This window comes from Prionailurus bengalensis, chromosome B1 (genome assembly GCF_016509475.1).
Source record: "Prionailurus bengalensis isolate Pbe53 chromosome B1, Fcat_Pben_1.1_paternal_pri, whole genome shotgun sequence".
Taxonomy (NCBI): domain Eukaryota; kingdom Metazoa; phylum Chordata; class Mammalia; order Carnivora; family Felidae; genus Prionailurus; species Prionailurus bengalensis.
The window spans coordinates 122,733,108-123,021,465 of NC_057344.1; the positions used below are offsets into that span (position 1 = coordinate 122,733,108).

A 288,358-nucleotide genomic window follows, 5' to 3' on the forward strand; every position below is an offset into this window, starting at 1 on the left:
ATAGACAAGAGGAGAGTTCCAGAAACAACATTTGGTCAGTATGATGGGCGAAGAAGTGTTCAAGAACAGGGATTGCTGTCACAGGAGGAATGATGTCTCAGTTTCTGCAAGTCCAGAAATGCCAAAATTAAGAAGTTTAGATTTTCTTCTTTAGGTCAATGGCTTTTTTATCCTTTTATCCCTCTTTCCCTACTTCAATCCCTTCCTTTCTTTCTGTTATTTTTTTCAAATGTCAGCAGAGCCCTCAAGAAATCAAATTAAATCTTACACGGATGACTGGTATTGAAAATAGATGAAATCAGAGAATCATCAAAATATACGCTGCAGGGAGGAACCCTGGAACCTGCCACATGATCTTGCCGTTGGCATGGCTCCTGGGGCTCCTCTGTGGCACCCCCAGTGTTCTTTGAAATACAGAGACAAACAGCGACTTTAGGAAATGAGGAGTCATTAATGGATTTTGAACTGAGAAGGCAAGCCTTTTCCTAGCTGTGAGCCTTACGAAAGTTATTTAGCCTCTCTGGGGCTCATTTTCTCTTTTGTAACATGTAGATAATAATACCTTCTAGAGAGGTTATAACAATTAGAAACAAAGTACTTGGCAGAGTGCCTAGCGTGTAGGTGTTCAAATAAATGTAATTGCAAAGTTAATGATCATGACGACGATAATGGAAACAGAGAATGTCACCAGGCACGGAGTTCCAAATTCCCAAAGTCATTATAAGATCTATGTTTGTGATTGGATTCTTGGCTGACCCCAAAACCAAATTCAGAAGACTCTTAACACTCTGGAGCCACCGTAAGGACCTGCTGCTTGTGTGTATATGCCTCTGGCTGGCTCTGGGTATCTAGGGAACGTGGTTCTACCTGAGACTCTTTTGAGTCCGGAGATACACTGAGCTTGAGACTGACTCTGCAGTGGCTCTGGGTCCCCTGGCATGCCTCCACCTAGAAGGCCGCTCTGGTATGTACCTAGTATATCCACGGACAAAGCAAGGAACTACCCCGACTCCACACTGAGCACGGCACAACTCAGCATTCCCTACTCCAGACGGATCCCTGCTCCAACTGTGGAGCTTTGGGAAAGGCAACAAGTTACATTCTTACCCCTTAAGACTGCCCATGTGTCATTTTATGGACAGAATACATTTGAATTCATCTTAGTTATGTGCACGTTATCTGTGGATATTCACCTTTTAGAATTCACTTACCTTTTATTTATCACAAATATAACAAATTGATATTGAGTGCCCAGTGTGTGCCAAGCACTGGCTTAGGTACACGTTGAAAATACACTGACAGACGAGCCTGCAGAGTAAACATTATATAAATGCTAATGATATGTAGATGTCATATATTTATCAAACACAACTATATATGTATATATATACACACGTTTATATTTATATATAAACTCAGAAGAGATTTAATGAGGAAAGTCAAAGCCGACTTTCCGATGTGTTTGTGCCTTTCCAGGGTGACTTGTAAGGCACTACCAACGCCATCTGCTCCAGAGCAGAAAGACTACTTAATAGCCAAAAGCAGCTGCCAACTTAGGCTTCAATGTACTCTCTCAGTTCCCTCCAGGATGACCTGATGTGACCACCCTTCTAGGTAAAGAGGATTCTATCTCCATTTGACAATAAATCCTTAACCTGAGGAAAGAGGAGTCATGTCAGCCTGGCTGACTTTAAGTCCCAGGAGGGCGGAGGTTTTACAACTAATTTAGCTCTACCTGGAAAAGGCCATGTGTCAATCATTCAGAAGGGTAAATCCGGTTTGTCTGGTTTGGGGTCTGATTGTATCAGTACCGCGATGTGAGGAAGGATAATATTTCTGAAATATTAACATGTTTCTTTTCCCTAATATTTTGAGGTGCAGTAAAACTGGTGGCTAATCCCTAGGAAGGGGGTGTGGGCAGGTGTGAAGGAAGGGGTGGGCTGGGGAAGAAAGGGGAGTGAAATGCATTGGCATCAAGACCTTTTCTATTTTTTTTTTTTTTTTTTTTAATCTTTGAGAGACAGAGTGCAAGTGGAGGAGGGGCAGAGGGAGACACAGAATCAGGAAGCAGGCTCCAAGCTCTGAGCTATCAGCATGGAGCCCCATGTGGAGCTCGAACCCACGAACTCTAAGCTCATGACCTGAGCTAAAGTCAGACGCTTAACCAACTGAGCCACCCAGGCACCCCAAGACTTTTTCTGTTCTTAAATTTGAAATAAAAATTAGTTTTGCTATAGAAAAAACAAATTAAATCCCCTGCATAACCTGACATCGTGGGGTAAGAGCTCAAATTGCCTCAGAAACTTTTTGGGGGTGTAGCCAACAATTAAAGTATCTCAGTGCTAATCGATATACAGTAGGCAACTTTGGCAAATTGCTTAATAATGGTAACAAGATCATTGTAAGAAATCTAGGAAATGCCAAAGTGCTTAAATAAAGTGAAAAAACCGTTTGTAACATTTGTACCCTTTTCCTTTCACTATATTCTTTCCGCTTTTTAGAAAACATAATTAAAATTATACTGTATATAAAATTTATCTTACTGTCTTATCTGAGAACGTTGCTTAAAGAACATTTTCTGTCATTAAAAATATTTACATATTCTTTTAAATTAATTATGTTATATTGCAAAATTAACCTATGTTCATTGCAGAAAATTTAGAAAAAAGAGGAAATAAATAGTCCTAACTCAAGAAAATCACTATTAACTTAGTTATTAATATAGTTATAATATTAATATAGAGCCATAGGCAAGAGTTTTACCTATAAAAGCCTCCTTTTCTTTATCTTTAAAATAGAGATAATAGTATCTTCCTTATAGGGCTGTTATAAGAAATTCCATATAAATGTAAAATGTTTCTCACAGTGCCTGACATATCATCAGAACATATTTATAATTTTATACTACTTAAAAATTTTTTTTAATGTTTATTTATTTTTGAGAGACAGAGAGAGTGTGAGCAGGGGAGGGGCAGAGAGAGGGAGACACAGAATCCAAAGCAGGCTCCAGGCTCTGAGCTGTCAGCACAGGGCCCGACATGGGGCTTGAACCCACAAACTGTGAGATCATGACCTGAGCCAAAGTTGGACGCTTAACCGACTGAGCCACTTGGGTGCCCCTATGCTAATTTTAAACAAAATGTTAACAACCTTTATAAATTGTTCTACAACCTGCTTTGTGTTTTAACTGAATAATATATATCAGGATCATTTTTACATGTTAACAAACCTAAACCTGCAATATAATTTGAATAACTACATGGTGTTTTTTTCCATGACTATGTATGAGACATTAGGTTGCAAACATGATTTTAAAAGAAATTTTTTAACGTTTATTCATTTTTTGAGAGACAGAGAGCATGAGCAGGGGAGGGGCAGAGAGGGAGACACAGAATCCAAAGCAGGTTCCAGGCCCTGAGCTGTCAGCACAGAGCCCGACATGGGGCTTGAACTCACGGACTGTGAGATCATGACCTGAGCCGAAGTCCAATGCCCAATTGACTGAGCCACCCAGGTGCCCCCAAACATCATTTTTAATGTTTGCATAATATGCCATCATGTGTATGTGCTATATTGTATTTACACTATGTTGTGTGTTATGATCCAGCTACCTGGGGACAGTGAAACCATGTTAACGGTAATCAAATATATTTTTCTGACTCTTCCAACTTTTTTTGCTGGGCTTTAGGCCCTCTTCAAAGATGAGTCCCCAAGGGATTCATCTATTCATTCAATTAACAAACATTGAGCACACACCATGTTCCAGACATTGTGCCAAGGATGCAATAGTGAGAAGAAAGACACAGCTGCTGTTCTCTTGGTGTCTTCAATCTAAAATGGAAGACACCAGACCTTAATCAAACAATCACTTAGGGAATCAAATGCAAGCTACGTCAAGTGCTAAGAAGAACAAGTAGATTGCTATGGTAACAATGGCAGATGGATTTGACCTTGGCTGGGGCTCAGGGAAGGTCTCCGAGGCAGTTCCTGCTTGAGATAAGATCAGGAGGGTGGAGGAGTTCATGAGGTCTGGGTGAAGCGGTTCTGAAGAAAGTGAGGGTCATGTCCAGCAAAAGGAACAGCAAAGGCAAGTGCTCTGTGGAAGGAGGACACCCGGCGTGCTTGGAGAAATGTCTGGGGCTTGAGTGAACCCCTGCTGGAAACAACACGTGCCATCTGTGGTGGCAGCATACCAGGCATGTCTTTTAAAACGTGTTTTGTTTTTTGTTTTTTGTTTTTTACTTTTCAGGTACAGAGGGGCCAACTGATGAGGGGGCAATTGCCATTGAAAAGATAATTTATTATACCCACAGGTCCCAAGAGGAAGGGGCACATGAGGAAGCACCACAGTCAGTCAGAAGGCTGAGGGAATGTGGGAGACACATGGGCAAGAGCCTTTGTTGTGGTTTCTGTGGGAAGGAACGGGCAAGGCAGCGTATGCAGTTTAGGATTGGCAAATCTGAATAATTTCAGCAGTCTCTGAGGCAAAGGGGCTGTCCCCTAATTATCTGGTACCTGGTTCTGGGGGGTCACTGAGGCCAGGAAATAGTGGCCCTGAGTGTGAGAGCCCATAGAAGAGGTGGGTGGTAGTGTGGGCTCTGGATGGGTTGGTTTGCATATGAAAGTCACACCCACCAGCAGGTTGTTTGCTATCTCTAGAAATTGTCTAGCCCTGGGAAGGGATTCCTTCCAGATTTAGCAATCCCCAAGATGTCAAAGGATCAAAAGTATAGAGTAAGAGACACGATTAATACAGTATATTGGAGGAACATCAGGGAGGAGAACAGTCAAAATAGAGTTAGCAAGAGGGACAGATGACGAGGAAGGATGATATTTCTCGATGTTTCTGAGAGACTTGAATGAAAACAGATCCTTGCGGTTTTTGTAGTCCTTTTCCCCTTTGGGCACAAGCATACAGCTGATTGGAGGGCTAACCTGGATGACAGAAACATCTGCACTCAGAAGTGTCCCAGCAAGTGAGGTGTTCATCTTGGGTTAAGCCTGGGTGCTGGGTCTGTTCCTTGGGAATACATTTTTTCTTACGTTCGTTGGTCAAATAGGCCCTAGAGCAGTGATTCTCAACCAGGAGCTATTCTGTGGGATATAGGACATTTGGCAATGTCTGGAGACATTTCTGGTTGTCATAACTTGGTGGAGAGTGCCAATGGCATTTAGCGCGCTGAGGTCAGGCATGGTGCCAAACACCTTAAAATGCATGGGACTCCTCCCCCCCCCCATAACAGAGCATTATCTCCCTCAAAATGTCAGCCGTGCAAGACTGCCCTCAGTGTCTGTATCCTGGAAGTGACCAGGACCAGAGTTTAAGCTATGGCCCTTCACAACAGAATTTTTTCATTAATAATCACCCTGCAGTGGACATATTGTATTCATCATTTTTATAACTTTTTGTTCAGTCTCAAGATGTATCTTCCCTGTTTCTTCCCTCTATGTCTGTTTCTGGAAAAGAACTTCTGGGGAGCATATGTGGAAAAAAATGACTTAATCTACTCTCTCATAGGACAGTGACAAAGACCTTTCGGTCACAGTCTCCTATTTGTCTACCTTTTGAGTGTCCCTATTGCTTAATGAGTTCAAGTCAACAAGTCTTTAATGACTGTCTGCCATATACTTAGCATGTGTCATTTTCTGGAAATCTAGCACAGTGCCTGATGCAATGCACATAAGGACTTGGCCCATGAGAGCATACATTATCTTATTTACTTCTCCCAATAACCATATTATGGAGGGATTAATATACCTCAGCTTATATATGAGTAAATAAAGGCTTGGAGAGTCGAATCATGCCTAGATGACATGGCTAGGATGTAGTAGACTCTGGATTTGAACCCAAGCACATGATCTGACCCCCAAAGCCAGTGCCCCTCTTGTGGAACTCCATGACTCCTTCCTGTTGATGAAAACTGGGGACCACAATTCTTTATCCCATGAAGAACTGTGCTGTGGTTGGCTCTTTTAATTTCGAAGATTCTGGTAAGCTCATTCAGCTTCCTGTAAAAAAAAGTAAGTACAGTCCTGGATGAAAGGAAAAATATTAACCAAGGGAATAAACAGGCCTCATAATGGCTTGACTCCCACTCTACCAGAAAGTCTGACTTTGAAAAACCCTGATTCCAACATAACTAGTACCTTAGTTGAGATCCTATTAAGTAACAGAGATCGGTTATGGATAATGGCAAAGTTAGGGGACATTTCCCAACATTACGCAAGTTTTATTCTACAGATTGCTTCCTGGGAAATTAAAGAGATTCTCATTGAGCTTGAGGTGAGCCTTGAATTTCACAGAAGATGGAAAGGCTCATCAGAGTAGGCCTATTCCTGCTCTTGATATAAATTACTTGTCCTCAGATGTCAGCCCCTTTCTTACCCCTCAGACTATCTCTTGTTTCTCCCATATTGTCAGCGTTTTGTTTTGTTTTTTTAAATATATCCTTCTGTATGGTTTTAATGGATTTTTCCTATTGTGCCCCTATTCCCTCTATACAGTAAGACTTGAGCTAGCTAGTTAAATAATCTTTAGTAACAACATGGAACTATACCCTATGGTAGTTTTAAAAATAAAACACATAAAGCAAGTGGCAGAAGAGTACAGAAGATGTGATTTCAACTGTGCTATAAAAAGGAAATATATTTTAATATGTACAAAATATGTCTGGACTAAGACAATGGCTTATCAGAGAGAAGAGGGGCTGAAGAGGTCAGACACTGGTAGGATGTAGGTGACGTTTGCTTTTTAAAGGTTTTAAGAACTAGTCCACTTCCCAGGTAGAATTCTATAGGTGACAAGATGCCATTTTGAAGGATCATGCCTTATCTATAATTTAAGGCATCAGGTTCTTCATTTGTTTACTAAAGGTTATACTTTAATTGCAGATACTAGAGACTCCTGATAAAATACTTAAGTCTTTCACAAACTGCTTTACACACCAGGGATCCACACTCTGATTTCAGAATGGCTACACCTTCCACCAAAGAATGTAACGCATCTTCTTTGGGCTACTGTATTACACTTTTTAGGTCGATGCCCACTTAGTTGGCACATTTCTGTTGACCCCTAACAGTGCTGATTTTGCTACTGTCACTGGGCACAGACAGCTTTGTATGATCACCATCCTGTCCCTACCCAACAAAAATGAGACAAGTCATTTAGCCACTGATCTCAGCTGACAGGAGAATCAGTAAATCTTTGCAATGGTAGGCTTGCCAAGCACAGCTCTCTGGCACTACAAGTGTACTGACCAGTTCGAGAGAGAGTCTCCGGCTCACACCATTCACTCTGCACCCCTGACTATCTTTCCTCTTCTGGTCCAACTTTTTTTTTTTTTTTCATGATCATATTGCAGTCTCTGCTGAAATTTAAGAAAGACTAAAAATCAGGGACACCTGTTGTAGTTGGAAATGACCATGTTGTCTGTGTTATAGTGGCCATTGAGCCTGACAGCTGCACAAATGCAGGGCCAGTCAGGGTCTCCTTCAGTAGAAGTGACTTCTCTGTTTGGAAAAAAAAAATGCCAACAGAAACTCAGAGCCTGGACTGTTGCTGTGGCTTTGCCTGCTTGCTTGTTCACTTGCTTGGTTTTACAGAAAGAATATTTTCTGGTTTGTCTCAAAGTGGGGAATCATAAAAATAATATGTATATATACATTTACATATTTTATTTTATCTTAAAACACAGGTGCCTATTTTCCAGTGATTCATGTAGGGCCAAGGCTTGATTTGAGGGTGGACATGCTGTTTGGAGTCATAGAGTTGCCCCTTTTAAGGAAACCCCTTTCTGATGTACCATGCACCATTTCTAGAAATGTACCATTTCTAGGTTGGATTTCTTTAAAGTGGAATTAGAACTCCAAGCTCCTTGTGAAACAGTCTGAAAGTAGATTCCATTTAGATTTATACAATCTTTCCCCACAGAGTTTACTTCCCCATACATAATTCCACAGCAATATTCTTAGTTAGTTGTTTTTACTAAGTCTTTCCAAAGCATTCTCCTTAGTATTTGTAGAAAAAAGGGCTCTCATTTCATTGTATTTCACTGGCTTATATAATACGTAATTAAAGGAATATAATCAGGGCACCTATGTGGCTCAGTTGGTTAAGCATCGAGCTCTTGATTCCAGCTCAGGTCATGATCTCAGGGCTTGTGAACTGGAGCCCCATGTTGGGCTCCATGCTAACAATGCAGAACTTGCTTGGGATTTTCTCTCTCTCTCTCTCTCTCTCTCCCGCTCTCTCTACCCCTCCCCCCACTCACACTCTCTCACTCTCAAAATAAATAAATAAACTTAAAAAAAAAGAATATCACCAACACATACAACTGGCATTGAGTGGTCTGGGGACAAAGTCCAACTGATCCTTGGACAATAGGCCGCACAGTTTGAGGGGGTGGAGCAGGGAGGTGACTGAGCAAGCAGCCAGAAGCAATGCCCAGCTACCACTGGAGCATCAGTCAATAAGTCTTCCTTAACTCTGGGAAAAGGTGGGTTCATGGGATACCTACTGTTCATTAGTCTCTTTTAAGGTCTTGCAATGCATTTTAAGCAGCGTTGATGGAGTCTTATGCAGAAGAATAGAATATCTGACAGGTATGGAAGTGTTCTTGGGGAATCACATTCATCCCCTCTCTGCCCCTTTTATTCCCCTGAGGTGGCCCTTGAGAAACATCTGGAACACCTAGGGCTGTGTGAAGCACAATATGCAAACCTTGGACAGAGTCCAATTCTTTCACAATGAAATAATAAACTGAAATCTAAAGATATTGTGGCCAGAATTCAGTTTTCCTGGTTCCCGAGCTTACACTTTTTCTGCTATGTTTTCTGACTTTTATTTCCCATGTGACTTGAGGCTGCCCCTCCTCGGGTTTTTCTGCCATCTGATTATCTCTGTGAGGCAGCCCAGAGGCCAGGAAGGAACAGAGTGGAATGGGCTCAGCATGGCTCTTTCTTTTTGTATAGCTCTCTGAACTTCTTGCCACTAGCATCGAATCCCTATGAATCAGTGTGTGGTGGGAGAGGCATGACTTTCTTGCTGACCTTTCCACCAAGACTGTTACTTTCAAACACTTTGTGGGCTGCAGAAGTGTTTTTATTGCTCGATATGTGGTCCCACTTTCACCTCCAAATTGCTCCCAGGGGAGGTAACATCTAAGTGGGGCTTGCTCAGGAGAAGGGGGCAGAGGAGTGGAAGGGCAGTCTAGGCAAAGCAAACATCAAACACAAAGACCTTGACTTGATATGAACCAGTACATTGTTTCAGAAGCAGAAGGTGAGAGCAGGGGTCAAAATCACGAAGGGTCCTATATCCACGCTAAGAAGTGTGGATTTTGTCCTGAAGGCACTAGAAAGTTATTAAAGGATTACAAGCAGAGGGATGACATGGCCAGGCTTGTGATTTATATGGATCACCCTGTCAACGCAAGAAAATGGATGGTGGTGGTAGGAGGGACTAAAAGCAAAGAGGCCAGATAGGAGATGGATGGCTAGAGTAACTCAGGGGAAAGATGATACAGCCCTGAACTAAGGTTTTAACAACATGGATAGAGGGGAGGAGGCAGATTCCAAGAGAACACTTTCTGATGCTGACTAGAAAGTTGGATTAAAGTGGCTAGAACAATTTTCAGGGGCATGAAAGAGAGTATGGATGTGATCAAGCTTCAGATTCAATTGCGAGGAATATTTCAGAGCTTCTAGTCTTCCTATCAGGGCCTCCATGTATGGCTGGACGTGTTGTACACTACTGTGCACTACGGAAGGTGCTACTGACACAATGCAGTGTCCTCAGACTGCAGCCCCTTCAAGTTGTGCAATGCTACCATCTTGCTTCCTATGGTTGTGCAAACAAAAATTTCCAGAGAAAGTCTATGTAGCTTCCTGACAAGTGTCATGTGAGGTATCGAAGCCCAACTAAATAGAAGAGGTAAGGTAAGGCAAGATTACTACCAGTAGCTTTTAGGGTCTAATGCAAAACTGAAACAGTCCTTGCTCCACACAGGTGCTGGGAAAAGAGCGGAGTTCAGATGGTTGCAGGCTCTCAGGCAGTTGGGGAGGGACACAGGAGGTGGTACAAAGCACTTGGCATCAGAACAGCCTGAGACAGAACTTCCACCGACGCGGTACAAGTCTGAAACATAGAAAACAGCCTCACCAAGGACATCCTACCATGGTGCCCAATTCAGGGGCTCAGGGGAACTTGGAAGAGTCTTTACAGTGGCAAGCCCCTCAGCAGGATCTGCACCCACACACCAAGAGGCATTTTCTTTCCATTCTGTATTTGGAAAAGGTTGTGGTTTGTGCCCCTCCCTTTGCTTCACGTCAGCCAGTAAGGATGGTAATTCTTCTAGAAGCAGATGCTTTGTTTGTTCAGAGTTCATGGTGTGTATGAAATAGATGAAGAAGTAAATGAGTATGTGCAACTGTCCTTCAGTTTACACAAATTAATATATTTCTAAGAAGTTGTGGGTGTACTGCATCCAAACCAAATGTCAACACAGGTTGGAAGTCTCTAACAGACGAAAATTGGAAGTGAACGTGCCGCGTGCTGTGCAGATCATATGGTCAGTGCCTACCAGTGCCTGCCTCATAGCGGAGGCTCCACGAGCGCTCACTGAACTCACAAATAAATGGGTTATGTTAACGAAGCACTTCCGCACAAATTATCTCATTTGATCCCAACAAGTCTGTGAAGTAAGTGTTGTTATCTTTGTTTCACAGAAGAGAAAACAGAAGCTCTGGAAGTTTCACTGATTTACGTGCTCAGGGTCACACAGCTACAAAATGCTGTAGCTGGGACATTAATTGAGATCTTTTGATTCTTTCCACCGCTCGACAGCTGTTTGTAAAAGCTTTGGTCGGCACAATTCTGATTTAAAGGAACCTACTGAGTAATCCTCTGGTAAAGAAGAAAACCGTGCCTGATGCATATTTTGTAAGCCATTTTTTGGTATTATTTTGGATTTTCTCAGAGTGGGGCTCTCATCTTGTAAATGCATAAATGCATAAATGCCTAGTTTACACTCATTTTGAAGACTGAGTAACTGTAGCACATAAAGGACACACAAATGGCTGGTAACCACAAAAAGGGAAAAAGGAAAAAAAGCAATGTGAAAAAAAAAAAAGACTTCTTCCCTTCTTTTGACCTATTAGAATCCACTTCTCTTGTATGTAGCCAGCATTACGTAATGTTTTATTTCTTGTCTCTGTCTGGTTCAAGGCTGAAATATTTGCTTTCTAAAATTGACACCCTAATTTGTTGGGTTGATTTGATAAACTAATGATGTAGAAATTGGTTCCGAGGAGGAATGAAAACATTCCCCCCCTCCCCCCCCACCAAATCACAGGTGCTGAAAGCCATAGATGAAGGAAGTTGCAAGCTTCCTTCTATGTAAAAATGGAAGCAGTTAAGCCTCCTAGGGCAGGAAGCTGGTCTCAGAAAGTGTTACCTCTCACGCATACCACAGCAAGTGGGCTTTGCCCATATGTGGTTATTCAGATTCCCACGCCTCTCCCACCTGCTAGGGGCCTGGGGGCCCAAGGCAGCTCAAAACTTCACATCCTCTGGTGGTGACCCCCAAGCCTCCCGCTGGAGACAGTGTTCTTGTTCCCTGTCCCCAACTGCTGTTGACCATTGCGTGCTTGGTGAGCTTTCTCTCCTGATCTTTTTTTAGGTAAGCGTGAACAGAAGCCCAAGGATCAGGTGCTGGCTGCAGAACAAAGATGTTTACTTTCCACCAGGATCAAAGGTGAACATAAACCAAAAATAAGTACAGCACCTTTACCATCAGAGTCTTTCAGACAATAAAGCAGAACATATTTTGAGAATTATATCAGCAGACACTGCTCAGGAGAATTTGTCTAAAGCAATGATTATCTTAATTTGATCTACCCCGTCCTTATTTGACTAGCGGAAGTGTCATTTCACGGATGAAGGACAGCAGACCTCAGCAGCCTGGCTGAAGGCAGTGTTTTTAAGAATTTCAGAGACCTCCACCTTGTTTGTGGTTAAACTTTATTCATTCAGCTTTCCATGACTCAGTGCTTCCTCCAATTAATTTGTGCTGAGCAGAAACATTGAATATCAAATTGAAAACGAAAAGAAAATTTGCTGAGTATTTTAGTTGAGAAAAGAGAGTCGAGAAAGATCTGAATACATACATGCATGCATAAAATTTTGATGGAGGTGGTGGTGTATTTTCCAGCAAGCAAACTGCAAATTCACAATGGTGTTTATTGAAGTGCACTATATTTAGCAAAGGCAGGTCTGATGGAGCTTGGCTTTGAGAGGGCTGTTTGATCCTTCCTTTCATCACTGCGTGGTGGGGAGGACCTTGGCGAGGCCTGGGTAGAGAGAAATCACCACCAGGGCTTCCACTGCACGAACCTCCGCTCTCGGGACCAAACATAGCCCTGCTGCTTCAGGAAGGTTTGCATAAAAGGGATTGGTTTTCATTTGATTCTGCAAGTGAACTCCCTGGGAGAGCCTGGCAGAAAGGAAGAGAATAAGAAAGAAAAAAGATTCTTAAGCAGTTCTGGCCAGCTTCCAAATGCTTCAAGCTGACAGCACAAGTGGTTTAATCTGCTTCTTTAGAGCTGAAGACTTGCTTAACTTTCAAGGCCACAAACCAGGGACTTAATGAGTGATCGCTTGAAATTCTGATTTTTTTTTTTTGGTAAAAAACAAAACCAAAACCAAAAACCAAGATATTATGCTTGAGTTATACTGCATTAATTTTTTTAATCATAAAAATGTTGGTCGATCTCCTTTACTTAAAAGACATTTTAAAAATTGTAAAAATTCATGACTTCTCCGAGAAAGAATCATGTTGCATCTGTTGCTACCATATGATTACATTAGAACTGTTGAAGACAAAAAGATAATCCTCTTCAAAATGAAATTAATTGAGTTGGATCTAAAATAATTGTTATTTATTTGCTGACCATTTGCCATGGGTGGGCACTAATCTTGGTTTGTTACAAAGATCAAAAGCAATGAAACATATTCACTGTTCTCAGGGCCTCACAATTGAACAGGGAAAGCACAAATTTAGGGCTAAGTGGAAGATACATATTCTAATTTTCATACAATGCAATGAACATTACATAAAAGGTATGGGCAAGACACTGTGGAAACAAGAAAAGGTAGCAATGAATTCAGCTGAGTGGAGCAGAAGTCTGTTTTGGTTTCACATGGATATTAACATTGAAGCTGGGCTTTAAAGAGATACTAGCTAACAAGACCTAGGAGTAACGCCAGGACCAAATGGGGACATATTGTATAGCACTTGCTAACAGTGAGGCCAGCTCTATTCAGGTAAGGAGACTGGGCCAGAAACGGGATTACTCAACAGCCACCACCTTTCCAAGCCGCATCAGATCCTATCTGAACTGGAATGCTAGGCTACTCTCATCCTCTCATCCTTCTATAGAAGTCTTTTCTCCGCAGTGTATCAAGACTCACCCCCTTACTATCTAAATCATGTATTTCTTTTTTAATTATGTATTTTTATTTTTTAATTTACATCCAAGTTAGTTAGCATATAGTGCAATAATGATTTCAGGAGTAGAATCCTGTGATTCACCCCCTACATATAACTCCCAGTGTTCATCCCAACAAGTGTCTTCCTCAGTGACTCTTGCCCATTAGCCCATCTCCCCACCCGTAACCCCTCTGGCAGCCCTCAGTTTGTTCTCTGTGTTTAAGAGTCTCTTATGTTTTGTCCTCTGCCCTGTTTTTATTTTATTTTTGCTTCCCTTTCCCTATGTTCATCTATTGTGTATCTTAAATTCCACATATGAGTGAAGTCATATGATGTTTGTCTTTCCCTGACTGATTTCACTTAGACTAATACCCTCTAGTTCCAACTATGTTGTTGTAAATCACAAGATTTCATTCTTTTTGTTTGCTTAGTAATACTCCACTGTATATATATACCACATCCCCTTTACCCATTCATCTGTCAATGGACATTTGGGCTCTTTCCATACTTTGGCTATTGTTGATAGTGCTGCTATAAACATGGGGGTGCATGTGCCCCTTTGAAACAGCATACCTGTATCCTTTGGATAAATACCTAGTAGTGCAATTGTTGGGTCTTCAGTTTTTCTATTTTTAATTTTTTGAGGAACCTCCATACAGTCTTCCAGAGTGGCTGCACCAGTTGCATTCCCACCAGCAGTACAAAAGAGTTCTCCTTTCTCTGCATCATTGCCAACATCTGTTGTTGCCTGACTTGTTAATTTTAGCCATTCTGGCAGGTGTAAGGTGGTATCGCATTGTGGTTTTGATTTGTACTTCCCTAATGATGAGTGATGTTGAGCATTTTTTCATGTGTCTGTTATAGCCATCTGGATGTCTTCCTTTGAAAAGTGTCTATTCATGTCTATTGCCCATTTCTTCACTGGATTGTGTTGAATTTGACAAATTGTTTATAGATTTTGGGCACTAACCCTTAATCTGATGTGTCATTTGCAAATATCTTCTCCCATTCCGTTGGTTGATTTTTAGTTTTGCTGATTGTTTCCTTCGCTGTGCAGAAGCTTTTTATCTTGACAAGAACCTAATAGTTCATTTTTGCTTTTGTTTCCCTTGCCTCCGGAGACGTGTTGAGTAAGAAGCTGCTGCGGGCAAGATCAAAGAGGTTTTTGCCTGCTTTCTCCTCAAGGATTTTGATGGCTTCTTGTCTTACTTTTAGGTCTTTTATCCATTTTTGAGGATATTTTTATGTATGCTGTAAGAAAGTGGTCCAGGTATATTCTTCTGCATGTCGCTGTCCAGTTTTCCAACACCATTTGCTGAAGAGGCTGTCATTATTCCACGGGATATTCTTTCCTGCTTTGTCAAAGATTAGTTGGCCATACATTTGTGGGTCCATTTCTGGGTTCTCTTCTCTGTTCCATTGATCTGAGAGTCTGTTTTTGTGCCAGTACCATACTGTCTTGATGATTACAACTTTGTAATACATCTTAAAGTCCAGGATTGTGATGCCTCCAGCTTTGGTTTTCTTTTTCAGGATTACTTTGGCTATTCAGGGTCTTTTCTGTTTCCATACAAATTTTAGGATTGTTTGTTCTAGCTCTGTGAAGAATGCTGGTGTTATTTTGATAGGGATTTCATTAAATATGTAGATTGCTGTGGGTAGTATCAACATTTTAACAATATTTGTTTTTCCAATCCAGGAGCATGGAATGTTTTTCCATTTTTTTTTTAGCTTCTTCATTTTCTTTCATAAGCTTTCTATAGTTTTCAGCCTACAGATTTTTTACCTCTTTGGTTAGGTTTATTCCTAGGTATTTTATGGTTTTATGCAACTGTAAATGAGATCAATTCTTTGATTTCTCTATTGCTTCATTACTGGTGTATAGAAATGCAACCAATTTCTGTGCATTGATTTTATATCCTGTTACTTTGTTGAATTCCTGGATCAGTTCTAGCATTTTTTGGTCAAATATTTTGGGTTTTTCATATGGAATATCATGTCATCTGTGAAGAGTGAAAGTTTGATTTCCTCCTTGCCGCTTTGGATGCCTTTTATTCCTTTGTGTTTTCAGATTGCTGAAGCTAGGGCTTTCAATACTATGTTGAATAACAGTGATGAGAGTAGACATTCTGTCATATTCCTGACCTTAGGGGGAAAGGTCTCGGTTTTTCCCCATTGAGGATGATATTAGCCGTGGGTCTCTCGTATATGGCTTTTATAATCTTGAGGTATGATCCTTCTACCCCTACTTTTTTTGAGGGTTTTTATCAAGAAAGATTGCTGTATTTTGTCAAATGCTTTCTCTGCATCTATTCAGAGGATCATGTGGTTCTTGTCCTTTTATTAATGTGATATATCACATTGATTTGCAGATATTGAACCAGACTTGCATCCCAGGTATAAATTCCACTTGATTGGAGTGAATAATTCTTCTAATGCCTTGTTGGATCCAGTTAGCTAGTATCTTGATGAGAATTTTTGCATCCATGTTCACCAGGGATATTGGTCTGTAGTTTTCCTTTATAGTGGGGTCTTTGTCTGGTTTTGGAATCAAGGTCATCCTGGCCTCATATAATGAGTTTGGAAGAGTCCTTCCATGTCTCGTTTTTTTGCAACTGCTTCAAAAGAATAGGTATTAACTTCTCAGTAAATAGTAGAATTCCTCTGGAAAGCCATCTGGCCCTGGGCTCTTGTTTTTTTGGGAAGTTTTGTAGTTTATATGTTTCTAGGAATCTATCCATTTCTTCCAGATTGCCCAATTTACTGGCATATAGTTGCTCATAATATTCTCTTATTATTGTTTGTATTTCTGCAGTATTGGTTGTGTTCTCTCCTCTTTCATTCTTGACTTTATTTATTTGGGTCTTTTCTTTTTTCTTTTTGGTCATACTGGCTAGGGGTTCATCAATTTTGTTAATTCTTTCAAAGAACCAGATCCTGGTTTCATTGATCTATTCTACTGTTTTTTGTTGTTGTTGTTCGTTTGTTTTTGATAGCATTGATTTCTGTTCTAATCTTTATTATTTCCCATTTTCTGCTGGTTTGGGGTTTTATTTGCTATTCTTTTTCTAGCTCTTTAAGGTGTAAGGTTAGTTTTGTATCTAAGATCTTTCTTCCCTCTTTAGGAAGGCCTGTATTGCTATTATATACTTCCCTCTTATGACCACCTTTGCTGTCTCCCAGAGGTTTTGGACTGTGGTGTTATCATTTTCATTGGCTTCCATGTACTTTTAAATTTCCTCTTTAGTTAAAGAGGAACTTAAACCCATTCATTCTTTAGTAAGATGTTCTTTAGTCTTCAAGTATTTTTTGTCTTTCCAAATTTTTTCTTGTGGTTGATTTGGAGTTTGTGGTCTGAAAATATGCACAGTATGATCTCAATCTTTTTATACTTGTTGAGGGCTGATTTGTGTCCCATTATGTGATCTATTCTGGAGAATGTTCCATGTGAACTTGAGAATAATGTGTATTCCACTGCTTTAGGATGAAATGTTCTGAATATATCTGTTAAGTCCATCTGGTCCAGTGTGTCATTCAAAGCCATTGTTTCCTTGTTGATTTTATGCTTAGATCATCTGTCCACTGCTGTAAGTAGGGTGTTGAAGTCCCCTATTATTATGGTATTATTGTCAATGAGTTTCTTTATGTTTGTGATTAATTGATTTCTATATTTGGGTTGTTCTACATTGGGGGCATAAATATTTACAATTGTTTGATCTTCTGGGTGGATAGACCCCTTAATTATGATATAATGCCCTTATTCATCTCTTGTTACAGTCTTTATTTTAAAATCTAGATTGTCTGATAAAAGTATGGCTACTCTAGTGTTCTTTTTGCAACCATTAGATGGTTCTCCATCCCCTTACTTTCAATCTAAAGGTGTCTTTAGGTATAAAATGGGTCTACTGTAAACAGCATTAGATGTATCTTGTTTTCTTATCCATTCTGTTATGCTATGTCTTTTGATTGGAGCATTTAGTCCATTGACATTTAGAGTCAGTACTGAAAGATATGACCTTATTACCATAGTGTTTCCTGTGGAGTTGGAGTTTCTGGTGGTATTCTCTGGTTCTTTCTAGTCTTTGTTGCTTTTGGTTGTTTTTGTTTTGTTTCATCTTTTCTCCCCTCAGAGAGACTCCCTTAAAATTTCTTGCAAGGCTTGTTTAGTGGTTATGAACCCCTTTAGTTTTTGTTTGTCTGGGAAACTCTTTATCTCTCCTTCTATTTTGAATGACAGCCTTGCTGGATAAAGAATTCTTGGCTGCTTGTGTATTTCTTTAACACACATTTATAAGCACCTACTTCATAGCAGGCCCTCTGCTAGATACTTGGAATATGTGAGTCAACAAAACAGGCATAATCCTTGCCCTTGTTGGGCTTATTTTCTAGCAGTAGAGACAGTCACACATGAAAACATAATCAATGAGGATAAAAAAGTAAATTTTATAATATATTAGGAAGTAATTTTAAAAAAGGGGTCACCTAGGTGGCTCAGTTGGTTAAGCATCTGACTTAGGCTCAGGTCATGCATGATCTTGCAGTTCATGAGTTCAAGCCCTGCATTGAGCTCTGTGCTGATAGATCAGAGCCTGGAGCCTGCTTCAGATTATGTCTCCCTATCTCCCTCTCTCTCTGCCTACCCCCCTCCCCCCACCCAGTGAAGAGGCCATCGTGGCTGGACCAGTGAGCAAGGGGGAGAGAAACAAGGGTGACATCAGAGAAGTGAGGGGGATGGTCATCTCATGAAGCGTCTTTTGGTTATTATAAGGAATTTGGCTTTCACTCTGTGGGAAATGGGTTTGAAGCAAGAGGATGACATGCTCTGACTCATACTTCAAAGAGGAACAATCTGGCTACCCTTTTGGAGTTAGGCTGAGGGGACATAGGTTGAAACAGGATGAATGCTTGGGATACAACTTTAGTGATCTGGGAGAGAGAAGCTGGAGACTGAGAGAAGGGAAATAAGTGGAGGAAGTGGGGAAAAGAAGGAGGACTCTGAATATATTTTGAAAGCATAGCCAATAGGATTTGCTGATGGATTGCCCATGAGGGGAGAGAAGGAGTGGGTTCAAAGGTGACACCCAGGAGTTTGACTGCAACATCTGGAAGGATGGAGTTTCCATCGGATGAAATGGGAACAACTACAAGTAAAAGAGATTTGGGGGATAAGACAAAGAGTTCAGTTTGGGACATATGAAGTTTGAGGTGTTCGTTAAACACCCAAGCAGAGACCCGAATCTGGGTTCATGAGAGAGGTTAGGTTAGAGATATTCATTTGGGATTCATTGCTATGTAAATTATACTGAAAGTACTGAATTTTACTGGGTGGAATCACAAAGTGAATGTGTATACATGGAGAAAAAAAGAAGACTAAAAGACTGTGTTTTGAGAAACAAGGAACAAACATGAAAAACAGAAGGAGCAATCAATGAGGTAGGAGGAAATCCAAGAAATGTAGTTTCCTGGAAGCCAAATGAAGAAACTTATAATCAAGGAAGAAGGAATGGTCAACTGTGTCCAATGATGCTGAAAAAAGTGGAGAGCTGACCTTTGTATTAAATAATGTAAACCATTGTTCAATCCAAGGACTCATCTGTATCTCTTACAAGAGCAGTTTTGATGGAGTGCTGAGTGTAAAGTGTGATTGGAGTAAATCATTCCCAGTGTCTGTTTCAGAGCCATGTTCCCCAGCCTATTTCTGTCTGCCCTGCTTCTTACCCTCTGTCTGTTTACCTTGCTGTTTCCTCATTTCTGGCTTTATATCAGGTTTAGATTTGGTGCTTAGCCCCTTTTCCATTGTTATAATTTGATTCCTTTAGATAATGACTGTATCCCAGTCACATTGCCTCCAGATGCCTCACATATAAATCCCTCCTAGCTCTGTCGGACCCAGACCCTTTTTACTCTGACATTACTCTCATGGTTATTGCTACAGCATTTGTCCTGGCTTTAGGTTCAAGGGGAGCAGATACAAGTGTCAAAGAGCTTACTGCAGTTTGGGATGTTGGCAAAGCGCATGTGCATGCGTGTGTTTCAGTGGGGGAGGGGCAGAAAGAGAGGGAGAATAATAATCCCAAGCAGGATCTGGGCTGTCAGCAAGAGGTCCTACAAGGGGTGTGAGCCCACGAATCAAACATGAGATCATGACCTGAGCCGAAATCAGGAGTTGGATACTTAAGCAACCGAGCCACCCAGGCACCCCCAACCCCCTGACTATACTTCTTCCCTGCAACTCAATCTGTTTCATTTTTCCCAAGGCCTAGATGTAACAGTTGGTGCTACTTCTGCGAGGCTAGGACTCTTTGTGTTTTGAGCTGGCCACAAGGCTTAGTTTCTCTTAGTGGCCATGTTGCTTCTGTGGAGAGTTCTACTTACCTGGTAGTCTGTCTTCCTCTGAATTCCTTCAAAGCTACTTTGGAACTTTCTCTTTCAAACATCATCCAAAGGTATAGGAAGTTCCACTAAGTTCTTTTCACAAAGAGCAGCTTTAATATTCATCTTATTTGCATTACTATCTGACAGACCATGCTGAATGCTAGAGACATACAGATGAAAGAAGATCAGGAGGATTCCTAATAAATATTTGTCATCTAAGAAACATGATAAGGAGTATTATTCAGGGCTTATATTGGCCTTTACATTTGTTATGGCTCCATTCAGTACCAAAATGGGCCATGATGACGATGGTGATAATGATAGATGCCAGGATCTAAATTTCCTTGACAAATAGAGGAATGATAAGAATGGAAGTTTGTTGAATAATGTCTATTAAAAGATACTATCCAGAGAGAAAATTTAAATTAATTCTCTATGTCCATGTTCTTTAGTCCAAATATTTTATGATAGCTTCATGAAAATAAACACAATAATACCTCAGAATGGCCACAGTGATTAGGTTAGGCATCCTAGTAAAAACTGTGTGTAGGGGTGCCTGGGGGCCTTAGGTAAGCATTTGACTCTTGATTTCAGCTCATATCATGATCTCTCAGTTTGTGGGTTTGAGCCTCAAGTTGGGCTTTGTGCTAACAGTGTGGAACTTGCTTGGAATTCACCCTCTCTCCTCTCTCTGCCCCTCCCCCACTTACTCTGCTCTCTTTCTCTCAAAATAAATAAACAGACTTAAAACAAACAAACAAACAAAAAACCTGTGTGTAAAATTCACCATTTACTTAAGTTGACAATGATGAAAAATTTTGCAAGATGTCTATGGTAGTCAGCGTCCAATATTGCCCCTGATGATCTTTTCCTTCTAGTATTTATTCACACTCTTGTGTCATTCCCTCCTACACTGTGATCAATAGAAGTGATAGTATGTACTTCCAAAACTATATCATATAAGGCTTCCTGGCTTCTGTCTTGTTCTCTTTCTTGGATCACTTGTTCTGGGGGAACCAGATGCCATGTTATGAAGACACTCAAGCAGCCCTATGGAAAGACCCACACAGTTAAGAATTAAGGCCTCGTAACAACTGCCAGTAAGAAACTAAATTCTTTTGCCAATGTGTGGGTAAGCCATCTTGGAAATGGATTCTTCAGCCCCAGCTAAGTCTTTCCATATCTCCAGCCCCCTCCAACATCTTTACTGCAACTTCATGAGAGATCTTGAGCCAGAACCCTTCAGCTAAGGAGCTTCCAAATTCCTGACCCACAGAGACTGTGTGAGATCATAAACATGTGTTGTTGTAAGCTGCTAAGTTTTGGCATAATATGTTACTCAACAATTAATAATAAACACAGAGTCACATGGAACTTTTTGTAGGTGCTATCCACCACTCGAGCCCTAGCGTGCTAATAAAATCAACTTAGTTTGTCTCATCTTTTTATGTTCAATTTAATTTCCATTTAAAAATGTTTTCAGCGTTCTGGCATTTTATCCCTTAACTTTGATATTTACAAGATTTTAGAAATAGAGCTTAGTGATTCAGCAGTTGGGCTTTCGAGTTAACAGACTTCAGTTAAATCACTGTCCTGACACTGCTCACTAGCAGTATGACCTTAGAAAAGATATGCCTCAGGTTCCTTCTCAGCATCATGATTATAGTAGGAATTTAACCCAAAAATATTGCTATAGGGATTATTTATATATGTAAAACTGAACACGTTGCTGGCTCTTAAAATCTACTCATTAAATGGTACCAATAATGATGATGGTAATAATGATGGTGTGATGCTGAAGATGATGGCAGAGGTAAAAATCTTGGCGTTTTGGGTGCCTGGGTGGCTCAGTCAGTTAAGCAGCCAACTCTTGGTTTCAGCTCAGGTCGTGATCTCACGGTTCGTGAGTTTGAGTCCCTACTTGGGATTCTCTATGTTCTTCCTCTGCTTTTGTTCTCTCTCAAAATAAATATATAAACTTAAAAAAAATCTCCATATTTTCAACTTGCAGGTGAATTCCTTATGAGGTGAAAGATAGACCTTTTGCATTTCTATATTATAATGGTCTCAGCTCTTACCCTGTGTTTCTTCTCGTATATGTGTAATTCCATCTATAGTAATCACAATTTAATTTTGCAACATATCTATTTCTCTGTCTTCTTTGCTCCTTTTTCTATAGCCCACAATAAAGCAGGCATTTTGCAGGTGTTCTCATGATAGAAACATACTACTGAGTTAATTCAGGTACAATTTTAGCAATAAATCTAATTTGGCTTTGATTATTCTTTTTGCAGCTAGGTGACCTATTATTAATAGATATTGAAAATGCATAAATTGTTCAACTATTCAACTTTTTATGGAGATGTAGAACTATAGCTTTGGTCACATATCTGAAAACTTTGTGGGCTTAGTTAAATCTCCCCAGTAGGGTTAATTTAAAAAGCTACATAGAGTTTGCATTCTTTAAAGGAAAAGAATGCTCTCCCTCTCCCTCTCCTCTCTCTCTCTCTCTCTCTCTCCCTCTCTCTTGAAAGGTGATTTTGGTTTTCCTTTCTCTGTGGAAATTGACGAATGAGAGGAGAAGACCTATTTATTGTAAGATAGACCTACTGATAGTGACATGTGTCTGTTGTCTTGGTGTATCTCCTGTTCTCCATTTTATTGGCCTTACAGTCAACAGGTTGAACCAAATGACCTACATATTTATTCTCCCTGCAGATTTCTACTCATCCTCCAACAGGGAAGTCACAAGCCCACTCCTTTTCCCCCTGAGGCTATCAAAGATGAAAGGCTTGGCCGAATCTTTGTTTCTAAAAGAATATCTAGTATTAAAGGTGATCTCTGCTTGCCTTTTATATATATCTTTGAAGTATCTTGGGTTAGTAAGTTATGAAAACTTCATGAGATGGTTCCAAAAAGATCTGAACTCATTCCCAGGATGCCTGTGGTCATGAGCCAACAATAGAAGCAACAACAACACCAGTGGAGGACTCTCTGTAGGCTAGACAACGTTTTAAGCACTTCACAGGTTATACCTCCCTTAGCCCCTAACCCTTACCCTGACCCTATTAGCTATTATTACCACAGTTCCAGAGTTTCCTGGTGTGTCATACATTCTCTACTCACCAGACACAGGAGAGAACATTCATAGTCTCTCCACGGAGTCCTCAGTATGGTCTTCTTTGTTCCACCAGCTGTCCAAGCTGAACTTTGCAACTCTGCAAAGTGAGAAATGAGTAAGACACACCCATCCATAGCAAAAGCGTGACTGTGTGGTCTAGAAGTCCATTCTGAGAGGCATAACACTTCGCTTACAAGTTATGAACTCCAGTACTCCCTACCCTTCACTGCCTCCACACATACAAATACATACATACACGAAGCATTCACTGCTTCAAATAGTTTACATTCAGCTGCTTCAAATAGTTTACATTTGCTTGCATGCTACAATATCAGAAAGGGAGCATATTTTGAATTTCATGGCTTTTAAAAATTTGAGTACTACACCAAAAGTCAACCAGGTGGGTGAGACATTTCATAGAAGAAAGACAACAAATAATAGGAATTTCAAAAGACCAGGGCTCTGGCTGGGAAAGAAAAAACTGCCAGTCTTTTAGATAATCAGATAAGTCGGTGGTGCCCAGATAGAGGTTTCCTGTGATTTGATTTTTCTAATTAAGGTTGTTGGTATCCATTAAGCTTTTTCCATGGAAACAGTATCCAAGATACACAACTGGTTCCAAATGGACTTGTTTTGAGCACAACAGGAAGGAAGGCTTCAGGTTAGAACTCAGAGACCAAAAAGTATCTCTAATGTCTGAAGTTGAGTGCGATCTTGAATCAAGTGCATTTGACTTATATAAATTCAACCACTCTGTGGGAGTGGGAAGCTAGGAAATAACATGTTATCAAATGTTATTTTATATTTATTATATATAGAATAAACATGTGCACTTATATATTACATATTGTACATAATTATGCAGATTCACATATTATATTTTATAGGTTGTATACTCAAAACCTTGAAATCAAACTTTATGAACAACCTAAGGGATTTCCAAGGGTAATTTTGACCCTATTTTCTTTTACCTTGAGCACAGTCTTAGAAGCCCAAGCAGCCTGTGACTCCTCTGTGAATTAAATGACCCTTCAGACAGAAAGAAAGTCCATGGGATGGATGTCCCAAGAACTAATCCAAATCTGATTGTTGCTAAGGTGGGGTCTCTATCTGTCAGATCCTGGAATTCACTAGGAATAGAGAAGGAAATGAAGTTAGAGTGATTCAGGAGCATTTTTGATCAGTCTGTTAGATTTTATCCAGAACATATTCTAAAGTCAGTGAGAGAATGTTTTGTGAACTGTTGCATTAGGAGTGTGTTGTGTTGAGTGAGAAATGGTTTTCTTGCCCATGTTTGCTTCCCTCGCTCTTGAAGGCAGAGAGGATAGTTCAGCAGAGTTAGCCAAAAAAAAATCCTGTGCACCTATTTCTATTCTTAGATGCTGTGTGTGTGATAATGATACAGAAACCCATTCCAGTCTTATGGAAGGGGGTATATGTTTACAGGGACTAAAATAGTAGCACATTAAAATCAGGCAGGTGCTTGATTGGGGAATGCAAAACTGTCTTCTCAAAGAGGCTCTGGAAGTTTTTATTTAAATGTTTTCAGCAAAATAAACTGTTACTAGGAAAACATGTTGTTATAAATATAAGGGTCCCCAGGCTTGAAATGTATCTGGCTGATTTCTCTTTCCTTGTAACTCTGCTAAGCCTACATGCTCAACGGTGCAAGTCGGATCTCCTCATACACTTGATCACCCCTGACTGCTGGCAGAAAATGGTCGGCTTTCTGAGCTTAAAGCAAAGTCTTTTTCTTGACTGATGACCCCTGACCTTTTAAAGAGTATGTATTCAGAGATCTCTTTTGACCCAGGAATCTCTTGCATGATATAATGGGCTATCTTACATTCTGAGTGTGAGGGAAAAAAAAACACATGAAAGTGGACATAAATAGTAAAAGAAGCAGCAATGTATTAGTCCAGAGAGGAATTACTGTGGGGAAAGAGACTAAGAGTCACTTTGTGACGGTGATGATGGCTGAAGGACTGTAGATGGGGTGGGGGTGGGCGCTGGACCGGGTTCAGGGGGACATTTTGTATAAAAGTACATATTTATTTCCAGGAGAATTGTCAAATTAAAATTGCCAGAGTCTCAAAGGGTTTTGTGAATTAGGAAAGATTGGAAGCATTGCCATAGGAGATCGATTCAATTTCAGTCTTAAAAGATTCCTTAAGTTATAGAAGGTACAGAAGAGGAAGGCTCTCTGAAGAAGTGGGAGAATGCAAGACATAAGCAAAGAAACACTGAGAAAAGTGAAAGTCACACTTCATACTGGAAATGGTTTCAGACTTGTATGTTCGGGACACGGATTCATATAGGACAGTGAAGAAACTGAAGCTGGAAAATAGGTTGGAACTGAAATGGGGACAACCTTAAATTAAAACTAAGGAGACTGGACTCCCTCCTACAGACCACGGAGAATCACTGGCTCCAACTCAACTGAAAAACTATTGAGCACCTGATATGTATAAAGCAATGTGTGGTGTCCTGGTTTTGCGGGTGAGGACAGGACAGGCACATGTAAGGGAGAAGGGTTAAAATTTGCTCACAGCATGACAGTAGTTAGCAATAATTAACCTTTATTCCCATGCTTACTATGGGCCAGTCCCTATACTAAATGCTTTAAACAGATTATCTGATTTAATCCTCAAACCCCGATTGTGGTATATACCCTTTTGGGGGTATAAGGAAGTTACATTACTAGTGCTTAGTTTACAGCCGGGAAAGGTGGAGTCATTATTCAAACTCAGGCGGTGTAACTCCATTGTCCAAGTTCTGGAACACTCTGTTGACTGTTCTGGAACAGCCAGAGATGACCATGACTCCATGTCTCTCATCAATACCAGGATATTGACCCTTCTAGAGACACCCAGAGTTTACCAAGTGCTATGTGAAGTGACAAAATGAATATAGCATATTTCTATACACAGTCAACTTTATTTCAAGACTTGAAAAAAATACACATAAAAACAAATGGGAATATTGTGGGAATAATATGGGAATATTATGCATGTAAAACTCACATTAGTTTTTTTAATGAACATATTACATAACCCGTGTACAGAAAAGCGAACACTCATAAGCATACAGCTTGCTGTACTTTCACACAGTGGATGCATCTATGCGACCAGCACCCCCAGGAAGAAATGGAGCCTTTCCAGAGCCCCCATCTGCACCTGCCCTGGCACCATCATCTGGGGTAGCCATCATTTAATATGTTCCCTTTGCAGGTGGATTCTTTTCCTAGCATTGTGTTTGTAAGATTCATCTATATTGTTGCATGTGGCAGTTATTTATTTATGTGGTATTCGTTCTTAAAATAAAACTTGATGCCACAATGAAGTTATTTGCATTTTTAGGGAGTATTCTCCAATTTTTTGAGAATGAAGTTGAGTCTCTTCTGTTTGGTCACTCGGATGACCAAGTTTGAGCAATACAGGAGAAAGCACTACATTTGGCGCCAGGAGGAAGGAGTCTAGTCTTCCTCCACCACCCACCACTGTGTGACCTTGGACAAGTCACTTAAATCTCTGAACTTCATTCCCTACGTTAATAAAGTAAGGAAGGGAGGGTCAAATGTCTCTTGGTCTACCCCCGTATGAGTCGTCTTTGCTTCACTTTTTTTTTAATTTTAATGTTTATTTATTTTTGAGAGCGAGTGAGAGAGACAGAGCATGAGTGGGGGAGGGGCAGAGACAGCTGGAAACACAGAATCCGAAACAGGCTCCAGAGTCCGAGCTGTCAGCACAGAGCCCGATGTGGGGCTTGAATCCACAAACCATGAGATCATGACCTGAGCCGAAGTCGGATGCTTAACCAACTGAGCCACCCAGGCACCCTGTATTTGCTTCACTTCTAAGTTGAATGGGCTTAACTTAAGAAAAGTTTATGGATGAAATAAAATTTCTCTGAAATAAAATAATTTTTTTCTATTACAAAAGAAAAGCATATTTGTTGTAATAGTTCAAACAACACCTAGCTGTCTGAAGGAAAATCTGACAATAATTGTTCAATCTTACCTTTCCAACACACAAAAACAATGTAGTTTGGTATCTATACATCTATACATTTTCCGTTGATACAACTCTGTTCCCTTAATGAGTTTCTTGATTGTTTTTGAATGGAATCATACTAATACATTTTATTCTGCAATTTTATTTTCGTGGAAATTCTTTCAAGATTGAAACATACGTTTCTGATCATTTAATGTCTGCAGAACTAATGTGTACACAATGTGCCATTGCATGCATTAAGGAATCTACTCCTGAAATCATTGTTGCACTATATGCTAACTAATTAACTAATTTGGACGTAAATTAAAAAAATAAAATAAAAAGAAGAGAAAAGAAAAGAAAAGAAAGAAAAAAAAAAGAAAAAAAATTGGTTCAACACTAACCTAGTCTGGAGAAACTTCCTGTAACTTGTAAAGCCTGATGAGGCATCTTTCCTGACCTGCTGTCCCCAACGCTTAGACCCTCAGGACCCTGCCTCCTGCAGGCTGGAATAACCAGTAGCTGACTCTGGGGAGATGGACAGAGTTAGGCCATTTGAAGTGGTCAATATTACACAGAGGAAGATTTATTTATCCTGTCAGTGTTTCACTTTGATGCTGGTCTGGAAAGGATAATTTTCCCTTATCCAGTAATATCTGAAACACCAAAACCTCCACTCCTCCCTCAAAAGAGAGCCAGATGGAAGCCATTGTCAGGGGCCAAGGGGAAGAAGGGAAATGGGGGTGGGGAGAGGGAGGGCAATATGTCTAGGAGACCATTGAGAGAGGAGAGGGGGAGGGCGGGAGACCAGAGAGGAGCAACTCCTTGACACCCATCCTGACTGGAGGGAGAAAGTAAGGAAACTTTGTGCGCCGCCTCCTCCCTCTGTGGGCTGGCTTGAGTGTCAAAGTTTTATTTCTGGTGGTGAACTGTGTCTTCCTGTCCTTCCAAGTTCTAAGGGCATAGCTAAGGGGTTGCATCTACAATGTGCATGGCACGATTCTACAATAACGTGCTCTTCTTTGCACAAGAAGATAGTGCTACTTATTCATCCTCAGGGTACATGCTGTTTTTTATTCACAGGGATAGTTTTACACTAATCCTGCCACTCTGTTTCCTTGGACTCGGTGGTGACCAGCTGGTTCCATGTGCAGGCAGCTGTTTGAGGCTGTGGAACAGCTAATTGGCCAACAGTGGGAATGAACCTGTGACCTCCACCTCACAGACTGAGTGCTCAGTCCTCAACTGCGGGTGGTGGGCTCGAGTCACTCAAGAGCTGGGCAGTCAGTGCTCTGGCACTATTAGTTGCGAAAAGTCATGTAGCAACATGTCTTCACTAACCTCAATTTTTTAATCCACAAAATGGGAATGATCATTGCTCTCTCATGGTGTTTTTAAGAGGGTTAAACAAGCCAAAGCACATGTTTACCTCAGTATCTAAATAAATGCTTTTTGGCACCCTCAAAAAAAAAATAATAATGTGGTGCCTTTTCTTCAGATGTAATTCTTAGGCGTGCCCACCTGGGCCAGGAAGCCAAACAGCTGGCCACACTCTGGCATTAGGCAGTGGTCGACAGAAAAGCCTCCTTCACATCATTGTGTGTGAATACAGAATTTAAAGTAATCAGAAAATATCTGTCTCCTATTGCACCCCAGAGAATCCTGAGAATGTCTGCACTTGGTAAATCTTCTGTCTGACTTCTAGTTTGAGTCCAAGTTTAAACCTATCTCTTTATTTCTAGTCTAGTAGCCTATGTCTGCTAATGCGCTAAAGCGTTCTTCCCTTTGGATGATGTATTTGCGTATTGTATTATGCCATTGTTGGACACCTGAAATATAACCATATTCTTTTACCAACTGGTGGATAGCCTGGCCTTCATTCTCAATTTCTTTAATCATGTTAAAGTTTTTCTTACTATGATACGTTTCACAAGACTTTCAGAGAATGCTAAGAACTTTCTCTGCAGAGATAAAAATAAGGACACTGAGTCATTTCCTTTGTTGCTCTTTGAAATCCCATATAAAGTTATCTACCAAGTATACCTTGCTTGGTCTAGTAAGTATGCTTGCTTAACATGAGTTAATGCTGGTGACATTAGTCATTGTTAATTGCTCAAGAGTTGAGATCAGGTAGGCAATCACTGAGTTCATCTGTAAAAAAAAAAAAAATGACTCCAGTCATATTACGGAATAAAAGGCTCTATGGCTACCAAATGAGTATTTCATAGTAGCATACACTGACAGAAAACTCTGAAAATGCAGAGGCCAGGCAGTTTGGGGTTCTTAATTGTGTTGACTTTCTGCTACAACTGGTCATTGTTTTTCCATTTATGAGTTTCTTTCTTCTTTTTCTTCTTTTTTTCCTTCCAATCTTTTAATAGAGTCTGTCCTATTCTGAATTCTCTGCCTGTCTGATTTTTAAATAGAATTTGTGGTTTGAGTTAAACCTTAGTTTTTGGAAGTTGACTTTATTTGAAAGAGATTTTCTTACAAGTTTTTCCTACACTGGCATTCATTTAGTTAGAAAAGAGAAAAAGACCTGCACAGAGAAATTGCAGGTAAGTACCTCTTTTAGGATAACCCTCTTTTTGTCTCTTGGGGAGCTCTGGCTAGGGCTGTGCTTTCTGGAGGAAGCAAGACTCTAGAAGCAGGTTTTCATAACTTCAGCCATTAGGCAATTATTCCTTAACCTACAGGGCATCTGACCTTCCAATTTTGTACTTTGTCAACTGCAGGGAGAAACCGCTGAAATATGTCGAGTTATCACGACAGACAGGGCCATGTGGAAAGTGCTGGAAAATTCCTCCTTAGACTATAATTGCCTTGATGGGCAGAAATTCTGCCTTCTATTCAACTATGGAGTGTGTATGGCCCATAGTGCTTGAGGCAGTGTTCAGGATTTATTGTCCAAGGCTTCAGAGCAAGATTAAAATGGGGCATTGAAATTACTCTACTTGCCTGAGCAACCAATTCTATTTTATTTCATTTTATTTATAGGGTCATGTTCCTTAATCCCTGAGTATATAATGTATACACAGGTTGATAATATTTTTATAGGAAATATTTTTATCAGAAAGGGGTGTGTTTTGTTTGTGGTCATGCAGATGAGATTGCCTAATAGATGCATTGCTTCCTTCTAATTGAGCATTTGGCACCGTGGAGAGCGTTCGAGCAGAGAAGCCAGCAAGCCTCTGCAGCACAATGCTCCAGGTTCAAGCTCTGGAGCCAGACTGCTTGGGTTTGAGTCCTGCTCCATAATTTCTTAACATCTCTATGCCTCAGCTTTCTTATGCATTAAAATTGTACCTAACTCATCAGGTTGCTAATACATACACATGTAAAGGTGCATCACACACAGTAAGGCTATATAACTCTTAGTTGTGATTATTATTTAACCTTTTCATTGTCATTAAAAATCTGGGAATTTGTGCCATTGAGTCTGGTTCTCCATAACCAAAAAGTTGGCTGAAAATTTAGCAAATTCTCCCTTTTCTTCTTGTTCTTCCATTCCCTTCCTCTCCCTCTGTTTCTTCCTGTTTCCTTTTCTCTTTTACTCTCCGCCTAGTGCTCTGGCTTTATAGCCACACCACGATACTTGTTATTTCCAGTATTTCCTTATGTCATGTTTTTAATGGCAATGACGTGGGCAGAAGCAAGTTGTCAGGGGGAGAACGGCAATGCTGTACTCTCCACGTCTCGGGTATGGGAAGGTAAATGCTTCACTTATTAGGGGCTCCCACTCCATACCTACCCCCACGCCTATCCAGAAGAAGGAACATTTTTCTGTGCGGGGGTGGCTTTCACATTGGAAGGGGATGGGTGATGATGTTATTTTTGTTCCCCACAAATGTGGATGTTTAAAATAGTGCTTTATTCAATCGGCATAAGTGACACATAGACTATGTATAGTGGTGAAATTGGGCCTGGCAGGTGATGAGGGCCAGATCTCATGAAAACCAAGGGTCGTGGTTCTCCACTGATAGCACCCAAGGATCTGCTCTGAGAGTGGCCAGCACAGAACCCCTATCGTGGGGCGCCTGGCAAATTCACTTGCACAACTACTGAATTATCTGAAATGGATGTACCTCAGAGCCAGTGAACTGGGACTTTGGCTCCATTTCCATGGGGCATGCCAGCGGGTCACATTTCCTCTCTGAACCTCCCTCCAAGCCGCACTGTACTCATGAAGGGTAAGTGTATTCGTCGTTCTTTTGTGCCTTTTGACTCCACGCCCTACAGGCCTGGAATTCAGCCAGCGTAACCGAATCACGAGGCTACAGCTCAGGCTATATTTAATTGAAGGTTTATTGTCTTGCCCCGGTTTTAGAAGTTTAGGGAACTTTTTCTGAGATCGATTGGATACTGTAGAGTTTGAAGTAGTGTTAATTTTGACCCCGTGTGCTCCTTTCTAATGACTATTATTAAAAGTTTATTTATTTAAGGTCTTCTGTCTTAAGTCTTTGAAAATTGCCCTTTTATACTTCAAGTCCACACAGTAAGGATTCTAGAAGGGATTCTGGTTTGGAACAGAGTATCTTTTATAGAGTGTAACTTCGGAGAAAGAGGGATGGCATATTTTACTCCTATGGAAGTTTTATGACCAGAACTCATCTGATTTGAGATGAACGAAGAAGAAAGTGCATAGATTTTGAGGCAAGCATAAAGCCTCCCATATGTCTAGGAGAGATTTTGAAATCTTTCTGGATTGTCCTGAATTCATATGAAACGCAACGCCAAATTTGAATTTTATTTAAGAACAAGGGGAAAAAGCCATTTAATCAGATTGGGGAGTGAAAGATGGCAGTGAGTAAAGACTAATTTCATACTTGCTAGACATGGCTATAATAGATTACATAGAGCATTTGGTTGATTTGAATGAGAACCCACATGCCTCCTCCACCCTCCACCTTCTCTTTTCATCGCAGAGCCTCCTCTCTCTACCCTCAAGTGTGGTTTCAGTACGACTGGGGAACAGACACTAAAAATATTTCTGGAATGACGTGACCCACTCTCGCCCCATCCAGGAAAGGGACAAGGCTTCACAAGAAACAGCACATGCTTTCCTTTCATTTCTGGAAGTCCCTGGGTCGACCTACAGATGCTGCTCCTTCCGTGGCCGATGGCATTCAGACTCCTCGCCGCCGAAGGTGCCAGACAAACAACTGGACAGAACAGCTCCGCCACGGGAAGCTGGCCCCAGTCTCGGCCGGAGCAGCAGCCCCCCGGCCCCAGACCACCTCTGCCACCCCAGCCGGGAGCCTTCCCGCCTCCCTCGGTCTTGCCCCCACCGCGCCACAGGGGCTGAGGACCTGGGAGCTGGTGGCAGCCGCCGCAGTGGTGCCTACGGCCTTGGGGCCGGTCCAGGCACGTGGGGCCCTGCTCAGGGCCACTCTGCAGCCCCTCCGTGGCCAGGGAGGGACCCAGGACAGCCCCGGCGCTCACCACTGTCTCTTCCTGTCGCTGAAACTTAGCCGAGGGCTCGGAATGGAAGGCGCCACTCCTGAGCCGAGTCCGCAGGCCAGACCGGAGGAGGTGGGCGACCCCGGGGAGAGCGGGGCTCCAGAGAGCCAGGAGCTCAGGCAGCAGCTGCGGCCGCGGCCCAAGCCAGCGGCCTCCTCCCCGCGAGAAGCGAGCTACGTGGAGATGTGCGCGTCCGCTGGGGCCCAGGGGGACAGCGCCGGCTCCAGCGCACTCGCTCTGGGGCGCTGCCCCAGAGCCCAGGGCGCCCCTAAGAGTCCCGGGGAGGAAGCCCAAGATGAACCCAGCCGTCGAGAAGGCAAGGCCCCGGCCCCCCGGAGGAATCCTGCCGCCTCGGAGCTCTCCAGATCCCAGCTCTCCCGCACAGACGGGGGCAGCAACGTCTCCTCTTCCTCCTCCTCCTCCCCGGTGGACAAAGCAGAAGAAGGTGGCCTTTCCAAGATGGATGATACCACGACATCAACAGGGGCTCTGGCCACCTCCTCTTCGTCTTTAGGCTTTGAGAGTGACAGTGGTGAGAACGCAGTGAGCTGCCAGCCCAGGGGAGGAGGAGGTGGGGGGAGAGCAGGGGGAGGAGGAGGGGGGGGAGGGGCAGGCCGAGGGGGAGCGGGAGGGGGAGACGGAACAGAGTGCAGGGACATTATTGCCAAGTCTCAGGGCGGCAGGGACCCCCCCAAAAATGAGGAGGCTCACTACATCACCACCCACGAGATCCAGCTGAGTGAGGTGGAGCAGGACATGGATTTTGACGTGGGACTGGCCTCCCGCTGGGATTTCGAGGACAACAACGTGATCTACTCGTTCGTGGACTACGCTTCCTTCGGTGGCAGCGATGAGACCCCGGGGGACGTCACCACCCCGACCGAAGAGGACGACGACAACAGCTGCTACCTCAGCACCACTCCTAGCACCAATGCCACCCAGACTCCGAGCCCCACCAGCAGCGACCCGGCCCGCCCCGACGCCGACAGCAGTGGTCGCCACACCAGCAGCACGGAAGTGGGCAGCGGCCCCTCTGACAGTGACCCCACTCCCCCACCCACCGGGCCTGGCACCGCCACCCCGAGTGAGCCCTTGCCCGAGCCCCCGGAGGCAGCGTCAGGGGCAGCCGCCGCCGCAAGCAGCTGTGGGAGTGCGGCAAGCCAGATCCTCCTATCAATCAAACCGACTTCCCGGGCTATAAATGAGCCTAGCAACGTGCGTGCAAAGCAAAACATTATTTATGCTGCCAAGCATGAAGGCGACATGAGCCTCCGCGTCTCTACAGCTGCTGAACACAATTCAAGTTCACTGAAGCAAGACCCGGCTGCAGCCGTGGCTCAGGACCATGCAAAGAAATTCATCGCTGTCCCTGCTCGCCTGCAGACCCGGTGCGGGGCCATCCGGGCGAAGGAGCTGGTGGACTACTCCAGCGGGGCCTCCAGTGCCGTGAGCGAACTGGACGATGCCGACAAGGAGGTGCGGAACCTGACCTCCCGGGCCTTCCGGAGCCTCGCCTACCCCTACTTCGAGGCCCTGAACATCAGCTCCCGGGAGTCCTCCACGCTCTCCGAGGTCGGCTTTGGGCGGTGGTCGACCTTCCTGGACTTAAAATGTGGAGGTGTTGGAGCCAGGGTGGAGCAGAGCCTCCTGAGGAGCAGTGCGGCCTCCGTGGCCGCGGGTCTGAGGAAGGGCGGTGGGGCCAGGACCGCCGCAGACCAGCTCTACATCCAGTCCAAGAAGTCCCAGACCAAAGCCTTGGAGTTCGTGGTCAGCAAAGTCGAGGGGGAAATCAAACATGTGGAGACCCCGCTGTGTTTCCAGAAGCAGGTCCAGACGGGCTCCCGCGTGGTCACCCTTCTCGAGCCCATGAATTGCCGCAGTGACAGCAAAGCCAGTTCGGCCACTGGGCCCTGCAGAACCACCAGAGGCTCCAGCAAGGGCCCCGGGTCGGTGCACACTGACGATGGCTCGGAGACCTCGGAGAGCAGCAAGCCTGCCTCCCGCGCCGACGGCCCCCAGAAGAAGTCCAAGTTTGCTTCCAGTCTGCTCAAAAATGTCATCTCCAAGAAGATGCAGCGGGAACATGAGTTCAAAATGGAGAGGGGAGAAGTCAGCGACACATCCCACCATAACCTCTCCGGCACCTCCAAGGAGACGGCAGAGAGCCCTGCTCGGGGGGAGAAGCCGCGGGAGAGGGGCCTGCAGAGGCAGAGCTCTCGCCACTCAGAGGCGGGCTCTGAGTACACGGTGCTCAGCGTGGCGGACGCAGGTGCGGAGGGGTCCGCAGCCGAGTCTAAATCCCCAATCTTCAAAGCCAGTGCTCCTCGGGAGAGCGCCGCGGTCTCCTGGCGAAATTTCCCGGATGGACATACGGAGGAAGTCTGCGAAATTAAGAAGAGTGCATCAGAGACTGTCAAAGGCATCTTCCTCCGCAGTCAGAACAGTGCATTCCGGTCCTGGAAGGAGAAGGAGGCAGAGAAGAGGGAAGAAAAAGCCCCCATTGGGAAGCTGAAGCTTCCCAAAGGGGGCGACTGGAGGGCTGATCTCGGAGAGATCTCTGCCAGCAAGTCCACCATCATGTCTCGCCTTTTCGTCCCCAACATCCAGCAGACGCCCAAGGACAAGCAGCCGGGGAAGCAGGCTACCAAGTATCCTGCTGCCCAAGCCACCTCCATGGCAGTGATCCGGCCCAAGGCTCCCGAAATCAAGATCCGGCTGGGGAGCGTGCAGCAGCCAAGCTCGGACTTCAACATTGCCAAATTGCTCACGCCCAAACTGGCCAGCAGCAGCGCCTCTAACCTCTTTAAGACCATTGAGGACAACAGCAGAGCGCAGCAGAAACTCTTCCGGGGAGACAACCTGGAAAAAGTGCCCCAGTTCCAGGTGAGAGACGTCAGAGACAAGTCCAAGGCCCAGGGCCCCCTCCACCAGGTGAGAGATGTCAGGAAACTAATCAAAGGGTCAGGGGACAGCAGTGACAAGGGCAGCGTTACCCCAGAGCAGGGGCTGACCGGGCCCAAACCCAGGCAGCTGGCCGCTGCAGCTGGCGGATCCAAATCCCTTTCCCCCATAGTGATTACGTGCCAGGCCGTGGTGAACCAGAGGGAAGATAGCATGGACCGCGAGCCGAGGGAGAACATAGGCAAAGGTGGCAGTGGCAGGGTCTTGAATTCCTCCTCACCGGAAGGGACAGTCTTGGTTCATAGGGCATCTGGCAGGCTGCCCGTGGCCACCATTGCCCCCAATAAGCCGGAGCAGGGATCTTACCTGCCTGTGCTCAAGATCGTCTCTAAGGCTTCTGCTCAGAAGACCCCAGAGAAGGCCAAGGAGGAGGAGGTCAAGGAGGAAGGGAAAGGCCCCAAGCCATCTCGGAATGCCCTGGAGAAGCTGACTGCCGCAGTGAGGTCCATGGAAGAGCTGTACAGCTTCAACAGGAACGAGTGGAAACGCAAAAGTGACCCTTTGCCCATGATGATGGACAGCCATGTCCTGTCGCTCATTGCCAGTGAGGAGAGGGAAGGGGCTGCGGGTGCTGAGGGGGACCCAGACAAGCTGGCCCGACGACTGGGTGAGCTGGAGGAGCGGGGCGCAGGAAACAAAGGCGGTGTAGTCCTGCGTGGGGGCCCCGTGGAACGTCTGCAGCGGAGAAACTCCAACCCTAGCACTGAGAGTGTGTCTGCCCGGGCAGCTGCCTTTGAGAACCTGGCCAGGGAGAGGCCTCGATCGCTCTATATTCCCCCAGTGCACAAGGATGTGGAAAGAACCCAGCCCCTGCAGCCCCTCCCCCCACTCCCCAGCAACCGAAATGTGTTCACCGTGAGTGCCAGCAGCACCCAGAAAACTGGGGGTGTCGCTGGCAAGTTCCCACAAGGGCCTTCGCCAGAGAGTCCTTCGGCAGCAAAGGGCATCAAATCACAGGGACTCCGGTCCCTCAAGATCTCTCCGGCCACACGGGCACCTCCTGATGAGCTGACCAATAGGAAAAACGGCAGCAATTTGGAAAAGAACAATAGTGACTGTGAGAATTACCTGACCATCCCCCTTAAAGGAAGCTCTGCAGCTGGAGAGCTTCCGGGGGGCCGGCCCGGGGCTGGGAGGGAGGGGCCGCCCGCCTCCTCAGCGACCACTCTCTGCAGCTTGCCACCCCTGAGCGCCCGCAGTCAGGTCCCCAGTAGTCCCAAAGGCTCTCAGGTCAGTGGAACCGGCCGGCCAGCTTGGCGCACCAAACCCGACAACCCCAGGGAGACAGTAGCTGCCCCCCAAGGGCCACAGAGCCCCGAGCATCTTCCCACTGCCATCTACCACCAGCAGCCGCTACCCTTCACCCTGCAGGGAGCCCAGCCCCAGGTCCTCTGCTTCTCCCCACCCAGCATGCCTGCCCCAGCACCTGCAGGCCCGGCCTCAGTCCCCGCAGACCCCTTCCAGCAGCCACAGCCTCAGCAGACCCAGCGCAAGATGCTCCTGGATGTGACGACAGGCCAGTACTATCTGGTGGACACACCAGTACAGCCCATGACCCGAAGACTCTTTGACCCTGAGACGGGGCAGTATGTGGATGTGCCTATGACCTCCCAGCAGCAGGCTGTGGCTCCCATGTCCCTCCCTGTGCCTCCTTTGGCCCTGAGTCCTGGGGCCTATGGACCCACCTACATGATCTACCCCGGTTTTCTGCCCACGGTGCTGCCCACCAGTGCCCTGCAGCCCACGCCAATTGCTCACACCCCAGGGAGCAGTGAGCTCTCCTCCATGGCGGCAGAGCCCCCCAACAAAGACGCAGCTTCGACATTCACTGAGGCCCCATACTTCATGGCCTCTGGTCAGTCTCCTGCCTCCTCTTCCTCCTCGGCCGCAGCAGCCACATCCCAGCTCGTGGGGGCCAAGGGCTTCGCCCAGCTGCACGGCAAGCCTGTCATCAGCATCTCTTCGCAACCCCTGGGGCCGAGGATCATTGCGCCCCCCTCCTTTGATGGCACAACCATGAGCTTTGTGGTAGAACACAGATGATGCGCAGTCACCAGAAAGCAGAACGGAGCAGCTGCTGGTGAGTGAATGTTACTTTGATAATCAGTTTTAAGGGATTAAGAGCAATCCTACTGCTTCGTGTTTGAAGTGGCAGGGGAGGCTGTCTGTAGAAAGGGGCGTTTTGGGAGAAGAGAACAATACCCCACCTAAATTATTAAGGAGCTAATTTCCTTACCAAGTTTCCTCTTCTTCCCACTCCTCAATCCCCGCAGCCAGCCTTTCCCCCTCTGACCTTTTCAAACTGCCTGTTTTTCCCATCAGTGAGTAGGAGGGAAGTGAACCTTAGATCTGTCAGGTTAGCCTTTGGTGAGGATTGGCAGGGGAAAGAAATGAAAACCCGGTCTGGATTTTGTGGAGTGAGCTTCGCTCTATTCCTGGCAGCCCCAGCGACAGAAGGCGTGAATATTCTGAGAGATGGGTGGGAACACTGGTGCTCTCGGTGCTCTTGTCGCTCCCCACAAGTAAGAAGAATCACACTGACATTTTCCTGTTTAGGAGGTTTTCTAAAATCTGTACAAAGGCTTCTCTCCCTCCACATCTTCTCTCACTTGAAATGTCTTATACAAAGGGACTGTATATTTTAAGCTCTTGTTTTTCTGTTTCCAGATAGAGTACTTTTTCGTAGGGTGAGTTCAAGGTCTTTAGACACACACACACTTGACCATGAAAAGGGGGATATTCATCAGCTGCAGTGGCTTCTTGCATGGGCTGCTGGGTTTGATCCAGTCTGATCAGACTGAATCCACTATGCACGGCTGCTAATTCCTGTAAGACACTCGCTTTCATATCTGCATTCTTTCCTTTCGGAAAAGAATCAACCTCCACTTGCCCCCCTCTAGAAGAAATCAGATTAAGTAGATTCCTGATATCTGAATTAATCCAAATTCAGGCAGGAATCCTTGCTGTAAATACACTCCAGGGGACTTGATAGGAAAAAGGAGTTTGGCTTGTCTGAACCAGGACGATCAGACAATCAGACAGGGGCAGCCTTCAATAGGAGCACAGAAGTGTCAGCACCGTGGGGACAAATTGGCCCCCTCATTTTCCTGTTTGCTTCAGATTAGGACGTGTTGGCATCATATATGCTTCTAGGACTTTCACTTTTGGTACGATCATACTGAACCAAGAAGGGAGGTGGAGAGAAGCCGTTTCTCTGCTTATATGAAAGAAGTAAACCATTTTTCTCTTTTCCGAACTGAAGAGGAACAGAGGAACACTGCTTCTTTGTGCGATGAAAGGGCCTTAAGTCAGGAAGTAAGATCATTGAATCAGATTCACAGCTTCAGCTTCTCACCAGCTGTGTGTTCTTGGGCATGCAAACTCTTTAGCACTCATGACACTCACGTGTCAATAATATCTACCCTTCGGGGCCCCTGGGTGGCTCAGTCGGTTAAGTGTCTCTTGATTTAGGCTCAGGTCATGGTCTCATGGTTCATGAGATTGAGCCCCATATTGGACTCTGCGCTGACAGAATCCTTGGGATTCTCTCTCCCTCTCTCTGCCCCTCCCCCACCTCTCAAAATAAAGAAAGACACGTTTAAAAAAATATCTCCGGCTGCCTGGGTGGCTCAGTGGGTTAAGCATCCAACTTCAGCTCAGGTCATGATCTCACCAGTCGTGAGTTCAAGCCCCGTGTCGGACTCTGTGCTGACAGCTCAGATCCCTGAGCCCTCACTCTCTGCCCCTCCCCCTCTAGTACTCTGTGTGTCCCTCTCTCCCTCTCTCAGAAACAAATAAACATTAAAAAAAATTCAACAAAATATCTACTCCTCAAAATTTACCTCAGTGTCAGATGGCATAATAGTATATTGCAAAGTATAAAACCTTTTTCAAATTCAGGGATTGTTGCTATGCATTACATTTATTAGACTTCTAGACCTTAAGCCACCGTTCAAAAATCCTTGGGTCTTTGTGTCAAAAATTCCCTCGTTGTCCTTGCACTCTGGAAACAGAGAACTTGCATTCTTCCTCTGTGAGAGCTTGCAGCAGGCAGTGTATGATGATCACAAAGAGAGGGGTGTGGGGACTCAAGGTAAATAATGAATCTTTTATTCATTGTAAAAAAATTCAATCTGCTTCTGCAAGAGGCTCAGAATTAGACACCTAGTTTTGCAGAAAGAAAAGAGTAGCCTCTAGGCAAAAATGTTTTAATCTTCTAGACAGGTGGTGTGTTTACCTAAGGCTATTTTGGGGCAGCTAATCCTGCGAGGCCTTTGTGTGAGCCCTGGAGGTGCAGAAGCCAGGGGAAGAGAGGACACGACACAGAGGAGGGAACAACCGGGCACACGGGCACACGCTTGCCTAGTGTCCCTGCAGCAGCTGCCTCTGGCTTCCCTCCTGTCTGCTGAGTCTGGAGAGATTAGGCATGGAGTTGTTCCCATCAGACACAGATAGAAATCATAATTTTTAGTGTTCGAGATTTGAACAGTAATTTTTAAAAAAGGTTTTGCCTTTTGAAAGCACAGCCTTTTATTTTAGTCCCCAACCCCAAAGATAGAATGCAAAGCTGGCTTCTCAATTTAAGAAGACTTTGTTAGGAACTAACAATTAGCGTTTTGTATATAGGCAAAAATCTATTATCCAAATTCAGATAACTAATATCCTTCAAAACTCATCTTCCTGAAAGTCCTTTTCCACACTGTCAGTACAGAGCCCGACTCAGGGCTCGAACCCACAAAACATGAGATCGTGACCTGAGATGAAATCAACAGTCAGACACTTAGCTGACTGAGCCACCCAGGTGCCCTACCTTCCTGAAAGTTCTATGCCACTTTCTGAAGAAAGTTAGATATGTGAAAAAGAAGTGTGTTGTTCTTTTTGGCATGTGAAAAAAATTGTAAACATTGCTCAGATATATCAAAAAAAATTACGTTGTACACATTCATCAGTGGAAGCTCCTATGGATGGTCAGGGTGAGAAGTCTTGAGAGCTGGTTTCAATTCAAGATATCCTAAGAATTTGATTTAAAATTCAGAGATTTTCCTTGAGGTAGAGTAGGAGTTTATGTGCCCCTTTTAACTAAGAAGTCACACAAGTGACTTGACCTGGTCACAGCATTTCATGGAGAAGAAAATTAAAGCTTAGAAGGAATGGCTTTGCTGAGGTCCCCAGGGAACGAGATAGCCAAGATCTGCAGAGGGGGCTCTGGGCTCTCGCTTGCAGCATGCACCCTGGGGGCCACTCTGTTCTTTGGTCGAAGGCCCGGAGCAAAGAAAGGATGGCAGAGAAGGATAGCGGGCCCTGTCCTGGCAGCCAGGACACCTGGGCTCTCTACTCTGTGCCTCTCTGGACATTTTTAAAATGAATGTTTGAACGAAATGCGCTAATTCCCTCATTCATCCGAGGAACACGAACCTCTTGTTTACACTCCACCAGCTACAGTGTGCTCTGCGGTGGGGAGAGCCCCACCCACGTGTGACCTGGTCCCCCAAGCCAAGAGGGCACAGATCCGTGCCCGCAGAGCTGCGAGACCAGGATTCAAGTCCTGTCTTAACCTTTAAGATTCCTTCCAGCTCAAATAATAATAATAAGTGTTTCAGCATCTATTTTTAGCTGTACCGTTGTACCAGGGAGCCTGGGGAGCTTTGCTCCGTCCCCCTGTGTATATCTGAGCATAACCAGGTGCCATCATCTCTGTCTGCTTATGCAGAATTTCCCTTTAGTTTTGCTTTCACAGAGGGGTCTTTCTGCTTCTCTCCTTCCTGTGGTCACTGCTGCTGTGCTCCTCAAACTTTGCCATGTCGCAGCCCGGCTGAGAAGATAATTAGCAGTATTATTCTTTTATCCTGACTTGGTAATGATGTCACACACTGTGACAAATGGATGAGGCTCTTCCCAGCTGGTGGCCTCGCGGCCAGTAGTCATGACAGGAGCCCATGCTCGACACACCGGTGTGCTGGGCACACCAGTTGCAAAACTTGGCTATTTTCTCCCTTGTCGTTAGGATTTTTCTGTTTTAGGCCTTTGCTGTTTGTCGGCTTTTGCTTTGAAAGTCCCTTTTCCACAGGATCTTCGATGCTTTTTCTGCTGAGACCATTTTTGTTTTAGTTTTCTGTTATTTGACATGTGTAGCTGAGGTTTTCCTTCCCTGACACATTCCCTCTCATGCTTTCTCCTGCCCACCCACTTAGACACCATCTTTCTGTTTTAAAATTTGAGTTGAGACTTGATTATAAATACCATTTACAAGGACACAAAGATAAAGTCAATAGGTGATAATAACAGAAGAAAACTTTAACTGGCATCATGCCTGCCACACAGCGGTTAACGCAATTATTTTGTTTCAGTGAATGTCTTCTGTTTTTCCTATAAGACTTGATCTATTTGTCGTTTCATTTCTGAGTGTGCCTTATGTTGCTCCTACATGTTGGTCTTTCTTTTCTTCTTACTTCCTCCAGGTTCTTTCCACGGCTCAATAGAGCCCCCCACATCAGCAGCTGAAGTGGAAAGAGAGAGGGGCTGGATGCAGGGGCAACTGTTTCTGGAAAGTTCTAAGGAGGCCCTAGAGGGGTCCTCAGATGGTCGAACCCTGTCTCTTGCATTGAAATTACAGGAGGAACCTGGGGCTCAGAACAGTTAAGTGACCTTTCATGAGTCACTGTGCCCCTGAAGGCAGAATTGGGACTAAAAACCCAAAGTATCCCATGCGAGAGCCTTTTTCCAATTTGCTTCTTTCTTGCTCTTCATTTCCCCTTTTCTTTTTCTCCTTTGGTGGTCTCTTCTTTGGTGGTCCCTCTTCCTGGTGTCTGTCCAACCAGTTCACTACCTATCTCTTTCTTCCTTTAGCGTTGGTCTGAGAATTTCATTTACTTTCTGTTCGTTGCTTTTTGTTTTTGTTTGACAACTTTATTTTTTTTTATTAATTTTAATGTTTATTCATTTACTTTGAGAGAGAAAGAGAGAGAGCAGGGAAGGAGCAGTGCGGGGGCGGGGGTGGGGGGGTGGGGGTGGGGTGGGGATGGGAAGAATCCCAAGTAGGTTCTGTGTTTTCAGCGCGGAGCCTGAAGCAGGGCTCGAGCTTGCAAACCCCGAGATCATGACCTGAGCTGAAGTCAAGAGTCGGATGCTTAATGGACTGAGCCACCCAGGTGACCTTGTTTGGCAATTTTATTCCCTTGTACGGACCCTTTTTTCCCATTCACTTGCAGCTGATTTAGTTGGATGTCCCACCTTGCTTCCTTCTTTCTCCTCACCTTTTCTTTCTGTGGTTTGTTTTTATCACCACCTGGGTGGCCTGAAGGACACTGCTCCCTGCCTGCTCCCTCACCTGCACATTCTTTGCAGCTTCCTGTAGGAGGCCAGGTGTCAGGGCCGCGGGCCATAAGCGTGGCATTTCATTTGCAGTTCATTCTGTAATCACATTCCTGAATTGATTTGTTCAATTTTTTTCTAACTTTGTTGTGGCTTCCTCTGTCTGTTATTATCTATAGCTGCTCTTTTGTTGGATTATCTTCTTAATGTCTCTTTTGCTTTTTCTCCCTTTCTCTTTTCTTGGATTGTAGCTTCCCTCGAGCTTATTATTTGTTGCCTCCCTCCACAATTGTATTAATACCTTTTTGTTTTCTTTACCATCTATAAAATTAATAATAAATGAAAAGTAATAGCTAATGTATATTAATCATTTGTTATATATCAAGACTTCATATCATGCCATTGGATTCTGAAAGTAAGGAGATACTATTTTTTTTTTTTAATTTTTTTTTCAACGTTTATTTATTTTTGGGACAGAGAGAGACAGAGCATGAATGGGGGAGGGGCAGAGAGAGAGGGAGACACAGAATCGGAAACAGGCTCCAGGCTCTGAGCCATCAGCCCAGAGCCTGACGCGGGGCTCGAACTCCCGGAACGCGAGATCGTGACCTGGCTGAAGTCAGACGCTTAACCGACTGCGCCACCCAGGCGCCCCAAGGAGATACTATTTTTAATTCCTGTTTACAAATGAAAAAATAGCTTGTCCCAGATCCACAGATCAGCTGAAATCCAGGCCCCTGGAGCTCTGTGGCCCATGCTCTTGCAGATGACCCCTTGTATGCCCACTTCGTTTACTCTCTGCTCCAGGTGTCAGTTTCTGGCTGTGAATTGTCTCTCTCCCCTTATCTGGGGAAAAAGAGAAGAGAATAAGTGTAACAAATTGACCCTGAACTGTCAATGTCTAGCATATGCTAAGTCTCCATGTGTGTTTTTCTTTTGATTTAAAAATTAGCTGTCCTTAGTTATTAGAACATCTTATGCATCAAAGAGAATTCAAGCCAGTTTCAGAAACTTTGGGAGTGGCTGTGGCTCCCAGTGATGGGGGAGAGGGTGGTAATTGTGGTATGTGGGGGAGGGGTGGGTATAGGTTGTCCGTGTGAGAGTGGGATCCTCATGGATGCCAATGGGTTCGTGCATTTTAGTTGAGGAGGGACTGTGGGGCTTTGACTAAATAAAGGCCAAGTAGGTGCACCTTGAGGCCAGGCAACCCTGGCTTAAATTCTAACGCTCGTATTACTTTGCATAAGGGATTTGTCATGTCTGGGCCTCGGTTTCTTCAACTGTAAAATGGAAGTACCTTGCAGGAGTGTTGGGACGAATGAGTTATAAAACCGTTACAAAGGACATAGCAAACAGCTCAGGGCACATAGTAAGAGTTCAGTCTCCCTTGGAGACTAGAACCCTATAAATGCCTCAGAGCCCCCTCATCTTTCAGGCCCTCACGAGAGCAGAAAATTGGTCCTTATCTACGTGGACTTCCAGGACAGCAACAGGGGCCTGTATCCAGGATTGCTTTATATTTCCCCCAACGGAAAGCAATGCCCACAGCCCCAGAGTCCCCTTTGAGCTGGCTTATCTCTAAGGGCAGGCCCGTTGGCTGCGGGTCAGGGTACTCTAGTATCAAGGCCTTCCAGAATGTTATACAACTCTGCAGATAGCTTGCCAGCTGCATGTAGAGATTTTCCTCTCTGTCTGGGCACAGGTCTGTGTGAGCAAGGGAAAATCTGACCCAGCATCACTGCTGAACTCTGTCATGTGTTCTGGTCCTATAACCATGGGAAGTCATCCAGGCCAAACTGCCCGGTGACACAGTATAGTCACCCCTCTCATCTTTACTGGCTTCTTCATGATCCTCTGATAGGTTAAACTGGTGGATTTTCTTACTCGACCCTTAACAAGAATCGGACTAACTTTATTACTTGCAAAATTTCAAATAAAATTCCTCTGAAGTTAATGGAAGCAGAGCCAGTGTCCTGCAAATGAATGAAAAGGTGATATCTGGACTATGCATCCCTAAAAATGGTCCCAGTCGATTGTATAAATAGGTTTCTCCTCTGTTTCTCAGGCTGTTCTCACCATCCTGGAGTATGCCTCCCACCCACCCCACCGCTGTCGGCGCCCATCTCCACCCGCACCACCACCCCACATCTTCTCAGCCTGTTCAGGGAATCTTTGCAAATCTTGCCTCACGATGGACTCAGCCTGTGTGGTTGTCAGATCCATGGATCCTTGAATCTCATACTCTGCTTCTTAGTCTTCTATTTTCTTCTCCTCCCCTTGTAATTATGTTTTCTTTTCCAGTTGCTGCTTTCTATGCCCTAAGGTAGGAAAAACCTAAATTTCACAAATGAGAAGTCTCCAAACCCATCTCGGTGTCTTTCATCCTGGAGGTCACTCCTCAATATAGAAGACAAAAGAATAAAATAAACAAACATGAAGTATATACATATGAAATCATAATTATTCTTAAAGACTTTTTTTTCTTATGTATTTAACACAAGTCAATTTTTAGATGACAGGATTAAAATGTCCCTTGTCGAGCTACTCTGATTGCATATAATTGATTAGATAGCTGTTATTTGATACTCCTCAGAGGTTATTTTTCATATGACAGGGTGTTCTTAATCCTTAACAAATATTACCTGTAGGCCACTCTATATCTGTCTTCATAATATTATGTTCAAATATCAACTCTCAAATGTCAGAAAAAAATGTTTTTTAAGGCATAGTTTTAGTAGACTTACTATAGAGAGATCAACAGAAAAGGCTAATTTTCAGTAAGCTTTTAATCTTGTGATAGAATGGATTTAACTAAGTTATAGGCAATAATCAGTGTGTCTCATTTTAATCAAAATGCACTGTACGAAATTCTACATAATTTAGGTAGTGATTGTTCACTTATAAGAATTCTCAGTATAGGGTTTACTCACTTAACTGGATTACTAACTCATAAATTTCAAATATTTCTATTTAGCTTAAATATCATTTCTGCATGATATTTTAGGAATGTATCTATCACAGTTTTATCTCTGCTGTGGATGATTTCAATGAAACTAAACATTTAACTCTAAAATCATTTTTCAATAGTTGATTGATTCAATTCAAGTTTCAAAGAGAAGCTTTTCTTTGGGTACTTTCTTAAAGTCACTATAATGTCTAAGGAAATTCAGAAACACATTTGCCAACTACAATTTAAAATGTGATCTTCATCATTATTAATGTTGAAATTAGCCAAATAGTCAAATAAAATGTACCTTGATATCCTTCTTTAGAAGTGAGATCTACTGGGGTGCCTGGGTGGCTCAGTCGGTTGAGCGTCCGACTTCGGCTCAGGTCATGATCTCACAGTTTGTGGGTTTGAGCCCTGCGTGGGGCTCTGTGCTGACCTCTTGCTCAGAGCCTGGAGCCTGCTTTGGATTCTGTGTCTCCTTCTCTCTTCTGCCCCTCCCCCGCTCACGCTTCGTCTCACTCTGTTTCTCAAAGATAAATAAATAAATGTAAAAAAGAAAAATTAAAAAAAAGAAGTGAGATTTACTTTTAGTCTAACAATCTTTTCTTGACCATGTTTGTTTATAGGAGCAAGACGGAAGATGGACTATTCTGTAATCTGAAGGTTGCATTGTAACAGCACTAAGAATGCATCTGAAACACTTCCTCTACATGTGTTATTCTTAGTTTTTGCTTCTTATAAACCAAGTGTGTAAGTTTCTATATTTTCCTGAACAACCCTGTTAAAACAGTTTGTGTTATTTTAGTTTTACTAAGCTGATTGAATGGTTGCAGTTTTTCCCCTGTGAAACGATTTCTTTTTATACTATAATACAGAATATAAGCTTTCTCTTCATCTCTCCCTTCTGTACTTGTGACTAGGCAGACAATCCCTTCAGTGTTTTCATAGTTCAATCAAAACACACAGCAGAATGAGATTGGTTCTGTTGTAAACCACATCAGTAAATCAATAATCTGGATTACAAATCTCCTTATGGGTTCTTGGAATATGTGAGGATTGTTTGATTTTTAAATATGATGGGTCTGCATTTTGAATCACATACGAGCCAAGCCTAGTCATTCCCTTGGTTATGTTCTACATGTTCTTTTATTGGGTTTAGCATGATTTCAAATGTGATTGTGAAAAAATAGTAGTTTTCATTCTTGGGCTTTGTTTTAATTTTCCCATTTGTACAACGCCATGACACTATCTGTCGCCTTAAAATAGAATGGCTTGAAATACTGAAGAGCCAGTGACTGCATTTAAAATTAAGTTCTTAGTCTCAGAGAAGTATAAAATACCTATTTTCCTCTTGGAATCCAACCTTTGTTATGAGTGGATAGCAGTTTTTCGTCTTCTTCGGTGATTCCCTCTCTCCATAGTTGCATGCTCCTCTCTCACGGGGTTGCCTGAAGTCTGAGGAGTGGCCTGTTTGGGGCAGTAGAGTGGAATGTGAACTGATTCAGTGGCTCTGATTCTCTCCAGCCCCAGCCATACAGATAGCAGTGACCTAGGATTGTATCACTTGCTCCCTATGGCTTTAAGAGATGTTGAGAATCCAAATCACAGAATCTTTCATCGACTTTCAATACTGCCTCCGCTGAAACTCAATTCTGAAGGTTATTTTAGTGAGTGTTCACAGTGAGTCCTGATGAGTTGATTGGAGAGATAAATATTTAGTTTGTGGTAATTAGTAAGCATGCCAACATATACTCAACAAATGATACATTGGAATATTTCTTACTTTTAAAAAGAATAACTTGAAGGTTCTCCCAGGCTTTCTTTAAGGAGTTTCCTCTTATCTGTTTATTTGTTCAAAGGCAAGTCATCCTGGTAAAACATTTTTTAAGATCCTTATTTTGATTTTAATGATCATCGGTATTTGGTTTCTGCTTAAATTTTTTTCTTGAAGCCACAGAATTTTATGCTATTCATGACTGAAGATGTGAGTAAAACCTAAGACTGATTTTTGTGTGATTGACGTAATCTCATTTGTAGTTAGGCTTCCCGTCTCAGACTCTTGTAGGAAAAATGACTCAATTTCTCTTTTAGGGCCTTCCCGAAAGGGATCTTCCTTTAAAATGAAATTCTGTTGGGTAGAAGAAAAGGTTTGAGGCAGGAATAGTCAGCTCTGGTCACGATTCCATCAATGGGCTGATGAGCAATGAAATGAATGCCTCTATGAGACAAGAAGCATGAAATATAAAACAGCCTCTGTGTATAGAAAAGATGACCTTGTACCATACTGGGGCAAGCCTTATTTCTTTGTCACGGAGGTCTTCTCACCCAGGTACAGCAGCAGTGTCACCCCAGAATTGCCTTAATTTTTCACCACTCTTACCACATTCAGCCATTTTCAGGAGAGATTGGCTAGGTATGAGGTCATTTAGTATTAAAACAAGGAGGTAGAATCGATTTCAAAGAGCTCAAACCTGTAGTGCCCAAAGAAGCACCGTGAATTCTCAAATATTTGAACACATCTGGCAAAACCGACATAGGATTTGGGTGGATAGTACCGGAATTGACAAGACTGTTTTAAAAACGCGTGTGACTTTTAGGCAAACCCAGTGATCATACTGAGTAGTCAACTGCTTGCCAGGTCTTCAAAAAGAGAGACATTTCCTTCCCTGGAAAATGTGGTCGAATTCTTACCTGGGGGCCTGGGGACCCCATAAGCTATTTATCATTATCTATCACCAGCAGATCTGAGCCTTAAATTCTCACACTGAGGTAAACTAGTACAGAAACCAGGAAAGAAAAGAGAACTTTTCACTCATTGGTTCTATCAGAGAGGCCACATCTTCTAAGAAGCTGCCAAGGACGTAGTAAATGTCCAAGTGGTTAAAATGGAACTTTAAAAATAGTATTCTATGACTACCACATTGTTTATTGATAATTTTATGGTCCTCTATTTCATCAAACAAAAAAACAAAAACAAAAAAACAAAAAAAACCAAACCAATGCTGCTGGCCATTTACTACCTCAAGTGATAGGGACGAACGTTTTTAAACACGTGGTAATTCTAAATCCTCATTTTCAGTGTTTCGTTATTTCTTGAGGTTGCATTGCTGTTGGAATGAGGTGGTTGTGCCCTTCCTATTTCAACCAAAGTTACGTGGAATAAAGCAAGAGTCTATGAAGCCTTTTGATCCATAAAACTATTACCCTAACGATGTCCCTTTAGCTACTGAGCTACTACCCTTTTATGTCTTATGTACACAAAACCATTAATGAAGCATGTAGCATTTCCCAAATAGTGACTTGAGCTTGAATCTAACGAGAGTCCGGTTTATGCCATTTCCACTCAGGGTTACATGTGTGACTCAGTTTTCCAGAGGAACCACAGGGCATTGTCCATAGAAAACTTAACCCGTTTCCTCTTTCCCCCTGTTGGTTAAATAGTCAGGTGGAAATTTACTCCATTTGAGTTGTTTCTGGAAAACTGAACACATTTTTAACCAGTATGAAAATTTTCATCCGCAAGAATATATTTTCTTAGAAGCACTCACTGAAATTGCCCTCAGGATTAAATGAAGCCCAAATATGCAGTTAGTGACTTAATATATAAGCTCTCTGTCTGTCTGTATATGTCTTTATATGTTTGTATGTATATGGCTCTCTATGTACCACTGAGTAAATAAGCTAAAACAGATTACGCTTTGCCATCTTTATGACAAATCTCAAATGTTAACACACAGTTCAAATTCATCCTTATAACAATAGGAAATACCTAGCGATATAAATTTCTTTATCTTAATTTCAGATTTGACTTTATCATTGTTGCCTCTTAAAGAGATAATGCATTTTAATTATTTTCATACTTCATAGAAATGAAAGTCTGTGTTTGCTACAAATTGAATGCTCACGCTACCTGAAATAATACTTTGGACTGCAGGACAGTATTGATTCTTAAGTAGATTCCCTATAATCTCATGATAAGTATATATATGTGCATGAGAAAACACATTCAATAATGGTCTCTGTGTTTAAAAACTATCATGGTATACATTTTCCTATGTGGTGCTTGAGGAGTTTTCATTCTACAGTTTACAAGGTGTAGGTTTGCACCCCAAATTCTCAGGGTATAGTATTTTACCCAATACTTGAAAGCAAAAGGTGCCCTGTGTTTTATCAGTACTGTTGAGGAGAAAAATTATGTGTAGGCTTGTTTTAGAAAACTACTTATAAAAAGTCAAATTCATAAAATATGTTAGGCTTTTTCATAATTTCTAAATAGATATGATATATATTTTCAAGAGACTGTTTCTATATTCTTAACTAATTTCTGGGTCCTAAGTAGACCTCACAGGTGCGTAAAATCATTAAGAAAGCATGTAGCATTTGCTAAATTGTACCTTGAGCTTGAATCTAATCAGAATCGCAGACTCTGGTTCTCTGGGGGAAAAAAAAAAAAAAAAAAAAAAAAAAAAAAAAGCACATCCATCTGTGACACGTGCGACTACAAGGCCCAGAGGAAGATTCTGAAAATTGGACTCATTTGTATGCCCCGTGTCTCAGAAGAGAACTGAACGTTCACAGCACAGCAGTATTTGTAAGCTGTTAACATTCTTGTTTCATGTTGCAACTAGAGCATATTATTAGATTTATTCCTATTTAATTCAAAATGGTGCAGAATAAAACACACACACACACACACACAACACATCAAATTTGATTTCCTTTTTTTAAGTTTCATAATTGCTTTTTCACAAGCTAGTGTTAATGGCAGTCCTTGCCAGGGTTCCCTGAATTTACCCTTCCTACCTGGATCTGTTTTCTAGCAGGCAGTCCTTTCTTTTTCTCCCTCTTTGAGGATGTAGATGTCTGTATTTACATTGAAATCGTATTATTGTATACTAAAGACAGTGGTTGTTGAAAAGAATGTGAAGACTGTGGAAGTTATGTCCCAAACAGAGAAGAGGAAATTGTGTGGTAAATAGAGAAAGACATTGGATAATGCTGGATTGTGCCCCTGACGATGAAAAAGCCAGAGGTAAATGGAAAGAATGTGAAAATTAAAACTGCTCTCAAGGCAGAAATCATGGTGGAAAAGTTCCTACCTGAGGTCTGATTCAATTATAAAACACAGTGAGCTTGGCCAATGGGACTGTGAAATCAGCCCAACAGCTCGGAGAATTACGCTCTCGGTGTGTTGCACATGGAGAAAACTACTAGACAAGGACTCGTGAGACTGGCCTACTTACCTTTAACTGCAGCATTTGTAAGTGATTGTGCAATCTTGTGTAATGGTCTTTTATTTGGACTTGTTTGAAAAAGAAATGTTTTGTTGTTGTTTTTCAGTAAAAGTAACCGCAAAGAAAACATGCATTGTTTGTCTCTATTTGAACTCAAAAATCAAGCTTTGGGCATTTTGATTTTCTTCTGTATCCTACCTTCACTTAACTAAAATCCTCTATCATAATGTTTTACGTCCAGGTTGTGTTAGTTTTTGATTGCTGCGGTAACCACAAACTTAGTGGCTTAAGACAACACAAATTTATCATCTTACGCTTCTGAAGATCGGAAGTCTGGTATGGGTCTTTCCCTGTACCAGAGTATTTCACCTGACCAACCGAAGACATCTAACTGTGTCATTAAGTAGCATTGTGAGGAGCACCTGCCAAGGTATGTGATGCTCTGGTGACGCCCAAGAGCAACCTAGACAAGTTTCCCTGAGGGCACACATGGAGGCCCAGGAAATTGTGCTTGTCCCCTTCAAAGCATAAATATTAGAGGCACACATTTTGGAGACCGAGCGCACAGTGAGGATCAATGCTGTAACAAGTTCTTTAAGGCAACCACTTATCAACTGGAGTTGATCAAAGCCCCCAAAATATTTGAGCCCACATTCCACAAAGAGAGATGTCCAGGATCCCTCACATATGTCCAGGGGTTGGGGGTAATGGGGCAAGAAAGAGTTGAGGACAGTTACAAGCCTTATGTTTTCCTGAGTCACCTGAAGATTCCAGGTCTTGTTTCCAGTGAATTCTCAAATTCCATTCTCCATTTTGCATCAAGTGTTCACGGTGTTACTCAACACTGCATTGCCCCCATGGAGTTTAAGGCAGTACACCCATCAAATCCTGGGCATTCCAGACTCAAAACTATTTGTAGGGCAGGATTTGGAGGAAGGTTTAGGGAGCATGGGTTGGAGATTAGCAGGTACTCCCATCGCATGGCAGCCAGCTGCATCAGCAAATACCTTAAATCCGAACCAATGATATCCCCATTTTAGATAATCTCTGGTGTCTCTGGTGTTAGATGATTTCACTGGTTGTTGACTTCACTTGTACTTCAACCACTCTCCCTATTATGACATCCCTCTCCCTCCTTCATCCTCTGCTTCCTCTGCTCCTTACTTTCTGGCTTAGAATCCTCTAACATCCTATTATTTCTTACACAGAGCAATTCGGCCACCTAATGAAGCCCCACTAATGCAGACCCACTACAATATCTGCAGAAGACCCATCTTCATAACCAAGTACATGCATTGCTCTAGCTTTGTATTGCTAAGTGACAATTCACCACCAAACAGGGGCTTAAAACCCACAAAAACCATTTGCTTAGCTCGTGAATCTGTAACTTGAGCAGGGCTCAGCATGGGAGGCTTGGCTGTGTTTTACACAGCCGCTCAACTAGGGACCAGAGAATCTACTTCCATGATGGTTTACTGATATGACTGGAAAGCTGATGTTATTGGCCAGGCATTCAGCAAGGCCTCAGTTTCTCTTCACCTGGGCTTCTCCTTGGGCTGCTTGGGCTTCCTCAAAACATGGTGGCTGACTTCCAACAATGAGTATCCCAACAGACAGTAGCAGATACTACCAATTCCCAAGGCCTCAATTCATGCAGTGACATAGCATCCACTTTCATCACACTCTATTTGACAAGCAAACACAGAATCCTGATTCAATAGGCTAGAACTCAGATCCCATCTCTCAACAGGAAGAGTATCAAATAATTTGGGGACATGTTTTAAAGGCAGTATGATGATTAAGGTGTGTTTTTAAACAGGTATTTTTTTTTAAAATAAAAGGAATTCTAAAGTCAGTTTTCAGGTTAGTGTAGGCTCAGATTCTAGAAAATTCTAGATTCTAGAAAAATATTTAGAATGACAGCAGCCTGTACAAGGTTTAGTGGGCACGCTGTGTGTGTGTGTGTTGGATATATGTTGGAATCTCACAGAGCAGAAATCTCTGTTGAGTTTCCAGTGTGGAGGGACTCAATATCCTTTGGGAATGAATGAATGCCTACTATATGCCAGGTGCTCTAATTCATGAAGAGGTTCAGATTTCAGGAAGCCCTTAAATATGGTGAGAATGCCTGATATGCTGGTGAAACTATCTGGTCTAAGCCTTGTCAAAGGCATGGAGAATGAAAGAGGAACCTGGCTAAGAGCCACAAAGAAGATATCCAAGCCAACGACCCAGCATGGGGCAAGCGGGGAACAGAGGGGGAAGTGAGAAGAGAACCAGGAAAACCAGAGCAGTAGCAAGAGACCAAAAATGAAGAGCTATGTAGTTGTGCAGGGAGCAGGGAGCTACTGAAGGGCAATAGTAGACCGGTACTAAAAAGGGTATACACGAGGAGAAGCAACACACCCAGAGCCCTTTGACAGGAAGTTTATCCCACAGGAGTGGTGTGAAAAGACAGTCAAAGACAGAGCCAAAACTACGATTTCTTTTGCCCCTTGAAGTTACAACCTTCATCAACAGATTGTCGTCAACTGTAATCTTCTCTGAATGCTAATGTACTTCAGTACATTGGATACAGAATAAGAACAGGTTTTATTATATACATATGTGTATGGACACACACTAGAAATACAATATTGCAAAATAACATTATGTTGTACTCTATATTACCTCTAGCCTGAGGTTAGCATTCAAGAAATATTAACTACTATGCTATGCCTCTCCATTACAGCACTTCTGCTTTTGAAAAATTCAAATTCACTGCTGTAGAGGTTGCTTAAAAATACTCAAACTGTTTATTTGGACATGTTCTACTTAGCATAATAATGCATGTTCTTTGAAGGAAATTGAGAGAATGTCAGGATATTCTAGAAACTGAAGAGTTGAGAAAATTTGTCATCACCCAGAGGTACTCACTACATAAACTGCTTTCTAGGAATAAATACTTGTAAGTATATTTGATACTTTATATGCTTTTTTATAGTCTACTTTTTTGCTTCATAAAATTATAAACCTACCTCCTTTTTAAAAAAATGTTTATTTTTGAGAGAGAGAGAGAGAGAGAACATGAGTGGGAGAAGGGGAGAGAGAGGGAGACAGAGAATCCCAAGGAGGTTCCACACCATCAGTGCAGACTCCAATGCAGGGCTCAAATTCATGAACCATGAGATCATGACCTGAGCCAAAATCAACAGTCAGTAGCTTGACTGACTGAGCCACCCAGGCACCTCGAAACCTACCTCCTTATCTTCCCATATCCTTAGAGGAATAATTTTTAACGGCTGTATCTTATTTCCTCAGATGGCATCATAATTTGTTTAATCAATCTCACATTTTAAGTACTTGGTTTTTATAGCTTTGGGCTGTGAAAATGATACTTCAGTGAACATCTTTGAACACAAATCTTTTCAAGCATCTCTGATTATTTCCTTGAGATAAAGCCCTCTAAGTGGAATTACTGAATGAAAAGGACATGAACATTCTTAAAACTTGAGACACATGGGATTTTGAGATGTCTCCCTACCTCCTTTATCCCAGTTCTGCACACCCACCCCGTAACATGAAAACTCACCATCTACAAACTTCATATTTGAGTACTTGTTTAAAATTATCCTAGGGGTGCCTGGGTGGCTCAGTTGGTTAAGTGTCCAACTTCAGCTCAGGTCATGATCTCACAGGTTTGTGAGTTGGAGCCCTGAGTCAGGCTCTGTGCTGACAGCTCAGAGCCTGGAGCCTGCTTCAGATTCTGTGTCTCCCTCTCTGCCCCTCCCCTGCTCGCAATCTCTCTCTCTCTCTCTCATAAATAAATAAACGTTAAATTAATAAATAATAAATAAATAAGTAAATAAATAAATAAATAAATAAAATTATCCTAAAGGGGCGCCTGGGTGGCTGAGTTGGTTAGGCATCTGACTTCAGCTCAGGTCATGATCTCACAGCTCGTGAGTTCGAGCCCTGCATCAGGCTCTGTGCTGACAGCTCAGAGCCTGGAGCCTGCTTCAGATTCTGTTTCCCTCTCTCTCTGCCCCTCCCATGCTAATGCTCTGTCTCTCTCTGTCTCTCAATAATAAATAAACGTTAAAAAAATTTTTTTAATTATCCTAAAGACGGAGGGGTGAGAGGCTCCTAATGATTTGCTGAAACCACAGACTTACTTTCTCACCGTCCCTCCCAGCTCCCACCCCCCCACCCCAATTTACAAATGTTAGGAGAGATCAATGGTCTTACTAGGATATGAAGTGTCTTCCTCCTTCTCTAGGAGCAAGAATCTAAAAGTGCAGTGCTCATACCAACAGCAAGGGCTTCAACTAGGAAATGCCACCTAGGAAACATTATCTGTTTTCAATGCAAATCCTCGGCCTACCTCAGGCCAATAGTTGAATCTGCAATGGGGTTGGGAGTGGGGGGGGGGTTGGTGGCAGACAGCATCTGTGTTTTCAGAAGCCCTCCAGATGACTCTCATGCACACAGTTTTGGGAACCACTGCTCTGAACCACAGTTGACTGATGACCACAGGCTGACCCCTTGGAAGGAAGCAAGAAGTTTGCTGTCCCTGAGTAGAGAACCCTGCTCTTGAACCATCATGTTGGCATACTAGCCCCCAGTAAATCTCATTTTGATCCTCATTTTTCTCAATGATTTTTTTTTCTAACAGAGATAACAGATGTCTGCATCAGGGTCTTTGTGAGCATTTAAAAAAGACAGTGCTTAAGAAATACTGCTTTCTTTACTTTTTGGCAAAATTAATTTACTTTCTTTACTTTTTGGCAAAATTACTTTTTTTTGCATTTTTATTTTATTTTATTTTGAGGGGAGTGTAAGAATACTGGATCATTAAAGGGGAGTAAAATGACTTGTTTCAGAGGATCTGACTGAAATCTGTCTGCTTCAAATGGCTCTTTGGCTATCCTGAAAGGTACAAATGCAGTGACATCCATAGGGAACAGCTCAGTAGTTACTGAACATCATGCACTGCATGGAGGATTCTAAGGACGGTATACGTAGCCCTGAGCTTGAGAAGCTCTTACCCTATTTGGGAAAATAAGATATTTACATAACGAAAGTAATTTGTTAATAACACGACACAATGCAGAAAGGCAGTCCCCCAAGTTGGTACGATTAATTCCCAAGTAGGTGCTAAGTGTAATAAGCATACCTGGGAAGCAGGTGTCTTGGCAGCTGGAAGCTGCCATGCCCAGGAAATGTGATGGGAGCTGGGCTTGCTAAGATCCCTTTGGGCAGAAAGCAGGGGGACAGATGAGAGCAGAGGAACTGAAACAGTTGAATGTTGATGTGCTCAGGGCGTGCATGCTGCAGGAAAAGGAAGTCTGTTGTTCAAGAAGAGCAGTGCCTATGAGGCCCCAATGAAATGTTGAACCTAAGTGTGGAGAGTGAATGGATTTCCAGGCTTAGGGACTCAGACTGGACCCTGGTTAGGTCCAGAGTACAGTAGGTACATGCTTGAACTCTAGAAGGAGGCTTCCCTAGGTTAAATCCTGGCTCCGCTCTTCACCATCTGTGAAGATCTTGGACAAGTCGCTGTATCTCTCCGTGCTCCATATACCAAGGGTATATAGTAATAGTTCCTACCTTATAGGGTTGGTATAAGAATGAAATGATTGGATACCTGTGAAGTGCCTAGAACCGTGTATGACACCTAACAAGTGCACCTAACCTAAAATGTTTGATAAGTAATAAAGGGAGAGAGGGACACTTTGGTTAGGCGTAAATTGGTTAATTTTTAGAAATTGTCTACTCCCAATAAATGCTTTGTATTCAGCATGGCCCTCTAGGATTTCATTAAAGAGCTAATGTCTTCTTTCCTGAGAAATACTTCAGAACATCACTGCTAAGCATCTCTTTATAGCTCAATAATTTGAAAGATTCATCTCACACATCTTACTCCATGACTGTGGTTACATGGTTTATCTTCAGGAAAACTGAGTGGAAGACATATTTAAAAACAAAAAAAAAGTGGGGAGGGGCACCTGGGTGGCTCAGTCAGTTGAGTGTCCAACTTTGGCTCAGGTCATGATCTCACGGTTCATGAGTTGGAGCCCCACGTCAGGCTCTGTGCTGACAGCTCAGAGCCTGAAGCCTGCTTCAGATTCTGTGTCTCCCTCTCTCTCTCTCTCTCTGCCCTTCTCCTGCTCTCTCTCTCTCTCTGAAAATGTTTTTATTTAATTTTCAAGTTAATTTTATTTAATTTAAAAGTGAGGATAGGAAGCCTAAAACAGAATGGAAGTGACTCACTTTTAGTAACAAAAGGAATCAGGTAATTTTTTTAAATTTTTATTTAAATTAATTTAAATTATTTTATTTTATTTAAATTTATTTAACATACAGTGTACTGTTAATTTCAGGTGTACAATATAGTGATTCAACACTTTTATACAACACCTGATGCTCATCACAAGTGCACCCCTTATCGCTTCTCAGCCTTTTGGCTAAGATCAAGTGTAGTACAAGTGCATTCCTCAATCCCCATCACTTATTTAACTCCTTCCCCCCACCGCCATTCCTTTCTGGTAACCATCATTTTGTTCTTTATAGTTAAGAATCTTTTTCTTGGTTTGGTTCTCTCTCTTTCTCTTTCCCACCTTTGTTCATTTGTTTTCTTTCTTAAATTCTATGTGACTGAAATCATACGATATTTTCCTTTTTTGACTTATTTTGCTTAGCATAATACTCTCTAGTTCCATCCATGTCATTGCAAATGGCAAGATTTTATTCTTTTTTATGGCTGAGTAATATTCCATTATATAGATTCATACCACTTCTTTATCCATTCATCAATCGATAGACACTTGGGCTGTTTCCATAATTTGGTTATTGTAGATAATACTGCTATAAGCATCAGGGTGCATCTATCACTTTCAATTAATATTTTTGTGTTCTTTGGGTAAATAAGTAGTAGTGTGATTGCTGGATCATAGGGTAGTTCTATTTCTAACTTTTTGAGAAAACTCCACACTTTTCCAGAGTGGCTGCACCTGTTTGCATTCCCACTAACAGTGCAAGATGGTTCCCCCTACTCCACCTCCTCACCAACACTTGTTGTTTCTTGTGTTGTTGATTTTAGCCATTCTGACAGGTGTGAGGTGATATATATATATATATATATACACACACACACACATATATGGATATATATATGGATATATGGATATATATATATAGGGATATATATATATAGGGATATATATATATATAGGGATATATATATATAGGGATATATATATATATATAGGGATATATATATATATAGGGATATATATATATAGGGATATATATATATAGGGATATATATATATAGGGATATATATATATAGGGATATATATATATAGGGATATATATATAGGGATATATATATATATAGGGATATATATATATAGGGATATATATATATAGGGATATATATATATAGGGATATATATATATAGGGATATATATATATATCATTGTAGTTTTGATATATTTGAGGTCATATATATATATATATATATATCATTGTAGTTTTGATTTGCATATCCATGATAATAAGTGATGTTGAGCATCTTTTGTTGTGTCTGTTGTCCATCTGTGTGTCTTCTTTGGAAAAATGTCCATTCATGTCTTTTGCCTATTTTTCATTGGATTATTCATTTTTTGTGTATTGAGTTTTATTAGTTTTTTTTAAATATATTTTGGATACTAACACTTTATCAGATGTGTCATTTGAAAATATCTTCTTCCATTCCACAGGTTGCCTTTTAGTTTTGTTGATTGTTTCCTTCACTGTGCAGAAGCTTTTTCTTTTGAGTAGTCTCAATATTTATTTTTGCTTTGTTTCTCTTGCCTCAGGAGACATATCTAGAAAGAAGTTGCTATGGCCAATGTCAAAGAGTTACTGCCAGGAATCAGGTATTTAAACCTAAAACCTATTCTGGAGAGAATACGTCCAAGATTTTTTAGTGCAGTATAGATAATATACAGTGTCATATTAGCTTCAGGTGTACAATATATTGATTTAACAATTCTATACATTACTCAATGCTCATTATGATAAGTGAACTCCTAATCCCCTTTGCCAATTTCATCCATCCTCCACACCCACCACCCCTCTGGTAACCACCAGTTTGTTCTCTGTATTTAAAGTCTGTTTTTTCGTTTGTCTCTTTTTTCTTTGTTCATTTATTTGGTTTCTTAAATTCCACATATGAGTGAAATCACATGGTATTTGTCTTTCTCTGACTTATTTTATTTAGCATTATACTCTCTAGGTCCATCTATGTGGTTGCAAATGGCAAGATCTCATTCTTTTTTATGCCTCAGTAATAGTCCATTGTATGTATACATCTCCTTTATCCATTCATCTATCCATGGATACTTGGGTTACTTCCATAGCTTGGCTATTGTAACTAATGCCACAATAAACATAGAGGTGCGTGTATCTTTTCACATTAGTGTTTTCATTTTCTTTGGGGAGATTCCCAGTAGTGGAATTACTGGATCATATGGTAATTCTATTTTTAATTTTTTGAGGAACTTCCATACTGTTTTCCACAGTGGCTGTGCCAATTTGCATCCCCACCAACAGTGCACAGGGTTCTTTTTTCTCCACATCCTCACCAACACTTGTTATGTCTTGTCTTTTTTATTCAAGCCATTCTGACAGGTGTAAAGTGATATCTCATTGTGGATTTGACTTGTACTTCCCTGATGATTAGGGTTGTTAAGCATCTTTTCATTTGAGCAGTGAAGGAGACCGTCAACAAAATGACAAGGTAACCTACTGAATGGGAGAAGATATTTGGAAATGACATATCCACTAAGGAGTTAATATCCAAAATATATAAAGAGCTTATACAACTCAACACTAAAAGAACCCCAAATTATCCAATTTAAAAATGGACAGAGGACCTGAGTAGACATTTTTCCAAAGAAGACAAACACATGGTCAACAGAGAACAAACTTTTACATGTAATCCTAGAAGATTATGGCAGGAATCTTTCTAGTAAAAATAGAAGGATAAAAATAGCTTACAGGTTTCTGTGATGTTCCAAGTCAACTGTGAATAAATTAAACTTTTATTAATAGGAGGGTAGCAAATGATTACAAATTCATTCTAGATTAACTGTAATCCCCTGATGGTAGGTAAATGGTGAACTAATGTACCACCAATGATGGGCTTTTTATTGATCTAAATTTTTATATTCTTTTATACTCTAATAAAGTAGAAAATGCAATTGTATAGTAAGTTCTCTGAAAGTGAGAATCGTTTATCTGTGCACTCAAGCTGAAGGTACACAGAACATACTTCACTTTGGGGTTGTAGGTATCATGGATTGTAAAGGAATCTGATCCACAGCCAAAGGAAGAGGCCAATTTTGGTTGACAGCAGCTGGGACAGAGGTAAAGAAGTCAGGTAAACTAGCTCGAATTTTACCTCCTTGATGTTTTCTTTATCTTTCTTCCTTTTATGCTCTCTTTGGATTTTGAACCCATTTTTTTTTACAACATTTATATCATTGTGCTAAAATTATTTTTAGCTGTATGGCTTACCTCACTTCACTGATTTTCTTGAGGTGAAGGAATCTATTTTATTTTAATTTTTTTAACCTAGTACATTTCTTATTCCTAATAGACCCACCATGTTGTATAAGATGACTGATTAAATCAACTGATAAATTGGAAAGACTCATATATGCTTGGGCTTTCCATTTTCCCTTCCAAACCTCTATCTACCCTTCCCACCTTTATAGATAGTCTGGATCAATAGGCATTCTTGTCTCTGGCTTCTGGTTGCTACTAGCCAGTGGGTACCACAGACAGGAGATTGGAGGGAGAAAAGAAAGCAAGGTATGGTGTTTGTTTCCCTGCTCCCTCCAGAGGATGTGGTGAGGGCTGCTTGTGCTCTTTAATTCAACGTCATAGCTCCACATAGTTTATGTTCTCTAGATTCCAGTGAGTACTCTCTCCCTTGACCTTTCAGGCTTCCTGTGGTTGTGAGCCTCAGGATGCACCGTCTCTTGTTGGCTTCCCTCTAACCTGCTCATACCTTTATGACATTTACTGAGCTCTTCTGAACTTACCCAGTTTGGATGTGCCATCTGTTTCACACAGTGACCCTCTTTCTACAGGGTCCCTGACAAAGAAAGAGAATCTGACAGTGAGGGGGATGGCGAGTAAGAATTGGTTGAAGATTAGACGCAGGACATTCTGTTCCAGTCCTGAAGAAGGATGAGAACTGAGGTGGGATGCAGTCTTCTTCTGGTGTTTTCTTCCCTCTCAAAATGCTATCCATTTCACTTATGATGTGGAGTCCTCTTACTATTGTCCCCCAAAACTCTACTGGAACTCGCTTATTTTATGTCTAGATTTTAGATTCATTCCTTGCTTCCTCATGAAAATACTCTTTCCTCTTGGTAATTATCACAGTCCCAGAGACCAAAAGCAAACCAATTTGGTAAAGAAAGGATCAATGAAATCTGGAATGTGGGGAAATGGGTGAAAGTCGTGTTGTTACAAAATATGCAAATGATTTTTATAATGTGAAACTAGTGTTTTCACGATAAGCAAATAAGCAAACCTGGTGATCTTCCTAAAATCCATGATGCCCACGAGTGAAAATGCAGAAAACAGATTCACTCCATGAGTCAGAATATAAAATGTTGCTTAATTGAGGAGTTCTATAGGACCACATATTAAAAGTTAATATTAGCAAATACTTAGTGCATGCTATGTGCCAGGCACTGGCCCATTACCTTATTTCAACCTCACAATGACCTATGAGGGGCTGCTCATTTTACAGATGAGGAAACTGAGAAGCTTGGAGGTTTATAAAGCAGACGTGTGTGGACAAGGTGAGATTTCAGATGTGCTGGAGTATCTCACTCCAAATCGCCTTCACTGCTATACTGCCCTGCTTCCCACTTCCCAGATGCTGCATACAAGAGGTTTAGCTACCCAAACCACATTGCACTAAGCCCTGACAGAGAACCACTGTGCTCTCCAACTAGTTGCAAGGTAGAACAAACCAACTTCTTTGCTATTAAATAAGATCAAAGCTGATTGTTGATAAATAAGAACTTGTTCACTACAGCTCTAATATTAAAAACAACATTAATGATAGTAAAAAAAAAAAACATTTATCAAATGCTCTGTATACTTGGCACTGTACTTTAACATGTCCTGTCTCAACTTAAAATAACCCAGTGAAACGTAGATTATCATACCTATATTAGAGATGACAACTGAGTCACATACCCAATGTCATTCAAGCAGTAGGCAGTGGAATTAGAATTCCAAACCAGGCCTCCCTGTCTCCCTCTCTGCCACACCCACTGCCTTTCAGTTAACCACCAAAATGATGAAGAGCAGTGAAGCTTCAATTAAAGAGAAGTGAAGCTTCAGAATCTCTAAGATTCTTTTTTTTTTTTTAATTTTTTTTTCAACGTTTATTTATTTTTGGGACAGAGAGAGACAGAGCATGAACGGGGGAGGGGCAGAGAGAGAGGGAGACACAGAATCGGAAACAGGCTCCAGGCTCGGAGCCATCAGCCCAGAGCCAGAGGCGGGGCTCGAACTCACGGACCGCGAGATCATGACCTGGCTGAAGTCGGACGCTTAACCGACTGCGCCACCCAGGCGCCCCATCTAAGATTCTTAATGCCAGGAGAGACACTTCAAGTTCTGCTTTCCCCATCCCTGTATTTCATTAGGGAGGACATTTGGATTACTTAAGTGTTTAAGCTTTCAAATAAGACTTTATGAATTTTCAACTACAATTACTTAGAACTAGAGCCATTCCCAATTAATTTGAGCTTTCCTTTTATGTTCTGTAGTCATGAAGGGGAGTTACTGCTATTACTCCCCAACACCATCTTCACCAGCACTGTCATCTTGGCTATGACCACTCTCACCACTCCTATTCAGCACTGTCCTGGAGGTTCTAGCCAGGACGATCTGGCAAGAAAATGAAATTAAAGAAATTCAGATTGGAAAGGAAGAAATAAATCAATCTCTATTTACAGATGGCATGATGTTTTACATAGAAAATCCTAAGTAACTACCAAAAAAATATTAGAACTGGTTAGTTCAGCGGTGCCTGGGTGGCCCAGTCAGTTAAGTGTCCAACTTCAGCTCAGGTCATGCATGATCTTGTGGTTCCTGAGTTCGAGCCCCGTGTGGGCTCTGTGCTGACAGCTCAGAGCCTGGAGCCTGCTTCGGATTCTGTGTCTCCCTCTCTCTCTGCCCCTCTCCTGCTTGCGTGGGCTCTCGCTCTCTCTCTCTCTCTCTCTCTCTCTCTCAAAATTAAATAAACATTAAAAAATTTTTAAAAAGAACTAGTAAGTTCAACAAGGTTGCAGGATTCACGATCAGTGTACAAAAATCAACTGTATTTATGTACACCTGTAATGAACAATCCAAAAATGAAAGAAAACAATTTCATTTAGAATAGCATAAAAATAATAAAACATGTGGAATAAATTTAACAAAAGTGCAAAACTTATACCCTGAAAATTATGAAACATTGTTGAAAGAAATTAAAGATTGAAGTAGAAAGATGCCCCATGTTTATGCATCAGGAGATTTAACATTAAAATGACAATATTCCTAAAACTGATACATAGGTTCAACACAATCCCTGTCAGATTCCTAGCTAGCTCTGTAGAAATTGACAAATTGATCCTAAAATCCATATGGAAACCCAAGGAACTCACTATAGCCAAAACAATGTTGAAAAAGAACAAAGTAGATGAACTCACATTTCCTAATTTCATAGCATACTACAAAGCAACAGTAATCAAGTGTGGTACTGGCATAAAGGTAGGTATGTAGATTAATGGAATAAAATTGACAATCTAGAAATGACCCGTTATATATAGTCAATCAGATTTAAGCAAGAGTGCTAAAACAACTCAATGGGAAAGAATCATCTTCCAACAAATGCTGCTGGGATAATTGGATATCCATATACAAAGGAATAAATTTGGACCCCTTACTGCCCACAATATACACAAATAAACTCAAAATGGATCAAATACCTAAATTTAGAGCTAAAACTGTAATACTCTTCATGGAGAAAGGCATACTTGCAAAGAAACAAATAGAGGTCTATGAGTGGACAAGAACTTCGGGTAATATCGGAGAAAAAGACGCAAGAATCATAGAGAAGGGCACTGAGACTCAAAACTTTGTAATACAGCTTAAAGCCTTGTAGCTGCTGTTCCAGGTTTGTCATTTTCATAATTGCTGTCTGTCTTCTTTAAGCAGCAAATTTTCAAAACCGAAATGATCTGGAAAATATAGTGAATTCAGAGAGCAGATTCTGGGAAAGACCACTTGTATTTGAATCCTAGTTTTACCATTTTCTGGCCAAGAAAATGTCTTCTGTGGCAGAACTTAAATGTCTTCTGTGTCCCAGTTTCTCCATCTATAATTGTACTCTCCAATTCAGTGACAACTAGCCACATGTGGCTATTAAGCATTTGAAATGTGGCTAATCCAAACTGAGATGTGGTGTGCAGTGTATGCTAATTATATACCATGTTTCAAAGATCTAATCCTCCTCCCCCAAAACATCCCATTAATATTTTTTATATTTCTTACATGTTGATATAATACTTTGCATATATTGGGTGAAAATATATTATTAAAATTCATTTCACTTGTTTCTGTTTATTTTTTTTAAGTCACTACTAGAAATTTAAAATTGTTTATGTGGTTTACATTGTGTTTCTTTTTTTAAATTTTATTTTAGGTGGGAGGAGAGGGATAGAGGGGGAGAGAGATAAAGAGGGGGAGAATCTTAAGCAGGCTCCACACTCAGTGTGGCGCTCGCCGCGGGACTGGATCCCACCATCCCGGGATCATGACCTGAGCCGAAAGCAAGAGTCGGATGCTCAACCAACTGAGCCACCCAGGCGCTCCCACATTCTGTTTCTATTGGACAGTGCTGATCTGTAATATGGAAGTAATAATGCTCCCTATTAAATATGGCTATTGTGACAATTAAACAATTTAACATATATACAATGCTTACAATACCTGCTACATAACAAGCACTGAAGAAGTGTTAGCTTTAAAATTATTTTTCACGATGGTCAGGTTCAGAGAGGCAGGGAGCAACCTGTCGAGGGCAATACTCTAATGAGATACGGGAATGGCAGCACTTCACGGAAGCAAAGCCGTCAGCTTAAATCTCTAAGGTATACAGGAAGAAGCTACGGCACCTTCCCAGGAAGACATCTTTGCAGGGGACAGAGCTACGGACACTGGTGTTTGAAGCAGTGAAGTCAGAGACTACAAGTGAGGCTTATGGTTACATTTCTGGCTCCAATACATCATTCCAAAATGTGGACTATCACTCCATCCCTCTTAAATTTCTACCTTTTCATCCAGACAGGAGGTAGTGTTTGTTCTATGCTTCAGGTTTCTTGTTTCTTTGGAGCAAGTTAGAGTTGCTAAGTACTATCCATTCTCCAAATGGGCAGCAGCGTTTGACTCGGCCCGGCAAACAAGCAGTTGGGAAGTCCTATAACTCTAATGTCCAGAACACCACAGTCATCACTCTTGAGTCAATTATTGTTTTACATTTTACAGAAGCAATTGTAGTTCATTAAGCATCACATGGCTGAGGTTCCTTTCTGAGATGTCCGTGACATCTTTCTCTAACTTAGTGCTCTAGATCAATTTGCTTTTGCTGTAGCATGCGTATCTTTACAGAGTACTCCTTCCAAGACCAATGCCACCACCAGTGATACACTGCCCCCCCTCCAGGTTTTGATTCCTGTTTCTCTTCTCAGTAACATAACAATGAAAGTGCTGGCCCTGAGCCTTATGAAAACTGCAGTTAGAGCTTGTTTTCAACAGGTTCTGACTGTGGCTATTCTCAGAGGCTCATTTTCCAAAGGGCTCTGACCTCCTATTGGAGAATCTGGCCTGCTCTATAGAGTGGCAGAAGCTTAGCTGCATATGTGTCTGCGCTCAGAAAGTGGCAGAAACAGAGAAATATGGTGTCCAAAGTAATGGAAGACAAAAGCAGTTCAATAGGATTTCCATATGTTTATTTCACCATACGTCATTTAAAATTTACAACCAGTGATGGGCTAGCTAAACGTCCATGGTGTGTGTGTGTGTGTGTGTGTGTGTGTGTAATGGGCAAATGAGCACTATTATCTGTTTTGAGTTTATCACTATCAACACATATATCTGTTTTTATTAACAGATATTTAAAGATGTTTAACATGGCTCTTTCAATTTGTACAGATAAAGACAATATTTTCTTGATCTCATATTTTAGAAGTCCAAATCCATCCGTTTCTAAAAGCAGTGTTAAAGTCTTTTGGCCATTCTGGTTTTTGTACAGATTGTATTCAAACAGACTAGAACTTTCACCACAAAACAGTTGAATGAAAGATAAAATAATGACTAGATTAAGATGTCCCTTATAAAGGACACTGTACCACATGACAGTCTCAAAGAGACAGCACAAGTAAAATCAAATGGAGTTTCTGAAATTAGTATTTCCAACTCTTATGTGCTAAGTCCAGTATTTTTGCAGGGCAGAAGTCAGAGAACTAAATGGCTTTCTTCTAGCAGTCTGACTTTATGGTCTGCAGAAAGATAATGTATGTTCTAAATCTGTGTGCCTTCTACCTCAATACTTAGTAAAACTAACAACAAAAGAGATAAATATTCACTCTTGAAGCTGTGACAAAAGTGTTTAGAAAGTCATATCCCTTCCCCCCCCCCCCACTTTCCCTCAAAAAAGAAAAAAAGAAAAAGGTCTGGTGTTTTGTTTGTTTTTGTTTTAGTTTTCTGATTGGGCAACACATTTGGTAGAAAGGAGCCATGCTTAAGGTCCTGTCAAGGTTTTTATACACACTGATTAAAAATTGTTAAAACAAAATTGGGTTCTCCCGAGCATATGCGTGCTTTGTCATGTGTTTTATAAACAATCGTTTCTTCTCAGGACAGCCCTCTTCCCACCGCACCAAACGGGATTTGATGGAGGGACAAGAAAACTGGGAATGTTGCCGGAAGTGTCACGTATGTTGGCTCAGAATGACACTATAGGGAGCATACCGAATAGGCCCACATTTAATCATTGGAGGCTTTTCATAGCTTTTTACAAAAATCTTAAATACAGGTAAACATGTAAACACTGTGCTCTCAGAGAGCAAGTACACAGGCATGTCACATGGTATCCCTTCTGGGAAGACAGATTCAAGTGAAACATCACCAATCAGTTTCAGAACCAACCGCTAGAAGTACTTGCTGGCTCAGGAGCAAACACCACCTTGCACATCTCCGAGTTCTCTTGGTGGAGAGGGAATTCAGATCCTGCTATGAGGCTTTCTTTTCTTCTCCGAGAGACGTAACCTCTGCCTGTGGACAGTCTTTCATACTTGGTCTCAAATTGCCTGCATGACGACAGCAACAATAACAAAATTATACACATATTCAAGTTACCCCACACTCTTCAGAGGCAAATTATTGAGTGTAGACTTGAAGCTTCTGTTTCAAAGCAATCTGAGAAAGGATGGGAGTGCCAAAGACTACCAGTTTCCGTTCCCATGAATGGGGTGATTTTTTTCTTCCCATGTCTTTCTATACCAATAGACAAACTGTAGATTCCTGGAATATAGGAGCCCTGCCACACATTTTTCTAGAATGAAGGTCCAAATTCTTCTCAGCTTTCTGGAGATGCCGTTAAGCTCTGCAGACCTTGCTATGTCTCCCACCCATCATTCCAGGAGCCCCACCTTGGGAGCTAGTCCAACTGGATTTAGGCTGAGAATGCTGACAGGCATAACATTCCTTGAGCTCTGGGCCAAGTGGAATGTGGAACCAAACCAGTTAGCTGTGAGCCTGAGTTGGTGGTCACTGCATTTCAACCACAGGAAGGTTGATTTTTTTTTTAATTCATTAATGGAGATTTATTCTAAAAATAAGTTAGTGTGGGTTAACAATAGCTTAACATTCTGATTATAATCTACTATCTTTTATCTGTAAAAATGCAACCCACTCATCTTTGTACTTACATCATTTATGTATTCCTTATATGGGTCATGAAATTTCAGTAAAATAAAGAAGGTGCTCAACTCTGGCCTGCTTATTGAAGGAGATGATAGAAGATGTGGCTTGCTGTTTTAAACATACAAAGTGCCTTCATGGTTAATAACGTGTGTCAGGGTGACCTCTACAACTAACAGAGGAGTCAGCGCTAACTAGACCCAAAGCATTCTACTTCCATGTGGCAGTACTGTTACAAATGACCATTAGAAGAGTCAAAGGACACAGTATAAATGAGATGCTATAGGGTAGAAGAGGTGCTAGGAAACTTACATGAACAATCATATATTTAGTATTTGAGACACTAAGAATTCTACTGAAAGCATTTTTTTTTTTTTTTATTCAAAATCCCAAACTCTCAAGCTTGAGCCAAAACTTAAACAAGGTCAAGTTGCTATGGTACAATTCCCTAAAACTTATGAATTAATTTGGGCTCTTAACCCATGCTAAATAATTGCCAGCTGTTTTGTTTTGCACTTTCTGTCCAGGAAACAGTTGTGAAGTTAACTGACAGTAAATACACATCCACTATTTTTGCTGAAACTACGTGGCAACTCTTATGGTGAATCAAATCCCTTTGTTACCTTGATAAATTATTTCTGGACTAGAATACGATATTATCTCCAGAATCAAATGAACTGGTCCTTATAGTTTCTTGGTATCCTGGAAGCTGACTTTTTTTTTTTTTAAAGCTTTATCAATTATTCTCTTATTATGTAAAGGAAATTTATGTTTCACTGTATTTTTATCATTTACTTGTAATTTCTGAAACTAAACGCTCAAAACTGGCTGTTAAGTTCCTGGCCAAATGGGGACTGCCCGAGAACATTCCACGAGCGCTGCCTCTTACCTAAGTGGAGCTCCGTCCTTGTCCATCTGCATGCAAACTAAGAACGGGTACTGAGAAAACTGCACCGTGGAGATAAATTCCAGGCCTGTTTCTGTTTCTGTGCTGATCTCCAGGCCAGCTTTCACAAAAGAGGAGTCTACAGTGATGCTGCCAGTTATTGCCAGAGCCACCCTAAAGATTTAGGTAAAACAAACAAACAAACACCATTAATATCACATTTAACTGATTTGGACCAACAGCTATAATTTCATAGGGTCTGAACTCACTAACGTGTGACCTAAATGTGGTCAGAGTTCTGCTGGTAATCAGGGCCTGGCTAGTTTCAGGGATTAGGCAGTGAAGTTCTGCCCCTCCCCTGAGCCCTCCCACAGACTTCAGTTCTAGATCTGGGGATGAAGTGTCTATCAGGTACTACTGTTTGCTATGGGCATACCAAGGGCCAGGGTAAAAACATGCTTGGAATGTGATTCTCTCAGGAAGTCAGAAACACCTGAGCTAGCTTAAAACAAAGTCTAAACTCACAAAGACAGTTGACATTCGTAACAATGCTCTTGGTAACTATCTCTCTGCGGGCTTCTGTGTAGCTATTTCAATTCCATTTGTTTACTGTCTCCAAAGGGTCTCTATATCTATGGTTGCCAAGATATTTGAAAAAAATATTGTGTCACAAAAAACGATTCCTAGAGTGGGGCACGTACAGGCGTGCCCTAGGAAGGACAAATGTGGTGGGTGCTCCAGTAATCGCTTTGAGAACTGAGTAGGCAGATTGGGTTGACTGGGGAACATGGCTTGGATGATGATGAAGAAGCAGAAGGCTTACCTCTAGGATCACTCTAATTTAATTGTAGACTTTAAATGAAATTGTGGAAATTACTCCACAATTTAATCTGAGTTTATGCTCCTGCTATTTCGATAGAAGGATACTATCAAGGTTTGCTGTGCAAATTAAAGTCCCTGCTGCTGTTGTTGTCAGTGTAAAAGTAGGTCAGAGGTGGTATCATTTAAATCCCTGAATCCCTTATCATACCTTCTAATATCTTACACTCAACAGAGGCTTAAGAGATATTTTTTAAATGAACAAATGAAAAATTGAAAATAGATTGGCTACAATGTGGATACTGGTAAATTCTTAGGGATACTGTGTCCTTCTTAAAAATCCAGATAATTTTTGGTGTTGCTGCTGTTGGTTTGTTTCTGCAAAGAATTCAATTCAGTCAAATTTGGGGAAACTTCTATCTAGAAAATACTTCAGAAAAAGGAGAAAGAAGACCAATTCACTGGGAAGCCCTAAATTATACCGCTGATCCCTCTGATGGCCCATTCTATTTCTCATTCTTCGGTTCCTTTTAGTAGCACTGGGTCACCTTTCACATTAAATGTGCTGCCTTTTGATTTTTCTCAATTCCTTTAGCCATAGTTTAACATAAGTCAAAAATTTAATTTTATCACTCCTATCTCACTTCTGCCCCACCATATTCATGTATATCAAAAAGGGGGGAGCCGGGGTGGCTCAGTAGGTTAAGTGTTCGACTCTAGGTTTCAGCTTGTGCCACGATCTTGCAGTTTCATGAGTTCAAGCCCTGCGCTGGGCTCTGTGTTGGCAGTGTGGAGCCTGCTTGGGATTCTCTGTCTCCCTCTCTCTCTCTGCCTCTCCCCCGACTTGTGCTGTCTCTATCTCTCTCAAAATAAATAAACTTAAAAATAGAAATAAATATCAAAAAAGGTAAAAATCAATTGCACTTCCATATTCTTTACTTTGATTTTACAACAAACAGAATCATTCTTTTGATTATCACACTGGTTCAGTTTATCATCTTTTACTCAAAATACAATACTTTCATTTGATTTGACACCTATATTAGAAAAACAAAAGGAGCTGAGGACATTTTGTTTAGAAAAATGAACGCTAATGAAAAACTTAAGGACTCCTACCATTTAAGACATAGATTCTGCACACAAGTGATCATCTTTTTAATTTTTCTCCACTGAAGACAGCAAAGGAGGGAACATTTAAAATCCCAACAAGAGGGATAAACTAAAATGTTTGCTTCAAGACAGTATTTCCTGAGAGCATTGTCAACTACTAACGTGGAATACTAAGAGAAAATGAACTTCCCATCCATGGGGCATGCTGTATGTGGACGTCTTTAAAAGTGTGACCATTGTTGGCTGAGTTGATTAGATAACTAACCGGCTCATAAGAAGCTATGGAAAGAATGAGTTCCCATGGTTTCTTCCTGCTCTATGCTTTAGTCATTACAAATAGAAAATACAGATTTTTGAAAAATCAGAGAGCTAAACAATTCCAAAAGCATATCTCTGCAGTTCATTGCATAGAATATTATACATATGCTTACCGAGTTTTCACTCGGGTTTTAGACTCACGATACCACAGGCTAAACTCCATTGCACCTGAAATGTCAATAGCTAGGCCACCCTGGACATCCATATTGGCCTTTAGTCCAGATTGCAACTGAAGCTCCTAGAAGCAAAAATATATCATCATCATCATCGTTGTCATCATCATAAGCAAATTTAGTCTACCCCTTTCCAAAGGCATGTTCAACCTCCTGCTATACATAATACCATTTGGGTTATGCTAATGTTGGAGTCTTTCTCTAGGCTTGGAAACACATTATTCTAATCTTGATCACTAGAAGCAGACTGTTGATTTGCTCAAGTATTTAGTCTATTAAAATACTAGAGAAGTGCAGTGCCAATTCAGATGAGTGATGTTTTTCAATCATTGCCTCACTTTGGGAAAGGCAAAGGTTCTCAAAGTGTGCTCCCCTTAGGAACAACATCTGGGAACTTGTTAGAAATGCAAGTGCCATACCTACTGAATTAGAAACTCTGAGGATGGGGCCAAGCAATGTGGGTTTTAATAAGCTCTCGTGATTCTGACGCACATAAATTTGAGAACTACCAGAATGGGGAAAATGAAAGCATCGTCACCCGAAATCCAGCTGTGGCTTTGGGGTGGGGGTAAGAAGTTGGGCTGGATGATCTCTTGTGGTCCTTCAGCACCTCTCTAGCTATGTGCTGTGTCAAATATAGGCAGCTGCAGCATCATGCTGGCAAAGTAAGTGCAGAATAAAAACTGCTGGTGCAATATACAAGTTCCAGGAATTGCCTAGATAAAGTTGGGAAAGGAAGGCAAGGCAATCTAACTAAGCCTTAACACCTTGTTGTTTGACATTTGAAATGACATCAAATTAACAAACAAGTCCAACATGAACTTAAGAGCATATTCCAGAGGGACACTTCTCATTTACAAACGTAGTCCATCCTAAGTAATTTTGCAGTTGTCTGAAGCCCACTGTTTTGTGTTGTTTGTCAACATTTAAGTCTTGCATTTTCTGAGTACATTAATGAGGTGATATTGGCTTAAAAGTTCTTCAGCTGGATTGCAATCAGATTGACTGGAGACAGTGTTGGAAATGATAATGGCTCTGGAAAAAAAGGCTCCATATCCTTAATTTTGATATCCCTCCAAAGATCTTAGATTCATGGTAACTGCTAGCATGACTAACTTCCTTATGTAACTGTCCTACTCAGACCAAAGAAGCCATGCTTTCACCAACTATAAATGCCGTGATTTCGCTTTCTAGAAAGGATCATATTGATCTCCTTGAATTCTTCCCCCCTTTCCGAAAAACATGGCAAGAAATCTCAGTCAAAGGCCTTCATTTAAAACCAGGTATATCAAAAAAGTCTCACTGTGGCATGAAGCTACTTTCAGTCTAAAACACACTTGGATGAAAGCATGAGATTCTTGACACAGAGCTCAGGACACATTAGGAGAGCCCTAAGAATACTTAACAGCTACATTTAGTCTAGAATAAAATGTGGTTGTAGTATGATACGAGGTTGTCTCATATATCATAACTAATATGAAGGAACACAAATTATCCTAGGAAAGCCAGGAAATTATGCCCAAATTTTAACCTATGCCTATGAACTACAGAATATCAGATATCAGAGTTCTGTAGTTGCACAGTGGTTGTGATTATTCCCAAATGAATCCTACTGTGTGCCCTATCTTAAAAGTATTTCCTTGGATCTTTTGATCTCTTCCCAATTTGAAAGCTATAATCTTGTTAGTCCACTCAATCAAAAAAAGGTCTTTGATGTGGACTTTAGCTTTCCCACTGGCCATACATTAAGTAGATATCAAAGCACACCAAGTGCCATGGAAAAGAACATTTCACAGCTTTTAGACGATGTGCCTTTTATGGGGAGAGAGCATTTCCATTGTGGTCTGGGTTTTAGGGAGTACCCTGGCTTTCTTGGAAGATTCAATTTCTCTCATGCAAAGGGATCATGGAAGAACTCTTATTTGTAGTCACAGAGGAATTTTCCTGAGCCCCTGTGGAAGGACAGAGCACTAACCCCTGTAGAAGAGCAAACCACTCTCTCTTTGGGAAAGGGACTGAACCACATAGTGCAGTGGTTCTAATTTTTGAGGGTATAAAATAAGAGAAACTAACAGTTTTGAGCACCTACTGTGTCCCCAAGGGTCTACATTTGGTATCTCACTTAATTCCCATACTGATCTTCCATGGTAGGCATTATATCTTGAAGATTAAAAAGGAGGTTCAGGCTTGGTGGCACATGTGGAGACAGAATAAAACCCAGACTGTCTCTAGGGCGGATTCTTTTCTATTACCACACATGGTTATCACAAAATCATCTCTCTTTTGTCTCCTGGTGTGCAAGAAAGCATCTTCTGAGAAATATTGTGATAAAAGATCATAGGTTTATGTCCTTATTTGACCCAGGATGCATATTTATTTAAATTATTGTCTATGAACTATAGGAACAAGATACTAAAGCTTTGCATTTGTAGCTAGTGTGACTCCTTTGATCTTGCACCTTTGGCCCCAAAGGTGTTTCTTACAGTTCAAACGCTAATATTTTGACAACATGTACCATTGCATCCATTCAGGAAAATATGGTCTTTGCTGGCTAAAGAGGATCTCTCTATTAAGCTGACTTTATCAGACAGCCTTCTCTGAAGAGTAATCCAATTAGACGAAAAGAGAGAGCAAGAGTAAGCACAGAGTAATTCCATCTGCCCTGGTGGCTGTGACAGGCTATCCACTGCCAAAATTTCCTTCAATGTCAGCACTTGACCTAGAGTGGTATGTGCCTCTGAAGCTGGGATGGCATTACTGGAGTGCTCTGCAGAGCCAGGGAGCCTCAAAGAGCCTATTTGTATGGTTACCCTTGATCTGCCAAATACTCCAATCTGAAATTCAGACATTGGGTTACGTTTAATAGCTACAGGATGATCTTGCCTTAGAATACGCCTTAGGTGCCCTCTCTTAATGAACAGAAGAACTTTAAAAGATAATCTAGACCAGGAGTTGGCAAACTATGGCCTGCAGGCAAATCTGGCCCACTTGCTGTTTTTGTAAATAAAATTTTATTGGAGCATATTCACTTGTTAATATATTGCTGATGGCTGTTTCCACTCTAGTGGCAGAGTTAGGTAGTTGCAACAGAGACCATATGTCCCACAAAGCCTAAAATATTTGCTTTCTGCCTCTTACATAAACTGTCTGCTGAGCCTGATCTAGATTACTGTTTTTATCAGGTTTCACACCCCAATTCTGACCATCAGACTGTTGAAAGGTAGTTGAATACACACAGATGGTGTTGAACCATAATTATTCCTGTGTCTTAAAATGTGGACCACTTACTCAGCACTCTTACGCCTTCTTCATAGATTCATTAAGAATTCATCTCGCCAGAATCAATACTACAATGGGTATGCGCAATGTAAAATTGTGATATAATTTGAGACTTGTTTTTTCATATGTGACCTTGAGGATTAAGGGATATGACAGATCCTGTGTCCTTCTCTTCATTTGTTCGGAGTGACAATGCACCCATTGAAAAACTACATTTACCGGTTTTCCTTGAAGCTAGAGATAGCCATATGACACAGTTTTGATTAACAACAAAAAGAGCCTTGGTTATTTTCTCCATTAATTTCTTTGTTTCTGTCAGCATCAGTATTGTCTTTTTTTTCTTTCAGTTTTATTGAGATATATGTGGCATTATTATACTCATATTATATTGACTATATCCTCTTTTGCCTCAACAGTGAGATGTCTTCATGGGCTAATGAAGTTGAGAGAAAACCCTGCTTACCTGTAACAAAGGGGAAAAGGATGAAGGGCGAGCGGCAATACCACTAGGGTGGATGCTTAGAATGTGAATTCCTAGATGGGTGCAAATTTGTCTTGTGTTCTCCAAGCTTTGAGCACATTTAAAATGTGCCTAGAACACCCTAGGGATTCAATAAATATTTGCAGAATGAATGGATTACCTGGGAATGATCTATCAACAGAATAAGTCCCTTCACCACACTGATAGGGTCACCAGATGCCGACAACATTTTGGACATCAAATCACTGTATCCGTTGAAAAAAGTGACAGGTCTGAGCTGAACATCAAAGAGGATGGCTGACATGCCTGCGTAGGAGTCGAGGTTCTCCTCCCCCTCGTCGGGAGTGGCCGCAATCAAGGCCTCCAGGCCTTGGGCTTCGATGACTACCTAGGGGAAATGCAGATCACATTCATGACGTAAGCTCCTTGCCTATTCCTTAAGTGACGGTGAGGCTCCTGGGCTATTGCTAGAACTTTCCAAAACCTGAGGTATCTGCAGCAGCTAGGCAAACAAAAACAAAACAAAACAAAACAAACAAAACAAACCACACCTCTGTGCCTGAACATAAGGTGAATTCATTTTCTTCCTTTAGTTCCCACACCCATTGATCCATTTTGTAGAGGCAAAAACTAAAAACAAAAAATTCAAATGGCAGAGGCAGAACTCAAACCCCTTCTGTGTGACTGCCAATGCCATGAACTTTCCTTTTTGTGGTGTCATCCTTGAGACTCTTAATCCCTCCAGGACTGTCATACATAATGGATCAGCTGTCTGGCAGAGCCCCAAGAAGGAGATGGAGAAATGCTGGGACAATTGCCTTGAGGCTATTGCTACAAGAGGATATGGAACACTCCAAGGCATGACTCACACCCTTCCTATCAAACTTTTCTCTCTAGCTGAAAGAAAAGATGATGGAGGCTCACATCAAGATCTCCACCATGCATAGGAATCTTACATATTCTCTGTCCTCTGTACCAGCCCCATACCCAGTGGGTGCTTGGCATTTCAGAATGCATATCAGAAAACAGATGGCAATTCCTCAGGATAGAGGTATTCTGACTAGCGTCCTACCAAAGGGTGTATAATATAATATTGATAAGAACTCAAGTTTGTGTAGGACTGGACCATTTTTAAAACTTAAATGAGCTTATTTAGAAGGCTATAATTTGATACGCATAAAAAGAAGTATATTTCATAATTAGGAAGACTTTATAGATTATAACCAAATTTTGTGTAAGACTAAAGAGATGGAATTCAGTCAGTCATCACATGCCTACACTTTATTCTTTTCTCTCCTAATGGTACTGAAAAATATAGATGGGCTCTTTAGAGAGTCAAAGTTCTTATGGGGAATCAATCTGTTCATAGACACAACCAGAGAAGGGAAGAGAAGGGAGGCGCCTGGGTGGCTCAGGTCATGATCTCACAGCTAGTGAGTCCAAGCCCCGTGTCGGGCTTTGCGCTGACAGCTCAGAGCCTGTGGCCTGCTTCAGATTCTGTCTCCCTCTCTCTCTCTCTCTCTCTCTCTCTCTCTGCCCCTCCCCCACTTGTGCTCTGTGTCTCTCTCTCTCTCCCAAAAATAAATAAACAGTAAAAAAAATTAAGAAACAACCAGAGAAGGAAAATATATTCCAGAGTTAGATGAGTGGGGCTTTAACGAATATATCTATGAATAAAAATAAAATATTTTTTAAACATATCTGAAAAATATTAGCACAGTTTCAACTTTGTGAATATGTTTGCCTTTGAAATGACGAAGGGATGTTTAACGAGTCTAGTAAATCAAATTACTTAGGTTTCAAGTTCATGCTTGAAACTTTCTCTGGCATTATAAACCATATAGCTTCCTGCAAATGATGGAATTGTGAGCAACTTAAAACAGAAGCCACCATTAACTTACGCATTTTGTAGTGTTACCATCAGTATGTTTTTTATTTTACTTCAGACTAATTTCTTATATATTTATGAAGCAAAATTAATGGAAAATGAGTTACCTGGCTACTGTGAAGATGAGCCTTCCCAATGTACTGAAAGATGTTCAGGTTACTTCTCCTTAGAATGCCAGAACCAGAGTAAAGAATGTCAAGGCTGTAAGTAGATGCTGAATGGGGAGTACCTAATGACAAAACAAAACAAAACAACTCTTGTAGTTTAGTAACAGTTCCCACGATACCAACTTGCGGAAGGGCAGAGAGGGAGAACCCCTTTCTGGGTTACGTACGTTCTATGTAGCCAGTGTAGGCAGAAGAGGATCCACTCTTGGAGAAGCGGTCATAATTATGAGCAACCATTTCCTTCAGAACTCTACGGACCATTTTGCTGCAACACGTAAAAGGAAAAAGCACATTCATTGTAATGGCTGTTTCCCAAGTCAGATTTGGGAAAAAAAACAAATCCTCAGTGGAAAAAAGAGGGGCCAAATTTTCCCCATGCTGCTCCAAGACTGGGGAGGTGCCAGCTGGAGGGCCAGCATCAGGGTTAGGGCTTTCCCCTTCATTCCTCAGATATTTGAAATTTGGTTTGGTATCAAAATGAAAGCAAGACGAGGATGCCCAGCTATGAATGGCTTAAACTACCTGATGGACACACCTCAGGAGTGGAAAACACATATTCCAAGAATCATTATGGTTGTATTATTAAATAGTATATACTTGCAAGGAAAGCTGTACCAGACAGGGGATGGTGGAGCAGTTGCCCAATATTTCTTTAAATATTTTCCTACACTCTCTAATGATACCAGTGGCTGATGACATATCACAGTTAATTTCCAGGAATTTTTTCTATTTCTGTAGTTTTCAATTAAAGAGACATCTCAGTAAAACCCATTTTTAAATGATCATCTCCTCTAAAGTAAGTCTTAAACCTTGCCCTATGCCTCTATCTTGTCTACTATCTAAGGACTGTTGAGATCTTTCCAATCTTGACTACTTAACACTAATCATATCAGGAATAATAAAATTATGACACCACCACAAAAAATATCAAAATAATCCACTCAAGAAATTAGGATCTGGACCTGAGGTAGAAACTTATTGAGAGGTGGAAATGGTGACCCTATAGGTGCCCCCCACCACCCAATATCACTAGGTGATAAGATTTAGCCTGGAGAAGGGCTGAGGACACCATGATATCTGTTTTGTAATATTCAAAGGGCCTGGGGGTGGATGAAATGATTAGACCTGCTCTGCTTTGCTCCAAGGATTGGGGCAAATAGGGCCAATGGGAAGCTTTCAGTTACACAAAGAAGTCCTAGTGACACTGTGAATAATGACACAAGTTCCCTCAGGGGAGGTGAGCCCCCTGCCACTGGCCAGGTGCAAGCAAAGACTGGATTTCCCTGCTAGGAGACTAGACCCGCACATTGGAGAGAAGCCAAGCAAAGTGGCCTGTGATGTCCTTTCCAACTAGAACCATTCCGGTCGTGAGAATCTGAACCTCAGTGTTTCCAATGGTCTCCTCGCCTTTCCCTGCTGCTCTCTACCCCACAGCCTCCTCTTTTACCATCCCCTGCATCACTAGGTTCACAAGACAAGGACAGAAAACCCACTCAGGATCTCCTTCTCAGAGTCTCATAAAAATAAACAAAGAAATAGAAGTCAAATCCATTCTACTAGGAACACATGGTTGTAGATAGACTGCTTCTTCCTCCCTCACTCATCTGCTCCTTCTTCTTCCTTATCTGTCCCTGCTCTTTTCTCCTGTCTACTCACTCCTCTCACACCTTTTTTCTTTTACTGCCTTATTTTTTTTTCCTTTCTCTTTATCCATTTTCCAACACCCACTCCCCCCCATACCTGTTTTCCTTTTCAACTTAAAATACTCAAATTTGATCTTTCCTGGGGGTACTGCCGTGCAAATAACTCAGGGGAAATGGAAATTTCTTTTTCAGCCCTCTCATTTCAGTAAGGAAGTGCAGAGAGCCCTGGGGAACTCCCACTTTGAAGGGAGACATCAGTGAATGAGAGGAAGAGACCCAGGAACTGGAAGGAAGATGAATCCAGTAAGAGTTACTGAGCCTGAGGAAGTCTGCTGATCCCACTCTTCATACCTTGAAGAGTCCCCAAACATGAGCCATGTTTAAGGTATTTAACTTAAATGGCAAATTCATTTGATCTGTGATAGATGAGGTTTCAATGTTAGGTCACTAACGTTTGGAAAGTTAACATGGAAGACCATTTGGTGAGAATTTACATCGCTTTGTTATGCTGTTTATAAAAATAATCCTATTAAAGATGTAGTTGGGTTGTAAAACATTATAAACATTTGGCAATATATATTTACAGACCGAACAGGAGACCCAGAGTAACAATCATACACCGGGTTTCAAATCATAGTGCCAGAGTGAAGTTGTTTTATTTGGCCCGCTAAATAGTTCTCATGGGAAATTTGGCAAACTTTGGTTTTATGCAACATAAACTAGCATAATGACCACACCATTATTATCAGCCACATGTGTACCACACCAATATACAAATAAGCTTGAATAAATAAAATAAGCTTGCTTAAATAAACGGAGAGACAGGTCCACTCTATCATACCTTGCAGGCATTTCAAAACGTAGGATGTCTTGAACAAGAGTGAGCATGTATTTATTCATTTCTTTGGGAAGCTCCCCAATAGAGAGAAGAATGTTTTTTACTTCCATGTAGGATGGATTGTTATTTAAAATGATAGCAGCTGCAGTAGTGCGCACAGTCTTTTCATGAACTTTACGATTCTGGTGGTATATCCTGTTCAAAGTCTTCTTGACCTGTTCAAAGATGTTCAAACTTAGTGCACATCTAGATTTTTTAAATTGATATTGTAGCAGGAACAGTTAGTGCTCTTAAAACATATGTGTGTTCTTACATTTCCCAAGGTTCTTTGCAGTCAGGTTGGGGCCGTAATTGTAGCTAATGGACTATGAAGAGAACGGCCATGGGAAACTTCTAGACTGAGACAGTTAAGAGCTGCTGTGCCTTCTCCCTCTGTTTTTATTACTACTTTAGTAGGCTTAGAGCCACATTTTCCTTACCTACACTAGGCATAGCATGAATGAGAAATAAACTTTTGATAAGCTGAGATTTTGTAGCTCGTTTGTTATTGCAGCTTATCATGGTGTTACCCAACTAATATTGACTTTTAAAGACTACTGTCACATAGCAATAAATCTCTGGGGAGCAATGGCTATATTAGCTGATATTTCCTTACAATGGAGTCTCTCAGGATCTTCCCTTTATCTTTTTTTAAAATTAATAAAACTTTCATTTTTTAGAGCAATTTTCGGTTCACAGCAAAACTGAGCTGAGAGTTCCTATATACCCCTTGCTTCCAGGCTCCTCCCTGCCCAGCACATACAAGCTCACCTCTATCAACATCCTGCATCCTACATTTGATAAAACCCATACTGCCACATCGTTGTCACCCGGAGTCCACAGGCTACATTAGGGACTTTTTTTTTTTTAATAAAATATTCACACCAAAGAAAACTTGCCAAAATAATGGCATTCTGTGGCAACGAATAATTTCATTGGTTACTAGCATTATGTGGTATGGAGTGAGGTGGGGGTGCTCTGTACTAGCCATTTCTGAACAGTTCTTTCAATTCCCACTTCCCTCTGCTTTTTTTTTTCCCCCTAAATCTTGGCCTTGTTCTCAGGTATATAGGAGTTAAATGACTCACCTGAGCAAAACAACTGGGAAGGAACAGCCAGAATTTATTTGTGGGTCTGTCTGTCTCAAACACTTGTGGCCCTAGCCATCATGCTCTGCAGTCTACCGACTTTGACACAAAAGCAGTGGGAGGGTTCTCAGCTGCAAACCGGAAATATCATTCTCAGCAGACAGCTTATCTTGAGGCTTATAGACTTTTCCGCTCTTAGAAAAGTTTAAGTTAGATGGCTTCCTGAAAATGTAGCTATAGGAACCACCGCAGTAATCCTTAAGCCAGGATATTTCAGTGTTGAAAATTTAACAGCATCTTAAAACTTATGGAAGTAAAGATATTTCTGGAAAGAGTTTGTTTCTTAAAATAAGAGAATGTGCTTCAATATTTATGCTTCAGGATACGGGACATTATCTATTCAAAATGTGAGGCTGCTTCAAAATAGCCTTAAATTCAATTTAAGAGTTATTTCTAAACAGGAAAGAGAGATCCTCAGTTTGGAAAAAAAAAATAGGATGACTTCAGAGAACTTTGCGTTTGACTCAAGTTTAGGCATGCTTCTTTTCTTTTGTTTATGTTACAAATATTCTTTTACCTCATCAGTTATGAAAGAGACATCGTATCTCTGGAGAGCGGTGGTAGCGAGGTGGCTGACGGGCCCTTCTCCAGCCTCTGCAAACTTCAGAAGGAGTGGGATGCCTTCCGGCAGCAGAGCATTCTTCAGAGCCAATAGGTACATCATGGTGTCCTCTTTTTTCTCTGCTCTTTCAAGTCCTCCTAGGATTAATTTCTTGGCTTCTACCACTGCCTAAAAAAATCACATACTACCTCAAACATACATACGACCACAAATTACACAAGGCTTGGACAACACTGGCTTCACTCTTGGACCTAAGAGAACAACCTAAAGTTTTATTTATTTTTTTTAATTTTTATTTTATTTTTTATGTTTATCTGAGAGAGAGAGACAGAGAAAGAGAGAGACAGACAGAGCATGAGCAGGGGAGGCACAGAGAGAGGAAGGGAGACACAGAATCTGAACCAGGTGCCAAGCTCTGAGCTGTCAGCACAGAGCCCAATGTGGGGCTTGAACCCACAAACTGTGAGCTCATGACCTGAGCTGAAGTCAGATGCCCAACCGAATGAGCCACCCAGGCGCTCCAAAAACAGCCTAAAGTTTTAGAAAGTTTTGCACTAGTTGCCTGACTGAGACACACAATAAAAATGAATAAGTATACTTTATAAAGGTGTTCTGTTTTTTAAGAAATGCAAAAATTAACATATTCGTAAGAAGCAATTTATACAACTAATAATAGGTATATAGGGCACCTGGGTGGTTCAGTCAGTTAAGCATTCGACTCTTGATTTCAGCTCAGGTCATGATCTCATGGCTTGTGGAATTGAGCCTGGCATCAGGCTCTATGCTGACAGCACAGAGCCTGCTTGGGATTCTCTCTTTCTCCCTCTGCCCCTTACTTGTGTGCACATGCGCACTTGCTGTCTCTCAAAGTAAATAAGTAAACACTAAAAAAAAATAGGTATATTTACTTTTGAACACATTCTGAATGTATAAAGTCATTTTTAAAATTCCTTTGTGATCGATTATTCATAAAACTATCCACTCATTGAATTTCTAAAGCAACAATTAAATGGCACCTAAGTGATGCCACATACTTCTTAAGTAATAATTTGGTGAAAATACTTAGAACTTGACCATAAGGTCTTGTTCTCAATGTTTAAAAAGGGCTTGTTTCCACTTGAATCAAAATTTGATTAATGCTGTCATACAGTTCAAAAAATATTTCAAAAAAAATGTCTTCTATATGGCAGATACTTTGCTAGGTACTTTTCACATATGTTCTTTAATCAAAAAGGCCCCTTTTCCTGGCCTAGGGGAAAAAATGATTGAGTATAAGTTAGTAAGTCAATGGAAAAGCAAAGTAAAAATAGGGACACCTAGATTCTGGTTTTTGTGACTATCTATGTTTTAGGGGTTTCAGTTTCATCTTTAAAGAGTCCTAAAATCTAATCCATCTGTAAGATTTGGAAATTATGAAATTAAGCTAGAGGGACGTGCGCGCGCGCGCGTACACACACACACACACACACACACACACCAGAGGAGAGACAGAGAGAGAGGGATAGGAGTGGGGGAAGATATAAAAGGTCTCTAAATGGAAGGAAAGTCACTAAATTTCACAGGTAATAAGAGAAATGCCATTTCTCAACTATCAGATTGATTAAAAGATTCAAAAGTTTGATAAGACGCTTTCCTATTGAGGCTATGGGGAAATAGGCGTTCTCGTGCATTACTGGTGGACGCATAAAATGATACAATTCCTAAGGAAGGTAACTGGCAAAAGCTAACATATCTGCATTTTGTTCCAGCAACCCTAGCCCTGAGGCTATGTCTCCAAAAACGAGAAAAAAATGTGCCCACGATTATTCATCTCTGCATTATTTGTCACGGCAAAATGGTCGAAACTACCTACTGACCACAGGCGGGAGATGCTGAGGACACTGGTATGCCGACACATGCAGTTCTAAGCGCTGCTAAAAGGAACAAGGAAGATCCCTGAGAACAGTATGGGATGACTTCCCGGGTATGTTGTTAGGAGGACAAAATAGGACACAAAAGAGTGTATATTTTGTGAAAGAAAAAATAAGTAAAAATGTGTGTGTACATTTGCTTAGGAAGCACAGGAAGGAGAAACCAAAAACTGACACTGGTTACGTGGAGGAGGCTGGTGAGAATGGGTGGAAGGGGTAAGAAAGGGAACAGGACCCCTTTGAGAATGCTTTTAAAATGCAGTTTTGACTTTTGAACCATGTCAATATTTCACATATTCAAGAAATACAACTCAATCAGCAAGGATGGAAGATTGCTAAAAGTGAATTCAAACAGCAGGGAATGTATATGTGTATCAAACTGCTAACATAACTAAACAAAAAAGAATAACAGAGACTTCTGAATATGGACCCCTGGCTGTCTATCTTTTTTTTTTTTTTTTTTTTTTTTTTTTTTACATTTATTTATTTTTGAGAGACACAGAGAGAAAGAGAGACAGAGAGCATGAGCAGGGGCGGGGCAGACAGAGAGGGAGACACAGAATCCAAAGCAGGCTCCAGACTCCGAGCTATCAGCACAGGGCCCGACAAGGGGCTCGAACCCATAAACCATGAGATCATGACCTGCCAAAGTTGGACGCTTAACCAACTGAGCCACCCAGGTGCCCCATCTGGCTGTCTATCTTTAGTATATTCCAAAACAAAAGAGCTGTGATGAAGTCTTAACCTTTATTTAGTCTGATTTTTCTAGCAATATCGGTGTAGCAATTCACAAACTATTTTGTGTGTGTCTTAGGCCTGAGCAAATGAATCAACAGGTTGATGTTCTAAGCGCCGATGTTCTAAGCGCTATAGTGAGAACCAAGGTTCTCACTATAGGAGAAGGAAGATAAATTTATGGCATGGAAGGAGAAAAAGAAGCTTGTTATACTGGCCCGGAATTAAAGACAGCAGTATGCACTCACCATATGATAAATATAAATATAAATATACGTATTTTGTCCATCTTAAGGGCCAAGATGCAATAGCACTCAAGTAATTAGATAGAAGTAAAGCATTTAGGGGTAAAATGCCAGGTATCTGCAACTCAATCTCAAATGGTTCAATATAAGTACAAATAAAATGAAATAAAACAGAATGACATAATGGAAATATGCAAGATGTTGAAAATTGGCAAATCTAGATGAAGGGTACACAGATGTTTGTGGAATTGTGCTATTCTTACAACTTTTCTATAGGTTTGAATTTTTTCAAATGCAAATTTGAGGAAAAACAAAATTAGGAGGCAAGGAGGTTGAAATGTACGCCAAAAACTAATAGAAAAAAGAAATAGGGGGCTTTGTACTCAATGAGTAAACTTGACCAGCTGCCACTCGGACTGCCACAGGGCAGGTGGGAGCTTTCATGCTAGCAAATGCTGGAAAATCTTTAGTAGTCTATCAGATGGCAGGTACCATTTGGGCAGTAGAAGTATTGTATGCCTTGTAAGGAGATACCTTAAATTTTTGCTTAGAGTACATCATTTTCTTCCTATTCATATGTCTGTGATTTGGGCTGGAGATAGATGAATATTCCATAGCAGAACGTTGAAAAGAAAATGTGAGCATTTACAACAATCTATCTGGTGACTAATTTTCTTCAAAGATGCGTTGTTTTAAAAGTTGCTCAAAAACATTAACAGAATTGAATGACAGTGATAGTGGATAGTTTTGAGCTACCTACAAGGTAAATCTAAAGATGTGAGTAGAACTTGGCTCCCCTGTTATCAGCAAAACTTTACATTTAATCCTTTGTTCAGTTTCCTTCTTGTGCTATTCTATTCTCTCTCAAGGTTGCAGCCACTCTCTGTTCCTGGCCCTAACTCCTCTTCTGGGCTGCAGGTGGATATGGCCATCTGCCTTTTGGACAACTCAACTTGGTGGCCCAAAGGACTTCAAATTTAACATGACCAAAACAAATTCATAGCTCTACCCTCCTCCCAACCCCCAAACTGGGTTCTATAAATTGTGCTTAAGTGGTCGACATCACCACACTTGGTACCCTACCCTGGAAGCTTAATAGTCACCCAGCTTCTTACCTCTTTCACACTACCCACCCACATCCCATCAGTCACTGGGTACTATTAACTCTACCTCCTAAATGGCTCTTGAAGCTGTCTCCTTCTCTCTACCTGCTGCCTCTATGTTAATTCAGACCTTTACTTATTCTTGCCCAGTTGTTGCAAATATTTCCAATCAAATCTTGCTGACTCTAATCCAGTCCACAGCTGGTCCATACACTCTGCTTCTTTCTAAATAAAAAAAATCTAAGCATATCATTCACCTGCCTAAAAACGCACTATTCTCCCTTCTCTCTATGGAATGAAGGCCAGACTCGTTAGCTTCTCATTAATAAACATCCTCTTTTCTGTATTTCCACTCTCATCTATCTGCCCCATAAATATGAATACTTTGTTTTCCAGCCCCACAGAATTTCTCATGTTCTCAGGCATACCAGACCCATTTTGACATTGGGCCTTTTCATGCATTGTTGTATTTCTCCTAGAATGTCCTTCATTCCATACTACCATCTCTTCACCTAAAGAGCTTTTCTATACGAAGTTCAAATATCACTATTTTGGTGAAACTTTCCCTAGCACCCCAAACAGAATAGTTTGCTACATATTCCATATTCTCAGAGCACTTCGTTTATATTTCAATATTATTTTTTGTTTGTATTTGAGAAATGGAGTGGAAGATCTTTGAGGATGGTAGAATATTTTATGCATTTTTATATTAAGGGATTAAGATCACATCTAGCACAGAGTAGATGTTCATTAAATTATGTGAATGGACATTTTCAGGTATGAGCTTTGTCTTTAGCCAAGATACAGGATTACTGAGGTAAATTGGCTACTCAAATAATCATGGAAATTGGAAAATATAAGAAGTTATAGTTCTTTGATGTCATAGAAATAGTACAAATTTGATCTCTGCCTGAGCTTACTAAGCTGATACTCAAACATTTTCAATGCCATTTCTTTTTTAGTAATCTTTTTCACACTTAGCTTACATTCTAATTATGGGTTGCCTCTTTTGGAACTATTTGGTTTCAAGAATGTTTTCTCTATTATTTTTAAGAGCAAGCATTCTGTAAGCAAAATAATACAGTGACGTCTTTTTTGAGATAGAAGAAAAATGCTGACTATGAGCTGGCTATATAATAAATGTGGACAGAAAAAGACTTTTTATATATTTAACATTTTTAATCTATTTGCATTATAGAAAGATAGGCTATATTGGATACTAATCTATTTGGATTTTCTACATCTAGTTAAGCTTACAAAGTGAGTTTTTGGTTTTTTTATGAGAAAGGTGTCAAAGTTGATAGTCCACTCTGGCAAATGGATAAACTTTGAGCAAATGAAATTAAAAATAAAATGTAAAGTTTTTGGTAATTAGAAATAACTAAATTCACACCATCAAAACTCAAAACTGCAAACCACACTTATAAAGTTCTCCTCTAGGAGATAGCCCTAAAGTCTAATATTTTTTCTAAGAATAAGAACTATACCATACATGCCATTGAAGGCTGCATACATAGTGGGCACTTAGTAAATACAATTGGTGAGGGATTAATAGACTATTTACTCTTTAGCAAGCATTTGTTGAACATTATGCATCACATATTATTTTAAGCAATTGGCGTTAACAAGACAAAGATCCATTTATGCATGGATCTTATGATTTCAGTAGAAGACAAAAATAAGCAATAAATGTAATGAATAACGGAATTATATCAGGTATGTTAGATAACAATAATTGCTATGAAATAAAGAAAGTGGCGTAAGGTAAGGGGAAATAGGAGGGCCAGTGGTGTGCAGCTCAGTAAGACATAGAATGATCTGGAACTATATAACACACAAGATTGGATTCACACTTACTTTGAGTTTGCAGCCTTCATTCTGACACAACTTCTTGACGAGGGCCCCAATGATGATCATAACAGTTTCTCTAATGTCATTGCTCGCAAAGGAACCTTTGAACTTACTCTATTAGCCAAACAGAGATAAAATAGGTTATCAAAATATTTAAACATTTCTGAGGGACATTTTTAGAAATGAAGACACAAAATAACCAATGTCTAAGAGAAATGTTTTATGTTCTTAGATAGCAAATTCAAAATTTTGATTTGGGGATACTTGCAAATTCACTACCTAACTTTGAATCGAAGAGTTTATAGAATCTCTCCTATGCAAGTCTTATTAACATATGAACTATAAACTCAGGAAGTCTATGAACTCCTGAGAGGTTTATGGATTGAGCTCACTGGGTTAGTGAACAAAAAAGGAAAAAAAAGAGATCTGCAAAATGTTGTGTATGGGTGAAGAGGGGATTCATTGCTTTTTTCTTTTTCTTCTAAAGTTTATTTATTTATTTTGAGAGAGAAAGAGAAGGAGAGACCACAAGAGGGGAAGGGGCAGAGAGAGGGAGAGAGAGAATCCCAAGCAGGCTCCTTGCTGCCAGCATAGAGCCCAATGCAGGGCTTGCACCCACAAACTGTGAGATCATGACCTGAGCCGAGATCAAGAGTTGGATGCTCAACCAACTGAGCGACCCAGGTGCCCCAGGGTTTCATTGCTTTTATCAGGTTCTTAAACGATCTCACTTTCCAAAAAGATTATGAGTTATTCCACTAGATCATAAGCAGATAAGTGCACATTTTGTTTTTAAATCTTGGACCCAAGAGAAGTCTAGTTTTATTTCCAATATAAATTTTTTAATATTGGAAGAATTGTATCTCTTCAATGTATTGTATATTAAATGCTGTGAAGACTTTTGAACTCAAAACAAATCTTTTAAAATCAATTTTGGGGGGTGCCTGGGTGGCTCAGTCAGTTTAGCACTTTTCAGGTCATGATCTCACAGTTCTTCGATTTGAGCCCCCATTGGGCTCTGCCCCGACAGTGTGGAGCCTGCTTGGGATTCTCTCTCTTTCCTTCTCTTTCTGCCCCTCTCCAATTCATGCTTTCTTTTTCTTGTTCAAAAATAAATAAATAAACTTTAAAAACAAATAAAATAAAATAAAATAAAATTTTGAAGCATAACCAAGACTCATCTCCTCTGAAATTTTATCGCATGTCACATTATATGATGGGTGAATACAATCTTTATATTTCTATATGTTATAGTTTATGTTATTTAGAGGAATTGCAAAGAAGACATTATGTGAAATAGTGTACTACAGTTAATGATTAATGGATGGAAGATAGCCCAATTCCTGTTTAGAGTCTTATGAACTTTTTAGCGCTGACAAACTTTATTTTCACAGTGTTCATTTGACTTACAATGAGGCCTCTCAGGAGTTCTTCATTGGGATGGGAGGCAAATCCACAGGCATAGAGAAACCTCTCCTGGAGGATAATGCTACTGTCACTTTTGAAATCCAGAAAGTCCAAAATGGCATCTAATGAGTCTGAGGTCTGAGCAGAGGTGACAGCATCCACCAGTTGAGGTCTACAAAAAAGGGGGAGTCATTGATATCAATTTTTAGCATGCTTAAGGAATTATTTAAATCTCTACCATTCACAGATTCTCCATTGATCTAAGTTTCATAAAGAAGTGAAATTTTTATATAAACAAAAAAATGAATAATTCCCTCAAAAAGACCCCCTAATTTTGTTTTAAACCTCCCATTTAATTCCTCGCTCTCTAGCTCAATGTATACTCAGAATATATAAACTAACTTCACATAATAGCCTAAGTCAAACATAATTTGGAAATTTGTATGTCAAAAAATTATACACTAGGTTCAAATTCTTTTCTCTACGAGTAATACATCAGAGTTATCGTCTCAAATATTGATTCTCTTTCTCTAATGATCTCGACAAATATATACATTTCTTAAATGCCTAATTTAACTCAGGTGCTATTAGGAAATTCTTTTAACTTTAATTTATATCCAAGGGAGAAGATTTTGCCCATTGTTTCTAAAAATAAAAAGTACCATGGTATATCCCAATGTTCAACCATAATGATTATGTGTGGGCAGAATGGAACTCCTATAGGCAAGTTCTCATTAGATATACCAGTCATCAAGAATCTTTGGTTAGTTGAGTCTGGGATGGTAAAATTCCTGAAACTAGTTGTCATGCTAATGAATATATCATGTATGTAAGTATATTCCACATTGTATACACACACCGTACATGTGTTTAGTGCTTTATACTATAAAAAAAAATGATATACTTGCACTGTATCATTTTGTTCCTAACAAAAAACCTAGTGAATGAAGCAGACACTGAGAGATAATACTCATTAGGTGCCTATTATGTAAGTATTGCACTATAAATTTTAAATATCCAATTTTTGCTTTCACTTCTTCGTCTGTAAGATGGGGTTAAAAATAGTGGTTACTTTCAAATTTTGGGGAGAACTGGACTGCATAATCTATGCAGAGCACTTAGAATAGTGTTTGACATGTGGTAAATACTCAATAAAAATACACTGCTATTAACAATTACTTCACTTAATAGAGTAAATATCTCTGTCAGTTTAATACTAATATCCCCCTTACATATGAAGAAACAGACTTCAAGGCCCTATAGGTGTTAAGCGTATAGCTGGAGTTGGAACTCAAGGTTTTTCTGACCTGAGGTGTCTCAGGTATCCATGATCTTTTATTTTGTAATTTTTAAAAAAATTTTTTTAACGTTTATTTATTTTTGAGACAGAGAGAGACAGAGCATGAATGGGGGAGGTCAGAGAGAGGGAGACACAGAATCTGAAACAGGCTCCAGGCTCCCAGCAGTCAGCACAGAGCCCGACGCGGGGCTCGAACTCACGGACCGCGAGATTGTGACCTGAGCCGAAGTCAGCCGCTCAACCGACTGATCCACCCAGGCGCCCCTATTTTGTAATTTTTTTTTAAATGCTCATTTATTTTTGAGGGGGGCGGTTGGGGCAGAAAGAAAAGGAGACAGAGGATCCAAAGCAGTCTCTGCACTGACAGGAATGAGCCCAACGCAGGCCTCAAATTCACAAACCATGAGATCATGACCTAAGCCAAAGTCGGATGCTCAACTGACTGAGCCACCCAGGTACCCCCATGATCTTTTAAATACATTGGTGTTTCCCAAAGTGTTGTCCATGTGGTTCTAGTCCTACAACATGCTGTAAGCAAAGGGATCTTCAAGGCTGTTTAAGTTTAGAAAATGTTTAAGGAAACTTACACCTAATATTATATGATTAAATATGCTGAAAATTTCTACAGCCAAGAAAACTATTTGATTTGGTTTCACCCCACGCTCTTCTAACTCAGTTGCTCACAGAATCCTTTCCTCTTGCCATACTTGCTAGTATTCTGCAAATTACAGGATACACACAATGGACTCTTTGGGAAATGTTATATTCTACCACCCTGACTTGCACTATCCTACCATAAACAGAAAAAATTATTCTCTGTATTTTACAGATGTTGAAAGTGAAACTCGGAGAAGCTAAATGTAAACAATTTGCTCAAAGGTTATATGCTGTTGGAAGCCAAAATTAGAAACGAGGTTTTCTGATTTTAGTTCATCCTAGCTTCCTTTCCATTACACTATGCTACATGTGGTCTACATATGATATGGCACAATATTATGTAAATACAAGTATCTCCTGCTTTTCCAAAGTTTGTGTTAGGCTACTTTGCTTTTACAAAAGACCTACATTAGTACTTGTTTTTGCTAACCAAAAGAAATCCTGAAGAGGAATTTTGCTTTTACCAAAAAAAGGTTAAAAGCTAAATAGCATTCAACGTGTTTTGCAGCAAGCCTGTTATAGAGGCAGTGTGGACCCTGAGCAGTGAGGGTAGCCCCACCAAGCCCCTTCCCTGGGAAGCACACTCAGCATCTTACAATCAAGTCACGATAGCCTAGAACTGTATCTGTGAGCATCTGTGCTTTCTCTCAATGTATTGTGTACATCCATTAGCAAGATAATGGCCTAAGGTATCAGAAAAACCTAAAAGAAGTTATTTTGGGGGTCTGGAAATGGTCAAAAGATTTGCCACGTAAATTAATGGTAATTCGTTGCTTTGCACAATTGCGGGTTACAAAAGGTTTCATAGAAGTCTCCACTTTCGGATAGCAGGAGAAACCTGTAATCTGATTTAGAAAATACATCATGAAATCATCCAAATTGTTGCCACCTGAAGGTTTCTAGGACTCACATAAGGTTAAAGTGTCATACAATCTCCATTCTAAATTAATAGCTAATTTTTAAACTTTTCTGGTCAGTATCTTTGCCTTTCCTATAAAGAAAAATCACCCTACAAATATTTTTTAAAGTTCTATGATTAAAACATGAGTCTGAGAATTTATTATTTCGTGTATTTTTCAATTTCTGGTTTAAATATTTATTTTTGAAGAGAGCAACCAACTCTGTTTAGACATATGGAGTTCCTATCAATTTTTTTAAATGTCCTCAAGGCAAGTAAATAACAAATACAATCAAGAATAAACAGACTTCTTTGTTACTTTTAAGTTATTTATTTATTTATTTTTGAGAGAGAGAGCATGCATGCATAGGTGCACACAAGTCAAGAAGGAGCAGAGAGAGGAGAAAGAATCCCAAAACAGGCTCCACAATGCCAGTGCAGAGCCTGATGCCAGGCTCAAACCCACAAACCTCAAGATCATGACCTGAGCTAAAGTCGGACGCTTAACCAACTGAGCCACCCAGGTGCCTCAAGAATAAACAGAATTCTTAAAAAAAAAAAAAAAAGCTAAATTATCTTCTTAGAGAATTGAGTTGAGTCCTTTGTACTCAGTGACTACTGTTGCCGCTATTGCTGCTGCTGTTGCTGTGTGTGTGTGTGTGTGTGTAAGTTGGCCAATTTCCACTTTTGATTATATTAATGGCTAGTTTTGACAGTCAAATTAATTAAGCTATTTTCTGTATCATGAGGGTAATTAGTATCATATAGTTGAATTTGTATTTACAAATTCTATATTACAGACAAAAAACATTTACATCGGGGCGCCTGGGTGGCTCAGTCAGTTAAGCGGCTGACTTCGGCTCAGGTCATGATCTCGCGGTCCGTGAGTTCAAGTCCCGCGTCGGGCTCTGGGCTGACAGCTCAGAGCCTGGAGCCTGTTTCAGATTCTGTGTCTCCCTCTCTCTGACCCTCCCCTGTTCATGCTCTGTCTCTCCCTGTCTCAAAAATAAATAAAACGTTAAAAAAATTTTTAAAAATAATAAAACATTTACATCTACAAAAATAATTTGAGAATTAAGTCAACTCTTCACTATGTGTGTGCAATGAATCATACTTTCACCAAACATTCAAGTAGCATTCAGATGTCTTTTTCTATATTTTTTGACTATTTACCTCCATTCTCAATTTTCTATATAAAACATGGCTTTGATGGGGATGATCATTGGATCTCTAATAAAATTTTTCATTTTTCAATCGAAAAAGTCATATTTTTTTTGTTTTTATAATCAACTCTGCAATCTCTTCAAATGTAAATTAATAGGTCCAAAAACAGGAGGCAGCACATATCAAGATGAAGCCTTCCCCTCCCTTATGTATGTACCAATTTAGACCTGATTTAAACTCATAAACACTCAAAATATGTTCATTCTGAGTCACTGTTAAAACCTTGTTACTACATTTCTGGTCAAGTAACTGTTAAATTACCATATTGAAGCATAACTGTTTGATGAAAATGCAAAACAACGCAATAATTGATTTGGAGGTTGGGCAGTCGGTTAAAAAGGAGTCTTTCTTTGTGGCTCCTGGGGAGCTCAGTCGAGCGTGGACTTCAGCTCAGGTCATGATCTTGCAGTTGGTGAGTTCAAGCCCCTCTGTGCTGTCAGGTAGAGCCACCGCTTTGGATCCTCTGCCCCCCCCCCTCTCTACCCCTCCCCTATTCAGGCTTTCAATCTCAAAAATAAATAAAAGCATTAAAATAAACATAAAAATAAATAAATAAATAAATAAATAAATAAATAAAAGGAATCTTTCTTGCTTAATTAAAGCTAATAACCAAAAAATGCTTTTCTACAGACAATGCCACACAGTATTCGGGAACTTACAATACTTCCTTGTTTTCAGCCTTTAAGATCTGGAGGATCTCTTCTCTAGTCGCAGTCCTGAGGTGCTGAATGAAGGCCAGGAAGCTTCTGACAGCCTCAGCTTTAGAGAGGTTGTCAGGCTGCAGGTGTTTTCTGGTAGACTGCCAGTGCTCCGAGAGCTGCAAGAAAACATGGCCGCAGGCTCGCACCCCATTCATAATTCTGAACATCCACATTGACAAGGGATGTTCTCCCCAGAAACAAATTTTTCCTTGTATCTGACAAGCAAAAGAAGCTTTTTGTATCACCTCAATATGCCAGATTGCTACCTGCCAGTATCACATTCCTGGGATTCACGGAGACAAATATTGAGGCCTGTCGACCCTGTGTATGATTCTTTCTCAGGAGCACCATTTTTGTCTATTACTCTTTAGCTCGAAAGAAATCAGGCTTCTGGGCCTAGAAGGTCATTCCATGGTTACCCTAAGGAAATTCTGTGTGAGGCCGGGCTTTGACTACCATACTAGAACTATGCAGAATTTTCGTTAACAGCAGGATATGTTGGAGGGGGAATAAATCAAAACTGCTGAATAATTGTGTCAGGTTTATTATTTACAGGGAACTCACTGAAAATCAGTATTTGTAATAACGTGAGCTCCCCATTCCAACTTTCTTTTATTGTTTTTATGAAATGCAATGTTTAACTACACTGAGGTCTGAACTGCTCATTACTTAAAATGTTTAGTAGAGTATTATTTAGATAAAAGTAATTCTCCTACTATTGTTTTTCTACTATGGTTTTAAAAATAGTAAATAATTCTAACTAGTGATATATTCTGGCTTTGAAATACGCTAAATAACTGATTTTTCATAGTTTGCCACTTTTCCCCTACTTGTAAATAATGTGTTTAATCCCATTAGTCACCTCCAGCTCTCTAATTCTGAGGTAATCAGCATGCTACCGATTTTTTAAATTATTCAGTCCTTTTAATAAGAAATAGACACATATTTTCTCTTTTTCAAACTCTTTTTGGTTATCTAATCTTAAGAGGATATTCTCCTATCCGACCACTCAATTTGGATATTCCAAAGCAAAATTCTAGCTATTCTTAGCTAAATATTTACTGGGTCATTTCTGAGGGCAGAAAGAACACTAGTGTGAATTCAGATTTTTTTTTCTTTGAAGGGTTGCAATGGTGACAGTATATGGAAATTGGAAAAGCAATTGCTCAAAGACATCAACGCTTCCTATGATAATGAAGAAGTAATTATCAAAAATCTTAAACAGCTTATTCTTTTTAATAACCATGGGGGAGACAAATTAATAAGTCACAGTATTAAAAAAGATGATTGGTTTCATTAGTCACTTTCCTATATAATTTCCACCTCCATATGACACATTAGAAAATCACAGTAGAATATTAAATGATATATGGAAGAAAAACAATTAAAGGGAAAACAAAATTTGAGAATTATTTTTTCTGTTTTTTCTTTAGTTCAATTTTGATAAATTTGAAATTAGCAAGGAATAGTGTCTTGAACTTTAAGCAAATAATGGTATTCGTTCTTGATAATTCTACTTCTCTGAATACCAGTAAAACCCAAGGGAACAGAATCTTCTGGTAGCTACCAATGGAGCATGTTGCTCTGTTGTTCATGCTCAGGGTTTGCTCTCCTGACAAGAGGTTAAGTATTAGGAAATGCTAGATCCTAAGGTCACATCTGTAGCCATCATCACAACTGACTCGTGTAATAAATGAAATTTCTCTTTGCTGATTTTAAAATGTTATAAGATGACCTATCCTTTGCCTGGGAGATGTGAGATCTCGTTTTGCCTATAATTGTAGAGGAGTTTGGGGCATGGTAGAAAAATGTTTCCTAATTTAGAAGAGAGCTTGGCATCCTTTTTTAGTCCTCAAAGCAATACTCAGAACACTGAGCTCAGCAAAATATTTCACCTAAAGACTTATTGCTATTAAGTGGCAAAAACTTTCAGGATTCAGATCCTGTCCATGCTCTTGACACTATATGCTTTCCCCTAACTTCATTAGGGCCTTTATCCCCCCAGGTATTCTAGATGCTACTATTCAGAAGCTGCCCTTACTTAAGTCATAACATTTTTAACTTGAGATGAGTGGATAATAATTATTTGTTAAATATCATTGGATTACACATCATCTCAGGTGCATATTGTTAAGATAGTGCCATTATAATTCAGTGGTGGCTGGTAGCTCTTTATAAACTTTCTTCAAAGAATTAACTGAAGCTTCCATTGGAAACAAAAAGAAAACGGAATTTTAAGCCTTGAGTATTCCCCTATCCGACCACTCAATGCAGTTGTTCACACTTACAGAAGGGCATCTTTTACACTTGCTCTGGAAGTCCTGTCCCACAATGGGAAGGGCCTTGTACTCTGAATCAACCGCTTTAATTATGGCTGCAACCTGCTTTCCAGACATCAGTCTTGGGCCTGCTTCAGTGGTCTTCAGCTCCAATTTCTGCCTGTACAACAAGGAAGAGAAATACCACATAAGCAGTTTTCCTTTGAGTGAACAAGCTACTAATTACCATTCTCTTGGCAAACAATTTATTCACACTATGGAAGTCCATATCTTTCAAACTGCAATATCTCAGTAACAGACCTCAAGCTAATTATGAAGTCTTTTTGGAGCAAAAATTTTATTCAAAGATTTGAAAATTTAAGTCTGGATTTAAGAGAATACAGGGAAAAAAACTTGCCTGGATGCTGAACAAGATATGTGATGTCACCTCTTTTGAATTTAGCCCTACTTTCTGCAAATAATACCATCAGTACAACCACACACCACTTATTAACTAAGACAGTTAAGAAACCTTTTTTACTAAAAATGGTTTCACAGATATTTTTGCCTGATATATACTCTTTCAGAACCGTGTCTCTCTCCTGTCAAGTGGTAGAGTCTGCATCCCTATCCTTGAGCCTGGGCAGGACTCTGTGACTTCCCCAACTAAGAAAGGGACAGTAGAAGTGACACTGTGTGACTTCTCAGGATAAATCTTAAAAGGAAATTCAGCCTTCATCTGGAATGCTAGCAGCGCCTGTACCTTCGGAGACTTGAGCCGCCATGTACAAAGTCTGGCTACCCAAACCTACCATTTTGAGAGGCCACATATTGATAAAAGAGAAATGCTTGGGGAGCCTCAGTAGTTTGTCTTCCCAGCCCAGGTACCAAATAGGCAAGGGAGCAACCTTTGAACCAGCTCTGGTCAGTGCCTGTCTGCAACTGCAGAATAGATGCCAAACAAGGCATGCTTAGTTGAACCAACGCAAGACTCAGAATTATGAGAGAATGATAAAATGATTGTTGCTTCTTACACCACTGACTTTGGAGTGGTTTGCTATAAAGCAATGGAAATCTGATAGACCTGGTACGTACTTTAAAATATTTATTTTGTACGAGAATAGATGAAAGTAATATGGTACAAAGTAAAATGCAAAATTCTATCCAGATGAGACTTCAAAAATACTTCAAGCATTTATGGTTTGAGGCACTTCTCCCAAGATTTTGCATCCACTGATCTCTGATACTGGAGCTATTTCAGAGAAAACATTTGACAAGCAATGGTATAAGATATAATACATTTAATGCTAGAAAAATCTTTTTCTAAATTAAAATCTTAAAGGAACACATACTCTTAGATTTGAAAATTTTAGTTCTTAAGCCTGTGAGAACTTCTGATCAGAGAAATCTTCTTAAATTGAAATAACAGGCTTGAAGTAAGTACTATAAATCTGTCATATCATAGTTACATATCACATATACAAAAATTCTGTCATATCACTTTACTATGGAATCTTTTATGTGTTTTTTAACAACAGTAACAAAAAAAAATCTCAAGGAGAGAACATGCAAACGTCACCACTTTTTAACCTTATCATTGTAAACTTCTGACAGAGAAATGAGAAAATAAACCAGAACTTATCAAGTAGTTTGCCTTTTTTAAATGTAAATTCTATTCAATAAACAATTGATACAATTTTTAAATGAAATTCTATTAAATAAACAGTAAGTATTTAATATATCCCATTATTATAGATGATATGAAAAAATAAAGATGAACAAGATGTAATCACAGTTTTCAAGAAGCTAACAGTCAAAATGAGGAAGCACTAAATATACATAAAACATATATATATTTAACATGTCTAACATATATATGTAAAAACCAAATATGATAATATATAAAAGAATAGGAAAGAAAATTTATATTCCAGCATTATCTTACTTTGATATTATTTTGCCTGCGATGGTTTGTAGAGAATTCATCCGAAAAGCATGTGTCTCTTCTGCAAGCACAGCTATAACAAAACTGTCTTCTATCTTATAGGTAGTGACAGACGTGGCTTTTGAAGTGACACCCAAGACCTAAATAAGATAGATAGATGATAGATAGATAGATAGATATTTGTAGTTGTAAAAATAAGCTTTTTATCTTTGAATCAAGTCAAGTAGCAAACTGTCTTTTGATGTTCAAAAGAGCTTCCCCTTAATATCTTCCCTTCACCGCCCAAACTTACAACATATGAAAACAAACCTTTTCATTTGACATTGTATGAAACAATACCTTAAACTAAAAATCACAAATATTCCAAAATTATATTGTTACCTTATTCTTCTACTATTTTAAATTAATCTATAAAAATGTAATTATTTGAATGCCTTAAAGAGAGTGATATCAATCATACCTGATTTGAGGTTGTAAATCCAGACCTCTCTATTTTGCATGAATCCAAGGCCTTAATTTTGATCACTTTGTCTTGATGAGCCTGGTATGTCACCTTACAATCCCCAGAAATATCCACCTAAAAAGAAAAGTAAAAATACAATGTTTGGGATTTTCCCATGAACCATTTGAATTCCAGTGGGAAGTAGCCTGAAAACTGGGGTTCCTGAGATGCCATGGGGGACTACCTTTTGTCCAAGCTGACAAGATGGTAAGACAGGAAGAACTCAATGCTTCCCATAACATGTGGATTCTTTTCCATCCTCTTTTGCTGAGTCTTACTAGCACCTTCTTATTGCCCCAGGAACAATAAAGGATTTCCTATATTTCTCTAAAGTTTAATGAGAATTGGACAAATGACCTGGTCATAATCAAAACCTCTGGAAAAGGGGTAATTGTGTGGGAAGGGGATTTGACTTTTGATGCCGTATCTAGATGTGAATGTGTGTACATGTGTTCTTTGATTAGATGAATATAACCAGAAATCCTTAAAAACCTGTGGGATTAATTCAGCTCATAAGTCACATTAACGATTTGAGTGTGGGCAAATGTATGCCAGTACAGACCGTTTAGCTTCTCTGAGCCTTCCCTCCAAGTCTCTGCCAGCATCACACCCAGCTTTTATTCTAGCAAACTAACGGATATTCCCTCAGCCCCGCCCTGTGATTAGATTTTCTTGCCCATTCGTGGGTTGGCTGAATTCAGAACAGGAAACTTAGACTCAGTTCTGCTTTTGACTCAAAGTATGACACTGGGAGGACCACTTAACTTCTCTAGTTTTAACCTCAGTTTCTTCATCTGTAAAATGAAGGGGGTTGTTGGTATAGACCACTGGTTCTCCAAACGGATAATGTATCCAAATTATCTGAGAAAACTGTTATAATACAGATGCTCAGGTCCTCTCTAATATATTGAATCAGAATCTTCACAGTGAATCCAGGGAATCTATATCTTAAATAAGCTCCCCATGAGATAGTGATGCACAGTGATGCCACTGACATGCTCCCCAAGGTTTTCTGCATCTCTGTCATTCAGTCATTCTATATGTCCCCTTAGTATAATGGATTCTAATTTCCTTTACCCTGTATTTGGGTACAAATTGGGGTAAACAGCAATCTGTTTCACATGTAAATGAGACTTAACCACCCTACTCACCTTTTCTGAGCCTTACCATAGTAGTAACTTTTTTACTGAATTTCTACAAATAGAAATCCATATAAGCAATTTTGTTAACTATTGATAAATAATATTCTGGAGTCTTAATAATATTAGTAAGTACCTCATTGGTGGTTCCAGAGCTTAACTGCATCTGAAATAGGCTAGCCAGGCCTCTTTTGAGATTTTCTATGGCCACCGGCTCATTTGCATATGAGTAGAACTCTTTGACCTAGGGAGAAAGAAAGACAAACATAAATGAAGCAAAAATGCATCATTTATTAGATTTGGTTAAACAAGTGGCATGAAAGTTCAGATTTTCACCCTTATCAATCTGGGAAATAGAGATCTGTTTACTCCAAAGCTGGGATTTCTTTTTTGTGTGTGAAAAGAGGCTATTTAAATGTCTAAGAAGCTAGACCATGAGAACATGAAATTTGGGGAGACTGATAATTAAGGCTGTGAACATGATGGGAATAGTATAGGGAAGGAAACAGTGCATGGATTTAGACTGGGATTTCTATGAAAACAAGAAGGATTGCCCAAGGAAGAGAAATCAGGAATATTCTCTTTGAACACATCAACATGTTCTCTACCTATAACTCTGCCTGAAACAAAAATTAACCAATGTTTAAAATGACAAAGAGACTGGTGCTTAAAAGAGAATGGCAATTACACTTGACAGCCATGAGTTAGCACAGCCTCTAAGGGCTGTGACAAGGGCCTAGACATGACCATAATGCCCATGGACAAAATTCCACAGGGGTGACTTTCTCTGGCTCTCCAGAGCATCCATGTTGGCATTGGGTATAAGGACATAAAGAAGGTTGGAGGATTTGAGGTTGAGATTGCTAGCATGACATGGCCTGATGCAGGTGCTGCTTTGAGTCCCTTTAGAAGGCAGGAAGAGAGGTTGAAATGAGGGGATGACTGTGATTTGGCTGAAATAGCAAACATCTTATCTTAGCTTTGTTTTATCCTTGATATTTATAGGCACAAGGGTGATAACAATGTCTCATACCATTTTGATAATTTAGGTCATGTTTAAGAAACAAGAATATAAATACAAAGGGAATTTCCTGGAAGGCCTGTGTCACTTTTCACCAAGTATTAACTCCAAACACATCACACAATTTAGAAATAGAGGCTGGAGGGGCGCCTGGGTGGCGCAGTCGGTTAAGCGTCCGACTTCAGCCAGGTCACGATCTTGCGGTCCGTGAGTTCCAGCCCCGCGTCGGGCTCTGGGCTGATGGCTCAGAGCCTGGAGCCTGTTTCCGATTCTGTGTCTCCCTCTCTCTCTGCCCCTCCCCCGTTCATGCTCTGTCTCTCTCTGTCCCAAAAATAAATAAACGTTGGAAAAAAAAAATTAAAAAAAAAAAAAAAAAAAGAAAAGAAATAGAGGCTGGGGGCACCTGGGTGGCTCAGTCGGTTAAGCGTCCAACTCTTAATTTCAGCTCAGGTCATGATCTCACAGTTGAGCTCGAGCCCCACGTCGGGTTCTGTGCTAACTGTGGAGGCTGCTTAAGATTCTCTCTCTCCCTCTCTCTCTGCCCTTCCCCTGCTGACGCTTTTGCATGCATGCACACATGTGTGCATACTCTCTCTAAAAATTTTTTAAAAAGATAGAAATAGAGGATGGATATAGCTTCCCTGTCAAAATTCCCAAGGTCTATGCTAATTATAGCCGAGCATTCCTACTGGAAATATCCTGAATGTCTTACTATTCTCTTTAAAATCAACCATGATTTCTCAAGTAAAACAGAATGCTCAGTAATTTGGCAATGAATTCAATTAATGCCAATCTGAACACAGTTCGATCTTTACGGAAACTCTTACACCTTAGAAGGGACTATTTTGTCTGGATTAGCCAAACAAGTGTCTCAAATCTCTATTTTTATTTTCTGCATATACTCTGCCTAGTGACAAATTTACTAGGTATTTTATCCAGCAATCAATTTTAGTCATTACACTAAACGAACCTATAAATGTTGGAAATGTATTTGTCCAGGTTAAAAAGGAACTGGAATAGTGACCTCAGCGTCTGAAAATCCATGGTGTCACATTCTCAAATCACTGGCAATTTCTCAGATCCAAGGCTGAGTTTCTGATGTTCTATTTTGTAAACTGGGTCTTCTTTCCTTTTAGGAATTACAGCGTAACCTCCTTTTCAAATATTTGGGAGTATATCTCTAGATATCATGACTTTTAAAAGTTCATAAGTGGGTCTCTTGAACCCAGATACAGTCAGAAGGACTCATTTAGTGGCAATACACATATGCCTATGGTCTGTGAGTTTTTGGCAAGGCTTTAGTACTTTAGAAAGCAAAAAGGAGTCATTAAGTGGTAAAAATACTTGTATGATTATCATTAGTATCCTCACTTTCCTTCCATGCTATAAAATGTACCTGAACTATTTATAAAGTTTCACCTAAAATTTCAGGAAACCTAGTTCTCCAATTTAATCTTTGAACTACACAAAAGATTAAGTACTCATCTATCAATGGCCCATGTGTACGGATCAAGGTTTGATCTCGAACACCAGGTCTCTAAGAAAATGGTGTTCACAACTTTTTTTCCCTAATAAACAAACCAAATAAATAACAAACAAAATAATAAACAAACAAAATAAACCAGAAAACAAAGAGATTTTTTTTCAGTTTTCTATTAATTTCTATCATTTCCCTAAAATTAGAAAAGTGGACACATCTGTTTTTCCTCACTTGTATGACAGCTATCTTTGAGGCCTAAATTCTGTTAAGTGCAGACCATTGTGAGCCAAAGTGAAAACAGCTCTGGTATCCATATTAGCTAAATGTCAACTATTAGAATTGAGCAGGCTCTCCATAATTGACAAAACAGTAAGTCAGAACTTTGCAGTTCAATCCGTGTGGCTGTCACAGCAATAATCTTAAATTCATTATTTCACAACAGGAACCAAGTAAGTTTTATTATATTCATGCCATAAAGCTGATTTACTTCATCCAGTTCTGAAATGAGCTCTGAACATCTGCAACCACAGGACTCTTATCTAAACTCACATAGCTTCCGGAGAGCAACAGTGACACCACCTAGTTACAAACTAAGTCTTTAACTCAAGGAAACCAAACATAGGAGAAGATAGGTGAGTTGCAGAAAAGGAGAAAAGGATTCTATTCTAGAATAGAATAGAAAGTCTCCTGCTAAATTTTGAGGGCTAATTTCACCGTGGAATCAGTCGAGATTCATTGTATTTTTTCCTTAGGGAAAAAAAAAATGCTTCTATCCATCCCCTTAATGTATGTATTCTTGAAGAATAAGAGAAAGCAAAATTGCATTAACTGGCCAGACAGCAAAAATAAACAAAAAGAATCCTAGCAAACAGACTATCATTTTGTTTAGTCTATTTAGCTGACTTATGTCTTTAAATATATCTTTGATATATATCTAACAGAGAGTATAGCTAGGGAATGACACAATGGAAAACAGACAAGTGAAGATATACTTGAAGAATTGAAGGTTTTCAAGGTGTCATATTTCTTTCGGAGGTTCAGTGTGTGTGAAGGAGCCATACTGCCAGATTCAGAGAACAAATCAATGCCCAGAAACAACACAAAATAAAGGGCCAACTCGGCAGCCATGAGGTTCATTTAATCAATACTGACAGAAAAAACCAGAAATGGAAATCTGGTAATTATCCAGTTAATTGTTTTAGCATTTCAGGCCAAAAAAGGATCCATGCTGTAACTTGAGGCATCTTTTGCTTGTCAGTGTTAATCAACGTAACCAGAAAACTGTCATATGTCCAACATCACTTATGATCTGTAGACAAAACCAGAGCCATGCCCAAACACTTATATAGGGAAGATGAGTGGGCATGGAAAAAGGATGATGTGCAATAAATATGCACCTGAGTGTTTTAATGGGCTCTCCTTTACCATGTAAATATGGGAGCTTAAAACAGGGGGCTCTGGAAGGACAAAAAATACATGCTGTTGAGCATCCCTGAAATCACAGAAATTTCAGGGAGTAAAACTTAATTTGAGCCTGGAGAGGAAAATATTTTTCAATAAAACTGCCAATCAGGAGCTCAGCCCTTGCTTCCCTAATTCCTCTCATGGTAGGCTGAGGTGATCATTTAAATAATGATCTCTCTGACAGTGATGTGGCTGAAAACTCCACATGGCTTCTTAGTCTCCAGGGTCATTTTTTTTCCCAACAGGTACTTTATCATATCATTGATAGATACCACAGTGCACTTTAACCTGAGGCTATCGTAAACCATCACAATCACAGCTCCTGTAGAATTGGCATGTTGGAGTCATTGAAATAATGATGTGGCAGCTCCATCCCAGCCTTTGAACAGTGAGGGCACTGAGTTCTTTTGTGTGTGTAACAAAAGACTTTGTACTCAACTGCTACCCAAGGGGCTATAAAATGGCAGGTTGTCATTAAGATTATAAGTGCAACTTATATTTTATGGGCTCAAGTGTCTTTCCACATTAGAAGGTCAGAGAGGAAGAAAATAGTATTTCATGTTGTTGTGCCATATGAAAATCAAATGAGTTAATAGATATACTGAAGGATAAAGTAGGAATATTGCAAGTCAACCAAAGAGGTGGTACTTCCCCAAATACTTCACAATTAGAAAACAGTATAATGTGGAGGTTTCCAGCCTAGCCTCTGAGATTAGACCTGTTTGAATCCCACCTCCACCACTTGCCAGTTGTGTGACCCTAGGCAAATTTCTTTACTGCTCTTAACTTTGGTTTCCTCATCTATTACAAGAGGACGATAAAGCAGCACCTGCTTCCCAGAGCTGTCATGAGGATAAAAGAGATCACTAATGTAATGCCTTCGGCCTCTGGTGCACATGAAGTGCTCAATATGATTTAGCTAATATTCAGCAAACAATAGCCCAAGACTTTCTCAAAGTTCAACTCATTTTAGCCCCATATAACTTTATGTGTTCATTCCTTTAATTTACATTCATTGAGACCCCACTATGAGCAGGACACTGAAAATACAGAGTGAAAGACACAATTGCTGCCTATGAGCTTACTCTGAATGCTGACTGCAGACAAAGAGAGGATTTAAACATCTATGATAAACACTTGAATAGAAATAAGCCTAAAGGAGTATGGGGTTTGGGAGAATGTTGGGAAAGTCTCTTAGAATACCAGGTCAGTCAGTACAAGGCATGGTTCTGGGTGTTTTGCAGAGGAAGGGAGTGGAAGGGCATGAAGGGGAGTATGAGGGGCTAGAATACAAAGAGGAATGGGAATTTTCTCTACCAAAACCCAAAGTCTAGTAATGGACACAAATGACCAAAAGGACAGTGATAAGGGCCATGAGTGAGTTACAAAGTGCTAAGAGGGTTCTAAAGAGAGGTGATTATTTCCAGTTGACTGGAAAGATATGAACTTTATAAAAGAAAGGGCCTGTGAGCAATGCCTAGGGCATGGTAAGTATTTTGACAAGTGGAGGAGAAGAGAAGCATCCTTGAGATGGGGATTCACATTTGGTTGTAGGAGAGGTGACAACATAAGAATTCCTTTTACTGCTTTATATAAAAATGCAGATCATGATTAGCAATATATCACATGTCTGAAATTTATATTATTTTAAAGTATTTGTTTTCACCTTTAAAAATTTTGAATCTAGAGACATTTTGCAGATGTGTAGAATTTTAACTATAATGGTCCCTCTGTTTTTCTACTTTGGTAACTAAAACTGAGTGTACATCTTTACAGATACATTTTTATGTACATCAATATAATATCTCTACTTTTCATAAACCCACATATGTCATGCCTAGTATTTCACTGATCACAGTTTCTTCTCAGTTACAAACATATTAAGACCATTGTAATAGATCACAATCAAACCATAAGTAATGCACACTTACAGAATTTTCTGAGCAAATTTACAAATGGATGTTATAGTGTTCATTCTTTAATATATAAAATACTTTTCAAAGTCATTGTTTTTAAATAACCTCTAAGTACTTTTTTAAAACACCAACTCTACCTTAGGAATGACATGCCCTTTCAAAAGCTTCAATTTTGTGCATTAGCCAGATACTGATAGTCTCATGAGTTAATATCATTTATCAAATGAAGCTAGATCATTCCATTCTCACAATTTGTCTGCTTTCCTGAATGATGTACACAATCATCTGTGATGACCTAATGTGTTACAATATCTTTCTAATCCTTCCTAATAAGGAATATACATTTTAATAGTGCCTCTCAATAAACAAATACTTGATTCTATTCTAAAAATTTTCATAAAAATAAGAAACAAATGGCTAGAAAATATAAGTGAATTCAACGCCTTGATTGACTTCTGAAGCATTTAGTTTGCAACCTCTACTTATCAGTTCTTGAAAAAATTTCATTTACTATAAAAGTAGTGATATCATGATCATTTCAATGTAATAACTACAGAAGGAAGGAAAAATTTGAAGTAGGAGAAAAAAGATGTGGGACCCCCAAAATCACTTTTACCTTTCCATGGATTAGATGAAGGAGCACAGGTCTTTGTAAAGCTTCCAAGTTTTCCTTTCTTATGATTTTGGGTGGATTTTTTCCTTTGAAAATGCTCTTCTCTCCTCTCTGCTGATTCACATTTTCAATATTTACGTCTTTCATCTGGAAACATGGAAAGAAACATGTTAGAAAAACTTGCTATCTCTATTTCCATCATAGTCTTTTAGAAAATAAAATGCTAAAGCAATAAACAGGGTTGGCCATAACTTATTCTGTTGCTTTTCAATTCATGATTCATAGGACTTAGCCATTAACTTTAAAATAATGGAGAAGTCACATGAAAATTAGGTTTTTGAATTAGGTAAAAATACTGATACTTTAATAAATCTGTGAATTCAGGTTTGTAATAATCATGACTGAAAGGTAGCTCTTTTTTGTCACTGTCACTCTCCTTATTCATTTTGACTATTACTGTCTGCCTGGTCTCCTCACTTTCTTTACCATTTTTTGGAAAGGAATCCTGTCCCATTGTATTTCACTTGTATATACAAAATCAAAGATGAACAGTCTGATTACTGAACAAGGAGGTACATAATGTTTTCTGCAGAATAGTTTACTGTTCTATTAAGAAATGGTTTAGAGAGGTGGATGATGAAGTTTTGAGCCAACCTGGAAGTCACAACAGCTATTAGAGACATCCAAAGAAGCAAAGATCACTTGATACATGTATTGCAATGACACCTCATTATAAAGTTTATCAACAACTACTTATCAGTTATAATGGAACAAATCTTGGTCCCGTGTACCTGCTTCACACCAACACGTAGAAGAATAACAGACTTTACTAGAGAAATCTATTGCCTTTAGGCCTTTGAAAGCAAATATGGAATCACCATATATTAAAACTGAAAGAGGTCTCAGAGACCATATGATTTGACCTCCTTTCTCAACACATACATCTAAACTGTCATAATTGACCAAATACGGCCATGCAGGAGAGCACCTGGCTCTTTCCTCAGGAAGAACACAGAATGGGTTCACTTCCTCATTGGTACTTCCGTTATATGGAGGCACTCAGGAAAATTGAGAGGTTCCAATATTATCTCCTCCTTCAGTGAAAGTAGTCTTAATTGTTTTTCACATGACATGGATTCTAGACTCCTCACTCCTAGAACATTTCAACTGGTTATAGTTTAATGTGCCTATTAGTGAGAAATATAGACCTGGACATCATACCATAGTTACTCACTAGCATATGCCTTCTTTTGCTTGCTTCAACAACTTAGAAAGACCAGATTACTTTTTATTGGCAAAAACTCCAAAACTGTAGATCTATTTATTTTAGTGATAGATAACAAAGTAAAGGGATATATAACCAAGAGCACAAAACAATTGCTCTCAAATGATAACATTTCTCAAAGACTTTGCTGACATCTAATCTTTGCATGCCTGGTAGAAAATACCTACTGTGATTTGGATCAGTTGGTCATCATCGCCATCAGGATTCCTCCACAGTAAGACGACATCCACATTAGATGAAATTCGGTAGCCTACACTGTCTTGGAGTTTTCCTTTGCCCCGATCAAGAAGAACTTCAGTGGAATATGTGAGTTTGTACAGACGGTCATTATTTAATGAGAGACCGGTTGTGTGACCTGCATAAAGATTGTGACACAAGTCAAATCTCAGTTGTAAGGTACTTGTCATGCCATGGAGTGTGCTATCTTGCCATCAATGCATTCCTTGTCCAGCATAGTGCTGCCTAGTGGGAACTTAGTAATATTTGCTAAATGAAAGATGGTCCTATTCTCCATTTGCTGAAATCACTGACTTGAACAACAACAAAAAGAACAACTAACAAACAAATAAACTTCCATTTCAGAACAGACATTAATTTGTATCCTTTATCAATAATCAGATGATCTAAATATCGCTCTGGTTGAACTATAGAACAGTTTTTTTAAGGAAATGTCATTGCATTGCTTTTAATTATATGAATGTGATTTCTCTTCTCTCTCCAGCTTTATTGAGGTAAGATGAATATGATTCCAGGTAGAGGTTTAGCCAGGAATTGCTTTACAAAATTAATAAAAACTATTTGTAACTAATATATCATTTCAGTGCAACAGATCAATGCCAAAGTAATTTTAGGGGTTAGAAGGCAGTTCCTTAAATTGGATATTTTGAATATTTAAAGACTATCCCCCCCAATGCAATTAACTCTACTAATTACAGTAAAAATATTATAGTTTATTTAATTATAGTAAACTTTTAGTACAAAGGTACATTTCAAGGTTATACATATGTAATTTTAAATTAGCTATTCCTGAAGAAAATAATGTTTTACTACACAAGATTTTAGTACCAGTTTTAATTTAGCATCGGCAGCTTAATGTCAAATAGTATAGTGAGCCAAAATAATTGATATATGAGGCAGTTTACACATTGTCTAATTCAGCTTACCTTAACCCAAAGAAATGTGACACAGGAGGATCAAATCTTTACCAGAGATGATTTGAAGTTTATGGTCATGCAAACCCTCTGTGTATTTTCTATCTATGGCTCACAGGACATAGTCAAAAAAGATTTCAGTATACATTTTTCCTCAGTGCTAATGGGGTTGCATTGCCTAGTGAACTATAATAAGCAAACATAAGTTTTTCTTCCCTCAGGAAATATGCGTATGGAGGGAGGGCGAGGAAAGGAAGTTCAAATGAGTAGGCCAGAAGAGAGGCAGCTGAGAAAGAAAACAAAGTTACTTTGCAAAGCCAAAAATTAAGAAAACTTCTGAAGTCTACTGTCTCCATCATCTACTGTAGTGTCTCCTGTTGAGAGGAAAAAAAATGGTCAAAACACATGGTCTCAGGGCATCTGGGTGGCTCAGTCAGATAAATGTCCGACTTCGGCTCAGGTCATGATCTCTCAGTCAATGAGTTCAAGCCCCGTGTCAGGCTCTGTGCTGACAGCTCAGAGCCTGGAGCCTGCTTTGGATTCTGTGTCTCCCTCTCTCTCTGCCCCTCCCCCACTCCCTCCCTCTCTCTCTTTCAGATAAATGAACCTTAAAAAATTTTTTAATTAAAAAAACACATTGTCTCTAATAAACTGTTCAATGTGCTTTATGTACATTAACTTCTTTAATTCTCACAAAACCCAGTGGGGTAAGTACCATTATTAGTCTCCTTTTATAGATAAGGAAACCGAAGGGCATAGAGATTATACATTTTCCCCAAGATGACCCAGACAGTTAGTGATAGAGTCGGGATTTGAACCCAGGCTGTCTGGCTCTAGAGACCATGCTCTTGCCTGTACTACACACAACTAAACCTTTAGGTTGAACTCTTCTCCATTCCTAGGGAGGGAGCTAGGAATTCACTCATACAGCCAACAAGGATGGACTGAGCACCTGGGTGGTAGGCACTTTTCTAGGCTCTGGGGATGTACTAATTAATAAGCAGACAAAATGTCTGCCTTTGTGGAGCTTACATTTAAATGAGGAGATGAGCAATAAAAAAGTATATAAGCATATTAGAAATGTTAGAAGTGCTAATGAAGAAAAATGAAACAGGAAAGGGAATGGGAATGCTGAGGGAAAGAGCTTTGTGAGAAGGTAATAGTCTGGACAAAGGCTTTAGGCCACATGGATATCTGTGGGAAGGGCATCCCTTCTATCTCCATGCTTACACTTGCCCCAGCCCTCCACACACATAGACAGAATAGCAAGTTTAAAGGCCCTAAGGAGAGAGCAGCGCAGGTGTAATGGAGGAACAGCAGGGAGGCCAAAGAGGCCAGAATTCAGTGAAAGACACTACAGAAGATGAGGTCAAAAAGGAAAGTTTTGGGTGGTGAAGTTATATATTTTGACAAACCTTCAAAGCAAGGGGATACAGAGACAAGGAACAGGGATCTAGAAAAGCTAGAAGGAAGTGTGGGAAGGGAGTATCCAAGAGTATACATACAAACATACACTGTGTCCAAGCAGCAAAGCAGGCAGAACCTCAGGTATAAGATACAGAAGACAAAAAAAAAAAGTCAGGAAAGGGGCACCCGGGTGGCTCAGTTGGCTGAGTGTCTGGCTCTTGATTTCAGCTCAGGTCATGATCCTGGGGTTGTGAGATCAAGGCCCATGTTGTGGAGAGAAATTCTCCCTCTCTCTCCCTTTGTCCCTCTCCCCTGCTCACATGTTCTCTCTCTCTCTCTCTCTCTCTCTCTCTCTCTCTCTCTCTCTCTCTGTCTCTCTCTCATGATAATAATAAAAAAAAGTCAGGAAAAACCCTGGAGGAGATAAAGTCTATGACTACCTCTTGCCTCCCCTACCTCAACCTCTTCCACATTTTAACTGGGGACACTGCTACAGGTTCAAACATTGATTTTCTGATCAGGAAAGACATTTTGGCCAGAGAGCCTTCTTTTTATCATGCCTATCGAATTCCACAGAGGGCATAAAGGAAATAACATGTCTTATCTAATCCTCACAGCAATTCTGAAAGGTAAGCATTACAGACAGCTGAGAAAAGCTGACTCTGCTCTCAACCCAACATAGCAGATAGAATGCAGAATTTGATGTTTAAATTTACTAAGATCCAAGTTTTGTGGGCTACATAAAGATATCTTCTGGTTAAAATAACTATGAAAAGTTTGTAGGAAGGTAGCCTCTCTTAAATTTTAAAGATTTCCAAAGTATTATGTTGATCATTTTTTCCTTGCTCTTACTTTACCAGTCAAAAGAATGTGATAGCAGACAATATATAATAGATCAGAACTTGACTATGATGTGGAAATGATAAAGCATAGGAAAGAATAGGCCTTGTTCTAGATCTTTTTCCTACCTCTTGAAACAAGAGATGAAACCTCAAATGATTCAAATAAGTGAATCATGCTGTAATATTGTCCCTGTTATCCTTTCCTCTTTGATTAGTGTTTCTCTGTTCATGTTATTCAGAGATCTGGCAACACTGGCGATGGGAGCATGTTCTGTTTATACTGCTGACTTACTTCTTTCTTAGGATGTTACTCTATAGAGTATACGGGATGGCATTTTTTGAAACCGAATTTAGACAAAACCTCTTCAACATGTCCCTTCAAATGCATTTAAAAATTTTAAGTGACTTAAAAGCACCAAAACTCTTGGTTTTCAACCTGTAAAGAAATATCTTAAAATATGTATTTTGAAACAGGTAAATTCAAGGTGAGACTTAAAGGCGCATGCAACAGTGGTAAGGGTAGGCAATGGAATTGAGGATTCCAACAGAAAACTCTAAGACAAAATGTAAAAGAGTAGGATGAAGGACAAGGGAAAAAGATTGGAAGATGTGATTGATGTGAATGGACTGAAAAGTCCTGACTCAAGTCCCTGGGTCAGGCCAGGGACTTGAGAGCAAGACTGGAAGTAAAGGAATCGGTCGTGTTCAGAGATAACAAGATTAATAAACAGAACGCTCATGCCTAGGTTAGCAAAAGTAAAAGCACACCCGAAGAATGCACTGAAAATAGATACACCATTACAAAATATGATTGAGAAAAAGTAGGGGAAACTTGAGTCTTTAGGACATTCATACTCAGCCTATCTCTTCTAAATAGACCCTCATCTGTACGAATCTCACTCACCTTCTCTCAGTCCAACCTCTGCTCAATATCTGCCCAGATCTGGGGATTTGCCAAACAGTTGCATTTATAATTAAATATAACATGGGTATTGAGGTGATACATGAGATCCCCAAATTTATCATGGCCTGATTTTAAAATAGACTTTCACAAGGAGTTTGTTTCTTAAATGTCAATCATTACAGAAGGCAAGGAATCTATAATAAAATCATGGTACTGTAATACAAAAAGTTATCACATTCAGGTAGAGAGAGAGCTGTCAAGTCCTATACTTTTTATTTATGATATTTGGTATAGGTAGCTTGTACTGTGAAGCTAATGATGCTTAAGCTTTGGGGCCCTCACTTGCCCAAGCTCCTTCCAAGATCTTGGAAGGGACCCTAGCAATGTGCACACATGCCATATCTTTTCTTTCAGTAACATTTGCAAAAGTAAGGTATTTTTGCAATTTTTTCTCAAGATGCCCCCTAAATTGCATAAGCTTCAGGTTCTAAAACTCTGGATTCGCCACTGAGTTTGTACACAACACATGGTAGCTATCTGTCATATTTTAAACCATATTTCCTGTATGTCATTGTCGTGTATGTTGTGTGTGTGTGTTTCAGTCATTATAACTGCATGTATTCGAAAACACCAAGTTATCCATTTTTTTTCCTTTATAGAGTAGAAAAAAATAGAAGTATATAATAACCACCATAGTTCAATTATTTTTCTCAAAATAATAAGGGTATTAGGCTTGATATTATGGTGTATAAATCCCTCATATTTCAAATACTCTACAATTCATTTGGCAGATAGTAGCAAGTAAGGACTGTATTTTTAAATACTAAACACTTTAGAAACTGGTGTTTTAAGAAACTAAAGAAATCTTTAGTTCAAGAAACTAAAGTGTTATTTGCTTAAGTAAAATAATTTAAATTTAGCCCTGCGTTTTTCTGCTTCAATAACAAAGATTGTCTTCTCTCCTCATGTGGAAATTTTCCACACGAGAAATCTTGAAACAAATTTCACTTATGAAAATATAATTATCCCAAAAGGGTTTTAGAAGTTTAATGTGAATTGTTTTGTATCACTTAGTATACATAGTTATTAAAACTGGACCCTATCATGCATGCTAAGTGATGTGTTAGATCAACTGGTTTTGACAGTGTATCCTCGTAAGAGACTCTAAAAGTGTTTATTTTACAGGTGCAACATTTAGAAATCCAAGGAGTTTGTTTACATTCTGGTTGATTTAAAAGAAGATTCCATAATAATACATTTCATTCAGTTTTTAGAAATCATCCCATAAACCATCATAAACCATCTGATAAACCATCATAAAATATGTTTGTTCTGAAAGGTATACAATTCATATGTATTTTTAAAAATCAACTTTATCTTAAAGTAGAAACTACAACTAGCAACACTATTAATCCAAAGACAATAAGTCTTATTTCTTAAATCAATACCATGTAGTTTTATTTTCTTTAATTCACCACTTATGATAATCCTCACTTTTGAATGGCAATGCAATTAAATACATACTTTACTATTTCATTCATAATTCTTTGGCAAATCAAATGCCTGTTTCCTTGAGCCTAATGCTTCTTGATGTCACATTGCTAAGCAACTAGAAGAAAATTTAAAAACTGATTTTTTAAAATCCTCTTTTACAATTCAAATGAAGGAGCTGCATTCAGTGAGTGACCAACAGCAGCAGGTAACAATAGCTGGCATTTCTTTTCTCCCTTTTAAAAATAGACCATGAATGAGACATTGAAGCAAGGAGCACATTAGTCTAAGGGACTGAAACTAAAAGGGACCTCTGTTTCCTTAATGTATGTAGGAATTTGAATTTGATTTTCATTCCAATCCAGTCATGCCTTCACAAGTATTCCAAAGTTTTGTAGTTTTGAAGACGATTTAGTTAGAAACTCTTTCACTGTTCACACACACACACACACACACACACACACACACACACTTTTTCCTCTCAGTGATTAAAATTATAGTTAAGCAAACGGTGACACAAACTTACCTTTAACAGAGGCTGAATATGAGGAAATGAAGCAGAGAAAAAGCACAGCAAGAAGAATCATATTGACTAGCTACCCTCTAATGCATCCAGTTCCCAGCCAGGAGTCACTGAGAAGTGGACTCTTCTGGTGGCAATGAGGGAGTGACCCTCCTCAGAACCTGCAACAAGCGTGTTTATCTTTGGGGAAAGGTCAGATTCCAAACTCCAAAATGAGGACCTAAGTTCACCAAAGAACTCACTATTAATGATTAAACTTAGGTGGGCTGCAGTTTTCAGTTTCTCACTCTTTTTACTTTTTTTTTACTCAAGAAGGAAAATCAAGAAAATGTTCACTTTTGAGAGCTAAACCAGTCTGCCTTCCTATAAATTCAGAAGTGCTTAAGGACATTTGAGAACAACTGGTAGTGATGCTTTTTGGCTCAATACACAATAATCATCATGCCTATATTAAGTGCTTATCTGTACATTTGGCCACATTGTGTGGGAGGGGGACAAGGATTCTCAAACTAAGCTAAACTCAATTGAATTTTATTATGTCTTTTATGGACATCTTGGAATTTTTTTATACTATTTGTATGCTGTTATTTAAAAATCACTCTGAATTTTATAATTTATTTAAACATTTTTAGGTTGTACCACCACCAATCACTTCAAAAATCATGTTACAGTACATAGAACTTTCAGTTTTGAAAACTAGATAGTTCTTTTTATATGTGAAACTAATGGGGTTGTAGCAAATCAGCATTGTCTATCATTAACATGTGAGCCTATCAAATGAGGATATTACAGTAGACATCTAGCTATTTCTGTGACAAGAAACACTTGTCTAAGTCCTCAGACTGGCTAGCTGGAGTCCCCTATGCTTTCTGAATCTCATTTCTAGGAAGAAATTCAGAGGGGGAATTCCAGCCCTTAGCACTTTTGCTACAGAAAATTCATTAGGAAAGTTTTCTAGAATTAAAGTGAATATTCTAGTATGGCTATGACCATACTAACTGAACTAACTCTTGTCCTTGAAAACTCCTGTGAGAAACCTGCTAGGAATAAAATCTACTAAAATGAGGTGGTTTGGGGAGGCATTATGGGGATGTTTTGGCAGGGAATCAAATACTTGTGAAGGGCTATTTGAATGAAAATATTATAAGTAAGTAAATATTGTAAGTATATGAAAATACTTACAGCCATGTTTAAGTATAAAACAGGTTCTTAAAGTTTCTATCCTCTTTCTCAAAACCCTTTTCTAGAATTCTAACCTTAAGCTTACATCTTTTAGACAACTCAGATAAGAGACAACTAACTTAATAGAGTCACAAAATGAAATATAAACTTTAAACATCTCTGAAGCTAAGCATATTACCTCTTGAAATCTATTTTTGTATAAAGAACTGAGAGATGAAAATTGTTTGCCTTTATCATCTATTGCGATTAGAATTTTATTTGCTACCATAAGTTTCATATATAAATAATGGCTAAATGTTTAAAATAAACATTTCAAAAATAAAATATTTGGCTGTGACTATCACCTTAAAATTATAAATATTAAGTTTTCCTGGGGTAAACAGAAAAGGCCATTCTTAGAAAAATGTTTGTTGAAAAAATAAGTTTTTATGAATAACAGGAATTCTAAACACAAGGTAATGTGGAAATGCTTTGTTGCTTTACATTTAAATAGATTTCTATGTGCTCCACAATTTCTGCATTACATACATAGTGATATGCAGCCTTTAGACTCACCTAAACTTGCTATGTTTATTTATTTAAATAAAAGACTGGTTTAAATCATATGTGATTCTATGATAACTGTCTTTTGTATTTCCATTTGAGGCTCACAGTTACATAGACCTTTAATGTTTGTGGTTAGACTATGTGATGCATGATACGTGTCTCTTTGGGTAAAGTACCATTTGTTGTCAAACGTTTACCAGAGTCCAACCAATAAAAGACACATCACTATTGCCTAATAAAATAAATGCTGTTTCATTCAAGCATTTGCTTTGGACTAGAATGCTTCTATGAATCACACTATTAAATAGTCATTTCAACATAGAATGTTCAAAGAAGCCTGTTTCTGTCGGTAATAAATAATATCATCGTTCTATATTTTGCTTAGAACTTTCACTTTGTACAAAGACATTTGAAAGACTTAAGGTTGTTTCACCAAAAATAAAGTAAGAATGCCAAACTCTTTCCATATTCGGTGAATTCTGTATACCGAAGAAGAGGCACACTCCTCTATAGCTCGGTTGATCAAGTAAAGCAAACATAGTATAATACATGTGGAAGGTATCTCCCCAGACTCATCTCTTATTTTACATGCATGTGAAGCAGGACCAGAGCATAGCACAGTATAAAAATAACAAGAGCTATCATCTATGAAACAATTACTATGTATAATAAACTATGCTGAGCACTTTAGATTTTTTATTGTACATCCTAACAATCAATTTACATATTAGAAAAATGAGGCTTGGATTAATTTGGTAAAAATGACTTAAGAAATATGGAAAAACAAACCCTAAAACCTAATCATTATTCTCCTTTACTTTAAAAATATTAAAGATAGGATGCAGAAAACTTGATTTCTTAAGAATGACAGAGAATTATTAATTGGGACTGTCACTAACTTTGGTAAATCCACCACAATTTTGTACAGAGGCTAACAGGGCACTTGATTGTTGTGTTTAAATGTTCCAGGCTGAACATACAGGGGAAAAAACTGATCTGTGCTAACGAGACCAAAAATCAAACAATAGATTTTAAAACAATTCTCTTGCAATGAAATTCTATTGGTAGTACTTGACACTGGAATATCTGCTATACACCTATTTTGCAGTGATAAATAAGAAACTATGACATAAAGATGAATTACTAATTCCAAAGTGCAGTTGTGTTTCTGTTGAGTATCAGAGGTTGTTAGGAGTTAACTCATTTTCATAGATTGGAAGATAAATGAACTTCACACGCTAGAGGTTGGAAGGAAATGTATTACCCTACCAGATATAGATACAGTAAGTCAGGCTATATGAAAGCTGTTAGAGGGGGGGAAAGTCTTTATAACATTATAACACTTTACTCTGTTCTTAGAAAAAAACCATGGCATTAATGGGAAAAAAACGTAAAAGGACACTTCAAATACCCCAAAGTGGTCATAATAAAGTCTAACAGCATTTTCAATTCAGTGAGGGAGTTAGAATTTTCAAGATCCTGCATAAAATAATTTTGTTAGATTGAGAATACTCTTATGATGTGATTATCTCTTTTATACCAATGCAAAATTATAGGAGAGTATATAAACTATTTTAAAAGGTATACTTTAAGAATTCTTTGAAAAAATAAAAACCGAAGTGCCTAACACTAAATGCCTTTCTTTAACAAGAATAAACTTGAGACTTAGGTTTGAAACATTTGAAATCTCCAAAAAGGATAGCAATTTTTCCAAAATGAAGTTATTAAACAAACTTTACCTTCATATTCACCTCCAGACACACATATTTGACAACAAAAACAAAATCTTACGTGTCAATAACAGTCACCCTGAGGGGAATCTAACTTTACATTATCTTTAGCCACAAAACCCCGGAATTTCTAGCATTTAAAGGAGAGAATTGATGACTCTCTTTCAGTAGACTACTATAAAGACAACAAAATTTATTATTTTTTTTAATGTTTTTATTTATTTTTGAAAGAGAGAGACAGAGCGCAAGTGAGGGAGGAAGGGAGAGAAGGAGACACAGAACCCGAAGCAGGCTCCAGGCTCTGAGCTGTCAGCCCAAAACCCGACATGGGGCTCGAACTTGCAAACTGTGAGATCATGACCTGAGCCAAAGTCGGACGCTTAACCGACTGAGCCAGCCAGGCACCCCAAAAGACAACAAAATTTAAATTTGGATCATGATGACTGATTTTAATTACCAAGACAGTCCAGAGATTTCCCATATAGCCTATACCAAGGCATTCCTATTATTATCTTACATTATTGTGGTAGATTTGTTAATTAAAAAAACAATATTGATACATTATTATTAACTAAAATACATACAGGCATACCTCATTCTATTGCACTTCACCTTACTGTGCTTTGAAGATCAAACTGGTGCCATTTTTCCAATAGCATTTGCTCACTCTGTGACTCTGTGTCCCATTTTGGTAATTCTTGCAATATTTCAAACTTTTTCATTATTATATTTGTTATGGAGATCTGTGACCAGTGATCTTTGATGTTACTCTTGTAATTGTTTTAGGGCACCACAAACCACATCCATGTAAGATGGAGAATTTAATAAACATGTGTGTGTGTTCTGAATGCTCCACTGACTGGCCATTCCTCCATCTTTTCCATCTCCTTTGGCCTCCTTATTCCTTGAGTCACAATATTGAAATTAGGTCAGATGATAGCCCTACAACAGCCTCTAAATGTTCAAGTGAAAGGAAGGATCACAAGTCTCTCATGTTAAATAAAAAGCTGCAAATGATTAAGCGTAGTGAGAAACGCATGTTGAAAGTCAAGATAGGCCAAAAGCGAGGACTCTGGTGCCAAACAATTAGCCAACTTGTGAATGCAAAGGCAAAGTTCTTGAAGGAAATTAATATTAAAATTATTTCACTGAACACACGAATGGTAAGAAAGTGAAACAGTCTTCTTGCAGATATGAAGAAAGGTTGAGTGTTCTAGATAGAAGATCAAATCAGCCACAACATTCCCTCATGCTAAAGCTTAATCCAGGGCAAGGCCCTCTTTTTAATTCTCTGAAGGGTGAGAAAGGTGAGGAAACTGCAGAATTTGAAGCTAAAACAGAAAAATATGAAGAAAAGTTTGAAGCTAGCCGAGGTTGGTTCATGAGGTTTAAAGAAAGGAGTCACCTCCATAACATTAGTGCAAGGTAAAGCAGCAAGTGCTCATGTAGAAGCTACAGAAAGTTCTCCAGAAGATGTAGCTAAGATAATTCATGAAGGTGGCTACACTAAATAATAGATCCTCAATGTGGAAAAAGCAGAATATGCCATATTAATCATCATCTCAAATGTTCAAAGGACAGGCTGACTGTCTTCTTAAGGGCTAACGCAGCTTGTGACTTTAGGTTGAAGCCAGTGCTCATTTGCCATTCAAAAGATCCTGGGGCCCTTAAGAATCATGCTAAAAAAATAAAATAAAAATAAAAAATAAAGAATCATGCTAAATCTCCTCTGCCTGTGCTCTATCAATGAAACAACAAAGTCTGGATGATAGCACATCTGTTTAAAACATGGTATCCTAAATACTTTAAGCCCACTATTGTGACTTACTGCTCAGAAGACTTCCTTTCAAAATATTATGGCTCACTGACAATGCACCTGGTCACCCAAGAGCTCTGATGGAGCTGTACAATGAGATTCATGTTGTTTTAATCACCACTAACACAATATCTATTCCACAGCCTGTGGATCAAGGAGTAATTTCAACTTTCAAGTCTTATTATTTAAGAAATGCATTTCATAAGGGACACTTGGGTGGCTCAGTCAGTTGAGTGTCCAGCTTTGGCTCAGCTCATGATCTCGTGATTCATGGGTTCAAACCCCACGTCAGGCTCTGTGTTGACAGCTCAGAGCCTGGAGCCTGCTTCAGGTTCTATGTCTCCCTCTCTTTCTCCCCCTCCCCCCCCTCTCGAAAATAAACATTCAAAAAAAAAAAAAAGAAATACATTTCATAAGGCTATAGCTGCCATAGCTCTGATGGATCTGAACAAAGCCAATTAAAAACCTTTTGGAAAATATTTGCCAATCTAGATGCCATTAAGAACATCTGTGATTCATGGGAAGAGATCAAAATATCAACATCAAAAGGAGTTTGGAAGAAGTTGACTCCAATCCTCAGGGAGTACTTTGAAGTGTTTAAGACTTCAGTGAAGGAAGTAAATACAGATATGGTAGAAACAGCAAGAGAACTAGAAGTGGAGCCTGAAGATGTAACTGGATTTGTGACTGGATTGTTGCAATGTCATGATAAAACCATAACAGGTGAAAAGTTGCATTTTATGGGTGAGCAAAGAAAGTGGTTTCCTGAAATGGAATCTACTCCTGGTAAAGATTGTTGAAATGACAATAAAAAATTTAGAATATTACATAAACTTAGTTAACAAAGCAGCAGGGTTTGAGAGGATTGACTCCAATTTTGAAAGAAGTGCTATTGTGGGTAAAATGCTATCAAACAGCATTTGCTGCGCATGAGCTGTAAGGCAATATCTCATTCCAGTTTGGATTTACCTTTCCCTGATGATTAGTGATGAAAAAGGTCTTCTCATGTGTCTGTTGGCCATCTGTATGTTTTCATGGGAAAAAAAATGTCTACTCAAGTCTTCTGCTCATGTTTAAATCAGGTTGTTTTTTTTGATATTAATTTGTGTGTGTTCTTTATATATTTGGGGTATTAACCTCTTATTGGATGTTTGACTTGCAAATATCTCCTCCCACTCAGTAAGTTGCCATTTCATTTTGTTGATGGTTTCCTTCACTGTTACAAAGTTTTTAGTTCAATGTAATCCACCCCCCCCCCTTTCTTTAAAGCTTTTGTTGTCCTTGGACCAGGAGATGGGTCCAAAAAAAGTATTGGTAAGATTTATGTTTACAAGCTTCTTGCCTATGTTTTCTTTTAGGAGTTCTATGGTTTCAGGGCTTATAATCAAGCTTTTAATCTATTTTTAATTTATCTTGTATACAGTGTAAGATAGTGGTCCAGTTCTCCCAACACCATTGATGGAAGAGACTATCTCTTCCCCAGTGAATATTTTTGCCCCCTTTGTTATAAATTAATTGACCATGTATGTGTGGGTTTATCTCTAGGCTGTATATTAAATTCCATTGATCTATACATCTGTTTCCATGTCAATACCATACTGCTTTGAATATTGTAGCTTTGTACTGTAGTATCAGGTAGTGTGATACTTCTGCCTTTGTTCTCCTTTTCAAGATTGCTTTGGCTATTCAGGATCATTTGTGGTTCCATACAAATTTTAGAATTATTTGTTCTAGTTCTGTGAAAAATGCCATTGATATTTCAGTGGGGACTGCATTGAATCTGTGGACTGTTTTGGGTAGTATGAACATTTTAACAATATTAATTCTTCCATACCATGAGCATGGCATATCACTCCATTTATCCATGTCATCTTCAATTTCTTTCATCAATGTCTTATAGGGTTCAGAGTATAGGTCTTTCACCTCCTTGGTTAAATTTATGCCTAGGTATCTTTTTTTGGGGGATGCAATTATAATGAGACTTTCTTAATTCCTCTGATAGTTATTAATGTACAAAATGCAACAGGTTTCTGCATATTAATTTTGTATCCTGTAACTTTACTGAATTTATTAGTTTTAAAAGATTTTTGCTCAAAAAAACTTTTAGCAGTTTTTTAATATATGAAATTTATTGTCAAATTGGTTTCCATACAACACCCAGTGCTCATCCCAAAAGGTGCCCTCTTCAGTGCCCATCACCTACCCTTCCCTCCCTCCCACCCCCCCATCAACCCTCAGTTTGTTCTCAGTTTTTAAGAGTCTCTTATGCTTTGGCTCTCTCCCACTCTAACCTCATTTTTTTTTCCTTCCCCTCCCCCATGGGTTTCTGTTAAGTTTCTCAGGATCCACATAAGATTTAAAACATATGGTATCTGTCTTTCTCTGTATGGCTTATTTCACTTAGCATCACACTCTCCAGTTCCATCCACGTTGCTACAAAGGGCCATATTTCATTCTTTCTCGTTGCCACGTAGTACTCCATTGTGTATATAAACCACAATTTCTTGATCCATTCATCAGTTGATGGACATTTAGGCTTTTTCCACAATTTGGCTATTGTTGAGAGTGCTAGCATTTTCTATATATAGTAACATGACATCTGCAGGTTGTGACAGTTTTACTTCTTCCTTACCAATTTGGATGCCTTTTCTTTCTTTTTCTTGTCTGATTGCTGTGGCTAGGACTTCCAGTATTATGTTGAATAAAAGTGGTGAGAGTGGCCTTCCTTATCTTGTTCTTGATCTTAGAGGGAAAAGTTTTAGTTTTTCACACTAAGTATGATGTTAGCTGTGAGTCTGTCATATGTGGCCTTTATTATATTGAGGTATGTTCCTTCTATATCCACTTTGTTAAACATTTTTATCATAAATTGATATTGAATTTTGTTAATTTCTGCATTTATTGGGATGATAGGATTTTATCTTTTGTTTTATTAATCTAGTATATTCCATTGTTTGTAGATGTTGAATTATCCTTGCATCTCTAGAATAAATTCCACTTGATCATGAATTATGATCCTTTTAATGTATTATTGAATTTGGTTTACTAATACTTTGTTGAGAATTTTTGCATCTGTTTTGATCAGAAATGTTGGCCTGTATTACTATTATTACTATTATTATTATTGCTATTATTATTATTATTCTTTTTGACAGTGTCTTCGGTTTTGGTATCAAGGTAATGCTGGCATCATAAAATGAGTTTGAAAGTATTCCTCCCTCTTCAATTTTTTTGGAATAACTTGAGAAGGATTGATACTAACTCTTTTTTAAATGTTTGGTAGAATTCAACTGTGAAGCTGCCTGGTCCTTGTTTTTTAAAGATTTTTTAAATTACTGATTCAATTTCATTACTTGTAATTGGTCTATTCAGATTTTTCTATTTCTTCATGATTCAGTTTTACAAGGTTCTATATTTCTGTGAATCTATCAATTTCTTATAGGTTCTCCATATGTTGGTATACTTGTTCTAGTAGTCTCTAAGAAAAGTTTTTTTCTTTTCTTATTGCACTAACTAGGACTTCCAGTAAGATGGTTGAATATATACGTGTACTTTTAATATTCCGTATTCTTTTCTGAGTTCTGTCACTCTTCACATCTCTTCTCCAATCACTTTATTTCTCAGGGTTTTTTGTTTTGTTTTATGTTGTTTTACCTTTTATCTCTAAAATTTTTTTTCCTGTTTTGAAATATTGGGTTATATTTTTCATATGCTTTTTTCTACTTCATATTCTATTATAATAATTTAAAAAGGATTCAATAATAATCCTTTTGTCATATGTTTTTAAGCTAAGTGAATTATTCTTCACCTTTAAGAAAGAGAGGCAGGTATCATAGCTTTTCTAGCCTCATAGTTCTAAAGCTTCCTTTTCTCATGTTTTCATAAAATGACTTATATATCATTGTCATTTCTGAGCTCTGTCTCTTCCCTCTACTTTTATTTTGACCTGTATTTTTCTTTTCCTCTATTGTCCCTGTCCTGTTCAATTTGGATTTTACTCCCAGAAATTTCTTACTGTTGGGCTTTGTCCAAGAATGGACCTCAGCTTTATTAAGTTTGATGAGTTCATAAGCTCTATACCCCTCTAGCATTCTCAGACTTTCCTGCTCCTCCCTTTGTTACTCACCCTGAAATTACAGTCAACCAGTTTTGCTTCTGATCTCATACTAGTCTCCCTTGCTTTTCAGTAAATAGCTGTTGGTAGTTTGGGGGTCCTCCCACTCTCATGGCCTTCAGATGCTCTGTGGTCTTCCCACTGTTTCCTCCTACACAGATGCTAAGTTGATGGTTTGTTCCCACCTGCTCACATTTTGAGCTTTATAAGGATTCTTTTTCACTTAGTTATGTTATTGCCATGACCTGAATTTGTTGTTGTTTTGCTATCCAAGACAGTCTATCTGTTTTTATGAGTAAATTCAGACTACAATGCCTCCATAGTCATCTTCCTAGAGTTTCACTATTCATGTATTACTTGGGGAGAGGGGATAAGTTTTTTTTGTTTGTTTGTTTGTTTTGTTGTTGTTGTTGTTGTTTTTAAATTTTTTCTATATTTTCAAAATCAATCAAAATATAAGTTGAAATTATTATAATAGGTTGATTCTGATTTTTAGATAGCTTTCAAATAATTTTAAAATTAATTTGTTTTGCTTTCTTAGCCTGAAATTAACATACTCCAGAGTGTTACTCTATTCCCATACCTTCCCACTTCCAGCTTGCTGAAGAATACTCTCAGACTTAATGAAATACCAGAACTAGGCTTAAAATAATGGAATTTGTGATGACTGCCCAATGTTTTCAGGCCAAACATTTGGAGGAGCTCATAGCTGTATTTATTACCATTTTGTTATTGTTGTTACAAAATTCTATCTGTAGCCCCTTTCTCACTCTATGGTATACAATCCAATTTAACAAACTGCCAATTATCTGATTGTGGTCCACATGTTCTGTTTAGCCTGCTCACTATTTAAAAAATGAACAAACAAAAGAGTTGCCAACACTTAAAAACCAGATTTCACATAAAAATCCAGTTTCCTGGCTGCTCTTTAAAAATTGAGATCTGGTGTAATTAAGCCCATATTCCTACTTAGAACTTGTGCCCTGACTAAACAGAGAATATTGTCTCCAGTTTGTGATACTTTTCTCCCAGATAGTTTCTCTCATTTGCTACCACCCAGTTCTCATAGACATTATAGATTTGCAACGCATGAACTAGTATCTCTTTGATTTCAAACTCTTATTTTGGCTTAAGCCACCATATATGTGCTGATGATTTCTAAATCTGTTTCTACTTAGACATCCTGTATACTCCCCAGAACCCACATATTCAATATCAAACTATTTTTTTCAAAATGTAATTTCCTTCCACTATTCTTTAAATGACCCAGTTAACATAATTATATTCCTACAGTTGTCCAAATTAAAAAACCCTTAGGGTTATTCTTTCATCCCTTTTCCTCATCCTACCCACAGCTTCTCAATCATATGCCAAATTATGACATATCTTTGCTTTTATAGCTCCCAATATTTTAAATACCTTTCCCTTCTTTATATCTGGGAAAACCACTTACTTTCCAAGACGAAGCAAAATTATCCAATTTCTAAAACTGCATCCCCTGTGTCTGGGAGCATTTAGTTGCTCTTTTCCATGTATAGCCATCTCAAGTACATTATATGTTGTATGGTATTTATTTACTCTCCCAGTAGTCTATGGAGTCCTTACCAGGGCAGCGATTATGATTTAGTTATCTCTGTATCAACAGTACTAAGACAAAAACATGGAACTCAATAAATGTGTCAAAAAACAAATACATGAATCTTACAAATCAATGAAAATGAGATTATTTCATGTCATGAATTTACCTTCCTGTACTTTCTATATTATGTTTCAATCTTTGGTTAAATTGCCCCCTCCCCCCTTTTTCTTGCTGGTACTTTTTTGGGGCTTGCTTTGGATTAACAGAATCATTTAAAACTGTGCACCATATGATTGTAACGTTAAATGGCTGTATCAAAAGAAAATTATTGACTCCACCATGACAATATAAGGGATTTTAAGGTAACTTAAAAGTTATGCTTTATATAGCTAAGGATGCCAGGTATTAACACTGAAAAAAATATATAATTACTCATAAACAGAATCCTGAGGGGCACTGAACAGCTGTTGAAAAATTTGGCACATCACTATGCCAGCCTGAGTTTAATGACCTACATGTGAAGGGCTACATATCCGATTACTAATCCTTCCTCAGCTACTCTTTGCCCTGATACAGAGGCAGCTGAAAAAAGATGCCCTACTAACATCAGAAATGGATCCAGACTTTGTTGTCAATGTTCAGTTAAAAGATCTTTTCGATTTAAGATGAGGAACAAACAAGGAATGACCCACAGCAGTGTTGCAGCTGACATAGTTTTTCAAGTAAAATTTGAAGGTTGAAAGCAAGAATGACTTCAGTTTTGTGACTAGAAAACTCAAATTCTGAATTTAATTTTCTGGTCATTAAAACCTTTAAACATGTTCAAATATGCTTTCAAATATCAAGAATTATTCACTTCACAATTCTTTCCATACCAATTTGGCAGTCTTCTATTCATCAATTCAAACTTCATTCTTATCTTCAAATTCTGCAATTATCACCTATGAGAAGTAGGCCAAAAGCAAAACTAAATAGAAAATGAGTCTATTAGATTATGTTTCAGTTCTCCCTCTGTTGACTGGGTCTATATATAGCAAAGAAGATCATATAAGGTCACGTATTATAAACAATGAAATGCCACATGATATTTTGCAAAATAGCGTAGGAAAAATAGCTCAAGGAATGAATGGAGACTAAGATTTATGGCTACAATGATGAAAATAAGTTTAAACATTCTAGATTAAACGCACCTTACTGGGAATTTGACTCACTCTTTAAATGTGATTTTCCATTTGAGTTGTGTGAAATTATGTGATGCAACCTTCTTCCGTACAAATCATGGCTGAGGCGAGCTACACTTTCTTTCATCTCCAGCAGAGAATTAAGAGCCCTCCATCAGTGTTTTCGCATTTAAAATTTGTAACACTAGGTATGCCTTAACACCCCTCCTCCATCCCCACAGGAATACATAAATGGATACATGCCCGCCAAGTACACATTTGCCTTGAGGTGGAAAAACAGACACCACTATAAGCATGTCCCTCTCCAAAAACCCTAACACTAGACCCCGCCCAACGTAAAACTCCCTCCCCCTGTCTTCCACTGCGGGTCCAAAGTTGGCGCAGTTCGATGACGCTAAAACGTAAGCGCGCAGCCTCCTACGCGTAGCGACCGTCCCTGCCTCTGGGAGTTGAAGTTTCCCGGGGAAGACTCGCGAGCAGTATCAAGATCACTAAGAGAAGGCTTTGTGTTGGTGTTCCCGGTTCCCTGACAACTCCTGAGCTCGGTAAGTCTCCTGGTACTGCGGCTGGCCCTTGCCTCCCCTCTGGTCTCCTTTGGGCGCAAAAGGGGCTCTGGTAAGTGCCATCCTCGACTAGCATCAGGGCTTCCGGCGGAGAGGGGAGTGGGGCCGTGGAAGCCGCGCCTGGACCCAGTTCCCGAAGGAAGTGATGTCAGCTAGAGCGCGTCCCCGGCGCCAAGCAGCTCCCTGATTCGCTGGCTGCGGTTTAATCCCTCCTCGAGTGCGGCCGCAGGCGGGTGGTCTAGAGAGGGAGAGTGGGGTGAGGTTCTGCCCACCCCCAGTGGGGCCGCCTACGGCCGAGGTTTGTTTGGGGGTCGGGATCCGGTCCTTAGTACGGGAGGAGTGTGAGCTCCCAAAGAATGAAGGGAGAGGGAAATCTGGACTCTGAAGGGCTGGAAAACGAGTTGTGCTTCTGCCACTTGGTGGCTAGAGACCGTGAGCCGTCGCTTTACCTGTTTAAATCGGCCTTACCTCATTTCTCCAGCGAGGGGCTGACGCGGCTGAGCGCTCTGAAATGTGGAGAGCCCAGGACAGAGTTGCTGCAAGTGCTCTTAAGCCCATGGTGGTGGGCCGAGGATGGTTTTTAAGAAAACTGTGTTAACTTGATTTCAGTGAAATATTTTCAGTGTTAAAATGCGGGAATTTTTCTGGAGATATAAAGAGGATAGCATCAGATGACTTTCTCACTTTTTGTTTGGGTTGTTTTGTAATTTCTTCCCCACTCCCTATCCCAGCCAAATCCTCCCAAGGGGCCTGAGAGCTGAACCAAGCGCTTTCGATACTGCCCATCAGGCTGGCGCATTTTAAAAAGGGTATTCTTTCTTTCCCTGTCACTGTCAGGTCATTTAATTTCATTTTGCAGTTCTTCCAACATTCGTTTGTATCTTTCAGGAAGGGAGGCAGTGTCATAAATTATGAAGACTTTATTTAGCCCAATCCATGAAAGTTGGTGGGGTTTTTTATGTTTTATTTTTATTTTTTATTTTGGCAATTCACTGATGTGTGATATCTGTGTTCCCTGCTGGAAGCCGTGCTAAGAAGTGGAAATACAAGGAAGATTGAGACGTTTTTCTTTTTCTTTTTCTTTCTTTCTTTCTTTCTTTCGCTTCTTTGTTTCACACCAAATGGGCTTAGTCATCTTTATCCAGTTCTTAGTTTTATCAGATCACCTGGTAACCTATTTCTGTGACTAAATGAACCAACCTTTTACAACTTCTGTGTTAAACTAACGTTCACACAAATATTTCTATAATGGCTACAATATATTGTTCTTACATATTTGTTGAACGTGGTTGAATAAACGAAAATATGCTGTGAGTGTCACTTCTCTGGAGGGAAGAACACAAAACTGGTGTGAGGCTTCTAAACGAGCAAAAAAACTTTAAAGAGCGGATATACGTAGTAAAATGCCATATTTTATCAGCTAACTGAACAAGCTAGTACATAGTGAAATGCTTATTGTATGGGAAGTGGGAGTTGGTACACATCTTTGTATGTAAAGTGTGATGTAAGCAGTAATATATTGGACCTTAAGCTAGCATCATTACTTTTTTATTTTGTGCCTCTCTATATGTAGCTTATCAAAGCTTAAAAAAATTCACTTGCTGCAGTGCATTTTCTTAATTGCGAATAGCTTTAAAAATAATGATGATAAAGTCGACCAGTTCATGACCTTTCTTTGCATATGATAGCCTGTTTAAAAACATTAGTATGCAATGATAGGCCAAGTTAAAATTAACTTAGACTTCTTAGATAGGAAGGGCAAAAGCTCCCCCTGGTGTACGTGCGAGCTGTAAAACATTGTTATCTATATATTGCTTTTTAAAATTTTTCACATTATAGAGCCAATCAACACTTGCAGCTTTTTAACAAAGAACTAGCACAAACATAATGCCACTATGAACAGAAATGTTCTCCTTTGGAATATTTTTTTTAAATGTTAATGTTTACTTATTTTTGAGAGCGCCTACGCGCGTGAGAGAGAGAGAGAGACATGGAGTGTGAGTGGGGGAGGGGCAGAGAGAGAGAAGGACACAGAATCTGAAGCAGGCTCCAGGCTCTGAGCTGTCAGCACAGAGCCTGATGCGGGGCTCGAACTCATGAACTGCGAGATCATGACCTGAGCTGAAGATAGATGCTTAACCAACCGAGCCACCCATGTGCCCCGTCCTTTGTAATATTAATCATTGTTTCATGAAGAAAGCAATTTGTCTCCTGTGGATTTTAATTGTGCTTTTAAGTTTACAGGTTTAGCTTACTGGGCAGGTCTAGCTTATACGTTTTCTCTACCATGTATCGTTTTGCATATATGCATTGCTGGCTTTTATTTAATGCACTATGTATGGAAAGGAAGTAAAAATGATTCTGGGAATCACAATATATATTCTAAAATTTTCTTCTAATTTTTTGGGGCTTACTGAGTTTCCCCTGTCTCCTGTTTCTTAAGCTGAATGCTTATTTTACAGCTTTTTAAACAATTTTTTTTTTTAACGTTTATTTATTTTTGAGACAGAGAGAGACAGAGCATGAACAGGGGAGGGTCAGAGAGAGAGGGAGACACAGAATCCGAAACAGGCTCCAGGCTCTGAGCGGTCAGCACAGAGCCCGACGCGGGGCTCGAACTCACGGACCGTGAGATCATGACCTGAGCCAAAGTCGGACGCTTAACCGACCAAGCCACCCAGGCGCCCCTTTACAGCTTTTTAAAAACACTCTTTAATGAACGCACTCAAGGTTATACATTTATTTTCAGTTAACTTTTTGCTTGTATTTCTCTCATCCTGTTATTCAAGTCTTTTAACTGTTCTGACATATTTTGTCATTCTAGTTCTCTGAATTCTGAGATTGTCATGATGTCTTCTAATTCATCCATTACCTCTTGGATTCCAGGTAATCTGGAGTTTATCTCATCTGTTGAAATTTTTATATCTTCATTTCCTAGTTTCCAAATAGGTTCTTTTTCATGGATTTTGGTTTTTATTTTTTTATGCCTGCTTTTGTGTCCCATTTTCCTGTACTGTTTTTATGATTCTTATTCATCTGACCTCTGAAAGATTCCAACCAGACTTATTTTAAAGTCATTTTCACATTGTGCTATTATTTTCAATTTGTGAAGAGTGAATTTGTCTCCTGATTGTTGATTTTATTGTTTTTTTTCCTCATCATTTCTCTCTTTTTTTAACTTTGCATAGTTCTCTTGAATGGAATTATCACTTCTCCCCCAAGCATCTCTCTATCTACTGGTGATTCTGTGGTTGCTTCTACCCATGACCCTGTTCAGTGCTTCATTCCACAGCACAGCTTACATAGGTGGGTTAGAATTCCGATCCTGTAATGTTCTGTTTTTTTTTTTTTATTTATTTATTGATTTTGAGAGAGAGAGATTAAGTGTGCACTGGGAAGGGGCAGAGAGAGAAGGAGAGAGAGAATCCCAAGCAGGCTCCACACTATCAGTGTGGAGCCTGATGCAGGCTCGAACTCATGAGCCGTGAGATCATAACCTGAACCAAAGTCAGATGCTTAACCAACTGAGCCACCCAGGCACCCCTTAATCCTGTAGGGTTCTGAGTTTATATGTCATCGCATGGTTTGGCCCTTGTTGTAGCCAAGAAGCCGTGTCTACTTCCGTCAGATTTCCCCCAAGTATTCAGTGTGGTATAAGCCATTATTAGTCTAAATTTCACCTGTTTTCAGACTTTTTCATGGAAAGAGGAACCCCACCCCTGACACTAGTTTAAGGGTTCATCTTCAACTAGCTCCTGTCTTTCTCCCATCTTCTTTAAAGCTAGGAAAACTCCCAGTTGCCTTTACACAGCAGACCCAGCAGGAACAATATCTGTTCTAGTTCTTGTTTTTGGTTTTGAGAGAGGCTATACCTTTTTTGTCTCCCCTTTCTATATTTTATCTAATATTGTCATGTATTTCAAGATTGAGAGACGGGGTATCTTAAAACATGAACTTCTGGCAACTATCTCTAGGAAGTCTGTCCCATTTTTATATTCAGTGGCATAGGAATAGAACTAGAGCTATTTTTTGTCTTCTTTCAGTGACACAGTGTTCTCAGAGCCCTCCCACAGCAGGGTTGGAACAACACAGCTCTTTTACATTCCTTGGAAACCCTCATTTTCTAAATAAGATTTTGGATTTCTGGGAGAGTAGAGTTGGATGTGGGTTTGAATCTTAGCTCCATCATTTCATTTGTCTATTCGTTGTCTATTCATTCAGCAAGTATTTTGAGAACATGCTTTGTCCTAGATTTGTTCTAGGTGCCTTATTTCTTGGGAATTATTTAGTAGTTTTGTAATTTGGGGCATTCTTTCTTTGTAATTTGTAATTCTTTCTTTGCAAAGTAGGCATGATACTATCTAGTTCACTGGTTTGTTTTAAGGATTAAATTAGATACTACATTCTTTACTTAGCACAGTATTTAATAAATGTTCATCATAACCACTTTCATTAATTTTTAAAATCCTTTGTGATATAGTCACTCATTTATTTATTCCACAAATTTATAATAAGCATCTACTAACTTCCAGGCACTGTGTTAGTAATGTAATTAATGTGGCAATGTAATGTTAGGTAAAAGCAGACATCATCCATGCTCATAGGCAGTTTCCAGTGTAAAATCAAATTTGGGTTGTCATTTCTAGGAGATACTTCCCCCAAACTAAGGACACTGTTTGGTTCGTGGTATAAGGAAAACTTGTGAACTCTCACTTGGATTACCAGATGATTCTTTACCTTTAGTAATTTGTGACCTAGCAAAATGTTAGGGCTTTTGCTGTAGCCCCTAAAGCACACATCTTAAAATTCATCTTTCAGTCAAAAGTTGGTAAACTTTGTGTTTGCTTAATTATCCCCAGGTATCCTGTTACAACATTGTACTTTTAAAGAAAGCAAGAACCATATAATAAAGCTACTGTTCATATTATGTTCTGCAAAGGTTTAGTACTTTCCTTTTTCTGAATTGTCAGGATTTTTCTCTTAGATACTAGCTTTTCTGCACAGACTTGTTAGCTGTTTCTTTAAGAAGGAATAATCATAGAATTTTCTTTAAGGCCAAGAGAACATTTGCAAGCCTCATGCTTAGTCTTTGGTAGGGACAAGTAAATAAATTTCTAAGCTGTGGTGTTCGTAATCTATTAAAGAAAAGAAATCTCAGTACTTTTAGCCCTTTCCTAATCTGAAGGTAAGTTCATTTCTAGACATAGATATAAGGATGTGGGTTGTTAATCCAATTAAAAATGTTTGAGATGGTTCTAAGTATTCCATGACTGATTATAGGATCATCTTACATGTTGTTTTTTAGCCATAACTAATATGGATATCTATAATTACATATTTACAATGAAATATACTGAGAGGCAACCAAATTTGTTTTCTGCACTGTCCAAAGTATATAAATCTATAGCATATCTTTTGTCAAAAATCATGTGAGTGTACGCCCAGATAATGAAAGTAACATGTCCCTTGCACTGTAGCATTAATGACAAGTAAAAAAAGTGCTTCTAATCTCTTTTTTAAAAACATTTTTTCTTTTATAAAACAATATATTTTCATTATATAAAATACAGAAAATGCAAAAAACCATTGGTAAGAATTAAACATGTTTGTGTGTGTGTATTCTCTTTAAAACAAAGTTGGACATAATGTACATATTGTTTCTATTTTTTTACTTAGCCATTTCCTTTTATCACTAAATAATTTTGGGAAACATGCTTAGTATTCCCAGCCCATGTTATAGATGAACTGTAATTTATTTACAGCCACCTTTTGCTAACATTGAAGTAATTTCTAGTATTTCATTGTTAAAAATTACATTGCAGTACACATACCCTTTTGCATTAATTTTGTGTATATTTCTGATCTATTTACAGAGATTTATTCTAAGGAAATAAATTACCAGGTCAAAGGGTATCATGGCATTTTAAAGTCAGATCTGTGTACCTTCTGGAAAAATTGTGCTGTGACCACAAATAGTAAATGCAAACACCCCATTTCATCAAATGATCTTTGCCAGTAAATGACATTCAATTGTCTAAATTTATATTTTTATTCATTATTGATATGACTTAATTTTAATCACATGTATTGGTCATTTTTTTTTTTTTTTACTTTGTGTGTGTGTGTGTGTAAATCACCTATTCATGTCAAAAGTTGCTTTTCAGTTTTTTCAGAGGCATCACATAATGTCCTCTGAAACATTGCCAGCATTTATTGAGTCTTCTAATGTTGAAAGAAAGCAAAGCTTAAGTGAAGAACAAGAGAAGAGCCAGAAGCCAAGATTAGGTGAAGGATTTGAACCAATATCTAAACGACAAATGAAGAAGCTAATTAAACAGAAACAATGGGAAGAGCAACGAGAACTCCGCAAGTATGTTTCAAAATGCGTATATGCAACCCCATTCAGGAATGTGGGACTTTGCACAGTCCTGTGACACATCAAAAGTAATTGTGTTAACACTGGGGCTGTGCATGTTGTTAGCCAGCACTGTCCACTGGCTGTTAAAACTGTATGTGTTTCAGTCTTGATGGATTTACACTATAATTTTTCTCACCCAGAACCTATTGTGAGTAGCAGCACAGTTTCTGAAATAACTGACTTAGATGAGGGATATAGTTAGCATCCATGTCCTAGATATAGAACAAAAATAGCCACCTCAGAAAGATCAAATTTGGGCCTAACATTGATTTTGCTGGAAAAGCCATTGTAGGTTTTGGTAAGAGCAGTTCAACTGAAGCTGTTATTGTAGAATGCCAAAATTTATTGAGAGAGAATAAACTATAGTTGATATAGATTATAGAAAAAGCTTTGTAAGGTTTTTTTTTTTAACAATGTTACTTTGCTTTTTTCTCTATATTCTATTAATGTTCCTTGAAAATTATGTAGGAGAATGATAAAAGTAAAAATTCATTATAGGCCTAAAATTCAGTATTTTATAAAGTCTTACATAAAAGTCACAATAATAAGTGAATTATTAGTAGTAAGAGTTTGTGTAGAAAATATATTGTCTTCGCAAATTCATTTTCTATCTAAAGCTTTTAGATGGACTATGTAAAATTGCTGATATTTGATCCACAGAAATGGCTGTTTCATGTGGTTCAACCTGCTAATTTAAAAAAATAGTTGTTTCTTTGTCAGTTAGAAGAGTCTTGTAAATGTCTGAATATACGAATAACAACAAAAAGTTTCAATTCCTAATTTTAGACAAAAACGGAAGGAAAAACGCAAGAGAAAACAATTAGAGCGACAATGTCAACTGGAATCGAACTCAGATGGAAACGACAGAAAACGTATTCGAAGAGATGTTGTTCACAGCACACTCCGCCTTATCATTGACTGCAGTTTTGACAGCTTGATGGTATTAAAGGTATCATGAATCATTGTCAGAAAAATCTTGTAGGTAAAGTAGGCTGAATAATTATTGCTTTAATAGGCTATATCACTTGGCTGTAAATTTATATATTAAAATGCATCTTTTTTCTTTTTAATTTTTTTCTTTTTTTTTAACTTTATTTTGAGAGAGAGAGAGAGAGTGAGCAGAGGAGGGAAGAGAGAGAGAGAGAGAGAGAGAGAGAGAGAATCCCAAGCAGGCTTTGCACTATCAGCTTAGAGCCTGACATGGGGCCCGGTCCCTCAACTGCAAGATCATGACCTCAGCTGAAATCAAGAACCGGATGCTTAACTGACTGAGCTACCCAGGCACCCGTTAAGATGCATCTTAAATAAAGTATTTCAAGATCGTGCCTCCCTAAGTTACACTAAGCTAATAAAATTATTCTCATTTATATGTATAGAACAGAGACACCATCATTAGATTACAAGACTCACTAACTGCATATAAATCATAGATCCAGGAGTGTTTTTGTTACTTGTTGCAATCAGAAGAAGAAAGTAAGAAATGTGATTGGTAAATAGAATTATTTCTTATATGGTAGTTTGAGAAAACTGGTTGTCTGAACAATGCTAGTGAATGCTTTACTTACTTTCCAAACCATTAGTAAGTTATGCAAATAGCAGTAGTATTGCTCTACCAGTTTTTTTTTTCCTTTTGTTGTCTCTTAAGAAGAGTAAATGTCATCATGAATTAGCATTTTAAGTGGATACAGAATTGAAATTATTGGTCACTTATAGGGTATTTACATCATAGTAATTATTTTGTTAGTATGTACAGAAGTTGAATAGAAAAGATCAGAAAGGACCTGTATTTCAAGAGAAAAAAAACATACCTATCGAGTCATCTCTTCGGCTTATTCTATTCCACTAAGATTGTGGCGTGGCCATAGATGATTTTCAAAATGCTGCTTTAAAAATGGCACTTTCTTATAGGACATTAAGAAACTTCATAAGCAGATTCAACGGTGTTATGCAGAAAATCGACGAGCACTGCATCCTGTGCAGGTATGTTTGAAGAATTTAAAACAGATTCCAGTTTCCTTTTTTTTTTTTTTTCAATATATGAAGTTTATTGTCAAATTGGTTTCCATACAACACCCAGTGCTCATCCCAAAAAGTGCCCTCCTCAATACCCATCACCCACCCTCCCCTCCAGCCCACCCCCCATCAACCCTGAGTTTGTTCTCAGTTTTTACGAGTCTCTTATGCTTTGGCTCTCTCCCACTCTAACCTCCTTGGGTTTCTGTTACGTTTCTCAGGATCCACATAAGAGTGAAACCATATGGTATCTGTCTTTCTCTGTATGGCTTATTAAACTTAGCATCACACTCTCCAGTTCCATCCATGTTGCTACAAAGGGCCATATTTCATTCTTTCTCATTGCCACGTAGTACTCCATTGTGTATATAAACCACAATTTCTTGATCCATTCATCAGTTGATGGACATTTAGGCTCTTTCCATAATTTGGCTATTGTTGAGAGTGCTGCTATGAACACTGGGGTACAAGTGCCCCTATGCATCAGTACTCCTATATCCCTTGGGTAAATTCCTAGCAGTGCTATTGCAGAGTCATAGGGTAGGTCTATTTTTAATTTTTTGAGGAACCTCCACACTGTTTTCCAGAGTGGCTACACCAATTTGCATTCCCACCAACAGTGCAAGAGTGTTCCACATCCTCTCCAGCATCTATAGTCTCCTGATTTGTTCATTTTGGCCACTCTGACTGGCGTGAGGTGATATCTGAGTGTGGTTTTGATTTGTATTTCCCTGATGAGGAGCGACGTTGAGCATCTTTCATGTGCCTGTTGGCCATCCGGATGTCTTCTATTGAGAAGTGTCTATTCATGTTTTCTGCCCATTTCTTCACTGGGTTGTTTGTTTCTCGGGTGTGGAGTTTGGTAAGCTCTTTACAGATTTTGGATACTAGCCCTTTGTCCAATATGTCATTTGCAAATATCTTTTCCCATTCCGTTGGTTGCCTTTTAGTTTTGTTGGTTGTTTCCTTTGCTGCGCAGAAGCTTTTTATCTTCATAAGGTCCCAGTAGTTCATTTTTGCTTTTAATTGTCTTGCCTTTGGGGATGTGTCGAGTAAGAGATTGCTACGGCTGAGGTCAGAGAGGTCTTTTCCTGCTTTCTCCTCTAAGGTTTTGATGGTTTCCTGTCTCACATTCAGGTCCTTTATCCATTTTGAGTTTATTTTTGCGAGTGGTGTGAGGAAGTGGTCTAGTTTCAATCTTCTGCATGTTGCTGTCCAGTTCTCCCAGCACCATTTGTTAAAGAGACTGTCTTTTTTCCATTGGATGTTCTTTCCTGCTTTGTCAAAGATTAGTTGGCCATATGTTTGTGGGTCTAATTCTGGGGTTTCTATTCTATTCCATTTGTGTATGTGTCTGTTTTTGTGCCAATACCATGCTGTCTTGATGATTACAGCTTTGTAGTAGATGCTAAAGTCTGGGGTTGTGATGCCTCCTGCTTTGGTCTTCTTCAAAATTCCTTTGGCTATTCGGGGCCTTTTGTGGTTCCATATGAATTTTAGGATTGCTTGTTCTAGTTTCGAGAAGAATGCTGGTGCAATTTTGATTGGGATTGCATTGAATGTGTAGATAGCTTTGGGTAGTATTGACATTTTGACAGTATTTATTCTTTCAATCCATGAGCACGGAATGTTTTTCCATTTCTTTATATCTTCTTCAATTTCCTTCATAAGCTTTCTATAGTTGTTAGCATACAGATCTTTTACATCTTTGGTTAGATTTATTCCTAGGTATTTTATGCTTCTTGTTGCAATTGTGAATGGGATCAGTTTCTTTGTCTTTCTGTTGCTTCATTATTAGTGTATAAGAATGCAACTGATTTCTGTACATTGATTTTGTATCCTGCAACTTTGCTGAATTCATGTATCAGTTCTAACAGACTTTTGGTGGAGTCTATCGGATTTTCCATGTATAATATCATGTCATCTGCAAAAAGCGAAAGCTTAACTTCATCTTTGCCAATTTTGATGTCTTTGATTTCCTTTTGTTGTTTGATTGTTGATGCTAGAACTTCCAACACTATGTTAAACAACAGCGGTGAGAGTGGACATCCCTGTCATGTTCCTGATCTCAGGGAGAAAGCTCTCAGTTTTTCCCCATTGAGGATGATGTTAGCTGTGGGCTTTTCATAAATGGCTTTTATGATGTGTAAGTATGTTCCTTCTATCCCGACTTTCTTGAGGGTTTCTATTAAGAAAGGTTGCTGAATTTTGTCAAATGCCTTTTCTGCATCGATTGACAGGATCATATGGTACTTTTCTTTTATTAATGTGATGTATCACGTTGATTGATTTGCGAATGTTGAACCAGCCCTGCATCCCAGGAATGAATCCCACTTGATCATGCATGGTGAATAATTCTTTTTATATGCTGTTGGATTTGATTTGCTAGTATCTTATTGAGAATTTTTGCATCCATATTCATCAGGGATCTTTGCCTGTAGTTCTCTTTTTTTACTGGGTCTCTGTCTGGTTTAGGAATCAAAGTAATACCGGCTTCATAGAATGAGTCTAGAAGTTTTCCTTCCCTTTCTATTTTTTGGAATAGCTTGAGAAGGCTAGGTATTATCTCTGCTTTAAACGTCTGGTAGAACTCCCCTGGGAAGCCATCTGGTCCTGGACTCTTATTTGTTGGGAGATTTTTGATGACTGATTCAATTTCTTCGCTGGTTATGGGTCTGTTCAAGCTTTCTATTTTCTCCTGATTGAGTTTTGGAAGCGTGTGGGTATTTAGGAATTTGTCCATTTCTTCCAGGTTGTCCAGTTTGTTGGCATATAATTTTTCATAGTATTCCCTGATAATTGCTTGTATCTCTGAGAGGTTGGTTGTAATAATTCCATTTTCATTCATGATTTTATCTATTTGGGTCATCTCCCTTTTCTTTTTGAGAAGCCTGGCTAGAGGTTTATCAATTTTGTTTATTTTTTCAAAAAACCAATTCTTGGTTTCATTGATCTGCTCTACAGTTTTTTAGATTCTATATTGTTTATTTCTGCTCTGATCTTTATTATTTCTCTTCTTCTGCTGGGTTTAGGCTGTCTTTGCTGTTCTGCTTCTATTTCCTTTAGGTGTGCTGTTAGATTTTGTATTTGGGATTTTTCTTGTTTCTTGAGATAGGCCTGGATTGCAATGTAGTTTCCTCTCAGGACTGCCTTTGCTGCATCCCAAAGCATTTGGATTGTTGTATTTTCATTTTCGTTTGTTTCCATATATTTTTTAATTTCCTCTCTAATTGCCTGGTTGACCCACTCATTCTTTAGTAGGGTGTTCTTTAACCTCCATGCTTTTGGAGATTTTCCAGACTTTTTCCTGTGGTTGATTTCAAGCTTCATAGCATTGTGGTCTGAAAGTATGCATGGTATGATTTCAATTCTTGTATACTTATGAAGGGCTGTTTTGTGACCCAGTATGTGATCTATCTTGGAGAATGTTCCATGTGCACTCGAGAAGAAAGTATATTCTGTTGCTTTGGCATGCAGAGTTCTAAATATATCTGTCAAGTCCATCTGATCCAATGTGTCATTCAGGGCCCTTGTTTCTTTATTGACCATGTGTCTAGATGATCTATCCATTTCTGTAAGTGGAGTGTTAAAGTCCCCTGCAATTACCACATTCTTATCAATAAGGTTGCTAATGTGTGTGAGTAATTGTTTTATATATTTGGGGGCTTCTGTATTCGGTGCATAGACATTTATAATTGTTAGCTCTTCCTGATGGATAGACCCCGTGATTATTATATAATGCCCTTCTTCATCTCTTGTTACAGCCTTTAAAGTCTAGTTTGTCTGATATAAGTATGGCTACTCCAGCTTTGTTTTGACTTCCAGTGGCATGATAAATAGTTCTCCATCCTCCCACTCTCAATCTGAAGGTGTCCTCAGGTCTAAAATGAGTCTCTTGTAGGCAGCAAATAGATGGGTCTTGTTTTTTGATCCATTCTGATACCGTGTGTCTTTTGGTTGGAGCATTTAGTCCATTTACATTCAGTGTTATTATAGAAAGATATGGGTTTAGAGTCATTGTGATGTCCGTAGGTTTCATGCTTCTAGCGATGTCTCTGGGACTTTGTCTCACAGGATCCCCCTTAGGATCTCTTGTAGGGCTGGTTTAGTGGTGACGAATTCCTCCAGTTTTTGTTTGTTTGGGAAGACCTTTATCTCTCCTTCTATTCTGAATCACAGACTTGCTGGATAAAGGATTCTCGGCTGCATATTTTTTTCTGTTTCTCACATTGAAGATCATCTGCTATTCCTTTCTGGCCTGCCAAGTTTCAGTAGAGAGATCGGTGACGAGTCTTATAGGCCTCCCTTTATATGTTAGAGCACATTTATCTCTAGCTGCTTTCAGAATTTTCTCTTTATCCTTGTATTTTGCCAGTTTCACTATGATATGTCGTGCAGAAGATCGATTCAAGTTACGTCTGAAGGGAGTTCTCTGTGCCTCTTGGATTTCAATGCCTTTTTCCTTCCCCAGTTCAGGGAAGTTCTCAGCTATGATTTCTTCAAGTACCCCTTCAGCCCCTTTCCCTCTCTCTTCCTCCTCTGGAATACCAATTATGCGTAGATTATTTCTCTTTAGTGCATCACTTAGTTCTCTAATTTTCCCCTCACTCTCCTGGATTTTTTTATCTCTTTCTCAGCTTCTTCTTTTTCCATAATTTTATCTTCTAGTTCGCCTATTCTCTCCTCTGCCTCTTCAATCCGAGCCGTGGTTGTCTCCATTTTATTTTGCAGCTCATTTATAGCATTTTTTAGCTCCTCCTGGCTGTTCCTTAGTCCCTCGATCTCTGTAGCAATAGATTCTCTGCTGTCCTTTATACTGTTTTCAAGCCCAGCGATTAATTTTATGACTATTATTCTAAATTTACTTTCTGTTATATTGTTTAAATCATTTTTGATCAGTTCCTTAGCTGTTGTTTTTTCTTGGACATTTTTCTGAGGGGAATTCTTCCGTTTTGTCATTTTGGATAGTCCCTGGATTGTTGCTGGACTGCGGGGCACTTCCCCTGTGCTGTCTTGAATACTGGAGTTGGTGGGCGGGGCCGCATTCAGACCTGATGTCTGCCCCCAGCCCACCTCTGGGGCCACAGTCAGACTGGTGTGTGCCTTCTCTTCCCCTCTCCTAGGGGCGGGGTTCTCTGTGGGGTGGTGTGGCCCGTCTGGGCTACTTGCACACTGCTAGGCTTGTGGTGCTGGGATCTGGGTATTAGCTGGGGTGGATCGGCAAGGTGCACAGGGGCAGGAGGGGCAGGCTCAGCTTGCTTTTCCTTTGGAGATCTGCTTCGGGAGGGGCCCTGCAGCACCGGGAGGGAGTCAGACCCGCTGAAGTGATGGATCCGCAGAATCACAGCATTGGGTGTTTGCACAGTGCAAGCAAGTTCCCTGGCAGGAACTGGTTCCCTTTGGGATTTTGGCTGGGGGATGGGTGAGGGAGATGGCACTGGCGAGCACCTTTGCTTCCCGCCAAGCTGCGCTCTGTCTTCTGGGGCTCAACAACTCTCCCTACCGTTGTTCTCCAGCCCTCCCGTTCTCCGAGCAGAGCAGTTAGCTTATAACCTTCAGATGTCAAGTCCCGCTTGCTGTCGGAACACACTCCAGCCCCTCCACTTTTGCGAGCCAGACTCGGGGGCTCTGCTTGGCCGGCGGGCCACCCCTCTGCCCCAGCTCCCTCCCGCCAGTCCATGTAGCACACACCGCCTCTCCCCACTTCCTACTCTCTTCTGTGGGCCTCTCATCTGCGGTTGGCTCCGGAGACTCCGTTCTGCTAGTCTTTGGTGGTTTTCTGGGTTATTTAGGCAGGTGTAGGTGGAATCTAAGTGGTCAGCAGGACGCACGGTGAGCCCAGCGTCCTCCTACGCCGCCATCTTCCCAGGATCCCTCCAGTTTCCTTTTATAACTTACTTGGGAAAAGGCATAGATAATCCCAATTGCCTTTTCAAAAAATCTTACAGATACTTTTCATTAGAGAACAAAATGCCTATTTGAAAAATGTTTTAATTTTCTACAAAACTAAAATAGTTTAAACATTTTTCCACATGTCAGTCTTAGTCACACGATGCACAGTGATGGTGTTTTCTACACATTGACCTCATTCCGATGTAGTTGAACATTTTCATTAAAGGATATATATATTTTTTCATACCTGTTTCTCCACTCTCAATTCCTTTCCTCTCAGGAGTGAGGGAACTATCCGGGTTGAATAGTACCATGGTACCTGTTGGGGAAGTTGCTTCTACCTAAAGGATTTTGAGTCAATGATTGTTTTGAAAGGTACTTCCTTAGGCTAATTGGCTGCTGTTAAGAGTAGATAGGATCTTTTTCTTACCCTATCTACTCTTGATTTGAATTCCAGGTGACCTAAATATTAACACTGGCTCACTGATGTTAAGAACCAGAAACTCTTAATCTATTTTTGGTTAGATATTTTCTTTCTATCAAGTGATAGTGTTTTTATATTTTTACATTTTATATTTTTCACACCCTTGATTAGACTTGAAATAGGTGTCAGGGTTTAGAATCAAAGGGAATTTATGAAGACTTTGGACTCATGAAAAAAACAGTGGTGGCAAAAGAAAGTGAATGAAAACTTGACATGGAAACAGGGAGTTTGCAGAAAAGTGATCATTAAAGGAAAGTCCAAAGATAGCGGTTGGAAAATGGGATAAAAATGTAGGTGGAATACTTAAAGTAGTGGGTTATGAGAAACATAAAACATGTCACTTGTAGCAGACATTTATTCTTATATGTTTAAAGCATGTCATGAGCTTATTTTTTTCTAGAATGAATATATTTTATGTTTCATCAATGATCAGATGGGTATAGAAGAGAAATAAAATATTGGACTTCAGTAGTCATTTGCTCTTTCTTTCTGTGTCTACCAATCTATCAGTTTTACTTGACAAGCCATGGAGGCCAGTTGAAAAAGAACATGGATGAAAATGACAAAGGATGGGTCAACTGGAAGGTGATTAAAATAGATTAACACAATTCTAAGTATTTTTATGCTTAAAGGTCTACATTTTTACCTAAATTCTACATAATATCAGCAAATATAGGAGTCAACAAGTCTCCAAAAGCTTTATATCACTGTTGCTAAGTCTAATGTTACTAATGAGAGAAGCTAAAGAAACTGAAATGCCTTTTCGTATCTGTTCTCATTAAATCTCACTTATTTTACCGCCAACTTTAAAACAAATTTTTAAAGCAGAAAGAATTTTAAAGGTCTTTGTACAATCTCTACCTAGCACACTGGCTATACATTATTTATGAGTGAAGTAACTTTAAAATTTGGGAATGTACTTGTATTCTGTTTCTTCTAACTCTGTGCCATCCCATATGGTGTCCACCATCCACATGTGGATATTGAGCTCTTGAAATGTGACTGGTATGAATTGAGATGTACTGTAAATGTGAAATATACATTGGATTTAAAAGGCAGTACAAAAAAGAGAATTAAAATACCTGCTCAAAATTTAAAAAGTATATATATATGTATATATATATTTGTATCTCGAAGCGATAACATTGGATATATTATGTTAGGTGCAATGTATTAAAATTAATTTCACCTATTTTCGTTTTTTTTAATGTGGCTACTAGAAGATTTAAAATTACATATGTGGCTCAAATTTGTTTTTTCTATTGGACTAAACCATTCTCATTTGCAAAGATGACTAATAGATTGGCTTTAGTACCAATCCCTGAGGAACCTTACCCTATTCAGAGAAGTACTAGGTTATTCCTATTTTTTTTTCTTTCTCAAAACCAGTTTTTACTGTGAAAAACTTTCCCTCTCACACTCACTGATCCCATAATGACTATTTATTTTGATAATAGCCTATAGTGTAAAACATTTTCAGAAGCTTTCCTAAGTTTTAAAGTACAATATATTTACCAAGTTTTATTATATTCATGCCTATTTTCCTAAGAAATAAGATAACTGAAATAGGCATACTTTTACTTATTTTGTGGCTTGTTAAGTTTATTATATACACCATCGGTTTTCTAGAGACTTGGGAGATCACTGGTCTCTACTGAGGTCTCTCTAGGGGCCCTTATTAAGCATAGCGATCAAATTTATAATACCATTTTCCAGAAAAGTGGCTATTTATTACCTAGCAGGATATAAATTTTAGGTGAGACGTCTCCTTCATTTTTTCTTTAAAATAATTTCTTTAAAAATTTCAAAATGCCATCTGCATCTGAATTTGGTGATGCATCATCCCTTATTCCATGAATGTAGTTTGCAAAATTTTGACTGCCAACTGTAGTTCAGTCTTGTACTTCTGACCTGATAATTTTGGTGAAGAAGATTTCTACTATGTATCTTTGTAGAAACAGATGCATGGAATTTATTAAATCTATTAGCCATTTCCTTTTGATGATTCATGCAGATGGAGAGGAAGTAATTGGAAAAGGCATTTTTCGGTTGGAGAACAGGTTGAGCAGATATGTGACCAAAAAAAAATGCATTTGTTTTTTTGGAACAGAAATAAATTGAGAAAGCTAGGTTAGTGCCATATTCAGGAAAGCATCACTAGGTAAAGGGATTTAAGTTTTATCCTATAGGTAAAGATAAAACATTGAAAGTAGAGTTTTTAGGAAGTGAGTCAGAGGGATCTGAAGCTAGAGACAGGGAACAGTAGGAGCCACCTTAAATAATTGAGATGTAAGGTGGTAAGGAATGGAAGTGGTAGGTTTCCAATAATACATTGTAAAATATTGTTTTATACTTCATATGCTTTTGGGTGACTTTGTCTAAGGAAAAGAAAATAATCTCTTTCAGCCCATTTTCACAAAATCCTATTAATTAATATCTTTATCCTTACGTCTTAAAGGATATCCACATCAAACCAGAGCATTATAGTGAATTTATAAAGAAAGAAGACCTAATTTATCTTACATCAGACTCACCTAATGTACTGAAGGAATTAGATGAATCAAAGGCCTATGTGATTGGAGGGTTAGTAGATCACAACCATCACAAGGTACTGTTAAGTTTTTATTTTTGTGTTTGCTTATACTTAAAATTGATACACCAATTCTTGATAGTAACAATAGTACTGATGATAACTGATCATTATTGATTGCCTACTGTATATTTCAGTCGTCTTTCACAAAGAAATCATTTCACATATATGACTAGTTTGTTTAATCCTCCCTACAACGCAGTGAGGTCAGTGCTATTCTCTACATTTTACAGATAAGGAACTGGAGGCACAGAGAAACTGAGTCTAAAATCAATAGTAGGTGATAAAGCAGATATTTGAAACCAGACAGATTGTTCCAGAGCCCACATGCTTCAACAATGTGTTGTATTGATAGTAGATGCTGCTACTGATCAATTTCTAGGCCACTGGTAAAATTTATAACAATTTACACCAAAATGTATACCAGAATGGTAATACGAGTTTTTTAATATATAATTTTAATGGGCTGTGTTTTCTTTTCTCTTATATTTGTACTTTTGTCTCTTCCACCACCTCCTTACCCTCATTTGGATGAAAAATTAGAAATATACTTCCTAAAAGAAAACATCATGTTGTACTTTGCCAGCTACTTTGCCGCATGCTAAATTCAGCCCATCTCCAGAAAAGACATGTTCACCAAGTGTCAGGTGAAATACTGTCAGCAGGATAATATGAAATAATTCATGGTTCTTCTCTAGTATCACTCTGAGGTAGAACTGTCTGCAACGTTGGAATAGTTTGTATCATCTTGTCCAGTATGGTAGCTATGTGGCTGTTGAGCAGAGAGCCTGTGCGTAGAATGATTGAGAAACTAATCAATTTAAACTTAAGTAGTCACAGTTGTGGCCACAGCAGGGCAGTGCAGCTCTATAGCATTACAGGGAGTTTTTATCAGAATGATCTTTAGCTTTTTAAATTTTTTTCTTAGTGGAAAAATTCTATTTTGTTATTTGTGTACAACCATATTTTTTTCTTTGATGTTGTATGTTTCTCTGAACTACAATGATTTTGTTTTAAAAAACACCTACCTCAGGTGCTTTTATTTGTCCCAAAATATGCAAACTACTGGTTAAGAAATTTAGCTCTTCTTTCTCCTGTACTTTTGGCTACTTGAGTTCTGTTTAGAACCAAGCTTTTAAGGATTTTAATTTTGAGGAGAAAATTTATATTCAACATTTTTTTAATTGATAGGAAAAATAAAATTTATAGGCAATTAAATTTTTTTTTTCCATTCAGGTTTTCATTTACTTTGTCTTTACCATTTGTACCTCTTCCTTTTTTTAAGTTTACTTATTTGTTTTGAGAGAGATACATAGTGGCAGAGGGGCAGAGAGAGGAGAGAGAATCCCACAAACCTGGGGCTCAAACTCACAAACCTGTAGGTCATGATGTAAGCTGAAATCAAGAGTCGGATGCTTAATCGACTGAGCCACCCAGGTGCCCCACCGTTTGTGCCCCTTTATGTTATGTAATTGAAACAAAGTTTTATGTTTATATCTTTTACATTCACAAAGTGATGGTGCTTCTCTAGGAATTCAATTTGAGTATTTTAAACTGAGAGAAAGGCAGTGTGGAATAGTGAAAAGCTATCTGAGTCAGAAAGCATGAGCCAGGTCTTCCTATGGTTCTGCCACTGAGGAGCTTTGTGATGGGCAGGGAATATAATATCTTTGGTTTTCTCATTTGTAAAGTGGTTAAAGCAAATGCCCTAAACATTCCTATTATACTTATTGTCAAAAGAACATTTCCAAATTAGAAGCTAAACACACACACACACACACACACACACACACACACACTTCATCAAATAATGTTCACTGAAGTCTTTTCTAAAAAGTACTTATTTTGTTGTAGACTTTAAGTTATAATAATCTAATGTTCTAGTCCAAGTTATAGTATCTTTGTTTTAGGGACTCACATATAAACAAGCATCAGATCATGGAATTGATCATGCACAGCTCCCCCTTGGAAATTTTGTGAAGATGAATAGTAGAAAAGTTTTGGCAATTAATCATGGTAAGCTATAAAGGAATTATGAAAATATACCTGAGTAAACAATGTGAAGAATAACATTACCTCTGGATGAGTAGAAAATATATACCTTGCTAGAGACAAAATTGTAAAATGTAATCATTTATAATTTGTTTGAATATAGAAATAATACATGCATATTATAGAACTGAATTAATATGCATTCATATGGAAATGTAGAAAACTAGAAAGAAAAATAAGCTAGAATTTCACTACCCAGAGATACTTAGTATTAACTTTTTGGTGTATTTCCTTCCAGTTCTTTTCCTATGCGTATATAATATTTATTACATAATTGGATTTTTACTCTGTTGCATAAAATGCTATAAATTTGGGGTGTTCCCCCCACACACATTTATATTTTTCTATGTCATTGAATCATTGTTCATGTCTATGTAATATTCTGTCGTCTGAATATACAATAATGTAACTATTCTATTGTTGATTTTTTTTTTCTTTTTTCCTTTTGTAAATAACATTGTAGTAGTCTCGGACCTGAGTCGTTGCCTGGAGTTTTGCTTTTTAAGCTTTGTTTAGTAGAGATTTTTGTTAGTACACAGCTACTTACCGGGCTCTTTTTATGTGCTAAACACTTTGTCTATAGCAGGCTCTAGGGAATTATAGAAATGATTCACGCCTTATTGATTCAAGGAATGAACTTCTTCTAAGACCTTTGATAGATAGTAGAAATTACTTTTCCATAAAGTAATGCAAATTAAGACCTTCAGCAATATATTAAAGTAAGAGTACCTTGAAGACAGTATTTCTATTCTTTACCTTTAATGTGAAATTTTTAAAAAAGGCAAGAAAAAAAGAAAGCAAGTAAGGTGCTCCCCAGAGTGACTGTAGGAAAGACAGAAGAAATTTAGATTAATGCTGACCTTTTCTCGTTGTTGTTTTAGTTTTTATGTTAGTACATAAAGGATAAAGAAGTGAAAGGGATTAAGAAGAATAGGAAGGAAATGAAAATGGCTCCTGCCTATTGATTATAATTGACGAAAGATAATGGTAAATCTTTGAGTGTTCATGAACTGAATTAATGAAAAGCTAAAGAAGAGCTAACAGGCCTGAGAGACTTGGGGCAAGGAAGTGATACCAACAAAGTAGTTATTAGGACATTTTAATATTCTTAACACAAAAGCAATGTATTTAAAATACAGTATGCAACATTGTGATGCACCTAAGAAACGTATGGAGTTTGTGTTTGTTGCAGTGTTTGAGATTATTCTGGAATATCTGGAAACCAGAGACTGGCAAGAAGCATTTTTTACTATCTTACCCCAACGGAAAGGAGCTGTTCCCACAGACAAAGCCTGTGCAAGTTCTTCGCATGACAAGAATTCTGCCAGTGTTGAAGGTGGATTAGACAGTGATTCTAGTGATGAGGAAAATAGCAGAAATGAACTAGATTCACAATACGAAGAAGAAAAGCAAGATAAAGAAAATAGCAGTGAATCTACAGTAAACTCTATACCACACTAATGTCATCTGTTGTTTTTTGTTTTGTTTTGTTTTGTTTTTTTAGTTTAAGGAGAACTTAGGAAAAAATGAGGTGCTTCATAGAATACTCTAATTGGAAGAAAATTTTATTTCCTCTTATTTCTGTTGTTAATTTTTAAAACGTTCTTTACAGCTAAATGATAAAAAGCCCAAGCATTTTTTGTTTTTGCATAAAATTTAAATGTTTAATTTTTAAAATAGTTTTCTAAGCCTCAAATAACAGTTTCTTGAGAATTTTACTTTTTTGGTAAACCTTCATTCTCTTTTATTTACTGGATTATATTCTTTAGAATGTGCCTTCAAACCTTTCAGTTTTTTTTATGTTTATATCAAGTGTCTCTGATTTATTGTTTACTTATTTGTGGAGATAGATATTTATAAATCTCCTGTAAATCTACCAAAATGTTCTAAATGGGAGGTTATCTCCTATTTGCAGCTTTTTTATTCAGTTACTTCAAAGTTACTTCAAAAATAACTCAGTTACTTCAAAGGAATACAGTGATTTTAGGAAGAACTATTAGATTGATAAACTCAACAGTTTATTTCTTTTGCACTATGGAGTTCCTCCTCTATGATGCCTTTTTGTGGCTCTAAAGCAATCACTAAAGAATTAAGAATCTCTTTAATATGTTTTCTTAATTTCAATAATGGTGGTAAATTATTTCAATTGAAAATTTTAATTTTTCAGGCTAGATTATTTTAAAAGGCTGTTGAGTCTCAATTTTGTTTTATATTTAAAAGGAAACAGCTCTTAGTTATCCTTCCCTTCTATATGTACTTTTATTAAATAAAATATTTGTTGTTCTTAAAGTGAAACAAGTTAACTTTATATGTGCATCTGTCTACTAGCATATAATATGCAATCTAATGTAACTGTATGTTTCTACATATAAGCATGTATGAAAAAATATATATAATTGTATGTATATGTATCTGTCCACAATCATGTATGATTCTTAGTTATTAATGATAACAGGACTGAGTTGCCAAATATCCATATTAATTGCATGAATGGTTGTGTTGAACAACACTAAGAATTTGGATTTTAGAAAGTACAAAAATCTGTAACTAAAAATTTGTATGAGGATATTGGCAAGGGAAGATGGGACTATAAGGAGATGTTTTGTTTTCTACCAGCAAATGTAGAGCAGTTATTTTCAAAGTAGTGATTTTTCTTTGTCACAGCTAAAGTAAGATTTTGGAAGCCTTCACTGAGTTTGGATAAATTAAGTTTCTGTTCTTTTCACCCATTGGCATCTTAAATTATATACACATTTGGTAGAAAGTTCATTGGATTTAGTATCGATGTTCACTGTCTCTTACTTTTGGTTGCTTTAGTTTAGTAATCTGTTGTAGTCATCCATTTAAAATAAGATCTGTGAGCAAGGTATGTAAATAAAGAAAACCCCCTACTAGTCTAGAAGAGCAAAGCTATGTCTTAAGTTGTATTTTTCAAAGGCTCATATTCCTGAGTAAATATGATTTAGTAGCATGAAATCCATTTGACTCTTGAAAAGCGTGGGGGTTAGGGGCACCAAGCCCCTCACACAGTTGAAAATCCATTTATAACTTTGCCCCAAAACTTAATAACCTACCGTTGACTAGAAGTCTCACTGATAACAAAGAGTGTATTAACACATATTCTATATATGTATTTTATACTATATTCTTACAATATAGTGAGCTAGAGAAAAGAAAATGTTAAAGTCATAAGAGAAAATACATTTACAGTACTGTCCTATATCAAAAAAAATTCACATATAAATGGACCCATGCAGTTCAAACCCATGTTGTTCAAGGGTCAACTGTATTATGCCTTTTACTTAAATTATTTGATATGGAATGGGGCACAGGTTAATTCTGAAAGGGGAAAAATCCCTGCAGGCACTATATAACAATCTTCAGTAATTATGAAAGGCCTGTATTAGTTTCCTAGGGCTGCCATAACAAATTATCACAAACCGAGCACCTCAAGACACAGACACTCTTCTCTTACAATTATGGAGGCGAAAACCATAGAATCGAGATGGGTCCCTATAGCTTCCCTCTGGAGGCTATAGGGAAGAATTGTTCCTAGCCTCTTCTTGGCTTTTGGTGGTTCCCAGCAATCTTGACTGTTCTTACAGCTGCATCACTCCAGTATCTGCTTTGTCATCACATGGCTTCTAGCCTCAGTCTTCTTTACCTGTGTCTGTATCCCTCTTATAAGGATACAAATCATTGGATTAGTGTTTGTTGTAATCCAATATGACCTCATATTAACTTGATTACATTTGCAAAGAACCTATTTCCAAATAAGGTCACACCCACAGGTACAAGATACTAGGACTTGAACATATGTTCAATGTTCACACGTTCAACATATGTTCATATGTAGGCACAATTCTATCCTTACAAGTCCCTATCAGGCTGTTGATGACAAGAAGGAGATAAAACCTTCTATTTAAAAAGGGTAAGATTACAATTAGAAATAAGTAATTGCTGAGATATTTAAAAATCTTTTTTAAAATAATAGTAATCTCTTTTCTTATTTTAATGTATTATTTTCTCTCAACATTGTTTTGGTTTATGAAGGTGCCTTATTTAAAACTGGTAATATTGAAGTCACCTGTATTGGAAAATAATAAGGGTGGGGAATTCAGTTAGTACTTAAATAAACACATCAAAAGAAGATATGTCTCCTAAAATAATAAAATTTTCTCTCGCTTCTTTAAAAACCCTGCCGTATTAGTAAATCAAGCTCATTCTTGAAGGAGTGTTCTTCAGATTGATTCTCCAGAAATCAGTGTGTTGCCATCTTGGAGCATTTGAAAATACTTAAGATTGGAAAAGAAAAAAGGAAGCAATTCTGAAGAAATGTTAAGGTGAATGAACAATGATGAGACTCATCAATTACTACCAATTACAAAGGAAAGTGAAAGATCATTTCATGTTATAGATAGGGACACAGATGATACAGTTTAAAAGGCAAGAATTGTCCATGGAGCACTGAGAACATGTACAGACAATGGTTGTAAAAAGAAAATTTAGAAGACAAAAGGGAAAGCAGAGATTAAATGACAGCAGTAGCCTATGGTGCTCATTAAACTTTGATCTCAGTTGACCTAGAGATGTTTATCTGTTCTTTTTTTTTAAAGTTTTTTCTTAATGCTTTATTTTTGAGACAGAAACAGAGCATGAGCGGGGGAGGGGCAGAGAGAGAGGGAGACACAGAATCTGAAGCAGGCTCCGGGCTCTGAACTGACAGCACAGAGCCCGACGCGGGGCTCGAACTCATGGACCATGAGATCATGACCTGAGCCGAAGTTGGACGCCCAACCGACTGTGCCACCCAGGCACCCCTATCTGTTTTTCTGCCTCCTAGCCAGACACATAGAGTAGGCATTTCATAAACATGAAGGGGAGAACCGGCGTCAGAATGAAGAGATAATGCAATTAGTAGGAAGAGTAGGCTTAAATTTTGGCGCTGCCACCTGTTGTGACTTTGGGCAACTTAACGAGCCTTCATAGTCCTTGTGTCCTCATTCGTGAAACAGGAGTTTTATTCCTTTTATCCTGTTTCTTAGGGTTGAGCAATCAATTGGTTTGAAACCAAGCAGCAGTTAATTTCATAATCTTTCTCATATTGACATTTCTTCATTACTTGCCTTGTTTCCCTTGGTTTTCATTCTTTTTTGTCATTGCCTGCCCCCCCCCCCCCCATAATATATATTTGCTTCGGACTCTGATAAGGAACCCAGACTTAGATAAGATTTTTTTAAATGTGAGCTTTCTAAATAATCAGAATGTATACATATTAGACAAAATATGGATATCACAGATCATTTAGTGAGATGTTTTAAAAAGCAGTGAAAACACTGCAAACATAAAACAGTAACTACACAAAACCAAATCTATCAGCAAGTATAAATGTCTAAAATCACCCAAATTGAATTTTATTTATTTTTTTTTAATTTTTTTTTTCAGCGTTTATTTATTTTTGGGACAGAGAGAGACAGAGCATGAACGGGGGAGGGGCAGAGAGAGAGGGAGACACAGAATCGGAAACAGGCTCCAGGCTCTGAGCCATCATCAGCCCAGAGCCCGACGCAGGGCTCGAACTCCTGGACCGCGAGATCGTGACCTGGCTGAAGTCGGACGCTTAACCGACTGCGCCACCCAGGCGCCCCCCAAATTGAATTTAAAAAAACCCCAAACCTAAATATATGTTGTATTTAAATAATGTTGCTCAGCAGTGTTGAAAATAATAGAGAAAGGCATATTGGGCTAATAATTTTTTTAAAAAGTCACAATTTTAACATTGAATTAAGTTCAACACATTACAATTAAGGAACAGAAAGTCATGTTGTAATGTTCAAGAATGCAACCCTTAGTGAAGATTTAATGGTTATGAATATGCACTAAGTAGCATAGTATTAAAATTCATTGAGAAAAGACTTGGAGAATTACGTGAAATAGTGAGAAATACATTAGTATAAGGAGACTTTAATTCACGTTTTCCAACCCACAGTAGCTCAAGTGGACAAAAGATAAATATATGGGAGATGTAAATGCTATAATTAATAAACTTATAATTGATACATATCAAGTCCTACAGGCTGAAAGTAGTTTTCCAGTGCCCATGGAATGTTCATAGAAGTATTTATATATGAGGGCACAAAAGAAAGTAAGTTCCAAATGTAAGAAATAAGGAACTTCTCTCATAATATATTATAGTAGGAAATAAACTTGTGAGATAGAAGGAATGTCTTACCACCCAGTACCTTTGTCTTCAATGTTAGATGGTTCTTATTGTAAAAATTAGTGTTGGAGATAAAGTTAGTCATGACTTCATTATAAAATTTTAAACTGTGTTAACACATCACTTCAAAATATATGAATCAAAATGGAAAAATTACAAAGACCAACAGAACTACAAAATATACTCTAAAATAGTTGGAAAATTTTATTACACATCTTTATAACTGATAAATGAAACACTAAGAAAAATAAGGGTATATAAAATTTGAACAGCACAAATAACGTTTGTCCTAATGAATATATCTGCACATTTGTGTTCAACAACTTTAAAATTCTCTTTCTTTTAAAGTCTTATGGGATATTTATGGAATTGACCATGTGCTAACCCTCAAAACTACCCCCAAGAAAATAAAAGGATTAAGTCATCTTTAAAAAAAAAATAAAACAACTGGTCATTTTTACAGATCACATTATCTGACCACAATGCAATTAAATCATTTAAAAATATAACAAGTTTGAAAAACACTGTATGTTTGAGAATTAAAAATAAATAAATAAACAACTTGGTTACAGGAGAAAGTGAAAATTAGAAGATATTTAATTAGAAAATATTTAAAAGTAAATGAAACTATGGATTAAAACTTGTGGAATGTACGGGGCGCCTGGGTGGCGCAGTCGGTTAAGCGTCCGACTTCAGCCAGGTCACGATCTCGCGGTCCGTGAGTTCTAGCCCCGCGTCAGGCTCTGGGCTGATGGCTCGGAGCCTGGAGCCTGTTTCCGATTCTGTGTCTCCCTCTCTCTCTGCCCCTCCCCCGTTCATGCTCTGTCTCTCTCTGTCCCCAAAATAAATAAAACGTTGAAAAAAAAAATTAAAAAAAAAAAAAAAAACTTGTGGAATGTAACTAAAGCAACATTTAGAGGAAAAGTTACAGCCTAAAATATTTAAGTCAGATAAGGGAAGCATTATTGAGCTATGCATTTAACAAGTTAAAAGGAGGACTGCAGCATAAATTCAAAGTTGAAAGAAATAAAGATAGCAGCAATAAACACAGTAAAGAGGCTCCAGGCAAAAATCAACCCTGCAAAGGTTAACCTCTGGCAAAATTGAACCAAAAAAAACCAAATGTTAAGAGGGAGAGCAAGAACACACATATAAAGAAATTAATGTGGATATTGGAAACATGGATATTACAAAATACTAAATGTCAATGCATTTGAAAGTTCGTATGAAATAACTAAGTTCTAAATTAAAATTACCAAAATAACCCTAAAAAAATTAAAGTTCCAAAGAATTTTTTTGTTTTCAGTTTTTCACTTCAATTCTAGGTAATTAACATATAGTGTAAGATTGGTTTCCGGTATAGAATTCAGTGATTCATCACTTACATACAACACCCGGTGCTCATTACAAGTGCCCTCCTTAATATCCATCATCCATTTAGCTTATCCCCTGCCCATCTCCTTTCATCAACCCTCAGTCTGTTCTCTATAGTTCAGTCTCTTATTGTTTGCTTCCCTCTCTCTCTCTTTTTCCCTTCCCCTATGTACATCTGTTTTAAAACCCCAAAGAATTTTTAACTCAAACTGGCATAGTATTTCATTTTTTAAAGATTTTATTTTTAATTTTTTTTCTTCTAAGTATAATTTATTGTCAAGTTAGCTAACATGTAGTGTATACAGTGTGCTCTTGGTTTCAGAAGTAGATTCCCATGATTCATTGCTTACATACGACACCCAGTGCTCATCCCAACAAGTGCCCTCCTCAATGCTCATCACCCATTTTTGCCCCCTCAACCCGTCATCAACCCTGTTTGGTCTCTGTATTTAAGAGTGTCTTATGGTTTGCCTCCCTCTCTGTTTGAAACTATTGTTTTCCCCTTCCCTTCCTCCATGGTCTTCTTTTGTTTCTCAAATTCCCCATATGAGTGAAAACATATGTCATCTTTCTCTGACTTATTTCACTTAGCGTAATACCCTCCAGTTCCATCTACACTGTTGCAAATGGCAAGATTTCATTCTTTCTCATCACCAAGTAGTATTCCACTGTATATATAAATCACATCTTCTTTATCCATTTATCAGTTCACGGACATTTGTGCTCTTTCTATAATTTGGCTATTGTTGATAGTGCTGCTGTAAACATTGGGGTACATATGCCCCTATGAATCAGCACTCCTGGTGTAGTATTTTAAAATCTAGGCCTAAATGTTTTATGGGCATATCTGTGAGACATACCAAAAGTAAAGTAGTCATCTTTTTTTTTTTTTTAAGTTTATTTATTTTGAAAAAGAGAGAGAGCATGACCAGGAGAGGGGCATAGAGAGAGCGAGAAAGAGAATCCTAAGCAGGCTCTGTGCTAACAGCACAGAGAGCAACATGGGGCTTAATCCCACAAACCGTGAGATCATGACCTGATCCGAAATCAAGAGTCAGACACTTAACCAGCTGAGCCACCCAGGATTCCCAGTAAATTGGACATCTTACGGACTCTTTGTAGATAATTAAAAATGAGGGAATGCTCATTTTATGAAGCTCGTTAACTGTGCTGTTCAAGGCATATATTTTCCATATATATATATATATATATATATATATACATATATATATTTTAGTTATGATAAAACATTACATTTACCATCTTAACTCTTTTTAAGTGTACAGTTTAGTAGTGTTCAGTATATTCATTGTTTTGCAACAGCTCTGTAGAACTTTATCATGAAGCACTGAAATTCTATATCCATTAAAAACCAATTACACCTTCATCCTCCCACCAGCCCTTGGTAAATACCTTTCTACTTTTGTGATTTTGACTACTTTAGATACTTCATATGGTGGAATTATACAGTATTTGTCCTTTTATGACTGGCTAACTTTCCTTAGCATAATGTCCTCAAGGCTTATCTATGTTGTAGCATGTGACAGGATCTCCCATTTTTAAGACTGCGTAATATTCCACTGTATGTATGTTCCATATTTTCTTTATCCAGTCATCTGTCAATTGCCGTTTGGATTACCTCTACCTCTTGGGTATTTTGAATAATGCTATGAACACAGGTATGCAAATATCTCTTTGAGATTCTGCTTTCCATTCTTTTGGATATATAGACAGAAGTGGGATTGCTGGGTCATATGGTAATTCTGTTTTAAAGTTTTTGAGTAGTTTCTGGCATTTTCCATAATGGCTGTACTATTTTACATTCCCATCAACAATGTCTAAGGTCCAACTTCTCCACATCCTTGCCAACATTTATTTTCTCTTTTAATAGTAGCCATCCTGATGGATGTGAGGTGGTATCTCATTATGGATTTGATAGCATTTCCTTAATGACTAATGATGTTGAACATGTTTTCATGTGCTTCTTGGCAATTTGCATATCTTCATTAGAGAAATGTCTATTCAAGTCCTTTGCCCATTTTTAAATTGGGTTGTCTTCTGTTATTGATTTATAGAAGTTCCTTATATATTTTAGATATTAACCACTTATCAAATATATGATTTGCAAATATTTTCCCTAATTCCATAGGTTGCCTTTTCACTATATTGTTTCTTTCGACACAAAGTTTTAAAGTTTAGTGAAGTCCTATTTATCTTTTTTTTATTTTGTTGCTTGTGTTTTTGGTATCATATGCAAGAAATCATTGCCCAATCCAATGTTCTTAAGTTTTCCCCCTGTATTTTCTTCTAAGAGTTTAATAGTTTTAGGTCTTACATTTATGTCTTTAATCAAATTTGAGTTAATTTTGTATATGGTATAAAGTAACTTCATTCTTTTGTATGTGGAATCCAGTTTTCCTAACACCCTTTGTTGAAGACAGTACTTTCCCAATTGTGTAGTCTTGACATATGTGTTGGGAATCACTTGGTCATAAACACAAGGGTTTATTTCTGAGCTCTCTATTCTGTTCCATTGGCCTATATTTCTGTCTTTATTTCAGAACCTATTTTAATTGCTGTTGCTTTGTAGCATGTTTTGAAATCTGGGAATATGAGGCTTCCAACTTTTTTCTTTTTCAAGATTTTTTTGGTTATTTTAGGTCCCTTGAGATTCCATATGAATTTTAGAATTTTTTTTTTCTATTTCTGCAAGAATTGTCTTTGGTATTTTGATAGCAATTGCATTGAATCTGTAGATATTTTTGGATAGTGTGGACATTTTAGCAATATTGTTTTTCAATCCAATTTCAATTGGATTGAAATTGGATAGTAAATAGGTTTTTTAAATTTTCTTTTTGAATTGGTCATTATTGGTGTACAGGAATGCAATTGATTTTTGTATCATCAACTTTGCTGAATTTGTTTATTAGCTCTAATAGGTGTGTGTGTGTGTGTGTGTGTGTGTGTGTGTGTGTGCATATAATCTTTAGTTTTCTACAAATAATAGCATGTCATGTGCAAACAGAGATCATTTTAATTTTCTTCTTTTCCAATTCTTTTTTTTTTTTTTTTGCCTTTTATTTCTTTTTCTTATCTGATTGCTCTGACTAGAAGTGCCAATACTATATTGAATAGAAGTATGGTGAGAGTGGGCATCCCTGGCTTATTTCTGATCATATAGCAAAATATTTCAGTGTTTCCCCTATTGAATACAATGTTAGCTGTGGGCTTTTAATATATGGCTCTTTTTATGTCGAGGTAGTTTCCTTCTGTCCCTGGTTTGTTCATTATTTTAATCATGAAGGGTGTTGAGTTTTGTCATCTTAAAAACTTATGCTAATACATGAGAATGAATGAATATACCTATATTAATAACATCCAACTCAAGACATTAGAATAGTAATTAACCTAAAGAAACTAAAATAAAGAATGAAAGGAGATATTAATGAAATAGATATAGGAACATTGTGGAACAAAGCACTAAATTCATCTGATTTTTTTTGAAAATGACAATAAAATGTAAAAAGTCATTAGCTAACTGAATAAAAAATACAAACACATAAAAGTGAGATTTCAGGGGCGCCTGGGTGGCTCAGTCGGTTAAGCGTCCGACTTCAGCTCAGGTCATGATCTCGCGGTCCGTGAGTTCGAGCCCCACGTCAGGCTCTGTGCTGACCGCTCAGAGCCTGGAGCCTGTTTCAGATTCTGTGTCTCCCTCTCTCTCTGCCCCTCCCCTGTTCATGCCCTGTCTCTCTCTGTCTCAAAAATAAATAAATGTTAAAAACATTTTTTTTTCTTAAAATGAGATTTCAGAATAAACAGAGCAAGGAATTTAGAATTAGGACAAATCTGCCTCCATTCTATGAAGATAAATTTGGAAATGTGGATGAAATGCTTAATTTTCTAAGAAAATTAAAATTTCCAAAACTGGTCCTCCAAAGTACAGAAAATATAAACAGACCAGTTACCATAGAAGGAATAAAATTATTAAAGGGCTACCATCGCCCAACACCTGATAGGTCCAATAGAAGAATTTCGCTACGTTTTCAAGGAAAAGGAATGTGCAGTGCTATTGCAACCTCTCTATAACAAGAAAAAGAGAAAAAGCTTTGATATTAATTTTATGAAGTGAGTATGGTTTTGATACATATCAGTAGTGCCTAGTGGTTAAGCATACAAGTTCCAGCCACACTCTCAGTCAGTCACTAAACCTTTGTGTCAGAGATTTAACTGTCCACCAAAATTCAACTTTCCTTTCCATAGAATATAGTTGTAACTAGACTAGGATTCCTGCTTAAGAATTTTATCAGCCCTCTTTCAGCTAGACTGTTTTCCAACCATGGGATGTGACTAGAAGTGATGTTTGCCATTTCAAGGCCAACACTTTAAGCAGTTGTACCCTCCTTGTGCAAGGCAGAATAATGTCCTGTCACAATCCTAATCCCTGGAACCTGCAAAGTTACACGGTAAGGGGAAATTAAATTGCTAATCCTTTGACCTTAAATAAGATTATCTTGGATAAGTTGGATAACTGGCAGGCCCAGTGTAATCACAGGGTCCTTAACAGAAGAAGGAGGCAGAAAATCAGTGTCAGAGAGATGTATTGTGAGAAAGACTCAAATGGCCATTGCTGGTGCTAAAGATAGAAGGGATTCAGGAGTCAAGGAATGTAGGTAACCTCTAGAAGTTGGAAAAAGCAAAGAAAGAGATTCTCCCCAGGGCGCCTGGGTGGCTCAGTTGGTTGAGCATCTGACTTCAGCTCAGATCAGGCTCTCATGGCTGGTGGGTTTGAGCCCCGCATTGGGCTCTGTGCTGACGGCTCAGAACCTGGAGCCTGCTTCAGATTCTGTCTTCCCTCTCTGCTCCTCCCCTGCTCGCATTCTGTCTCTCTCTCTGTCAAAAATAAACAAATACTAAAAAAGTTGAAAAAAAGAAACAGACTCTTCCTTAAAGCCTCCAAAAGGAATATAGCCCTGCCAACACCTTGATTTCAGCCCAGTGAGATTCATTTCTGACCTGTGCCCCCAGATTTGTAAGAGATTAAATTTGTATTGATTTAAGCCACGAAGTTTGTGGTAATTTATTTAGTTAGCTAGTTAGTTTAATATGAAATTTATTGTCAAATTGGTTTCCATACAACACCCAGTGCTCATCCCAACAGGTGCCCTCCTCAATGCCCATCACCCACCCTCCCCTGCCTCCCACCCCCCATCAACCCTCAGTTTGTTCTCAGTTTTTAAGAGTCTCTTATGGTTTGGCTCCCTCCCTCTCTTTTTTTTTTCTCCCCCTCACCCATGGTCTTCTGTTAAGTTTCTCAGGATCCACATAAGAGTGAAAACCTACAGAGAAAGACAGATACCATATGTGGTAATTTATTAAAGCAGCTGTAGGAAATTAAAATTCTCCTCCACTCTCCTTTTCCTCTTTTGCTAGTAGGATGCATTTGGCAGTGAAACCCTGGGTGATGGTTGAGCCAAGATGGAAGGATTGTGGGCCCCTGAGTCACCAAGTAAAGCAGTCACCTAACAACACACACTTTGAACTCTTATGTGAGAAATAATCCTCTTCTGTATTTTAAAGATGACAATTATTACAACTGTTTACCCTATCCCAATGAGTACAACTCTGCACCTCAGTTTTCTTGTAAAAAGAGAGAGAGAGAGAGAGAGAGAGAGAGAGAGAACACCAATAGTAGCTATCTCAAATAGTTATTGTGAAAAGTAAATGTTACTGTGTCTACAGTGTTTAGAATAATTCCTGACACACAATAAATGTGATATAAATGTTGTCATTAAGATTGCACAACACATGCACACATACACAAAATTTATAGTATCTCTTGAATATCGATGCAGCATTCTAAAAGATTGGCTAACTGGTAGATAGAATCCAGTAATACACTGAAAGAATAATAGCTATGGCCCAGGAGTGGTTTATTTCAAAAATGTAAAAAAGTGAAATATTAGTAAATTTGTTAACGTCATTCACAATTAGCAATGAGTAGAAACTAGTTCCTTTCTGGCTCATAAATTAGTGAAAATTTTTATGTCTTTTTTGGGGGAAGGTCATTATTTTTTCATAATCACTGTGGAATTCATTCAGTGCTCCAACAACAATGAAACACTATAGATTGTGAAAACTAGCTCAGATGTTAAAATTCTGTTTTTGTTTTTGTTTTTCCTCTATCAAGAGTTCAGAGGATGTGTCAAATTGTAGCTGCCTAATTCTGTTATGGATGTTTTTTTCTAGCATCAGGGCCCTGAGCATATGTATTAATGCAATTAGTGTAAGACTAGAAATATGGTATATAAATTAACATACTTCTTTTACATATCATGCTAAAATTAACCACAAATAGAAATACTGTCTCCATTAATATTTATTTAGTAGCATTATACACAGGTGCTTTGAACATGTGCCACCAAATAGAGGAGTTATTGATTCTTTGATACCAAAATATTTTTAAAAAATAATTTGATGTTGTAATGGAGTGAAGATCATGTTTGTGAAAGAAATAGCGCAGTCCAGAATTTCTACCTTTGGAATGTTAAAGGATAAAATGCTCTCTGGGGAGAGAGAGTGCATCCTTGGTGTATACTTCTTGCTGACATTGGTTTTGTTGATATGCTTTCCTGAGTTTTAGGCCTGGGAGGAGACTTTGGTCTGCTGAAATATTCTGCAATGGGCATTTTCATCTTATTTCTTCTTATAAAAAATGGAGGCCTGTGTTCAGCCTCTGAAATAGAAAAAGTCTAAATAAGGCCAAAATTGAGACATAAATATAGCTTCTGCCGTGTTTTAGTAGCAAATGACATAACAACAACAACAAAAAAAACTATATGAAGTTTAGGCCAATCAAATATACCCAATATTCATAAAAGAAACCAGTCTCATCTTTCTTACTACCTGCTCTTTTTTAATGAGTAATATTTTCTATAACATGCAGGATATGTTCTATCCTCTTAAAATCAAACATTGTTTTGGTAGGAATTAATTAGAATTAGTGATCTGTAGAGGTGATAGGTAAGAATGGGAAGAGTGGGAGGAAGGAAAAGGATCTATGGTTTTGAAAGACAAAAAAGAAAATAGATAAGCAGATTAAAACAAGTCAATTGTATTCGTAAGAGCTTCCCAAGACCTATATGGTCAAACCCAAGCCAGAATAAGGATTTGGGGAAATGCTGACTATCACCCCTGGAGACAAGTATGATTGGGGCTTCTATACAAAAGCTTTCCAAATATCTAGATAGGGTAAAATATATTTGGGGCCAACACATAAGACGTAAAGCTGAGTAATAGAAACCATCACTGTCATGATTTTGTGATCTTAGGGTGAGGAGTTTGGTAGGAATCAGATATAATAGACCATCCTTGGCATGTCAGTATAAGGGAGTATTTTCTAACTTCTAAGTTTTATTTCTTATTGCCTGTTAACACATGGGCCCTCTTTGGTGTTAACCCTAACAAAAGGCGCTGGGGTTTAGAGTGACCTCAAAGAACTCTGATTACCATATCATTCTTGGTATAAGGGAAACTTGTAGATATAACAGGACAGACTTTTGTTTGAGACTTATAGACATCCTCCTCCTGGTCTTTGCTCTATAGTCATTGTTGCTACACTTGTTTTAAGTTAGGAGCTGCCAAACCCACAGGGATGTTTCAGTTGGGCTATTCTGAACTGAAGTAGGACATTCTACAACTCTTGATTCTTGTTGGTCCAAACTGTAGGGTGTGGCTGGGACAGAGAACTACTCCTCTCTATTGTTTTTCAGCTGTCTCATAAAGCATCTGCTTGTGGCTGATTGCTATTTTACTGTTTTCTACGGTTGACTTGGTTTCTAGTTAAAATCACTTAGCTTCACAGTTAACCTATGAAGAAGCAAAACCCTGAGATCACTGTCCTTTTGTTAGGTCAGTGCAGGGCCTCTCCTGGATTGGCCAGACCAAACCTATGTATCCTGCTGTCTTGTTTCTTAGAGTGTCTGTCCCTGATGAGGCACTTTGCCTTTCAAAACAAAGTTAAGTTTATGTCAAATTTATCTCAATGAGAAATTCAGCACACACTGTCCCTTAAGAGTAATTGGAAATCATTATGGTATTACACTGCTTTTAAAACCATAGGTCCCTGTCCTTGTCTGTGTCCCTAAATAGTTAGGTAGATACTTATTGGTTTCTCTATACCAACTGAGTATCACAAACTGTACTTAACCTTTTGGTACTTCCTTATTTCCTTCAGATCCTTGACTTGACACTCTAAATCAAATGGAGAAATAGAAAATGAAATTCACAGATACAAACAAGTATTTTCTATAGACTGCACTATGATCAGTAAGCTAAGTATATATGTATCTTAAATATTTTATCCCAATTCTTTGTTTTTCAATGTAGACAGTATTAAAGGTACTTTCCAATGAGAAATTCTTCTGACTTTGAGTCATATCTAAACAGTACATCATATATTATTCACTAAGGTAGAAAGACTGATCCTATTTCCCAGTTTCCAACTTTATGGAAACTTTAAAGTGGAGACAACTTGCAATACAGAACTTTCCTCTGTCTCAAACGTTTTTAAAGTGACTTGGGTTTTGAATATTTATTTTTTCTCAGTTTAAGTTTTACCCAACTTTTAATTTTAAAGTAACAAGACTTTCTCTCCCGACTTAAATAACATCTTACCACATTCTTTCACCATGGTATTACACATATATATGTATTTTCTTCTGTCATTGAAATTATAAGGTTTAAGAAAAATTTCTACTAAAATAATTTACAGTTGCTGCAGTAGTTATTTTTCCCTCTAGCAGCCTCCAGGAGTGTGCCAGAGAAATTAATTGAAGCAATTTATTTTAATCTAGCATTGTTCTACACACACACACAAAAAGTGATACTTGTGTGATATGCATTCAACAAAATATACAATAATAATACAATTTCTGTTTTCTTTATTGCTTCCATTTTTAGGGCAAATAAAAAAAACTACATTTTCTTAGATGTCTGGGTGGCTAAAATAGGATTTAGAATAATTCTCATATTACATTTATGAAAATGAAAGAAAATAAATACACATGGTGGTCCCCTGCTGAATAAAGAGGAGACTTAAAACATCAGAATGTTTAGTGTTTTGAAAGGTAACAAAAAGAAAGCTGAAAATCTTTCTGTACCATATCTACTTAGCCATTATATCTAATTACCTGGTTGGTTGCTGTCTTTCCCTCGATTTGGTCAGTACTTTAGATTTTGCAGGTGAATTTGGGGGCGATTTAACTTTGGGTGGCTTCCTACTCTCTGTTGCTAGTTCTGCTGAGATGTTTCTTCGTTGAGTCAACAAATTTATCTCAGCCATTTCAGCATGAATCAAAGCTGAGATCCACTCTTTTTCTGATTTAAAGAACAGGGGTGGGCATAAAGGTTATAATTATCATGTTGACTAGAAACACAGGATTGGTTCTTTTATCCAGCACTCTAGTGTGAAAGGCTGGTATGGTAATCCGTTTTCCAAGTAGGCATTTATTCATGAGTCAAGGTTTCTGCAGAAAAATTGGTTCACATCAACCTGATTTCTATTGACCTGTGATACTATAGAGTGCCCCGAGCTGTTAGCTCACTGAGGCACTTGTCCCTGAATGGCAGTGGAATTCTTTTTAAATATTGAGTACAAAGCCCAGCCTTTCAGGCTGCTGCCAAATAAAAGAAAGCATATCTACACAAAATAATAAGTACAATATAATCTCATTAATTACAGACTAATAGTTAAGTAGTAAATAGTTATAAGATGTCTATAAAGATATTTACAAAGTAGTCACTGAAATGATGTCTGTGATGATTTTATTCATTATTATTCTTCCTTTCTCATATTTTTTTTCTGGTTCATTTGGGTTTTTCCCCTCAACAATAAGTACTTAATTACTTGTGTATATTTTTAAGTTACATTCTTAAAAAGAAAAAATAATCATCAAAGACTCCTTGCCCCCAAATACTTCTTAATTGCTTGCCAAGTAGTCTTGAGTTCCTGGGTAAAGTACTATTGCCAAAATTCTCCCCATTTAAGAATATTAGTCTATCTCTAACACATCCATATTTCCTAACTTTTATTGGTGCAGAGTCTCAAAAAGTAGCCCCCAGACCAGCATTATCAGCAGCTAGGAACTTGTTAGAAATGCAAATTCTCAGGCCCTGCCCACCTCAGAAGTTTTGCCTCAATCTGATGACGAGCTAGGTTTGAGGGAAGCCACTCTATGCTATTTATGGCTGGCCCACATGGGACTGGTATATGTTTTCATGGAACAGGCCACACAGGCCCAAAAGGAGGCTGAGAGATGACTGAGTTGATGATTTGGGTGGGGAACTGGCAGAGCTGTTAGAATCTAGAACTTGGAAGGCTGTGCAATAGCCACCCATACCAGAGAAAGGAAACAGGCTCTGTGTTCACGGTTCACGGTAGGCCAGAAAATATACTCAGGGAGACACCTCGGTGTATGGACTTAGGAGAAGAAGCACAAGCCAGCCCTCGACACACGTGTTTCACACCACCCAAAGCAGTTTAGTGTGGGGCATACCAAATTTGGGGTCACTGAGTGACCAGTTGCATACAGTCAGTTATAGAGGACTACAGAGACTCTGATACCGAAGTACTAGGGAAATAATATTGCAACATTATCTTTGCAAATCCATGGTAGAAAACTTCATATATTGGCGCATTCACACTTTCTGACAATAAACTAAGCCCAGTGTTTGCAAATGCTTATTTTAATCTCACCTTTTGTGCTGGCATGAACCAGCCACTGTAGAACTTCCGCCAGGGAATCAGTACGTAAAACGTTACAGAGCTTTGCCAGAATCTGACAGAGAATATTAGAATTACAGAGTGAGCAAATAAATGGTGTGTTACAAGATTTCCTTTACTGTCTCCACAATCTTATCGCCCAAATGTCACTCTGTACCCACTGCTCAATTAAATCAATTGGGATTTTAGCCTGGGAACCAGATTTCAAAGAGAAAACAAACAAAAAATCAATACAAGTAATAGTTTGGGTTAGATAATACCCAAACTATTTGTTTTGTCTGCTCAGTATCCACATCTTCCGGAGGGGCAATTCACTTTCCTTCTTTTTGGGGAATGGATCCTTTCCCACTGCACCATGGGGTTCTAATTGGGATTTTCCAGTCACACAACTGTATCCCTGCTGTACCGTGGTGGGTGAATCTAGCTGGAGTCATTTTTCCTCAGTTCCCTAAACACAGTGGCTGGTCCAATGGGCTAGGAATATAATTCACTTTTGGCAGTCAGTATCCTTCCTTGACGTGTGTGTGTGTGTGTGTGTGTGTGTGTGTGTGTTTTAAATTCAGAGCTAGGGTCTGATATGTGGAAGATAGAAGAGATAAATATATGAAATAATTCTAATAAAAATGGACTATAATAAGCATTAAAGTACAAAACTTTAAGCACAACTAATGATGTTTCCAGTTTGATTCTAAATTGTGTCTGTTCTTAGAATTTAGACATATCTGAAATTCAGTCCTATGTATCCAGCTGCCTACCAAATGTATCCACCTAGATATACTATAGATACTTTGAACCCAAATTATCTAAAACTAAACCCATCTTCTTCTTTCTAAAACCTGCTCCACACTTGGTTCCTCCTGGTTCCCTTACCTCGATGGACAGCTCTGGCATACACTGAATATATGTCCAAGCCAGACCCTGAGATTCATCCTGGATGACTCCCTTGCACATAAAGTATGCTGCCAGACAACAAGTTCAGTAAATTCTTTCTTCTAAATATTTCTCAAATCTCTCCATTTCTTTTTATCTCCACACCCTTGGCCCAGTCTAAACTATCATCGATTCTCGCTTGAGCTTCTGCAACATCCTTTTCCCTAGCGTGCCTGAAATCTTTCCTTTTTTAAAAATTTATTATTGAAGTATAGTTGACATACAACATGGTGTACAACATAGTGATTTGACAGTTCTATACGTTACTCGATGCTCACCAAATTAATGTAGGCACCATGCAACATTATTATAATATTGTTGGCTACAATCCCTATGCTGTACTTTTTATCTCCATGACTTATTTATTTTATAACTGGAAGTTTGTATTTCTTAATCGTCTTCACCTATTTTGCCCATCCTCTTACCCACTTACCCCCTGGCAACTACTAGTTCTCTGTATTTCAGAGTCTGTTTGGGGGCACCTGGGTGGCTCAGTCAGTTGAGCGTCCGACTTCAGCTCAGGTCATGATCTCACGGTTCCTGAGTTTGAGCCCCGAGTCGGGCTCTGTGCTGACAGCTCAGAGCCTGGAGACTGACTCAGATTCTGTGTTTCCCCCTCCCTCTGCCCCTCCCCCACTCACACTCCGTCTGTCTCTCTCTCTTAAAAGTAAATAAACATTAAAACATTTTTAACCAAAAAAGAGTCTGTTTTGTTCATTTGTTTTGTTATTCATATTCCATATGTAAGTGAAATCATATGGTATTTTCTTTCTTTGTCTGATTTATTCACTTAGCATAATACCCTCTGGGTCCATCCATGTTGTCACAAATGGCACAATCTCACACTTTTTTATGATGAAACAACAGTCCATTGTATATATGTATATGTATGTACATATAAGATATGGTGTGTATGTATGTATATATGTATCTTCTTCATCCATTTATCTATCAATGGACACTGGAGTGGCTTCCATATCTTTGCTATGGTGAATAATGCTGCAATGAACATAGGGGGGCGTACATCTTTTTGAATTACTGTTTTCATTTTCTTTGGGTAGTGGAATTACTGGATCATATGGTATTTCCAATTTTTAATTTTTTGAGGAAACTCCATACTGTTCTTCACAGTAGCTGCACCAATTTGCATTCCCACTAACAGTGTACAGGCATTCTCTTTTCTCCACATCCTCACCAACACTTGTTATTATTGCCTTTTTGATACCAGCCATTCTGACAGGTGTGAGGTGATATCTTTGTGGTTTTGATTTGCGTTTCACTGATGATGAGTGATACTGAGCACATTTCCATGTGTCTATTGGCCATCTTTGGAGAAATGTCAATTCAGATCCTCTGACATTTTTTTAAATGTTTATTTATTTTTGAGAAAGAGAGAGAGAGAGAGAGAGAGTAGGGGAGGGGCAGAGAGAGAGGGAGACAGAATCTGAAGCAGGCTCCAGGCTCTGAGCTGTCAGCACAGAGCCCGATGGGGGAGCTCGAACTCATGAATGTGAGATCATGACCTGAGCTGAAGTCGGATGCTTAAGCAACTGAGCCACCCAGGCACCTCCCTCTGCACATTGTTTTAATAATATATTTTTACCAAATATGTGCCTGACACATTTACATAATACTTTTTCTCCAACATTTTTAAGCCATGTGCTCTTTGGTTTTTTGTTCATTTGTTTTTAATGTTTATTTATTTCTGAGAGAGAGGGAAAGAGAAAGTGGGGGAAGGACAGACACACACACACACACACACACACACACACACACAGAGAGAGAGAGAGAGAGAGAGAGAGAATATCACAAGCAGGCTTCACATGGAGCCTGACATGGGGCTCGATCTCACAACTGTGAGATCTTGACCTGAGCCAAAATCAAGAGTTGGACGATTAACAGGTGCCCCTCCTCTGTCAGTTTTGTAATTGCATTGTTTGGCTTTTTGATGTTGAGTTGTATATAACCCTTTATTGGATATATCATTTGCAAATATATTTTCCCATGCATTAGGTTGCCTTTTTGTTTTGTGGATGGTTTCCATTGCTGTGCAAAAGCTTTTTATTTTGGTGTAGCCCCAGTAGTTTATTTTTGCTTTTGTCTTTTGTTTTTGTCCTCCTTCCATGAGGAGACATATCCATAAATATATTGCTAAAGCCAATGTCCAAGAGATTACGGCCTATGCTTCCTTTTAGGAGTTTTATTATTTCAGGTCTCACATTTTGGTTTTTAATCCATTTTGAGTATATGTTTGTCTGTGGTGTAAGAAAGTGGCCCCGTTTCTCTGTTTTTCATGTTGTTATCCAGTTTTCCCCATACAATTTGTTGAAGAGACTGTCTTATCCCCATTGTATATTCTTGCCTCCTTGGTCATAGCTTAACGGGCCATATAAGCATGGGTTTATTTCTGGGCTCTCTATCCTGTACCATTGATCTATGTATCTAATTCTGTGCCAGAACCATACTGTTTTGATTACCATAGCTATGTGATATGTCTTGAAATCTGGGATTGTGTTATACCTCCAGATTAGTTATTTCCCAACATTGCTTTGACTATGCAGGGTCTTTTGTGGTTCCATAAAATTCTAGTATTATTTGTTCTAGTTCTGTGAAGAATGTTTTTGGTATTTTGATAAGGATTGCAATGAATCTGTAGATTGCTTTAGGTACTATCGACATTTTTAGCAATATTAATTCTTCCAATCCATGAGCATAGAATATCTTTCTATTGTTTTTGTCAGTTTCTTTCATCAGTGTCTTATAGTTTCAGAGTATAGCTCTTTCACCTCCTTGGTTAAATTTATCCCTAGGTATTTTATTATTTTTGGTGCAATTATAAATGGGATTGATTTCTTAATTTCTTTTTCTGATACCTTGTATTAGAAGGTGATTTTTATATGTTAATTTTGTATGCTGTGACTCTACTGAATTCATTGATTAGTTCTAATAGTTTTTTGGTGGAGTGTTTAAGGGTATATAGTATCATGCCATCTGCAACTAGTGGAACTTTTACTTTTTCCTTACCAATCTGGATGTGTTTTATTTCACTTCTTGCTGATTGCTGCCACTAGGACTTCCAGCACTATGTTGAGTAAAAGTGGTGAGAGTGGCCATCCTTGTCTTATTCTTGATCTTAGAGGAAAAGTTTCAGTTTTTCACCATTGAGTATTTTGTTAGCTGTGGGTTTTTCATATGTGGCCTTTATTACATTGGGGTATGTTCCCCAATGTAGTTTTGTTGAGAGTTTTTAATCACAGATTGATGCTGTATTTTGTCAAAACCTTTTTCTGAATCTATTGAGATGATCATATGGTTTTTATCCTTACTCTTGTTAATGTAATATATTGCATTGATTTGCAAATATTGAACAACCTTTGCATCTATAGACTAAATCCCACTTGATCATAGTGAATGGTCCTTTTGATGTGTTGTTGAATTTGGTTTGCTAATATTTTGTTGAGGAATTTTACATATGTGTTCATCAAAGATATTGCCTGTAATTTTGTTTTTGTTTTTGTTTTGTTTTGTTTTGTTTTGTTTTTGTAGTGCCTTTGTCTGATTTTGGCATCAGGGTAATGCTGGCCTCATAAAATGAATTTGGAAATTTTCCTCCCTATTTTATTTTTTGGAATAGTTTAAGAAGAAAAGGTATTAACTCTTCTTTAAATGTTTGGTAGAATTAATCTGTGAAGCCATCTGGTCTTGGACTTTCATTTGTGGGGAGATTTTTTTATTACGGATTCAATTTTGTTAGTAGTAATCAGTCTGTTCAAATTTTCTATTTTGCTTCCTGGTTCAGTTTCGAAAGATTGTATGTTTCTAGGAATTTATCCATTTCTTCTACATTATCAAATTTGTTGGCATATAAATTTTCACAGTATTCTCATATAATTTTTTGTATTTCTGTGGTGTCAGTTGTTATTTCTTCTCTTTCATTTCTGATTTCACTTATTTGAATCCTTTCTCTTTTTTTCTTGATGAGTCTGGCTAAAGGTTTATCAACTAAAATATTTCTTGAAGTATTATTAATTCAACAGATATTTGTGTTTGTTATTGATCTAGATGCTGGAGATACAGAATTGAAATTAAAGGGCAGAAAAATCCACTGCCCTATATTGAACTTTGTTATATTATTAAGATTTTTGTCCTCAATAATGCAATATACTAGAAGAGAGTATAAATTTGCTCCTAATTTCACAATAAATCAATGGCCATGGCAAAAAAAGAAAAAAAGCCCTATGGTATTCCCTAGGCCACTCTGCCTCTAATGGGTTTTTCATCAATATGGTGATCGCACATTGCTCCCAGCTTCTTCTAATTTATAGATCTCTCAGTGATCAACTTTGAGAGAATATAATTCTCCTTTCAGTGAGAGGAAGTAGAATATGTACTTTACGGAATCCTCCTGATTTCTTTTCATTGAGTTTTTTTTCGATGGTACCTAATATATTGGTGGGTGAATTTGGTCTGCTAAATCCTGATTTTAGGATTTGAGGTTATAGATCTAGAGTAGCCCCTACTGAGGGCTAGAGTACCCTACTCTCTTTTCAGGTGTGACTTTCTGGGGTTTCAGTTGAGTTCCTGGTGTGTTCAGTAAGGTCTCTCCACTCTGCCAGACCAGAACACCAGCGTCTCTAAGCAATGTCCTACTTCCCACTAGCTCTCTTCTTCCAGGTCTCAGAATATCATCCTGTGCATATGTAACTTATACTGAACTAAAGACTTGTGGAACCCTATACAGATTTCTGGAGCTCATTCTCTCCACAGATTCCTCCTCTTTAGTATCTTATTTGTAAATTCCAGCCACTTCAGAATGCCCAAGCTCTAAACTCTTTTTTCTCTACCTAGTGAAGCTGTTACTTCTGTTATTGTTCTGTTTAGGCTTCCCCCTCTCTGTGCCATGATTAGGAGTAAGCCCAGGCTGAAATCTAGGTTGAAAGTGGAGATCTTCTCAATGGTTTCCCTTCTTTCTATCAACCATCATAAATCTACACTGTCTGTTGCCTAATGCTTGAAAATAGTTTGTTCATGTATTTTTCCCGGTTATATAGTTGTTTACAGCAGGAAGCTAAGTCTTGGAATTAACCTAACATTTTGGAAGCACAGTACCTCCCTTGCAATTTTGCCTCCCCCTTCCAAATTAATTCTGCATATTGTATCTAGAGTGACTTTTCTAAAGTCCAATCTGACCTTTTAATTCTTATACTTACAAAGTAATTTCAGTATAACTCAGTGTTTAAAATTTTACTCTACCTTCCCATAGTACTTCAGATGAATCTGAACATTTCAATATGGCTTATAATATCTTTTATTTCTGGTCTCTGCATAAGTCTCCAACCTCATCTCTTGCAGCTTTCTCCCTGCACTCTGCATCGGCCATATTGTTTTTAATTCCTTGAATAAACAGTGCTCTCACCTCTTAGCCTTTAGATATGAAGGTCTTTCGTCTGAGAATGATCTCTTCCATACTTCTATTCATCTTCTAATTATGTCTTAAACATTCTTTACGTTTCTTTCCCCTTGAAGACTCTCTCAGCTCCAAAATCTCCTCCTATATGTTCTTAACAACACCTGCACAATCTCTCTCACAACCTATGTGAGTGAAGGAATGAGCTATATCCCCAAACTCTAGTATTTTGTCATTGATATTAGATATTTGTAAAGTAAATGAATGTGTTTGGCAGTCTTTTTGTGCCAATAGTAAAGAGACTTATTTCTATAAATTCGAGATTTTGAGGAGGAAATCTAAAAACGAGATATGAACAGACACAGAGTTCTGTTTTTCTTTTCCCGTAAAATAATAATTGTAAAACTGTACAGTCTTTCATACACACGCTTGCACAAACATTTCTTGACTTTACGGCCATTCAGAGTTACCAGCTTGGATAGTAGGAAATTGGAAGATATTTCATTTTTTTTTTTTTTTGAAAGCATGGAAGGTTGGAATACCACCAAGATGAGATTTATTTTTAGGACTCATTTATACAAGCCAAAAAACTTTGGTAAGACCTATTTTCTCACTTTACTCCCTCTCTTTTCATTTATTTAACAAATAGCCACCAACTGTTAGATAAAATGCCATGCTGTGTGTGCCAGTTAATAGTTTTCAAGCAAAGTGATGAGTGCTGAGGAATCAGTTGTAACAAGATAGACAGGATGCCTTCTTTCAAAGAGTACGTTTTAGTAGATTTTGTATTAATGTCCAGTTAAGTCAAAATCTGTGAGGTAGAAGATGCATTTGAGAGGAAGGCTTTTTAAATAGATGCCCAAAAGCCCAGTTCTATAAGATCATGTTGCTGGTCTATTATTTGATGTGCATAAAGAAGGAAGACAGTCTTACTAAAACTGTACTCAGTTTATCATTTGGTTGAGTTGAGGACCTATATAGTTAGCTGATTTTCTATAGTTCCACTTTGATCTTGGTAGAACTTTTCTTTTTAATGTTTATATTCAACATTCAATAAATACTTAGTAATTACTAGGTGCCCAGCACTTATCTAGGCACAGAAGATAAAGCAGTAACCAAGACAGATGAGTATGAGATCCATAAGACTTAAATTTTGGTGTGAGTGGAGCAAGGAAGCAGAGACAGTACTGAAACAGATAAATAGAAACATATCACATAGGGCATGCGTTATGCAAAAAATAACAAAGAGTAATAGTATAGAGAGTGACTAGGTAGCGACTTTGGATGGTCAGGGAAAGTATTTTTAAGTGATATTTAAACTGAGACTTTAATGAGTAGAAGGTGACCACTGAGGATCAAAGAGAAGGAAAGTCCCTAAGGGTGGAAATGAGCGAATTTTAGAGGATCTATGGTGCCAGATGGTAGTGGGTAGACAGACAGTGATTCTGAAGACTCTATGTAAATAGAAAGTCTTTAGCCAGAATCATCAGGAAATCATGTATAACCGCAACGCATGTCTTCAGATACTCTATCCTCTTCTCCCTTCCTTTTATTTTCCTTCCCAATTTTAATCATCAGCATAATTATACCCAATGCCACTGTTATGTTTTATTTTTAAAATAGTTCCTTATTGGGGCGCCTGGGTGGCGCAGTCGGTTAAGCGTCCGACTTCAGCCAGGTCACGATCCTGCGGTCCGTGAGTTCGAGCCCCGCGTCTGGCTCTGGGCTGATGGCTCAGAGCCTGGAGCCTGTTTCCAATTCTGTGTCTCCCTCTCTCTCTGCCCTTCCCCCGTTCATGCTCTGTCTCTCTCTGTCCCAAAAATAAATAAACGTTGAAAAAAAAAATTAAAAAAAAAAATAGTTCCTTATCAGGATTATTCAATAATAACCCTAATAACATGCTCTGCTATTTGTAATTGCTACTACAGACTTATTTATAACTGCTATCAAAGTCATCATTATGGTATTTTCACCTTTAATTTATTGTAGTGAGTCTTTTGGCGAGGCAATGTGGAGGTTACCAAGAGGATCTAAAGAAGGAAAACAGATACCAGCTGATTGGTTTATTCTTGATTATATGTCATTCTCAGAGATAATTGTGGCTGGAAAGAACCTTCCAGTAGTCTGATATGGCATATTACTATAAATATAACTAAGTTTATAACCCCAGGCAGAGTAGGTTTGAGGAAACAGTTTTCCACAGATAAGAGAGAGATGGATGTTGATTGGAGGAATCTCTGCCTTAAAATATGTACAAGAAATATATAGCTAATGGCAAGAAGTAGTGCCTTTCAAGCATTGGGAAGAATGCTAAAGAATGATAAAGAGAAACGTGGGAAGAACAGGGCTGAGCTTGTTCAGCAAATGCCAAGTTCTTCATTATGCCTAAACCAAAGGTTAGGTTTCCATAACAGTGACGGGATTCCAGGGAGAAAACTGGAAATAAAAATAGAAGTAGGCCCTGGATTTCAGGCTAAGTGGTTTTAAATCAATTCAGTTGTCAAGGGGGAGCCACTAAAGAGTTTTAAGGATGTTAGTAATGTGACTTTTTGTATGTTCATGCTGTTCCTAAGTTATGGATTTAAAAAATCTGCCTCTTACTTTGATTTCCTGATCCAGATAGTTTGGTATGCAAATGGTGTTCTCTTTGACGTCGGTCTTGGTACTCATCACCTCTGAAGAACAAGAGCCAGCAGTAGAGCATGCCTTTGGAGGTGACAGTGGCTCTTTTACCTTAATTTCTTCCTAAATCAAAGGCATAATATAATCAATATGCATTTGTATCCACTCACATTTTCTATGAAAGCTGAATATAAAATGAATGAGAAATATTATAGCTAAATAAGAGGCAGACATAAAAGTAAAGAGGGGTCGGGGCGCCTGGGTGGCGCAGTCGGTTAAGCGTCAGACTTCAGCCAGGTCACGATCTCCTGGTCTGTGAGTTCGAGCCCCGCGTCAGGCTCTGGGCTGATGGCTCGGAGCCTGGAGCCTGTTTCCGATTCTGTGTCTCCCTCTCTCTCTGCCCCTCCCCGTTCATGCTCTGTCTCTCTTTGTCCCAAAAATAAATAAACGTTGAAAAAAAAATCTAATTATCAAATATTTTCATTTAGATACAGACCACATAGTGAGATATTATTTACTTTTGGTGAAGACATTTTAAACCCTTGGTTTCAACCCTTGGTTAAACAACAAGATAATAATTTTTAAATGTTTGATGTGTAACCTTTATTTATCTAGCTGCTCCAGATAACAACAAACTGATACCACATGAGATTTTCTGTTAAGTTAGGAAGATTTCTCTTTCATGACAGGAAGAAGACACTCAAAAGATTTCATGCAGTGTCTGTGAAGACACTACATGTTGTGAACTGCTGTCTCCTTGCTCTGCTGAACAGCAACTGAGAGCTAGAGAATTAGAGGTCAACTAAATTACTTCCCTTGATTAACTGGAAGAGGAAATAGAAAGGCTATTTTCTTGTTCTGGGAAGTAAATGTACTCTGAAATTTAGAATTTTTTAAAAAGGTTAGAAGAGCTTTAAGTTCAAGAAGAGTTATAGAAGCCTTAGATCTGTGTGCTTATTCTAAGAAAGGCTTTTAACCTTCAGAAGTGAGTGATATTTCAGACACAAAGACGCAACTGGCTGAATATGTCAACAACTGGGGACTGTGATGATTGGAATTGATAGAACAATATTGAACTATTGACATTTAGTGAAAGTAAAGCTATACCGTATGTAGATGCATTCTTCTGTTAAAGTTTATTATATAAAAAGACTTCTTGTTTTAGGGAATAACAATACATATTTTTTTGGTTCAACTCTCCCACTGGACACAACTAAAAAGGCAGATTAAAATTAAAAAAATTAAAGCTGTCAAGGAGTGAATAAAGTAGGAATTAATAGGCCAACATAAAGGGCAAGTGAGAAGCCTGAGTTGTGGGGAGTACAGTAGCCATTTGTGGCCTGAGGTCATTGTCAGATCCTGAAGAGTGAAAACTTTTCTTGTGACAGCTTAAAAGGTCCTGAAAGCCTGAAAGACAAGACTCAAAGCTCAGGACCCAAATAAGGGCCAACACAGGACTACACCCTGAAGGTAAAGGTGACCTAGAAGTGCAATGGTCCTTGAAGAAATACAACCTGAGATCAAGCTTTGAACTTCATTTAAGTTGGTCTAGGGTGGTAAGGCGTCTGGGTTCCTACAGAAGCAAGCACCAAGTTTTCTTTGGAAAAAAGTCCTTTTGTCATAAGCTTCAGATTCCTACAAATAACTTTCATACATAATATCCAGCAGCTAAGTCATGAGGCAAAAAGAAATTATAATGCAAATTAGAAAAAATTTTAAATTAATGCTGATAGCAAAAATTACAAAAGCAGTGAAAGCAGTCCTCAGAGAGGAATTTATAGCTAAAATATATATATCAGAAAGACCAAAGGTGTCAGATAAAGAACAATAAAATAAAGTACATGTATGGAAAGAAGGAAAAGGTAACATAAATTAACAAAATGGAAAAGACAGATACAACATAGAGGATCTACAAAACCCCCCAAATTAATTCTTTGATATACTAATAAAATTGATAAACTTCTGTTGGAAAACGAAGACATAGATTAACAAAACTGAAAGGTAAAAGGGTACATCTTACAGATGTTGCATATATTTAAAATATAAGATTATTATGTATACCATTATCAATAAATCTGAATGTTTCAATGCAATGAATAATTTCATAACCAAAATCACTTCAAGAAGAAATAGAAAACCTGAATAGTTCTATAATGAAATAGATTTCAAATCAAAGAATGTTATGAGGATTGAAATTAGTAATGTTATAATGATAAAAGGGTCATTTGATCAAAAGGACATAACAAACCCAGATAGTTATACTTCTAATAAGAGAGCTTCAAAATACAGGATTAAAAACTGATATAAGTACTGTGTGCTAACCAATTGTGCCACTGGGACTCCAAAAAAACTGATATGCATTAAAAGAGAAATATAGAAATCCACAACTATAGTCAGGGATTTCAACACCTCTTTCTTAATAAGTGATAGAGAAAAGCAGACAGCTAAATCAGTAAGGCTGTAGAAGACCTGAATGAGAGTATCAACCAACATAACTGATACTTATATTACAGTCTACCCAACAACAGCAGAGTGAGCATTCTTTTCATGGGTACGTGGAAAATTGAGCAAGATTGACCATATTCTTGACCATATAACAAGTTTCAATAAATTTAAAAAGTTTCAAAGTATACAAAGTATACTCTCTCACCACAATGGAATTAAATTAGAAATCAATCACATAAAGATATCTGTGACATCTCCAAATATTTGGAAATTAAATAACATAATTTTAAGTAACCAATAGGGAAGACATTAAAAAGGAAATTAGAAAGTATTTTAAACAGATTGAAAATGAAAACTCAACATCGTAAAATTTGGGGTATACAGCCAAAGCACTGTTTATTAAAAAAAATATATTAATACATGCTCATATTAGAAAGGAAAAATGTCTGAAATCAATGACCTAAGCTTTCATCTTATATAAAGACACAAATGAAAAATCAATAAAATAAACAAAAAATCAAAATAAGTATCATCAACAAAATGAAAAGCTTATTCTCTTTAAAAATTTTTAAAAAATGTTTTATTTTATTTTTGAGAGAGAGAAAGAGCATGAGTGAGGGAGAGGAGAAAGAGGGAGACACAGAATCTGAAACAGGCTCCAGGCTCTGAGCTGTCAGCACAGAGCCCGATGCGGGGCTCGAACTCACAAACTGTGAGATCATAACCCGAGCTGAAGTCAGACGCCTAACTGACTGAGCCACCTAGGTGTCCCAAAAGTTTCTTCTTTTTTTTCATAATTTTTTTTTTGTAAAAAGCTTCTTTAAGAAAAGAACTTTCTTTTTGTAAAAAAGATTCTTTAAGAAAATCAATAAAACTAACAAACCTAGCTAGACACATCAAGAAAAAAAGAAAACACAAATTCCCAGTGTCAGGAATGAGACACAAAACATCTCTACTGATCATAGAATCATTAAAAGGATATGTTATGAATGACCTCATATCAGTAAATTCAACAACTTAGATGAAACGGACGAATTCTATGAACAATATAAACCACCAAAACTCACTAAAGAAACAGATAACCTGAATGGTCTAAATCTGTGAAAATAAGAAACTGAATTTGTAGTTAAAAATCTTGACTCAAAGAAAACTCCAGGCCCAGATGGCTTCACTGATGAATTCTACAAAACTTCTAAGGAATAAATAACACCAATTCTACATAAAATCTCCCAGAATTTTAAAGAGAAGTTCCCAACTTATTCTAGGAAGCCAGTATACGCTCTATCAAAACCAGAAAAGACATTACAAGTAAACTACAAAATTGTATTCCTTATGAACATAGCCACAAGAATGTTAAACAATGTTTTATGAAATTAAATATATAAAAAGGTAACACATCATGACCAACTGAGTTTTTTTTTCCCCCCAGAAATGCCAGGGTAGTTTAACATTTGGAAGTTAACCAAAACAATTCACCATATTAACAGATTAAAAAAGAAAAATATGATCATCTCAAATAGATGCAGAGAAAGCATCTGACAAAATCCAATTCCTATTTCTGATAAAAGCTTCAGGACACTAGAAATGGAAAAGAACTTCCTCAGCCATATAAAGGGCATCTATAAATAAAGTAAACTGACATCATATTCAATGGTGAAATATAAGCTTTTCTCCTATGATTAGGTGCAAGACATGGTTATCTGCTTTCATCACTTCTACTCAACATTGGGCTAGAGGTTAGTCTTTGCAATAAGACACAACAGAGAGATAAACATCATGTGGATTTGAAACTATGATAGAAAAATTTTAAATTTGGGTTTCATCAAACTTCTAAATTTTGATTCTTCAAAAGTCACTGTTACAAAAAAAAGTAACCATCAAACTAGAAGAAACATTTACAAAATGTATATGTGACAAAAGAATTTTTACCTAAAATATATAAAGAACCTTTAAAACTTCATAATAAAAAGTCCAGCAACCCAATTTACAATGTGGGCAAAGATTTGAACACACATTTCTCATAAAAATGCCATATAGGGATGGTAAGTAAGAACATGAAAAGATATCAAGCTCACTAGTCATCAGGGAAATGCAAATTAAAACTACAATGAGATACCATTGGCTAATGAGATACCATTAGCCACTAGATTGGCTAAAATTATAAAATACTAACTATACTAAGTGTTGGCAGGATGTGGAGGAAAAGAAACATACACTGCTGGCAGGAATGTAAAATCGTAAAACCACTTTGGAAAAACACATTGGCAATTTCTTAAAAATTTTAACCTACACCTGCTATAAGACCCAATCATTCCACTTCTATGTATTTACCCAAGAGAAAAGAAAATATATATCCATACAAAGACGAGTACACAAATATTCATACCAGCTTCAGCAAAAATTGGAAACAAACTAAATGTCCATCAACAGGTGAACACGTATACAAATTGTGGGATACCCATACAATTGAATATTTCTCAGCAATAAAAAGGAATGAATTACTGATGAACATAACAATATGGATGAATCTTAAAATATTGATGCTGAGTTAAAGAAACCATTTTTTTGTTTTTATTTAAATTCCAATTAGTTAACATACGGTGTAACATTAGTTTCAGGTGTACAATATAGTGATTCAACACTTCCATAATCACCTGGCACTCATCACAACATATGCACTCCTTAATCCCCATCTCCTTTTTAACCAACCCCCACCCATCAGTTTGTTCTTTAGAGTTAAGAGTCTGAAGAAGAAACCATATTTAAAAAAATAACTCATTATATGATTTCATTACATAAAAGCCTAAAACATTGCATGCTAATTTTGAGCAACAGCAGATAAATATTTGCATGTGGGAGGGCCAGGGCTGGGGTTTTGAGAAAACTTGTGGGAGTGGTTAGTATGTTCATTCTCTTGATTTCAGTGGTGGCTTCCCAGATGTGGATATATACTTGTCAAAATTCATCAAATTGTATACTCTAAATATGTGTATTTTATATTGTGTTAATTACACCTAAATAAAGCTTAAAGATACTATGAAATGTGCCTTTTCAGAAAGTTATGTGAAGAGAAGGAGAGGAAATGACAGAAGTCAAATTAAATAGGTAACTGTAAGTAGTTGTTTCTTTACCTTTTTAATTGCTAAGGGATTCTCACTGGAAGTTTTGAAGCACTCCCTGATTTTCTGCAGGGCTCTGAAATGATGACACAGAAATATATATTTAGATCAAACAGAAAAAAATTCTACCACATAACATATACATCAGTTGCTGAAATAAGTGAGAGTATATCTGGATTTTAATTAAAGTCAACTCAGGGATCTGTTGAAAAACTTGCAGGTAGAGTTATACCAGAATAACATAATAAAAGCATATTAAGGGGCGCCTGGGTGGCTCAGTCGGTTGAGTGTCCGACTTCGGCTCAGATCATGATCTCACGGTTTATGAGTTCAGGCCCCACATCAGGCTCTGTGATGACAGCTCAGAACCTGAAGCCTGCTTTGGATTCTGTGTCTCCCTCTCTCTCTGCCCCTTCCCCATATGTGCTCTGTCTCTCTCTGCCTCTCAAAAATAAAAAAAAAACTAATAAAAAATTTTTTTAAAGCATATTGATATTTACAAAACTAATTCAATGCCCAGGAAGATGATATAAAGAAAGACTAGAAGAATTTTCTTGATCTGGGTAAACTAATTTTTAAAAGTGCACATTTCATATAAAACATGTTTTTCTCTGTTTCCTGTCCATATAGCTGTCACTTTTCCTAATTAAAGAGATTATAGGTGCGCTGTTTGCCCTGTGGCCACAAGCAGAGGATGTGTATTGAGCTATAATTACGTTTTTAATTATATTTCTTATTTCAACAGTCGCTCAACCTTACACATTTCATAGCATCATCCAACTAAATCACTTTAAACCATTTAAATATTTGCTTAATTTCATTTTGCATTAATTTAAATAAAGCTATATTCTCTGTAAATAATGCTATCGTTTTTACTGAAGCCATAGTCAACAGAAACAATTTCTTAAAAGATGCAAAGATTTTGTACATATTCCCAACAGTAACTGAATTCGTTAGTTCTAGCTAAAGAGAGAAAACCATTGTAAAGTTACCTCTCCAGAAGAGAACAGGAAGTAGGAAGAACAAAGTTATGGGTGGTGGTCTATTAAGGTAGTGTTCACTTCAGGGAAACAGAAACCACTCTATTTTAAGCAAATAAGACAGGGAATGCGGTATTTGCAACATCACTGGAAGGGCTGGAGCAGTGAACTCTGGCGTTGACCCTCACAAATCACTTCAAGAACGTCTTGCACCTGGCCCGCCAGGGGGCACAGCCTTTATGGGGGGGGGGAGGGGAGTCAGGATGCCACTGACACTTGAGTTGCTGTCACATCACTGAGGCTAAAGATGAGACACTGGAACATGCTGCAATCTGAAAGCCACCGTATCTGCTGACTTGGCATCTGACACCCATAAATCCAGAATCTGAACACTGGGATATTGTAGCAGGAAAACCCCATGTCTCCAGTCATGCTTGAGAGCAGACAGCAACCAAAACGATGACCTTAGCCCCAGATCTGAAATATACATCTGATCAGGTGGCAACACTTAACTCCCATTAGGGGGCTCTTGCAAACCTAACTGTTAAGTTTCCGGGTTTTATGGTATAGGAAGGAACACCCAACAGTAGGTGGATTGTGTGGGCTTTATTCTCTACTGCTAGTGGAAAGGAAGGAAGAGGAACTCTTTGAAAGGATGAAATGAGTTAGCAAGCGTGAAGACCTTAGAATGGAATCACATAGGAAGTACTCTACTAATGATGCCTCTTATTGTCGCTTTTTGAAAGACAATATTATTTTACCACACTATACCAAAACAATCTCAGGTGCCCTGAAACTTTTAATAATGGCAGGTAACTGTACAGGACAAGCGAAGGAGAACTGGAAGCAATTTCCAATACCCAGAGTTCCTTCTATTTTAGCTAGCCCTTTAGATTTTGCCATGCTGTGCTTTTTAAAATATGATAGTGCAGGATGTACAACACCGTGATTTGATATATGTATATATTGCAAAATGATCACCACAGTTAAGTGTAGTTAACTATCACCTTGCAAAATTATCAATATTTTTCTTGTGCTGAAAAATTTTAAATCTACTTTCATAACTTCCAAATATACAAGACAGCATTGTGAACTATAGTCATCATGGTGTTCTGTTGATTAATCCCTTTCATTTCAATTCAATAAACATTATTTAATTAATTAATTAAAAAATTTTTTTTTACTGAAGATCAAACACTGTACTGGGACCTGGGGAGATACCAAGGATACCAGAAACACAGAAGGGAATAACCCTGGGCCCTGACCTTCAGGAGCTGGCCATCCAGCAGGGAGAAATGTAAACATGTAATTCCATCCCTACTGCATTTCCCTGACTCACTTTTTGTCTGCAGTAGGTTCCCTATCATGTTGGGTAAACATTCATTTTCAGTATCTCTTAAGCTACTTTTGTTGGAATTAGAGACTAGAACCACACCAAATATGTCTTGGGCTACTGAAATGAGATTAAAAGAATAAAAAAATTGTATAATGAATAACCTGTTTCACAGTGAGAAATCACTGCAGCTAAGTTAGCTGCTATATTTTAAAACTGCTGCAGTTATATTAGCAATCATACAGACTATCCCCCCTACCACCTCTGGTTGTTTGCAGGAGACCTCAGGAAAGATTTCATTAGTCACAAGGGACTCACCAGAATGAGGCCGAGGGGGCATTTTGATATGGTTTGGGGCCGGTGTGACTTCTCTGACAGGACTCTCCAGGGTCGCAGTGCTGGGTGGGTGACCGCATTTGGCAAAGGGTGTCTCATCCTTCTCTAAGTGGTTGAACTGGCCAACACCCCACAATGTTCCCAGTGAGTTCTCATCATCATTCACAGTACAGATGGGAATGTTATTCAAACCTAGTTGAGTAAGGATAAAAAGACCAAAAAAAAAAAAAAAACAGATTAGGTTTTTGGCGGGTTTTCTCTGAATGATCAGCAATTTCCCAATTCGATATTGTTAAGTGTATATAAGATGTCAGACTCCAAATCGTATGAATGAATGCTAGGTGGATATTCTTTGAAAGTCAGTGTAGCAGGGATACAGGAGTACTGATGCATAGGGGCACTTGTACCCCAATGTTTATAGCAGCACTCTCAACAATAGCCAAATTATGGAAAGAGCCTAAATGTCCATCAACTGATGAATGGATCAAGAAATTGTGGTTTATATACACAATGGAATACTACGTGGCAATGAGAAAAAATGAAATATGGCCTTTTGTAGCAACGTGGATGGAACTGGAGAGTGTGATGCTAAGTGAAATAAGCCATACAGAGAAAGACAGATACCATATGGTTTCACTCTTATGTGGATCCTGAGAAACTTAACAGAAACCCATGGGGGAGGGGAAGGAAAAAAAAAAAAAAAGAGGTTAGAGTGGGAGAGAGCCAAAGCATAAGAGACTGTTAAAAACTGAGAACAAACTGAGGGTTGATGGGGGGTGGGAGGGAGGGGAGGGTGGGTGATGGGTATTGAGGAGGGCACCTTTTGGGATGAGCACTGGGTGTTGTATGGAAACGAATTTGACAATAAATTTCATATATTAAAAAAAAAATGAAAGTCAGTGTAGCAAATTATGTTAGCAATACATGCTGCCTTGAAATGTTCTGCCATCTCGTTAGCCTTGAGAACCAGGATCACATCTTTGATCTTAGTCGGAGAGTCAAGTGGAATAGATCTGCCTCTATCCCAGACAGACGCCTCATTTCCCAAGTTTTGAAATTAACCAAGCGGGATTATGTTAGCCCTTTTCATGAACAGTACATTTAGACGTTTGAAAGCATCCAAAATGTCTCAATATAATAAGGCCTCCTAAAAGACATACACTGGCTCTTTTTTCGTACTGGCAAAAGATATAGACAGCTGTATAAGCTAGGAACAGGAGGCAGGAGGAGGTATAATTAAGAGCGAGGTAAGGAAGGAAAAAGCAGTGCAAAGCAAACTCCTTCCTCATGTCCAAGGCTTCTAGGCTCCTTCACTCTCCTGTAACAGCTATTTGCTTCTGGGTCATATATCGAATTATAGACATATCTTCTTTTCCGTGTAAACACTATGTCATGACGTGTCGGACAGTTTAGGAAATGAGGGTGTACAGGACATTGCTCGATGTTAATCCGTGAATTATGAGAGATAGTAATAGGCAGCTGTCTTGTTTCCAAGAAGTTGCACAAGAAGCTTCTGTATAGTGTTTTTTGTTTTTGGTTTTTTGGTTTTGTTTTTTTTTTGGTTTTTGTGCCCATTTTCTTCTAAATTTCCTTCTAGTACTATCAGTCTCCCCTTCTTATCTATCTGCTCAAATGACATCATAAAGGTCTTTGCTGAAACCCCTGTCTGAAATGCACCCCTTCACACTCTGTTCCGTTATGCCTTTTTATTTTTCTCATAGCATTTGTCCCTTGTCATATCTGTTTGCACATTGCTGGGCTGAGCTGTCCTAGAGTGTAAGCTTCATGAAAGCATGGATTTTGTGTGTTTGGTTTGCTACTCTATTCCCAGTGTCTAGAATAGTGCCTGGCACAAAGTAGGTGCTCTATGATTATTTATCAAATGAACGAATAACACAGCCAAATATAAAGCTTTTATTTAGTCTGACACTTAGAACTTTACTGATAGTAACTGGTTCCATGTAGAAATGAGAATAACATTTTTAAAGATAGCATCACATCTTACCATTTTATCTTAAACACCTGAGATAGTGATTGGCCCAGGTGTATGGTGAAAAACTGCCCACCAAATGAAATAAATAAAAGATTAACATGAAGACAAATCAAGGGGAAAATCCTTATTTTCTCTGCTATCTCCTTTAATTAAAAAATGGTGATACATAATATGAAAGAATTCAGATTCTATCTATCCAAGAGTTGGGAAAGAACTACCCAGAAATCTAAAACGTGGAAGGGCACTAAAGTGGTTTCAGAGTCAAATGGGACAATATTAAATGATTTAAAGCTAGTCAGGGAAATGTAAAACTCAACCCAGCAGTGAAGAAGATTAGGACAACATTGGTGGGAGTTTCATTAACTGCTTTGAATATACAGGAGAATTAGGTTATGGAGTTTGGGGCCTAGGAATGACCAGCTCCCCCTATAGGGCATCAAATTGCTGTTACCTTTGTAATTATGAGGGACTCACCTTGTGGGAGAGTGTCACCAGAAGATTCAAATATCACATTCCTATTTAATTTTCTAATATGCAGCCCCAGTTTAATGAGAACATACTCTCATTTTACCTTTTTGTCCAAGGCAATTGTTTCCTTAGTTGATGAGTGTGCTCTAATATTGGGTTAAGTTAAATTTTAAATGTTAAAACAAACAGGTTTAGAATTGTTATTTTAAAATTTGATTTAAAAATAACAAGTAACTGCAATAATCTTTATCGTGTACAAAACTTTCCATCAAAGATGCCAAAAATATTTACTATCAGCATAGCTGGTGTTGTAAAGGTATTAGTATTCCATTTCACACCCTCCTCTCCAGGCCAAGGATGACCCAGCCTCCACAGACCAGCAGGGGAGTGGGGGTGTGGTCTGGTTTTCCTCCACGTTGCTCTTCCACTCTCTCTTCCCCACTCACTGCTTCCAGCTCCTCTGGAGTTGGGGTGGAAGATGAAGGAATGGTTAAAGGGACACAAAGTCTTACTTGCCGAATGGTTTTAATTTAGTGTTGAGGCATCTATGAAAGTGGATCTGTGAGACAGAGAAGAAATGCTGGCTCTTTCTCTCATGAGGCATTTTTGTGGGTTCTTTGGAGACCCTTGGTTGAGGAAATCTCTGATACTGTTCAGTCATGGATAATGTACCTACCAGAAAATTATTAACATCTCTTCCTTCCCACCTTCACACCAGGCAAAATGTCACCAGCCTCTTTTGGCTGGAGTTGTCCTATTATAGTGGTTAGTCCTCTTGGGCTGGGTACCTGTAAGACAGTTCTTGACCAGCTTCCTCCTGAGTGTCCACTCTAGCCCACAGGAAACAAGGCCCTTTGCCTAGTCTTCTGTGGGAGAGCAACTTAATCCCAGTCTTTGTGCTACTGACATAGCTAGCTTCAGGCAGCTCCAGTTGGCTCTTGTCTTTAGATTTTAGAAGAGAATCAGACATCATTCTCTGTCTTCCATAGCATAGAAGATACAGAACAAGTTCACCCCAAGAATAGTCTCCCCATATTCCACTGCAGAAACAGTACAGGGCAGACCAGAAACAGCACAGGCAAGGATCTTGCTAGCCAGTGAGATCTCAATCTCCTCTCTAGACCCTCCGTTCTCCATAAATGGTCCCCTGGAAAGCCCTGAAGTTACTGGTGAAGGCAGCTACTACTGTTCATCATGGAGGGGAGGGGGAGTACACAGCACCCCAAAGACTCTTGTCAAAGAAATCCTCACTTTCTTTCCTTTTCATGAACTTTTACTCTTCTCTAAAGCAAAAGAGCCTGGAGATAGGCTACCATGGTAGAGCCAGTTTTTAAATCACCTCTTAGCAAGTCATGCACAAATGATCTTGAAATTTGGCTTTAGCCAAAGTTCTGGAAACAAGAAAAGTCTCATTTAATCCCATGACTAAATATAATGCTTTTTTTTCTATGCAGTAGTGACACTCAAATTTCTTTGGCTGTTGTGTCCTTTGTTCAAGCACATTTTACTCCATGTTTGTCTCCTGCCCAGATTTCTAAGACTCCAGAACACAGCTCAAAAACCTCTGCCAAGCAAATGTAAGATTTTAATATCCTCAGGTCTATAAATTCAAGCTTTCTCTATTCTATGTGATAGAAGAGGTTGTAGAGATCACTAGTTTGTAAATTAAATGAAAAATTTTTGTCTCTTACATGCATTTACCTTTCTATGGATGACCCCATTTACTGTTCCCTCTTTCTTTAAAATCACTTCTTTCCATTTTCAGAGACAACATTTTTCAACCCAGCATCTCTGCCCTTTCTTTTCAGTCTCTTTCTCTGGATTTTCTGTGTCTATACATCCCTGTGTTTTTCAGGGTTTTTTGGCATTTCTTTGCTTTCTTGAGCAATAACATTATAGTTTTAACCTACATGTTCCTGCTTTTCAAATCTACTTTATAGACTCACCCAGTCCTTAGGCTCCAAGTCCTTATATCCGTTTCTCTACTTGGTCATTTGTTCCTGAATGTTCCATTGGCACATCGAGTACAACATGTCTGATATGAAGCTTTTAATCTTACCTCCTATATATGTTCTTCCTCCCATATGCTCAAGACTAATAGTTGGTCCACTATCCACCCAATCAACCAAGCTAAAAAAACTGGTAGTAATTCTAGACTTGTTATTCCATTCCCAAATCCAATAAAGGTCCAACTCCTGCTAATTGTTGCTCCTTAATGTTTATCATATGTATCTCTCAATCAAATCTCCGTGAAATGCATTCTTCATACTCTTCCAGTAATTTTCCTATCTCTGTATTACACCTCAACTTCCACCATACTTCTATTATTGCACATAACACTGTATTATAATTATTTCCCTCTATTTATATCTCCTCCAAACTACACTGTGAGCAGAAACTGGCTTGTGTTGTGTTGTTAGCAGAGTGCCTATATGTATCACAAATAGAGACTCTAACTTGACATTTCTTAGACTGAACAAACTTTAAAAAAAATTTTTTTTTTTAATGTTTACTTATTTCTGAGACAGAGAGAGATAGAGCATGAGTGGGGGAGGGACAGAGAGAAAGCGAGACACAGAATCTGAAGCAGGCTCCAGGCTCTAAGCTGTCAGCACAGAGCCCAACGCGGGGCTCAAACTCACAAACCATGAGATCATGACCTGAGCCAAAGTCGGTCGCTCAACCGACTGAGCCACCCAGGCGTCCCTGAACAAACTTACTGATGATTTAATTTTTAAAAGATTTATCACTGATAATAACATTAGATCTCAACAGACTAGAACATTTGAATATTGGTAAAATGGACTGTAAGAATTATCTTTGGCGTAAAACTAGTGAAACTAGTTGTAGTGTCCTTTTACTCAGTATGGGCTCACAGCACTGGCTGTTAACGGCCAAAACAAAGCAGTTTGCTGCTCTTCTCTTTCTCATCCAACTCCAGTTACTAGGCTTTCTAGAATTTGCATGGATATCCTTGAAAGATTTCCAATAAAATTTTCTATTCAATTGAACATATATTTATATGTGAACATATATTACTATCAGCAAGGCTTTGTGGTAGGCATTGTAGGGTGTTTGAAGGCATAAAACTCCATCCCTTGCCTGCCAACAGTTTTATGCTGTAATTATAGGTATAAGGTATTCAAGGCAGAATGTGAAATAACATATACAAGAATTATATATTATATATCAAGTATCTGAAAGTCAGAAAAAATATTACACTCAATTTTGTAGTATTTGCCTTCATAGAAAAAAAAGTTCCAATTAAATGCAATGGTTTTCTCATGTGGATTTTGAAAAACTCTGTCATCAGATTTTGCCACAACAATAGATTTCAAGGTCATCTATGACTTCTATTGTAATATCTGTTTGCTTTCTCTTGGCTTTCATTTTCCTGATCTTCTCTAGGAATTTGTCTTTGACGATCATCCCCAGCCATTCTCATTGAATCTTGGTTTATCTCATAACTTTCTGATGTTTTTTTTTCCTCTGTTCTGCTCACCCGAGCTTTCCTCTTGCTCTGCCCCAAAGTTCAGCCTTCACTTCTCTGCTTACTCTGCCCTGGCCCATTCTCTATCCCTTTCACTTAGATGACTAAGTCCGTCTTTTAACTTATCTCCCAACCCCTCGTTAGGCCCCTGCTCCTCTTCTACTTTCTATAATACAGCTAGAATGATTTTTTAAAGAATGAAATCACTTGCTCAAGGACACACAACTAGATAGCTGAGGTAGAACATGAACTCTGTTTAAAAATCTATGAGAGGCTCTAAATTTTACCTGGGTATAATTTAAGCTCCCTTCTTTCCTTACACAAAAATTTACCTAGCACCTCCCATGTGGCAGCCACTCTTTGGGAAATTGAAATAAGTGGTGAGTAAAACAGATATGTCTTCTGTTTTCAAGGAGCTCACAAATTAGCAGAAGGTATTTGATCATAATCAAATAAAAATATTTAGTCACAAACTGCAATGACTGTGGAGGTGCATCTACCCAAAACCATGCTTTCAGGATGCGCACACTCATCTGTCCACCTGACAGATGTGTCAGCTACTGATGGCTCATGCTGAGTCCCTTCTGGGAATTGCTTCCAGCTGAAGATAGTTCTCATGGCCGATGGGAACTTGACCAATGAGTGTTTGGTGGGGGTTACAAAGGCCTTACCCCCTTTCCTCAAGTTGAGATACCTCTACAAAGCCATCCATGGCTCCTTATGGGGCTGACTGAGGCCTCTACTGTATCTGTATCACAGCTCAAGTTCTGCTAAATCCCGCTTCCCTTGACTCCTATACATGTTATTCCTGAGAGCAGCCCCAGTAAATCTCCTTCAAACAGTTCTCCATACTACAGTCTATTTCCAGAGAACCTGACTTAAGACAATTGCTGTGATAGAATACTATGAGAATATAACATAAGGAAATTTAATTTAGATTGAGGATATGGAGCCCAGATTGTCTCTTTTAAGTTACATTTCAAGAAACTTGAAAAATGAGAAACAGCAAGTAATAATGGAATTTTTGGCAAGAGGAAATAGTATGAGTGAAAATCCAGAGGTTGGAAAAGTCTTATTACGTGTTCAAGGAACTTACGCAAGTCCAGTGTGGTTTATGTACAGTGAAGACGGGTGGGTAGGTATTGATAGGAAATGAGTCAAAAGAGGCAGAGGCCACATACATCACAGGAAACATTTTAGCCTATGTCAAGATCTAGTCATTATCTTAAGTGCATGTGAAGTCTCTGAAGGATTTTGAGTGGGATATTTAAGCAGTTAAATTTACATTTTAATATGATCTTTCTTGTTGTTCTATGGAGAGTGGATTGGATGAGGGCAGGGGTGGAAGTAGAGCAGTTAGAAGGCTACAAATTGCAAAAGTAGTAGTCAGACCAAGGGATAAGAATGGCCTAGAATGGAGCTGCAACCATGGCCATGGGGAGAAGTAGCTTAATTTGCAAAATATTTAGAAAAAAAAAGTGATGAGATCAAGGGAAGTATTGCAAGAGGAGAGGAAGCAAGTTCAAGAAGGGACCAAATTTATAGTCCCTTTCCCAACCAAGGGTTAATGCCTGGCACAGAGGATGCCTGTAAGCCTCTGCTCTAACTCCAATGCTGGCATCTGGTCTTAATGTTCAAAACCTGGGCCTCCCTATTGGTTACATATTTTGAACAGTATCCCTGTGCTTACCCACCAGAATCATCAAGTAGCCCAAATGTTGAGAAAGGGAAACATTCTAGGACCTTGAGTCACCTTACCTTTGATGTGGCACACCCTTCTGGGATGAGGGGTGTGCCGGACTAGAAAACAACCTCCATTTCTAGCCATAATATGGCTGCATTTGCTCTCAAACTGAGGAGCAGACATTGGGGACTTGAGGCTCATGTTCTCGGGATGTTGGTTTGCCCCTCTCCACTGTTGCCACAAAATGTCTTGGGGTTCTACCTGGTAACCTCACTTCCAGAGGTGCTCTGACCCTGAAATCATAAAATGACAATCATTCTGATGAGGGGCTCTTGACATTTCTTACACATCAAATATTTCTTCATTGCTTGCACTGCTGAGTTGTTTCCCTTGTCAAAGCAATGTGAGGCTATTATACTTTCAGATTAAATTTTTGTACACATTGAAATGAATTCGGGTATGGGTGGAAGCAAAGAATTTTTCCCTGGAAAATTCAAAACATTTGTGAGAAGCTTAAAATACATTCTATATTTAATTACATTTAAGGTCACTTTGTTCACTTACCAACATAAAAATAACAGGTTATCAATTTTGATATAGTAAATGAAAATGATAGCTTTAAAATACAATACACACAAATGTGCTTTACATGAATACACCCTTCATATTATGATATAATACACATATGAAGACCTTTAATATTATACTTTAAGAAAACCAGTTTGTTTGTTTGTTTTTTAAGTAGGCTTCACCCTCAGCACAGAGCTCAATGCTGAGCTTGAACTCACAACCCTGAGATCAAGAGTCCAATGCTTAACCAACTGAGCCACCCAGGGACCCCTAGAAAACCACCTTCTTAAATTTGTATCATCTTCTGAGAGGATGGTAAAACCTAAAAATAAGGGGGGGAAATCTGATAAAAGAATGATATTGTATCTACAAATGATAAATTGGAGAACATTTGACATGTTGTTGTTTGTAATTTTCAGTATTATTTAATGATTTTCTTTCAATCACTCAGGAATTATTTATTAGATAGCTAAAGTGTCATAGGCCTAAGGGATCAAAGATAATGTTATGGCTCTTAGGGAATTTACAATTACGTGGGGGGAAAGTTCTGGATTACTAACATAGGAAAGAGTTAAACAAACTTTCTTAAAGATAACATATTACTAGAGCACCTGAGTGTCTCAGTCAGTTAAGCATCCAACTCTTGATTTCATCTCAGGTCATGATCTCATGGTTTGTGGGATTGAGCCCTACATTGGGCTCTGCACTGACAGCCCGGAGCCTGCTTGGGATTCTCTCTCTTCCTCTCTCTCTGCCCCTCCCCACTCATGTTCTCTCTCTCTCTCTTTCAAAATAAATAAACTTTAAAAAAATGGCATGCTATCTTGAAATATAAAGAAGGGTTTTTTTCTGGTGTTTGTTGTGTATTTCCTGTCTTATGTGGCTATTTTATTCATGATAGCAGGACCAGGAAATACACATTTTATTTCTAACCACGGCAGGGAGTTTTTCTGGTCAGAATAATTTTCAGCATCAAAATATGTCCATATTCTAGAAATTGTTCTCAAGATTTTGTTGGGGCAGACATTTTTAGTTCATTGACTGCGTTTTAGACCAAAGAATCTGTGTTCAAGTTTTCCATGGTATACATTCAGAGTGTATGGTATATGTTATCAGTCCTGTTACCACAAATACCTAACGTTCATAAATTCTAAAATTATTCTAGGCTAAATAAAATATGTTAAAATATTTGAACTCATAAAGTACTATTATCTATCAATAAAAAATATTTTCTTATTGTTCCTTATAAATAATGAGTTAATTCCAGCCTCTTTGTGTAACCCAAACTATAGCCTTACTCATTCTTTCTGTGTGGGACCTTTTGCACAATTAAGTCAGTAAATTCATTTTTTATCTGTATTGGAGGAAAAGGGTACAGTAGACAATTTGGAGAGTGGAACTATCAAGTTAACTTTCAAGTTAAAGTGAACTGAAACTTTAAAATGAGATGTATGGTCCCAGCTTTTCCATTAACAAGCTAAGTCACCATGGATCAATTATTTTATTTCCTAGATTTTTATTTTTTCATCTGAAACCTGATGAGATTGACTGAGACATCAGCTAGAATGTTCAGCTATTCTACTGGGTGTGTCTTACCCTCATTAATCATTTCTTAGGCTAATTTGAAGGGTAATGACATACTTCAAATTCTGGTATTAAAGGTCAATAAACAATGAAGAAAACTCTTTCTCCTCTTATAAAAAAAAACAGTGCCTTCAAGAAGTCTGAAATTCAGGGGCGCCTGGGTGGCGCAGTCGGTTAAGCGTCCGACTTCAGCCAGGTCACGATCTCGCGGTCCGGGAGTTCGAGCCCCGCGTCAGGCTCTGGGCTGATGGCTCAGAGCCTGGAGCCTGTTTCCAATTCTGTGTCTCCCTCTCTCTCTGCCCCTCCCCCGTTCATGCTCTGTCTCTCTCTGTCCCCCAAAAAATAAATAAACGTTGAAAAAAAAATTAAAAAAAAAAGAAGTCTGAAATTCATCTTGCTTTTATACTTTAAAAGATGCTATAGGGCTTTCTTTTGTATTACAGAAAATTTAATTACCTGATGTTGTGGCTTTTATTGTTTCTTTTGGAGGTTTTGAAATAATGTTAAAGGGATTCAGGCAATATGTAAATATTTTATCCACATATATCATTAAAAATTTTACAAAATCCAATTTACATTATGTACTGTTGAAAGTCTGACTTACACTTAAGTTTTCAGAAATTAGATAAATGAAAAAGTCTGGACAAAGTTGTACTTTGAATTGTTCTAGCAAGTGATCTAATAATGAAAAAACAAAGCTATCTCAAACCTGAAGAAAAGTGAAACTATATTATTCCCTGCAAAAGTTCTTAAAACAATGTCTCCCAGACTGGGAGAAAATATTCTGAAACACATATATGATAAAGGACTTGTATCCAGAGTAACAAAGAACACTTAAAAATCAACATTAAGAAAACAAATAGCCAAATTAATAACTAGGTGAAAAAGGTGAATAAACACCTCATCAAAGAAGATGATCAGATGGCAAATAAGCACGCATATAAAAAGATACTCAACAGCACTTATCGTTAGGGAATTGCAAATTAAAATAATGACATAGCACTACTCACTTATTAGAATGGCTAAAGTCCAAAATACTGACAATGCTGACAGGAATGAGGAGCAACGGGAACTCTCACTCATTGCCAGTGGGAACACAAAATGGTACAGCCACTTTGGAAGATAGGTTGGAAGTTTCTTTCAAAACTACACATACTCTTACCATAGACCCAGCAATTGTACTCCTAGGTGTTTACCCAAAGGATTTGAACTCATGTCCACAGGGAAACCTACACATGAATGTTTATTCATAATTGCCAAAAAATGGAAGCAGCCAGGGTGTCCTTCAATAGGTGAATGGATAAATTGTAGTACCTCCATACGGTGGAATACTATTCAGTAATAAAAAGAAATGAGCTGTCAAGTCATGAAAAGACATGGAAGAATGTATGTTGTTAGAATGTATGTTGTTAGAAGCCAGTTTGAAAAGCCTACACACTGAGTGATTCCCACTACATAACATTCTGGAAGAAGCAAAACTATGGAGACAGTAAAAAGATCAGTGGTTGCCAGAAGTTCTAGAGGGACAGTGGGGGAATAATGAATAGATGGAGATCAGGGGATTTTTAGCGCAGTGAAACCAGCCTGTAGTATACTGTTCTATACTGTAGTTGTGGATATATGACATCATGCATTTGTTGAAAGCTACAGAACTGTACAACACAGAGTGAATGGTAATGTAAACTATGGACTTTAGTTAATAATAATGTATGGTTTTTGTTCATAAATTGTGACAAATGTAACACACTAGTGAAGATGTGAATAATAGGGGAGATTGGGCAGGGGCGATATATGGAACTCCCTGTACTTTCTGCTTAATTTTTCTGCAAGCTTAAAAACTACTGTAAAAAATAAAGTCTATTAATGTAAAAAAACAAAAAAAGAAACTAACTCAAGCCTGAAGAAAAGCAAAACTATTTTAGTTGCTATTAATGATGGCCCCCATCTTCCTCTTCCACTTGTTGCCTATATTGATTTCAACACTCTTTAACTGACTGATAATACATTTTTGCATTGATTTTAGTGGATATCTTTCCAAAGTTCATGAATTGGCTTAAAATAATATTTTTCTATTTAAATATTTCTCTTTAATATAAGCATTGATTTGGGGCTATAATTTTTTTAAGAGATAAACTCTAAACAAATGAATCATTCATTCTTCTACAAAAGGTTAGATTTTTTCCCCCCAAAGGCAAGAGAAATATGAAAAGAACATGTTATTAAAATAAGGAATTAATAGAGGACCAGAAAATAATTTACTTGTTGATAAACAAACATAATCTTTGTTAGAGAATCAGAAATTTCATTTATTTTATAATGAAGTGACTAAACATTTTCCTGAACCAGTATTAGAGGATCCCATCAATGCAAAATTGTTCAGTACATATCATGGACAGACTCTGTAGATGAAATCAGTTATAATAACTTCTGTAATGTGCCATGAATTATTTACAGTTTTGTGATAAATAATAGGTATTTTTTAACTCCAAAACAAACAAAAAACACCACAAAGAAAACAACACACACACACACACACACACACACACACACACACACACACTGTTTCCACTATTTTAGCTTAGTAGGTATTTGCTGTATAATATGGGGCAGCAGTTCTCAGCCTTCTTTCCCCACCTGATGCACATGACAGGTGATGTTCGGAGGAAAGACATCGCCATCCCATGTTCAGATTTTAAAGAATGAATTCCACAGTTGTGGTAGAGCAAAGTACTAAAAAAAAAAAGTCAATCACCCCAACTACGGTGTGTCAGTAACTGTTGCTCACAGGAACTGTATAAACAGGTTTTAACTCCAACCTTTCCAAACAGGTAGGCACATGTCATTGCAACTAAACGCCAACAGGTAGTGTTAGAAAACTTACCCTTCTTTGTATTAATTCCTTTTAAAAGCTAAACAATTTCTAAGCATGAGCGTTTTAGTTATTACCAGTAAGTATGTTGGGTCTCGCCTCACTGTCTGTGTTGCAAAACCTCGGTGGAGCCCTCCTGACTATGTCCAAAAAGATGTGCTGAGTGAAAGTAGCCAAGTTCCATTTATAATTCTATTCTACTTGTGATGCCAGCATTCTGCTTTTGCCTTGAAGAGGAAGAGAAAAACCTGTACAGTGGTAACTGATGGAAAATCTAATTAAAATTACCTTTTGTCATTCAGGGAATCGTGCAAGCACTTCTGGGAGCAGTATTTCCTTTTCTATAGCCTCTTGAATCTACCTATATATTAGCAAGTCACTGAATTTTATTTAGACTACATGACACAAAATCTTCAAAATCTAGAGTTTCAGAGGTATGATTAATCATGTAGTTCTAAATCTGGTCATCGTTACTTTTAAAATATGTAAATCTAGGGGCACCTGGGTAGCTCAGTCAGTTAAACATTCACTTTGGCTTAGGTTATGATCTCGCGGTCTGTGGGTTGGAACCCCGCGTCCAGCCGTGTGCTGACAGCTCAGAGCCTGGAGCCTGCTTCGGATTCTTTGTCTCCCTCTCTTTCTACCTCTCCTCCCCTTGTGTTCTGTCTCTCTCACTCTCAAAAATGAATAAATGCTAAAAAAAAATTTAACAAACATAAAATATGCCAATCTGTATTAAATATTAATAATCTTAGTCCAAAGTAACATTTATGGAAGATGTATGTTTAAAACAAGAGGATACGACATCTGATCAACGAACAGCTGTAAGTTACAAAGAATTCCTAGAGATGTAAAGATTGTTATTTAGGTGATGAATGCTGAACCATTTTGCAGGTCACCTCGCCTAAAAGGCATGCCACTAAGATCTTCACTGCATTCATTGCTCTGCCTACAGGAGACTTTCTCCTAAGGCTAAGGCTTCCTTACCCTTCTCTAAAGTAGTTCCCACCATCTTCCCTTCCTGGATCACTGTCTATCCCTAACTCTTCTTAGGCGATCTCCATAAGTGCATGTTATTCCCTGGCTTTTTTTTTTCATTTCTGTGTTTATTTTCCGCTTCTCTCCATAGGATATCATAATCAAGCAGGCAATGGTCTAGTCTAAGTTCTGTATTCCCAATACCTGTCACATAGTATATGTTCAGTATTTGTTAAATGAAGTTGAATGTTATCCACAGAACAAATGTCTTTATCCCACAAACTTAGCTTATTTTATTTGTATGATCTCCTCAAAGATAGGTGGTTTACTTTATTTTTTTTTTAGGTGGTTTACTTTAAAAGATAATACCTCATTACCACAAAACGGATTTCTTTGGCCTTCACATAGTCTTGAAAAGAGGATGAACCTGAGATCCATTAGCTAAATCATACCTAAACTTTTTGAAAATTATTTTAATGATGAATTTAAAATGATACCTGAGGACAGTTTTTAAAGAAGGTGATCTTGTTCACAGGAACTCAAGGCTATTGATATACTCCAAGCCTCATAATGGGTCTATGCTGAGTTGTCACTGATTTCCTTAAATCTTTGCACTTGAGCTGGGAATTTTTAATTGGCAGAGACAGCCTAATGTCTAATGCATCCAGTAGAATATCACTGTCTCCCTCCAGTTTCTCCCACTGTTGCTACAAAGAGCCCAGGAGGCTCCCTGGTTGTTAGGATACACTACAAAGCTTAGCAACGTGGTAACATTCTTTAGGGAAATCAGAGTTCCAGAACCTCTTCACCCCATGTTCTCAGAGCTCCACAGCTTGACAAAACCACATGGTAGCAGTGACTTTTCTCAGTTTCAGACATATAATAGTGTTGAATCTAATGAAAGAGAAAGAGAAAAAAGAAAGAGCAATCAATATCATTTATTGATACTTTCTCCATAATCTGCTTGAAGAATACATACTATGCAGAGGTAATCAAACTTCTCACCCAAAACTAGGGGGAGAAAATGTGGGTGATTTTAAAGATATCCCAGTCATTCTGCTTGGTAGTCAGCATGTCCATGGCAACGACTTGCTCAATAGTATTGAAAAAAAAAATTGAAATGTTAATTAAAAGTCATAAAGAAACATTAAATAATACAGTTAAAGTCATAGGGTTCCCTGTGAAAAGGGAAGATGGAATCATACATAGTAATTCCATACATGCACATACACATATACACATACATACATGTGTCCTTCAGCTCTCCGGATTATATATACTAGTGCTTCCTAATATTTTTCTTTTCAGACCATGTATGGTTTTTAATTTCTTTTTTTTTTATTTTTTTTAATTTTTTTTTGTTTGTTTTATTTATTTATTTTTTTTTCTGAAATTTATTGACAAATTGGTTTCCATACAACACCCAGTGCTCATCCCAAAAGGTACCCTCCTCAATACCCATCACCCACCCTCTACTCCCTCCCACCCCCCATCAACCCTCAGTTTGTTCTCAGTTTTTAACAGTCTCTTATGCTTTGGCTCTCTCCCACTCTAACCTCTTTTTTTTTTTTTTCCTTCCCCTCCCCCATGGGTTCCTGTTAAGTTTCTCAGGATCCACATAAGAGTGAAACCATATGGTATCTGTCTTTCTCTGTATGGCTTATTTCACTTAGCATCACACTCTCCAGTTCCATCCATGTTGCTACAAAAGGCCATATTTCATTTTTTCTCATTGCCACGTAATATTCCATTGTGTATATAAACCACAATTTCTTTATCCATTCATCAGTTGATGGACATTTAGGCTCTTTCCATAATTTGGCTATTGTTGAGAGTGCTGCTATGAACATTGGGGTACAAGTGGCCCTATGCATCAGTGCTCCTGTATCCCTTGGATAAATTCCTAGCAGTGCTATTGCTGGGTCATAGGGTAGGTCTATTTTTAATTTTCTGAGGAACCTCCACACTGCTTTCCACAGCGGCTGCACCAATTTGCATTCCCACCAACAGTGCAAGAGGGTTCCCGTTTCTCCACATCCTCTCCAGCATCTATAGTCTCCTGATTTGTTCATTTTGGCCACTCTGACTGGCGTGAGGTGATACCTGAGTGTGGTTTTGATTTGTATTTCCCTGATAAGGAGCGACGCTGAACATCTTTTCATGTGCCTGTTGGCCATCCGGATGTCTTCTTTAGAGAAGTGTCTATTCATGTTTTCTGCCCATTTCTTCACTGGGTTATTTGTTTTTCGGGTGTGGAGTTTGGTGAGCTCTTTATAGATTTTGGATACTAGCCCTTTGTCCGATGTGTCATTTGCGAATATCTTTTCCCATTCCGTTGGTTGCCTTTTAGTTTTGTTGGTTGTTTCCTTTGCTGTGCAGAAGCTTTTTATCTTCATAAGGTCCCAGTAATTCACTTTTGCTTTTAGTTCCCTTGCCTTTGGGGATGTGTCGAGTAAGAGATTGCTACGGCTGAGGTCAGTGAGGTCTTTTCCTGCTTTCTCCTCTAAGGTTTTGATGGTTTCCTGTCTCACATTCAGGTCCTTTATCCATTTTGAGTTTATTTTTGTGAATGGTGTGAGAAAGTGGTCTAGTTTCAACCTTCTGCATGTTGCTGTCCAGTTCTCCCAGCACCATTTGTTAAAGAGGCTGTCTTTTTTCCATTGGATGTTCTTTCCTGCTTTGTCAAAGATGAGTTGGCCATACGTTTGTGGGTCTAGTTCTGGGGTTTCTATTCTATTCCATTGGTCTATGTGTCTGTTTTGGTGCCAATACCATGCTGTCTTGATGATGACAGCTTTGTAGTAGAGGCTAAAGTCTGGGATTGTGATGCCTCCTGCTTTGGTCTTCTTCTTCAAAATTCCTTTGGCTATTCGGGACCTTTTGTGGTTCCATATGAATTTTAGGATTGCTTGTTCTAGTTTCGAGAAGAATGCTGGTGCAATTTTGATTGGGATTGCATTGAATGTGTAGATAGCTTTGGGTAGTATTGACATTTTGACAATATTTATTTTTCCAATCCATGAGCAGGGAATGTCTTTCCATTTCTTTAAATCTTCTTCAATTTCCTTCATAAGCTTTCTATAGTTTTCAGCATACAGATCCTTTACATCTTTGGTTAGATTTATTCCTAGGTATTTTATGCTTCTTGGTGCAATTGTGAATGGGATCAGTTTCTTTATTTGTCTTTCTGTTGCTTCGTTGTTAGTGTATAAGAATGCAACTGATTTCTGTACATTGATTTTGTATCCTGCAACTTTGCTGAATTCCTGTATCAGTTCTAGCAGACTTTTGGTGGAGTCTATCGGATTTTCCATGTATAATATCATGTCATCTGCAAAAAGCGAAAGCTTGACTTCATCTTTGCCAATTTTGATGCCTTTGATTTCCTTTTGTTGTCTGATTGCTGATGCTAGAACTTCCAGCACTATGTTAAACAGCAGCGGTGAGAGTGGGCATCCTTGTCGTGTTCCTGATCTCAGGGAAAAAGCTTTCAGTTTTTCCCCGTTGAGGATGATGTTAGCTGTGGGCTTTTCATAAATGGCTTTTATGATCTTTAAGTATGTTCCTTCTATCCCGACTTTCTCAAGGGTTTTTATTAAGAAAGGGTGCTGGATTTTGTCGAAGGCCTTTTCTGCATCGATTGACAGGATCATATGGTTCTTCTCTCTTTTTTTGTTAATGTGATGTATCACGTTGATTGATTTGCGAATGTTGAACCAGCCCTGCATCCCAGGAATGAATCCCACTTGATCATGGTGAATAACTCTTTTTATATGCCGTTGAATTCGATTTGCTAGTATCTTATTGAGAATTTTTGCATCCATATTCATCAGGGATATTGGCCTGTAGTTCTCTTTTTTTACTGGGTCTCTGTCTGGTTTAGGAATCAAAGTAATACTGGCTTCATAGAATGAGTCTGGAAGTTTTCCTTCCCTTTCTATTTCTTGGAATAGCTTGAGAAGGATAGGTATTATCTCTGCTTTAAACGTCTGGTAGAACTCCCCTGGGAAGCCATCTGGTCCTGGACTCTTATTTGTTGGGAGATTTTTGATAACCGATTCAATTTCTTCGCTGGTTATGGGTCTGTTCAAGCTTTCTATTTCCTCCTGATTGAGTTTTGGAAGCGTGTGGGTGTTCAGGAATTTGTCCATTTCTTCCAGGTTGTCCAATTTGTTGGCATATAAGTTTTCATAGTATTCCCTGATAATTGTTTGTATCTCTGAGGGATTGGTTGTAATAATTCCATTTTCATTCATGATTTTATCTATTTGGGTCATCTCCCTTTTCTTTTTGAGAAGCCTGGCTAGAGGTTTGTCAATTTTGTTTATTTTTTCAAAAAACCAACTCTTGGTTTCGTTGATCTGCTCTACAGTTTTTTTAGTTTCTATATTGTTTATTTCTGCTCTGATCTTTATTATTTCTCTTCTTCTGCTGGGCTTAGGCTGCCTTTGCTGTTCTGCTTCTAGTTCCTTTAGGTGTGCTGTTAGATTTTGTATTTGGGATTTTTCTTGTTTCTTGAGATAGGCCTGGATTGCAATGTATTTTCCTCTCAGGACTGCCTTTGCTGCGTCCCAAAGCGTTTGGATTGTTGTATTTTCATTTTCGTTTGTTTCCATATATTTTTTAATTTCTTCTCTAATTGCCTGGTTGACCCACTCATTCGTTAGTAGGGTGTTCTTTAACCTCCATGCTTTTGGAGGTTTTCCAGACTTTTTTCTGTGGATGATTTCAAGCTTCATAGCATTGTGGTCTGAAAGTAAGCATGGTATAATTTCAATTCTTGTAAACTTATGAAGGGCTGTTTTGTGACCCAGTATATGATCTATCTTGGAGAATGTTCCATGTGCACTCGAGAAGAAAGTATATTCTGTTGCTTTGGGATGCAGAGTTCTAAATATATCTGTCAAGTCCATCTGATCCAATGTCTCATTCAGGGCCCTTGTTTCTTTATTGACCGTGTGTCTAGATGATCTATCCATTTCTGTAAGTGGTGTATTAAAGTCCCCTGCAATTACCACATTCTTATCAATAAGGTTGCTTATGTTTATGAGTAATTGTTTTATATATTTGGGGGCTCCGGTATTCGGTGCATAGACATTTATAATTGTTAGCTCTTCCTGATGGATAGACCCTGTAACTATTATATAATGTCCTTCTTCATCTCTTGTTACAGCCTTTAATTTAAAGTCTAGTTTGTCTGATATAAGTATGGCTACTCCAGCTTTCTTTTGGCTTCCAGTCGCATGATAAATAGTTCTCCATCCCCTCACTCTCAATCTAAAGGTGTCCTCAGGTCTAAAATGAGTCTCTTGTAGACAGCAAATCGATGGGTCTTGTTTTTTTATCCATTCTGATACCCTATGTCTTTTGGTTGGCGCATTTAATCCATTTACATTCAGTGTTATTATAGAAAGATACGGGTTTAGAGTCATTGTGATGTCTGTATGTTTTATGCTTGTAGTGATGTCTCTGGGACTTTGTCTCACAGGGTCCCCCTTAGGATCTCTTGTAGGGCTGGTTTAGTGGTGACAAATTCCTTCAGTTTTTGTTTGTTTGGGAAGACCTTTATCTCTCCTTCTATTCTAAATGACAGACTTGCTGGATAAAGGATTCTTGGCTGCATATTTTTTCTGTCTAGCACCCTGAAAATCTCGTGCCAATTCTTTCTGGCCTGCCAAGTTTCAAAAGAGAGATCAGTCACGAGTCTTATAGGTCTCCCTTTATATGTGAGGGCACGTTTACCCCTTGCTGCTTTTAGAATTTTCTCTTTATCCTTGTATTTTGCCAGTTTCACTATGATATGTCGTGCAGAAGATCGATTGAAGTTACGTCTGAAGGGAGTTCTCTGTGCCTCTTGGATTTCAATGCCTTTTTCCTTCCCCAGTTCAGGGAAGTTCTCAGCTATGATTTCTTCAAGTACCCCTTCAGCACCTTTCCCTCTCTCTTCCTCCTCTGGGATACCAATTATGCGTATATTATTTCTTTTTAGTGTATCACTTAATTCTCTAATTTTCCCCTCATACTCCTGGATTTTTTTATCTTTTTCTCAGCTTCCTCTTTTTCCATAACTTTATCTTCTAGTTCACCTATTCTCTCCTCTGCCTCTTCAAGCCGAGCTGTGGTGGTTTCCATTTTGTTATGCATTTCGTTTAAAGCGTTTTTCAGCTCCTCGTGACTGTTCCTTAGTCCCTTGATCTCTGTAGCAAGAGATTCTCTGCTGTCCTGTATACTGTTTTCAAGCCCAGCGATTAATTTTATGACTATTATTCTAAATTCACTTTCTGTTATATTATTTAAATCCTTTTTGATCAGCTCATTAGCTGTTGTTATTTCCTGGAGATTCTTCTGAGGGGAGTTCTTCCGCTTGGTCATTTTGGATAGTCCCTGGCGTGGTGAGGACCTGCAGGGCACTTCCTCTGTGCTGTGGTGTATAACTGGAGTTGGTGGGCGGGGCCGCAGTCAGACCTGATGTCTGCCCCCAGCCCACCACTGGGGCCACAGTCAGACTGGTGTGTGCCTTCTCTTCCCCTCTCCTAGGGGCGGGACTCACTGTGAGGTGGGGTGGCTCGTCTGGGCTACTTGCATCCTGCCAGGCTTGTGATGCTGGGGATCTGGCGTATTAGCTGGGGTGGGTAGGCAAGGTGCTCGGGGGCAGGAGGGGCAGGCTTAGATCGCTTCTCCTTAGGTGATCCACTTCAGGAGGGGCCCTGTGGCAGTGGGAGGGAGTCAGATCCGCTGCCGGAGGTTTGGCTCCGCCGAAGCGCAGAGTTGGGTGTTTGCGCGGAGCGAGCAATTTCCCTGGCAGGAACCGGTTCCCTTTGGGATTTCGGCTGGGGGATGGGCGGGGGAAATGGCGCTGGCGAGCGCCTTTGTTCCCCACCAAACTGCGCTCTGTTGTCAGGGGGCTCAGCAGCTCTCCCTCCCTTTGTCCTCCAGCCTTCCCGCTTTCCGAGCAGAGCTGTTAATTTATGACCTCCCAGACACTAAGTCGCGCTTGCTGTCGGAACACAGTCCACCCGGCCCCTCCGCTTTTGCAAGCCAGACTCGGGGGCTCTGCTTGGCCGGCGAGCCGCCCCTCCGCCCCGGCTCCCTCCCGCCAGTCCGTGGAGCGCGCACCGCCTCGCCGCCCTTCCTACCCTCTTCCGTGGGCCTCTCGTCTGCGTTTGGCTCCGGCGACTCTGTTCTGCTAATCCTCTGGCGGTTTTCTGGGTTATTTAGGCAGGTGTAGATGGAATCTAAGTGATCAGCAGGACGTGCGGTGAGCCCAGCATCCTCCTAAGCCGCCATCTTGCCGCAACTGATTTTTAATTTCTAAATCAGTCTCTGAAATCAATGTAGATAGTTTCTAAAGGGCAAATACTAGTTTAAAGCAATGCAAGGATACAGTCTAATTCGGTCTGGATTTTTTTTGTTGTTTGGGCCCAAGAATTAAAGGCTAAATATCTCCTCTTGCCTATAACCCATTCAGGACTTGTACCACACTATCTTTCTGTACTTTATGGAAGATTCAAACAATTTTCTAATGTAATTTTGACGTTTTGAAATGTTCATGCTACATTTTGTGTCAGGAATTTGCTTTCCACAGCTAGTCATGGAGACTTATTTCTCCTTCACATGAGAGAGTCCAAGAGTCCAAGTTTGGTGTGGAAGCTCCATGGTGTCATTTGGAGCCTAGACTTGTTCCACATTTTGGTCCATCTTCCTTGATATGTGGCTTCCCTCCTTGAAGCTAACTCTTATCCAAGATGGTTCCTGAAGTTCCAGTCATCCGAATGGCTACTATATTACAGACATCAAATGCACAGTGCCGGCAGAAAAGAAAAGGAAAGAGGGGTGAGTGCAGACAAGGACATGATGGCTACGTGCTCCCTCCATAAAAGCCTTTTCATGAGTCCCAGACAATAATCTAGGTGCCTTGATCACTTCTAGCTGCAAGGTGGGGATAGAAAGTGTAGCTTCTTCACAGGGCGTATTGCCACTGATTTCTCAAAGAGGGGCTCAGTTACCAAAAGAAGAGTGAGATAAGGTATATAGGGTTATAAACAGTTTCTACCACAGATCCTGACATTATACCTGACCCCTGTGGAAGAGGTTTTGACACTCTACGCAGTTGCACCTTTCATTAGAGAGGGCGAAGCGTCCATCAGAGGGAGACATACCCCTGGCTATGTAACCATGGTTCTGTTGTATTTTCTTTATAGGAAGACCTATGAGACCTTCCTTGTCTCATTATTGGGAAAAATGATACGACTGGTTTGTTTGGGCATGGTTGGCAGTAATTCTGTCAGAACCGTGGGACAGAGGTTGCTCTGCTGCCCTTGCTCAGGGCACACGTGTATCTTTGTTGCCTTGGAAACAAACTGCTAGTCAAGACACTCAAAGACAGAAAATGGATGGAGAGATTTCTTGGAATATGTGCATATTTGAATGGTGATTAGTGATTTAAAAACACCTTCTGTAGTAGTCATAAACAGGAAATCTCCCAGGTTGTTCACTGTCCACAGATATTTTGAGTATTGTTATGGACTGAATGATGTCCCCCTAAATTCATATGTTGAAGCCCTAACCCCCAATGTGACCATATTTGGTGATAGGACCTTTAAGGAGGTAATGAAGGCTAAAGGAGGTCCTAAGGGTGAGTCCAAATCTAATAGGACAGGTGTTCTTTTAAGAAGAGGAAGAGACCCCAGAACACACACACACAACACACACACACACACACACTCTCTCTCTCTCTCTCTCTCTCTCTCTCTCCCTCTCCCTCTCCCTCTCCCTCTCCCTCTCCCTCTCTCTCTCTCCATACACACATGGAAGAAAGGCCATGTGAAGTCACAGCAAGGAGGGGTCTGTCTACTAGCCAGGAAGAGAGGAAGAGAGGGAGAGAGGTGGAAGAGAGGCTTTACCTGAAGCCAACCTTGCCAGAACCTTGACCTTGGAATTCCAGCCTCCAGAATTATGAAAAGATGAACTTCTGTTGTGTAAGCCACCCTATCTGTGGTATTCTGTTATGGCAGCCCTAGCACATTAATACACACGTGAATATGCAGAACACTCCGTCAGGTGCATTTTCTCCATATACAAGCAGTGTGGCCACATCTTGGAGCTGTGAATGGATTAGACCTATTGATTTTTATCCTCATTTTGCATTTTCTATAAAAATCCCACTGGTGTCTGCTTAACATATAAGAAAGTAATGTAAATTATTTATGAAAGGCAAAAATGTAATTGAAAACAACACAAGAATAAAACTTATTTCATCTGATGTCTTGCCCACCCTGTACTTTGTTCTGTCAATTTTGGAAGCACATGATTCAGCCTTAAATTTGCAACAAGTATCTGCATTCATAGAAAAGAGTACTTTGTAATCGCCAGAGCATAACAAAAGTACTGATGTAAGTATAATACAAAGAATTCTAAATTAGCCTCTACATTTCCTCACCACTACTGTTCATACCCTGTATAACCCCCTTCCCTTGATTGTGGGCACATCTGTGAATACAATGGATGTCACTCTTGTGATTAGGTGACATTCTATGGCAAAGATGAAGAGGTTCTGCAGATATAATTCAAATCCCTAATCAGAATTGCTATGAGTTCATCAAAAGGAGATTGTTTGGGGGTGGATCTGACCTAAGTTTTTTAATGTTTATTTATTTTTGAGAGAGAGAGAGACAGAGCGTGAGCAGGGCAGGGGCAGAGAGAGAGGGAGATACAGAATCTGAAGCAGGTTCCAGGCTCTGAGCTGTCAGCACAGAGTCAATGTGGGACTCAAACCCAGGAACCATGAGATCATGACCTGAGATGAAGTTGGACTCTTTACTGACTGAGCCACCTACGCACCCCTGACCTAATTTTTAAAGGAGATTTAGGCCTTCCCTAAGATCAGACAAGCTTTCCTGCTAGCCTTAAAGAAGCAAGCTATCATGAGTTCTACAGCTGCAAGGAAATGAATCTGTCAACAAACCTGAGAGCTTGGGAGACGACCCCAAGCCACAGATGAGACCCCAAACTCAGCTGGTACCTGAACTGCAGTCTTATAAGACCCTGTTTTGAGGACCCAGCTAAAGCTAAGCCATGCCTACAGTCCTGGCACATGGAAACTGTGAGATAACAACTTTGCATTGTTTTAAGTTGCTAAGTTTGTAGCAATGTATTAGGCAGCAAAAGAAAAATTAATACAGTAAAATGAAACTTAGGAAGCATATTCATAGTCCATACTCAATTATAAAAACAGTATCTGTTTCATGTATCAGATTGTGATCTCTTCAAGTGAGGCAGGTTGTGGAGACAGTTCACAGGATTCCATCCTAAAATGTATCCATGACTTCTCAGGGTTGTGTTACAGTTCTGGGCTGTGTGTGTGTCCTTGGGCAGCAAGCCAAGCAGGTTGAAATGCAGCTGGTGTGCCCTAAACAGGAGTACTGATTGTTACCAGCTATGTCCCTCCCAGTTGGTTGGTATCCATGCTATAGTAGTTGTTTGATATTTTGAATATCATCTCTCATTATCAGACAATTCCTGTCTTCTTAATTTTGAGAGATTATCTACAATTGCCCAAGCAAACCAGTTCCTTGGGAGAAGTGATTACTCCCTCCACTTGAAATTTAAAATGTCTCAGATGGCAGCTCATCAGGAGAGCACGGATGGTCCAGTGAGAAGGACAGGAAGTAGAGATAGGACACAAGTTAGGCTGGCGCAGCACTTCACAGGGTTTTTACAGCTTTGTAATCATTCCAAGACCCATGACAAAACCTGTTACAATTCCAGGACCTTTGAGTTTCAACACACTACTGGTAACATCAGTGGTGCAAGCCAGAGGCTGGGTTTTCTTAAGACCTGTCTGATAGAGGGGTGCCTGGGTGGCTCAGTCAGTTAAGTGTCTGACTTTGGCTCAGGTCATGATCTTGTGGTGGGTGAATTCAAGCCTTGCATTGGGCTCTGCGCTGACTGTGTGTATCCTGCTTGGGATTCTCTTTCTCTCCTTCTCTTTCTCTGACTCTCCCCCACTTGCTCTCTCTCTCTCTCTCTCTCTCTCTGTCTCTCTCTCTGTCTCTCTCAAAATAAATAGACAAACTTTAAAAAGAAAGTGAAATGGAAGACCTGTCTGAAAGAAAGGAGCCTTAGCAGGAGCACATAGGATCAAACTCTTGAGAGTCAGAGATGACTGTCTAAAGAGGGGTTATGCAGAAGCCTTTTCTTTTCACTGTTTTTGCCAAGATCTGCGTGTGAATCTGTGTGTGTGTGTGTGTGTGTGTGTGTGTGTGTGCGCACGTAGGGGGTGTGCAGGAAGAAAAGACAGGTGTCCACCATTATCATGTGACTCTTTTGACCTTCATGTATTTTGTGTGTGCCATACGCCCCACAAGGACATTTTGAAAATAGGTCACTTTTATTGCCCTTATACTAAAAGAACATCACTGGGCAGAATCTGAGTGATAAGACAGTTTACAGAGAGAGAAGATGGAGAGAACTCAGGCTTCTGCTTCCTTCTCAGCATCTGTCTCAGTGTCTCTGCCTCACTCTTAGCTTTATTCTCACGGTAACTGAGGCCTCTGTGTTGCTGCATTTTACTTTCTTACCTTTCAGCTAAAATGGTTTTGTTTTAATAAATGTCTCACCCCACAATGCTGCATATCATTCATTCTTTTCCAGAATCTCCTTTGAAAATCTATGCACCAGACATTGTGCAAGGTGCTGGGTACACAGTCATGAACAAAAAAACCTGGATGGTCTGTTTCTTCATAAAGTTCACAGTCTAGTGAAGAAGACAGGCACTGATGACGGAAATGCATAAACATATATGTACAATTTTTGTTGTTGTTGTTGCTAACATTAGGTAGGGAGCCTTGGGTTAAAGCAGAGAGATGTCATGGGACACAGGCTCTTTCCTTTTTCCCTCTTCCTGCTCCAGGAGTCCTTGCCTGTATCTTTTGTTCTTGTGGTCCTAGGGGGTTGTTGCCCTTCCAAGCCTGGCATCTGCATTCCATAAAGAAGGAAGCAACCTGGAGTCAGCAATGATGGGGAGAAAGCAGCCATTTCCCAGCCATCCTCAGCAGCTTCTGCCTATGCTCCTGGGCCACGACACTGTCACACTGCTGTCTCTGTCCCAGGGAAGGTTGATAATTGTTGCGTTTTAGCCAGACACATCACTGCCTTGAACAACTACTGGGGGTTGGTTAAAAAGGCAGGCGGTCGATAGCATCATGTGCCGCAGCCCTGAAGGACAAGAGTGGGGTCCCGTAAGGAAGACAGGACAGCCAGGATGAGCCCCTCTGAGAAGGTGATATTTAAGTTGAGACCCTCAGCAAGGCACAAAGTTAGGAGGGAGGGCACTCCAGTAGAGAACAATCAACACTTTAACTTGAAATGCAAAATTTACTGTTGTCTCCTATGTTTTTCATTATACTGGAAATTGATTATCTATTACAAACTTAGTTCCAGATGCCATTCCAGTGAGTTTAATCCTGAGAAAAGGGATCTAGGATATTATTCTGTCATTGCGTCTCCTTGTAAAGAAAATTTTTCAAAGCTCCAGGCAGCAATACCTGCCCAATCCTAACTTGAGCATAATTCAAACAAGGAGACAGTCCCAGGTTTGGTTGCCAAAATCTACTTTCACTTGATTCAGATCAGCATGTTTGTAAGTATATGCTTTAGATGAAAAGAACTTAATCCCTCTTTTAACTTCTATACATTTATATCTCAAACAGATTCAAACACATAATAAACCTATACATCATCTCTCAAGTTGTCCATCAAATATTAACTGTCCTAAATGCGTGTCCTCAGAAGAATTAAGGTTTGTCCATCAAGGTCAACTCTAGAGAAGATGGTGGAGGAGGAGTACCCTAAGCTCTCCTTGGCACATAGATACACCCAGATAACACCCATATCAGTGTAAATAACCCAGAAAACAACCCAAAGAGTGGGGAGACTTTCCACAGCTAAATGTAGAGAAGAGGCCACATTGAAGAGGGTGGGAAGGGCAGAGACATGGTCAGGAGCCAAACTGACCAGCAAGAATATTGTGGGAGGGAGGGACACCATGAGCACAAAGGAGAGAGGAGCAAACCCCACCCCAGGCACCCCAGGCATGGGGGACCCACATTGGGAAGACAAATCTTCATAGAATTTGGCTTTGAAAACCACAGGGTTTGACTTCCTGAACTTTTACAATCAGTGGAGCTTAACACCTGGAATTTTAGTATTTAAAGTTCAGGAGACTCAGCCAGAGGGCAATAGGAAACTGAGTCCCTACCCTTAAATAGACAGCACAACAAACATCCCTGCCAAGAGACACCATAGAAAGAGCAGTTTGAAAAATGTCTGGGGTTTAAGGGAGGGAGATTTGTTTACTAATCTCAGAAAGTATGCTGGAGGGATAGGGATCTTTGGGAGACTTCTGCAAGAACAAAAGAGCTGGTGAGAGTAGCCCAGATGCACAGACACCTGCAGGAACCAGCGCAGCGCAAACATTCTCTACCTAATTTGCTAACACTGTGCCCCATGCAATCCCCACTCCCACGTTCTCCTGAAGACCCACCCCTCCAACTTGGCCTGGATAAGAGTTCTCCAAAGTGGTTACAGGTCCCTTCCCACATCGGACCAGCACAAACCTGTGCCTATCACCACGTGCGTCGCCTCTGAGTTCTCCTGTGGACCTATCACCCCAACACACCCTTGGCAGGGGTCCATCCAGTGTGGGACCACAAATGAGGCAGTGTGCAAAGCAGCCCCAACAGGGGCCAATACCACTCTGAAGTGATTCCTGTGCTGGGGAGAGGAGAAGATAACCACATGTAATAGTCTGACTGCAGCCCCAGCAGTGAGCTGGGGGCAGACACCTGGTCTTACCCCAGGCCTCACCCACCAACAAAAGCTTCTCATGGGAAAATACAGGGAAAGGGCCCTACAGCCTGCTGTTACTGCATTTCTAGCAAACACCTGGTCTGACCCAACTCAAGCACAAGGTGGTCCCAGATTGGCCCATCAACAACACAGGGATCAAACACTGCCCACAACAAAGAAAGCAAGTGCAGATGACTGGACTGAAGGCAAATGTGATTCAGCCACAACAGTAGTGTGCACACAACACACATAGGAGACGTCCTGAAATGCCAGGTTCTGGTGAACAGAGGATATTGCACTGTAGGGCACTACAGGACCTCTTCATAAGGCCACTACTTAGCAGGAGATGTAGCTGACTTTCCTAAAATATAAAAAACAGAGTTTGACAAAACGAGGAGATAGCGCATTGTCCCAAATGAAAGAAAAGGACAAAAATCACAGCAAAAAAAACTAAATGAAATGGAGATAAGTGATATGCCTGTTAGAGATTTAAAGTAATAGTCATAAAGATACTCACTGGACTTGAGAAAAGAGTGGAGGACCTCAGTGAGACCCTCAACAAAAAGACTGAAAACAAAAAAAAACAATCAGGGATAAGAACTCAATAATTGAAATTAAAAACACACTAGGGGGAATGAATAGTAAACTAGAGGAAGCAGAATGGATTGGTGACCTGGAGGACAGAGTAATGGAAAGCAATCAAGCTAAACAGGATAAAGAGAAAAACATAATAAAAAATGAAAATTGACTAAGGGCACTCAACAACACCATCAAGCACAATAACATCTGCATTATAGGGACCCCTATAAGAGAAAGGAAAGGGGGCAGAAAATTTACATGAAGAAATAATAGCTGAAAACTTCCTGAATCTGGGGAAGGTAAACAAAATCAACTCAAGGAAGTCCACACCAAGGCACATAGTACTTAAAATGGCAAAAAATAAGTAGTGATAAAGAGAGAATTTTAAAAGTAGCAAGATAAAAGAAACAACTACATATAAGGAAAACCCCCATAAAGCTACCAGGTGGCTTTTTAGCAAAAACTTTGCAGAAGGGAGTAGCATGATATATTCAAAATGCTGTAGCATTATTTATTCAAAGTGCTGAGAAATAAAAACCTGTGACCAAGAAAACTCTATCCAGCAAGACTATTATTCAGAATAGAGAGGGAGATAAAGTTTCCCAGACAAACAAAAGTTAAAGGAATTCATCACCACTAACCCAGCCCTACAAGAAATGTCAAAGGGGTCTCTGAGTGGAAAGGAAAGGCCATAAGTAGGAGTAAAAAAGGAAGGAACCATAAAATCAAGTATATCTATGAAAATCAGTCAAATGACCCATAAACTAAAAGGATGTAAATATGACACTATATACCTAAAACATGGGGGGAGAGGGGAGAGGAATAAAAAATCAGGTGCTTTTAGAATCAGTTCAAATTTAAACAACCATCAACTTAATATACAAACCTAATGATAACCACAAATCAAAAACCAGTAATAGATATGCAAAAAATAAAGAGAAAGGTATCCAAGCATATCACTAAAGAAAGCCAGCAGGGGCGCTTGGGTGGCTCAATTGGTTAAGTATCCACTTCAGCTCAGGTCATGATCTCACAGTTTGTGAGCCCATGTTGGGCTCTGTGCTGACAGAGGCTGTGTTTCCCTCTCTCTCTCTGCTTCTCCCCCACTTGCTCTCTCTCTCTCTCTGTCAAAAATAAATTAAAAAAATAAATAAATAAATTGAAAAAAGAAAGAAGAATAAAATAGAAGAAAGGAACAGAGAAGAACTACAAAAAATAACCATAAAACAATGAACCAAATGGTAAAAAGTACATACCTATCAATAATTACTTGGAATTTAAATGGAAAAAATACTCCAATCAAAAGACACAGGGTGACAGAATGGATAAAAAAGCAAGACCCATCAATAAGCTGCCTGCAAGAGACTAATTTCATACCTAAAGACATATGCACATTGAAAGTGGAGGGATGGAAAAGCATTCATCATGCAAATGGCAGTGAAAAGAAAGATGGGATAGCAATACCTGTATCAGACAAAACAGACTTTAAAACAAAGACTGTAACAAGAGACAACACTATATAATCACAAAGGGAACAATCCAATAAGAAGATATACCAATTATAAATATTCATGCACCCAACATAGAAGCACCCAAATACATAAAGCAACTATTAAAAAAAGATAAAGGAAGTAATAAGTAGTAATACAATAACAGTAGGGGACTTTAACACCCCACTTATACAATGGACAGATCATCCAAACAGAAAATCAACAAGGAAACAGTAGCTTTGAATGACACATTGGAACAGATGGATCTAACAGATATATTCAGAAGATTCCATCCTACAACAGCAGAGTACACACTTTTTTCAAGTGCACATGGAAGATTCTCCAGATTACGTTACATATTAGGCCACAACACAAGTCTCAACAAATTCAGAAAGATTGAAGTCATACTGTGCATCTTTTCTGACCACAACAATATAAAACTAGAAATCAACCACAAGAAAAAAAATCTGAAAGAGTAAAAATATATGGCAGTTAAATAACATGCTACTAAACAATCATTAAATCAGCCAAGAAACTAAAGGGAACATCAAAAAATACACAGAAAGAAATGAAAATGAAAACACAACAGTCCCAAATCTTTGGGATCGGCAAAAGCTATTCTGAGAGGAAGTTTATACACACAGGCCTACTTCAAGAAGCAAGAAAAATCTCAAATAAACAACCTGACCTTACACCTAAAGGAGCTGGAAAAGTAAGGGGAAAAAATCCAAAACCAGCAGAAGGAGGGAAATAATAAAGATTAGAGAAGAATTAAATGAAATAAAACCTAAAAAAACAATAGAACAGATCAATGAAACCAGGAGCTGGTTCCTTCATAAGATCAACAAAATTAATAAAACTTTAGAAAGACTCATTAAAAAAAAAAGAAGAGAGAGAGACAGAGATGGGGTGTCTGGGTAGCCCAGTCAGCTGAGGGTCTGACTTCAGCTTAGGTCACGACCTCATGTTTCAAGAGTTCAAGCCTTGCTTCAGGCTCATGGCTGTCAATGTGGAGCCCACTTTAGATCCTCTGTCCCCCTCTCTGCATCTCCCTTGCTTGTGCTCTTTCAAAAATAAATAAATGTTACAAAAAAGAAAGGACTCAAATAAACAAAATCAGAAATGAAAGATGAGATAACAATTAACACCATAAAAATACAAAGGATTATAAAAGAATATCATAAAACATTATATGCCAACAAATTGGGCAACCTAACAGAAATGGATAAATTCCTAGAAACATATAAACTATCAAAATGGAATCAGGAAGAAATAGAAAAATTGAATAGACTGATTAGTAGCAATGAAATTGAATCAGAAATCAAAAATTCCCTAACAAAAAGTCTAGGACCAGAGGGCTACAAGTGAATTCTACCAATCATTTAAAGAAGAATTAATATCTACTTTTCTCAAACTCTTCCAAAAAGTACAAGAGGAAGGAAAAACAAAACTGGAGGTATCAAAATCCCAGATTTGAAGTTACATTACAGAGCGGTAGTAACCAAAACGGTATGGTACTGACACAAAAACGGAAACATAGATCAATAGAACAGAATAGAGAGCCCAGAAATAAACCATGATTATATGGTAAATTAATCTTTGACAAAGCTGGAAAGAACAGGCAGTGGGGAAAAAGACAGTCTCTTCAATAAATGATGTTGGGAAAACTGGGCCACTTTCTTACATCACACACAAAAATAAACTCAAAATGGATTAAAGACCTAAATGTGAAACTTGAAACCATGAAAATTCTAGAAGAGAACACAGGCAGTAATTTCTCTGACATTGGTCCTGGCAACATTTTTCTAGATATGTCTCCTGAGGCAAGGGAAACAAAAGCAAAACTAAACTATTGGGACTACATCAAAATAAAAAGCTTCTGCACAGCAAAAAAAAAACACCACTGACAAAACTAAAAGACAGCCAACTGAATGGGAGAACGTGTTTGCAAATGACATATCTGATAAAAGATTAGTATCCAAAATATATAAAGAACCTACCAAATTCAACACCAAGGAAACAAATAATCCAATTAAAAATTGGCAGAAGATATGAACAGACATCTTCCCAAAGAAGACATACAGATGGCCCATAGACACATGGAAAAATGCTCAACATCATTCATCGTCAAGGAAATGCAAATCAAAACGACAATGAGATATCACCTCACACCTGTCACAATGGCTAAAATCAAAAAAAAAGAAACAAGTGTTGGCAAGGATGCAAAGAAAAAGGAACCCTTGTACACTGTTGGTGGGAATGCAAACTGCTGCAACCACTGTGGAAAACAGTATGGAAGTGCCCAAAAACTTAAAAATAGAATTCCCATATAATCCAGTAATTCCACCACTGGGTATTTGCCTAAAGAATACAAAAACACTAACTCTAAAAGATATATTCTCCCCTATGTTTATTGCAGCATTATTTACAATAGCCAAATTATGAAAGTAGCTCAGTGTTCATCAACAGATGAATGGATAAAGAAGTAGTATCTATACCATTTATATATGTATATATTGCAACAACATGGATGATCATAGAGGCTATCATCCTAAGTGAAACAAGTCAGTCAGAGAAAGTCAAGCACCATATGATTTCACTCACATGTGGAACTTAAGAAAACAAATGAAGAAAGAAAGAAACAAAAAAGATAAACAGATTCTTAACTATAGAGAACAAGCTGGTGGTTACCAGAAGGGAGGTGGGTGTGAGAATGGGTGAAATAGGAGAAGGAGATTAAAGAGTGTATTTATCATGATGAGCACTGTGTAATGTAATTGTTGAATCACTATGTTGTACAACTGAAACTAATATAACACTATATATTAGCTGTACTGGAATTAAAATTTAAAAAAAGGTTCTCCATCAAATATTAATTGTCCTAAGTGCAATATGGTATCTTACACTGGATACTTGAGTAGAATAAAAGGCCTAGAATGCATCTTCTATGGGGATTATCCCACTCTTGCTTTTTTTCCTTTATGCTTAACTGTCTACTGCATACGTCCACTTAGAAGTCTTACAGACACTTGAGAAAATGGTTTGTACTCAGCCAAATAATAATAACATAGTAGTATTATGTATCAAATGCTTGTTTTCAAATCAGAGTCAGTGGTGTGTTGAGTACTTTACATGGATTATCTCAATTTTTACAACTCTTTGAAGTAGATATTATTCTTATTAGATATTATTATTCTCATTTTATATGGGACAAAACTTAGGTTTGGAGAGGTTAAATAATGTTCTCAAGGACATGTGGTCATGGTCTAACTCAAGTCGGCCTGCCTAACACAACTGATGATTACCTCTAGAGCTATTTAAAGCCCTGTGCACTATGATTAACTTGGAAATGTAATGCAAACACTTAGAAATGCGTTCTACCATTCTAATTCTGTTCTGGGGGTTTTTAACATCTAATATCTTTAAGGAAGCCCTTTGCACCAGGCTTAAACACTTGAAATATGCCTAGTCCTCAATGAGATGTGCTCTAAATATAAAATATATATGGAATATTGAAGACTTATTAGAAAAAGATATGTATAACTTTTAGTATTCATTACACTTTTAAATGATAACATTTTGAAAAGATAAGTTTCAGTAAAATGTTGTTAATATCCATTTCACCCATTTCTTTATACTCTTTTTAATGTGGCTACCAGGAAACTTAAAATTGCATGTGTGGCTCTCATTACAGTTCTATTGGACAGCACTCTTTCACCTTGCCCCAGATGCAAAAACATTCTGCTTCTCACATGGATTCTCTTTGACAGGTATTGACCCTTAATATTTCAAAACTGAACACAAAGAGTCCTCTTCACCGATACCAGACTTCAAGCTGATCTTTGGAGTATAAATAAATTATTTGATAACTGTTACAACAGATCCTTAGAATACTGTAGGCTTGATAAAGGCTTTCTAAATTTCCTAGGAAAAGAAGCTGAGCTAAGGATCAAGGAGGCATGTCTCCAAGCATTCAATTCAATACCAGCTAAATAATTAGGATTCTGCATTGCATAAAGGAGAGCTGGAAAATAACAACATACCTTTAGACTGGCTGATGTCTAGTGATTTGGAGACAGCATGGACATTGCAGGAAAAGTCCATTTTTAGTTTTCTTTATCTTTGAAAGACAATTACAAGTCAGTGCTCTTGTTTTATTGGATGAATGAGGGAGCCATTCATTCATGTTCACAGCTTCTTATGTTTTTTTTTTTCATAACTAGGGGAGATGTGAAGAATACTTGCAGGATTTCCCATGGGTCAGGCTTCTTCTCTGCGCCACAAACGTAGATGACCCTGAACAAGCGGATGCAGAAGAGGCTCAGATGAAGCACTGAGGTTGGCAAAGGAGAAACGGTAGATGACTATGTTGTTGTGAGCTTTCATGCTTGCAACTCTATATCTTTACCATAGTTTTCATCTGAGAGTAAGGAAATAGTGAGTTAACTTTTAAAGGTTTCATAATTTTAATAATTCTTATTAATTTTTATTTTGGAATAATTTTATTTTACTTATTTGTTTTTTTTTATTTTTTAAATGCTTATTGTATTTGTGAGACAGAAAGAGACAGGGCATGAGCGGGGGAGGGGCAGAGAGGGAGACACACACACAGAATCTGAAGCAGGCTCCAGGCTCCGAGCTGTCAGCACAGAGCCCGACGTGAGGCTCTAACTGGTCAACCATGAGATCACGACCTGAGCCGAAGTCGGACACTCAACCTACTGAGCTACCCAGGCGCCCCTGGAATAATTTTAGATACATAGAAAAATTGCAAAGATAGCACATAATGTTCCTGTATAGCCTTTGTCCAGTTTCCCCTAATCTTCCACGACTGTGGTACATTTGTTAGAACCAAGAAACCAACATTAGTACATTACTATTAACTGAACTTCAGATTTCACTTGGATTTCAACAGTTTTCCCACTAATATCCTCTTGTTCTGTTTCAATATTCAACACAAGATGTCATATTGCATTTGGCACAAGCTGAGATATGACTTGCTCAAGGTAGGGATTATGGATTTTTATGACAGCTCTGTTGAAGTATAATTGATATACAAAAAGCCTGCACATATATAATGTATATAATCTGAGGAGTCTGGACATAACACAGATACCCATTAAACCATCATCACAATTAGAGTACCAGACGTATCCATCACCCCCAAAAGTTTCCTCATTCCATTTTTGTGGTTGTTGTTTTCATGGTATGAACATTTAATATGAGAAATACACTTTTAACAGATTTTTAAGTGCACAATATAGTAGTATTATTAACCATAGGCACCATGTTGTACAGAAGTTCTCTGGAACTTACTTGTCTTTCGTAACTGAAGTTTTATACCCACTGAGTAACAACTCCTCACTCATTCCTCCCTGCAGCTCCTGGCAACCACCCTTCTACTCTGCTTCTGTGAGTTTGATTTTTTAAGAGACCTCACAGAGTGGAACAGCAATATTTGTCCTTCTGTGACGGACTTATTTTACTTAGCATGATGTCCTCTAGTCTCATCCACAATGTCGCATATAGCAGGATATCTCTTATTAAGGTTGAATAGGGGCATCTGGGTGACTCAGTCGGTTAAGTGTCCAACTTCAGCTCAGGTCATGAGCTCACAGTTCGTCAGTTCAAGCCCCTCATAGGGCTCTATGCTGACAGCTCAGAGCCTAGAGCCTGCTTTGGATTCTGTGTCTCCATCTCTCTGCCCCTCTCTCTCTCTCTCTCTCTCTCTCTCAAAAGTAATTAAACATTTAAAAAAATTAAGGATGAATAATATTCCCTTGTATGAAAATATACAATCCCTACCTTGGACAAATGGGAAGATTCCAGAGAAGATGGGTCCTCTCATTTCACCCTGTCTTGGGAGCACACTACAGAAAATAATCTCATTAGATTAGCTAGTTAAGATCTTGGAAGCTAGTTAAGATCTTGGGTGGTTCAGTGGGTTAAGCGTCCAACTCTTGATTTTGGCTCAGGTCATGATTTCACAGTTCATGGGATGGAGCCCCATATTGAGCTCCATGCTGACAGTGCAGAGCCTACTTGGGATTCTCTTGCTCCCTCTCTCTCTGCCCTTCTCCCATGCTCTCTCTCAAAATAAATAAATAAAACTTTAAAAAAAGGCCTTGGAAGGGATAAAAAGTTAATGTGACATAGAACAGGTATGTTTTGAACAGTCATGTGACAAAGGGGAAAGAGACTGGACAGAATGACATATAACCTGCTGACCAGGAGAGAGTGAAGGAGTTGCCTGAGGAAGGCAGTAGGCCCCAGAGTGAGTGGGTGGGTGGGCCAGGCTGGGGCAGGCTGGAGTGTGCGTCTGTCTTCCACACTAGATGGGAGCCTCTGAGCACTGGGGCCTGTGTCCTCCTCATCTTCCTACTCCTCCCTGTGATTTGCACACAGCAGCTCAGCACATACTGCATGGTGGTTGGTTGAAAAGGGAACGTCCTAGAGAAAAATCTGATAATAGCATAAAGGTGGGTGAAGTCTGAGAAAGGCAGGACAGGGGAAAAGGGAGGAAAGGCCTTAACAGAAGAATGAAAGAGACAGCAGAAGAACAGGCAGTGACAGAAACAGAGGCAGAGAGGAGACAGAGAGGGGGGAGAGCCAATTAGTAACGGACAAGGAGAAACGAAGCAAGGAAAAGTGCAGATGTTTTTGCCGGGGGAGCGTGCCGCTCTTGGTTCAGACTGAGGAAGTCTGCTTTCCCAGAGCAAGTGGAGGAGAGAGAACAAAATGCATGGTGAATAGCCGCCATTTATGATCCTCAATTTGTGCCAAACTTTTCATCTCCATCATGGCATCTAATCTTTAAGATACTTTATGAAATAAGTATTACTATGTACATTGTAGAGAATAGGAAACTGACACCCAGAGAGATGAAATTATTTGCCCTGATAGCAACATGTTAAAGTGAGGCTTTTCAGATTCCAAACCCAGTGTTGTTACTCCTGACTAGTGGACACTGAGCCACTGCCAGACCATGGGGTCTTGACTCTGTTCAGGCAGTAAGAATCGATAAAGCTGTGTACCTGTAGCTCTGAAAGTGCCTCCTGAGGGCGGTGCAGGGTTTTGTGTGACTCATAGCTGTCTCTGTATACTGAGAATTCCACATAGTAAAGAGCAGGGCCATTGGGCCTTGCACAGGAGCTCTGACCGCCAGCTATATGCGACTTTGGGCTTAGGCACTTTGCCACTCGATGTTGATGTTTTGTGTGTAAGTTAGTATATTAAATAATGTGTATTTATTAGACCACAACCTTCTTCCCCCAAGGTCTACTCCATAAGTTTTGAGACTGCATTGATCTTGTTAAAGCCGTGGGCAGAGGTTTCTCCCAATCCCAAATGTCTCCTGCTCTAGCTACTTTGGTGGAGACGGGGGACGGGGAAGGGCAGGGCAGGGTACAGTAGAAAATAGGGACACGGAACCTGAGCAAAAACCTTGCTGAGCAAACATCTGAGTTAAAGTCAGAACTAAGTATATCACATGCACGCATTATTTAATATACCAGCTTACGTACAAGACATCTATGACCCAGGGGCGCCTGGGTGGCTCAGTTGGTTGAGTGCCCGACTTCGGCTCAGGTCATGATCTCACAGTTCGTGAGTTCGAGTCCCGCGTCGGGCTCTGTGCTGACAGCTCAGAGCCTGGAGCCTGCTTCGAATTTTGTGTCTCCCTCTCTCTCTGCCCCTTCCCTGCTCATGCTCTGTCTCTCTCTGTCTCTCAAAAATGAATAAACACTAAAAAAAAATTTAGAAAAAAAAAAAGACATCTGTGACCCAGACAAATTCAGAGAGCTGGACAAGGTCACACAGACCTTGTCAGAGTTGGCATTGTAACTCAGACTTATTGAACTAACACTCATATTCACAGCTTCTGGTTCATGCAGGAAGTAAATGTTGCTCAGGTCCCTGCAGAATGATTCACGGTATCAGCCAAAATAAGTGATGGACGTGAAAATGTTCCACAGACAGTAAAGCAGTATGCAAGATTAGGTGTTACTATGACGTGCTGAATTTGATTCAAGGCTGCAGATGATACAATTCAACTAGCTACAGGCCAGAATAAGCTGTGAGAAAGAAGCATATTTAGTAATTAATAGCATGGGTTTTGTAGTCAGGTAAATGTTAATTTGAATCCTAGCTCTGCCTTGTACTAGACGTTTGGCCTTATAAAATTATATAACTTCTCTTTGCATTAGACCTTCATTGGATAAAGGATAATAAAACCTACTAGATAAGGTTTCCATGAAGACTGAAAGAAACAATGTTCAAGAAATAGAAAAAAACGATCTTACAATTTGTATGGAACAACAAAAAACCTTAGATAGCCAAAGCACTCCTGCAGAGCAATAACAAACACAGAGGTATCCCACTACTGACTTCAAACTATACTACAAAGCTTTAGTAATAAAAATAGTATGGCGCTAGCATAAAAATAGACACATAAACCAAGGGAACAGAAGAGAGTGCCCAGAACTAAACTCCCACATATACGATCATCTAATATTTGACAAAGAAGTCAAACACACCAAATGGGGAAAGGATGGTCTCTTGAACAGATGGTGCTGGGAAACTTGGATAAATACATGTATGACAATTAAACTGGACCCCTGTCTTACATGACTCACAAAAATTAACTCAAAATGGGTCAATGACTTAAACATAAGAACTGATACCATAAAACTCCTACAAGATAATATAGGGAAGAAACTCGTCAACATTGGCCTTGGCAATGATTTTCTGGATATGACACCAAAAACAAAGGCCAAAAAAGCAAAAATAGACAAATGAGACTACATCAAACTAAAACGCTTCTGCACAGTAAAGGAAACCATCAAAAAATTAAAAGAAAAAATTAAAACTTACAGAATGGGAGGTTATATTGCAAGTCATATGCCTGATAATGGATTCAGATCCAAAATACACAAAGAAACTCAATAGCAAAAAACCCCAAACACTCCAATTAAAAATGAGCAGAGGATCTGAGCGGACATTTTTCCAAAGAAGACATACATACTTACATGAAACACTGTTCAACATCACTAATCAGGGAAATGCAAATCAAAACCATGATAAGATATAACCTCAAATCTGTAGCATGGCTATTATAAAAAATACAAGGACAAGTATTGGCCAGGATGTTGTAGAAAAGGGAACTTTGTGCATTGTTGGTAGAAAGATAAATTGGTGTAGTCACTATGGAAAGCAGTATGGAGGCTTCTCCAAAAATTAAAAATAGAACTTCTGTATGATCCAGAAAGTCTACTTCTGGGTATTTATGCAAAGTAAACTAAAAAATTAACTCAAAAAAGATTATATATATATAATTATATATATTTTTTGAGTCAAATAAGATTATATATATAATTGTATATATATAACCTTTTTTGAGTTAATTTTTTATTTAATTAATATTTGTATATATAATCAAAAGTTATTAAAGATTAAAAATTTTCTTCAATTCTATGTTTAGTCTTGGAACTCATAAAATGTCAATACTGATGAAAAAAAAGATATATACACACACATGTTCGTTATTTACAATAAATATTTACCACTATTTACAATAGCCAAGACATCGAAGCAACCCAATGGTCTATTAATGAATGACTATATAAAGAAAGTAAGGTATATAGATAGAATGGAATATAATTCAGCCATAAAAAAGAAGGAAATTCTGCCATTTGCAACAACATGGCTGGAATTTGAGGGCATTATGCTAAATGAAATGTCAGAGAAAGACAAATACTGTATGATCTCACTTATATGTGGAATCTTAAAAAAAAAATAACTGAACTCATAGATAACCAAGAACAGATTGGTGGTAGCCAGAGGCAGGTGGAGGGGTAGGAATCATATTATAAATACTGTTGTGCAATTTGCTTTCTGCACTTACTATCACATGTGTTAGCATGTGTTTCACTTGTTTACCGCTGCTTAAGAAACTACCCTAAAACTTTAGTGGCTAAAAGCAACAACAAGTTATTTTTTTCTCATCATCCTGTAGGTCGACTAGGAGGTTCTGCCAGTTTCACCTGGGCTCACTCATGTGGCTACATCCAGCTCAAAGCTGGGCTGAACTAGAAGATCCCTCAGGGCCTCACCCTGATTTCTAGAGCCTAGGAGTTGGTTGATGAGTGGATGTTTTGGTTCTAGACCACATGGCCTCTTGCCGTCTGGTGAGCTACAAACAGCTCCTTTACATGGCAGTTTAAAAAATAATGGTTCAATAAATTACATTGCAAATAAGCACTTACTATGGTAGTTGCAAACTCTTTTTAATGCTATTTGCTTTTCTATATTGATATCTGTCTATCCAACTAGATTATAAATTTCTTCAGGAAGGAGACTTTTTAGATTATTTCTTTGAAGATCAAGAGGCACTTAGCATACAAAGTGTCTTCCACATAGATTTATTTATTTATTTATTCATTCATGCATGCATGCATGCATTTATTCATTTACGTATTTCCTTTGGTAGGCTTCATGCCCAGCACAGAGCCCAACGTGGGGCTTGAACTCATTACCCTGAAATCAAGACCTGAGCTGAGATCAATAGTCGGACACTTAACTGACAGAGCCACCCATGCACTCCTGCACACAGATGCTTTTAAATTAATAGCTTGTTGATTGATTCATAATGTCTTCAAGAGTTAACCTTAAAATGGCTATGTGAGCTGGGCTGGCAATATAAATGTGTGAACGAACCATGTAGAACACAAAATGAGACGGAGTGGTGTGGACCACAGTAAACTAAAGAATGCAAGACTGGTCTTTAGAGAAAAAATGTAGGCAAAAAAATCATATCTGTTAGCCCCATTCAGCCTAATATGTGACAGCTAGATAAGTGTGTTTCAAAGTTCACACGCCCTCCACATCAGAATCAAGTGGGAGGGGAGTGTGTTAACAATGCAGCTTCTTTTACACAATCACTAGAATAGCTAAAATGAAAAAAGTAGATAATACCTAGTGTTGGTGAGGATGTGGAATAACTGTATCTCTCATACTCTCTGGTGGGAATATAAATTGGTATAACCACTTTGGAGAATTTTCTGGTAGTATCTACTAAATGTGAAATTTTGATTATCTCCGTGACTCAGAAATTCTACTCCAAGGTATATCTCAAAAGAAAGGCACTCAAATCTACCAAAAGATTCAAACAGCAATGTCTACAGCAGTACCAGTTTTAATAGCCCAAACTGGAAACTACCCAAATACCTAACAAAAATAAATGAATATGTAAATTGTGGTATGGTCACACAATGGAATACCATACGGCAAGGCAAATGAATGGCCTACAATTACACACAACAATATGGATGAATCTCATGGACATAATGTTGACTGAGAGAAGTCAGAATCAAAAGAATATAAATTATACAGTCTTCCATTTGCGTGAAATACAAGAACTAAACAGACAAAGCTAATGGACAAAACTAATCTAACAAGTCAGAAGTGAGCATAACAGTTATTCCTGTGAGGGGAAAGCAAGAGAAAAGAAACACAAGAAGGCTTCTACGTACTGGAACATTCTGGTTGTTGAACTGAGTGCTGGTTACAAGTGTGGGTTCAGTTTGTGAAAATTCTCTGAGCTATACCCCAATGATACAGGCACTTTTCTATCTGCAGAGTATATTTCAATTAAAGCTTTTAAAAATGTAGTTTTCTAGGTCCCACTCCTCAGACTTACTGAGTCAAAATTCCTGGGAACAGAGCCTTGAAATCTCCATTTTAAGCAGGATTCCCCCAATCCCAGGAGATTTTTAATGCCCACTAATGTTTGAGAGCCAACTGTCTATTAATCTTTTAAACAAAACCAGAAATGTAATTAAACTTATTTTTCCAGCATAAGTAAATGTTTCTAAAACTAAAAACATCTTAGCACCCTTATTAGTGACTAGTCTTCCTGGAAATGTAAAAATGTAACCCAATACAAAATCCCATCTTTTTGCACATTTTTGTTAAAATTTTTTGTTTAAGTTTCAAGAGCAAAGATAGTAACCTTACACTTGTGTCTGATTGTATGGCCTACAAGATTAATCTGGACCCACTGAGAACTCATGTATTGGACACAGGAAAAAAAATAGGAACGAATTGACTTGCATCATTCAGGAAAGAGATGTGTATTGATAGGATACATTTTATTTCTAAACAAGAAGAAGGGGCTGCAGTTTGTACTGAAATTAAAATAACAATATATAATCAGTGTTATTTTCTTAGATAACTTCTATTCTTATATTTCTAACCTATGGATACTCTATTCCTAAATTATCACAAAGTTAGTTTCCATTTTGTTACCATTTTATACCTGAATCAAGTATTTTTCTATTTCCTCTAGATTTGTGTCTTTCTAATACAGAATGTTCAAAGGGGGTCTAAGCCTAATAAGTCTTAGGGGGTCTAAGCCTAATAAGTCTTCAAGCAAAAATATTTGTATTTTCCATTTTCCCCATAAAATTACATAAGCAATGATTAGGTACTCTCTTCTAATCACTCACTTCTTTAGTGTCTTGAGATATTCCCTTTACATTGTTTTCCTTATCATCTAGGAAAAAGGGGAGGGGTGTAATTAAGTCTAGAATGCAGAAGTCTTCATTTCCAGGCATATCTTCCTGAACCATAGCTCCAAGGACTTTTTTTTAATGTTTATTCACTTTTGAGACACAGAGAGAGAGGAAGACACAGAATTCAAAGCAGGCTCCATGCTCTGAGCTATCAGCTCAGAGCCCAATGTGGGGCCCAAATCCACAAACCATGAGACCATGACCTGAGCTGAAGTTGGACGCTTAACTGACTGAGCCACCCAGGTACCCCTACAAGGACTTTTTTTTTTTAATGTTTCCTTATTTTGAGATTGAGAGAGAGAGAGAGAGAGAGAGAGAGAGAGAGAAAGAGACTCTCAAGCAGGCTCCAGGCTGTTAGCACAGAGCCCCATGTGGGCTTAAACTCACCAACCTTGAGATCATGACTTGAGCCAAAATCAAGAATCAGACCCTTAATCGACCAAGCCACCCAGGTGCCCCTCCAAGGATTTTTAAGCTGCATTAAAACTTGAGGACACCTGTTTTGAAAATTTCTATGATTGATTTGATGTGCAAGAATGCCTTCACAAATCCTTGAGTGACAAGTGCTAAGGGAAGGGAAGACTCAAAGAATAAGAGTCAATATCCATTTTAGGCCTTAGGAGGTAGGGACTATTAATTTTGTGGTTATTGTAGCAGTCTTAGGCAAAAGAAGAAAAGTTCTGTAAAAATAGGGCATGACAAGTCTATCTTTCTACCTTGAGATTCTTCTGCTTTCTCTGATGCTGGTATCACTGACCAAGGGCAGGCCCATGTGCAATTAGGGAAAACAACCAGATGTAGGATACATATCCAGTTGTGGAAACTGAAGAGTTATGTGATACTCACATCCAGGCAGCAGGCCACCCATCCCTTAGTTGAGGTGACTCATAGGAATAAATGGTCAAAGCCAGAATTTTCCTCAGGAAGAAACTTTGGTCCTGCTCCAGCATACAAATAATGGTCAACTGTGTGTGTTGGGGGGCTGGGGATGTATATGTATGTATATATGACACATAGAAATACAAATATAAAATTTTACAAATGCTGTGAAGAAATGAAAAGGGTAAGGTGATCAAGAATAATAAATGTAGGGTCTATAACTTATAAATGTCTGAAAAATTATAATCTAGGAGGTGCTTGGTAGGATTGTGTAATGGAAAAAGTAAAAGCTCTCTGGATTCAGGACACTTGGATTCAACTCCCGGATTCAAATCCCAGCTTCATCATTCACAATGTTATGAGCTATTTTCTTAACCTCCCTGAACCTGTTTCCCCATCTGTAAAGTAAGGATACTATTTATTACATTAGGCCATTGTCTCAGATTAGATATAAAACCAATCTATTAGATACAGGATGAATCTACAAAGAGTCTTAGAAAATAGTACAGCTTTGGGGCACCTGGGTGGCTCAGTCAGTTGAGCATCTGACTTCGGCTCAGGTCATGATCTCACGGTTTGTGAGTTCAAGCCCTGCATCGGGCTCTGTACTGACAGCCTGAAGCCTGAAGCCTGCTTCAGATTCTGTGTCTCCCTCTCTCTCTCCCCCTCTCCTGCTCTTACTCTGTCTCTCTCTCTCTCTCTCTCTCTCTCTCAAAAATGAATAAACATTAAAAATACTTTTCAAAACAAAACACAAACAAAAAAAGAAAATAGTACAGTTTGACTCTGTCCATATCATAATGCACTGGCTATTGAAATGTTGTTCAGGAAGCCTTATGTACTAATTGTCTCCATTTTTATATTACAGTGGTAAAATTGTATTTCTGCTTTCAAAATCTTGACGACAAGGAACATGAAGTCTTTCAAGAAAACTATCTGGGATTTGTTCATTGTCATGGCACTATTTGCCAATTACAATTAATTTTTTTTTTCTATTCCTCTGTGTAAACCAAATCTGAATTATTCTCAACAGGATTCACAATAATTCAACCTATCACTCTTATATCGTCAGCCCCGTCCTGATTATACAAACTTTCTACTCAACTGTAGCCCATGTTTAGCCATATCCATCAATGCCATATTTACCACATGCTAAAATTCTTCCCACCCATCAGCAGCCTCAGATCCTAGTATAGCTTCTCCACACTTGGCCACCCTAGATTCCTTTTCCCTGTGTGCCCCCTCTAACTGGCATTGGCCTCTGAAAAATAGCATATTTTAATTGAGGTTACTAAATAAAGAGATTTATTGCATTCTTTCATGCTATTGATATCTATAATTGTAATGACATTACACATTTCTTCACAGCATTAAGAAAATGACTTGATAAAAATGAAAATTTGCAGATGGATGAAAAATGGAAAAAAGAAATACATCTCACAGAATAAGCATGTTCTATATAGTTTCTAATCCAATCTATGTCTTAAGAATATAGTTCTTTAAAGTTATTAAAGAAGAAATCTAAAATCAGCAGATGCAAAAATTATGCTATGCAGCCAATAAGTTTTCAGGTATACCCCATTGCAAGATAAACAATTATAAAATAATTATTCATTAATTCAACAAACACTGGACATCTATCGTACCTACTCTGCAGAGTCATTCCTATTGTAAGACGGCACACCCTTGGATTAGAAGCAAGAAGTTTTCTACAGAAGAAGATTTCTAGCGTGGTTCAGTCGGTTAAGCATCCGACTCTTGATTTCAGCTCAGGTTATGATCTCACAGCTGGGGGACTGAAGCCCATATTGGGTTCCACACTGAGTGTGGATATTCTCAGTACTACTTAAAAAGTGATCACTAGGGGCGCCTGGGTGGCTTGGTCGGTTGAGCGTCCGACTTTGGCTCAGGTCATGATCTCACAGTCCGTGAGTTCGAGCCCTGCGTCGGGCTCTGTGCTGACAGCTCAGAGCCTGGAGCCTGTTTCAGATTCTGTGTCTCCCTCTCTCTCTGCCCCTCCCCTGTTCATGCTCTGTCTCTCTCTGTCTCAAAAATAAATAAACGTTAAAAAAAAAAGTGATCACTATCACACTTTCTAGGGATCAACTTCTATCCTAAGCACTTTATATTTATTCTTCACAGAGCACTAGGAGGATGGCATTGATTTTTACATTGTTTTACAGAGGAGAAAACTGAGGCAACAAAAGTTTATGTAATTTTGTCACACAGCTAGAAAGTATCTACATCAGAATTCATTCCCAGGTATCCTGGCTCAAAGGCTTTGCTCTCGTCTAAGAAGCTGTCACATCTTCACCAATTCCCCAGTGCACAGAAAGTAGGGGGTAACATTCAACAAAACATGACCCAAGGGTGGGGAAAAACAGGAGAGTTGAAATGAGGAAAACATGAAACTGAATTTGGCATTTCCTGGCTCCTTGATGACCAGTATAATCCTTACCCTACACCCTCCTGATATGTCCCAGCACCTTATCTACATGTATCCACCCACTCCTACACACACACACACACACACACACACATACACACACACACGCATGCATGCCAGAGGTCACTGTGCTGACCATCTGTCCCGTATCCTCAGTCCAGGTCCTACCCACCTTCATTGGGGCCAGACAGAAGGTGGCTTTCCTATTGATACTTCAGATTCACACATTCTCAACATTAGAATTACCTGGAAGAAGAGTCTTTCTTTGCCTCTTTCAGCCTTTAGTGGCCTTAGCTTGTATTCCTTAGCTTGTACTTCTGAGGCGATTTGTTATTGGATTTAGGACAGCTTTGCTGACAGCTTTGCAAAATTATCATGAGATACTTAAGTTAATTATACATGTAAAGACCCTTTCCCAAATAAGAATACATACACAGGTTCCCAGGGACACAGTATAAGGACACATCTTTCAGGGGGCCACCACTTAACCCAGTACAAGGTGATCCTAGGGTCACAGATCTTTTCAACAAGATACAGTAGCAAGGGAATCAGTGGTTGTGCGTGTGCGTGTGTGTGTGTGTGTGTGTGTAAATTAGAAGCAATCTTAGTGTCCGTTTCAAGTGTTTCCAATAGAAACACAGCTTTGGTGAGCACGTTCCGCAGAGAGCTAGTGGCAGAAATGATCCCATGTGTAGAAGAACTAAAAGAAATGCTGTGTTTTCAGCTTGAGAATGCTGACAGTTTTGCAAAATTCAGACTTACATGAATGAGCTATTTGTCACATTTCTGTCTCCTTATTTGAATAAAAGGGAAAGACAGTATAAATGTTTATTGAGTTCCTCGGGAAATTTAGGATGGATAACCTCACTCCAGATCATCAATCAACAAAACAGAAAAGGGGAGACAACAAGTTTATTTTTTCCAGCTTGTGGTTTTAATTACTATCAACTCCTATCACGTGATCTCTCTAAAGGTGAGATCTGGCTCTCTAAGAACCCAAAATAGAGTGCTTCAGAATTGTTCTTCTGGCTCTGAGAAGAAAGATTGCATTCATTGGCAGAAGTGCTACACATCAGATGTATAAGTATTCATAAAAAAGGATGAAAGAGCATTCTCTATCATTTGCATATTCACATTAGCTATTTCACAAATGTGGAGAGGTTAAGGTGATAGTTTGTTTCTGTTTTAAAAAAAAAAAAGGAAAAATTATAGGATGTGAATAGAGGAAACGAAACAGGAGCACTGGTGTGCCAATGTTAAAAAATAGCTGATTATATAATATGTAAACTTATCAGAAAGATACATCAGGGTGTTTTTGTTTGGAGGGCCAGAGGAGAATTCTAGATTGTTTTCAAAGTGAGCTTGAGAATCCAACTTCACTTATTGTCCTCTCTTCAAGAGATTTTTTTATTCCATTAACAATGGTTAAATGCCATCTTCACCACTAGGTGGCGGCAACACGCCATACTGTACACGGACTTGTCTGTGCCCAGGTCCGCCAGGGTAGGGAGGAGACTTGGAGGCAGCAACCATTCAGTTCCCTAAACTAATAAACCCCTTAGACAGTTTAAAAAAAAAAAAAAAATTTAATGACAGCTTATGTATTGATCTTTCAATAAGTTCGTCTTGATAAATCAGGACATCTGCAATATTGCTTCCACTAGTGGAATTCACATTCTACATCTCCGCATGGCGATTTACCAGCAAATGATCTTCCGTTTTCTCTTCATCAGAGTTGAGCTATAAATACTTACAATATTACATCCTAGGATAAACAGAGTGGACAATTAACATAACTGTTACAAAAATGCCTTACAAACTCAAAAAGTACTACAGAAATATGGGCTACCATTGACTATTATCATTCCAGGATGAAAAATCGCCGAGGAGCCAGGGCTCAGCCAAGACATGCTCTGCAGCCAGAGGACACTGATGCCCCTCCAGCCCCCAGCTGTCCTGTTCCCCCTTCACATTGGGTTCACACAATGCCTGATGTCTCCATACCTCCACGTGGCCTGAAATGTTACAGTATTGAAGGCACACTTGATCATTCAGCAGCTCATTTATGATGGACTGGTCATCCTTTACTTATTCTGGCACATTAGTAACTAACATTAATTGAACTAGCTACTTCTCTCAATCCTGGCTCTGTATCAATCTACCAGGAAAGGCTTTTCAAAACACAAATTTCAGTCCCTATTTCAGAGCTCCAGAACTTTTGCAAAGCTCCTCAGGTACTTCTGGTATCAGTGTTGTCTTTGCAGTATAAGAAGTATATAGCCAAGGAACGCCAGGGATTGCCAGCAATCTCCAGAAGCTACAAGAGAGGCAGGGGACAGATTCTGCTTGAGAGATTCCAGAAAGACCCAACCCTGCCAACATTTTGATTGTGAACTTCTGGTTTTGAGAAACGATCAAGTTTGTGTAATTTGTTAGGGTAACCCCCAGAAACTAATACATGAGGGACCTCTAGCCAAAAGTGCAATAAGGGTTACACATCTCTTCCCTCCAGGCAGAGGCAGCAAGGAATGGTGCCATATCTTTGGCTATATACTTAAAAGGAGTTAATGTTGCCTGAGATGCCCCAGCCTCTGAATCTGTCTGGTAGGTCACCCTTGAGTATTGGCATAGCCCAATCTCTGCATATCAATGTGGTTCTACTTCCTTGCCCTTTTGTGCCCTGGCACCCACTCCTAATGGCACAGAACTACCCTCAGTTGCCTAAGGGGCCACTGATATAACAGAACATGCACCTACCGTTGCTGTGTCTTCTGGGGCCTACTTTTGGAGGTCTTATGTTTGTCTGGATACATTCAGGACCCCCAAATATACATCCTCTGCACCACTCCTTGCTGCCTCTGCCTGGGGAGAAGAGATGTGCAACCTTTACTGCACTTTTGGCTAGAGGTCCCTCATGTATTAGTTTCTGGGGGTTACCCTAACAAATTACACAAACTTGATCGTTTCTCAAAACCAGAAGTTCACAATCAAAATGTTGGCAGGGTTGGGTCTTTCTGGAATCTCTCAAGCAGAATCTGTCCCCTGCCTCTCTTGTAGCTTCTGGAGATTGCTGGCAATCCCTGGTGTTCCTTGGCTTATAGAAGCACTGCTCCAATCTCTGTTTCTGTGGTCGCATGGCCTTCTTATAAAGACCCTAGTCATTAGATTTAGGGAATACCCTAATTCAATATAACCTTATATTAACTACTTACATCATCCCTGAAAAGACTCTACTTTCAGATAAGGTCATGTTCTGAGGTTCTGGTGGACATGAATTCTGAGGGGACGAAAATCAACCCACTCCTCTCTTCCCAGCCAGATCTTATAGGAGTACAAGGCAGCATTTGGGCTTGCTTGAGATGTTACCCACATCACGAGTCTACATCTCTAGATAGCGGTTTGTTTATCAACAGAGAAAATAACTAGAAAGCCAGCCTTTCATCACTGAATACATACTTAAGAGTGGCAGTTTGGGGAAAATAATGTGCAATATAAATTATTCAAAGCTTGCCACGTGTATCCTAATAAGGCTAGTTAGCATGCATCGGTCAGCTACACTGTGCCAGGCTTATCACTGATCTCCAGTAATAATAATAAAAGCCAATATTTGTTGATCACTATTTGTCAGGGAATATGTCAAGTGTTTCATATATAGTATCTCATTCGATTCTTTTAACAATTCTGTGACATAAGTGCGATTAGCCTTATCCTCATTTTACAGACAATGAAATTAAGCCTTGCTGAAATTAGGTAATTTATCAAAGGTGGAAACATTCTCAAATAGATGTCAGAGTCCAGTGACTGAACTTTTAAACACTGTTCAATGTGGTATCCCTATAAAAAAGACATTATCTTCTCCATTTGGCAGATAAGAACGTTATTAGTATAAGAAGTCATCTGCTTGAAGTCTCTTAGCCAGTAAATCTGAAATGCAAATCCTAGTGTATTTTGCCTTCAGGCTAAATTCTGTTTATAACACTTGAATGGCACCTGGGGCTCTTCAGGAGCCTAAGTAATGATGGCAATGGAGAATAGAGGGTAGGATTTGAGGATTCAGCTGATCTAAATAAATAAATGAAAAGAGGCAGTACGACTATGGATAATGACCTGGATATGTTTACCCAAGAGTTTGTTAAAATGATGCTAGCCTGGCTGTGCCTAGAAGTTTGTATACAAGAGACTATTCTTCCTTCTTGAGGCTGGTTCTATGTGTGGGTGAGCAAGACAATAAAAGTTTCACACTACTCTCTGCTCCTTGGATATAGGGCTGTGGGGGGCTATCATACAGGATGCTTCAAGCTGAGAATAATGGCTCAATGTAGAATTTGGGCATAGGACTCAGATCATGTGTCTGCTTCTAGCTCATTTCCTTTCCATTTTTTCCCCTCCTCTTCTTCTTCCTCCTCTTTATTCAGCTATGTTGTAAACACTTCCGCAACCCATCCATAGTTTTCATGTCACTCAAGTAGCATTTTCTCTTTGAGATTACCTTTGAGCCTTGTTTCAAATTGTGTTCAGTCCCTCATCTCTAAAATGGAATTACCCAAGAGTGCCTAGGTGGCTCAGTTGGGTAAGCACCCAATTTCGGCTCAAGTCATGATGTCGCAGTCTATGAGTTCAAGCCCCGCATCAGGCTCTGTGCTGACAGCTCAGAGCCTGGATCCTGCTTCTGATTCTGCGTCTCCCTCTCTCTCTGCCCCTCCCCTGCTCGCTCGCTCTCTCTCTCTCTCTCTCTCTCTCTCTCTCAAAAATAAATAAACATTAAAAAATTTTAATGGACTTATTCATGATGAATACCCTCAACAAAATAGGTTTACAGGGAACATATCTCAACATAATAAAGACCATATATGAAAAACCCACAGCTGATATCATCCTTAATGGGGAAAACTGAGAGCTTTTCCTCTGTAGTCAGGAACAAGACAGGGATATCCACTCTCACCACTGTTATTTAACATAGGACTGGAAGTCCTAGGCACAGTAATCAGACAACAAAAAGAAATAAAAGGCATCCAAATCAGCAAGAAAGAAATCAAACTTTCACTATTTGCAGTTGACATGATACTATATATAGAAAATCTGAAAGATTCCATCAAAAAACTGCTAGAACTGATAAATGAATTCAGTGAAGTCACAGGATACATAATCAATGTACAGAGATCTGTTGCATTTTTATACACCAATAATGAAGCAGCAGAAAGAGAAATTAAGGAATTGGTCCCGTTTACAACTGCACCAAAAACCATGAGATACCTAGGTCCCCACCTAACTAAGGAGGGGAAAGACCTGTGCTCTGAAAACTATAAAACATTAATGAAAGAAATTGAAGCTAATAGAAAAAAATGGAAAAGCATTCCAGGCTCATGGATCAGAAAAACAAACATTGTTAGAATGTCTATACTACCCAAAGCATTCTACACATTTAATGATATCCTTATCCAAATATCAATAGCACTTTTCACAGAGCCAGAATACACAGTCCTAAAATTTGTATGGAACCACAAAAGACCCTGAATAGACAAAGCAACCTTGAAAAAGAAAAGTGAAGTTGGAGGCATAACAATTCCGGACTTCAAGTTGTATTACAATGCTGTAGTGATCAAAACAGTATGGTACTGGTACAAAAACAGGCACATAGATCAATAGAACAGAATAGAAAATCCCACAGAATAAACCCACATTACATGGTCAATTGATTTTCAACGAAGCAGGAAAGAATATCAATGGGAAAAAGTCTCTTCGACAAATGGTGTTGGAAAAACTGGACAGCAACATGCAAAAGAATAAAACTGGACCACTTTCTTATACCATATGCAAAAATTAATTCAAAATGGATGAAAGACCTACCTGTGAGACTTGAAACCATAAAAATCCTAGAAGAGAACACAAGCAGTAACCTCCTTGACCTCAGCTGCAGCAACTTCTTCCTAGATATGTCTCCAGAGGCAAGAGAAACAAAAGCAAAAATAAACTATTGGGACTATAACAAAATTAAAAAATTCTGCACAGTGAAGGAAACCATCAACCAAGCTAAAAGGCAACAGACAAAATGGGAGATGTTTATAAATGACATATCTGATAAGGGGTAGTATCCAAAATACATAAAGAACTGATAAAACTCAACACTCAAAAAACAAATAACCCAATTTAAAAAAAGGCCAGAAGACATGAATAAACATTTTTCCAAAGACATACAGATGGCCAACATGAAAAGATGCTCAATATCACTCATCATCAGGAAAATATAAAACAAATCACAATGAGATATCATGTTATACCTGTCAGAATGGCTGAAATAAACAACACAAGATACAACAGGCGCTGGCGAGGATGTGGAGAAAGGGGAACCCTATTATACCATTGGTGGGAGTGTAAACTGGTGCAGCCACTCCGGAAAACAATATGGAGGTTCCTCAAAAAGATAAAAATAGAACTATCCTACAACCCAGCAATTGTAGTACTAGGTATTTACCCAAAGAATACAAAAACACTAACTCAAAGGGAAACATGTACTCAATGTTTATAGCCCCATTATTTAAAAGAGCCAAATTATGGAAACAATCCATCCAACATATGATTAATGGAATTTAAGAAACAAAACAAATGAGCAAAGGAGAAAAAAAAGACAGGGAGGCAAACCAAGAAACAGACTCTTAACTGTAGAGAACAAACAGATGGTTACTAGAAGGGAGGTGGGTGGGAAGATGGGTAAAATAGGTGATGGGGATTAAGGAGTGCACTTATGATGAGCACTGGGTGTTGTATGGAAGTGTTAAATCACTATATTGTACAACTGAAACTAATAATACACTGTATGTTAACTAACTGGAATTTATTATTTTTAAAATATAATTTATTGTCAAATTGGCTTCCATACAACACCTAGGGCTCATCCCAACAGGTGCCCTCCTCAATGTCCATCACCCACTTTCCCCTCTCCCCCACCCCCCATCAACCCTCAGTTTGTTCTCTGTATTTAAGAGTCTTTTATGGTTTGCCTCCCTCCCTCTCTGTTTGTAACTATTTTTCCCCCTTCCCTTCCCCCATGGTCTTCTGTTAAGTTTCTCAAGATCCATATATGAGTGAAAACATATGATATCTGTCTTTCTGTGACTGACTTATTTCACTTAGCATGTTACCCTCCAGTTCCCTCCATGTTGCTGCAAATGGCAGGATTTCATTCTTTCTCATTGCCAAGTAGTAATCCATTGTATATATAAACCACATCTTCTTTATCCGTTCATCAGTTGATGGACATTTAGGCTCTTTCCATAATTTGGCTGGCTATTGTTGAAAGTACTGCTATAAACATTGGAAAACAGTGTGGAGGTTCCTCAAAAAATTAAAAATAGATCTACCCTATGACACAGCAATAGCACTGCTAGGAATTTACCCAAGGGATACAGGAGTGCTGATGCATAGAGGCACATGTACCCCAATGTTTAACTAACTGGAATTTAAATAAAACTTTAAAAAAATAATAAAATGGACTTACTATCATCTGCTTTATAGGGGTTTTATGAAAATTAAATCAGGTATTGATTTAATGAGCTAATAAACATTAGCTATATTAACTGAAGGAACACTCACTTATAAAGAGAAAGATACAGAGCATGATTTGACCAAAGTAATTTCTAGGAAATTTCAGACTATAATTTCAGATGGAAGAAGGTCATCTATTCTTCTTCTTTCACATTGGCAGAATTTTGGCCATTTTTCTGCTTTTGAAGCATATTCTGATATAAAATATTCTGCTCCATTTTCCCTATAAAGCATTGAAATGTTTCAGAAAATTCCTTCATTTGAGTATCCAAATTATATTTCTTAGACTAAGTCTCAAATATGGAAGTGACATCAAAACATGAAAGCCAAAAAACCCTTTATTAGACTCTACACTGGTTTTTATTTATTTTTATTTTTTGCATTAATTTTTAATTAGGAAAATAAAGAGCTCTATTTTAGACACAATTAAACCTTTTTATTTTTAAATTAGAAGTTCTTTGTTTTGAAATAATAAACCAAGTCACAGACTGGTCAGTTTAGTCCTCTCCTATAAGATAATAGCTGAGACCTCAATTTAGCAGCTAACTTTTCCATGATTATGCAATCCTGGGTCTTGTCCTCAGAGAGAACTGCCATATGGCTCCATCTTGTCACATAACTTCATTCCTAGGGCCAGAAAAAAAAAAAGAGGGGGCTATGAATCTGCCTGCCCACAGGTCTTGCACAAGGCCTGGGGCTCTCTCCTCCGGGAGTGTGTTTGGCTAAGAAGCCTCAGGTTTGCTTATGAGACAGTCACCTAACTGCTTTATCTCAAAGTGCTATTCAGTTCTCCCTGTTGCTTTCATCACTTAGAAGTAATTTGCATTTTATACTCATACATTTCCTTTTTTTTTTTTCCAGGCACACTAGAAGTGACAGTGCTGATCTATGTTCTCTGAGAGAAACTGGCAAAGGTAAGCCAACTCTTGAAGATGCTGTACTTGATCCTGCTGATGAAACACAAAATGGTAAAGGATCCTCCTACTCCTTGTTTTCCTGAGACAGACCCTCAGGGCAACTCGCAATAGATGAAAAGAGAGAACAAATCAGTAGCTTGACTTAATGATATGCAATGCCTCGCAGAGTCACGGCTGCCTCCCTCCCAAGGCCATGCCTCCTGCCTTCCAGCCCTTTCCAGTTTCTATGATGATTTGTGGCCTGTCCTTCCCTGTAAGAAACAACCTGTAGGTTCACATCTGTAAAGAACTGTCAGGCTTTGTGGCCTTGGAGTTATGTTTAACTTGTTATCAGCCAGATATACAGCCAAACTGATTTTTCTGGGTGTTTTTTAAAAAGGGGGAGATCGTGGCAGGGGAGTGGAGTGGGAGGAGAGGGACAAAACAACTTGGATTATTTTTTTACTCAATTCCTGACCTCTTCGAATGGAAATTCTCATCAGCAGCACACTCGGTGAGTTGAACCCAATGGAGAGTTTATGCTTAGCAAATGTGAAGCTCTTGCCTTGTTATAAAAAAATCTGCTTTAGATTCTTCTCTTCGGCAAGGTGTGCCTACAGAAGAAAATTTCACCAACACTGCCAAGCACTGTCTCACACAGCAGTTCTGCAAGCTGCCACAGTGTGCCTGAAGAAGGGATTGGAGAAATTTTTACCTACCAGGTTAGAGCTGCAGAAACCCCATCCTGGCCCTGGTGGCAGCACGGCCCCACCCTCACATGGCAGGGCAGAGTGGGAGGATGAAAGGTTTCTGCTTTCTTGTGGCTGTCTGACCACCTCTGAGTTTGCAGTGCTGGAGAGAGGAAATTTTAGGAACAAAGGCCAGAATCAAATCCCATCCTGAAGGTTTGGCGTTTGCTAAAGCAGAGCGGAAGTAAGCAGTGTGCACTGCGATCCTGGGTGACCAGCAGCCGTGTGCTTACTAGAAGCTGTATGCTTCTCTATATTACGATTGTGCAAGTCCTCCTGCCATGAAGAATGATTTGGCAATAAGCTGGGTCCATTTGCCTGTGTGCACAAAGGCCCTTTTCTTACTCTCTTAACCTTATCACTTATAGTAATTTTCTTTTACCGACTGTTTGACAGTTGAATAAGCATTTCCACATGCACTACCTCACTTAGACTTCACGACAAGCCCGGAAGTAGGTATAATTTCCTCTCATTTGGAAAGCCAGAGCATGTAGTGTCTTGCCAGAAGCACTTACCAGTCACCATTGGAGCTGATACTTGAACCCAGTTCTCCTGACCCTGGTGATTGTTTTCACTTCCATGCTGTCATTCTGAGACTGGGGTGATCAGAGACTTGTTTGGGGTCTGAAGGCAGAAGGATCAGGGCTGTGAGGGAGGGGGGCTGAAACCCAAGGCTAACATGCCCCCGCACACCACACACACTCAAGGACCCTGAGGTGACTCAGAGCGAGCATAGGGTAACCAATATGTCTCTATTTGCCTGGGACTGTATGTCTCTATTTGCAGCAGTGAAAATCCTGCAGCCTGGGAACCTGCCCAAACCTGGGCAAACCAGGATGGTTGGTCTCCCCATGTGTGGATCATATTTTGCCTTTGGCTCCACTTGAATTTCTGGTAGCACTTCCAGGTTCAGAAGATTCTTAGCCTCATACTCTTAGGAAATTCTGGAGGTTTCTGAGACTCCACAATTGATCTCCACAAAAACAGTTTTTACCGAACCTGGACTCCTGGCTATTTTGTCTCAAGTGTCCCAATATTTTAAAAATCCAAGCCCTTGGTTACCAATGGGAATCAAGGTAATCAAAAATGATGATTTTTGGCTACTGATTATGAACCAGTCAATGTAGGAAGAGCTTTAAGAGCCTTACCACTAATCCTCAGCACATTATGCAATGCAGTTCTTATTATGCCCCTTTTACAAACACGGCAGCTGAGGTCATACACGTTCAAGCAAGGCTCCAGGCCCTGAACTAGCTGTTTCTGACTCCAGCCCTTACTCCTTCCTGTGGCACACTTCTCAAAGTTCTTCCAGATCCCCTATAACTTATCCTGAGCAAATTAGAGTTGCCTGGGTATTTTGAGATTAGCACCTTTCTTTAGAGGCTCTTAGAAACTTTCTGCAGTGGAGCAAGGTTCACAGCAGTTAGGAGATTCAGTACCATGAGAGATTTGGCCCCAGAATTTCATACAATACTGTGAAGGGGTTTATAAGAGAGATTCAGCTGCTGACTTCTCCAAACCTAAATCTAGGACTGATGTGATATATTGTCCAACATGATTGTGAACTTTTTTAACTTGCCTTTTTATTTTTCTTTAATAGGTTACCTTCTGAGTTTCAGCTTTTGACATTTTATCACCAATCAATTCTCTTAGTAAAGGGATTAGGACGATAAAGATTTATACAGATATTAAACCTCACTCAACACGCTATTTTTTTTTTTTTAAACTTTGTTTTTTAGATGAATGTGCTGTAAGATTTTGCCAAGGCCTTAAGAGGAAATTGACTCAATGGAGCATTTTTCCGTCTATACTGGCACCTCCCATGTTAGTACTCTTTTGCCTTTGTTCATAAGTAAACAACTTTTCATTGCTGAGATAAAGTTTGTTTACTTTGATTTGTAGTGTGAGAGTCAGAATAGCTGTTTGACTAGACCTGCTTGAGCTTTTCCGATAATACCTCCAAGATATGCTGGTTTCCTTCAGCATTTTGCTGCTGAAACAATGGCATTCACATTCAGGCCTGGTCAACTGGTAGCATGCTTTTACACGGTAGATTTAATTTGGCTGATGAGATCATATATTGCAGAGTATATCAAGAGAGATATTCTTGGCAAAGCTTATATCAGTTTTTCAGAAGAAAGTATTATTCGTACTTGTTGTCCGAAAAATATCTCATGGTGTTAACAGCTTCATCTGAAGACTTAGAAAACCTGCCTCCATGATTCAGTCCCTAACAGTAAAATCTCCTTTTTGTGGAACAAATTTACTTGGAGGTGAGTGTGTCAGTGTCACTACTAAAGACTGTAAAAAGTAAAATCTATCTTGGGCACCCTGGTATCAATACAGTCAGAAGATCCATAAGATTATAGCATCATTACATCTTATATTAAGAAAGCGTGGCCTTGGACGCCTGGGTGGCTCAGTCGGTTAAGTGTCTGACTTTGGCTCAGGTCAGGATCTTGCGGTTTGTGAGTTCAAGTCCCACAGCATGGAACCTGCTTTGGATCCTCTGTCTCCTCCTTCTCTGCCCCTGATCCTTTCATTCTCTCTCTCTCCCCAAATAAATAAATAAACTTAAAAAAAAAAAAAAAAGAAAAGAAAAAAGAGTGGCCTGAAGTGGTTAAGTAGCTACTTCAGAAAAACTAAGCATTTGTCCAAGTAAATGAAAGCCCTTTGAAAAAAAAAATAAAATATATGAAAGCCTGTTGACATTTGAAAGCCTGGATTTGTTTCCCTTCTGCCCTGCACTGTGCGCGTTTGTGCATACACTGCTAGAACATTGCCAATGATGCAGAACTCAGTAGCCTCAAGGCAGCACTTGGTAGGTATAATGAATGATACAGTATATAACTTAAGATACAGCATAAGAGCCATATAATTTTAATATAAAGATAGCCATGCAATAGTGTGGTCTGCATAAGTGTTATATATATATATATAGATATAGATATAGATATAGATATATATATATATATATATATATATATATCTCCCAAGTTGCTCTAGTGTTTCAGTGTAGCTCATGAAAGGAAGGGTTCTCTTTACACTGGGGATTATTCTTTTTCTTTATTAAATAAATATTGTCTTTTTAATTAAAAAAGTAAAAGGTGATTGTTCAGTTTGCTAAAGCTGTCGTAACCAAGTATCACAGACTGAGTGGCTTAAACAACAGAAATTGATTTTCCCACAGTTCTGAGAGCTAGAAGAAGTCTGAGATTAAGGTGTTGGCAAGGTTGGGTTCTGGTGGAGGCTCTCTCTTTGGTTTGCAGATGGAGTCTTTTCTCTGTTTTCATGTGGTCTTCTCTCAGGACATTTCTGGGTCCTAACTCCTCTGTTTAAATAGGGTGGATTAAGGACCACCCTAATGACCTAATGACCTCATTTTAACTTAATTACCTCTTAAAACACTATCTCCCAATACAGAGACATTCCAAGGGACTTGGGATTGGGACTTCAACATATGCATTTTAGGGGAACATAATTTAGCACATAACCATAATCATTCTATAAAATATGAAGTCAGAAAATTTGAAGGAGAAAAATAATCAACTATTGTCTTATGACCTAAAGACTACCTTTGATTTACTTCTTGTTTGTATTTTCCTCGTCCATAATTTGTACTCACACAATATATAAGTATTTTCATCCTATTTTTCTAACCTAATATAATATGCTTTTTCCAAATTTAGTATGATTTATAAGCATTTTAAATGACTCTCATTTCTACATTTACCACAATTTATTTCATCATTTCTCTCTACTGTTTACATATTTCTTTACACAGACTGTTTACATATTTTCCTTTATAAGTAGTGCTGTGATGACCCCTAATATATATTAAGATTTTTCTGAATTTAATTTCCTTGAGGAAGATTTTAAAAATAGAATTATAGGATGAAAGGACCAGAATCCTCCTAACTAGGGTACAAAGTTTTGGTTATGCAAGAGGAATGAGTTCTGGAAATGTAATATACAGCGTGATGATGGTAGTTAACAATACTATATTGTATATGTGAAATTTGCTAACAGAATACACCTTAAATTATATCTTATCAACACAAACACGCATACTAGTAACAATGTAGAGGTAAAGGATAAGTTATTTAGCTTGACTGGTCATCTTTTCACAATGCACACATATATCAAAACATCAAGTTATATTTCTTAAACATATATAAATTTCACATGGCAAAGATATCTTAGTAAAGTTGCTAGAAGAAATAAAATGTGACCATCTACAAAAAAATAAAACATTCTTAAGTATCCTGGTGTATATATATTGCAAGGTATTTTATAAAGGTAGTGATATAGATGACATTATTCATTTCACCACCCCTTTGACAATATTGTGTTTTCTCATCAAGTAAAAAGTCATTGCCTATACGACCCAAAGCAATCTACAGATTCAATGCAGTCCTTATGAAAATCTCAACAGCATTTTTCACAGGACTAGAACAAATAGTCCTAAAATTTTATAGACCCACAGAAGACCTCGGATAGCCAAAGCAATCTTGAGGAAGAACAAAGCTGGAAGTATCACAATATGAGATTTCAAGATATACTACAAATCTGTAGTGATCAAAATAGTATGGTACTGGCACAAAATACACACAAAGATCAATGGAACAGAATAAAGACTCTACAAATAAATCCATAAGGATATGGTCAATTAGTCTATGACAAAGGAGGCAAGAATATACAATGGGGAAAAGACAGTCTCTTCAACAAATGATGTATGGAAAACTGGACAGCTACATGCAAATGAATGAAATGGGACCAATTTCTAACACCATACACAAAATAAACTCAAAATTGATTAAATACCTAAATGCGAGACCTGAAGCCATAAAAATCCTAGAAGAGAGAATAGGCAGTAATTTCTCTGACATCAGCCATAACAACAGTTTTCTAGACAGTCTCCTGAGGCAAGGGAAACAAAAGCAAAAATAAACTAACTAAAAAGCTTCTGCACAGCAAGAAAACCATCAATAAAAACTAAAAGACAACCTACGGAATGGGAGAATATGTTTGCAAATGACAGATCCAATAAAGGGTTATCCAAAATATGTAAAGACTTTATAGAATACAATACCAAAAAAAAGCAATCTGATTAAAAAATGGGCAATGGATCTGAATAGACATTTTTCCAAAGAAGACATACAAATGGTCAAGACAGATGAAAAATGATCAACATCACTGGTCATCAGGGAAATTCAAATCAAAACCACAATGAGATATCACCTTACATCAGTCAGAATGGCTAAAATCAAAATTTTTGATGATAAGAATAATAAGTGTTGACAAGAAAGTGGAGATAAAGGACCGTTCGTGCACTATTGGTGGGAATGCAAATTGGTGCAGCCACTGTGAAAGATAGTATGGAGGTTCCTCAAAATGTTAAAAATAGAAATACCATATGATCCAATAATTCCAACACTAATTCAAAAAGGTATATGCACCCCTATGTTTATTGCAGCATTATTTACAATAGCCAAGATATGGAAGCCACCTAAGTCAAACGGATAAGGAAGTGATGGCACACACACATACACACACACACACACACACACACACACACACACACGGAAAGAAAGAGAGAGAGAGAAAGAAATATGTAGCCATAAAAATGGATGAGAGGGGCGCCTGGGTGGTGCAGTCGGTTAAGCGTCCGACTTCAGCCGGGTCACGATCTCGCGGTCCGTGAGTTCGAGCCCCGCGTCAGGCTCTGGGCTGATGGCTCAGAGCCTGGAGCCTGCTTCCGATTCTGTGTCTCCCTCTCTCTCTGCCCCTCCCCCGTTCATTCTCTGTCTCTCTCTGTCCCAAAAAGAAAAAATATATATATATAAATAAACGTTGAAAAAAAAATGGATGAGATTGTGCCAGTTGAGACAATACGGATGGACCCAGAGGGTATTATGCTAAGTAAAACAATTCAGACTGAAAAAGAAAAATATCGCATGATTGCACTCATAAGTGGAATCTTTAAAAAAAATGAATAAACAAACAAAAAACAGAATCAGACCTATAAATACAGAGAACATAAGGGACGTGGGGGATTGAGCTAAATGGGTGAAGGGGAGTGGGAGATATGGAATGAATATCTCCAGTTATAGAATGAACAGGTCACAGGAATAAAAGGTACAGCATAAGAAATATACCCAGTGATACTATAGTAGAAACATAACAGGACAGATGGTATACACTTGAGGTGAGCACAGCATAACGTATAAACTTGTCAAATCACCAAGTCCTACACCTTAAGCTAATGTAATACTGTGTCAACTATACTCAAAAAAAGTCATTGTCCTCTTAATAGAGAATTATATCTCATTATTTTTATTTAGAAAAGAAGCCTTTTATAACCAAGGAGAACAAACTACATATTTATTAACCTATATTTTCCTCCTTACATCTTTCACATCTATCTCCAGATGTGAGTAGGATATGTGGGAGGACAGGAGTGGTAGGAGGGGAACTCTTGATGTTTTCCTTATAAATTTTATTAAGCATTGTATATATAAAAAATGTTAACATTTGTGCTAACTTGGATATGAATTATAAAAAGTAAATTATAGAAAAAAATGCTAACTTTTGTCATTTTTGTTTTAATCATTTTTCTCCGACTACTTGCTTTAACTACTTATTTGGAAGATTTATTTACTGTTTCTCAACACAAAATTTTCATTCTTAGAAGTTTTCTTTAAGAATTTTTTTTTATCAATCAAATCTTAAGGATAAAAGTTCCCCCAATTCTCCATATATTTAACATTTACATTTTTACTGATTGATAAAATAGTTTGATTTTAAAAATAAATTTCAACTATTAATCCAACAAGAATTTGTGTGGGATTGTGGTGTGAGATTTCTAACTTCCACATTGGGCTACATTACAGTATGACCCATAACATTTTTCTTAGAGAGGATGAATATTAATTTGAGTCACTGATGGCTTTCAACCACCCATCTATTTCCAGCACTTAACTCTTTGCCAAAGAACCATATAGCCATCTAAAAAAACTCTCTAGGAGTGTTGCATTAGTTGACAAGCAAGATGAGGAATAAATCATTTTGTATCTAAACAAATTAATTAAAATATTTTATAGGATTCCTAAACAGATTTGGGGGTGGGGGGAATCAGGAAGATTTCCCCTTTCTCTTTTTCTCTCTCTCAATCTCTCCCTCTCTCATTCTATTTCTCTCCCTCCCCTCCTCCTTTTTCTCTCTCCCTCACGCGCCCCCCAGATTTCAATAATCTCAGCAAAACTACTTAATTGAATAACTAACTATAGCAAAACCAGTTGGACAGATGGAGGCTCGTCACTGAGTATGTCCACACCTTACTTTCCACTTCTTATAAGATGAGAAGTCTTAACTAGACTATCAGGACCCACAAAATGCAAAAAAAAAAAAAAAAAAAAAAAAAAGGCTAGAAGAAAAAAAGAAAGAAAAAGATGCAAAGTCACAGACTGAGTCGATCAGTAACTCCCAGTCTATATATTTCATGATGCTCACGATTCCCTTCATCTCTAACCATGCTAATTTTCTAATTTCTTCACCATTGCTACATGATTATACAGCAATTAAATACTGGCTTAAATTCTTGCAGACAAGTCAGCAGCATTTTCTATTTTATAAATTTGCCCTTGTGGATAAATGATACAAAAATGCCAGTTTTGTTAATTTGAAATTATAGTACAGGAACCTAGTTTAGTGAAATATTGTGTGACCACAAGCAAAAACTGCCAAGATCTAGATCTAGTCCAGCCCTACTTCTCATGTGTTGTGTGACCACAGAACAATCATTTAGCCTCCACAGGCTGCATTTCTCATATATCAAACACGGGCATACATGAGATGATCTCTAAGAGTTACAATTCCAATTTTCAATGAAAATCATCCTCGGCAAATTAGAATATTAGATGAAATCTTCTGTCCATGTCTATATTATTTGGGGAATCTGTATTTGTAAGACATAATTAGGATCCATTGTAACTCTCACCAATTTCTTAGACTGCTAAATGCAAAGTACCTATGTTATGGGAACAGAAGAAACCCTTTTCCATTGAGGAACTAGAAGTTGCCCTACCAATGGCTAAAGAAGTTCATATTAAGGAGCCTTGGAGTGTGTATGCCTAAAATGTTATCACACCCATACTGAGTATATCGTTGTTGTAAGGTTGGAATGTGAAATAAGCAGATGGTTCTCAAATTACAGTTATTAATTTTCTTTACCAATTCTTGTTTAATGTTAAGGATCTTGTCACACTCAGGGCACCTGGGTGGCTCAGTTGGTTAAACATCCGACTCTTGATGTCAGCTCAGGTCATGTTACAGTTCTGAGATGAAATTCATGTTGGGCTCTGCACTGGGCATGAAGCCTGCTTAAGATTCTCTCTCCCTCTGCCCCTTTCCCACGTGCACATGCACATGCTCTCTCGCTCTCTCTCTCTCTCTCTCTCTCTCTCTCCCAAAAGCAACAACAAAAAGTTTTGAAAACATATTTCACATGCAGGTTGTTTCCACACACTGCCAAATCAACCAGAAGAAAAAATGAAAAATTCAGATTAGAAATTTTATTTCTAAATAAGTGGAAATGAAATGTCTAGATTTAATTTTGTTCCCGCTGAATTGCCTTCGGGTTCATTTCTAAATTTTAGGTTCAGAAATTTAGATCTAAAATCCATCTTTCTTCTTCTGCAAAATTTGTGTTAGTTGACTAGGGCTGTCATAGCAAAGTACCACAGCCTGGGTGGCTTAAATAGAAATCTGTTGTCTCACATTCTGGAGAGTAAAGCCCCAAATCAAGGTGTTAGCAGCACTGGTTCCTTGAGAGCTGTGAGGGAAGGACGTGTTCCAGGGCTCCCCCTGGCTGTCTTCTCCTTATGTACCTTCACATCATCTCGCAATGCCAGACTTTGCATCCAAATTTCCCCTGTGTAAGCACACCAGTCATACTGGATTAGGACTCACCCTAGTAATCTCATTATAACTTGATTATCTCTGCAAAGAGCCTGTCTCCGAATAGGATCACATTTTGAGGTACTGGGGCTTAAGACTTCAAATGCAAATTTGGAGGGGGGATGCAATTCAACCCACAGTAGCTGGTATAAAACATGAAAACATGAATGAGGTTTTAAGAATGATTATTTGGACTCAATTTATGTTACTCTTATTGAGTCAAAGAAGTAAACAGAATACAATTCATAAATAGTAAAGCCATTCCCACAAGCAATCCCCATACTGTGGTGGTCTCATCCAGCTCCAAAGTCTTAAAAAAAAATTCACCTATGTGTTAGTTGGTTTCAGATTTATAATTCAAACTCTCTCCAAACTTTTTAATCCAGCTCCCTACCTGACATCTCCAGTTGGATGCCTCATACATATGTCAAACTGAATACACATAAAACTGAATTCTTAATTTTCTTCCTTCCTTCCCCTGAACCATATTTATGTCCACTTCAATTTTCCTCATCCTTGAAATTCCCCAATGCCTTATATGTAATCCAGCAGCAAGTTCTGTTAATGTTACTTGTAGGCTATATATCAAATCTCTTCATTTTCTTCAACTCACCACCATCATCATGTCTTGACTGGACAGATGCAATGGCCTCCCTTCTGTTGTCCTCATTACTCTTCCTGACCATCTCCAATAACTTTCCATTTATGACCCAGAGTAATTTTATAAAACATAAATTGGACTAATTACCTTTTTCACCAAAAATCAGTAACTTCTATATTTGGAATAATCTCATCTCTCCCATGATGAACCAGCCACACTTGCCTCTTTTGAGATCCTCAAGCCTACTGAGCTATTCCTGCATGAAGGCCTTTAATGTGCTATTTGTATTGTCTGTGATTGGGTTTTTAAAAAAAATATTTATTTATGAGAGAGAGAGAAAGTGCAAGTGGAGAGGAGTAGATTGCAAGCAGGCTCCACACTGCCAGTGCAGAGCCCAATGTGGGGCTCAAACCCACAAACCATGAGGCCATAACCTGAGCTGAAATTAAGAGTCAGATGTTTAACTGATTGAGCCACTCAGGAGCATCCTGAAAGGATGATAAGAGCCAAGGTAGGGGAGCCACACAACACCCAAACTATGTGACTACACAGGGCAAAACTCACTTTCTATATCTTTATTAACAACCAACTCTTGAAATACCTATAAAACTAGTAACCATGAAACAATTTTGCCTAAAAAGCCAAAAGTTTATGAGCAGATCTCCTGACCATAAGTATCACATTACTCCACTTTCATGCGACCAGAGTGCAAGGCAATCAAATACCCAAACAAATTTTTGTGTTATCTTTCTTGTATATATGGATTTTTTGGCAAAGGTGATTACATCTCTCATACTTTAGCAAGCCAAATATCACAAAGTGACCCTCTGAGGAGAGATAAGGAGATCCAGGGCAAAAAGGGACTATTCCAAATTTGGCAGGCTCTTCCTCAAAGTCCATGATGTAGCCGATCTCACTCTTTCCACCTGAGCTCCCATATGTGAACTCCTTTAGAATAGAAGGCTTCAATTTTCCAAAACATGCCTCAATGCAGCAGCCAGCAGTACCAGACCCCTACTTAGATCTGAGAAGCAAATCCAGAGCTCCTGGGGTAGGCTAAGGAAACTTGAAAATAAGGGACAAGGTCAATATTGCTCATGATTGAGTAGTAGATTTAATTCACTTCAATACTTCTGGTAATTTATGAATAACTAGCCTTTAATTTACCGTTGCTGTCATACAGTGCCTTCTGAAGTGCTACTCAGAATTATTCCATGACAATAAATAGCATTCTATGTTGTATGTTTACAGAGCCAATATGCAATGTTAGGCATACTATTAGGGCCTATTGATTTCTAGATGATTCTTTGGTGAACACTTGTCTCTGAAAAATGCCAACATCCATTGCCACAATCTACCAGCTATTCAAAAAATTATTAATAGAACGCCAGATGGGTTTTAGGGCAAATGACCCAAAATGTGGAGTTAGTCTCCTAGATGCCACCAAAAAAATAAACTCCTTTGTCTCACATTTTAGTATTTTATTTGATTTTCATACTAAGCTTTAAAAAAAAAAAGACTAGGTCAATTGGTTTAGTATAGTTAATTCAATTTAGCTGAGTTCAAGTGACTTTTCAAGGCTTATCTAAAGGAGTGATATTGTTCTGAAAATATCATAGGAATTTCCTCTTGAGTTTTGGTCCATGATATGCTGAAATGTCATGAACACTGACACAATAATTTTTGCTTTCTGCCTTGAAGAGCAAATGTATGAAAAAGTTAAATTAAGACTACAGTTATGTTGAGAGTTTTGCTTTTTTGAGAGAGAGCAAGCACACGTGTGCACACAAGCAGGGGAGGGGCAGAGGGAGAGGCAGAGAGAGAATCTTAAGCAGGCTCTACACCCAGCGTGTGGTTTGAACTCACGACCATAAGATCATGACCTTAGTCGAAATCAAGAGTCAGATGCTTAACCTACTGAGCCACCCAGATGCCCTTAGAATTTTATTTAAGCAAGCAGAAAACAAAAAGCATGTGGATCTAATTTAGCATCATAACTTGGAAACTGAACTACTGGAGCCACAATAATATATAGGGCATTTCTGAGTCTGTGAGATATTATGAAACATACAGAACAAACAGTCTCCTTCATTTTAAATTCACATCGATGCCCATGCATCCTGCTAAGAACAAACATGGTGGTAGGTGCTCCTCCATGAGCCAACATGCTTACCTAGGACCTCATGCTGCTTTTCACTCAGCACACTCAGGGGATATTGTAGGGAGTAAAGAAAGTACAGCCTCTATCATGAGAATGGTGTCTTTAACTCTGGGGCTTTGACAAGTAAGAGAAGCCTATTGTCTTATTGTATCTCCCTTAAAGGACTTCCAAGGATGGGTATAAAGTGATCTAAAATAAAACTGACCATTATGATACAAGAAGTAATTACCCACCCCTCACCTTGATTTAGGGCACATGTTTAATACTAGCATTTGCAACTCAAGTTCCTCAAAGGCCTGAATAAGAAGCACTAGCACTGTCTCTGTTGGAATGATTTTATGGGACAGGAAGTTCTGATTTAATGGATTATTCTCAATATACACAAGAACATGTGTCAAAGTAGAACGTACTCAAGTCACAAGAGCATCAGAAAAAAAATTCTGAACCCTAAGCCAAAATACACAAAGAAGGTGTGTTACATTTTATAGGGACAATTGAGATTCACACTGAAATGACTGATAAAGACAATGGGCAGTTCTCAGTCCTTGTCTTGTTTGAACTATCAGCAGGATTTGATATGGCTGGTGGCTCCTTTTTTCTCACTTTGGTTCATTCGGCTTCTAGATACTACTTTGTTGTTGTTGCTCTTCTTCTCTTTTTTTATTCTCCTTCTCACTGGTCACTCCTTCCAGGAAATCTATACTGGATCCTCTACCTCCCTCAGACATCTAACTTTGGGGTATCCTGGGGCTCAGTCCTCACACTTCCTCCTCTTACTTCCAAGGTGATCTCCTCTGGTCTCATGGCTTTAAACACACCGTTTATAACACTTAAGGTTTATTTTCAGCCTAGACCTCCACCTGAGCTACAGATCCATATATCCAATTACCTACCCGACACCCCCACTTGGATATTTGATAGGCATGCAAACTTAACTTGGCCACAACCATGCCTGATTCCACCAATGCTACCCTAGCCCCCAACCTACTCTTCCCAGTCTTCCCACCTCAATAAATGATAGCTCCATCACTCCTGTTGGTCAGGCCTCAAACCTTGGGTTATGCTCTTTCTCTCAAACAATGAATATTTCAGCAAGTCCTTTTGGCTCTATCTTCAAAGTATACCCAGGATCTGACCATTTCTCACCAACACCATCACTTGTACAAACCACTATCATTTCCTTCCTGCATTATAATAGCTTCTTAAACAGTCTCCCTGCTGTTGCTCTTTGGCACCATAGAGAATATTCTCCTTAGCAGCCAGAGTGAAGCTGTCAAAAATGGAAGTCAGATCAGATCATGCCTCTCTCAAAACCCTCTGATGGCTTCCTTTTTCACTTAGAATATAATCTCCAAATACGCAATGGCCAAAAGGCCCCACAAGATCTGACCCTCTGGCCCTAGGTGCTACTATTCTTCTGTTCTCACTCTGTTCTAACAACACTAGACTCCTCCTCCCTGTTCTCACAGGCCAACACTACTTTGTTGGCCTTTGTATTTACTATGCCCTCTCCCTGAAATATTCTTTCCCAAGATTTCTGGCTAGCTCATTTCCCTTCTGTTTTTGCTTAAATGTCACTTTATCAGGCAGGCCTTCCCTGAGCTTTAGAAAGTAGCATTCCTTCCCTACCTCCCCATCTTCACTCCCCGGCACCCTCTATTGACCTTACTGTATTTTTCTCTTTTGTGCTTGTTACTAATGACTTGTTTGCTAGTGTCTCTGTACTAAAATGAGAGGATTCGCATGCTTCCTGAGAGCAGGGACTTGGTATGTTTTGCCTCTGCTATATTCCCAGATCTGAAATGGTGCCTGATACTTAGCACATACTTAATCAATATTTACTGAACAACAGAATTTGACTTCTAATTTTCCTGAATAATCCATAATCTCCCTACATCACACAAATAGTCAAAGTGAGGAGGTCAACTAATATCTCTTATTGTTTGTTCCTTAATTCAAGTCTTATTTCCCCTAAGGAGGCTTCTCTAAAGAACCCCATCCATACCAACCAGTCCCTTATTCTTGTACCCTAGTTACTGTGGAAAGAAAACAAATTTTGGCCTCACATTGAGCACTGTCTATGTATGTCATGGGTGACCCTGACAAAAACTGTAATAGCAGAGTGCTGAGTGGGTTCCAGAAAGCATGGGAAGAAAGGAAGTGGAACCTAAAACAATGAACTAGAGACAATACTTTCTTTACAGAAGGTAAAAGGAACAGATATAGGGCAATAAAAAGAAGATGTGGGCATCAAGAAAGGGTTTTTTGCCTTTGTTTCTTAAGATAAGTGAAATACAGCTTATTTGTATGCTCTTGAGAATAGTCCAATATGGGGAGAAAGGTAATAATAATTCAGGAGAGAAAAAGGTAGATATAACAAGATATAAAGATCATTTAGTAAAATCTGAAGAGAAAATATGTACTTATTTATAGGTTGGAGAAGCAGAGATAGTGTTCCAAAACTAGTGACTGATTTTCTCCCAAAGAAATTTGACCTGGACCAGTTGATTACCTGTGTTTTACCTTTTAAAATAAAACTGATGAAGAATTTTAACTCCTCTACTCAGGGCAAAGGTCTCTGTGTGTATGATGATCTTGATTCCTCCTCGCAGACTGCTTTTAAAATTAATATTTATAAATGTATCTATTTCCTTAATATTTTACTTCTAATTATTTAATCTAGCAAGATTGATATCACTGATTACTTCTTCATAGACTTGGTATATCATTGTCCTATTTATATTAACCATTTTTTTTTTTTGCTGTTGAAGTCATTGTTTATTACAGAAAAAATGAGCAAGCAACACTGGCATTTCAAGAATAATGGGTATTTCACTCACAACAAGAAAGAGGGTTCAACAGATCTGCTGTACTGATGTGGTGTGAAATAATTGCACTGATGACTTTCTTTAAGTTGTGATCATCAGATGTCACCTGGCAATTATTTTGAACAGTTGGCTGGTATTGTGCATCTATGTATAAAACCAAAGCTGGGGTCTTTGTTTTTATTTTTATTTTTGCATCGATTTCATCTTGGCTATTTTTGTTTCACCATAAAGATGCTCATTTCTTCAAGTCATGCCACAAAATCTTCCTTCATAGTTTTCAAAGTGCTTTCTCGAATGTACTTTCTTCTGGCCATTTTATTATTGTTGCTGTGGTGGTGGTTGTTAACCATTTCCAGTTGAAGAAACTAAGACTGTAAATGGCAAGTAAATAACCCGGCAGACCTCATGGGGGCAGCACCAGGAGGCAAACTCATTGCAAAGCCTGGGCTCTTTCCACCACTCCTGAGCTCCCTTGACAGCTAGTGAGCTCCTGGTGAACACGGGCGTTCTTGTCACCCCTCTTATTGCTTCTCAGGGTTGGGCAAGGGTACAGGCAGAATCTAGAATATGAAGAATTCACACACATGTCAACTACAACACATGTCAACTATCCATGCCTCTTGGATATCTGAAACAGCAATCAGAGAACCTGTCCACAAGATGAAATGGATTTCATTCCTTGTGTCTCTAAATATTTTTTGAACATCCACTATGTGCCAAGAATTTGGGTTTCATTAGCAAAAGGAACTGTACAGTAATCTGAGATCTACATTCTCACTAATTTTTCCCCTGCATGTTTTCAGTGTTTTCTCTAGTCTCTATATCTGGTCTAGATTACTAGATCATTGTATCATGAATATTCAAACTGTCTGTAGTTAAAAAAAACAAAACAAAACATTGGGATTGGGTTTAACTGTCACTATCACCCATACAACCCTTACTCAGTTAAGCAAAAGTAATGGCTTAATATGGCCAGTTTAAAGAATAATTACTAATTATTGCCAAAGAAACAAATTCTGCTTTCAGGAATTTTACTTCAAACATCCCACCTTATGCAGTGACTTCCAAATGGATGTTTATAAACCCAAACTCTTCAATTTCCACCTACTTCCTGCTCTCCACCTTAATGTGCCGCTTGAATCAACTTTGTCCCAAATAATTCTTTCATGAGTACCTTTTATCTCAGCCCAAAATGCTACTTTTTCACTAAACTGCTAAAATAAAAGTTGTCCCAAAATGCCAATGCCTTAGCATAGTTTTGAAAGTCTTTACTATTGGACCACAACTTATTTTATTTGCTAATGTAGCCAGTCGTTCAACAACTAAGAATTTTGCACCCACTTTACTGCAGCCTCTGTGCTAAGCTCTGGGGATACAATAAGGGAGGAGGTCTCATCTACTTTTACAAGTCTGCTAGGCTTCCAGAAGTCTAACTGGACTACCGTTCCTGTTCACACCTCTAGCCTTAAACATGCTTTCTCTTCAGCCAGCAAAATTCATTTTTTCTTGTCAGCCTGTGCAATTGTACTGAGGCTTCAAGAATCAGCTCAGATATCCTTATCAAAGACCCACAAGAAAGAAATTAATTGGTGAGGACCTCACGCCGAGGATTTCCAATAACAGAATTTACCTCAAGTTTCCTATAACAGGGAAGACAATTGCTTAAATGTCATTTGGAAGGTACAGAAACAAATTACTAAAAACTATCATTTTACCTTTCGGCTTCTGAACTGCCCAGACATTTTGAGAGTCTAAGTGGCAGGTGGTCTGTGTTATGCGATGGTGACCTGGGGCCTCCCTTTTCACACTTTCTTCCACTGCGGTCATGGATTTGTTTCAAAATATAAGTACACATTGAAGATTTGGTGAAGGTATATAATCTTTATGAAATAAATATTTAGAGGCTTCCAAGCAGGAATTAGCAGGGGGCTTGGGTCAACAATATTAAAATTTTAAATTTACATTTTCTAAGGCTGTAATTATGCTTAGATATTTAGGTTGAAATAGTTTTTAAAAGACATTTAATCAGCTGCCACCACTTAGAGCAGATTGGGCATCTAACCATAACGGTTTATATATTTCCTAAAGTAATGGTCATTTTATGGATGGTCTTTAACACATGGTAACCATTCTTTTGTGGATTCAAATGGAAATTTTTTTAAACTTCAAGTTATAAATTAACTTTGAATGGCACAAGCTATTGATTAGATTAGGAAAGAGCTGGAGACATTTAAGAACAGGGTACAATTTTTAATGATTAACTTTAAGAATCATCATTATATAACTAGGTAAAGCTGAAAAGCACAATAAAATGCATGAGGCTATTTACCAGCACATATTAATGTTTCAGAAAATATGCCTTTTTGTAATATTACCTAAATATAAAAGTACAGCTAGAATCACATTGTAATGTAGAGCCTAATGTTGGGCCCAGTAACAGTAGAATTATAAGTCCCCAAGTCCCTGTTTACTCAGTAATGACTCGACTTAACAAAAAATGTTTTCAATTTGGTACAACTGCACTGGTATATCTACCTGTCTATCTATCTTTATCTATCTCTATATGTATAATATACTAAAATTTCTTAACAAAAATTGAATATTTTACAAAATGTTTTGTGGTAATATATTTTGTTCGAAGAGGGCAGTTTTATTTTCTTATTAAGTTTTTATTGGCTGTGGATAAAGTATTAAAACTTGAGAACATTATTAAAGTATTAAAGTATTAACGTATTAAAGAAAGTATTAAAACATTAAAACTTGAAAAACATATGAGATGCTCTATAAGAAAAATAAGTACGGTGGGTATAGCAAAAATTGGGGATTTTAATACAAGAATGTAATATAGCTTGGACAGACCTGCCTTGGCAGATTGCAAAATCTCCAAATAATCTTGAGCCATTTTTACACAATGAATATCTGCCAATGAAAAGTGGCTTGAACCCAAGGAGTAAAAGTTCCCTTTCCTTTTACTAGTTTGCTAATCTAAATTTAATCTAGATTTAAAAAAAAATAGCTGAAATACCTAAAAAGTATATGGAGTTCCTTTGTGAAGTACCTTCATCATCAGATAAGTTTGGCTACAGCAATTTTCAAAGCACTTGTCATAGTCCCAGTTTATAAATTTATAATATATATGTAATACTTATATAAACACATGTATTTATTTGCATAATATATATATATACAATCTCCACCAAAGAATCATTTAGAGACATTTCTTTCATCCAATAGCAATGTCTATAGTTAGAACCCTATGATCTAATTAATGAAGTAAAACCTGCCCCAAGAAAAGCATTTTTAACCAGAAAGCTATGTAAAATGAATTGTCTCTTTTCTCAAACTTAAAAAAAAAAACATGAAGGATATCTAAAGTTATATTCAAGTATAGTTACTTGAGCAAAAGAAATAAATACGATAAGAAATAAACATTTATAGTGTCAGACCAGTTTCTGAAATAAACTCCATTTTAAGCCTAGAGCTTCCTATCAATTATATTTTCACAACTGTTTCATATGTCAAATTTTACATATTTAATATTTATTATGAAACTTTATGAAATCATTTTTTACTTCTGAACTTGTCATGGCCAAAGGGTGAAGAGAAAAACCTTCTACTGTCTTACCAGGAAAACCTGCCTATGAAACACTAGCTCTAAGGTGAGATCAGGAAATTGATAGCTTTTGTATACTTTTCACTATTAGTCAATGAAGCCAGGAAGTGATGTCAAACTGAGTTATTGGATGTTAAATCAAAGGGTAAATGAGCAAGAGATACCTAAAGAATAGTAAAAGAAATATCCTTCTTATTAAAGCTTCTTATTTAAATAATCTAAAACTTTAACCACAAATAATGTGTGAAGGATATTCATTCATTTGGCAATTTTTCCCCCGCTTCAACCATGTACCAAGTACTAAGTAGTAAACACCTCGGTCCCAGCAGTGAATAAAACAGACATGGTTTCTGCACTTAGAGATCATATAGTGTAGTAAGAGAATATTTAATAAGAAAAGTAAGTAAACATATAAATATATCACATAAATTTGTGATAAATGCTAAATAGGAGAATGACCAAGGTACTGTGTTAGAGGGGAAAAAATGGTAGAAAGAGAAGGAACTTCCAGTGTTCTATAATGCGTTGTAGAAGGCCTTGCTGACAAGATCACTTTAAGCTCACATATGAAGGATGAGCTGGAGTCAGCCTTGTGGAGAGAAAGGCAAAATCCTCCCGCTGAAGGAAACACGTGGCCAAAGGCCAGTAATTTGGAAAGCTGACAATTTCCTACTGGGAATTATTAAAAGGCCAGCACAGCTAGTACTTGCCTCAAAATGTTAACAATATTATCTAGGTTCATAAAGTTGAAAAATGCTAATTTCTTAAAGATACTTTTATATATTTATTTATCTCAATAGTTTCCTTATCCACTTGTCCAGAAAAGAACATGCCTTAGCTTTCACCAAGATTGATATGAAAATATTTTTACTTAGAGGAAGAAAAAGACTATATATAGCTTTCCCAGAAATACCCTTTCCTCCATGATCTCAACTCTATTCTGCAAGATTCCTTCCACCTGCATTTAGCATTTTCTTTCTTGTTTCTCATTCCTCTTTATGTCTAAAATTTTGTGTATCCCTTTGTAATAATTAGCTAACTGAGGCCTCATAAACTAGTTTATAGTGTAGTCTTCTTCATACATTTGTCCATCTTTCTGTTCTTCAGTTCATCACAGACCTGGATCCACTTCATGAAGGAAAGTGAAAATCCCTGTTACACCAGGAAACCAGCCTAAGGTTCCAGTGGTTCTTTCCACCTCCTTGCTGATTTTGCCAGTTACCTCAAAGCTATAGGGAAATGACTGATGCCTTTCCTGAGAGCTCAACCCATTATGCATGTAGTTTCAGAAGACACAGACTATGTTCCAAGTTCTTTCTTTAAACAGTATCTAGTAGAACACCCTGTGCCCAATGGACATTGCATTCTTGACTGAGTCAACAAATGAACTGAGAGGATTATATACTTCTGGCTCTACCAAGCATCCAACACACTAAATACATCATCATATTAGCCAAAGAGTTGAATGAAGTAGCAAAACATGTTCTTGGCCACTGCTCTTTCGGGCAGTCAAATTTCAAATTTAGATTTATTTTTCTCCACAGTGAATGAACAAGACTCACTTAAAAAACATTTTAATGGGGCGCCTGGGTGGCGCAGTCGGTTAAGCGTCCGACTTCGGCCAGGTCACGATCTCGCGGTCCGTGAGTTCCAGCCCCGCGTCGGGCTCTGGGCTGATGGCTCAGAGCCTGAAGCCTGTTTCCGATTCTGTGTCTCCCTCTCTCTCTGCCCCTCCCCCGTTCATGCTCTGTCTCTCTCTGTCCCCCCAAAAATAAATAAACGTTGAAAAAAAAAAACTAAAAAAAAAAAAAAAAAAACATTTTAATTAAAAATAATGTTTACTTGAACTTGCAATTATACATTTGGGAAGAGAAACCACAATGTTCTAACTTCACTAGCAATTTATAAATTTCAATGCAAGTTTTGGCAAGGAACCATATACTTACATAACTATCTGGCATGCCTCAAATGTAGTACTATTCATTCAGCAAAGCAATTGTGAAACAAACTTGGATACAAAAAAATCATGAAGTGCAAACATCATACTGTGATTGTGGATTATAACTTAGGTCAAAAGCATGATGTGATAGCCTGATTCAGAGGCCTGGGTTCAAACTCTCAAAATCTGAGGTTCCATCTTGTTCTAACTTTCATAGGCTGTAACCAGAAATAGGGCTCTTGGTTTCTTTGTACTTGATAAAAGAATACTGAGAGGTGTCCCCCTAGGAATAAGAGGTGATAAAGCACTTCTACTTTATTTTTACAAAATAGGGGACCCATGCTTTAGTTCTGGCAAAAGAGAATCATAGAAATGGGCTCTCCCCAGGAAGCCATGAAGGTCTTGGAAAGCAAGAATTCTAAAGAAACTCTCGAGTGAGTCGGCTTGGTCAAGGAGTAATAACTCAGAAAGAGAAGGACTGGGTTCCAGGCTCTCAGCCTTAGCAGTATCAGAGGACCTATTTCATTCCTACCTGATTCTAGGATGCTTGGTATGACAAATCTAACCTAATTTGGACTGTTGTCACTTTGAAACTTAAACAAATTATTATAACATTGGTCATTTTTTTATTTTTATTTTTTAATTTTTTTCAGTTTAAACAATATAGATTTTTTTATTTTTTTTTATTACTTTGTTTTACTTTTTTAAATTTACATCCAAATTAGTTAGCACATAGTGCAACAATGATTTCAGGAGTAGATTCCTTAGTGCCCCTTACCCATTTAGCCCATCCCCCCTCCCACAATCCCTCCATGTAACCCTCAGTTTGTTCTCCATATTTATGAGTCTCTTCTGTTTTGTCCCCCTCCCTGTTTTTATATTATTTTTGTTTCCCTTTCCTTATGTTCACCTGTTTTGTCTCCTAAAGTCCTCATATGAGTGAAGTCATATGATTTTTGTCTTTCTCTGACTAATTTCACTTAGCATAATACCCTCCAGTTCCATCCATGTAGTTGCAAATGGCAAGATTTCATTCTTTTTGATTGCCAAGTAATACTCCATTGTATATATATACCACTTCTTCTTTATCCATTCATCCATCAATGGACATTTAGGCTCTTTCCATACTTTGGCTATTGCGGATAGTGCTGCTATAAACATGGGGGTACATGTATCCCTTCGAAACAGCACACCTGTATCCTTTGGATAAATGCCTAGCAGTGCAATTGCTGGGTCACAGGGTAGTTCTATTTTTGTTTTTTTTGAGGAACCTCCATACTGTTTTCCAGAGTGGTTGCACCAGCTTGCATTCCCACCAACAAGGCAAAAGAGATCCTCTTTCTCCACATTCTTGCCGACATCTGTTGTTGCCTGAGTTGTTAATGTTAGCCATTCTGACAGGTGTGAGGTGGTATCTCATGGTGGTTTTGATTTGTATTTCCCTGGTAATGAGTGATGTTGAGCACTTTTTCATGTGTCGGTTGGCCATCTGGATATCTTCTTTGGACAAGTGTCTATTCATGTCTTTTGCCCATTTCTTCACTGAGTTATTTGTTTTTTGGGTGTTGAGTTTGATAAGTTCTTTATAGATTTTGGATACTAACCCTTTATCTGATATGTCATTTGTAAATATCTCCTCCCATTCTGTCTGTTGCCTTTTAGTTTTGTTGATTGTTTCCTTTGATGTGCAGAAGCTTTTTATCTTGATGAGGTCCTAATAGTTCATTTTTGCTTTTGTTTCCCTTGCCTCCAGAGATGTGTTAAGAAGTTGCTGCTGGCAAGATCAAAGAGGTTTTTTCCTGCTTTCTCCTTGAGGATTTTGATGGCTTCCTGTCTTACATTTAGGCCTTTCATCCATTTTGAGTTTATTTTTGGGTTTGGTGTAAGAAAGTGGTCTAGGTTCATTCTTCTGCAATGTTGCTGCCCAGTTTTCCCAGCACCACTTGCTGAAGAGACTGTCTTTATTCCATTGGATATTCTTTCCTGCTTTGTCAAAGATTAGTTGGCCATACATTTGTGGGTCCATTTCCAGGTTCTCTATTCTGTTCCATTGATCCAAGTGTCTGTTCTTGTGCCAGTACCATACTGTCTGGATGATTACAGCTCTGTAGTGTAGCTTGAAGTCTGAGATTGTGATGCCTCCTGCTTTGGTTTTCTTTTTTAAGATCGCTTTGGCTACTTGGGGTCTTTTCTGGTTCCATACAAATTTTAGGATTACTTGTTCTAGCTCTGTGAAGAATGCTGGTGTTATTTTGATAGGGATTGCATTGAATATGTAGATTGCTTTGGGTAGTATTGACATTTTAACAATATTTGTTCTTCCTATCCAGGAGCATGGAATCTTTTTCCATTTGTGTGTGTGTGTGTGTGTGTGTGTGTGTGTGTGTGTGTTTTCTTCAATTTATTTCATAAACTTTCTATAGTTTTCAGTATACAGATTTTTTCACCTCTTTGGTTAGACTTATTCCTAGGTATTTTATGGGTTTTTTGTATAACTGTGAATGGGATCGATTCCTTCATTTCTCTTTCTGTCACTTCATTGTTGGTGTATAGGAATGCAACCGATTTCTGTGCGTTGATTTTATATCCTGCAACTTTGCCGAATTCATGAATCAATTCTAGCAGTTTTTTGGTGGAATCTTTTGGGTTTTCCATATAGAATATCATGTCATCTGCGAAGAGTGAAAGTTTGACCTCCTCCTGGCTGATTTGGATGCTTTTTATTTCTTTGTGTTGTCTGATTGCAGAGGCTAAGACTTCCAATACTATGTTGAATAACAGTGGTGAGAGTGTACATCCTTGTCTTGTTCCTGACCTGAGGGGGAAAGCTCTCAGTTTTTCCCCATTGAGGATGATATTAGCGTTAGGTCATTCATATAGGGCTTTTATGATCTCGAGGTATGCTCCTTCTATCCCTACTTTCTTGAGGGTTTTTATCAAGAAAGGATGCTGTATTTTGTCAAATGCTTTCTCTGCATCTATTGAGAGGATCATGTGGTTGTTGTCCTTTCTTTTATTAATGTGATGAATCACGTTAATTGTTTTGCAGATATTGAGCCAGCGCTGCATCCCAGGTATAAATCCCACTTGGTCGTGGTGAATAATTTTTTTAATGTATTGTTGGAGCCGGTTGGCTAATATCCTGTTGAGGATTTTTGCATCCATGTTCATCAGGGAAATTGGTCTATAGTTCTCCTTTTTAGTGGGGTCTCTGTCTGGTTTTGGAATCAAGGTAATACTGGCTTCATAGAAAGAGTTTGGAAGTTTTCCTTCCATTTCTATTTTTTGGGACACCTTCAAGAGAATAGGTGTTAACTCTTCCTTAAGTGTTTGGTAGAATTCCCCTGGAAAGCCCTGGACTCTTGTTTTTTGGGAGATTTTCGATTACTAATTCGATTTCCTTACTGGTTATGGGTCTGTTCAAATTTTCCATTTCTTCCTGTTTCAGTTTTGATAGTGTATATCAAATAGGAATTTGTCCATTTCTTCCAGATTGCCCATTTCATTGGCATATAATTTCTCATTATATTCTCTTATTGTTTTTATTTCTGCTGTGTTGTTTGTGATCTCTCCTCTTTCATTCTCGATTTTATTTATTTGGGTCCTTTCCTTTTTCTTTTTGATTGAACTGGCTAGTGGTTTATCAATTTTGTTAATTCTTTCAAAGAACCAGCTTCTGGTTTCATTGACTTATTCTACTGGGGTTTGTTTTTTTTTTTTTTTTTTTTTGGTTTCTATAGCATTAATTTCTGTTCTAATCTTTATTATTTCCTGTGTTTTGCTGATTTGGGGTTTTATTTGCTGATCTTTTTTCAGATCTTTAAGGTATAAGGTTGTGTATCTGAGATCTTTCTTCCTTCTTTAGGAAGGCCTGGATTGCTATATACTTTCCTCTTATGACCACCTTTGCTGCATCCCAGAGGTTTTGGGTTGTGGTGTTATCATTTTCATTGACTTCCATATATTTTTTTTAATTTCCTCTTTAACTGCTTGGTTAACCCATTCATTCTTTTTTTTTTTTTTTAATTTTTTTTTCAACGTTTATTTATTTTTGGGGGACAGAGAGAGACAGAGCATGAACGGGGGAGGGGCAGAGAGAGAGGGAGACACAGAATCGGAAACAGGCTCCAGGCTCTGAGCCATCAGCCCAGAGCCCGACGCGGGGCTCAAACTCATGGACCGCGAGATCGTGACCTGGCTGAAGTCAGACGCTTAACCAACTGCGCCACCCAGGTGCCCCAACCCATTCATTCTTTAGTAGGATGTTCTTCAGTCTCCAAGTATTTGTTACCCTTCCAAATTTTTTCTTGTAGTTGATTTTGAGTTTCATAGCATTGTGTTCTAAAAATATGCACGATATGATCTCGATCTTTTTGTACCTACTTAGGGCTGATTTGTGTCCCAGTATATGGTCTATTCTGGAGAACGTTCCATGTGCACTGGAGAAAAATGTATATTCTGCTGCTTTAGGATGAAATGTTCTGAATATATCTGTTAAGTCCATCTGGTCCAGTGTGTCATTCAAAGCCATTGTTTCCTTGTTGGTTTTTTGATTAGATGATCTGTCCATTACTGTGAGTGGGGTGTTGAAGTCTCCTACTATTATGGTATTACTATCGATGAGTTTCTTTATGTTTGTGATTAATTGATTTATATATTTGGGTGCTGCCACATTTGGCGCATAAATGTTTACAATTGTTAGGTCTTCTTGGTGGATAGACCCCTTGATTATGATATAATGCCCTTATGCATCTCTTGATACAGTCTTTATTTTAAAGTCTAGATTGTCTGATATAAGTATGGCTACTCCAGCTTTCTTTTGTTGACCATTAGCATGATAGATGGTTCTCCATCCCCTTATTTTCTACCTGAAGGTGTCTTTATGTCTAAACTGGGTCTCTTGTAAACAGCATATAGATGGATCTTGTTTTCTTATCCATTCTGTTACCTTATGTCTTTTGATTGTAGCATTCAGTCCATTGAAGTTTAGAGTGACTACTGAAAGATATGAATTTATTGCCATTATGATGCTTGTAGAGTTGGAGTTTCTGGTGGTTTTCTCTGGTCCTTTCTAATCTTTGTTGTTTTTGGGATTTGTAGATATATATATTTTTCATCTTTTCTCCGTTCAGAGAGTCCCCCTTAAAATTTCTTGCAGGGCTGGTTTAGTGTTCACAAACTCCTTTAATTTTTGTTTGGGAAACTTTTTATCTCTCCTTCTATTTTGAATGACAACCTTGCTGGATAAAGAATTCTTGGCTGCATATTTTTCTGATTCAGCATACTGAATATATCCTGCCACTCCTTTCTGGCCTGCCAAGTTTCTGTGGATAGGTCTGCTGCAAACCTGATCTGTCTTCCCTTGTAGGTTAGGGACTTTTTTTCCCTTGCTGCTTTCATGATTCTCTCCTTGCCTGAGTATTTTGTGAATTTGACTATGATATGCCTTTTTGATGGTCGTTTTTTGTTGAATCTAATGGGGGTTCTCTGTGAGTCCTGGATTTTGATGTCTGTGTCTTTCCCCAGGTTAGGAAAGTTTTATGCTATGATTTGCTCACATAACCCTTCTATCCCTATTTCTCTCTCTTCCTCTTCTGGGAACCCTATGATTCTGATGTTGTTCCTTTTTAATGAGTCACTGATTTCTCTAATTCTTAAATCATGCTCTTTTGCCTCCATCTCCCTCTTTTTTTCTGCTTCATTATTCTCTATATCGCTGATTCTCTGTTCTGCCTAATCCATCCTTGCTGCCACTGCATCCATCCATGATTGCAGCTCAGTTATAGCATTTTTAATTTCATTCTGGCTAGTTTTTACTTCTTTTATCTCTGCAGAAAGGGATTCTAATCTATTTTCGACTCCAGCTAGTATTCTTATTATCATGATTCTAAATTCTGGTTCAGACACCTTGCTTGTATCTGTGTTGGTTAAATCCCTGGTTGTCGTTTCTTCATGCTCTTTCTTTGGGGTGAATTCCTTATTTTTGTCATTTTGAAGGGAGAAAAGGAATTAATGAGGTAGAAAAATTAAAATTAAAAAAATTAAAATTAAAAAATATTAAAATTTAAAAAATAAACACACACACAAAAAAAGAAAAATCTAATAAATGATGCTAGATGGTAGGTGTGTTTTGGTCTGGGTGTTGAAAGTGGTTTGACAGATTAGAGAAAAAAAAAGGGGGGAGAAAAAATAAAGGAAATCATTTAAGAATTTGTAAAAATGAATACACTGAAGTAGACTAAAATGAAATGATGGAAGTAAAATAGAATTTGAAAACATTTACACAAAAGTAAAGAATGAATACAGTAGGAAAATAAAGAAAAATATTTTTAATAAAAATTAAAAACAAAAATGAATTTTTTCTCTTTCTGTATTCATGAAAAAGAAAAGAAACATGAAAAAAAAGAAATTATTTGAAAATTTTAAAAAGTTAATACACTGTAGTAGACTAAAAGAAAATGATGGAAAACAGAATTTGAAAAAAATTACATAAAAGCAAAAAATATAGTAAAAAAATTAAAGAAAAATATTTTTAAAAGAAATTGAAAGTAAAAATTAAGTTTTTCACTTTCTGAATTCAAGAAAAAGAAAAGAAATGAAAAAGAGAAAAAAGAAAACAAGGAAATCATTTGAAAATTTGAAAAGGTGAATACACGGAAGTACACTAAAATAGAATGATGGAAGTAAGAGAATTTGAAAAAATTTACATAAAAGTAAAAAATATAGTAAACAAAATTAAATTATTTTTAATAAAAAGTGAAAATAAAAATGAATTATTTCTCTTTCTGTACTCAAGAAAAAAATAGTGTAAAAGAGAAAAAAAGATGGAAAGAAAGAAAGAAAAAAGGAAAGAAAGAAAGAAAGAAAGAAAGAAAGAAAGAAAGAAAGAAAAAGAAAGAAAGAAAATTGAATAGATGGACTTGCTAACAGATTGAAATAGGACTGAAATTACCTCGTTTTCCCTTAGAAGCCAGACTATGTAGCGCTTTATAGTCCATAAACTAAGTAGGCGCTGAGACTTGTGTTTTTGAAGAGCGAGGTTGGCCCAGTTGGGCAGGGTTAAGTGTAACAGCTCCATTCTCCACTAGATGGCGCTGCCAGCCTACTGGGGTGGATTGTTGCGGCCCTTGTAGATGCATATGTGAATGCGCAGGAGCGGTGAAAATGGCATCACCCAGCTACTCAGTCTGTAGTATGGGAAGTCTGTTCTCAGATCAGCAATCATGCACCCCTCCCCTGTCTTCAGCTTTTGTCCACTCCCCGTTTCTTCACTGTCCGTGACCAAGCCCCAGGCAGTACCTCTCTCCCGAGTTTTGTCTCAGATGAGGCTGTTTTCCCTGGCCCCTTACTTCCGAAGGACTGTGGCTTTGACCTGTTGCACCCCTCTGTGGGAGGGTCTCATCGAGCAGTGGCCGAATGCCAGCTGCACCCAGGAACGCCTACTGGACCCTGCTGATGCCGGTGCCTCGAGACTGCAGCCAGGTGCTAGCCCACCCCAGAAAAAGCTCGTGAGATAGTGTAGCAGCAGTGTTTCAGGGTTTATGGAAAATCAGAACACACATCTGGCACCAGGCTTCACACTTAGCGACCTTGTTCCAGCAACAGCGAATGTGGCCATTCTCTGGGGTCTGCTGAGACCAGGTGGCTTCAACAGTCTCTACCAAATGTCCTTCCAGCAGTGGAACTGCTTTTCCTCCTGTGGCCTGAGAACCTCCCAGACCCCACTCTGTTCCTGGGTATTCACCCTTCCCACCAGAGCATCACCAGGTATTGAGCTACGGAGTTGCAGCCTTTGTGCTCCCCTTGTTTACAGTCTTAATGGAATTTAAACCGTCTCCTTTCTCCCTTTTTAGTTTAGTTGCTGTGGCTGTTTCCAATTCTCCACTTTCTCTCCAGCTCCTTTCGGGGAGGGGTGCTTTCCCTGTCCCCCCAGTCTCCATCCTCTCTCTGCCTGCAAAGGCAGCTCCCTGCCTGCTGCCAGTTCCTCTCTCCCCAAGTTCACTTCTCCGTGCCACATACCTGCTGAATTCTGTGGTTCAGGTTGTGCAGGTTGTTGAGTTAATCCTCCAATCAGTTTTCTAAGTGTGTAGGATGGTTTAGTGTTGGTCTGGCTGTATTTCATGGACACACAAAAATCTTCCATGCTATTCTGCCATCTTGGCTCCTCCATAACATTGGTCATTTTTTAAAGCCAGTTTCCTCATATCCTAAAGTTTCTGTTGTTTGAGGAATAGTAATTTTCAGCCCTTTCCCCATTTGCTTTATTAAGTGATTAAGTCATGGAGAATATCTCATTATCCAAAGTCTTTCCTCTAATTGTAGTAAGGGTAAGGTCTATTTCAGACCCCTGGCTCCCAGGCTTTCATAGAGAAGGTCAGGCATGTTCCTTTGGTGTTGGTGCATTAGGCAATGTTTGTAGGAATAGTAAGAGTCCCTAAAAGGAGAAATGCTTAATCATTCCTTGAAGTCTCCTCAACTCACTTAGGAGACCTCTAAAATAAGGTCTCTCTACCTTTAACCAAAAATGTTCTTCCCCTTTTCAAAATTTACATAATAGAATTATACCTGACAGTCCATGCCCAGTACTTTTCCCTAAGAAGAGCTTGGCATTTTTACCTTACTCATAATGGATGAACTCTCCAACTACTAGAGAATAACCACCTGCATGTTCATATTCCATGAACTAATATGACCAAAACTAAACTTTTCATTCCCCCTAAAGTTCACCTGCCTCTTGGGCAGGTCATTTTTGTTTGGGTCATTTTAGTTTGTGGTCCAACCATCCACTCAAACTGGAAAGCTGGGTGTCATGCTGGATTCCTCCTCTGCACAGTCTCCACATCTAATGACTCATCAAGGCCTCTTGGTTTTACCTCCTAAATATGAATCAATTTCCTCTCGTTCTCTGCTAACATGTTTCCCAGCTTTGTTTCCTCATCTCTTGCCCAAATGTCTGCAATAACCATCTAACACATGTCCCTGTCTGTTGCAGAATGGCTTTGGACTAGCTCATCCAAGTCCTCCAAGCCCACACACAGCAGTACCCAAACTGAGTATTCTCTTTTTCTGTTCTTTAAGATACAAACAGTCTTTTTGAGTGTAAAGGAAGAAAGGGCACCAACCTCCTTGTACCTCACTCTCTCACATCAGGCCTTAGAGCAGGATACCTCATGGTCCCAGCATGGACAGAATGTGTTGAGTGGTGAGGGCATGCTCTGTTCGCTGTGGACCAGCTCTGCTTGGGCTCCAATTGGTTCCTGTTCAGAGGTGGGAGACAGGACGAGGCCCCACCTGAAAAGGATGGATAGTATGCCAACCACAGGTGCACTCTATAGCCAGGGCTCAGACCGCACTGGTGTCCTCTCCTCCTTTCTGTCAGAGCAGGAACTCATTGTTACTTTTCTCTTAGGAAGGAGCTTTACATTTCACTGGTTATTTCCCCTGAAAAACAATAGAGAATTCAGGGTCTAGATGCAATGGACTTAACTGCTTTATCTTTCATTGGAGACAAACTCAGTAAGACTTGGAAATCATAATGTTCTTCTGGTTAGATTTACTGAGTTTTTAAATTTAATTTTACTCAGTAATCATCAAAAACATAGCCTGTATGACCTACCTAATTTTCCCCAATCTGTGGAAAATTACAAATAGAGAGAAATTTTGCTATCCTATTATCTTCCTCCAAGGTAATTATAAGGAGACCTTTAGGAAATTCCATACACCTGTTTTCTTATTCCTCTCACACTTTTCCCCACAGTCCCCAGTTGAGGCATCTTAAAGGTAAATCTGACTATACCATTTCTTTACTTAAAAGTCCTTCAAAGGCTAAACTTTGCTTCCAGGAGATGAGAATGAATCAAAGGCCGTGTGTGATGTTCCAGCTGACTTCTCACCACCCCTGTACTCCCCACCATGTTCAGGCAGCACTAAAATGCTTTAGTTCTCCCCTACACACACCATACCTGGGTTTCTTTTTCACCCTTGCTCTCTCTCTTGCTATTCCTTCTCCTAGAATATTCTCCCATCCTGCTCCCTTGTCTTAGGAAATTCCTACTCATCGTTTAGGATTCAGTTTAGTCTTCAGTCCTCCAGAATGTCTCCTCTGACCTCAGTGCCTCTCTGCTCCCTCATTAACCTGGGTGTGATTCTGTCACTGTGTGCACCATGTTATATTGTAGTGTTCTGTTTACGTGTTTGTTCCCTCATGAGTCTATCCATCTCTCTCCAGCAACAGAGAGGCTAACAAGAATAGATGCCCAGTAGTGTTCCCTAATTAACAGATGCACAAATGAAAGGTTCTCAGTCCACTGAGGATTGGTCTTATCTGCAGGTCTTAAAAGAGTTGAGGGTGGCAGTATCTACTATGTGTGAGTCCACTGTCAAGTTAGGAAGAGAGACAAGACATAACTGCTCCTTTTTGTAGGTGCCTCAGGATACTCTTCCAACAGCCTTTTTTGTTTCTCTTTTCTAGTAGAGTTGGGGACGGTGAAATCACAGCTGCAAATTTTGTACTTGATGGAGACACCAAACCCTGAAATGCTGGACCAGCTGTGCAACTTGCACAAAATACATCCTCCCACATATGTCCTGCACAACCCGCTTTAGGAATAAGAGAAAATGTACAGAGAATGGTCTGTTAATCAGTATGTAAATCACATTTGAACTTACAAATGATGTCATAGACTGAGGGTTTGGGGGTAGAGTGCTTATATTCCCATTATGACTCCAAGTCTTTCTTCTTGTACTGTATTTACATTTATTAGTTTTTTAATTTCATTGAATTGATCCCATTCTCCCATTTTAAATTCAAGTCCCCCACATAATTCTTGGCATAATAATAGGTTATTAATAAATAAATGTAGGTTAAAAGAATGGTTTAGTTCAGTGATCTCTAGGTGTTTGCTTTGACGGTTGCTGTAATTTTCATTTACATTCCTCTCTTTGTTCCTTACATTTGTGAGCTTTTAAGATACTAAGCCAGAAATTAGAATTTTCACCACAGTTTGTGCTTATGCTGAATAGTCCCTGCTTATTGAACCGTCTGGTGAACAACTCAAGGGCAAGAGCTAAGTCAGTCAGGATCCTAGCAGGAAACAATATACAAAATCCAATTAGAGTTTCATTGAAGAAAGTTTAATAAAGGGTTTTGTTTTGTTTTGTTTTGTTTTTTCAGCAATGCACCCAGGATTAGTCACTCCAACAAGGAGTGATAAAGTATCCAGGGTCTCATTACGGTAGGAAGCTATTATTGCTTCTAGGCCTGAAGGGCAAGGACAAGGAAGAGTTACCAGAATCTACCAAGAGTCGGAACCACAGACAGAGCCATGACCACAGCTAGAGGAAACAATCACTTCCAAACCAGGGTGGGCAATGAGGAAGACAGGGAATAAACACCCAACCTCTGTTTCCTCCGGCCCTCTGATCTTCTGCTGGGAACTTCCTTGACTCAACCTAGCCAGAATCCAGAGGCCAGGGAGGCCTGGTGTTCCAGCTGTAGAATCAATCTCCTAGGGGTGCAGAGCAGGGCAGGGAGTATATCTGAAGTGGCAGGCAGAGCAGGCACAATCACACGACATATGCCTCATTCCTCATTTTCTCCCCAATACTTAGCACTGTACTTTTCATCTTGGTCCCAATAAATACTTAGTAAATAAATGACTCCCTTTAAGTATTTAGTAGTAAACTAGGCTAATCCAAAAGTGACAGAATTTCCAGTGAAATTATTCACCAAATAAAGACTGGTTGACCTGACCCTAGGCCTCTCTTCTATCACTGGTGTTTCATTAATGATTCACCACCAGTCCCCCTTTCATTATTATAACCCCCCCCAAAGGACTTCAATAATCCAAGGGGATTATTACAGCCCCCCCAAGGTTTTAAGAGTTTGTCTATCAGGGAGCCTGGGTGGCTCAGTTGGTTAAGTGTCCGACTTCGGCTCAGGTCATGATCTCACAGTTCCTGAGTTGAAGCCCCGCATCGGTCTCTGTGCTGACAGCTCAGAGCCTGGAGCCAGCTTCAGATTCTGTGTCCCCCTCTCTCCCCCTCCCCACCCCACTCACACTCTGTCTCTCTCTCTCTCAAAAATAGATTAAAAAAAAAGAGTTTGTCTGTCAAACATAATTTGTAAGAAACTATTATGAATCAAAGCAACATATCGTCATCCAGCTTCTAATCAAAACATCTAAGGTTACCACACTGAGTTTATACAGCCCAACCAAAAGAAAAGCAATTTGACCTTTTAGGCTCTGTAGTCTTACCAAGAAAAAGACATATTCCTGTTTAATATCTGAACTAGCTCTTTGCCCCTGTTACTTCCTTCAAGACCCTTTAAGATCCAGAAATTAAAATTTGATAAACTGGTGTTATGTAATAGAATTAAAGCCAACGTGAAATTTGTAGTTGGCTTTGTGACCACCACCTCGCCATTTATATGAATGTGTTGTGTATTTATACATGAACTTATTTAATTTTTCAGAGCTACAGAATAATTCACTGCTTGAAGAAGATATGTGTTATGAAGAAACAAAGTACTGAAACTAAACAATCCATTTTCCCTACCACGATAACCCACCAATCTATGAAACACATGTGGGTCTCTATAGGGCATCTGGCTCCACAGATTCTCAAATCACCTCCATCACTATCACATAGCTGGATCTCTCTTATTTCACATAGTTTCTTTCTCTGAAATATGGGAACAACAATAACAACAACAAAAACAACCTTACTTTTTGACAACCAAGACTGGAATTTTATGTATTTTTTATGGCACTACTTTGAGTTTGAGCTTCAAGATAACTATTTTATATAAGTTATATAAATCTTTTCAGACTCTGAGAAGATATAAAACCACCTTCAGATTTCAGAGTTTTATAGATATAACAAGCTCAATGTTAGGTAACATATTAAGTTTGCACTGTGTTTCAGATCTAGTCTTGGCTGGTTTCTCTCTTGAACTCTGTATCTGCAATCCAGTTTTAGGGAGAATCAAGAACGTAAGTAAGTATTTTCATGATTAACCATTAATTTTAATGGTTAATCCTATGTATGATTAGCTCAACTTTTATCTATCCAGAGTTCAGTAATATGGCAGATATCACCCAAACAAACTTTGCTTAGTTTTAACAAGTATTCCCAAATGTGCAGCCTCACCCCAGCAGACTCTAAAGCCTCGGGTGGGCGATGGCCAAAAAAAAGGTAAGGCCAAAGACAAGACCTGGAAAAAGTGATCAAGACATAGATTTACCGGAGATATTTAGGTGCAGGGAGTCCAGGAGTGGCCAAATGGACATGCTGGGATCTATATGCAGCAAGTTTTTATATTATAACAACTTAATCTAGCAACGATCAGTGGCCCTTCCCTTCTGGCATGGCCAGCATTTCTGAGGAGACCATGGCCTACCACTTGGGATACTCTTCGTTACAAAGTAGACACTCTTGGGTTGGACACCCCCAGAGCCCTTTACCCTGAACACTGAATAACATGTTCTGCTGCACATTCTGCTTGATGGGAATATAAAGGGAGGACAGGATCTCTATGTTTTCAAGATCACAATTAACCAGGGCATTTAGGGTATGCTTCCAAAAACTAGCTATCCGGCATGTACCATACACCAAAGTAAGGCTCAGAGCCTACAATCAGAGATCCAGGGGAAGAAGGGCCTTCCTTGTAGAGAGGGTACTTCCTAGGGGATATGTGGGACTTAAGAAAACCTTGCGGTCAGTTTCCTTACAGCCGTATGGAATAGGAGTCATGTTAAAGTTCAGAACTAATGAAACGAATGTTTGAGAAATGGTGGCCATGGTCTCAATGTGGCCCTAGTCTCAAGAGAGCCAAAGGAGTTTCTTTGCTTTGGTCATAGTGGAACGTGTGTCACATGTTCCTTGTATGTGGCTATGGTGCCTCAGGTCCTTTTTCACTTCAGCTGCTTACCACATGGCAAAATAGGACTGTGACAGGAAACTAAATTGGACCTTTTTTGCTGTTGTTGTTATGACTACTTACAGCAAAAGAGCTGGCCTCTTTCTCCCGGCTGGGAACGTGGGTCTGGCTAAATAAAGAGGAGTTTCTAACTTGAATTTAAACAAATAAAATTTTAAAAATAACTAAATAAATAAAAAGAGGAGTTTCTTGGGGTTGGGGAGATTGGGAATTGGGGTGGCAATGCCCTTCTGAGAAAATAGGGATGTACAGGAGATACACACATAACTCTCTTTCAGGGTGAAGGGTCATTTCTATTGGCCTTTGATCTTTTGGATTCTTGTGACTTTGAAACCCCTGTGTGACAGTGGAGAGAGAGAGGAAGACTGCTTCCTGGGTGGAGGGGGAGGGAGGTGGGGAGGGCCTCAGAATTTCATTGTCTTCACTGAATGGAGTGAGGACTAACTGATGCAGCCCTAGGAACTGATGCAAGAGAAGTAGGAGAACCTGGTGCTCTCAGTCTCCAGGGAGCTGAAGTAAGAGTCTTACTACATTGAGTGCATGAGGCCCAAAATAGTTAGTACATTAGTTTCTCTGGCTTATTTCTCTCCATCCCCCACCTATGTATCAGATGTCTAGTGGCTGCCCAGGTAGTAATGGTGGGTCACATGACTGTCATTTATTTATGTGATTGGGATATAGCCTGTGGCATACTCAGCCCTAAAGAGACCCTTTGGGTGAATAAACATTTCAAAGAGTCCCTACCCCAGTTTTACCTCTAAGGCATTCCAAGTCCCATCCCACACATCTTAAACTTCACAGCCTTGAGAATATTTATGAGAGGAAAAGGCCTTTAATTAGTGCAGCCTTCTCCTCCCTTTCCCGTACCTCTTCTCCCCAGCGTCTGTCATGGAGTAGAGGGATTTAGAACCTTCCAAAACAGAGAAATTCATACTAGGAAACCTTATAACACTCTGCCCTCAGCTGCCAGGCCCAGTGTCCCCTCGCTCAGGACCTTGGAGGCTCCCTGACAAAAGGCTGGGGAAGGCCAGAGTGGGGGGCTGCTACAGGTCAGTGCAGCTCCCATTTCCCCTGCCAGTAACAGCCCTCAGGACCTCCTAGGATCTCTTCATAGATAATAGTCTAGAGTGTTCGGCTCTCTACTTAATCCCATCAGCTCAGAGTTGGGTTTCTGTCATTAGTGACTTTGAGGCTTCTGTGCACACAGAATGTATGGGATGGGTAGGAAAGGGCAGTAGATACATTGGGAGTCTGAGCGATTGTCTTCTTGAGGGATCACATTCAGTTTCCTGTCTATAAAATGGGCATAACTCCGTGCCCCATCTCCCTGCTGGGGTAATGGTGGGACACAGTAATGTTGCATCAGTGAACCCTCAGAGTCTTTAAGCCCTTATGGTCACAGCCAAAAAGTGGTTCCACCAAGAGACTAAAAAAGACCTGGAGAGGCATCAAGAAGAAGCTGTGAGGAGCAGAAGCTTAGGACAGAGGACACGTCCTCCTTTAGCTCCTCACCTACAGAGCCCGGTGGATTTCATAATGTCTCCAGTAAAACTGTGGCCTCAGTGGGATCACAGGCTCAACTTTAGGTTGAATGGCTAAGTGGTGAAATTGTTCTCATACACATCCTATGAACTCACTTAAAGCCTTCACAGGTGCTGTGTGAGGAGACGGAAAAGAGAAACCAATGCTGCTGCCGTGTATGCTTATTTTCAGTGAGTCTAGCCTCACTGTGGGTTTACACGTGAAAACTCTCTTGTGGCCTCGATTTACCATAGAGGAAAATCTCTGTAACTTTCATCCTGTCATCATTATACCCCTGACACTCCCAAGTCATATTGCACTGGCCTCGAGCCTCCTCAGTGGAATCTTTTACATGCAAAATATTGAGCTATCCAACTTTTAGATGACTAAGAGGGTACCCAAATTCACAATCTTGCAAGTAAACCAGCAAAACTGGAATGCACAGATTTTTATGGAAGGGAAAACTGACCTGATAATATGTAGTGAGCAAAAGGCAGGTACTGTGAAAAACGATAGGCTGTGAGAGCTGGAAATGACCTTAAATTTCTTCAAATTCTACCCCTTTACTGTATAGCTGAGGAAAGTGGAGAATAAAGGTGCACAGCTGGTTGGTTCAAAGATAGGAACAGAGATAGGAGTTCATGGTCTTAGTGTAGTTTCTTCCATTCCTTTCAGTAGGACATGCTACATTCCAGCAGCAGGTGTCTTTATAATTATTAAGCTTTAGAACAGAAAGAATGGGCTTGCATTATAAAGGTCAGGCAATGATATGTGTCCACCGACATCCAAAGGATTCTAACCTCTAATTTGGAAGAACTTTATAGTTGTCTACTGGGACCATCCCCTCTGGTGTTTAACTTCTTCCCACTGTGGTCTGTCAAATGGTTGCATAATCTGCTAGGACATCTCCAAGCCTGCCCCTAAGTGCTTTATTGCTCAACAGCCAGCCAAGGGAAGTTGTTCATTATGTGTGGCTGATCTGCCTCTAACCCCAAGCCTTACCCAAACCCTGTTTCCTAGGCCTGAGAAAACAGGCCTGATCTTATTTTTCACATGCTTGCCCTTCTCCTGATGGTTGAAGATGGCTGTCAACTGGCTTCCCCACCTTCATCCCAAGCCCCTTCCTCTACTGCATCAGTGCCACAGTTCTGTCAATGACTGCTTGACTGAGATGATGCTGAGCAGGGTGTAAAGATGGCAAAAACAATTTCCCGTGAGCCCACTGGCTGCCTCGAATAAGAAAATACATTTAGAAATAAGCAGAATACTAAGAAATTTGAACTCATGGGATTTACTATAGGCTTCATATCTATATATGAAGCCTACTATAGGCTTCACTATCAAGCATTATAATGATTTTCTACCTGTAAAAAAAAGTCTTCTATTTTTTTTTCAATAACTGCTTACCCTCATTGAGTCTGGATCCTCTCACTTATGAAATTGTGGTAATAACTTTGCTACGTCTGCAAAAGTGCTGAGCAGAGCGCCAGCCATTGAGTAGACACTCCAGGTATGGTGGAGGTAACCACAACCTGTCAACATATTCCTTATGCTCCCCTTCTCCTCTCTTGGCTCCTCACACCTCGTCCTTGTGTTCTTTGCAGGGCCAGAGTCCATTGCTTCCTCAGCAGCCCCTCCAGTCTTCTCTCAGAGGATTCCAGTAACATTTGTCTCTCCTTTCTCTGAGTTTCTGTCACAAAAACTGACACCAGAGTTGCCACAGTCTCCAACTCCCCCGTATGTTTTCGTTTTTGATCTCAGCTCTTGAACCATTCTTGTGTCCTCTGCTTCCTGCTCTACTCTACCTCCAAACAAATACACAATATGTTCTCAAAAAAGACAGAAGGATCCTGTTAAAATAGCTGCCAGATCAAGTAATGCCTCTGTTTAAAACCTTCCTATGGCTTTCTATTTCAGTTGGAATAAAATCTAAAATCCCCTCAAGATGATCTCAACACTCAAATGACTTTGCTCCTCCCCCACATTGCCTCTCTGACCTGCCACTTTCACTCACAGTCTTGCTCACTGTGCCCAATCCCCTAACTCCCTCACTAAGCCTCAAGAATTCCAGGGGGACTCCCACTTCTACTGCACCCTTTGCCTGGAATGATCTTCCCTCTGTCTCCCTCAACTCTGTCAAGTCTATACCAAATGGAATATTCTAAGTATATTTAACATAAAATATCTCTCAGGAAATTCTTGGTCACTTCCCAACTTTATTTTGCTTCTCAGAATATATCACTAACTTATTTATTTTGTTTCTTCTCTGTAAACCCTCACAAGAACATAAGTCATAGAGGGACAGGGATTGCTCTTAGAACAGTGTCCAGTATGCATTATATGTTCTATTTGTTCACCTACAATGAACTTGTGGGGAACTAGGTGGTATGATGGGACAACTGTGGGTTTTAGAGTTCACATTCCCATTCTGCCACTGACTGTTTGACCTTTGGCACAGTTACTTAAACTTTCTTAGCTTCAGTTCCTTGATGTGAGAAAGAGAAGTATGATAGTAATTATAGCATTTTGATGATGATGTATAAAGATGATGAGGTCTTTCCAGTTTCAAGAGAAACTCACTCTCAATGTCTATTTATTAACCTTTATCTGTGGTTGTCATTCCCTCCCATTACAGGCATGCTTTCCCTGCTCAGTGGGTGATTGGGATACAAACAGCTCAGGACTCATGTCACAGTAGTCCTAAAAGAAAGAAAACTTCTCTAAGAATTCTTGCTTTGAAATCTCAAAGACATTGGGGCACTTGGGTGGCTCAATCATTTAAGCATTCAACTCTTGGTTTCGGCTCAGGTCATGATCTCACAGTTTCATGGGTTTGAGCCCTACATCGGGCTCTGCACTGCCAGCATGGAATCCCTGCTTGGGATTCTCTCTCTCACCCTCTCTGTCTGCCCCTTCCCTACTTGTGCTATCTCTGTCTCTTTCAAAATAAATAAGTAAATAAGCTTTAAAAAATAAAATCCCAAAGATGTGCTCAAACAATGGTAGCTGGGGTCATGTGCCCCTCCCAGGGCCAACATCTTTGGCCACAAGGATGTGATGCTATGACTGGCCGGGTCTGGGTCTTGTGCTCACCCCATGGCCAAGGTGATGCAGAGGTAGCTCCATTGGAAACACATGGAGTCAGGTTAGAGTAAATCCCAAATTAAGGGTATTTAATTTAAAAAGAAGGAATAATGAAGTGCTCCAGATTAAATGAAGCAGATGACCCTGGCAGACTGAGAATGTATTAATTAATGGAATTCAAAGAAGGATGAACAAGCAAACAATGAATAGGATAGAAGGCACCCAGACCTCAGCAACAACAGGACCCAGGAACAGAACTTGATCTTAGTGCAGACTTCACTTTATCATTTTATCTGCTCCTTTATGTGAGTTAACTTCTTTTTCCTTCACTGAAGTCTGTTTTTTTTCCATACATAGTGAGGGTTAGCACCATTCTCACCACTGATTCACACCCTCTTAATAGATGACCTGATACAAGAACAGAAGATTTAGGCAATTCTGAGAAGCAGAAGACTTTGATATGTGTGTTCTCCGTGTGCTCCTTCTGCCTCTTTTCTCCTTCTCTTTTATCTTAGCCAGACTTGGTAGGTGCCCACATAATTTATTACCCAAACCAGTATAATTTTAAGAGTGAATGGCGGCTTTACTAACAAGCTGACACAAATGGCACAAACCAATGGCATCCCAGAAAAACTAAGATATAGTTTTTCACTCTCATTCTCCACCTCCCTTAAAACCTGTTCAAAGAAAGGTTTTATATGAGCTATTTATGTCTCTGCATGAATCAAAATTCTTTCTCTCCTGGGGAAATTTTAAATATTAATTTACATCAAAAAATAAATAATTTTATGTCCTTTGTAAAGGAAGTCGAGGAGACTGCCTTTTTAATGTTTAATTTTATAGTGTTTTTAAAAGATGACTTTATGATTCCATGCTTTTAATCAAATACATTTCTGCTGCCAGCTAAAGGTTTTTATGTGTGTGTGTGTGTGTTTGTTTTGGTTTGGGTTGGGTTTTTTTTCCCCCCATTATGGGATCTTGATCACAGCTGAATACAGGAAGATAAAGCCAGTTCAATTACTGTTAGAGGATTTATAAAGATTTCCCTGATCGGCACATGTACCCCAATGTTTATAGCAGCACTATCAACAGTAGTCAAAGTATGAAAAGAGCTCAAATGTCCATCGATGGATGAATGAATAAAGAAGATGTGGTACATATATATACAATGGAGTATTACTCAGCAATCAAAAAGAATGAAATCTTGCCATTTGCAACTACGTGGGTGGAACTAGAGGGTATTATACTAAGCGAAGTTAGTCAGAGAAAGACAAATATCATATGACTTCACTCATATGAGGACTTTAAGATACAAAACAGATCTACATAAGGGAAGGGAAGCAAAAATTATATAAAACCAGGGAGGGGAACAAAAACATAAGAGACTCTTAAATACGGAGAACAGAGAGTTCCTGGAGGGGGTTGTGGGAAGGGGGATGGGCTAAATGGGTAAGGGGCATTAAGGAATCTACTTCTGAAACCATTGTTGCACTATATGCTAACTAACTTGGATGTAAATTTAAAAAATAATTTAAATTAAAAAAAAATTTTTAATTGATAAAAAAGATTTCCCTGATCAACCTCATAACGTTTGTGGAGAAGCTTTTTGAATTATAATTGACATATAATAAACTGCACAGATGTAAAATGTACAACTTGATAAGTTTTTATGCATATTCACAAGATGATAAATATATCCACAATTCCTACAAGACCCTTGTGCCCCTTGATAATTTCCTAGTCCTAATCCATCCAATGCAACCAGTGGTCTTGTTTCTGTCATTATAGATTTTCCTTCTGCTTAAAGAAATTTACTTAATATTTTTTTATACTGTGGGTCTGATGGTGAATTCTTTCAACCTTCATGTACTAAAAATTTTCTTTACTCCACCTTCAACTTAGAAATATTTTCACTGGGTATAGAATCCTAGATTGAAAGATTATTTTTTCATTCAGTGCTTTAAAGATATTGTTCCACCATCTTCTTTCTTGTGTTGTTTCCAACAAGAAATCTGCTGTCCTGCTTGTCTTTGTTTTTCTGAACATGACCAATCTTTATTCTCTGGCTGTTTTTGAGATTTTCTCTTGGTGCGCCTGGGTGGTTCAGTTGGTTAAGTGTCCGAATTCAGCTCAGGTCATGATTTCATGGCTTGTGTGTTCAAGCTCTGCCTCGGGCTCTGTGTTGACAGCTCAGAGTCTGAACCCTGCTTCAGATTCTGTCTCCCTCTGTCCACCCCTTCTCTGCTCACGCTCTGTGTCTCTCTCTCTCTCAAAATTAAATCAACATTAAAAAAATTTTTTATTAAAAAAAAAAAAAAGATTTTCTCTATGTCACTGGGGTGCCTGGGTGGCTCAGTCAGCTGAGTGTCAAGAGTCTTGATTTGGGGCCAGGTCATGATCTCACAGTTCATATGTTCAAGTGACAGTATGGAGCCTGCTTGGGATTTTCTCTCTTCCTCTCTGCCCCTCCCCCACTCGCATGAGCACATGCACACACACATGCTCTCTCTCTCTCTCTCAAAATAAATAATTTATTTATAAAATAAAATAAAATAAAATAAAATAAAATAAAATAAAATAATCTCGTGGGTTCAAGCCCCATGTCAGGCTCAGAGCCTGGAGCCTGCTTCAGATTCTGTGTCTCCCTCTCTCTTTGCCCCTCCCCTGCTCATGCTCTGTCTCTCTCCCTTTCAAAAATAAATAAAATAATAAAATAAAAAAAATTTTTCTCTTTATCACTGGTTTTAAGCAATATATTTGAGCATAATGTTCAAACATAGAAAATATTGTTTTCTCCATGTTTTTTGTGCTTGGTGTTTACTGAACTTTTTGGATCTGTGGGTTAATAGCTTTCATCAAATATAGAGAACTGTCAACCATTACATCTTCAAATATGATATTCTCCCCCCCTCTTTTTATTCCCTGGGACTACAGTTACACATACATTAGGGCTCTTGAAGTTATCTCACTTCTCACTGATATTTTATTCATTTTTCTCCCCTGTATTTAATTTTGAATAGTTTCTCTCTGTCTCTCTGTCTCTCTCTGTCTCTGTCTCTGTCTCTCTCTCTCTCTCTCTCTCTCTCTCTCTCTCTCTTCAAGTTGACTAATCTCTTATTCTGTAACATCTAATCTGCTGTTAGTACCACTGAGTGTATTTTTCCATGCTGGACATCTAAAAGTTCAACTTTATTGGTAAAAAAACAAATAAAATTTACCATCTCAATTATTTTTAAATGTACAAGTCAGTAGTGTTAAGTATATTTACACTGTTGTAAAACAGATCTCCAGAACTTTTTCATCTTGCAAATCTAAAACTCTATACCCATTAAACAACAACTCTTTTTTCCCTCATGGTAAACACCATTCTACTTTCTATTTCAATGAACCTGGATACTTTAGAAACCTCATATAAGTGAAATCATACAGTATTTGTCCTTTTGTGAGTGGCTTATTTCACTTAGGTAATATCCTCAGGGTTCATCCATGTTGTAGCATGTGACAGGATTTCCTTCCTTAGCATTCCACTGTATGTATGTACCACATTTTGTTTATCCATTCATGTGTCAATGGAAACTTGGGTTGCCTCCACCTCTTGGCTATTGTAAATAGTGCTGCCATGAACGTGGTTCTCCAAATATCTGAGACTGTGCTTTGAATTCTTTGGGGTATATGTGAAGTGAAGTTGCTGGATCATATGGTAGTTGTATTTTTAATTTTTTTAGGAACTGCCAGTTTTTCACAGCATTTGTGCCATTTTATAATCCCACTAACAGTGCACAAGGTTTCCAACTTCTCCACATCACTGCCAACAATTGTTATTTGTTTTTTTTTTTATGAAATTTATTGACAAATTGGTTTCCATACAACACCCAGTGCTCATCCCAAAAGGTGCCCTCCTCAATACCCATCACCCACCCTCTCCTCCCTCCCACCCCCCATCAACCCTCAGTTTGTTCTCAGTTTTTAACAGTCTCTTATGCTTTGGCTCTCTCCCATTCTAACCTCTTTATTTTTTTTTTCCTTCCCCTCCCCCATGGGTTCCTGTTAAGTTTCTCAGGATCCACATAAGAGTGAAACCATATGGTATCTGTCTTTCTCTGTATGGCTTATTTCACTTAGCATCACACTCTCCAGTTCCATCCACGTTGCTACAAAAGGCCATATTTCATTTTTTCTCATTGCCACGTAATATTCCATTGTGTATATAAACCACAATTTCTTTATCCATTCATCAGTTGATGGACATTTAGGCTCTTTCCATAATTTGGCTATTGTTGAGAGTGCTGCTATGAACATTGGGGTACAAGTGGCCCTATGCATCAGTGCTCCTGTATCCCTTGGATAAATTCCTAGCAGTGCTATTGCTGGGTCATAGGGTAGGTCTATTTTTAATTTTCTGAGGAACCTCCACACTGCTTTCCAGAGCGGCTGCACCAATTTGCATTCCCACCAACAGTGCAAGAGGGTTCCCGTTTCTCCACATCCTCTCCAGCATCTATAGTCTCCTGATTTGTTCATTTTGGCCACTCTGACTGGCGTGAGGTGATACCTGAGTGTGGTTTTGATTTGTATTTCCCTGATAAGGAGCGACGCTGAACATCTTTTCATGTGCCTGTTGGCCATCCGGATGTCTTCTTTAGAGAAGTGTCTATTCATGTTTTCTGCCCATTTCTTCACTGGGTTATTTGTTTTTCGGGTGTGGAGTTTGGTGAGCTCTTTATAGATTTTGGATACTAGCCCTTTGTCCGATATGTCATTTGCGAATATCTTTTCCCATTCCGTTGGTTGCCTTTTAGTTTTGTTGGTTGTTTCCTTTGCTGTGCAGAAGCTTTTTATCTTCATAAGGTCCCAGTAATTCACTTTTGCTTTTAATTCCCTTGCCTTTGGGGATGTGTCGAGTAAGAGATTGCTACGGCTGAGGTCAGAGAGGTCTTTTCCTGCTTTCTCCTCTAAGGTTTTGATGGTTTCCTGTCTCACATTTAGGTCCTTTATCCATTTTGAGTTTATTTTTGTGAATGGTGTGAGAAAGTGGTCTAGTTTCAACCTTCTGCATGTTGCTGTCCAGTTCTCCCAGCACCATTTGTTAAAGAGGCTGTCTTTTTTCCATTGGATGTTCTTTCCTGCTTTGTCAAAGATGAGTTGGCCATACGTTTGTGGGTCTAGTTCTGGGGTTTCTATTCTATTCCATTGGTCTATGTGTCTGTTTTGGTGCCAATACCATGCTGTCTTGATGATGACAGCTTTGTAGTAGAGGCTAAAGTCTGGGATTGTGATGCCTCCTGCTTTGGTCTTCTTCTTCAAAATTCCTTTGGCTATTCGGGGCCTTTTGTGGTTCCATATGAATTTTAGGATTGCTTGTTCTAGTTTCGAGAAGAATGCTGGTGCAATTTTGATTGGGATTGCATTGAATGTGTAGATAGCTTTGGGTAGTATTGACATTTTGACAATATTTATTTTTCCAATCCATGAGCAGGGAATGTCTTTCCATTTCTTTAAATCTTCTTCAATTTCCTTCAGAAGCTTTCTATAGTTTTCAGCATACAGATCCTTTACATCTTTGGTTAGATTTATTCCTAGGTATTTTATGCTTCTTGGTGCAATTGTGAATGGGATCAGTTTCTTTATTTGTCTTTCTGTTGCTTCATTGTTAGTGTATAAGAATGCAACTGATTTCTGTACATTGATTTTGTATCCTGCAACTTTGCTGAATTCCTGTATCAGTTCTAGCAGACTTTTGGTGGAGTCTATCGGATTTTCCATGTATAATATCATGTCATCTGCAAAAAGCGAAAGCTTGACTTCATCTTTGCCAATTTTGATGCCTTTGATTTCCTTTTGTTGTCTGATTGCTGATGCTAGAACTTCCAGCACTATGTTAAACAGCAGCGGTGAGAGTGGGCATCCTTGTCGTGTTCCTGATCTCAGGGAAAAAGCTCTCAGTTTTTCCCCGTTGAGGATGATGTTAGCTGTGGGCTTTTCATAAATGGCTTTTATGATCTTTAAGTATGTTCCTTCTATCCCGACTTTCTCAAGGGTTTTTATTAAGAAAGGGTGCTGGATTTTGTCGAAGGCCTTTTCTGCATCGATTGACAGGATCATATGGTTCTTCTCTTTTTTTTTGTTAATGTGATGTATCACGTTGATTGATTTGCGAATGTTGAACCAGCCCTGCATCCCAGGAATGAATCCCACTTGATCATGGTGAATAATTCTTTTTATATGCCGTTGAATTCGATTTGCTAGTATCTTATTGAGAATTTTTGCATCCATATTCATCAGGGATATTGGCCTGTAGTTTTCTTTTTTTACTGGGTCTCTGTCTGGTTTAGGAATCAAAGTAATACTGGCTTCATAGAATGAGTCTGGAAGTTTTCCTTCCCTTTCTATTTCTTGGAATAGCTTGAGAAGGATAGGTATTATCTCTGCTTTAAACGTCTGGTAGAACTCCCCTGGGAAGCCATCTGGTCCTGGACTCTTATTTGTTGGGAGATTTTTGATAACCGATTCAATTTCTTCGCTGGTTATGGGTCTGTTCAAGCTTTCTATTTCCTCCTGATTGAGTTTTGGAAGCGTGTGGGTGTTCAGGAATTTGTCCATTTCTTCCAGGTTGTCCAATTTGTTGGCATATAAGTTTTCATAGTATTCCCTGATAATTGTTTGTATCTCTGAGGGATTGGTTGTAATCATTCCATTTTCATTCATGATTTTATCTATTTGGGTCATCTCCCTTTTCTTTTTGAGAAGCCTGGCTAGAGGTTTGTCAATTTTGTTTATTTTTTCAAAAAACCAACTCTTGGTTTCGTTGATCTGCTCTACAGTTTTTTTAGTTTCTATATTGTTTATTTCTGCTCTGATCTTTATTATTTCTCTTCTTCTGCTGGGCTTAGGCTGCCTTTGCTGTTCTGCTTCTAGTTCCTTTAGGTGTGCTGTTAGATTTTGTATTTGGGATTTTTCTTGTTTCTTGAGATAGGCCTGGATTGCAATGTATTTTCCTCTCAGGACTGCCTTTGCTGCGTCCCAAAGCGTTTGGATTGTTGTATTTTCATTTTCGTTTGTTTCCATATATTTTTTAATTTCTTCTCTAATTGCCTGGTTGACCCACTCATTCGTTAGTAGGGTGTTCTTTAACCTCCATGCTTTTGGAGGTTTTCCAGACTTTTTTCTGTGGTTGATTTCAAGCTTCATAGCATTGTGGTCTGAAAGTATGCATGGTATAATTTCAATTCTTGTAAACTTATGAAGGGCTGTTTTGTGACCCAGTATATGATCTATCTTGGAGAATGTTCCATGTGCACTCGAGAAGAAAGTATATTCTGTTGCTTTGGGATGCAGAGTTCTAAATATATCTGTCAAGTCCATCTGATCCAATGTCTCATTCAGGGCCCTTGTTTCTTTATTGACCATGTGTCTAGATGATCTATCCATTTCTGTAAGTGGGGTGTTAAAGTCCCCTGCAATTACCACATTCTTATCAATAAGGTTGCTTATGTTTATGAGTAATTGTTTTATATATTTGGGGGCTCCGGTATTCGGCGCATAGACATTGATAATTGTTAGCTCTTCCTGATGGATAGACCCTGTAACTATTATATAATGTCCTTCTTCATCTCTTGTTACAGCCTTTAATTTAAAGTCTAGTTTGTCTGATATAAGTATGGCTACTCCAGCTTTCTTTTGGCTTCCAGTCGCATGATAAATAGTTCTCCATCCCCTCACTCTCAATCTAAAGGTGTCCTCAGGTCTAAAATGAGTCTCTTGTAGACAGCAAATCGATGGGTCTTGTTTTTTTATCCATTCTGATACCCTATGTCTTTTGGTTGGCGCATTTAATCCATTTACATTCAGTGTTATTATAGAAAGATACGGGTTTAGAGTCATTGTGATGTCTGTATGTTTTATGCTTGTAGTGATGTCTCTGGGACTTTGTCTCACAGGGTCCCCCTTAGGATCTCTTGTAGGGCTGGTTTAGTGGTGACAAATTCCTTCAGTTTTTGTTTGTTTGGGAAGACCTTTATCTCTCCTTCTATTCTAAATGACAGACTTGCTGGATAAAGGATTCTTGGCTGCATATTTTTTCTGTCTAGCACCCTGAAAATCTCGTGCCAATTCTTTCTGGCCTGCCAAGTTTCAAAAGAGAGATCAGTCACGAGTCTTATAGGTCTCCCTTTATATGTGAGGGCACGTTTACCCCTTGCTGCTTTCAGAATTTTCTCTTTATCCTTGTATTTTGCCAGTTTCACTATGATATGTCGTGCAGAAGATCGATTCAAGTTACGTCTGAAGGGAGTTCTCTGTGCCTCTTGGATTTCAATGCCTTTTTCCTTCCCCAGTTCAGGGAAGTTCTCAGCTATGATTTCTTCAAGTACCCCTTCAGCACCTTTCCCTCTCTCTTCCTCCTCTGGGATACCAATTATGCGTATATTATTTCTTTTTAGTGTATCACTTAGTTCTCTAATTTTCCCCTCATACTCCTGGATTTTTTTATCTCTCTTTTTCTCAGCTTCCTCTTTTTCCATAACTTTATCTTCTAGTTCACCTATTCTCTCCTCTGCCTCTTCAAGCCGAGCTGTGGTGGTTTCCATTTTGTTATGCATTTCGTTTAAAGCGTTTTTCAGCTCCTCGTGACTGTTCCTTAGTCCCTTGATCTCTGTAGCAAGAGATTCTCTGCTGTCCTGTATACTGTTTTCAAGCCCAGCGATTAATTTTATGACTATTATTCTAAATTCACTTTCTGTTATGTTATTTAAGTCCTTTTTGATCAGCTCATTAGCTGTTGTTATTTCCTGGAGATTCTTCTGAGGGGAATTCTTCCGCTTGGTCATTTTGGATAGTCCCTGGCGTGGTGAGGACCTGCAGGGCACTTCCCCTGTGCTGTGGTGTATAACTGGAGTTGGTGGGCGGGGCCGCAGTCAGACCTGATGTCTGCCCCCAGCCCACCGCTGGGGCCACAGTCAGACTGGTGTGTGCCTTCTCTTCCCCTCTCCTAGGGGCGGGATTCACTGTGGGGTGGTGTGGCTCGTCTGGGCTACTTGCACCCTGCCAGGCTTGTGATGCTGGGGATCTGGCGTATTAGCTGGGGTGGGTAGGCAAGGTGCACGGGGGCAGGAGGGGCAGGCTTAGATCGCTTCTCCTTAGGTGATCCACTTCAGGAGGGGCCCTGTGGCAGCGGGAGGGAGTCAGATCCGCTGCTGGAGGTTTGGCTCCGCAGAAACGCAGAGTTGGGTGTTTGCGCGGAGCGAGCAAGTTCCCTGGCAGGAACTGGTTCTCTTTGGGATTTCGGCTGGGGGATGGGCGGGGGAGATGGTGCTGGCGAGCGCCTTTGTTCCCCACCAAACTGAGCTCTGTCGTCAGGGGGCTCAGCAGCTCTCCCTCCCTTTGTCCTCCAGCCTTCCCGCTTTCCGAGCAGAGCTGTTAACTTATGACCTCCCAGACGCTAAGTCGCGCTTGTTGTGGGAACACAGTCCGTCAGGCCCCTCCGCTTTTGCCAGCCAGACTCGGGGGCTCTGCTTGGCCGGCGAGCCGCCCCTCCGCCCCGGCTCCCTCCCGCCAGTCCGTGGAGCGCGAACCGCCTCGCCGCCCTTCCTACCCTCTTCCGTGGGCCTCTCGTCTGCGTTTGGCTCCGGCGACTCCGTTCTGCTAATCCTCTGGCGGTTTTCTGGGTTATTTAGGCAGGTGTAGATGGAATCTAAGTGATCAGCAGGACGTGCGGTGAGCCCAGCGTCCTCCTAAGCCGCCATCTTGCCGCCTCTCCCCGTTATTTGTTTGTTTTAATAATAACCATCCTAATGGATATGGAGTGATATCACCTTGTGGTTTTCATTCTTATTTTCCTGATGATTAATCATGCCTCCTCCAGAGAATAGAAAAAGAGGGAATATTTTCCAACTCATGTTATAAAGCCAGCATAACTATAGTAATACCAAAATCTATAAGAACATCATAGAAAAAAGGAAAATTACAGATGAACTGTACAAAAAATAGATGGAAACATGCTAAACAAAATAAATTCAGCACACTATAAAGAAAATAATATATCATGACTAGGTAGATTGAGTCAGGAATATAACATCTGTTTAGCATTTGAAAATCAATGTATCTCAGCACATAAAAAAAGAAAAAGTTACATGATGATCTTGACAGATGCAGAAAAGCATATGATAAAACTCAAATTCCAATGATAAAAAACTCTTAGCAAAATATGAATTAAAGAGAACTTTCTTATTCTGATAAAGCCTATCTACGTAGCCTATCAACCTACCGCAAATATCATACTTAATAATGAATTATTGAGATTGACAATGACAATTGACAATTATTGAGATTCACAATTTATAGGAGTATAAATACAACTTCAATTCAACTTTTACTGGAAGCCCTACCCAGTGCAAGGATGCAAAAAGAAATAAAATGTTTAAGAATCAGAAAGGGGGGCGCCTGGGTGGCGCAGTCGGTTAAGCGTCCGACTTCAGCCAGGTCACGATCTCGCGGTCTGTGAGTTCGAGCCCCGCGTCGGGCTCTGGGCTGATGGCTCGGAGCCTGGAGCCTGTTTCCGATTCTGTGTCTCCCTCTCTCTCTGCCCCTCCCCCGTTCATGCTCTGTCTCTCTCTGTCCCAAAAATAAATAAAAAACGTTGAAAAAAAATTTTTTTTAAAGAATCAGAAAGGGAGATGAGGCACCTGCGTGGCTTAGTCAGTTAAGTGTCTAACTCTTGATATCGGCTCAGATCATGATCTCAAGATTTGGGAGTTCAAGCCCCATTTCAGCCTCTGTGCTGGCGGTGCAGAGCCTGCTTGGGATGCTGTCTCTCCCTCTCTCTGCCCGTCCCCATCCCATGCTCGCTTGCTCTCTCTCTCAAAATAAATGGATAGATAAACTTAAAAAAAGAAAAGAACCAGGAAGTAAGAAATAAAGCTTTCACTATTTCCAGAGGGTTTATGTGTAGAAAATCTAAAAGAATCTTTTAATTATAAAAATAAGGGAATTTAGAAAGATCGCTAATGCAAAGTCAGTACATTTCTGCATACCAGTGACAAATATAAAATGAAATAAAAAATAAAACTATGTTTCACAGTTATGGAAAGACAATGCAGTGGAACTAATTTAGGAAATCCACAAATAGACCTAAAAATGCATAACAGTTTAATATATAATAAAGTTGAAATTTTAGTAAATGCTAAAAGGACAGATAATTCAATAATTTGTATTGGGATACTTGATCATATTCCTACCTCATTCCATATATCTAAATAAGTGCCACAGAGATTAAGATTTATATGTATATATTCCATTAGAAGACACATGCTAAAGCTGAAAACAAAGACCTAGAAAAATTTTAAATTCTGATGACAACTTGGAAACTTTTTCAAACTAACCATAAATGGTTAGTAAGTTCTCTAGGATGAATTTTTGCATATCAGTAAGAAAAAGACAAATCCTTCAAAGAAAAATAGACAGAGGAAATTAATAAATAATCTATGGAAGAAAAACAAGTGGTCAATAAGTACATAAAAAATTAGTCCTGGTAATTAGGAAAGTTAAAACTAAGACAATCAAATATTTTAAAGACTGAAAAGACTAATTGAGCTGAATGTAGGAACTGGAGATTATGACATGTTGCTCATAAGTTACGGCATATTCATACAATAAAATACTCTTCAGCACTTAAAAAATCATAGATGGACATTTGCCAACTTGAAAATATCTTCATGGGGCACCTGGCCGGTTCAGTTGGTAGAGCATGTGACTCTTGATCTTAGGACTGTGAGTTTGGGCCCCATGTTGATTGTAGAGATTATTTAAAAATAAAATCTTTAAAAAAAAAAAAAAGAAAAAAGAAAACATTTTCACAACTATTGTGATGTGAATTTAAACAGTCCTGAAGAGTGTAAGTCATATAAAATATAAAATTATATGTACAAAAAATTCTGGAAGCAAATAGACCCAGATGTTATTCATGGTTTTCTCTGGGTAGTTGGATTTTGCTCTTTTTATTATCAGCATTTTATGACATTTCTCAATAAATTTAATGTATTATTTCTCAATAAATTTAATGTCATTCATAAAGAAGACTTTGTGTTGTGTTTATAATTTCTATTAAGGATAATCATTTCTGAGAAAATTATCTGTTGCAAATATTACACTTATCCACAATAGTTCATTAACAAAGAACACTGTCACTGACATTGATTTCACTGGAAATCACATGTAGTGTACACATTCACTTTGGATGTTAAATTTCATTGGCATTCTTTTTAATAAGGCAACTCTTACAAACAAATAATAGTACTGTTTTCATTAGGTGTATTTCCTCTTAAGCTATGACTGTTTTGTTTTGCTGAATAATAAACTTAATAGGTAAATCGTTTTTTGAATTTTGTTGTAGGTAGCAGTATTAACTGAATTGCCCCCTCCATTTACATGTTGAATCCCTAACCTCCAATGTGACTATATTTGGAAAAAGGAAATATGACAGAAGGGTCCTGATTCATAGGATTAGTGTTCATATAAGAGAATACACAGAGAAGTCTCTCTCTCCAACACACGAGGACACAACAAGAAAGTAGCCATCTACAAGCCAGGAAAAGGGCTCTCACAAGGAACCAAATCAGTCAGCACCTTGATCTGGGATTTCCCAGCCTCCAGAACTGTAAGAAATAAACGTCTGTTGTTTAAAGCACCCTATCTGCAGTATTTTATTATGGCAACCCATGTAAGATAGGTGGTGAAGTATTTGCTCAGATAAGCGTTAGGCTGGTTCAACAGCTCTTTCACAAGAAATGGCATATTTCAATAGTCTGTTTAATGAATACTGCCTACGGTGAGAAAACAAATGCTGTACATGATTACTGAGGAGGAAATTAGCATTGCCTACAATCTAACACCCATGGGAAACTATTGTAAACCTAGAATTAATTATACTTGTATCTCTGTGTTCCTTTGGCCAACTCCTAGGACTGCTGTTCAAAAACAAAACCTCCCTTTTGAAGAGGACTTTATTATGTTTAGCATTATAGCAATAACCATTCAGTCATACAGATTTAGGTTTGACTCTCAGCTTTGCTTCTTTTCCAGCTATGTGACTTTGGGAAAGTTATTTAACCTATCTGAACCCCAGTTTATCTGTAGAATGGAGAAAAAGCATAACTACTTTAAAGTGATGCTGTGAGCACTCAGGGACATGGTGTTCATTAAGTGTGACTGGCACAAGGTCTAGCTCCCTCTCATGACCACCCATTCCTTCCACCTAACCAGAAATAAAAAAGTGCTGCCAACTGTACCTCAATATTAAAATGCATTGATGAAAATTGGGGGTTTGAGCATGGTTTCTTCTTTTCGATTTTGATTCTGCTGCTCTAATTTTGAATATTTATATCTTCTTACATAAAGTAATAGTTCTACTGGAAGAACTGCTACCCTCCCCACATCCCTCACAGTATTCTTGTAGGAGGCTAAACGGTGTTTGTGTAACACAACTTTGATCCTTTCACTTTAATACTGAGAACTTTCAGTGGCCTCTTTCCTTTGAAAAAAGAAATACAAACTCTAAAGTTGTGTTTGAAATACAGGTGACCTTTGAACAACATGGGTTTTACCTGTGTGAGTCCACTTATACACGTTTTTTGTTTTTTCAACAAATACAATACAGTACTGTAAATGTATTTTCTTTTCCTTATGGTTTTCTTAACATCTTTTCCCTGGATTATTTTATTATAAGAATACAGTATATGATAGATATAAAAATATGTGTTAGACAGCTGTTTAATGTTCTCAGTAAGGCTTCTGGTCAACCATAGGGTATTAGTAGTTAAATTTGGGGGAGTCAGAAGTCATATGTGGATTTTCAGTCTCCAGCTTTGATCTTCAGCTTCATTCCTATCTAATCTATTCTTCACCACATGAACAATAACGATGATCATTTTAAGATTCCAAAATGATTATGAGTCCCTCTTCCCCATTTAAAAACATCCAAAGTTTCTCAATAACTCTTATGGACAAAGTCCTAAGTCCTTGTTCTCAGAATCACTTAGGAAAATCCTCTAAATGGACCCCAAGACTTCCTGGCAAACTACATAATAAGTTGTTGTTGTTGTTTTTGTTGTTGTTGTTTTATAGGGACAGATGTGATTA

General features: G+C 38.8%; 4 protein-coding genes across 10 annotated transcripts; 2 read left to right on the plus strand and 2 right to left on the minus strand.

The window, feature by feature from the left end:
• Window positions 1-31,971: 31,971 nt before the first annotated feature.
• On the plus strand, window positions 31,972-51,018 carry CB1H4orf54 (chromosome B1 C4orf54 homolog). Its single transcript, XM_043571744.1, has 2 exons — window positions 31,972-37,476; window positions 46,284-51,018. Exon 1 carries the CDS (start codon window positions 32,031-32,033, stop codon window positions 37,437-37,439), a length of 5,409 nt encoding a protein of 1,802 aa, XP_043427679.1. The 5' UTR covers window positions 31,972-32,030; the 3' UTR covers window positions 37,440-37,476; window positions 46,284-51,018.
• A 14,908-nt stretch (window positions 51,019-65,926) lies between these two features.
• Window positions 65,927-125,615, minus strand: LOC122478227 (microsomal triglyceride transfer protein). 2 transcript variants are annotated; one of them, XM_043571760.1, is made up of 18 exons: window positions 125,417-125,615; window positions 107,088-107,275; window positions 105,639-105,782; window positions 99,278-99,385; window positions 97,961-98,077; window positions 97,501-97,640; window positions 95,586-95,736; window positions 93,256-93,413; window positions 88,521-88,689; window positions 87,117-87,224; window positions 81,222-81,434; window positions 79,521-79,732; window positions 77,204-77,301; window positions 76,977-77,098; window positions 75,142-75,369; window positions 71,162-71,286; window positions 68,805-68,975; window positions 65,927-67,302 (listed from the first exon to the last, which is right to left on the minus strand). In XM_043571760.1, exons 1-18 carry the CDS (start codon window positions 125,511-125,513, stop codon window positions 67,131-67,133), a joined length of 2,721 nt encoding a protein of 906 aa, XP_043427695.1. In that variant the 5' UTR covers window positions 125,514-125,615; the 3' UTR covers window positions 65,927-67,130. The 2 variants fall into 2 exon arrangements, with proteins under 2 accessions (XP_043427695.1, XP_043427706.1); XM_043571771.1 differs by lacking the exon at window positions 125,417-125,615 and adding an exon at window positions 113,242-113,391.
• A 159-nt stretch (window positions 125,616-125,774) lies between these two features.
• TRMT10A (tRNA methyltransferase 10A) lies at window positions 125,775-148,307 on the plus strand. Of its 6 annotated transcripts, none has more exons than XM_043571821.1 (9): window positions 125,813-125,931; window positions 128,774-128,835; window positions 132,114-132,319; window positions 133,154-133,316; window positions 134,276-134,347; window positions 141,267-141,341; window positions 143,215-143,364; window positions 145,257-145,362; window positions 146,591-148,307. In XM_043571821.1, the coding sequence occupies exons 3-9, from the start codon at window positions 132,135-132,137 to the stop codon at window positions 146,857-146,859; spliced, it is 1,020 nt and encodes a 339-aa protein (XP_043427756.1). In that variant the 5' UTR covers window positions 125,813-125,931; window positions 128,774-128,835; window positions 132,114-132,134; the 3' UTR covers window positions 146,860-148,307. The 6 variants fall into 6 exon arrangements, with proteins under 6 accessions (XP_043427729.1, XP_043427756.1, XP_043427738.1 ...); XM_043571803.1 differs by lacking the exon at window positions 125,813-125,931 and adding an exon at window positions 126,056-126,247; XM_043571794.1 differs by lacking the exon at window positions 128,774-128,835 and having other exon boundaries at window positions 125,775-125,931.
• Window positions 148,308-159,353: 11,046 nt separating this feature from the next.
• Window positions 159,354-195,332, minus strand: CB1H4orf17 (chromosome B1 C4orf17 homolog). Its single transcript, XM_043571842.1, has 9 exons — window positions 195,081-195,332; window positions 188,657-188,875; window positions 180,919-181,139; window positions 178,311-178,364; window positions 172,714-172,857; window positions 163,749-163,830; window positions 162,184-162,370; window positions 161,202-161,245; window positions 159,354-159,728 (listed from the first exon to the last, which is right to left on the minus strand). The coding sequence occupies exons 2-9, from the start codon at window positions 188,781-188,783 to the stop codon at window positions 159,526-159,528; spliced, it is 1,062 nt and encodes a 353-aa protein (XP_043427777.1). The 5' UTR covers window positions 188,784-188,875; window positions 195,081-195,332; the 3' UTR covers window positions 159,354-159,525.
• Window positions 195,333-288,358: the final 93,026 nt, after the last annotated feature.

Excerpts from the sequence above, each read along its gene's own strand:
- LOC122478227 (XM_043571760.1), bottom strand. The coding sequence starts at position 125,513 with ATGAAAGAAAGTGTAGCTCGCCTCAGCCATGATTTGTACGGAAGAAGG. Across the intron at positions 93,414-95,585 it reads AGTGTAAAAGATGCCCTTCT|CTCTCGGAGCACTGGCAGTC; the intron begins GTAAGTGTGAAC and ends GTTTTCTTGCAG. Across the intron at positions 88,690-93,255 it reads GCTGAAAACAAGGAAGTATT|ACCTCAACTGGTGGATGCTG; the intron begins GTAAGTTCCCGA and ends CCTTTTTTGTAG.
- TRMT10A (XM_043571786.1), top strand. The coding sequence starts at position 132,093 with ATGTCAAAAGTTGCTTTTCAGTTTTTTCAGAGGCATCACATAATGTCC. Across the intron at positions 133,317-134,275 it reads ACAGCTTGATGGTATTAAAG|GACATTAAGAAACTTCATAA; the intron begins GTATCATGAATC and ends ACTTTCTTATAG. Across the intron at positions 134,348-141,266 it reads GAGCACTGCATCCTGTGCAG|TTTTACTTGACAAGCCATGG; the intron begins GTATGTTTGAAG and ends CCAATCTATCAG.
- CB1H4orf54 (XM_043571744.1), top strand. The coding sequence starts at position 32,031 with ATGCTTTCCTTTCATTTCTGGAAGTCCCTGGGTCGACCTACAGATGCT.
- CB1H4orf17 (XM_043571842.1), bottom strand. The coding sequence starts at position 188,783 with ATGAGCCTCAAGTCCCCAATGTCTGCTCCTCAGTTTGAGAGCAAATGC. Across the intron at positions 163,831-172,713 it reads ATCTGGATCAGGAAATCAAA|ATTCTGGCAAAGCTCTGTAA; the intron begins GTAAGAGGCAGA and ends ATTCTCTGTCAG. Across the intron at positions 159,729-161,201 it reads AAATAAGGAAGTACCAAAAG|AGGCTGAACACAGGCCTCCA; the intron begins GTTAAGTACAGT and ends TTTCTATTTCAG.